The sequence below is a fragment of the Oncorhynchus keta genome, chromosome 34 (genome assembly GCF_023373465.1).
Source record: "Oncorhynchus keta strain PuntledgeMale-10-30-2019 chromosome 34, Oket_V2, whole genome shotgun sequence".
NCBI classification, from domain to species: domain Eukaryota; kingdom Metazoa; phylum Chordata; class Actinopteri; order Salmoniformes; family Salmonidae; genus Oncorhynchus; species Oncorhynchus keta.
This window is the reverse complement of record NC_068454.1, coordinates 38,534,690-38,823,047: the sequence shown is the minus strand read 5'-3', so window position 1 is coordinate 38,823,047 and position 288,358 is coordinate 38,534,690. Positions and strand designations below refer to the sequence as shown.

At 42.0% G+C, this 288,358-nt stretch overlaps 5 protein-coding genes across 10 annotated transcripts; 3 read left to right on the top strand and 2 right to left on the bottom strand.

The window, feature by feature from the left end:
• Positions 1-36,923: 36,923 nt before the first annotated feature.
• On the top strand, positions 36,924-49,590 carry LOC118367102 (polypeptide N-acetylgalactosaminyltransferase 3-like). Its single transcript, XM_035750144.2, has 11 exons — positions 36,924-37,321; positions 37,664-38,240; positions 38,950-39,122; positions 41,032-41,181; positions 41,626-41,860; positions 42,020-42,137; positions 42,338-42,538; positions 46,719-46,850; positions 47,073-47,174; positions 47,287-47,439; positions 47,627-49,590. The coding sequence occupies exons 2-11, from the start codon at positions 37,741-37,743 to the stop codon at positions 47,738-47,740; spliced, it is 1,878 nt and encodes a 625-aa protein (XP_035606037.1). The 5' UTR covers positions 36,924-37,321; positions 37,664-37,740; the 3' UTR covers positions 47,741-49,590.
• On the bottom strand, positions 49,588-82,930 carry LOC118367103 (cysteine/serine-rich nuclear protein 3-like). Of its 2 annotated transcripts, XM_035750145.2 has the most exons (6): positions 82,706-82,930; positions 81,862-81,905; positions 57,609-57,788; positions 53,909-54,168; positions 52,996-53,292; positions 49,588-52,687 (listed from the first exon to the last, which is right to left on the bottom strand). In XM_035750145.2, exons 3-6 carry the CDS (start codon positions 57,757-57,759, stop codon positions 51,587-51,589), a joined length of 1,809 nt encoding a protein of 602 aa, XP_035606038.1. In that variant the 5' UTR covers positions 57,760-57,788; positions 81,862-81,905; positions 82,706-82,930; the 3' UTR covers positions 49,588-51,586. The 2 variants fall into 2 exon arrangements, with proteins under 2 accessions (XP_035606038.1, XP_035606039.1); XM_035750146.2 differs by lacking the exons at positions 81,862-81,905; positions 82,706-82,930 and adding an exon at positions 66,381-66,852.
• Positions 82,931-118,429: 35,499 nt separating this feature from the next.
• On the top strand, positions 118,430-139,988 carry LOC118367100 (xin actin-binding repeat-containing protein 2-like). The gene is made up of 9 exons (XM_035750142.2): positions 118,430-118,563; positions 121,604-122,101; positions 123,142-123,270; positions 124,133-124,225; positions 124,503-124,560; positions 126,168-126,256; positions 126,664-136,582; positions 138,238-138,368; positions 138,780-139,988. The coding sequence occupies exons 2-8, from the start codon at positions 122,042-122,044 to the stop codon at positions 138,327-138,329; spliced, it is 10,440 nt and encodes a 3,479-aa protein (XP_035606035.1). The 5' UTR covers positions 118,430-118,563; positions 121,604-122,041; the 3' UTR covers positions 138,330-138,368; positions 138,780-139,988.
• Positions 139,989-144,911: 4,923 nt separating this feature from the next.
• Positions 144,912-255,571, top strand: LOC118366504 (beta-1,3-galactosyltransferase 1). Its single transcript, XM_035749125.2, has 2 exons — positions 144,912-145,060; positions 251,720-255,571. Exon 2 carries the CDS (start codon positions 251,963-251,965, stop codon positions 252,950-252,952), a length of 990 nt encoding a protein of 329 aa, XP_035605018.2. The 5' UTR covers positions 144,912-145,060; positions 251,720-251,962; the 3' UTR covers positions 252,953-255,571.
• Positions 255,572-257,558: 1,987 nt separating this feature from the next.
• Positions 257,559-288,017, bottom strand: LOC118367099 (STE20/SPS1-related proline-alanine-rich protein kinase-like). 5 transcript variants are annotated; one of them, XM_035750138.2, is made up of 20 exons: positions 287,460-288,017; positions 285,674-285,786; positions 285,205-285,313; positions 283,156-283,297; positions 282,689-282,744; positions 282,103-282,212; positions 281,909-282,010; positions 281,628-281,761; positions 281,285-281,333; positions 281,123-281,188; positions 278,063-278,134; positions 277,514-277,636; positions 276,745-276,786; positions 276,133-276,189; positions 274,528-274,595; positions 262,543-262,595; positions 262,335-262,403; positions 261,905-261,969; positions 259,228-259,328; positions 257,559-258,837 (listed from the first exon to the last, which is right to left on the bottom strand). In XM_035750138.2, the coding sequence occupies exons 1-19, from the start codon at positions 287,563-287,565 to the stop codon at positions 259,254-259,256; spliced, it is 1,611 nt and encodes a 536-aa protein (XP_035606031.1). In that variant the 5' UTR covers positions 287,566-288,017; the 3' UTR covers positions 257,559-258,837; positions 259,228-259,253. The 5 variants fall into 5 exon arrangements, with proteins under 5 accessions (XP_035606031.1, XP_035606030.1, XP_035606032.1 ...); XM_035750137.2 differs by having other exon boundaries at positions 257,559-259,328; XM_035750139.2 differs by lacking the exon at positions 278,063-278,134 and having other exon boundaries at positions 257,559-259,328; positions 287,460-288,015.
• Between the last annotated feature and the right edge of the window lie 341 nt (positions 288,018-288,358).

Here is a 288,358-nt window from a genome sequence, read left to right as displayed (position 1 = left end):
TTTAAAATGTTTCTACATAAGACTGAATCGAGCCAGTTGGTCACATTTAGGCCAATATAATATGGCTCTGCTTAAGCCTATTGTACACAGTATGTAGGGAACAGACCAAAAAAAAAATCCATGAGATTTTACAGGTAGTGTAACGATTTTCTTCCGTCGAAGGAGAGTCGGACCAAAATGCAGCGTGGTTAATTCGATACATCTTTAATGAAGAAGAAAAACGTACAATACAAAAACAATAAACGGAACGCGAAAACCTATACAGCCTATCTGGTGACAACTAACACAGAGACAGGATCAATCACCCACGAAATACTCAAAGAATATGGCTGCCTAAATATGGTTCCCAATCAGAGACAACGAAAATCACCTGACTCTGATTGAGAACTGCCTCAGGCAGCCATAGACTATGCTAGACACCCCACAAAACACCAAGACAAAAACGCAGTGGACCCCACTCTATCAATGTCTTAGTTCCTCCCCCTCGCGTCCTAGGATAGTCCACCTTCGCCGCTGACCATGGCCTAGTAGTCCTCACCCAGAACCCCACTGGACTGAGGGGCAGCTCGGCACTGAGAGGAAGCTCAGCACTGAGAGGAAGCTCAGCACTGAGAGGAAGCCCAGGCAGGTAGTTGGATCCGGCAGATCCTGGCTGGCTGGCGGATCTGGAAGAGTCTGGTTGACTGGCGGATCTGGAAGAGTCTGGCTGACTGGCGGATCTGGAAGAGTCTGGCTGACTGGCGGATCTGGAAGAGTCTGGCTGACTGGCGGATCTGGAAGAGTCTGGCTGACTGGCGGATCTGGAAGAGTCTGGCTGACTGGCGGATCTGGAAGAGTCTGGCTGACTGGCGGATCTGGAAGAGTCTGGCTGACTGGCGGATCTGGAAGAGTCTGGCTGACTGGCGGATCTGGAAGAGTCTGGCTGACTGGCGGATCTGGAAGAGTCTGGCTGACTGGCGGATCCTGGCAGACTGACGGATCTGGCTGCTCCATGCTGACTGGCGGCTCTGGCTGCTCCACGCTGACTGGCGGCTCTGGCTGTTCCATGTAGACTGACAGCTCTGGCGGCTCCGTGCAGACTGACAGCCCCTTGCAGACTGGCAGCCCCTTGCAGACTGGCAGCTCCTTACAGACTGGCATTTCTGGCTGCTCCATGCAGGCTGGCAGCTCTGGCTGCTCCATGCAGGCTGGCCGCTCTGACTGCGCTGAACAGGCAGGAGACTCCAGCAGCGCTTTAGAGGAGGAAGGCTCCGGCAGTGCTGAACAGGCGGGAGACTCCGGCAGCGCAGGAGAGGAGGAAGGCTCCGGCAGCGCTGAACAGGCGGGAGACTCCGGCGCACTGTAGGCCTGATGCGTGGTGCTGGCACTGGTGGTACTGGGCCGAGAACATGCACAGGAAGCCTGGTGCGGGGAGCTGCCACCGGAGGACTGGTGCCTGCCCAACCTTACCTGGCTCGATGCCCACTCTAGCCCGGCCAATACAAAGAGCTGGTATGTACCGCACCGGGCTATGCACCCGCACTGGAGACACCGTGCGCTCCACAGCATAACACGGTGCCTGCCCGGTTTCTTTCGCCCCCCGGTAAGCACAGGAAGTTATCGCAGGTCTCCTACCTGGCGTAGCCATACTCCCTGTGAGCCTCCCCCCAATACATTTTTGGGGCTGACTCTCGGGCTTCCATCCACGTCGCCGTGCTGCCTCTTCATACCAGCGCCTCTCCGCTTTCACCGCCTCCAGTACTTCTTTGGGGAGGCGATATTCTCCAGGCTGTGCCCAAGGTCCTTTTCCGTCCAATATCTCCTCCCAAGCCCAGAAGTCCTGTGATCGCTGCTCCTCACGATAAACAGGGGGAGTTGGCTCAGGTCTGAACCCTGACTCTGCCACACTCTCCCTGAGCCCCCCCCCCCAATAAATGTTTGGGGCTGACTCTCGGGCTTCCTTCTGCGCCGCCGTGCTTTTCTCTTCAACTCCATTCTCCTACAGCCCTCCTCGCACTGCTCCAGCGAATCTCAGGCGGGCTCCGGCACTCTCTCTGGGTCGACCGCCCACCTGTCTATCTCCTCCCAAGTAATAATAATAATAATAATATAATAATCCCCAAGTAGTATAGTCCATACTCTTGCTGTCCATAACGTCCTCCCATGTCCATTCCTCCTTTCGCTGCCTGTCACCACGCCGCTTGGTCCAGTTGTGGTGGGTGATTCTGTAACGATTTTCTTCCGTTGAAGGAGAGTCGGACCAAAATGCAGCATGGTTAATTCGATACATCTTTAATAAAGAAGAAAAACGTACAATACAAAAACAATAACCGGAACGCGAAAACCTATACAGCCTATCTGGTGACAACTAACACAGAGACAGGAACAATCACCCACGAAATACTCAAAGAATATGGCTGCCTAAATATGGTTCCCAATCAGAGACAACGAAAATCACCTGACTCTGATTGGGAACCGCCTCAGGCAGCCATAGACTATGCTAGACACCCCACAAAACCCCAAGACAAAAACGTACCACAATAACCCATGTCACACCCTGGCCTGACCAAATAAATGAAGACAAACATAATATACTTCGACCAGGGCGTGACAGGTAGGGCTAGTAGGCCGTTCCATCTCTATGGGATCGAAAGGGTCCCCGAAGGAGATGGAGGAAGAGGTTGAGCTCGGCCAGCACCTCCATCCTGACCAACCCACTGGCCTAGATCAAAGTCATGGACGGGAACGATTTCCCATCAGGTAAGAAATATTTAATTTCATCCTTGAAAGTCATGAATGTTTTCAGGAAAATGCTGTCTTTTTGGACACTGTCGGACTAACACACTATGACACAAGCAAACTAGTAGTTTCACCCCACAACTGTTAGGCTATAAGCCTAACTTACCAAGGCTGCATTTAGACAGGCAGCCCAATTCTAATATGTGTTTCACTAACAAGTATTTTGACCAATCAAATCAGCTCTGGAAAAAATTGATGTGAAAAGATCTGATGTGATTGGTATTGATATTTAGTTACAAAATGTAAATGTACAGGCTTTACATACTGTATGCATTCACAAACAACCTGAGGAGGTAGGTCACTATGAGGTCAAAAACAAACAATGGCACATTTCAAACAGAGCACACAGCCACTCATGCGTGTAAAAATAAGGTTGTCTCTTTGAGTATACAGTGCCTTGCGAAAGTATTCGGCCCCCTTGAACTTTGCAACCTTTTGCCACATTTCAGGCTTCAAACATAAAGATATAAAACTGTATTTTTTTGTGAAGAATCAACAACAAGTGGGACACAATCATGAAGTGGAACGACATTTATTGGATATTTCTAACTTTTTTAACAAATCAAAAACTGAAAAATTGGGCGTGCAAAATTATTCAGCCCCCTTAAGTTAATACTTTGTAGCGCCACCTTTTGCTGCGATTACAGCTGTAAGTCGTATGTCTCTATCAGTTTTGCACATCGAGAGACTGAATTTTTTCCCCATTCCTCCTTGCAAAACAGCTCGAGCTCAGTGAGGTTGGATGGAGAGCATTTGTGAACAGCAGTTTTCAGTTCTTTCCACAGATTTTTGATTGGATTCAGGTCTGGACTTTGACTTGGCCATTCTAACACCTGGATATGTTTATTTTTGAACCATTCCATTGTAGATTTTGCTTTATGTTTTGGATCATTGTCTTGTTGGAAGACAAATCTCCGTCCCAGTCTCAGGTCTTTTGCAGACTCCATCAGGTTTTCTTCCAGAATGGTCCTGTATTTGGCTCCATCCATCTTCCCATCAATTTTAACCATCTCTCCTGTCCCTGCTGAAAAAAAGCAGGCCCAAACCATGATGCTGCCACCACCATGTTTGACAGTGGGGATGGTGTGTTCAGGGTGATGAGCTGTGTTGCTTTTACGCCAAACATAATGTTTTGCATTGTTGCCAAGAAGTTCAATTTTGGTTTCATCTGACCAGAGCACCTTCTTCCACATGTTTGGTGTGTCTCCCAGGTGGCTTGTGGCAAACTTTAAATGGCACTTTTTATGGATATCTTTAAGAAATTACTTTCTTCTTGCCACTCTTCCATAAAGGCCAGATTTGTACAATATACGACTGATTGTTGTCCTATGGACAGTCTCCCACCTCAGCTGTAGATCTCTGCAGTTAATCCAGAGTGATCATGGGTCTCTTGGCTGCATCTCTGATCAGTCTTCTCCTTGTATGAGCTGAAAGTTTAGAGGGATGGCCAGGTCTTGGTAGATTTGCAGTGGTCTGATACTCCTCCCATATCAATATTATCGCTTGCACAGTGCTCCTTGGGATGTTTAAAGCTTGGGAAATCTTTTTGTATCCAAATCCGGCTTTAAACTTCTTCACAACAGTATCTCGGACCTGCCTGGTGTGTTCCTTGTTCTTCATGATGCTCTCTGCGCTTTTAACGGACCTCTGAGACTATCACAGTGCAGGTGCATTTATACGGAGACTTGATTACACACCGGTGGATTGTATTTATCATCATTAGTCATTTAGGTCAACATTGGATCATTCAGAGATCCTCACTGAACTTCTGGAGTGAGTTTGCTGCACTCAAAGTTTGAAATATCCAATAAATGTCGTTCCACTTCATGATTGTGTCCCACTTGTTGTTGATTCTTCACAAAAAAATACAGTTTTATATCTTTATGTTTGAAGCCTGAAATGTGGCAAAAGGTCGCAAAGTTCAAGGGGGCTGAATACTTTCGCAAGGCACTGTATTTCAATGATTCCATTTCTGATTTGCCAATTGCTCCCATCCACAGAGGTCGAATCTGTGTGGTCACACGATTGTCGTGTGTGTGTATGGGCCATCTGTTTTTCAGATGTGCACACTTCCAGCAGCATAGCGTTGCTCAGGGTTTTCCAGTCAAATATGCAGACACATGGAAATAAAACCAGAACATATGGAAAAGAGCAGCACTATGAGGTTTCTGGCTTGGGAATTGCAGGTCAGACACCAAATATAGGCATAAAGTAGTATAGATTTAAGGTTGAATGGCGGGAACCCGGTTACTGAGATGTACTGCCCAAAACCACTCCCTTTTCTAGTATAAATAACTGTGAGAAACTGGTAAATTATAATAAATGATTTATATGAACAACATGGTGTTAAATGGAACTCTTAAAATATGTGCTTTGTCTAAATCTGACTTCTCTACAGCCTCTGCATGATGAATAATCAATGCTCAGGATGGGGACAGACAGCCCATCTCAGTAGGGAGTGCAGTTCACAATGCATGTAGACCTATCATTTCATCATGGTAACTTTTTTTTCTTGTGACAGGTAGACCTACATTTGCTGCAGCATAGCCCATGCTCCAGTAATATAAAGAGAATGCACATCTAATTTATCCATCTCCATCTGGCTTTCAGTGCACTTAATTAACAAGGCGACCATCAGTCTTTTTTTTATTGCAGCTACAAATCAAATCAAATTAAATGTATTTATATAGCCCTTCGTACATCAGCTGATATCTCAAAGTGCTGTACAGAAACCCAGCCTAAAACCCCAAACAGCAAGCAATGCAGGTGTAGAAGCACGGTGGCTAGGAAAAACTACCTAGAAAGGCCAAAACCTAGGAAGAAACCTAGAGAGGAACCAGGCTATGTGGGGTGGCCAGTCCTCTTCTGGCTGTGCCGGGTAGAGATTATAACAGAACATGGCCAAGATGTTCAAATGTTCATAAATGAACCTTGAAATCAGCCCTTGCCTTGACAGGAAGCTAGCACTGGAGTAATATGATCAATTTTTTTGGTTCTAGTCATGATTCTAGCAGCCGTATTTAGCACTAACTGAAGTTTATTTAGTGCTTTATCCGGGAAGCCGGAAAGTAGAGCATTGCAGTAGTCTAACCTAGAAGTGACAAAAGCATGGATTAATTTTTCTGCATCATTTTTGGACAGGAAGGTTCTGATTTTTGAAATGTTACGTAGATGAAAAAAAGCTTTCCTTGAAAAAGTCTTGATATGTTCTTCAAAAGAGAGATCAGGGTCCAGAGTAACGCCGAGGTCGTTTACAGTTTTATTTGAGACGACTGTACAACCATTAAGATTAATTGTCAGATTCAACAAAAGATCTCTTTGTTTCTTGGGACCTAGAACAAGCATCTCTGTTTTGTCCGAGTTTAAAAGTAGAAAGTTTGCAGAGTACAGAGTTTTAAAACTTCCTTTTACTCAAATATCTTAGCTTTAAATCCATGCGGGTGCGAGCACTCAGTCTTTCTCTCTCTCTCCATCAACGCCATTCAAATTGCATCCAAAATCGCTAATCCTGTTCTATATATAGCCCTATATATAGATGTCTTAGCCTACCTCATTTCAGGTAATACATTCAATGCAGTATTGGCCTTGTGTCTTGATAGAACTTATAGCCTCTGGCTCTTTCACAATACACAAGCACCTGTCCTCCACTAGCCTCTCCTGAAGAATCTTACATGTAGTTTGAAAGAAGAGCGACCGCGCGATGGCAGTAGGCCATAGCAGTTATTTATTCAGACGCATAACATCAAGGATGTTATTTATTCAGAGGTATAACATCAAGGATGTCATTATAATTGTAAAGATAAGGACAAGAAACGTATTTCATTTATTAACGGTTGAAAGCGAGGAAGGAATGAAGTAACAATAGAAAAAAGTGGAGGTAGTCTAATAATAATTAGGGGGAAAATTATGAAAGATACACAACATGACCAAAAGTATGTGGACACCTGCTGGTCGAACATCTTATTCCAAAATCATGAGCATTAATATGAAGTTGGTTCCCCCTTCGCTGTTATAACAGCCTCCACTCTTCTGGGAAGGCTTTCCACTAAATGTTGGAACATTGCTGAACCTCCATTCATTCCTCCTGAACTTCCATTCAGCCATAAGAGTATTAGTGAGGTCTGGTGCTGATGTTGGGCGATTAGGCCTGGCTCACAGTCAGCGTTTCAATTCATCCCAAAGGTGTTCGATGGTGTTGAGGTCAGGGCTCTGTGCAGGCCAGTCAAGTTCTTCCACACCGATCTCAAGAAACCATTTCTGTATGGACCTAGCTTTGTGCATGGGGGCATTGTCATGCTGAAACAGAAAATAATCGTTACGAACGTCATTGTATGCTGTAGTGATACGATTTATCTTCACTGGAACTAAGCGGCCTAGCCCAAACCATGGAAAACAGCCCTAGACCATTACTCCTCCTCCACCAAACTTTACAGTTGGCACTATGCATTTGGGCAGGTAGAGTTTTCTTGGCAGCCACCAAACCCAAATTCGTCCATCAGACTGACAGATGGCAAGCTTTACACCACTCCAGCCGACAATTGGCATTGCGCATGGTGACCTTAGCCTTGTGCACGGCTTCTCAGCCATGGAAACCCATTTTACGAAACTCCCGATGAACAGTTCTTGTGCTGACATTGCTTTCAGAGGCAGTTTAGAACTCGGTAGTGAGTGTTGCAACCGAGGGCAGACAATGTTTTTATGGGCTACACGATTCAGCACTCGACGGTCCCGTGATGTGAGCTTGTGTGGCCTACCACTGCGCGGCTGAGCCGTTGCTGCTCCTAGAAATGTACACTTCATACCAGCACTTACAGATAGATGCCCGGGGCAGCTCTAGCAGGGCAGAAATTTGACAAACTGACTTGTTGGAAAGGTGGCATCCTATGACATTGCCACGTTGAATGTCACTGAACTCTTCAGCAAGGCAATTTTACTGTCAATGTTTGTCTATGGAGATTGCATGGCTGTGTGCACGATTTTACGACTTTTGTATATATAGTGTATGTACAGTGCATTCAGAAAGTATTCAGACCCTTTTTCCCCATATTTTGTTATGTTAAAGCCCCATTTTAAAATGTATTAAATAGTTTTTTCCCCCTCATCAATCTACACAAAATACCCCAGAATGACAAAGCAAAAACAGGTTTTATACATTTATACATTTTCGAAAATAAAAAACGAAATAATTACATAAGTATTCAAACCCTTTCCTCAGTTTTTAAAAACGTTTATTTAACTAGGCAAGTCAGTTAATTAAGTAAAAATACTTTCAAGTACTACTAATTTTTGACCACTTACTTTTACTTCACTACATTCCTAAAAACAATTATGTACTTTTTACTCCATACATTTTATCTGACACCCAAAAGTACTTCTTCCATTTTTAATGCTTGGCAGGACAGAAAATGGTCCAATTCAATCACTTATCAAGAGATCATCCCTGGTCTACCCTACCACCATCTGTCAGACTCACGACACAAATGCTATGTATGTCAATTATGTCTGAGTGTTGGAGTGTGCCCCTGGCTATCCGTCAATAAATAAAAACAAGACAAGTGTGAGCCTGGTTTTCTTCATTTAAGCAATTGCAAGTTATGTATACTTTTACTTTTGATACTTAAGTATATTTTAAACCAAATAGATTTAGACTTTTACTTAAGTAGTATTTTACTGGGTGACTTACGTTATTTTTTTATTAAGGTGTCTTTACTTCTACTCAAATATGACAATTAGGTACTTTTTCCACCACTAGCAATATGTTTGGAACATCAAATCAGAATAAAATCACAGTTTGAATCGCAATACATATAGAATCGTGAGAGTGGCAAAACATCATATTGCCACCTAAGTATCGAGATAATATCAAATATTGAGGTCCATGGCAATTCCCAGACCTAACAGACAGACTGGGTGCCTGGGTTTTGGCCATACATTTCTGGTAGAGAAACATCCCAAATAAATGTTTTTATTATTTCATCGTTAGTATTTACAATAATGTAATTTTAGCTCACGAGACAAAGACTCAGTGACTTTGAGTGACTAAAGAATGTTTTCAAAGAAACTATGATACTTGGAAACATATTAAAGGGAGTTCTGTTCACCACTGATACAAAGTAGCCATAAGTGTCCTCTTCTCACAGCCACCGTGCTAAACCACCACAAGCACAAGCATGCGGGTGGTTCAGTATTTTACATTTAGCTTGCTTGGTGCGCCACCTTGTGAAACATTAGTGTTAAATCTCATTTTCAACTTCCTTTACCATTTGAAAATGGCGGCGGTGGTTGTCAAGTAAACGAAAAGACGCTAACTAGTTTTTGTAAAATGGCGAAAATTTAGCTAGAATTGGTTGTAATCTAGCTTTTTGATTGTTAAGGTGGCTGCGGTATTCAGTGAATACTTTTACCATCTACGTCATTGCTGCTGTTTTAAGTGAAACATGGTTATGGCAGAAACAGAGGATGAAGAGGTAAAATTGACGTGTTGCATCGTAGCTAATTCTCTATTCACTGATTGAGATATGTCACAAAAGTAACCGAGGTAAAAACCAGTTTTAAGTTGGATATTCGACGGATATTCGCGCTTTCAAACCACTTGGAACCACAGACTTCAAATAAGATGTTGAAAATTTGCGCACACATTGCGCAGGTATTACTTTCACGATTTGGAAATGAATTTGCTTTCCAAAACTACTAAACGTGGAAATGTGAGCAGCATTTTGTATTCCGAGTTGAATTATTTAGGGAGTGTAAACAAAGTACAAACTTTTGTTTACATTCCAATGTCAATAGCTCCTTGGTCATGTGACCCACTTGACTCAAACAAGGTTCAGAATGTCCACTGACTACCCTTCTATATTGCACACACTTTGGTTTGTTCATTTTCATCTCACACGTTTTTACATGTATTTTCTAACTTTCTCATTTCAAAAGCTCCTTGGTCATGTGATCTACTGACTTCAAACAAGGTTCAGAATGTACACTCAGTGGGCTTACACATTGCACACCCTTTAGTTTGTCCATTTTCATCTCACTCAATTTTACATACATTTTTAAAACTTGAAAATATCAATAGCTCCTTGGTCATGTCAGTTACACACCTAAGAAGCATGCAGTGGATATACACCCATATTGCATAACCTCTAGTCATGTATCTTCTATATTGTTGTATATTAATATTAGTTTGAAAATTAGGGGGTTCAGTCCAGTGTTGTGTTAACCCTTTTCTTGAATATTTATCTATAATAATTGGTTGTTCTAAGTACTTACTTTCCCTTTTATTTTTATTTTGCCACTGTATTTAACAGCAGTACACAATAGGAGAGAGACAGATAATATCTCCTTTCATCGTTAATATCAATCCTAAAGGAAAAGGGCAAAGTTCGAGAGTCATGCTATTAATTGTCCAAAGCAGGGTTGGAGAGTGAGCTAGTGAGGTAGGCTGCAGTGGGTTAGCTGGTCAATACATATACTGAACATGTAACCACAGTAATGGTGGCCAGAAAATCAATGAATAAAAATTGAAATTTGACAAATTAAACAAATTGTAGACCTGTAATCTTTTCCAACATGTCAACAGACACTTACCTTCAAATAAGTACAAAACATTTCAGTGTTAACTTTCTCTTTATCCCTGGTTGATGTACATTTCAGAGCCTCTTCAGTGTGGATGGGGTATAGCATACACTTTCAACAACAAAGACAGCACTTCCAGTTTGTGTTCTTCACTCTGAACTCTTGTCTTCATTCCTAGGCACAGCACATGGGACCCCCCTCCCCGTTGGTATGCAAAACATTCAATCTAAAACAAAACAAAGCATAACACGTTATAAATATTATCAAATATCAATGCAGTATGACGAATTAGCCATCCATTGTGTTGTATCATAAATTGTCATACATGCCGTCACTGTTGTCAAGAGATTATAAACATGTTAAATAAAGTTACTAACCCAGTCAGTCTTTGGCCCACATCCAGGTTCTTTATCAGTGGTACACATGAAGTAGTTGTTGGCTTTGTTGAACTCTGAAATCATAGGCATGTCCAACACAACTACATAAAAATAAAGAATTTACATTTACTTTGAATTAAATGTCATTACATACCAGCCATTTTTAGTATATCCTTCAGCCATTTCTTTTCGCAGTTGCTCCATGTGTTTTTGTGAAGGTTCTATGTCAATTTGGGAGGGGATGTTGGGGAAGTTCTGTGCAAATTCCTTGGCCAAAAAAATTGACCTAATTGTCACATAACAGCTAACCATTCATTATTGAAAATATAACTATCAACCCTGCATTACAAAGACCCCACAGCTGAAGGTGTCCTATTGCATGGTTATTTCCCCTCCTTTCCACTTCATGTCCACCCAGTCATCTTTTCCATGGCAGGATCTTCTCATTTTGACGTATCCTATTTTTTTATGTAAACATAATGGAATTCTGATTAGTTATAGGCAAATTAATTCACAGGCCAAAACTGTATGCTGATTTCCTTATCACTATAATCTAGTAGAGGTCATTTCCTTTATGCCCCATTCTACACACAGCCTAAATTATAGGCACTGAACCATTTACAGGAGAATAATAAAAGTAGCATATAGGTTCCAACCCTGTCAGAGTGAATAAATGTAGAGCGTTTGTAGACTTTAACAAAAAAATATTAAGTGACAGTTTCATCAGTACGTGCTTAAAGAAAGTCATATCACAGATGACAGTGCCCATCAAGTCTATGACAATAGAGAATGAATTGTAAGCACCAATGTGTGTTTGTCAAAATAATATCTGAAAATGTCAGTTGTTGAACATAATAATTCTATTTGCAATAGCAATTTATGATATATGCAGTTGAGGAATATTCCATGTATCAACACTACATGTAGGACGGACATAAGCAATTCCCACATACAGTATACACACAGAGGCATTTTTCAGCTATGATTTTACCACTCAGAATCCAGAATGGATATGACAATGGGGCCAGCACAGGACTCAATACACCCTTACACCAATTTACTTTTTGATGTTCTTGACTTCTTATCTGGTAAACTGTTACTGTGTGTCAAGAAAAGAGCCCCAATTATGGCTTAGTGTACTCCAGTAAAAAAAGGTCTGGTTTAGATTAAAAACTATTGCCCTGTGTCCCCATTCATAGGGGCATGAGAGACTAGTCACTGGTAGAATTGAGTTGGCACTTTATTAGCCCAAACATCCACAGACCCACAAGGTTGAGGTTACTCATGGACAGTAATTAGTATATATATTTTTTTGCATTAACGCATTGTGTCTTATAACTGTCCAAGAATAGGATCTGAAGTGTCTGATCTGAATATTTGTTTTCCCATAAATACAAAGGAGGATGTCTCTCCTCATACCTCTGGTATTTTAGTCAGACTGCCAGACTGTGTAAAAACTTTACGATGGGGCTGGCAATGGAGTTCCCATTAACTAAGCACCACAGAGACCAATAAGGAGAGAATACATACAGGTCAAGGGTGCCAATTGAATGTCAAGGGGTGTGTCTGTGCCTTTTGGATTACTCTCTCTTTGCAGAGAACCCCTGTGGTTCAAGTCAAGAGCTACCCTTCCCCTTTCAGTTTGCTCTGTGCATGTCTGAAAGTGGGTGTAGGCCTGCAGCCAAGAGATTTTTTCACAATATGTCATAAAACATTTTTACACTTATGAATGTATGTAAAATGCTAATATGTATTAGATCCAGTACAATGGAATAACTATAGTAGTTACCCTTATATAGTCAGTGGACCTTTTGAACCTTGTTTGAAGTCAGTAGGTCACATGACCAAGGAGCTATTGAAATGTTAAAGTTTGAAAAATTGATGTTACATTTTCAGGTTTCAGATAATATTAAATAAATATTGTATCCAACATCCAATTTGAAGCAAACTTCTTCCTGCCAATAGGTAATAACATTTTTTTGTTAAAAGCCACCGGAACCCCCCACACATCATGCGGCTTGGAGTATTGTTTCTCCGTACTATGTAATGTATTCCCTGTGTATCTGGTGATTATTTTTTTCCCTGTTCAGTGAAATTAATCATTGAAGCTGCTTGCATTATTTACCATAAAGTAGTGTGAAAGTACAAGGTTCTGACCACTAGATGCAGTTGTTGTTGCTATAACAACACACTCTTTTATACATTTTTCTGGTCTCTTGTGTTTATTATACAGTTGAAGTCGGAAGTTTACATACACTTGGAGTCATTAAAACTCGTTTTTCAACCACTCTACACATTTCTTGTTAACAAACTATAGATTTGGCAAGTCAGTTAGGACATCTACTTTGTGCATGACACAAGTAATTTTTCCAACAATTGTTTACTGACAGATTATTTCACTTATAATTCACTGTGTCACAATTCCAGTGGATCAGACGTTTACATACACTAAGTTGACTGTGCCTTTAAACAGCTTGGAAAATTCCAGAAAATGATGTCATGGCTTTTGAAGCTTCTGATGTCTGATCTGATGAAACAAAAATAGAACTGTGTAGCCATAATGACCATCGTTGTGTTTGGAGGAAAAAGAGGGAGGCTTGCAAGCCGAAGAACACCCTCCCAACCGTGAAGCATGGGGGTGGCAGCATCATTTTGTGGGGGTGCTTTGCTGCAGGAGGGTCTGGTGCACTTTACAAAATAGATGGCATCATGAGGAGAGGAAAATTATGTGGATATATTGAAGCAACATCTCAAGACATCTGTCAGGAAGTTAAAGCTTGTTTGCAAATGTTTCTTCCAAATGGACAATGACCCCAAGCATACTTCCAAAGTTGTGGTAAAATGCCTTAATGATAACCAAGTCAAGTTATTGGAGTGGCCATCACAAAGCCCTGACCTCAACCCCATAGAAAATTAGTGGGTCGAACTGAAAATGCGTGTGCGAACAAGGAGGCCTACACCAGCTCTTTCAGGAGGAATGGGCCAAAATTCACCCAACTTATTGTGGGAAACTTGTGGAAGGCTTCCGAAATGTTTGACCCAAGTTTTACAATTTTAAGGCAATGCTACCAAATACTAATTGAGTGTGTAAACTTCTGACCCACTGGGAATGTGATGAAATAAATAAAAGCTGAAATAAATTATTCTCTCTGCTATTATTCTGACATTTCACATTCTTAAAATAAAGTGGTGATCCTAACTGACCTAAGACAGGGAATCTTTACTCGGATTAAATGTCAGGAATTGTGAAAACTGAGATTAAATGTATTTGGCTAAGGTGTATGTTAACTTCAACCGTATATATCACAACATTTCCTTTGCAACTTTGGGTAGAAAACCAATATTATGAAATAAAATTGTGTGGTCGTCCTCCATGCAAGAAATTAATTTTGTCCTTCTCATAGCTACCAAATGCTTCAACCCAACTCCCCTTGTATAGTCCAACAAGTAGCTGCTCTCTGAGAGGGCTTTCCCTATGCAATTGTCATTTGAAACTTTCCCCACGCCCTAAACTTTGATGGAGAAACAGTCTAGCTACTAAAATAATGAATTGCATGGCAGTCATATGTTTTTGAAAATATGTATTGTGATTAGTGACATTCAACATTAAACCCAACACAAACCAATACCATTACAATTGCAAAATATGACACAGTGTGTGTTTGGGCCTTTTACCATTTTACCCAAAGTTGCAAAGGAAATGTTGTGATCTGTTTAATAATTAGGGATAGCCCCTTTTTTTAAATGTTTGCCTAAAATGACATACCCAAATCTAACTGCCTGTAGCTCAGGCCCTGAAGCAAGTATCTGTATGTTCTTGGTATCATTTGAAAGGAAACACTTTGAAGTTTGTGGAATGTAGGAGAATATAACACAACAGATCTGGTAGAAGAAAATACAAAGAATAAACTAACCGTTTTGTTTTTTTCGACCACCATCTTTGAGATGCAACAGAAAGGTCCCAAATCTAGCCATCACTCTGGTTGTTTCACACTACTTCACTCAATCCGATGGTGTCCACAAGATGACAGCAGTGTATGTGCAATGTTTCAGACGGATAACTCGAAGTATGAGCAAACTACGTGACTTTTAGTGTGAAGTCCCCAGGTACATTTGGGGAAATCATGAAGGAGACATTCGCATTCATATTCAATTTTTCTGCAAGAATATGATCAAATCTGTATACTTGGACTTTGATTTAGCTTTCCAAGTATTAGTAGCCATATTAAAAGTTCAACATTTGCAAAAAAAATTGTACAAAAGGAAAAGGCTTGCTGTCGCACAAGGTTAGCAGCTACATTTTGTGACAGCCTATGAGCTGGGCTTTACGTATCTAGCTAGCTAGCGTTGTTTGACCCCGATTGGTGCCTATTTGACAAAGTTAGTCAATCAAGTGAAGACCGCCCGCATCATCAGCGTGCCATGAAAGCGTCGCTCTCAAATATGGTGCCCTATAGGATATACTACACCCCTAATGATATGGTGAAGTCTGATTACGTTGTAGGATCTCTGAGGAATAAGTATGAATGTGATTTGACTGGTTGAAACAATGTTTAGGGTTAGATTTTCACAGATTCCTTTCTTTGCAAATTGAACGAGTGGAAATACAAAATCAATCGTGCATGCTATATGGACCTTTTTAGGATATGAAAGGATTTTATCTAACAAAATGGCACTTCCTGTTATCTCTGAGACCCTTTGGATGATAAATCAGAATGAAAGTACACATTTCACCTTTAGAGGTGAATTTATCAAACCTATCGTGGTGAAAAAAGTGTTTTGTTGTTAGGAGCTCTCCTCAAACAATAGCATGGCATTTTGTTTCGCAGTAAAAGCTACTGTAAATTGGACAGTGGAGTTATATTAGCAAGAATTAAAGCTTTCAGCCGATATAAGACACTTATATTTAGCAACATTTGTTATTTCTCTACAATCCCGTTGACGACGCCTATCCCTAAGAGTAAACACAAGAGACCAGCAAAATGGATAGTGTGGCGGTATGGCAGAAACAGTGACATTTAGTGGTCAAACTATGGTACTCTTACACTTCTTTATGGTAAATAATGCAAGCAAATTGAATTACTAATTTCTCTGAACAGGGGAGAAAAAACATCACCAAATTCACAGGGAATTACATGACATAGTATGGAGATGCAATACTCCAAGTCACCGCTTCATACTACTTGTCAAACATATAGAAATTATACTGTACAGTATACTGGTTGTTGGGGTGGGATGGGTGTGGGGGATCTGTAGGTGGCTTCTTACAGTTTTGAGGGATTCCTTATGTGTTACTCATTGGTAGGAAAAAGTTTGGTCCAAATCGGATGTTGGGTACTATATTTATTCAATGTTATCTGAATCCTATAAATTTAAATTGCCAATTTGGGTTTAATCAATGAATTTCTCTGAGATAAAATGACATTTCAACAAAATAATGTTTCAGGAATGCCAATCTTACCTGTTTCTAACTACAGAAACCATTTCAGAACAATCTGAGATGGTGGGTGTCATGGCTTGCTGAAATGATATGGGACAACTCATTGGAGACATTGTTGAGTTCTCTGTCACTTCTCATAATTTCATGTGGCGCTTAGTTACTATACTTCAACGTGCTAGATTTTATGTGTCCCACATCCTTACTAGGATGACTGAGTTTATTATTCACTAACACAATCTGTGTCTCAATTTGTACCATATCTAACCATATATTGAATGGATCATTTTGCCTTACCTGTGGTAATACAGTGAGACCTAATGCTAGCTTGCTTCCTTTTGCTCTTTCTGTAGAGTAATTGTCTGTTGAAACAGATGTACAACAACGCGTATGACTTTCCCTCGACATGTCCATAAATGATGTGATATTTTGTCTGTTTCAGGCACATTACTATGAGTATCAACAGAATTATTCCGGAGCTTTGGAGGCAGTCAACCAAGTGACTGTTAGTTTCCCTGGGTTTCTCCCTGCCTTTATTAAGAATATGAAGCTTCTATTGACCCTGCAGGACTGTGAGAAAACTGTAGGCGCAGCACAGAGGTGAAGTATCCCATCTCATAGGTGTTTTTGCTCTAGAAATGGGTTTTTCTTGTTAACTTAAAATAATGATACGGGAAATATTAGCTGGCTTAATTTGTAGTTTATAAAGATTTGTTTGGATCAAATAAACACTTTCATTGCTGGATTTGGCCAATCAATAGCAGACATGTAAAGAACGAGCCAGTCAGCCTTTGCAAGTGGGTCCGTATTCAAGTGCAAATGAAAATGGAGCGTGATGCCTGGAACCAGTGCATAATGACTGAACCATTGTTCGTGACTGCTCGCCCGCTGGACCCTGGCCAGAGCCAGAGAATATAAAAAGGCCTTTGAGTTGAAGCGCTAGAGCTACACGTTTCCCAGGATGCACTCCTCCAGGTTCTATGAACTGCAGGAAGGAGGATCACTCAGGTGGAGCCTGTTTCTAAGGGAATTAAGCCCAAGACCAGAGCCACTGGTTTAGCCCTGCTGAGCCGTAGCTTTGTGAACAGGGATGGACACATGCAGTGCACAGTCCTGCTCTTTTTTTTCTCATTGTCTAACTCGGTGTTCTTCCTTTAGATTGTATTCTCTACTTTTGCTCCAGCCTTGTCTGTCACATAAGCCATCATGGGAAAAACTCATATAAAACCCTGACAGCACCAAGTTTTCATTAGGATCAAACAAACAGTGTTGGTCATTAATGTGATGTTTCCTACCCCATTCCAGACTCTCGCAGAAGGATAAAAACAACCTGGAAGCCCTGAGAATGCTCACTTTTCCCTCCTTATGCAGAGAGGGAGACATCACAGAGGTAAAGTTCAAACAGTACGAGCTAACATGGGAAACAGATTACACTATAACCCATTGCCACACAACTAATTGTGAAGGGTGACTGTTTTCATGTGTACGTGGTCAAACGGGATACCCTTTTTCCTTTTTGGCAGTCAGTGAACCAGCTCTCAAATCTCATCAGCAGCTTGGACACCCAAGAGCCTCACAGCCCAGAGCTTTTCTACAGGATGCCCTTCGCTTTCACATGGGTGGTAAGACGTGTTTGATGGTTTGCAAATAAACATATTTTACATAAAAGACACTGGTTACACCTCTGAAGAGATGTCGAACCCCTTCCCTTCACACTTGTAACATTGCAACAGTCTCTTAACCAGTACATGCCATGTGTGACATGAGGTATACACAAAGAAATAGTCTAAAATGATAATTTACTAGTGTGGAAGAAATCAAATACAAATCTAATTTTCGCCTCGGAAGTGGAAAAGGAGGGCATAGAGGCACTTCAGGCTGACATCAAAACCCGGTTGGCATCCCTCCGTAGAGCAGAGAACCTACGGAAACGCAGAAGGAAGAAAGAACAAACTAGAACTCGATTCTATAAAGATCCCTTCAAGTTCCTTAAAAGTCTCTTCACAAAGGAAAAAAGTGGAGCTCTAAAAACAACAAAGAAAGACCTAGAGGAGCACCTGAGAACAACAAACTTTGACTCAAAGCGACATGAACATCTGGCCATCCCATCAGATATCCCACCTATTGAACCCCCGGAACATCATATTGAGACCAGCCCTCCGACATGGAAAGAGGTGGAAAACACAGTTCGACGGGCAAGAACAGCATCAGCCCCGGGGCCAAATGGAGTCCCGTACAAAGTGTATAAGAACGCACCAGACGTCCTGAGGTTCCTCTGGGGGCTTATGAGAACAGCTTGGCAGAAGAAGATAATACCCAAAGTGTGGCGTAGGGCAGGCGGGGTCCTGATCCCTAAGGAGAAGGATGCAGTGAACATCAGCCAATTCCGCCCAATCTCCTTACTGAATGTCGAGGGTAAAATCTTCTTTAGGGTCATTGCCCAGAGGATGGCCGAGTACCTGCAAAGGAATGCGTACGTCGATACATCTGTACAGAAGGCAGGAATATCAGGGTTCTCTGGCTGCTTGGAACATTCCAGCATGATCTGGCACCAGATCCAAATGGCCAAGGTGGAGAAAAGGGACCTCCATGTAGTCTTCCTCGACCTCGCCAATGCATTTGGCTCTGTGCCCCATGAACTCCTGTGGTCTGCCTTCAGATTTTTCCACATACCGGACACCATCACAAACCTGGTGAAGTCGTACTTCCAGGATCTGCAGTTCTGCTTCACCACCTCAGAGTTCACCACCTCATGGCAGTGCCTGAATGTAGGTATAATGGCGGGATGTACCATTTCTCCGTTGGCATTCACAATGGCAATGGAGGTTATCATCAGATCCTCAAAATGGGTTGTTGGTGGACAGCGAGTCGACTCTGGTTTCCGCCTCCCTCCACTCAGAGCCTACATGGACGACATTACAACATTGACCACCACTGTCCCATGCACCAGGAGACTGCTCAGAAAACTCGAGGAGAACATCAGCTGGGCCCGTATGAAGATTAAACCATCCAAGTCACGCAGCATCTCGATTGTGAAGGGAGTACTCTCTGACCTGAAATTCTTCATCGGAGATGACCAAATCCCAACAGTGTCTGAGCAGCCGGTAAAAAGCCTTGGAAGGTGGTATGATGCAAGCCTGAAGGATAAAGACCAGGTGCAACAGCTGCACAAAGACATCAGTAGTAGCCTACAGTCCATCGACAACACCCAGCTACCTGGAAAGTTAAAGGCCTGGTGTCTGCAGTTTGGTCTCCTACCCCGGGTGTTGTGGCCCTTAGCACTGTATGAGGTTCCAATCTCAACAGTGGAGAAGATGGAAAGAGGAGTCACAGGCTACTTAAAGAAGTGGCTCGGAGTTCCACGATGCCTTACCACCATAGGCCTCTATGGAGATGGTGTCCTCAAGCTGCCCCTCACCAGTCTAACAGAGGAATTCAAGTGTGCAAAAACCAGGCTCCAGATGACACTGAATGAATCTCAAGACCCAGTGGTGAGCAACAACGCGCCGACCTTGGCAACTGGGCGCAAATGGAGGCCAGGAAAAGCAGTCCAGGAGGCAACAGCAGCCCTCAGACATGCTGACATTGTGGGTCATGTTCAGCAAGGGAGAGGAGGCCTTGGGCTAACTAGCCGTGCTGCTTGGAGTAAGGCCACTGCACCAGAGCGGCGGAAGATGGTAGTGCAGGAAGTACGCCATCAGGAGGAGGCTGCAAGGTGGGCCAAGGCAGTCTCTCTTGCCAAACAGGGACAGTGGACTCGATGGGACAGTGTGGAGAAGAGGAAGATCAGCTGGAAGGATCTGTGGGCCATGGAAGCGAGGCGGTTGAGCTTTTCCATCAGAGCAACATATGACGTCCTTCCAACACCAGTTAATCTTCACCAATGGTATGGTGAAGATCCGGACTGTGCCCTCTGTTCCATGCCAGCCAACCTCAGGCACATTCTCACAGGGTGTAAAACAAGCCTCACCCAAGGACGCTACACTTGGCGTCACAACCAAGTCCTTAAAAACCTTGCGTCCGCCCTGGAGGACAAGCGAGCTGCCACCAACTCCCTACCACCCACAGCAGCATCACACTCCTTACGGACAAACTTTGTCCGCGAAGGGGCTAAACCACCGAAGAGCGGCTCTACACCATTAGAGCGAGACCAGCTGCGCTTGGCCCGCGACTGGAAAATGCTAGCTGACATTGGCCGGCAACTTGTGTTTCCTCCGGAGATCGCAACCACCACCCTAAGACCTGACATGGTGCTCTGGTCCCGTTCACTCAATAAGGTCTTCATCATTGAGCTCACAGTACCCTGGGAAAACTCAGTAGATGAGGCTTATGAGCGAAAACATCTGCGCTATGCTGATCTAGCTGCCGAAGCACGGCATCATGGCTGGAACACAGAAGTCCGACCAGTGGAGGTGGGCTGCAGAGGTTTTGTGGCAACATCTACAACCAGACTGCTTAGAGACCTGGGAATTAAGGGCCAGAGCCAGCGTTCGGCAATCAAAGCTGTATCAGAGGCGGCAGAAGGCAGCAGTCAGTGGCTCTGGATGAAGAGGAAAGACCCCTGCTGGGCCCCGAAGTGAGAGGGCCAGGAGGTATGCGGTCAACAATGCTTGACTCAGGGAGGAGGACGCCCCTGCCATGCATAGTCCCATGGGATGTTGGCTATCAACAACAAGGCAACTCCTATGACTAATTGGGAATGGGACGCAAGCGTAGGATTGATCACCCTGTCGCTGGCCGCCTTTGGGGAGGGTGTATAGTGTGAAAGGCCGAAACACCCTAGGAACCAAAGGTACACTACTGACGATGCGCTCCCAAAATTGCACCACGCTCACTGTTCATTAACTCTTGGAAGTGCTTGCACAAAGGATAGTAACATCTCATCCTGTGTTCTTGGAATCTGAATATCTGGACTTGTCCAGTGACTGCTGAGAAAGATCAGCTGACAACAGGGGAAAGTCCTTGTGGCGGCACGGAGAGACGGCTGACAGGAGGGAATAGACCCCACTGGGACAGTCATGGGGTAGCTTCCCATTTCTGTAGTTTCCCATGCTTCGCAGTATGTTGGAAACACCCGCTTTAGCTACAGAAAGTCAACATACGAGAATACCCCTAGAGTCTGCGAGAGCGGGGCGGAAGATGACTCATCGGCTGACAACATGGTAACGACTGGACTGGAAACGACTACGAGTAATGAGAGCACAGCACAAGAGAACACCACAGCAACTGTCACAAGTTCTGCTGCAACAGTGGGCCACAAACAGATGCAGGTATGTGTCTGTGGTTGGAGGAAAGTTACATCACACCATGGGTTGAGGATCCACCAGGGAAGAAGGGGTGTTTGGGTAAAGAGAGACAGAGAACTCGCATTGATTACTTTCTGCAAAGCGATCAAATCAGTCGAATGAAGCACAGCAACTGGACGCAAACCATAGTTTGCAGTGCATCAGTACCACTGTCATGGAGGACGTAAACTCAAGCACCGAAGTAGCAACTGAGGTGGAACCAACAACAGGAGTGGAACTCACCCAGCCTCCCAGACCTGCAGTCGAGAGGAGACTACCAGGGCACAGACTGTATGTGAAGTGGCCTGGCGCCAGTGACAAGAAGTTGTGGGAAACAGTGAATACTGACCTTACCTTGACCCTCGAGAAACTTCGAGGCACAGTGGAGAAGAAGTTGGAGAGGATGGGGACATCATCTATGAGTACGGGACAGAAAGATTTGGAGTGGAAGAGGCAAAAGGCGGGAGAAAGGTTCCAACCCCACCAGTTTCCAGGAGGCAACAAGAAATCAAGCGCCTCGTCAAGAAAGGCGGCAGCTTAAGAAACAGTGGAAGAAGGCCTCGGAAGTGGAAAAGGAGGGCATAGAGGCACTTCAGGCTGACATCAAAACCCGGTTGGCATCCCTCCGTAGAGCAGAGAACCTACGGAAACGCAGAAGGAAGAAAGAACAAACTAGAACTCGATTCTATAAAGATCCCTTCAAGTTCCTTAAAAGTCTCTTCACAAAGGAAAAAAAGTGGAGCTCTAAAAACAACAAAGAAAGACCTAGAGGAGCACCTGAGAACAACAAACTTTGACTCAAAGCGACATGAACATCTGGCCATCCCATCAGATATCCCACCTATTGAACCCCCGGAACATCATATTGAGACCAGCCCTCCGACATGGAAAGAGGTGGAAAACACAGTTCGACGGGCAAGAACAGCATCAGCCCCGGGGCCAAATGGAGTCCCGTACAAAGTGTATAAGAACGCACCAGACGTCCTGAGGTTCCTCTGGGGGCTTATGAGAACAGCTTGGCAGAAGAAGATAATACCCAAAGTGTGGCGTAGGGCAGGCGGGGTCCTGATCCCTAAGGAGAAGGATGCAGTGAACATCAGCCAATTCCGCCCAATCTCCTTACTGAATGTCGAGGGTAAAATCTTCTTTAGGGTCATTGCCCAGAGGATGGCCGAGTACCTGCAAAGGAATGCGTACGTCGATACATCTGTACAGAAGGCAGGAATATCAGGGTTCTCTGGCTGCTTGGAACATTCCAGCATGATCTGGCACCAGATCCAAATGGCCAAGGTGGAGAAAAGGGACCTCCATGTAGTCTTCCTCGACCTCGCCAATGCATTTGGCTCTGTGCCCCATGAACTCCTGTGGTCTGCCTTCAGATTTTTCCACATACCGGACACCATCACAAACCTGGTGAAGTCGTACTTCCAGGATCTGCAGTTCTGCTTCACCACCTCAGAGTTCACCACCTCATGGCAGTGCCTGAATGTAGGTATAATGGCGGGATGTACCATTTCTCCGTTGGCATTCACAATGGCAATGGAGGTTATCATCAGATCCTCAAAATGGGTTGTTGGTGGACAGCGAGTCGACTCTGGTTTCCGCCTCCCTCCACTCAGAGCCTACATGGACGACATTACAACATTGACCACCACTGTCCCATGCACCAGGAGACTGCTCAGAAAACTCGAGGAGAACATCAGCTGGGCCCGTATGAAGATTAAACCATCCAAGTCACGCAGCATCTCGATTGTGAAGGGAGTACTCTCTGACCTGAAATTCTTCATCGGAGATGACCAAATCCCAACAGTGTCTGAGCAGCCGGTAAAAAGCCTTGGAAGGTGGTATGATGCAAGCCTGAAGGATAAAGACCAGGTGCAACAGCTGCACAAAGACATCAGTAGTAGCCTACAGTCCATCGACAACACCCAGCTACCTGGAAAGTTAAAGGCCTGGTGTCTGCAGTTTGGTCTCCTACCCCGGGTGTTGTGGCCCTTAGCACTGTATGAGGTTCCAATCTCAACAGTGGAGAAGATGGAAAGAGGAGTCACAGGCTACTTAAAGAAGTGGCTCGGAGTTCCACGATGCCTTACCACCATAGGCCTCTATGGAGATGGTGTCCTCAAGCTGCCCCTCACCAGTCTAACAGAGGAATTCAAGTGTGCAAAAACCAGGCTCCAGATGACACTGAATGAATCTCAAGACCCAGTGGTGAGCAACAACGCGCCGACCTTGGCAACTGGGCGCAAATGGAGGCCAGGAAAAGCAGTCCAGGAGGCAACAGCAGCCCTCAGACATGCTGACATTGTGGGTCATGTTCAGCAAGGGAGAGGAGGCCTTGGGCTAACTAGCCGTGCTGCTTGGAGTAAGGCCACTGCACCAGAGCGGCGGAAGATGGTAGTGCAGGAAGTACGCCATCAGGAGGAGGCTGCAAGGTGGGCCAAGGCAGTCTCTCTTGCCAAACAGGGACAGTGGACTCGATGGGACAGTGTGGAGAAGAGGAAGATCAGCTGGAAGGATCTGTGGGCCATGGAAGCGAGGCGGTTGAGCTTTTCCATCAGAGCAACATATGACGTCCTTCCAACACCAGTTAATCTTCACCAATGGTATGGTGAAGATCCGGACTGTGCCCTCTGTTCCATGCCAGCCAACCTCAGGCACATTCTCACAGGGTGTAAAACAAGCCTCACCCAAGGACGCTACACTTGGCGTCACAACCAAGTCCTTAAAAACCTTGCGTCCGCCCTGGAGGACAAGCGAGCTGCCACCAACTCCCTACCACCCACAGCAGCATCACACTCCTTACGGACAAACTTTGTCCGCGAAGGGGCTAAACCACCGAAGAGCGGCTCTACACCATTAGAGCGAGACCAGCTGCGCTTGGCCCGCGACTGGAAAATGCTAGCTGACATTGGCCGGCAACTTGTGTTTCCTCCGGAGATCGCAACCACCACCCTAAGACCTGACATGGTGCTCTGGTCCCGTTCACTCAATAAGGTCTTCATCATTGAGCTCACAGTACCCTGGGAAAACTCAGTAGATGAGGCTTATGAGCGAAAACATCTGCGCTATGCTGATCTAGCTGCCGAAGCACGGCATCATGGCTGGAACACAGAAGTCCGACCAGTGGAGGTGGGCTGCAGAGGTTTTGTGGCAACATCTACAACCAGACTGCTTAGAGACCTGGGAATTAAGGGCCAGAGCCAGCGTTCGGCAATCAAAGCTGTATCAGAGGCGGCAGAAGGCAGCAGTCAGTGAGAGGGCCAGGAGGTATGCGGTCAACAATGCTTGACTCAGGGAGGAGGACGCCCCTGCCATGCATAGTCCCATGGGATGTTGGCTATCAACAACAAGGCAACTCCTATGACTAATTGGGAATGGGACGCAAGCGTAGGATTGATCACCCTGTCGCTGGCCGCCTTTGGGGAGGGTGTATAGTGTGAAAGGCCGAAACACCCTAGGAACCAAAGGTACACTACTGACGATGCGCTCCCAAAATTGCACCACGCTCACTGTTCATTAACTCTTGGAAGTGCTTGCACAAAGGATAGTAACATCTCATCCTGTGTTCTTGGAATCTATTTATATAGCTGATATCTCAAAGTGCTGTACAGAAACCCAGCCTAAAACCCCAAACAGCAAGCAATGCAGGTGTAGAAGTACGGTAGAAATAGAAATTAGACAGCGATTCAGCAGAACCACATCATGGTGGACAAAAGCCTTCTCCCAAGCCCAAGGGGATGCTTATCTGGCCACAGAGCTGCGCTACCAGTTGGTTCTGCAGGGAAGAATCAATTGGGCTATGAAGTGATACAAGACCGCCATGACTCTGGATGTGACATGTGTCTCAGCTTTGACAGGTTACGCTGATTGTTCTAGCATATGCTTTTGAGCTTTAATGCAGCAGTGTATATGATCACACAGGGTAGCCTAGTGTTTAGAGCGTTGGACTAGTAACCGAAAGGTTGCGAGTTCAAATCCCCCAGCTGACAAGGTACAAATCTGTCGTTCTGCCCCTGAACAGGCAGTTAACCCACTGTTCCTAGGCCATCATTGAAAATAAGAATTAGTTCTTAACTGAGTCGCCTAGTAAAATAAATTAATATATACCTATACAAAATTTGATAATATTTACTGCTTAGTTGAGAAATGAAAGAAATCTATTAACTAATATTAAACCGGTTTTAAATGACTTACACATTATCTGTATTTCCAGGTATTATCAGGTGCCAGCTGATCGAGGGACACTTAGAGGATGCAGAGCAACAGCTGGAGTTTCTCATAGAGATCCAGCAGTCTATCGGGAAATCAGGGTTAAGGCTGATAGAGGAAAGATATTACTCTGTTTAATCCAGTTCAAAGGCCAAGCCAAAGTAACCCTATTACACTTTTGACATTCTTATCCACTATGTGGAAATAAAGTAAAGCCCAGTAGCCTTTTGCACAACTTTTTGTTGAGTAATTCTTGGTATTTTCTGTGTTTGTTAAGCCATTTACAGTGACATCAGCCTGAATGAGTAACCTCTGAGTAACAGCTGGTTCTGTAAGTCTTTAGTTTTATGGCCTCTGCTGCTCCAGAGGATACTCTCTGGTTATGTCCCAAATGCATTGCTTTTGTAGTACACTATGAAGGGAATAGGGTGCCATTTCGGATGCACATTCTGCTGTACGATTGTGGTATAAACAATACTGTTTATACCAGTAGAGCTACCCTAGTCCTACTGAGCTGAATACTGTGGAGACCCTGTGACACCCTTGGCTTGCTCTCTCCTCTCTTTCAGGAGCTGCTGTACCTGCGCTGTGCTGGCTGTGAAGAAACACAGGCCACAGGATGATGTCACCAACCCGCTGAACGATGCAGTGGACACACACACTGCAGGGCCTGCCGCTGGTGGTGGAACTATTTTGAGAAGCTCGACCCTGACTTCCTGCTGGAGATTGTCACGGAGTACATAGAACTCTGTCCTGCTAAGGTCAGTCTGGAGGGGGATGTGTGTGGATACATTTGTTCAATACATAATTTCACGCTTTATTCAGACAGTGTAGAAATTGTAAGGGGATATACAGTAGATGAGGGGAGAAAGTTGGCAAAGGGGCTCTGCACATCTATGGATCCATTTATAGAGATTACTGTCCAGCCTCCTGCCACTCAGCTCCAGCATTAAACCTCTGTTTTGGACACTGTGGTCAAGATAGTACCTGGACTCCTTCAGGGTGGCTTGCCATTGGCCAAAGTCAGGTTTCAGTCAGGTGAGTTTCAACTGTATTGCATGTGACAGAATTCTGCTCTGTTTTCATGCCAAGGGGTTCTCAACATGGATGACAACAATAGGTTTGATGGCAATGCTGATGTCCTTTAGGTGACATTGACACTGCACAGAGCAGCCTCCAATATTGCCTGGACCAGTGTCCCTCCAATGCTGAGGCCTACCTGCGCATGGAGCAGATCCACCTCTAACAAGGCAATTACAAGCTCTCCTCCTAGTCTCTAGTCTCTAGTCTCTCCTCAGCCACAACTTTGAGGTAAGAACAGTATTCCAGATGAATGTGATATTAGATCAAACGGAACTGTTATGGGAACACCCCTCCTCGAATAACTCTGTGTGCCTCTCCCTGCCAGGTCCATGATCATCCTGTGTATCACCTAATAAAGGACCAGGCACAGAATGAGAGAAACTGAAATGACTGAAATGTATTATTATGCTCATGCGTCTAGGTCTCCCCCAAGATATGCGCATAATTCACAACATTGCTATTGCTTAGATATACGTGAACCCAGCCTTGTGCTGACCTGTAGGCCTGGGATGTGCAGGCCAAGGTGTTGGAGCAGCCAGACGCCGTCCCCATGCAGAAGCAGCTCGCTGCAGAGATCTGTGCCGAGATCGCTAAACACTACACGAGTCTTAGAGGCTATGAGAGTGCAGTGAAATTCTACAAGGAAGCTCTTGTCTATTGTGAGAGGGATAGCAAGTTCGGTGCAGCTGAATCAAGCCTTCAAGTGTGTGCTCTCTGCAGCTGTAATTGTGAACCCCTAGCATCTCTTTCTGTCTCTGTTATGTGCTGTTTTTTTTATAGTTTGCTCATTTGCTTATTACGATAGTTTATCTTATCCGCTAAATGATAATATAAATAAGTGACATTTTTGGGGGTGAATGTATGTTTCACACCCGGCCAGATATATTACTACATGTGCTCATAGAAAAGGATATTATTATTACGATGTTAGAAGATAATCGGTTTAGAAAGCTTAATTTTGAATGTTTTCAATGCTAGTAGATGATGTTGGAGCTGGCTCGGTTGTACCTTACTCTAGAATGAATGGCTGCCAACAGCAATGCAGTGTCATTCTGAAGAGTGACCAGGTCAATGAAGATGCAACACTGGTTAGTTATATTTATATGCCATCTCTGTCGAGTCCCATTTGAAAATCGTGTTGTAAAACTTGATTAATCAAATCAAATTATATTTGTCACATGCGCCAAATATCACAGATGTAGACCTTACCGTGAAATGCTTACTTACAAGCCCTTAACCAACAGTGCAGTTCAAGAAATCGAGTTGAGAAAATATTTTCTAAAAGAACTAAAGTTAAGGAATCTCATCCCGCTCCACTATAGCCATGTCGATGTTAATGGGGGCCTGTTCGGCCCTCCTTTTCCACGACTAGCTCCTTTGTCTTGCTCACATTGAGGGAGACATTGTTGTCCTATCTCTGACCTCCCCATAGGCTGTCTCATCATTGTCGGTCATCAGGCCTACCACTTTTGTGTCATCAGCAAACTTAATGATGGTGTGGGAGTCATACTTGGCCACGCAGTTGTGGGTGAACAGGGAGTACAGGAGGGGACTAAGCACGCACCCCTGAGGGGCCCCAGTGTTAAGGATCAGTGTGGCATATGTGTTGTTGCCTAACCTTACCACTTGGGGGCGGCCCGTCAGGAAGTCCAGGATCCAGTTGCAGAGGGAGGTGTTTAGTCCCAGGGTCCTTAACTTAGTGATGAGCTTTGTGGGCACTATGGTGTTAAATGCTGAGCTGTAGTCAATGAATAGCATTCTCACATAATGTCGGTGTTCCTTTTGTCCAGGTGGGAAAGGGCAGTGTGGAGTGCGATTGAGATTGCGTTCTCAATGGATCTGTTGGGGTTGTTTGCGAATTGGAGTGTGACTAGTGTTTTGGGCATTATGGTGTTGATGTGAGCCATGACCAGCCTTTCAAAGCACTTCATGGCTACCAACATGAGTGCTACGGGGCAGTAATCATTTAGGCAGGTTACCTTCGCTTTCTTGGTCATGGGTTCTATGGTGATCTGTTTGAAACATGTAGGTATTACAGAGTCAGTCAGGGACAGGTTGAAAATGTCAGTGAAGACACTTGTCAGTTGGTCTGCACATGCCCTGAGTACACGTCCTGGTAATCCATCTGGCCCTGTGGCTTTGTGAATGTTGACCTGTTTAAAGGTCTTGCTCACATCGGCTATGGAGAGCGTGATCATACAGTTGTCCGGAACTTCTGGTGCTCTCATGCTTGCTTCAGTGTTGCTTGCCTCGAAGCGAGCATAAAAGGCATTTAGCTCGTCTGGTAGGCTCGCGTCACTGGGAAGCTCGCGGCTGGTTTTCCCTTTGTAGTCCGTAATCCTTTTCAAGGCCTGCCACATCCGACAAGCATCAGAGCCGGTGTAGTAGGATTCAATCTTAGTCCTGTATTGACACTTTGCCTGTTTGATAGTTTCATCTGAGGGGATAGCAGGATTTCTTATAAGCTTCCGGATTAGTGTTCCGCTTCTTGAAAGCGGCAGTTCTAGCCTTTAGCTCAGTGCCAATGTTGCAGGTTATCCATGGCTTCAGGTTGGGATATGTTTATACTGTCACTGTGGGGACGACATCGTAAATGCCGGTGACTGATGTGGTATACTCCTCAATGCCATTGGATGAATCCCGGAACATATTCCAGTCTGTAGTGTAGCATCCGAGTCATCTGACCACTTCCGTATTTAGCGAGTCACTGGTACTTCCTGCTTTAGTTTTTGCTTGTAAGCAGGGATCAGGAGGATATGGAAGGTGAGGGAGAGCTTTGTATACGTCTCTGTGTGTGGAGTAAAGGTGGTCAAGAGTTTTTTATCCCCTGGTTGCACATGTGACATACTGGTAGAAATGAGGTATAACTGATTTAAGTTGGCCTGCATTAAAGTCCCCGGCCACTAGGAGTGCTGCTTCTGGATGAGCATTTTCTTGTTTGCTTATGGCCTTATACAGCCCTTTGAGTGTGGTCTTAGTCCCTGCATTGGTTTGTGGTGGTAAATAGAATTGCTACGAGTAATATTGATGAGAACTCTGCGTAGATAGTGTGGTTTACAGCTTATCATGAAGTATTCTACCTCAGGGGAGCAATACCTCGAGACTTACCTCAAGAGTTATTGACAAATAGAAACACACCCCCGCCCCTCGTGTTACCAGATGGAGCTGCCCTGTCCTGCCGATGCACAGAGAAGCCAGCAAGCTCTATGTTATCCGTGTCGTCGTTCAGCCACGTCTCGGTAAAACATAAGATATTACTGTTTTTAATGTCCCGTTTGTAGGATAGTCTTAATCGGAGATCGTCCAGTTTGTTTTCCAATGATTGCATGTTGGCCAATAATACGGAGGGAAGTGGTGGTTTACCTACTCGTCGGCAAATTCTTACAAGGCATCCCGCCCTCCTCCCCCTTTTCCTCTGTCTTTTCTATTCGCTGATGATGGGGGATTTGGGCCTTGACTTGACAAAGCAGTATATCCTTCGCATCGGACTCATTAAAGAAAAAGTATTTGTCCAGTTCGAGGTGAGTCATCGCAGTTCTGATGTCTATAAGCTCTTTTCGGTCATAAGAGGCGGTGTACAATGAGTTACAAACAATGCGAAAAAACAAACAAAATAGCAGAGTTGGTTGGGAGCCCGTAAAACGGCAGCCATCCCCTCCGACGCCATAGAATCCCCTCCGGCGCCATAGAACCTCTCATTCCTCGTATATGATGTCTGACCTGACTTTCAGGAAGCAGCACCATGAGCAAGTTTTTTTTCTCCATTTTCAGCAGCTACAGGAGCGCAAACCAGGTGTGACAGGGCTCTGTTACTCCTGGATCTGAATACACAACTTCCCCACTGAAATAGAACTTAAATGGAGATTTGCAAATCTTTAAAAGGAAACTTAAGAACCTCAATGTAAATATACACTGCTGAGTTGACCTCCCCTGGACGCGAAGTAATGTCTTTCCCATATGTTCCTGCTAGACAACTACCCAACACTGGCACATCTAATCGACCTGCTGAGGAGATCTGGGAAGTTAGAGGAAGTTCCCAGGTCTCTGGCTGAAAAACAATCAACCAGGGCCAAGTTTGACCCTGGGTTTAACTATTGCAAAGGACTTTATCTGTGGTAAGTATATGAATAACATTTATTGAATTCATGTACATTTATTTAGAATGGTATGTTTATTGTATTTGGTGCCCGGGTACACAGGGGAACCCAGTGATGGGTTGCGACACTTCAACAAGGCCTGGAAAGACAACGATTGGGGTCTGTCTTAACCCAGACGACGATACTATGGGAAGAGAAGTCTTTGAGAACTGACATGGTGAGTGTCATTTTGGAGTCCCTTTTGTTGTAAATAAGAATATAATATGTTTCTAAACACTTCTACATTCATGTGGATGCTATCATGATTATGGATAATCCTGAATGAATTGGTAATAATGATGAGTGAGAAAGTTACAGAGGAATAAATATCATACACCCCCCCCCCCCCAAAAAAAATGCTAACCTCACCTGTTACTGTAATGGTGAGAGGTTAGCATGTCTTGGGTGTATGATATTTGTGCGTCTAACTTTCTCACGAATAATTATTCATGATTCATTCAGGATTATCCGTAATCATGGTAGCATCCACATTAATGCAGAAGTGCTTCGAAACATATTCTGTTCTTATTTACAGTAAAAGTGACTCCAAAATGACACAATACATTGTTTATCATTCCTTTCTATTGGGCTCAAAATATTCTGAAACACAACCAAAACAAACAGCAAATGCATTCAACAAGTTTGTAGAGTCACAAGTAGGAATATGGGACCAACTACTAAACTTTTGACTGCTTTAAAAGACATATTTGCCCCAATACTTTTGGTCTCTTAAAATGGGGGGGGGGGGTGTCCTTATGTACAAAAAGTGCTGTATTTCTCAACAGTTCACCCGATATGGATGAAAATACCCTCAAATTTAAGATGACAGTCTGCACTTTAGACTCATAGTCATTGTATAATCTCACACCCAAAGTGCTGGAGTACAGAGCCAAAACAACAACAAAATGTGTCACTGTCCCAATACTTTTGGAGCTCAATGTAAAAATGTTTTTTTTTTAAACATGAGCTAAAACACATCTGTAAATTAATGTTATCCTTGCTCATTTATCTGGCTGTCAAGTTGTCATTGATGTAACTGCTCTTCATTTTCCATTTTCATCAATGCTCAGGAACTCCACTGAAAAGCAGGAGTCGGAGCAGCTTGCTGTGAGGATGGCAGAGAATCCCCTGAAGGAGTTAAAGCCCCACACAGCCAGTGGACACGTCCAACTACGGATCCTAGAGAACTACTGCTTTCTGGCCACCAAGCAGAAAACCAATGTTGAGAAAGGCCTGAATGTTTTCACAGAGATTGCGAACAATGAGGTAAGTCAACTCCAGATGGTGTACATGAGTGGGCATACACACCCTTAGAGCAACTCTAACCTCACTGGATGCATTATCTCAGGCTTTCTCTTTGCTTAACACTTTATTGAGGTTGACTTTGGAGGTTTTCTTAACAGCTTATCTATTGAGCGACTTTCCCTTTTTATGGTAAGTCGTTTTTACCATAGTAAGAGAAGTTGTATAAGAATGCACAACTTAATTCTCCTTATTGCTGACAAGGAAACATTCCAATTGACATTTTTGCATACCCTTGTCTACTTAATAGAAATCAAAAGGCATGTTAGATGTGATTGACTGTAAAACAACACTCAACTAACCAGAGCTCCCTGTTTTAACTTAGAAGGATCATGTGCCTGCACTGCTAGCCATGGCGACGGCCTACATGATTCTCAAACAAACCCCTCGAGCCAGGAACCAGCTCAAACGCATAGCTAAGATGAACTGGAGCATTGTTGACACTGACGAGCTTGAGAAGATCTGGCTGCTTCTGGCCAACATTTACATCCAGTCAGGGAAATATGACATGGGCGGGGACCTCTTGAAAAGATGTCTTTGCCATAATAAGGTCAATGTTGGGGGGGTGGGTGGGTGGGGGGGAGTAAAATGGTATTTATTACATTATCTGGCTGCATAGCGACGAGCCATACTGTAAAACCCTTGATCAAAATGAATCAGACTGGATTTTTGTCAATCACAGTAATGGTCATTGTTAATTTTCATGCTGTATAAAGCTTCTAAATACATTATGGAGAAGGAGCAGGCATTCCAGGATGCAGCGCGGAACTATGAACCCCACTATAGGTATGTTTAAGGAAATGTTTTATATGCTCATGTTTTCTTTCCATTTTTGGAGGCTCATCCCAATTATCCAAGGATGAGGAAGGACATCTTTGGACAAAGCTCTGGCAGCTTTGTGGTCTCGGCACACACACAGAGAGAGAGAGAGAGAGAGAGCGAGAGAGAGACCGTGTTTGATTGTTTGATCTCATTTGATGTTTTTTTGTTGACATGCATTATTATTCTTAAGTATTTGGAAGTTATTATGGAGGATATTTTTCTCATCGTGTATCAAGGGAATTTTGGAGAGATGACAAACAGTGCTTTTAATAATCATGTGACTACAATACAAAACACGTATTGTTATAGACTTATTTTTACCATGTGTTTTTCTAGCAATACAATGAAAACAATGACTCTGTTGCAACACTCAATGAAGAAAGATATATTGTTGTGCAATAAATGTCACTGAGGCCAGGCACCACTGGCTGAAATGACATTTTAGCATCTACCAATCAATTTGAGATTTGTTGGTATTTTGTTCCATTAATATTAGTATTTTCAAAAAAGTAAACATAAAAATGTCAGTCTTGATGGAAATGTATATTTTCTTTAGTTTATCATACTGACATCATAAAAATGTCAGGAATTTTAACCACTTTAAAATTGACATACAGTACATCCATAATTTCAAAGCTCACTGCATTGAATTGCATCTCATTTAAAAGTAAATATTATTGAGAATTGAACAAACTGGACTATATGTAGTAACTTACTTTGAAGAGATGGTAATTGGGTCTAAGTAGGTGTTTGGCATTTTGTAGTCTAAATTCAATGTATTTTTCTTTACTGCCATTTCCCGGAAGTAAGACTCTTGCCACACACCAACTCACTTTCCCCAGCTTCAGAAGCATCTACATTCACCAAATATTGTGTGGTTATCCTTAGATATAGGGTACGTTCGTAAATTCACACTGGAGTGCCAGAGTGTGCTCTGGGCATTCTTAAATTCAGAGCGTTTTGCTCTCGGAGCGTTCAGGGCGCACACTGGATACTTCTGGCCGAGAAGTAGGGTGAATCAGACATAATTGCAGTCAAGCACTCAAGCTAGATGGCTAAAGGTCCAGTGTTGTACCCTGAACATAAATGAGAGAACATCTCAATCTATTTCTATCGCCCTAGCAGAGCTGGTTAGGCTGTTATCTTACTGCTGGCAATAATTGAATTACGCATTTTTGCTGACGTTTACTGACACCGGCCATATTCAACGGGTGTTGAGCATTTGTAAAATTCATCAATTATTCTGCACGTGTTGAGCGTTCGTAAAATTCATCAGTTATTCTGTGCTCTGGCACATGCAGACGAGAGTGCTCTGAAATCGGAGTAAATAGCCAGAGTGAATATATGAACGCACCCATATTCTCGAGACTTGCCCAGAGGGAATTGTTGATATGTTGTCAGTTATTTATTCTAGAGAACGTTTTCTTCAGAAACATGTTCCAAAAATGCTTTTTACATACACTGTACATGTCTTTAGTATTTCACAGAAAGAAAAATTGTAAAATTATTTATCCACAATCTGCTCTGATTAAGTCCACTTCTGGAGTGTCATAACAAAATAGAACCAAAATATTAATGCTGACATAGTGTCCTGAAAAATGTATTTGTTGGATATGCAAATACGTGTATATTTACTGAGACTTTGCATATTTTAATACAATATTTCAGATTTTCTCTTAAATATAAATATTATATTGTTATCTACATTCAACTGATAAAAGTGTATTGTGATTTGATTAAGTCATTACATAGCAAATCAGGGCATTTGGGTTACGTCCCAAATGGCCCTGGTCAAAAGTAGTGCACTTCATTGGGAGAGTGCCATTTGGGATGGAGACATGCAGTTATTTCCAAGTTAGGAATGAGTGTGTGCATCCAACTCAGTGCCAGTCAGTTACATTAGGCTTGATTTAGATTTTATGGTGTCATTCACTCTGTTGATAATGTTGTTTTGCTGTTGTTTGTTATACATGTACGGTTGTTATTTTTAAATGAAGGGAAATACCACTCTGGGAGCGGACAGAACCCTCCCATAGGGAGGTTAAGGGTAGTATATTGAATGTTGACTCCCACTGCCAAGACACACACCCAAACTCGTAAGTATTGTACCAGTAGCCTAATGACCATTGAGCTTTGTTAATGACCCATAACATGTCTTTCAAATGGTTTTCTTTCCAACAGTATTTGAAAAGTCATCTACGAAGTTTAAGTTACAAGAACAGCATGTACATTATGCCAATTACCAGTGTATTGAGAAATAATATTGAAAAGTTCACATACACCGTAATGGGGAGTAGTGTACTACGTGTAGTTCAATTAGTAATTTAATTAGCTTGGTGGTAGTTGAACTAAATTCAAATCTTGGTAGTGTTTTCAGTAGTTAATTCCTTTTTGCCATGTAACTAGTGGAGCTACACACTACTATTTTTTGCAAAAATAGTTGAAAAGGCAAGAGTTCTTTTATTTTTCGCAATCAGACCTGCCTAATTTTCACATTTTTTGTGTTTAATCGGCTAAATTACGCATTATGTAAACATCTGACCCCAGAGTGATGTGTTCTTGCAATTTGTAGTCTATGACATTTCACATTTGATAATTTTTCATGAAGTAGTTTGGAAGGAGTGAACTACTTTTTTCAAAGTAACTTTAGTTCAGTAAACTATATATTTGATCATTTTTCATGAAGTAGTTTGGATGGAGTGAACTACTTTTTCAAAGTAACTTTAGTTCAGTAAACTATATATTTCTTAAGGGTAGCTTTAGTGTAGATTAGCTTCTTCCAGAGTGAAGTAATTGGTAGCTTGGTAAACTATGTCTTCAGAGCAGCTTCCCCAACACTGCATGCACACACACTAATGGAAATTGTATGCAGTAACTTCATGTTTTGTAAAGAGTTGACATTAAGAATATAGAATGAATATTCCAACAGTAACTGTTTAGTTTTTACTTTTTCAGTTATGGACATATAAGAGAATGGCTGTTCTACTATTCATATATGCCTATTTCAACTAGAAGATGTACTATAGACCATTCCTGTATTAATGCAAAAGGTCACTTCCACAACTCTGAGCTTGTGCTGTAGGCTAAGTACCAAGAAGGAGAGGAGAACAGACATGGTGAATTGTGTCACTTGTTGATCCTACTTGACAAGACTCCTAACTGGGCACCGGAGTATTCCTCCCCCGAATGGCTACCGCGTCCACGTCTTTTCTTTACCCCCTCAAGCATCGGACACTTTATGAATACCATCTGCCAGGGTGACTTGGCAAACAGGAATATGTTGGGATATGTCGCAGAGGGTCCAAAATGTTCGGCGAGTGGCACATTTTCAGTCATTCCTTTTCTTCAGGCTAAAAACTCAAGCTTGGACTTAGATTCTAGTGTAAACCGCAACGTTAAACGTAGGAACCTGTCGTGTAATGCTCTTTACTGAGCCATCTGATAAGTTATTCTGTAGCTACCGGTTTTGCTTGAATATTTGACCATTCAATATTTGACCAACAGTTCGCTCTCTTATTGTACATAACATTCACACGCTACATAATCTAGCATAGTTTAAATTAATATACAGCTTTGCTCACTTATTTCTGAAGGGTAGACCTATACCGCGTCTTATGTAGGCGACATTCTGTTATTCTTCTAAGTAGCCTGATTGGATGCGGTGCTTATGAGAGAGGTATAGGATACGTTCCTCCGCTATTTGTAACCCAGCAACCGTCTCAATGAATGGCTGGCTGAACAAATCCTATTATTTTAAGAATTGACACCATTATTAGATCAGACCTATCCCGCAGAGTCGACTATTTCCAATATTGCCTGAGACAAAGTGACTGCAAGATAATACTTTTACATTTTTTGGGGGGGGGGGGCACACGGAGAGGTCTAGCTTTGTAGCTGGAGTAAATCAAAGTGAGTTTTGCAACTGATACAAATAGACGCATACTTTATGTGCCAAATGACAAATTCATAATTTGTTCTCAGAATGCCTGCTGCTTTGCAATGTTTCACTCATGTAATAATTGCATGGCTTTGGGGTTTGACAGAAAGATCCGTTCTACGTACACGTGCCAACTAAAAAGGGTTCCACCCTCTACCTGAAAGGAGCGCACCTGGATCCAACGAGACGGAAGTAGTTTGTAGAGATTGAGAAACGCTCCACAACTGTACCGACTCTATTCTTTTGGGGCAACAATTTATCTGGAAATCCGCATATTTTGAAGAGGATTTTCTTTTAGCGATATTCTTGACATAAATTAATTGATTTTTTTTCATCAAGGGTTTGGATTGCAGTTCCCATCCGTATTATGTAATGTCCAGGTAAGTCACATTATTTTTCCGAAAAGAATGTTAAACTGCAGTGCTATGACGAGTACATTGTATAGTAGTAGCCTGATCTATCCTGTCGTTTAGGAGACAGTAACACGTTTCTCCAACTCTTTTAATGGACAAAGTACTAGAGCCAAACAATCACATATCTTGTTACTTTCCTGCTTTCACGTGTGGAAGTTCATGATTCAAATAGCATGTAACAGTTCATTCTGTTCACAGCTTTGAAGAAAAACGTTTTTTTCCATGCATGTGAGACTGAGTTATGATCTTGCTTATTGCCTCTGTTTATTTGGCACATTTGTCACATTTCTTTCTAATTGACTTTTTAAGGTTACCTCCTTGCAACTGACTGTGTGTTTTGGTGAAGTGCTGTGTCAAATAAATCTACCCCACCCATCTCCAGAAGAATGAGTGGTCTCCGCAGAGTTTTCCGAAGGCGATTACACCCCTTGAAACTGGTGATAGTGGCCCTTACCTTTGTCACATTTTTGTTCCTTATACAACGTGAGGTAGTAAGCCAAAGTCCCACACAAGAAGAGCCCTGGCTGAAGGAGATAGCTGTCAAGCGGGATGCCGTGCTGGGCATGGTGATGGGGGCTGTCAATAACTTCAGGGACGCCATGCCAAAGATGCAGATCAGAGCCCCAGTGCGCCAGCAGGAGACTGCAGGGGACTTTTCCTGTTTGTCAGGGACGTACACGGCTGCTGAGCTGAGGCCAGTCCTAGAGCGTCCACCTCAGGACCCCAACGACCCCGGAGCCTCTGGGAAGCCCTTTCACACAGACAAACTGAGCCCTGCTGAACAGAAGGAGAAGGATCGGGGAGAGGAGAAACACTGCTTTAACCTCTACGCCAGCGACCACATCTCTCTCAGCCGTGACCTGGGCCCTGACACCAGACCACCGGAGTATGTTATTTCTCAATAATTAACTAGCCATTTTTGTGCTGTTATGGTAGCTTTCACAGTTGTTTCCATATACATGCTCTAAAATGTATTGCCGCAGTGGCATATGCTTCAGTTCAAACCAACATGGCCATGTAAATCTTGGGGTCAGTGGCCCTGTTTATTATGAAGATTCTATCATTATAGGTTCTGTTGTAAAACAATCTAATGTGAAGCGAACATCTCGAAGGAGGTTTCTCCTCATCACATAGCAGCTCCACCGTGTGGTGTTCAATAGAACCATTCCTTTGTAGAGGTATTCAGTTTCCATATATTTATATGTCTTGTCTCAGTGGCTCAGTATGAAACCAAAGTCACATACTGAATGACCACAGGAGGAAGGAGAAAACAACATTATATAATGTGTCTCCAACGGACAGGATGGTTTTAACCCAAACAAGTCTTTGATATTTTCTTTTAGTTATTGAGGAAAATTTCACTCCAGAGTTTTTCTGTCTGAAACGTTGTTTCAGCATGTGTGCCCAGTAACTGTGACTGGGGGACTGTGTCTGATTTTGTTGGCATTTTCAAGGGAGTCCCATATCCCAATGACACAACTGAAACATGCATCCCTTTAAGGGAGTACTTCAGATGTTTCAGCCACAGTCCTGCACTGAAAGCCCTCCCAGGGACCATAAAAGACACCACCTAATTTTGTTATTTTCTTTCGCAGATGTATCGAGCAAACATTCAAGCGTTGTCCACCCTTGTTGACCACCAGCGTGATCATTGTGTTTCACAACGAAGGCTGGAGTACTCTGCTGAGGACGGTGTACAGTGTCCTCCACACCTCCCCTGCCATCTTCCTCAAGGAGATCATCCTGGTGGACGATGCCAGTGTGGACGGTAAGGAACTAACCAGCCGGCCAGGCAGATGGCAGGACCACCATGTTCTCACTTTTAATTTTAGTCAGGCTGCTTGGCGGCCCGCTGGTGTGCCATGAAATGTGCAGGCTGGCGTCCTGGCTTCTTGTGGAGGGGGTTATAGCAGGAAGCAGCACTGCTAGTGAATGCCTTCCTAAGAGGGGCTAGCTAGTCTGTGGAGAATTGAGTCAGAGTTTGCTCTTGTAAACAGGCGTCAGGCTGAGGGAAACAAGGCAGAGGGAAAATAGGATGGTCATTCCACCTCCAAAAAGCATAAGAAAAATTATTTTAACACCACCATCTTAGATTGTTCTGAAATCGTTTCTGTAATTAGAAACCAATAGGATTAGTGTTTATGCAACATTATTTTGTTGAAGTATAATTTTATCTTTGCGAAATTAAGCTAATTGATAACACCCAAATTTGCCATTTTAATTTATAGGACCCATATATAGTACCTAACATCCGATTTGGACCAAACTTCTTTCTAACAATGAGTTAGAAATGAAGCGGGCCTCCCGAATGAAGGCACCGCCTTGTGGCGGACCTGGCGCCTGCAAGCTGACTTCGGTTTCTGGGTTAAGCGAGCAGTGTGTCAAGAAACAGTGCAGCTTGGCAGGGTTGTGTTTCGGAGGACACGTGGCTCTTGACCTTCGCCTCTACCGAGTCCCCCCCCCACACACACACACACCCCCCATGCCAATCCCATCCCGACAACAAGTATATAGTATCACTTCTCTGCGTCTGACAAGTACTAGCTGAGCTGCAGCTCAGAGCATTGATTTTTCATCCTATGTAATGTATTCTCAGTGAATTTGGTGACAGTTTCTTTCCCCTGTTTAGTGAAATTAGTCATTGAAGTTGTTTGGTTTATGTCCCATTCTACATCCTGATTTTGCCAGGTTCTGACCACTAGATGGTACTGTTCCTGCTATTAGGTGATTATTTTCAAAATTATTTTTGTACCTAACATCCAATTTGGACCAAAACGTTTTGTAAAAACGAGAAAGACATGAAATGACGAATCCAAAGAAATGATCTATAATTATTGAACATTATGTGAATCCTGTACATTTAAAATGGCAAATTTGTGTGCAATCAATAAGCTAAATTCTCGGATATCAAATTCTAGTTTAATAAAATGATGTTTCCAAAATGCTTATCTTGTCTGTTCCTAACTTCAGAAATGTTTTCAGGACAATCTGAGATGGTGGGTCTCATGGCTTGCTGATATGACATGGAACGTCCCAGGATGTTTTGCTGAAGGAAATAGTCAAATGTTAGTGAACCGGGAGAGATGGGTTAGTATGGGGACAGCTGAGGGTTGTAAATAAGATTAGAGAGTACTGTATATGTGAGTGACGATAGCTGTGAATAGCAGTAGAATGTGTATTGTTGGCAGTTAGGGGTGAAGGTTTAAAATAAAATAAAAATGGAGGGATTAGAAGTTCTGCAAACCATTATTTTGATATAACCCCAAAACTATCTGCAATATTATACCTGTGATTCCCCGCAGGCAATGCAACCCCACTGAGTGACACTCAAAACTCTGTCATTTGTTGGGAATAGCCTGCTATTAGATGAAAGCCAGGCATCTCACTCACTCTTTCATTCACTCCGTTGAAGTGTAAGCTTCCACACTGGGGGGGCAAGTTGAGGTAGAGGCCTACTCCCCCGGAAACAGTCACTGCACTGAGGTAGGAATTTTAGCAGAAGATGAAATGACCTGATCATTTCATTGTATTTTGCTTATTGTTTTTTTTTTTACATTTTAAAGCTTTTTTTCGGTAGGTCGCTCTAGTAAGTCCTCTCGTATTGAACCTGATTGGCACTGTCCATTTATAGATCGGCAGTTCCACAGCTAATGCAGTTGGCTAATTTCCTTTCACAGATTCATTGAAGGAGGAGCTGGATGAGTATTTGAAGCGGCTGCACATTGTGCGCGTGGTACGTCAGCGCGAGAGAAAGGGCCTGATCACTGCTCGGCTGCTGGGAGCCTCTGTGGCCACTGGAGACATCCTCACCTTCCTTGATGCTCACTGTTAGTCCATACACACACACACACGCACACACCATAGCAGTGACGTCAAAACAGCTGAGTCATCAGACTGGAACAACCAGAACAGCTCAGCCTTTTAGACATTTGTTAATCCTCCTACACAATAATACTCAGAATACTAGCAAAATTGACATGCTCTTTAGGGCAAGGCATTAATGCCACAACATATTATTGTTATTGGACTAACATATCTTTTGTTTTTGCGGTGGCCACTTCCAGGTGGCCTGGTAAAATATCAAATGAGTGTTACATTTATTTGTTCAGCTCACAGGTGATTTAACTTGTGGTATTTTAGGTATATTCTCAAAGTGATTGCTTTTGTACCACAGGCTTCCATGTTCTTTGTCGATAAAGTGTTTCACATTTAAAATGCAATGCTATTTAGTGGTCGTATTGTTCGGCTGATGGTGAATGCGTATCCAACAGGTGAATGCTTCAATGGCTGGCTGGAGCCTCTACTGGCCAGGATAGCAGAGAATTACACTGCGGTAGTGAGTCCTGACATCACAACAATTGACCTCAACACCTTTGAGTTTATGAAGCCCTCTCCATACGGACAGAACCACAACCGTGGTAACTTTGACTGGGGCCTGTCCTTTGGCTGGGAGAGTCTACCGGACCACGAGAAACAACGGAGAAAGGATGAGACTTATCCTATCAAGTGAGAATAACTATGTGAATGCCTACTTTCAGACATACACCTCTGTGTATTCCTTGATGGGTGGTTGTGAATGGTCTATTCCTCAGCTGAGTGTAAAAAAAAAAAGAGAGAAAAAAAAGATCTGGACCCTCTATTCAGTGGAATTCTTTTACTTCACAGGACACCAACTTTTGCTGGGGGACTCTTCTCTATCTCCAAGGACTACTTCTATCTTATCGGAAGCTATGATGAGCAAATGGAAATCTGGGGAGGGGAGAATATCGAAATGTCTTTCAGAGTAAGAAAGGGATCACTTGCTTTTCTACATAGATAGATAGATAGATGGACAACAGCATGTGTTAGGGTGTCATCAGTGCTATTGTAAGTGATTCATCCTGTTTTCATATTATGCAGCAATACCGGTTACAGTATAGTCATCATGCCTAGTATTTCTAACAGTGCTGGGTGTGTTACCTCCGTCTGCCTGCCTGTCTGTAGGTGTGGCAGTGTGGGGGTCAGCTAGAAATAATCCCTTGCTCCATCGTGGGTCATGTGTTCCGCACCAAGAGTCCGCACACCTTCCCCAAGGGCACCCAGGTGATCGCACGCAACCAGGTGCGGCTGGCCGAGGTCTGGATGGATGACTACAAGGAAATCTTCTACCGACGCAACCAACAAGCTGCACAGCTGGCCAAAGACGTATGTGGTATTTCTGAGTGACATTGTTCTATTTTTTTGTACATTTAAATTCAGATAGGCAGGCTGATAACCCCAGAAATAGGACAGGCGTTCTAAAACCATTAATCCATCCCTTACAGCAGGGATGGGTAACTCGCGTCTGGTCCCCCTTTTGAAGGCCCCCGTGTGTGTATTTTATTTATTTATAGTATACCAAATATTAAGAATTAATATTGAGTTGCACCACCCCTGCTGTAGGGGTTGAGGTCAGGGCTCTGTGCAGGCCAGTCAACTTCTTCCACACTGATCTCGACAAACCATTTCTGTATGGACCTCGCTTGGTGCACAGGGGCATTGTCATGCTGAGACAGGAAAGGGCCTCCCCCAAACTGTTGCCACAAAGTTGAAATCACAGAAATGTCTAGAATGTCATTGTAGGCTGTACTGTTACGGGGCCTAGCCCGAACCATGGAAAACAGGCAGTTTGGAACTCTGTAGTGAGTGTGGTAACTGAGGACAAAAATGTATATGCACTTCAGCACTTGGCGGTCCCATTCTGTGAACTTGTGTGGCTTACCACTTCGCCGCTGAGCCGTTGTTGCTCTTAGACGTTTCCACTTCACAATAACAGCACTTAAAGTTGAACGGGGCAGAACAGAATTTGACATGCTGATATTTTGGAAAGGTGGCATCCTGTGATTGTGCCATGTTGAAAATCACTGAGCTCTTAAGACTATTCTACTACCAGAAACCGGTGTGGCTGAAATAGTCAAATCCACTCATTTGAAGGGGTGTCCACATACTTTTGTACATATAGATATATACACACACATGAGATATATATATATATACACACACACACACACACACACACACACACACACACACGTGTGTGTGTGTATGTATAAATGACTGAACAACTTACTGTTACTATTTAGAATAGTAGAATACACAAGATGCAATTTTGAAATTTGGTTGAGCATCAGCAGTTTTCATCTTGTTATATCAGTCTCTGATAGTCTGTCAATTAGTCCATGTCAACAAACATTTTGTAGATTGGAAGGTTAGTTTAGCGGGCAGCTATCTAAACTTGTTTTCATGGTCGAATTAGCGGCCAGGTGGCCCCCATTGATTTTGTTAGTCAGTCTCACTCAGATATCCTATTATACACGGCTAACCTTTCCCTCCACCCTATGGGAGAATGTATAGAATTGCAGCAAACTTGCTTTAAAACTGCAACAGTTTCTCTACATCATGGCAAAATATGTAGAACTGCACGAAATCATTGACATTTTTATCCCAGTTTATATTTTTGTCGTGGGCCCCACCGCCAGCAAAGTTGCCCACCCCTGCCCAAAAGTAATGTTTTCACAGTAGCAGTTTTCTCTGGACATACTGATGTTCTCATTCTGACTGCAGATGAGTTATTATCCCACGTGTAAGGGAACATTATTATAAGCCTTCCTCCCCTCGGCAGCCTTCCTCCCCTCGGCAGCCTCCTGTGCCACACTCTGGGCCTTGGCCATCTGTTGGTTACGTATAGTCTGGACAATGTCACATATGCAAACACATTCTCCAGAAGGGAACATCAATTTTGATGTCCATTGTACAGTAAGTGCAATGGACATTGTATGAGATGTGAAATAAGAAGAATTGACTAATATCCTTTGAAATCCAATTGAGGAAAACCTTCTGTGCTCAAGGCTATTAGTAACTGAGTAATGTCTGTTCTGCACTCTTTTGAAACGTTGAACGCTGGGTTGACTCCATTAATGAATTTAAATGAAGCAAAGAGAGGGAAAAGGCAGACATTTCTGGACTAGAGGGTTCATAATTTGCAATGGTATTTCAGCTGAGTTGTTTTATGTACAGATTTAGGATATTAATTTCAGCCAGTATGCTACAGCAGGAAAATAATGAAATTCAGAAGCCTTTTAAAATACTCACAATACACTATAAGCATTGCAGGAAAGTTCTCCTGCAACGGGAGGATCAAATTAAGATTCTACATCTGTATGTGTACAAAATATTTTTGGTGCGTGCAAATGACTTGAAACGGGATTGGGTCGACTGAAACTCTGCCATACATGGTGCTGTCTTTCAAGCCGTCACCCATCAATCAATCAATCAATCAATCTATCTAACTTTATTTTTCACATGTGCCGAGTACAACAAGTGTAGACCTTAACGTGAAATGCTTAGATACAAGCCCTTAACCAACGGTGCAGTTCAAGAAGAGTTAAGATAATATTGACCAAATAACCTAAAGTAAAGTTTTTTTTTTAAATGACAATAAATAAATACATAAAATTAAATGTATAAAAAATACATAGTAACACAATTACATAACAATAACGATGATATTTGCGGGGGTACAGGTTATTTGAGGTAATTTTTACATGTTGAAGTCGGAAGTTTACATACACTTAGGTTGGAGTCATTAAATCTAGTTTTTCAACCACTCCACCAATTTCTTGTTAACAAAATATAGTTTTGGCAAGTCAGTTAGGACATCTACTGTGTGCATGACACAAGTAAGTTTTCAAGCAATTGTTTACAGACAGATTATTTCACTTATAATTAACTATCACAATTCCAGTGGGTCAGAAGTTTACATACACTAAGTTAACTGTGCCTTTTAAACAGCTTGGAAAATTTCAGAAAATGTTGTCATGGCTTCAGAAGCTTCTGATAGGCTAAATGACATCATTTGAGTCAATTGGAGGTGTACCTGTGGATGTATTTCAAGGCCTACCTTCAAACTCGGTGCCTCTTTGCTTGACATCATGATGTCAAAAGAAATCAGCCAAGACCTCAGAAAAAAATTGTATACCTCCACAAATCTGGTTCATCCTAGGAAGCGATTTCCAAATGCCTGAAGGTACCACGTTCATCTGTACAAGCAATAGCACGCGAGTATTAACACCATGGGACCACGCAGCCGTCATACCACTCAGGAAGGAGATTCATTCTGTCTCCTAGAAATGAGCTTACTTTGGTGCGAAAAGTGCAAATAAATCCCAGAACAACAGCAAAGGAACTTGTGAAGATGCTGGAGGAAACGGGTACAAAAGTATCTATATCCACAGTTAAACAAGTCCTATATCGACATAACCTGAAAGGCCGCTCAGCGAGGAAGAAGCCACTGCTCCGAAACCGCCATAAAAAAGCCAGACGACGGTTTGCAACTGCACATGGGGACAAAGATCATACCTTTTGGAGAAATGTCCTCAGGTCTGATGAAACAAAAATAGAACTATTTGGCAGAAATTACATTGTTATGTTTGGAGGAAAAAGGGGGAGGCTTGCAAGCAGAAGAACACCATCCCAACCGTGAAGCATGGGGGTGGCAGCATCATGTTGTGGGGGTGCTTTGCTGCATGAGGGACTGGTGCACTTTACAAAATAGATGGCATCATGAGGAGAGGAAAGGTATGTTGATTTATTGAAGCAACATCTCAAGACATCAGTCAGGAAGTTAAAGCTTGGTCGCAAATGGGTCTTCCAAATGGATAATGACCCCAAGCATACTTTCAAAGTTGTGGCAAAATGGCTTAAGGACAACAAATTCAAGGTAGTGGAGTGGCCATCACCAAGCCCTGACTTCAATCCCATTGAAAATCTGTTGGCAGAACTGAAAAAGCATGTACGAGCAAGGAGACCTACAAACCTGACTCAGTTACACCTGCTCTGTCAGGAGGAATAGGCCAAAATTCACGCAACTTATTGTGGGAAGCTTGTGGAAGGCTGCCTGAAACATTTGACCCAAGTTAAACAATTTAAAAAGGCAATGCTATCAAATACTAATTGAGTGTATATAAACTTCTGACCCACTGGGAATGTGATGAAAGAAAAAGCTGAAATAAATCATTCTCTCTACTATTATTCTGACATCTCACATTCAAATAAAGTGGTGATCCTAACTGGTAAAAGTAATAGTCAAGGTGGTCATTTGATAAAATTTTCAGCGGTCTTATGGCCTGGAGGTAGAAGCTGTTAAGGAGACTTTTGGTCCTAGACTTATCGCTCCGGTACCACTTGCCATGCGGTAGCAGATAGACTCCAGTCACCCACGTCATAGACTGTTCTAGACTGCGCCATCTTCAACCACGGAGCTCCAGCGCTAGACGGGCTGTGGGGAAGTGGTAATGGACGCTTCCCTCCCAGTTCAAATGGCTGCTGCCTGGAATTGTTTCCACAGAGGGCCTTCGGCGACGTCGCGCAGCGTGTGGACCTCCGGGAGCGGCTGCAGTGCAAGAGCTTCTCCTGGTATTTGAAGAAAGTGTATCCAGAGGTCTTCATGCCCGATCTCAACCCACTCCACTTTGGCTCGGTAAGCCCCCACGTCATTATCCCCTCTCCTAGGCTCTTTCCTGACCACAGAGAGATACAGTATGTCTGGCCACAGTGGGTTTCCATTTAGCAGTTCCAGAGGGCTCAGAGGAGGGCTCCAGGCCAGGGGAGTGAGCAGCTTCGCACCACTTAAGGTAGACGCAGCTGGGCTTGTTTGAACCGCTTGTGTGGCTCACTGAAATCCCTTTCCTTGTGCCTCCAGGTGAAGAATGTAGGTAAAGACTCGTGTCTGGATGCAGGGGAGAACAACGAGGGAGGGAAGCGGCTGATCTTGTATCCATGCCACGGACTCGGTGGAAACCAGGTCAGAGGGAAGGGAATAAAGTGACTGGGTTCAGTCATGAAGGAATTAAGTACATTGTCTGTCACTTTCGAAATCAAGAGGATGACTCATCGAGCTCTTTGTGATCCCTCAGTATTTTGAGTACTCGACCCATCACGAGATCCGGCACAATATTCAGAAGGAGCTGTGTTTGCATGGGACGGAGGCAGACGTGAAGCTGGAAGACTGCCAGTATAAAGGCCGCATCACATTTGTAGGAGCAGAACAGAAGTGGGAGTTAAGGGAGGTGAGACCAAAGACTCACATCTCTACTCTAATGGGTCCTGGGGTTCATCCTTTTGACTGTGAAATAATACCAAATTGTTGGGGATGTTGATGCCTGCTTCTCTTTCATTATCTTCACCATAGACATGGATGTTAGTTATTTTCTACTGAGGATGTTGGTGACTAATCTGTTTCTTCTCTCTGCGTAGAACCAGTTATTCTTCATCCCGGGATGGAATCTGTGTCTGAGTGCCCGTCATGAGCACCCCTCCTTGGTTGCCTGTAACCCCTCAGACAGATACCAACTGTGGCTCTTTGTCTGAGGACATGACACATGGACCTCGGCACTAGTGATGCCGTGTGCCTGGGCATTCTAGGACCTTTAGAACAAGTAGCAATTGGCGTGCATTTTTAAACATATTATCAAATTGAATGTGTATTTATTTTTAAATGTAGAAGAACTGCTGCTGGAAAGTTTGGGATTTTGAGGAGAATATGCAACCTCGGGAAGGAAGCATTCAAACTGATACTGAAGACTTAAAAAGGAATACACTTTTTTAAATCTTTTTTTTTATCACGGTTTGGGTTAAGGGATTATTTTTCTTCTGCCATTCAAGCCAACCGCTGCTTGTGAATTGACGGCACTACCTGGGACTGAAATTAGTGACTTTGGATGGGTACTTAATGAAGAGATTTCCACTTGTCTTTTGTCTCTTCTGTTTCTGTCTTACTCCAGAGGGAAATCAACATTCCATTTGATTTTATTTAATTACAAAGGCTTGTTCTTTATTGCCTACACTGAATAATTTATTAATGCAGTAGATATGTGAAAACCAACAGCAAAATGGAATCTCAAACAATGCAATAGTGAACGTGCCTTTTGCATGAACAGAATAACTAAGATTGTATGCACCAAAGACTCTTCAAGGGTTACTTTTGTATTAAAATAAATGTTTGTATTATAGGTTATTCAATATCTGCCACTACTGCCTCTTTTTGTTATGCAAAGTAATTATATCAGGAAGGTACTAGACATGCATTCTCCCTTACCACCGCTATAGGGTCTGATTCCCCTCTCACCCAGCTGGTTTTCCTCACAAGCCAATTGAGGATCAGAGGCGCTGCCCATACAGTGCCTCTGGTTATCTTATGTATATACTGTACTTTATGAACAGCTAATTATGATTTAAATGTAAATTCTCCAAAGTTGCATTTTAACCAAGGGGCTTGAGTTGTGTGCTACTGTTATATTTGGCATCCCAAATTCATAATAATCTGGTATTTGCAAGATAAGTAATCTTTTCTTTTGCTTTTCCGTATTGCTTTGATGAGGTGTTTTAATCATAAGTATGTTTACCTTTCTGGGACAGGCTTTAGTAACGTAACATTTTCAAACACAATTCCACAGTCACAGATGTGGTATTTGAAACAATCTGTTGTGTACAGTTTGACTGCATACCCCCCAAAAATGTAACATTATATCTCTACAAGAATAGCTGGATTTTTCTTAGGCCCCAGCCCCCAGGTACTTTAAACAAAATATTTAACAAAGTAAACTAATGTTTTAGATGTCAGGGAATAATGTAAGGTTGACACATCTTAACAAGAGGTACTTTTGGATAGTTTAGTTCTTTGTAATGTCTTTTTCTATGCTTGACAACGCATTTAGGAAAGTATTTTTCTTTAGAATAAAATGCATTTACATGTTTTTGTATAATGTTCATGGGATCTGAAGAAAGGGAAACATTTTAAGCTTTGTTTACAACATGGAATATATGATTGTAGTTTTGATTCAAGTCTGAGTTCCCAGTATCCCACAGACAGTGTTTTGATCCAAGGATGTGGGATAGATTTGTATAAACTGTTTGTGTCAGTGTTAACTGACAATGGAATGTTAGAATTTTGTTGAATTTAGGGATATGCCTGGTCCTAGAACCGAATGCCCTCGTGACTGAGTCTTCTATTTGGATACTTGAGGTTTTTCATTTCTTATGTTCAACAGGAGAGGGCGCTGTGCACAAAATAATTCATCCTTGACGCATCCCTGTCCATAATTTTTACTGGGCCTTCAGTTATTGCAGGTGTACCCTTTCTCTAAACACACATACAGCAGATGCTTTTTTTTTACAGAAAGAGTTCAAGCTAAAATCATTAAACATATGAAGAAAAGTAACACATGGTTTCATTTTATTTCCAAGCGATGTATTGTTAAAAAGCAGAAACACAAAAACAAAACATTTTGGCTTTATCTAACGTTAAGAAACCAAAACACATATTGAAACATTTATACCATTTTGGGCAAAAAAGATTGTTTCACAGAAGCAAACATGATAGTAACCAACATAATGAAATCAGGCATATGGAGCTGTACAAATCACAACCATCATAAAACAAGTGAAATTTAAGACCAAAACATGTTTTTATTCAATACAGACTGTTCAGTATACCACAAATACACATTTAAATATCATTCATAATAAGCACTGAAAATCATACACACAGCAGAATGACTCAACTGGATACAATGTCACTGTATGTTGCCTTCTCTTAAATGCTTTGGCACTGATACTAAGTCATACAGTGACACTGATTCCCTGACAGCTGGATACACTTTACTTTGCCACTGAGGTGGAAACATTCTTACTCACCTCAGTGAGGAGTCAGGAGCAGATACTTAAATCAAGTAGTAATCACATACAGGAGTGTATGAGCATGTTGGATGACTACTCCCACTTTAGGCTTCGAATAGGACAAGGATACATGCAGGGATTCCCACTCTTTTTTTTTTTATGGTGAGGGAATGTTGGTATTTAATTGTAAAGGCTGTTTGGAGTCACTGCTGTCCCTAACATTTCAGAACAGTTAAAGCAATTACATATCTGGAGAATTTAGTTCAATGGCCTTTACTTGTAAGTTATTTGAAGGTGGTCAGTTATTTACAGATTTTTGGCTAATTATACTTTCCTACCAATCACCCGTGCTGATCAGTCATTTCTTAACTTGGTGCTGATATGAATCATTGGTGTGATTTAACCGTTGATTGTCCAACCTCATGTTTTTATATATATATATATTTTTTTTTACAGTAATTGAGATCTGCATTTCATGCGCAACACTGATGTGGCTCTCAAGACTATGACGTGTAGTGATCGTTTGAGCTGTCGCAAACACTTCCACGTGTAAGTTTCATTTTGCATTTCCTGTTCCCATTGCACCGTTCAATAATTGCGTCACACAATGTTTGTGCAGACACAAACATCAATCTCTTCATGTATTTACGGTCAGTTGTCATACGAGAATGGAATGTGGAGCTAAATTATGTCCTTGGAATCATCCCCCTGTCCAACTCAGCAATCTAGTGTCCTCAGTTAAAAGAGTTACATTTTATATTGACATGTATTTGAAATGAGGCCCCCATAAAATAGTATTTATTGATTGGATAGTTGTATATGATCTTTGAGAAATGAAGGTCAAAGTGCCACATTAGTACATCACCTTCACAAAAGTGCAAACAGCTGTGAATCATTTAGACTTCAACGTCACCCATGAAATAATGCTCTTAGCATTACAATTCCAAATAAATAACTCAACGTTGTCGTCCGTTTCAAGCTTTTCCAAACAATGTAAAAGATCACAGGCGACAACACAATAAAGGTTTGCACAGTACATTAATACAGATTTTATAAACCCAAATTGAACATGGTCAATTTCTCATAAATGCCATTTTAAAGACCCAAAATAACATGCATTTATAAATATCAAACCATCTATAAGTATACACGTACTTCAGAACCAATAAATAAACTGGGGACAATTCATTTTTTGCACATTTGACATATAGACATAGAAAAGTTCCCATTCACAATATATCCTTAAAACTTTACCTTTAAAATGACAAGATACATTGCACGGGCGTACAGCTTTCAGTTTTTGTTGACTGATTCCATCTCGCAGTTTAGAATACTAGAAATCGGGGGTTTCATTAGAAATGTTTCTCATCGTGAAACCTGCAGCTAAATAATGTCAATCTAATGTATGGTCTTGTAAATGACTTGGTAAGTTGAGCTCCCATTAAAAAGGCCATATTCTCCATAAATAACACTTGGTTAGCCTTGTTCATGAAGAAAAGACAACATGAAGCCTCTACACAGACAGGTGAGTTAGGCCCACTAAACTGGTGCGACCTGGGGGAGATTCTCTGCTAATGCAGGGATCTTTGTGCTGACTGCTAAAGAAGGCCCTTCAGACAGACCATTAACGCTAGACACTTCCTTTGGCTGCTCTGCCACAAAACACTTCTTATTGTTCAGGTAGTTGTTGTGGAACTCCATCTGGCTGAGGCCCCCAGGCTGCTCAGGGAATGTTCCTTTAGAGGGGACCATGTTGTTCTCCAGGTCAGGTGTGCAGCAGCCCATGGCTGTGGTTGCTGCTGTGCCATTGGTCAGGGCGAAGTGTTGATTGGCGTACTGTTCCTCAGCCTGGCGGGGGTAATCTGTGTACTGCTCTGCAATGTCCACGGCCATGTTAAATGGTTCTTGTGGCACGGCACCGTTAGTAGTGCTTACTGTGTGTGGGAATGATAAGACCTCTCCATAGGGTTCACTGGGTTGGCTGGCTGTCCCGTTGGCTGAGGCAACAGCACTGGGAGTCTCCAACTGATAATAATCTGTTGGGGAGCTGAATAAATAAGAGTTTCCATTTATGTGGTCGTCAATGTGGTTGTCGTGTGGCAGAATGGCATCAGAGTAACACAACACAGAGGACAGGGGGGCAACCTCCGTGTTGGCGACAGGCGGCTTGCAGACTCCATTCTCAAAGTCCTCCGACGTGTCCTCCTCATCGCCATCCTCTTCCTCAGAGTCACTGTTCGCCAAGCTCTGAGTGCTGGAGTCAGACAGTCCACTGCATAAACTGCTGCTGTCCTCTTCATCCTCGTCATCTTCCTCATTCTCCTCATCATCCTCATCTTCGTCATCCAGAGGCTCGTCCATGTCGTCAGCAGTCTGGAGGTGCATGATGGCAGACTGTTGGACTGTTGGGTCTGACAGAGAGTATTGGGTCTGGACCAGCGGGTTGCCATAGCCGTTGCTTTCGCCATGGTAACCGTTGGCAGGGGAGGCCTGCTGCTGCTCGCGGCTCTTCTCCAGCTCTAGCTTCATGATGGTGTGCAGGAAGTGGGTCCGCACGCGGATGGGGTTAAACTCCACCCGGCCAGCCGCGTTGCTACAGCCCTCCTTGGTACAGCCACAGGGAAAAGACATGCGGTCCACCTGTAGATTGAACCACCTTGGGTTATATGACCATATATTCTGCAGTTTGCATGTAATAGATTAATGAATGTAATATTTTGGCAATATCAGATAAGCTACTGTAGATGATACAGTACTTTTTCAATGATACAGTACTTTCATCTACAACGTCTAAAACATTTGATCACTTAATCACCCTTCTATTGAAATGCATTTGCCTGAAGACTAGGGGCCGCATAGAAGGCTTAATTCCAGAGCGGATAGAGTGTGGCACATCTGTGTCAATATGAAAGCCTGTACAAGTATGGTCAGACTACCCAGGGATTTACCTGGCACTTGATTCCTGCTACGCTGCATGCACAGGTCTCTGGGTCACAGAACACTCTGCAGTCGCAGCCACAGTCCTCCCTGGACACCCGGATGGCCCGCAGCTCGTGCTTCTCCTCCACGTCAATCTTCTTCACCCCCGAGGTCCGCAGCAGAGCCCGGCGCTTCTTAGTGGTGAGGGGCTGTAGAAAGAAGTACTCGTCCACCTCTGTGTTTTCCAGATCAATGTCATCGTCAGAGATGTCCTCTGCCATGAGCGTGTTGGCCTCCTCCGACTCCACTGTACCGTTCTTAGTCAGCTGAAAACAAACGAGAAGGGATCACATTTAGACCGGTTTGAACCAGCTGAAACCAATGACATGCTGCTTCTCGGAAGAGTACACAGAGTGAGCAGTTGGAAACATATAACATTCTATATTTATAAAAAGGACACAATATGTCATAACTGTATTTATAAACTGGATGGTTCGAGCCCTGAATGCTGATTGGCTGACAGCCGTGGGTTATCAGACCGTATGCCACGGGTATGACAAAACCATTTTTTACTCTTGTAATTATGTTGGTAACCAGTTTATAATTGAAATAAGGCACCACGGGGGGGTTGTGGTATACGGCCAATATACCACAGCTTAGTGCTGTATCCAGGCACTCCACGTTGCGTCATGCTTAAAAACAGCACTTAGCCATGGTATATTGGCCATATATCGAACCCCCTCGGGCCTTATTGCGTAAGTATTTCTTTATTTTATTTTTATTTAACCTTTATTTAACTAGGCAAGTCAGTTAAGAACAAATTCTTATTTGCAATGACGGCCTACATTGGCCAAACCCGGACGACGCTGGGCCAATTGTGCGCCGCCTCATGAGACTCCCAATCACGGCCGGTTGTGATACAGCCTGGATTCGAACCAATACCTTGAGTTTCATGGAGTTGAGTTTCTCCTCCTTCAGATGGTCTCGGAGCATGTCTCTGTGGATTCTCTCTTGCTCCAGGGCAAACTCTCCCAGGGAGTACTGCCTGACACCGCTGTGTCTGTTGGACATGCCCAGAGTACTGCCCCCCTGACTGGGCACACTGGTGAAGCCCTGGCGCCGGCTGAAGTAGTACACCGTCACATTGTCAAAATGTACCCTCCTTGTTCTCACACGCTTCTCCCTCTTCAGTATAGAATCAGCTACAGAGTCAAAAGACGAGGGGAGAAGATGGTGAAAGGAAGCTGGCGATAGCCCACTTCTTCATACATATAAATAACAGGGAAAGCAGGGTTATTGGTTCATACATGGATGAAAGATTAACCAGTTCGATGTGGTGGAAAGAATAGCCCATTTTAAATCAGGAGAGAGAATGTGAAATCACCAGTATGAGATAAAGCTAGATTAACCACCATGACAGCATACACGCACACTGTTTCAAGAGAAAGCACTTATTTAAAATCGGAATCATGTACACAGGAAAGAGTTGTATGTTGTTGCTCACCATGTGCTCTCAGTGGTGTACAGTATGTGTGTAGCCATACTATAACAAGATAAAACGCTAGTCTGCTTGCTTAAGATTTGCAGGATTTGAATGCCTGCTTTTATTAGACTTTTAATGAACCTCGGGAGTCCTCTTGCTAACACTCAGACAACTCAACCCAGCTTAGTAGAGCAGTGTTTCATCATCCCAACTCTGCCAATTGGCATGTCAGTACTACGTGTGGCTTTTTAAGGACCGTTCTATGAGAGGGAGGGAAGGAGGGAGGGAGGGAGGGAGGGAAGGAGGGAGGAAAAAGAAAGCAAAGACAGAGAGCATAAATAATCCCCCTCCTGGCTCAGATCTGGAGTGGTTGAGCACAGCTTTCCCAGCGCTCACTTGATGTCAGAAAAACAGGACAAATGGGAACCATCTGGTTCCAGCAGCACTCCACCCTGTGCCATAAGGACAATGCATTCATTACAGGCATGGCAGCGCCAGTCTGGCCTTGTTGATGGGAGTTTCGCTTTATTAGCCCCCCCAAAAGGTTTATCAGACTTTGTTTAGGGTATCCATGTGGTTTTACTGAATGAGAAAGCAATTGCATGCAGAGGTCATTTTCAAGCTTGCAATAGGTAAAAGAGTTCGATATCTCTGTATTTCTTCCTATTTCTTGTTCGGCCATATTCTAGTGACTTGTGATATTAGGGTTGCTATGACCATGTCGTTCTAACAATAAATCTGCGAGAATACATAGAAGCCCTTCATCAAAGACCTCCCGATTCAGATTCAGAAATTCCAAGGCTTTGTTTTGCTCCTCTAAAAGCAGTCACACAAGGAGAGGGGCTGGATTATTTCTCCAACACTAACGCAGCCCAAGACGGAGTTGTACTGTATTCTCCAGGCAACAATGCTACTGTACATCTCAGCACCACGCCTGACACAGTGTGACACCTCTTTAGTGAGGAGAAGCTCTGGGAGCCGTGTGCTCTGCTGCATGAACTGCTCTCTGATTCCCTTGGCTTAAAGCAACATCCTCCTGGTTGCCTTTATCTGCAGAAGCTGACCCAGAAGGATCAGGAGTCTGGGGAAACGGCACCCTTGTCCCTGATCTCCTCGCCCCCCGCCCCCCACCCCCAAACACATGCGCACGTATGGACCTACACAAACACAAGCGCATATGTGCACACCAGAGGAGGTTGGTGGGAGGCGCTAAAGGAGGAGGGGCTCATTGTAATGGCTGGAATGGAATAAATGTTCGATATTGTTACATTTATTCCCTTTTCAGCCATTACAATGAGCCTGTCCTCTGGCACACACGCACATGTAAACACAACACAGGGAGGAACCCTGTCACTTACACCCACAATAAACCAGGGTAGGGTTACTGTATCCGTCTTTCAACACACAACATAGATCTGTCACCTGAGGAACCAACCACTGACAATCCACACATTTTCCCCCAGGTTGACTACCAATAACATATCTGCTCATAGAAAAAAACAGGCCATCTAAAACACAGGCCTTTTTTTATTTTTTATCAGTGGCACCATCAGAGGTGCCTGCCAAACTGACTGAAGCCTTTCCGATGACAGGTTTACTCAACTCATAGCTTCTCAGAGCCTGCCAGACACACCACAACGCTAGAGACTAGAGAGCATCAGCTCATTCATCAGGCTATATTGTGCTGTACTGCGCTGCGCTGTGATGTGCCTGCTGACGCAACACCTAATGAGAGACTGTTGTGCTGCTGCGGCGCTGCATTCATTCCCCTTTATTACAGCCCAGATACACCAGCCCAGCACAGTCCATCCAGCCGTCCTCATGGCTACTCAGCTGTCCACACAGACACCAGCCCAGCACAGTCCATCCAGCCGTCCTCATGGCTACTCAGCTGTCCACACAGACACCAGCCCAGCACAGTCCATCCAGCCGTCCTCATGGCTACTCAGCTGTCCACACAGACACCAGCCCAGCACAGTCCATCCAGCCGTCCTCATGGCTACTCAGCTGTCCACACAGACACCAGCCCAGCACAGTCCATCCAGCCGTCCTCATGGCTACTCAGCTGTCCACACAGACACCAGCCCAGCACAGTCCATCCAGCCGTCCTCATGGCTACTCAGCTGTCCACACAGACACCAGCCCAGCACAGTCCATCCAGCCGTCCTCATGGCTACTCAGCTGTCCACACAGACACCAGCCCAGCACAGTCCATCCAGCCGTCCTCATGGCTACTCAGCTGTCCACACAGACACCAGCACAGTCCATCCAGCCGTCCTCATGGCTACTCAGCTGTCCACACAGACACCAGCACAGTCCATCCAGCCGTCCTCATGGCTACTCAGCTGTCCACACAGACACCAGCCCAGCACAGTCCATCCAGCCGTCCTCATGGCTACTCAGCTGTCCACACAGACACCAGCCCAGCACAGTCCATCCAGCCGTCCTCATGGCTACTCAGCTGTCCACACAGACACCAGCTCAGCACAGTCCATCCAGCCGTCCTCATGGCTACTCAGCTGTCCACACAGACACCAGCCCAGCACAGTCCATCCAGCCGTCCTCATGGCTACTCAGCTGTCCACACAGACACCAGCACAGTCCATCCAGCCGTCCTCATGGCTACTCAGCTGTCCACACAGACACCAGCACAGTCCATCCAGCCGTCCTCATGGCTACTCAGCTGTCCACACAGACACCAGCTCAGCACAGTCCATCCAGCCGTCCTCATGGCTACTCAGCTGTCCACACAGACACCAGCTCAGCTTGCACAATGCCATGGATTGCATCTCTTCTCCTCTTTTAAAGCACACCCATTGATGCAGCTTTTTGAATTTCCTCTTCAACCGAGTTATCTGAATGACATTTCTAACCGAGGGTTGTAATGGTACTTCAGCAAGTCATCACAATGACGTGTTATTGTCATGCTGTTTCCTAATACACTCAACGTCCATTTTAAAAGCAACAATTACGATACAGAAGTATAATCTGAATGACACATGCTTCATTCAAAAAGTCTCTCTCACTAAACTACAATATGAATAATGCATGTAGCTTTTTGTCTGTTTGTGTCAGAGTGTATCAGTGTTGAGTATATGTATAGCAGGAGAGAGCAGTGTGTGTGTGTGTGTGTGTGTGTGTGTGTGTGTGTGTGCTCACGGGTGAAGGGGCCCGAGGCTGAAGGGTTGACACTGTCACTACTGTCTCCGCTCTCGCTGCAGGAGACCTCGTCATCAGACTCCTGCAAGGAGGAGCACGGCGAGGAGGACGCCTCCACCTCGTCAAACTTCCTCTTAAGTATACCGCTCATGGCCCTCCTCTCCGTCTCCGCCGCTGCACCTGCAACAGCCAGCACAAGGAAGGGTACACATTATTTAATGCCCAGCTTAGGCCCCGCCGGCCTCCACAGTCCTCAACACAGTCAATTAGCAGTGAGCCACAGAACACAACAACCCCTCCTGCTACCCCCCCCGTCACTACCTACCCGATGGTCCCCAGGCAATTGATCACCTTGACACAAAGGAGCTCGGGATGCGAGGCGAAGGATGCTAATTGCGTGACGTGTCTACCTTGTTCACTCTGCTGTCTTTGATTGAGCGACGACACTGGGGTGAGATTTTGCTTACTTTGCCCTGCATTCATGGTGGTATTTCTAAAAACACTGCCTGAATATTTTTTTTAGCACAAAAGAACATCATGGGGCAAAAATTCAATGAGACGTTTCCGCCCAAAGCAGGATTGTAATATCTGCCCACAGCAGCATATGCAAACTAAAAACATAATGTGACTGTACTTTAATTGCTGTTGCACCTCAAAAACACAATGCATGCATCCAGCCGGCTACTGATTGAAAATATCCCTTGGCTTCAAAATTAATTAATTTCCATCTTATGGGAAATTTAAAAAAGGCTGACTACGGCTTTACTTATTCTGGGATAGGCAGTGAATTTAAATATGCCTGAATGTGTGTGCATGCACACGTGAATGTGTGCGCGTGTGGCCGTGCGTGCGCATATGTGTGCATAAGTAAAATAGTGATTTTGTAAAATGTGTAATGTTGCACATTCAGTGCTCCCTAGAGGGGATCCAATCTGGGGCATGACTGAAGATAGTTTATAGTGGTTAGGAGGATATTATGACTGACATGGTTATAATTATAACCTCTATAGAAGAAAGAATGTGAAAATGTGAAAATGGACCGGGGGGAGCACCCAGAGGGATGTGCTGCTGAAGTCAGTGTTTAATAGCTCCCAGGTTCATAGAAACTGAGGACAGGCCCTGGCTGCATCTCAAATGGCACCCTATTCCCTATATAGCACAGTACTTTTGACCAGGGCTCTGGCCAACAGTAATGCACTGCGGTGCCTTCAGAAAGTATTCACACCCCTTGACTTATTCCACATTTGGCTGTGTTACAGTCTGAATTCAAAATGGGTGAAATAATATAGTTTTCCCCCCTCATCCATCTACACACAATACCCCATAATGACAAAGTGAAAATATTTTTTGAGAAATGTTTGCAAATATATTGAAAATGAAAGACAGAAATATCAAAAAAAAGAAAAAAAAGTATTGAGTATCAATACATGTTAGAATCACCTTTGACAGCGAACTGCATCAGTGAGTCTTTCTGGGTAAGTCTGTAAGAGCTTGGCACAACTGGATTGTACAATATATGCACATGATTATTTTGAAAATTCTGCAATCTCTGTCAAGTTGGTTGTTGATCATTGCTAGACACCCATTTTCAAGTAATTGCCATAGATTTTCAAGCCAATTTAAATAAAAAAACTGTAACTAGGCCACTCAGGAACATTCAATGCCGTCTTGGAAAGGAACTCCAGTATTATATTTGTCCTTGTGTTTGAGGTTATTGTCCTTCTGAAAGGTGCATTTGTCTCCCAGTGTCTGTTGGAAAGCAGACTGAACGAGGTTTTCCTCTAGGATTTTGCATGTGCTTAGCACTATTCCATTTATTTTAATCCTAAAAAAATGTCCAAGTCCTCAGTGATGTGTGATACTCAGTGATGTGTTGTGTTGGATTTGCACCAAACATAACGCTTTGTATTCAGGATATTTCTTTGCAACATCTTTTGCAGTTTTACTTTAGTAAACAGGATGCATGTTTTGGAATATTTTTTCATTTAGATTAGTATAGTCATGTAACTATAATGTTGTTGATACATCCTCAGTTTTCTCCTATCACACCATTAAACTCTAACTGTTTTAAAGTCACCATTCATGGTGAAATCCCTGAGCAGTTTCCTTCCTCTCCGGCAACTGAGTTAGGAAAGACACCTGTATCTTTGCAGTGACTGAGTCTATTGAAACACCATGCAAAGTGTAATTAATAACTTCACCATGCTCAAAGGGATATTCAATGTCAACTTTTAAAATGTTTACCCATCTACCAATAGGTGCCCTACTTTGGCATTGGAAAACCTCCCTGGTCTTTGTGGTTGAATCTGTTTTTGAAATTTACTACTCGACTGACGGACCTTACAGATAATTGTATGTGTAGGGTACAGAGATGGGGTAGTCATTAAAAAAATCATGATACACCCTATATTTGCAGAGTGACTCCATGAAACTTATGTGACATGTTAGGCAAATATTTACTCCTGAACTTATTTAGGCTTGACATAACAAAAGGAGTTGAATACTTATTGACTCAAGACATTTCAGCTTTTCATTTTTTTTAATCAATTTGTTTTAAAAAAAATATCTAAAAACATAATTCCACTTTGACATTATGGGGTATTGTGTGTAGGCCAGTGACACAGCATTTATATTGAATCCATTTTAAGTTCAGCCAGTAACACAACAAAATGTGGAAAAAAAGTGTGAATACTTTCTGAAGGCACTGTATATAGGGAATAGGTTGCCATTAGGAATAGGGTGCCATTTGGGATGCACGCCTTGCCGAGTCACTCATCCTCCCCAATGCCACTACAGAGGCCAGTGGAGAACAGCCACCAGTGACAGCCATTAAACTCTGACTGATGGTGTAATTAAACAAATCAAAACAAGACTTGGTTCATCAGTCAACTGCACAAATACTACTGTAAGTGCCAAATTAGGCTACTGTAATAAGTGTTGAATTGTAACTGTCAAACAATGGGTTGTTGGAACTTGCTGCCTTTCCTCCACAAATCATTCTCCATATATCCATCAACATGTCTTCAGCCAGCCATTGCTCATATCAGTAATCAAGTTGCAATTATTTTTGATGCATTTGGTCTAATATGTCCCTAAACACAGTTGATGTAGTGTATGTGACAACAACAGTCTGGCTTTTGGTTCTCTTACCACATGATGTGGGATGCCATCTTCTAAAACACATCTAATAAGATTTTTTTATGTTTAGGGGGTGGATCAGCTATTCATATTGCAAATAGATTGTGGCTTCTATCAATGTAATTGTCTGCATCATTTCCAATTCCATATACAGTGAGGCAAAAAAGTATTTAGTCAGCCACCAATTGTGCAAGTTCTCCCACTTAAAAAGATGAGAGGGCTGTATCTTTCATCATAGGTACACTTCAACTATGACAGACAAAATGAGAAAAAAATCCAGAAAATCACATTGTAGGATTTTTAATGAATTTATTTGCAAAATAAGTATTTGGTCACCTACAAACAAGCAAGATTTCTGGCTCTCACAGACCTGTAACTTATTCTTTAAGAGGCTCCTCTGTCCTCCACTCGTTACCTGTATTAAGGGCACCTGTTTGAACTTGTTATCAGTATAAAAGACACCTGTCCACAATCTCAAACAGTCACACTCCAAACTCCACTATGGCCAAGACCAAAGAGCTGTCAAAGGACACCAGAAACAAAATTGTAGACCTGCACCAGGCTGGGAAGACTGAATCTGCAATAGGTAAGCAGCTTGGTTTGAAGAAATCAACTGTGGGAGCAATTATTAGGAAATGGAAGACATACAAGACCACTGATAATCTCCCTCGATCTGGGGCTCCACGCAAGATCTCACCCCGTGGGGTCAGAATTATCACAAGAACGGTGAGCAAAAATCCCAGAACCACACAGGGGGACCTAGTGAATGACCTGCAGAGAGCTGGGACCAAAGTAACAAGCCTACCATAAGTAACACACTACGCCACCAGGGACTCAAATCCTGCAGTGCCAGACGTGTCCCCCTGCTGAAGCCAGTACATGTCCAGGCCCGTCTGAAGTTTGCTAGAGAGCATTTGGATGATCCAGAAGAAGATTGGGAGAATGTCATATGGTCAGATGAAACCAAAATATAACTTTTTGGTAAAAACTCAACTCGTCGTGTTTGGAGGACAAAGAATGCCGAGTTGCATCCAAAGAACACCATACCTACTGTGAAGCATGGGGTGGAAACATCATGCTTTGGGGCTGTTTTTCTTCAAAGGGACCAGGACGACTGATCCGTGTAAAGTAAAGAATGAATGGGGCCATGTATCGTGAGATTTTGAGTGAAAACCTCCTTCCATCAGCAAGGGCATTGAAGATGAAACGTGGCTGGGTCTTTCAGCATGATAATGATCCCAAACACACCGCCCGGACAACGAAGGAGTGGCTTCGTAAAAAGCATTTCAAGGTCCTGGAGTGGCCTAGCCAGTCTCCAGATCTCAACCACATAGAAAATCTTTGGAGGGAGTTGAATGTCCGTGTTGCCCAGCAACAGCCCCAAAACATCACTGCTCTAGAGGAGATCTGCATGGAGGAATGGGCCAAAATACCAGCAACAGTGTGTGAAAACCTTGTGAAGACTTACAGAAAACATTTGACCTCTGTCATTGCCAACAAAGGGTATATAACAAAGTATTGAGATAAACTTTTGTTATTGACCAAATACTTATTTTCCACCATAATTTGCAAATAAATTCATTAAAAATCCTACAATGTGATTTTCTGGATTTTTTTCTAATTTTGTCTGTCATAGTTGAAGTGCACCTATGATGAAAATTACAGGCCTCTCTCATTTTTAAGTGGGAGAACTTGCACAATTGGTGGCTGACTAAATACTTTTTTGCACCACTGTGGTATATATATATATATATATATATATTTTTCCTTTATTATTTTCCCCTAACCCTACCACCGCTCCCTTAATTGGAGTAAACTAATTGACAACACCACTTAGGCTTCCACTTCCAGCTTATACATACTATATTTGTTTAATGGACACAGTATATTTTACAATAGTTCTCTTGTGTTTGTTTTTAGTCCCATCCTTCAGCTACCATCAACCCCTCCCATCCATCTCTTAAACATCATCCAGTTTTGATTTATTTTTGTCATATATTTTTCAACTGTGCTGTGATGTTTCACGTCAGTTCTGAACCTTTCTATTCTCATAGTTTCTACAGATTGTAAATTAAAGATAACAATTTTGGCTAAGAGTATTATTATATTATTGATATATTGACTATGACTTTTCAGATCACCCAGCAGTGCTATTTGCAGAGTTAACTCCAGGGTTAACTCCTGAACCTGTGACCAAAAATAAGCTACATATGGACAGTACCCAAACAAATGCTCTAATAATTCTGTCTCTTCACAGAAAAATATTCAGAGCTGGGATAATTGTACCCCCATATATTTAACATTATATTGGTTGCAAGAATTTTGGATGATAAATTAAATTGAAAAACTATGTTTTGAATCCGCCTTCGTTTTGTGTATCAGTTCATAAACCATGTGCCATGAAATACATTTTACATCTGAAATACATCTGAAATCTCTTCCCAACTATTTTGCAATCTGTATGGCACAGCTGTCAATGTTTTGGTCCTTAAATGTAATTGGTGTACTTTTTTATTCATCACTCTCCGACTCATCTTTGACACGGAAATAAAGAAACAGTGTTCAGCTTCAGTCTCAGTCCCAGTATCAGCCTGAGCAGCTTGTGGTGGAGTTCCATTCAGAGAGACGTGCCCATTCATCTGGAGCCGCTCTCTGCTATCAACTCATTACACATGCAAATACTGCTGCTGCCTTAAGGACAGTGTATGCGCCCCTATGTAGTGCATTACCTTCACATACATCCCAAATGGCACTATAGTCCCTATATTGTGCACTACTTTTGCACTATATAGGGAATAAGGTGCCATTTGGGACACATCCAGTGTGGTGGAACCTGGAGAGAAATCACGCCGCTGCCAAAGGACCATTGTTCCCAAGTGTCTGTGGTTGTACTGTGACATGGGTCTGCTTGCACCTGGAGGAGATCCAACGTGAACTACAGTACTTAGCGCTGTGGAATGTTCAATGTTTGGCACCGGGACACCCATTTTAATGATTGTCTGTCCCTCTGCACAGTAGACCAATCATTCAAATACACTAAAGCTAACATATGGAATTGTTTGTTTGGTTTTGAATTTTAGGACCCCTGTAGGTATTGAAAACAAATATTAAACCATTACTACTATAGACCATCAAAACGCATTGAATAACACATTCCTAAATGGCAAAACAGACAGATAAAAAATTAATAATGAAGAATATGGATTTAACATGTATTTCCTATATATAAGAAGGCTAATTATTTGTTTTTTGGGGGGGGAACACACATATTTAACCTTTTTTTATTTTGGGGCACACTAGCTCCGCACTTCCATTTAAAATGTTTCGACCGGTAACGGTGTCCAGTGAGAGCCTCATCTGTCCATAGAGTGGCCATATTAGTTTGTAGCCCAAACGGTTCGGACGCCACAGACGTTTTTGTGAGAAGACACATTTTCTGGGTGTCTTATGTTCTGACAAACACCACTGTAGCTTGGCCAGCTTCCACGGAGGATTAAAACAAACTCGACCTATTTTGAACCAAAACATATTAGCGTTTCCTGTTGGTACCGTTGATGAAATATTGAATCAGTCTAAAATGGTTACTGGCCCTCATCATTTAGCATTAAAGGTTGCACAAATAATACAGCTATCAGAGACTGCCTGAATGCAAATACATTTTTATGTAGCCTATAACCAATGGAATTACATTTTTATATAGCCTATAACCAATGGAATTACATTTTTATGTAGCCTATAACCAATGGAATTACATTTTTATGTAGCCTATAACCAATGGAATTACATTTTTTATGTGGCCTATAACCAATGGAATTACATTTTTATATGGCCTATAACCAATGGAATTACATTTTTATATAGCCTATAACCAATGGAATTACATTTTTATATAACCTATAACCAATGGAATTACATTTTTATATAGCCTATAACCAATGGAATTACATTTTTATATAGCCTATAACCAATGGAATTACATTTTTATATAGCCTATAACCAATGGAATTACATTTTTATATAGCCTATAACCAATGGAATTACATTTATGTGGCCTATAACCAATGGAATTACATTTATGTGGCCTATAACCAATGGAATGACATTTTTATGTAGCCTTATAACCAATGAAATTACATTTTTATGTAGCTTATATCCAATGGAATGACATTTTGATGTAGCTTATAACCAATGGAATGACATTTTTATGTAGCTTATAACCAATGAAATTACATTTTTATGTAGCTTATAACCAATGGAATTACATTTTTATGTAGCTTATAACCAATGGAATGACATTGTTATGTAGCTTATAACCAATGGAATGACATTTTTATGTAGCTTATAACCAATGGAATGACATTTTTATTTAGCTTATAGGCAATGGAATTACATTTTTATGTAGCTTATAAGCAATGGCATGACATTTTTATGCAGCTTATAAGCAATGGAATGACATTTTTATGTAGCTTATAACCAATGGAATTACATTTGTATGTAGCTTATAACCAATGGAATTACATTTTTAAATGCATTAGTTACTTAGTACCTCCTTTTCTACGGTTGTCATAATTGGCAGCTGGACAATCCTCACTGTAATTCAGGAAGAATACAAAATAGTACAGACAATTTAGTTCTATTTTCCACATGGGATGGACCAAGTCTATTTTGTAATCATTTTAATTAGTTCCCCATTGTTGGAAATCCATTCGTATTCTTAGCCCTCAGCAGATGCTGCAATATGCTATGATAGCCAAAGTGGTTTCCATGGCGATGCCAACATATGAGCAGAAATAGTGATTTCATGTCTGAAAGTGATTCTGATCCAGTCCTCATGTCTGTGAAACATAAATATCATAGTATGACTACATCTGACAACACATTATCACAGTATAGTTGAAAGAGGAAGGTTTGAGGCACACAATTAAGAAGAATTGAATAAGATGGATATAGCTACACTCAAAATCCAAATCAATGCATATCGTTTTCTGTGCGAACAAGGATTACGCTTATTTCATATTGTAGCTGTCCTAAAATAGACCGATCCAATCTGGATAGGGTATCATCTCCTTAACAAAGTGAATAGGCATGGCATCAAATGCAACTCATTGGTTCATGCAAGCAGACTTCACTTCTTCGGGGCTTAGCAGCACAAGCCAGAGAGCAGAGCTAGTTCCTCCTCAACATTTCTTTGTCTCCTCCACTGTTGTGTTCCAACTAATCATGGCTAGGCTGGGCATACACCACGGTGCAAGAGAAAATGCTGGGTGGAAATAATGCAGCAAAAGTCTGCTTGCAAAAGCCCCTCCCTGTGCTGGCTTCACTAAGCGCACACACATGCACTGTACAAACCAACTGTATTCCTTTATGAACTGCATCCACAGCCCTACGTGACACATGCATATTCTGAATCAAAACAGATCATGTTCCCCGTAAGTTTCATCTATCACTGTACACAGAGGTGACACACAAGCCTCACGCTGCAGACCTGCCATACAGAGAGAGTCACAACGAAAGCTCTCGTTCCCAAGCAATACTAACAAGCCCCAGCATCTGTAGCAAGTCGTCACACATCAGCCCTGCAAAAAAAAATAGATAACAGGGCACTTTGTGCCAGCCCTGAAAGAAACCACTGACCTGTGTCCACTGGCGTGTTCCGACTCCTCTGGCCCCCTTTCTTAACGTGACACTTGGGAGCAAAATCTAAATGAAGCACTTACAATGAAGTGAAACATAATAAATGATAGGCTTTAGTCCACTGACTTGCTGCGACCCCAGTACTCTGAGGGCATGAGAACCTGGTGAGAGGGAGGGAGAGGGAGACACACAGAGACTTGTAAATTTCCCAGCCCTGACAGCCACTGCCGGTATCATATGCTTTATTGTTAAATGACAATATTTAACTCTCCCTCTCCCTTCCTTTATTGTTAAACGACAATAGGTGCCTCTCTTTAACTCTCCCTCTCCCTTCCCTCCTTCTCTCTCTTATTCACCCTAGCCACACAAAGACTCATTAGTTGCTGCCGGCTGAAAGGCTGGAGCCTGACTGGAGCAGAGGGAGGCAGCCTGTGAGATCACATGGGTGGTATGTCTGAGAGAGAGTCAGGCGTGCCTCTGCTCCTGCTGTCTGCAGATCATTTTACCAGCATGAGCCAGGGAGGGAAGAGAGAGAGAGAGAAAGAGAGAGATAGAAAGAGAGAAAGAGAGAGAGAGAGATGCTGAAGAAGCGAGAATGGTGAAGGGGAGGGGGAGGGGGAAGAGAGTTAGAGCGAGTGAGTGAGTGAGAGAATAAAGAGGAGAGAGAGAGGGGCAGGGAGAGGAAGAGAAAGATTTGATTTCAGGCACAGCAGAATAACCCAGTCCGATGAATGGGGCACAAGGCTTAAAACCGCAGGAGAAAACATTGTGTGGTTCACAACATCGACATTAGAAGCAAAATCTCCAAGTAGTGACAAATCCAGCATGAGAACATTCTTTGTGCTTATTTTAAGTCTTCTTTCCACCAAAAAAAATGATGTATGCCTCAGACAAAAGGGAATTGCCACATACAAGCTAATTAAACTTAAGTTACCATCATAGGGATCACAGTGAATGCTACAGTATATGACCCACAGCCTGTATATCTATGAAATAGTTATCCCCATTGAAGTGATTACAGTACAACCACTTCCTATCCCAGGAAGTCCTGGTGATTGGAAGTGAGGCCATGGCCAGTGAAGTGAAAGAGAAATGATATAATTCTCACACTCAATTAAAGCACTGCACTTCCTCCAATAGCTTTGGCCTAATCTACTGCTTTACAGCCAGCAGGGAAATAGAATCAACGCTGGAGCAGTGCTGTATTAAGGAGCATGGCACAATCACTAACGTGGCTGATTGCAGACAAAAGACAAACATACAGAGCCAAAGTTACAACAAAGGTCATTAAATCTACTTCATTACACGCACAAACACATTCTATTTACTCCTCTGCTGAAGAAATGTGTATTCCAAGATGAAGACATGTAACAAATTGTGCCAGTGCCTTATACACAGTGCATAATGTACATTAAATCCACCAGTGCATCTGTCAAATGCCGATGTTTAGTGAGCAGTTTCAGTGTGACGAGCATGTTTTTTGACAGTGTGACGGGATTACATTGTTTTATTGATGAACCATTAAAACCCAACTGCCATTCCTCCCAGGTAGCGGCAGTCTGCTGCTTCACATGTGTCCTCGCTGAACCTACTGAACTTTCCCTTGACAGAGATTCTGCTGCCCTCCTCCTACCCTCTCCTCTCCTCCTCCCAGAGGACTTATCTTCCACTCTGCTGTGACAAGTAGCCTAAATCAAGTCCTGGCACAGGATGAACTCACCAACCAGAAACAGACCATTACAGCATCTACAGTGAGGCATGTCACCTTTACACTTTGACCTACGGCTCTTCGACATGAACCACGATGTTTGAGTCATATAGCTATTATACAGGGACTGAAGAGGACCTCTGTTGACAGGAGGCTACAGTTGATCCCTATGTTGATTAGTCCTCTATGCCAAAACAGTTCATAATTGAAACCAGACCCTGGTCACTGTGTTGCCTTGGGTCGGGTTTTCGAGCCTATTTGTTGATCCCTTTGTGTTACAGTAGATCCCTTTGTGTTACAGTAGATCCCTTTGTGTTACAGTAGATCCCTTTGTGTTACAGTAGATCCCTTTGTGTTAACTAGCATATGTTTTCTGTAACACATCCTTTATGAGACCATATTAGTCTGAAGGAGGTTTTTATACATTGTAAAAGCAGCGAGAAGACATTGTGGCCTTTAAGAGACGTGGCTGCTTTGGTGCAAGTGATTAACATACCAGCCACAGTGCACATTGTGAACAAGCCCAACGGTTATGCATATTGATAGCGATCTGTGAGCTGCTGAGCTCTCCAACACAAGATTAGAGTAAATCAACTCAAGCTGGACCAGATGTATCAAAAGACATGCAAGTTTAATGTCATTCTTTCAGCATTGCTCTAATGCTTCAATAACAGTGGATACTTCAATGACAGTAGGTTAGGCATAGTGAGTTGGTGACATTTATGAATGATAAATAGCACACAGCATAAACATCTAGTGAGAATATATAGTGTATTCAATATGTATTCAGACCCCTTTACTTTTTCCACATTGTGTTACGTTACAGCCTTATTCTAAAATGGATTCAAACTAAATGTTTTCCTCAATCTACACACAATACCCCATAATGAAAAGAAAAAGTGAAAACAGGTTTGAAAAATGTATAAATAAAAAAATAAAAATGTATTTACATGATTATTCAGACCCTTTGCTTTGAGACTCGAAATTGAGCTCGGGTGCATCGTGTTTCTATTGATCATCCTTGAGATGCTTCTACAACTTGATTGGAGTCCACCTGTGGTAAATTCAATTGATTGGACATGATTTGGTAAGATCCCACAGTTAACGGTACATGTCAGAGCAAAAAATAAGCCACGAGGTCGAAAGGATTGTCTGTAGAGCTCCGAGACAGGATTATGTGGAGGCACAGATCAAGGGAAGGGTAACAAAACATGTCTGCAGCATTGAAGGTCCCCAAGAACAGAGGGGCCTCCATCATTCTTCAATGGAAGAAGTTTAGAACCACCAAGACTCTTCCTAGAGCTGGCGACCCGGCTGAACTGAGCAATCGGGGGAGAAGGGCCTTGGTCAGGTAGGTGACCAAGAACCCAATGGTCACTCTGACAAAACTCCAGAGTTCCTCTGTGCAGATGGGAGAACCTTCCAGGAGGACAACCGTCTCTGCAGCACTCCACCAATCAGGCCTTAATGGTAGAGTGACCAGACATAAACCACTACTCAGTAAAAGGCACATGAAAGCCCGTTTGGAGTTTGCCAAAAGGCACTTAAAGACTTTTAGACCATGAGAAACAAGATGATTTGGTCTGATGAAACCAAGATCGAACTCTTGGCCTGAATGCTAAGCATCATGCCTGGAGGAAACCTGGCACCATCCCTACGGTGAAGCATGGTGGCGGCAGCATCATGCTGTGCGAATGTTTTTCAGCGGCAGGGACTGGGAGACTAGTCAGGATCGAGGGAAAGATGAACGGCGCAAGGTACAGAGAGATCGTTGATGAAGTACTGAGCGCTGTGGACCAGGTTCTCAGACTGGGGCGAAGGTTCACCGTCCAACAGGACAATGACCATAAGCACAAACCCAAGACAATGCTGGAGTGGCTTGGGGACATGTCTCTGAATGTCAGGGTCTTGAGAGGGTCTTGAAACCGATCAAACATCTCTGGAGAGACATGGTAATAGCTGTGCAGTGACACTCCCAATCCAACCTGATAGTGCTTGAGAGCATCTGCAGAGAAGAATGGGAGAAACTCCCCAAATGCAGGTGTGCCAAGCTTGTAGCATCATACCCAAGAAGACTTGAGGCTATAATCGCTGCCAAAGGTGCTTCAACAAAGTACTGAGTAAAGGGTATGAATACTTATGTAAATATGATATTTCAGCTTTCCTTTTTTTTAACCTTTTTTTGCATTGTCATTATGGGGTATTGTGTGTAGATTGATTAAATCATTTTTTCCCCTATCAATTTTGGAATAAGGTTGTAATGTAACAAAATATCAAGGGTTCTGAATACTTTCCGAATGCACCGTACACTGAACAAAAATATAAATGCAACATGTAAAGTGTTGGTCCCATGTTTTATGCACATTTTGTTTTACATCCCTGTTAGTGAGCATTTCTCATTTGCCAAGATAAGATGTCTGTAATAAAGCCCATTTTGTGGGGAAAAACATATTCTTATTGGCTGGGCCTGGCTCCCCACTGGGTGGGCCTATGCCCTCCAAGGCCCAGCTATGGCTACACCCCTGCACAGTCATGTCCAATCCATATATTAAGTCCTAATGACATTTATTTAAATTGACTGATTTCCTAATATGAAATGTAGCTCAGTCAATTCTTAGTAACTGTTGCATGTTGCGTTTATATTTTTATTCAGTATACTTTTACTCTGTACTATTTTCCCCTTACTTCTTCCCTACCTTAAATATCCATCATTTTCTAAATGGAATGCAGTACCTTATCTGTATTCTGTTGTATCATTCTCTTATGGGTATCACATACTTTATGCAGCTACATTACATAAAAATGCAAAATATAAGCTAGAGAGATGGCATTTTGTTACAAACACTACCATTGCACCACGGCTATTGACCTATATTGTCTGATTTACAATGGGAGTTTTGATTTTGATGAAGCAAGTTTGTGACAGCAGGCATGAAAATAAACATACAAAAAAATATATTTTAATAATCTGTGCCCAAGCTGTACTGTTGTATTGAGGTCATATGCTAATGACATGTCTGACCCAGAATGCTCAGTCAAGACATGATATTAGAAAATAGGAAATATAATTGAAGAAACATTTTGAAATAAATATATTTACTATATCTCATGCATTGGTGAATAACTAATAATTACTGTCCCAGAGTCATATTTCCTCCATAAACACATCCCTGTTTTTCATCATAAACACAGGGTCAAATAGGCATTTGTGTAATTATCTTAAATCTTGAAGCCGACATTGTGTGGATTGGCTGAGCTGTGACTGAGATTGTATCTGATTAATATGTGTTATCCTGCACATAGTTTTTAAAGCCTACATGCACATCACCACCTCGAGTTTGTGCTTCTTGCTGATTGTTTTAAACTAATCAAGGGCTGAAGAAGCATTAGCAGGAGCCCATATTTCAGGTTTTACTCTATTGAAAATCATATGCACAGTCTCTCTAGATCCCTTGACAGTGTAGTAGTGGTGATGCTGTTACATAGGTGATTTAAATATTGACTGGCTTTCATCAAGCTGCCCACTCAAGAAAAAGCTTCAAATTGGTTCAGGTTATCAGTCAACCTACCAGGCTAGTTACAAACAGCACAGGAATTAAATCATCAACATGTATGTGTCACGCCCTGACCTTAGAGAGACGTTTTATTTCTCTACTTGGTAAGGTCAGGGTGTGATGTGGGGTGGGCATTCTATGTTTTGTATTTCGCCGAGTGTGGTTCCCAATCCGAGGCAGCTGTCGATCGTTGTCTCTGATTGGGAATCATACTTAGGTAGCCTTTTTTCCTCACTTATGTTGTGGGATCTTGTTTTTGTACAGCTCTTGTAGCCTACGGAACGGTACGTTCGTTTTGGTTTCACTTTGTTATTTTGTTGCTGGTTCTCATTGAAATAAATATGATGACCACAAATTACGCTGCGCCTTGGTCCCCTTCAAACAACGTACGTTACAGTATCGATCAAATCTTTACTAATTCTGCAGAAATGTTCTTTCAAGCAGTATTCCGAAATCCATCGGATGTAGTGATCACAATATAGTAGCCATATCTATGAAAACCAAAGTTCCAAAGGCTGGACCTAATATAGTGTATAAGAGGTCATACAATACATTTTGTAGTGATTCCTATGTTGTTGATGTAAATAATATTTTGGGGTCTGTGGTGTGTAATGAGTAGCAACCAGACGCTGCACTTCTATGAAATTGCTTATTCCAGTTACACTTAAGCATTCACCCATTAAGAAAATGACTGTAAAAATGGTTAAATCCCTGTGGATTGATGAGGAATTTAAAAGATGGTATGTATGAGAGGGATGAGGCAAAAGGAATGGCAAACAAGTCTAGCTGCACAACTGATTTGCAAGTGTACTTAAAATTGAGAATTCATGTGACTAAACTGGATAAAAAGAGAAGAAACTATACTACGAAAAACAAAGATAAATGATAGCAAATGAAAGCTTTGGAGCGCCTTAAATGAATTTTTGGGCAAACTCACTCTATCATTCATTGAATCAGATGGCTCATTCATCACAAAACCCACTAATATTGCAAATCACTTGAATGATTTTTTCATTGGCAAGATTAGCAAACTTAGTCATGACATACCAGCAACAAACTCTGACACTACACATCCAAGTATAAATTAACTAATTATGAAAGACAAGCATTGTAATTTTGAATTCCGTAAAGTGAGTGTGGAAGAGGATGAAAAACGTATTGCTGTCTAACAGCAATGACAAGCCACCAGGGTCTGACAACTGGGAATATTACTGAGGATATTAGTGGACAATATTGCCACTCCAAATTTGTCATATCTTTAATCTAAGCCTACTAGAAAGTGTGTGCCCTCAGGCCTGGAGGGAAGCAAAAGTAATTCCGCTACCCAAGAATAGTAAAGCCCCTTTACCGGCTCAAATAGGCGACCAATCAGCCTGTTACCAACCCTTAGTAAACGTTTGGGAAAAACTGTGTTTGACCAGATACAATGCTATTTTACTGTAAAATAAATTGACAACAAACTTTCAGCACGCTTATAGGGAAGAATATTCAACAAGCACTTACACTAATGACCAATGATTGGCTGAGAGAAATTGTTGATAAAAAAGATTGTTAGACTTCAATACGGCTGTTGACATTATCAATCACAATCTGCTGATGGAAAAACATGTGTTGTGGCTTTACACCCCCTGCTAGATTGTGGATAAAGAGTTACCTGAATAAACAGAACACAGAGGGTGTTCTTTAATGGAAGAATCTCCAACATAATCCAGGTAGAATCAGGAATTCCCCAGGGCAGCTGTCTAGGCCTCTTACTTTTTAAAATATTTACTAATGACATGCCAATGGCCTTGAGTAAAGCCAGTGTCTATGTATGTGGATGACTCAATACTATAATCCCTGCAAAACTTAACAAAGAGCTGTAGTTAGTTTCAGAATGGGTGGCAAGGAATAAGTTAGTCCTACATATTTCAAAAACTAAAAGCATTGTATTTAGGACAAATCATTCACTAAACCCTAAACCTCAACTAAAACAATAACTTGCAATAAATAACGTGGATAATGAGCAAATTGAGGTGACTAAACTGCTTGGAGTAGCCCTGGATTGTAAACTGTCATGGTCCAAACATGTTGATACAACAGTAGCTAACAAGCGGTGCTCTGACTTTTTAACAACACTATCAACAAGGCAAGTCCTACAGGTACTAACTAGTTTTGTCGCAACAATTGGTTCAGAACAGGACAGCACGGCTGGCCCTTAAACGTACACAGGGGGCTAACATTAATAACGTGCATGTCAATCGCTCATGGCTCAAAGTGGAGGAGAAAATGACTTCATCACTACTTGTTTTTGTAAGTGTTGACATGCTGAATGCCACGAGGTGCCTGTTTAAACTACTAGCACACAGCTCAGACACCCATGCATACCCCACAAGACATGCCACCAGAGGTCTCTTCACAATCACCAAGTTAAGAACAGACTGTGAGGCGCACAGTACTACAAAGAGCCATGGCTACATAACTCTATTCCACATCAGGTAACTGATGTAAGTAGTAGAATCAGATTTTAAAACAGATAAAAATACACCTTATGGAACAGCAGGGACTGTGAAGAGAAACACACAGGCACAGACACACAAACATACACGGATAAGACATGCACTCTACACACACCTACACATGGATTTTGTATTGTAGATATTGGATCGTAGAGTAGTGGCCTGAGAGAACGCAATTGATGTGTTGTGAAAATTAATGTCATGTAATATTTGAAATTGTATATAACTGGCTTAATGTTGCTGGACCCCAGGAAGAGTAGCTGCTGACTTGTGAGCAGCTAATGGGGATCCCTAATAAATACAAATACAATACAATACAATAGGAGCAACCTGGTCTCAGAGCATTTTGTATTATTCTGTACATAAATCTGTGACACTCAATTTAGTATATGATATGTTACGTTTGGTATGGTTACATAAGACAAATGGTTATGTAAGGTAAAAACGAAAGGAAGGTGGTTGGTCGGGGTGGATGGGTAGGCATATAACGCAAATGTCTAACAGCTCAAAGGATGCAAGTTTGAATCTCATCACAGACAACGGTTATCATTTTAGCTAATTAGCAAATGTTCAACTACTTGCTACTTTGCAACTACTTAGCATGTCAGCTAACCCTTCCCCTAACCTTAACCATTTACCCTAACTACTAAACTTAACACTAACCCCTAGCCTCGCTAATGTTAGTGAGCTAGCTAACGTTAGCCACCTAGCTAGAATTCGTAACATATACATTTAGCAAATTCAAAACATATTGTACGTTTAGCAAATTCGTAACATATAATACAAATTGTCATGCTAAACATATCATATGAAATGGGTGATGGACATCCACAAATTAATACATACCATACGAAACTCAACATGCCTCGGATTTACGTTCAGAATAATATGAAATGCTCTGAGACCAGGTTGATAATGGACATTGGTGCAGGGAGTGGGCAATGTATTTCTGATATTGTGAAGCTAGAGACAAGGGAACCGACTATAGACACCACAGCCTACATTCCAAATGAAACCCTATTCCCTACATAGTGCACTACTTTCTATGAGGGCCCATAGGAATTAGGGTGTAATTTGGGACATATTCCTGTCGCTCTCTCTCCCTCTCTGAAGCCTGGGGAGAGGACCTCGCCAGTCTCAGCTAACACTCAATATGGCGTCTCATTCCAAAGTGCTAGTGTTTTAATTGTCATCATACAGCACTGTGCAAACATCCACGCAACCCAGATGGCTAGGCTGATTTTTGTCTAGTGGGAGATTCAGCTATATGCCAATAGGCAGACTGTCTGGGCGACTATAGGGCCATTAAAGCCATACAATGAGATTGCACAGTGAAGAAGAAGAACCCTAAACCACTAAAGATCTTCTGCCATGTTAGCAGTCCGAGGTTGGGCTTAACCTCATAAATCACTGGTGTGAGGCACGGCCATAAACAGCAACCTTTAGAGGCAGGCAGGGTCTCAGCTGGGCTCCCTGAGGAGAAGCTGTGGCCTGGATGATTATAGATCTACAGATGATGTCGATGGAGGATTCCTGCAACCGATGGCGGAGGGAACATAAACACAACGTTGATGGATTTCACATTCAATGCCACTGTTTAAAAATAAATTATACATGAAAAGGCCACAGAGGAATATGTTTGGTGAGGGGGTCAGAGGGGACTCGCTCTCTCTCTCATAATCATGGGTTCAGGAATAACAGAATGCTCAAGGCAATTTTGTCAAAATTTAGTTATTGACATAGCCTTGTTCTGTTCAATTTTCTCCTCTATATAGTACTCTAAATACCCAAATTCATGTTGTTAAATTCAAAAGAATACAAGATAGAAAAATTGTTGACACCATTCAAATCAATGAGGGTTCGGAACTTTAAAGCCAATTATCTCAGAATCATCTTTTGCAGATAGAACCTTATAGTCCCAAGCTTCCCAAGCTTTCTGTATATCAATCCGCACACAAAATCGAATGACGTGCACTTGCATACTTAACTATGAAATAATTAAATATGGTGGAGAGGGCATATTTATATTCAAACACTCAACGTTTCTGAGGCACCAATAACACAATAATATAATCTACATCTTACTCATCCATGATCAGATCAGATCATGGTCAAATTAAATTGAGAGGAGAACAAAGAGTCCAAGAGAATTGGAAAGTCACATGCACAAGGAACCATACACCAATTAAACACAAAGGAATCCATTTAAGGAAATGTAGCACATCTACAGACTTATGCAAATCAGACATTTTCGAAATGCGCTCTGTACATTTGTTAACTTGCAGCTGCCTGAGGCTGTAGACTGCTCCACACACATGAAAGGAAAGGAGGGAGTCAGACCAGCCCACTGCTGTACACGGAGGGAGCTTGCCTGCCTGCTGCAGCTAGCACAGGGACCATTGATCTATCTTCCCCTCCTCACAGAACAATAGAGGAAACGCCAGCGCTGTCTTTTATCAATGCAGGTCCAGGGATAAGTGAGATAGAGGCTAATGCCAAGCATTAGGATGTTTAGGGTGATATTATATCAAACTGGGCTGCTCTGTTCCATTTCATAACATCGATAATGCATCGACATACAACTCCAAATAAGATTAGTTCAGAGTTGCTAAGGGGGATGTTGTCATTACAATTCAATGATGGGTAAATAAAATAACATTATGTTGTATGCACCCAATATGGTTGGTTATTGTTTGGTTATTTTCAAAGGCAATTTGTGTATAAAAAAAGCAGGTCATTTTATTATTTACATTTCCTCTTTTAAACATTACATTTATAAAATGTTACAGTATTACTAAAAAGGCAAAAATTGATACTTTTGTGTTGATTTGATGCTTGCAAGAAGCAGCACATGAATTCATCTGACATTAGTCCGACAACATACACTGAGTATAGAAAACATTAAGAACACCTGCTTTTTCCATGACAGGTGAATCCAGGTGAAAGCTATGATCCCTCATTAATGTCACTTGTTAAATCCACTCCAATCAGTGTAGATGAAGGGGAGGAAACAGGTTAAAGAAGGATTTTTAAGCCTTGAGACAATTGAGACAGGAATTGTGTATGTGTGCCATTCAGAGGGTGAATGGGCAAGACAAAATATTGAAGTGCCAGGCGCATCGGTTTGTGTCAAGAACTGCAACGCTGCTGGGTTTTTCACACTCAAACAATTTCCTGCATGAATCAAGAATGGTCCACCACCCAAAGGACAGTTGGGAAGCATTGGAGTCAACATTGGGGGGGGGGGGCACTCAATATTAGGAAGGTGTTCACTGTATATCAATCCCTTTTGTCTGCCATAATTAGTCAACCGAATGATGCAAAAACAGCTAAACTTGTTGGTGTAATTCCAGTCATGCACTGTGGAGGCATAATGGGGTACTTTCACCCTAGTTGTCAATCACAATCCTCAGCCAAATTATTCATAAAAGCATATTTTATTTATGGTTGCATTTTCCCAAGCTACCTAAAAGTTTGCATAAGCCCTAGCTCTGGCAGAGAGAGAACTGCCAAGGCACCTCACAGAGACATAGATGCTTTCATCTCTCATACAAGCAGAGGGAGCCAAGGTGGTGTTTGTCCATGTTAGGCAGACATTCTTATGATTTATATATAGTATTATCTGTTGAGATCTTCAAGCATTTTCACATGCAAAACATTAGCTCTGTTATTTGGGAAAATTCATGAAGCAGGTTATACTGTAGTTGTAGGTGGACAGTGGAAATCTAATTGTATTCATCTGAAATGAGAGAGCAAGAAATAAAGATTTCAACTTGAAGATGTATTTTATTTGTACTATGATTAATCTAAATAGAGCAAATGAAAACATATCGCCTTTGTAGGCTAAAAACGATATGCAGCTCTCACATTTCGGAGGCTAAATTTAGCCTAATTAACTAACTTCATCCTAACGGATACGGACTCCCGCAAGCCGCCTCGGAGATAGAAAGAGAGTCATCACCACCAGACAAACTCAGTTATCCATAAACAAAACATCATCATTTTACTCACATGATTTTCTTTGTCACTAGAATATCTACTGTAAATGAAAATCGAATACAGTCCATGAATGCAAAAATTTGATCATATAGTTATACTGACATAAATATAATGATTGTTTTAATTATGTGGTTACATTAAATCAACCCTTGGTGATTCACACATTTACTGTAAAAAAAATAATTTGACAGTATTACATTATTTCTGACTAATGATCTGACAAAATAAAAACATATACCACAATGGTAGTCAATTTACCAAAGAGTTTTTCGCCACATTAAAACTGGTTGCCATAGTGATGGCAGGCATAATGAGCAGATTAACTGCATGCTGGAAATCATTTGTTGAGAATTTATTCAGAGGAATGTGACATCCCCAAACTCGTAGGACTAGGAAAAGGGGTGCTCTTAATTTTCCATGGAATCAAAACAAATTGAGAAAAATTCACTTCCAAACGAAAACAAGTCTTGATAAGTATGCAGGCCCATTACCAATGAGAGTACATCAAATGAGATAGCATAATTATGGTTATAGGTTAAAGTTGGCATAATTATGGTACTGTATCTATCACATTCAGAGTTACTAACAGTAGTAAAATGCAGGATTTCCAGGGCAATATGTTTATGTGGGCTGGGCTCCAGCAACTAACTGTTAATGTCAGATCCTAGTCATTTATTTCCAGTGACACAAAATAAACTACAAGACGTAGGTAGACTGGGACAGTAACCGAAAGGTTGCTGGATCAAAACCCCGAGCTGACAAGGTAAAAATATGTCATTCTGCCCCTGAGCAAGCCAGTTTACCCACTGTTCCCCGGGCGCCGAAGACGTGGATGTCGATTAAGGCAGCCCCCCGCACCTCTCTGATTCAGAGGGGTTGGCTTAAATGCGGAAGACACATTTCAGTTGAATACATTCAGTTGGACAACTGACTAGGTAGCCCCCTTTCCCTTTCCTTATAAATAGAACCATCACTTTAATAAAATGGAGGGGAAAAAAACCATTTCAAGTCATCCTATAATAAGCAGGAGAGAGAAAGCACTTTCCACATTGGTGTCATGGCAACATCTCATGGGAGCCAGCCAAACCCTGAACAACCTCGCTAGCCTGCACAGAGCCAGACCAAAGACCCTCAAGGACTCGTCACATCATAGACATTAAGATTAGAAACCAACATTCCTTCTGAGAGTGAGACAATTATTCTGTTGATATGAGTTGATATTTGTGCTGTTTGACTTCATTCAATACTGGAATACATATTAAGTCGATAAAATGGATTGACATGGTCTTCCATTTGCAAGAGGGGTGTTACATTTGGTTGAGACATTAAAGCCTTCAGGTGAGAAAGAAAATAAGAATATCATAAAATCATTGTTTCTCCAAGATAGATTTTTTTTAAATAGTGTAATTGTTTTTTTTGTGATTTTGTTCCCTGAACAATAAACAGACACTGTCCTGTTCAGCCTACAGACATGCTTCCTACAGGGCAGAACATTCCAACTGATAAACAAGATGTGAACCGGTGATCTAAAGCACAAGCTACTCCCTACCCAAAACAATCTTCTAGCTTGACCTTTTTGCCCGTTTTACAAGTCACTATGAATGGAGCTGCAGGTCAACTTTAAAGCCAAGCATGAATCCCTGTCATTTCCACATAAAAGGATGCCAAATTGATTTGGCGCTGAATGTGAACCTCCGTATGAAGACTACTCACACGCGCAGGAGTCATGCAGGGAGATTCTACTCTGTACGGTTATCTTTAAAAGCCGTGCCACCTTCCCTGTGAATCTCTAATGGACACCATTCAATGTGACAGAGCCCAAGCCATCTGTGCTACAATATGGTATAGCAACACATGGCAGATTCAATGTACCAGATTAATGATCCAGCCTAGCACCCAGTAAATACATTTAGTGAATGTTTCAATGTCCCCTAACTATGTCACATGTACTAATTCAATTATATTGCTGACCGATTGGATATACAAACAGATGGATCAGGGAGGACAAAATTCACAGCCAAGGTAAGAGAAGGAGCTCCACTCTTGCCTCACATATATCAATCTCTTTGCTGGAATGTGTGTGTGTGTGTGTGTGTGTGTGTGTGTGTGTGTGTGTGTGTGTGTGTGTGTGTGTGTGTGTGTGTGTGTGTGTGTGTGTGTGTGTGTGTGTGTGTGTGTGTGTGTGTGTGTGTGTGTGTGTGTGTGTGTGTGTGTGTGTGTGTGTGTGTGTGTGTGTGTGTGCTGCACATTGCTGTCTCAGTGGCTCCTTCCTGTTTGACAAAAGAGGATGGTTGAGGGACAACAAAGAGGGTAGTGCTGGATAATGAGGCACGTTGCCATATTCAAACCCAGTTCACTGCTTTATTGGCACAGCGTGCCTTCCCAGCTGCTGCCAATGCAGACATCCAATTACATGACCTTTGCCATCTAACCCATTTTGATAAGGCATTGAATAATCAGCCTTGCAATTATACCTCAAATCTAATGCTATTTTTCGTTTTTTAAAACAACTAATTGACCGACGCCGATTAAAATATTGAAATTCTATTTTGCTTTTTTTCTGAGCTCAATGCGCAGTTTCTCTAGAGATTAATCAGATCAAGCCTGAACAAGGCGATGTATGAGTTATAGTTTCCAACAGGCCAATATTCTACATAGTATAGTGCAGAAAACGTGGTAATTGACTACAATGCCCATAATCCATTGCATTCCTACTTGTCCGGTCTGTGTGGCAACGGAGAGAAGAGAGAAGAACGTGAGATTGAGAGGGATAGAGAGCAATTGCTTCGCGAGGTAACTCTACCTGAAAATACATGATCTAAGTGATTGATAGTTGGTATTCAGCAGTCATAAAAGTATACCTCATTTACTTGGAAGAACTACAAACATTTTGATTTTGTCAGCATAGGTAGCAGCTCTATAGAGACGAAATGATGACCTGGAATGAAATAATAGTATAATAGTCATAAAATAAAACGAATGTAATATACACAACAACTGAAATATTTTAGTAAAGTAATGTAAATAAATGATGGTTAATGAGCCAAAAAAAGTATCAAAACTGAACCGACCGCAAAAAGCACAGATTTTTTGGTCTTTTAAAATGGCACTCATCATACTGACGTATACTACTGCTTGGTAAAGCCTGTATTGTGTCTGTTGAAGAAAATAAAGGCACATCCACCATCAAGGACTACCTTTTCAGCCTATTATCAACAAGGCCCTATAATGTAGGCCACTGGGTGTTTCCCCGCATCAAAAGCCATTGGGAAATGATTTCATGTACTGTAGATTCTGACACATTGCAGCATGTATTGAGTACCTAATGTCTTATTATAATCTCATAATGATCATGACTGAATAACAGCCAACATGCACATATCATAGATGTTACAATGTGTTTTGTATTCATTTAACATACCAGAAGCTGTGCCTTGTCTAACAATTCCTGACTACTGTTCCGTTGTTTCTACTTCATAACCAGTCACTGTTGAGTAGACACTGTAACACAGTTCTCTCTCTGAATATCAAGATCAAATCTTAAGATAGCTTGTTGAGATATTTTGTAGCAAAACTGCAACAGCTGTGCAAAGCTTTTAATTGATTCTCAGAGCCAATGAATTCTACCAAAGGCAGGTGGCATCACATTTCTGCATTCCACGGAAACACATGACATGTTAGGCAGTATAAATGAGAGATACAATATACTTAGCTAGTCTTACCTTAAATAAAAGATGTAGGTATGCTGTAGCAAATTGTCTCTATTCTGTGGAAGAAAATAAATGAATTTAGATGTAAATGAGCCTAGAGTCAACTATTATTTCCAGAGGCAGTGCCACATAAAAATCAGGTTGAAAGTGACTATAAAATATAACCACCAATGAACTCAAGGTGATACAGGAAATAGAGAATACGGTGCTTTACATCTTTTTTTCACTGGGAAGGTCTGTAAAGATTGACCCGTTGAAAATTATGTGTTTTTCATTATTCCTTTGAATAATAGTCACAGCAACGTTAAAAATAACTACTGTAAATGAATAAATTGCTCAGTTAAAAATGGAAAATGTATCTTGTCATGCCAGCAAGCTCTGTTATAGGAAAGAATATACTGATATACACTGATGTGTGTTGATTAAAATCATGGTAGTAGCCGATTGGCAGTGCTCTTTCTGCACTCACCCTCTCAGTAAGAGAGAGAAAGGGAGTAGAGTGTGCACTATGCCTGACACAGATACATGTTCTCCAGGAGGACTCTGCAAAGAGCCAGCCTCTCCCAAATCTCACTGCACTGCATGGGAGCATTTTAGCTACTTGGGTTCACATGTGTATGTACAGATATTAATAACACACACAGGCATGCATTTCAACGCGCGCGCACGCACGCCCACGCACGCACGCGCGCACACACACCACACACACACACACACACACACACACACACGATATTCAATTATATGCCCCAATATATACACAGATTATACTGTCAATGAAAACTGCAAACAAACACATGATTTAACTCTATGCCAGATTGATAAGGATAATTGAGGTTCAAGTTGCGGCACTTACCATTCATTTCATGTTTCAGCCGTTGCAACGCCTGCTTGTTCAATGACGTCCCTCTCTCTGAGTAACCTAATTAAGCATCTAAATTATACGTGTTTTTTTTTGTTTTTTTTAGAATGTCATTCACTCCATTCATAAAAAAGCTTTTTTAGGCGCACACTATTTAAGACTTGTCTACCTGGCACAGTCGTGTCACATCCACAGTGCACATTCATAGGCAGTTCTTCCGGTTTCTCTTGGAACAATGGTGCAGCATCGGTCTGACAGACACATCAGCAACGTGACTTCCCTTAACCAATCATTTCACATGGTTTAAGGAATCAGGAATCGTCCTCTCAAACCTTTGTACACGGTTTTGTCTACTTTAGGCAAAGCTGGGAAGACAATGTGCATCAATGCTAGCAACTATAGCCAATGGCAATATGGCGTTTATACACTCAACTTGGATACAATTGTATATTTTATAGTCAACGGTGTCGAACTTGGCGTATGCATAACTTCGTCCCACGGAAGTGTCTGGGAATGGGATTAGTTTATAAATGACAATTAAAAAGAATCACATGGTGTTGTTCTCCTACCACATTTAATTTCAATGTAAAGTATTCATAAATAACCTATGAATATAGTCACTACCATCGTCTCTGTTTTTTGTTATTGACAAAACATTGTAGGGGGGTGGGGTACAATTAGCTATTTTTTACATTCAGCATCATTCTGTCAAGGGAAATGTAGTATTCTTTCTAACAAAGATATGTGTATATTTCAGGATGTTGCATATCCCTGAAATAATGAAAAGGTTTGGAAACATAGCTTGTCCCCAAAAAAGTGGTATGTTGGCACAATTTACCCCGGTATGGGGTAAATTTAGCCACGGGACAGGGTAAGTTAAGCCACCTACAAATTTCTGTACTTAATGAAATATTACCACTACCTTTTTAAAACCATGTCTATCTTTATTTCTCAAACTCAATTCAACACAACCCCAATCGCGTTTTGTCTTTTAATAATTTTAAGCATCTTTTAAATCTGCACTATGTAACCTTTGGGGTGACCCAACCAAATTAAAATAGAAATGTGAGTTATAGATCTGTCATTCCCATTGAAAGCAAGTCTAAGAAGCGGAGGATATGTTCTATGTGCACTATTTCTATGCTTCCTGTTCTTAACTTTCGTTTTTGCTTTTACTTTCGGTTTTGTCCACCATCTTAAAACAGCTGAAAATACAATATTTTTGGTTATTGAAAATATATTTCACAGAGGTTTAGATGGTACAATGATTCTCAACACTATTTATTGCTTGTTTTGTCAAACTGAAATTAGATGGACTATTAGAATTTTAGGAAAATGGGGGAGAGATTTCTGCATATTAACACAGGCTTAACACCTTACAAACGCTTTTTAAAATCACTTTTAGCATTGGCCCTATCGTTACCTCATATCCCAGTGATAATCCCTTGCATTACCCCTGGGATGAAAACACTTCAATTTGCTATACTCGCCATTGCCTCAACAGGCCCCAAGGCAAACATTTTGACTATATTAGCCCACACAGCTACAAGGATGCACTTCCATGCTAGGTTTAGGACCTCATATTGAAGCTTTTAGAGACCCCCAACTGATGTATAGAACAATGATCTACTTTGGTTTAGATACAAGCATCATGAAACCTCTAACACAATACATTAATTTGTGTTGGTAAAACCCGTTTTTTCGGACCTAACTTGCGTACCACTTTTTCTATATGGTTTCTTCCCTCACAGACTCCATAAAATGATGGCATCTTCCTAAATATTTGGTCAAATTAATTTTGTGTATGGTTTCCTAGAAACAAAGGTGGCTCAATTTACCGGACTCTCCCCTATTAGTATACAGTACATAGACCTAGAAAGAAATGTTTCTATAGTCTACACCAACATTGTGTGTGTACACTATGTTAAGTTTTTGGGAAATTATCAAAACCATAATCCTTGTGTTTACCACCATGATTTGCCTTGACTTAAGTTTCTGACTGTTGCAGATTGCTGAAGTACACTCCCATCTAGTGGATACTATATGAAGATACATTACTTTCTCAACAAAGTGTGAGAGATGTTTACCACAGTATTGCAAACCCTCTATTGATCAATTCCACCCAGGCCTATGGAAGAAGGGACTCAGAAGACCGACTTCTTTGAGATCCTAAGTCAAAGACGGTACACGTGTGCAGTAGCCTGTGTATTTCAGTGCATTGCAGTAGCCTGTGCATTAGGTAGACACCCACGTTCTATGTACACAATGCTCTCTCTAACACCATGGCAGCTGGGTGGGGGATGTGCTTCTCTGAAAGAACAGTAGATGATGCTAGTAGTTCACTTGCAGCAGGGATGTGTAGAAATACACAATATGCTACGGTACTCATTCATTATGCAGTGATCATTATTTTTTTAAATGTTTTCCTTATTTTACACATTCTCATTTACAGCAACGACCTGGGGAATAGTTACATTTTCAGTACTGTTTCCTGTACTATTGTAGAAAGAGCAATTCATCTACAAGAGGCCTGAATAGACAATACACGTATCATTCACTGTAAATTACCAATTAACATCCAATTGGTTTGGACTATTTGTGTATTATGAACTACATTATTACATTGTGTAAGTTCATTGTTTCAATTGGATGAATCCTGTAGTCGTAAATGGTTTAAATGAGGGAAAACCATAAGGGAACCAGTGTCATCCCACTACTCAGATGTAATGTGTAATTCTCTGACACAGATGAAACCGTGTCTGGGTAGTAGATTATATTGTAGAAGAGGTTTGGGTTATTACTGTAACTAACATGCTATTGGCCATTTCACTGTCACTGCATTCTCCCAGCACTGTCATTGGGCTAAACAAGCCCCCCCCCATCTAATCATTCCAGCCTCCATAACTCATTTACATTGGCACTCAAGTGAGTCTGCAGGAATTGTTAAAAATACTTTTTTGTGATACATTGCAGTGACTACAGTATGAATTGTGTGAAGATCTACCATTATATAATAGCGTGTTTTATTAGTACTACCAGAGAAAAAAAACTATTTACTCTACTACTTAGATTAATGAAGTGAACTAAATGTTTTATATTCATGTTGTGTTTTGTAATTCCCTCGTCCTTGTTTTATTCAGGGTGACTATTTGTTTTTGGCATCTCCATTAGAATGTATCTGAAGAATTTCCTCTGTAATGCTTATTAGCCCCTGGCACATTACAAAATCGTATAATTATAACCAATGTGTTTATATTCTATGATAAACAAGGTGCTCATTATTGACTTCATTAATTTCAAAGTTTGAGACAATAATGGCAGCTGTGCTATTGTGACTAATGGTGAAAAGTCTGTGTTTGCCTGTTAAAGCCGTGTTTAGTAGTATCTTAATTGTCTTTGGTCGAGCTGCCTCCGGGGTGTGTAACACAAGCATTCTGAATAGATAGAGGATCCAGCTCAATGTGACACCCTGCTCTGGCCTGTCCTGAATTATGCAACCATCTCAAGTGAACTGAGGATATCTGGTGTCCTTCCATCACCGTTGTATTTTGGAGACATGTGTCATGGATGAAACCTCTCTTCAGTCACAGCAAGCAATGTCTACATTTAGGGAACATTTAAAAGTTAGGGTTTTAAAGTCATGCTGCGAGTTACGAAGTGGTCAAGTTGAAACGTTAACACTGAAGTATGAAATGTGGTGTAAAAAAAAGAGTTTTGAACACAGTAGAATTTCAGTGTGTGCGTGTCTGTGTGTGTGTGTGCTCCTCAGAGGTCTTAATGTCCAAAGCCAGTCAGTTACCCCAGTCTGTTGAAAGAGACCTCTCAGGCTTCAAAGAAAGTGGAACCCTGTGGAGTGTATTGAGCTGTGTCCTCCCTCCCCATACATGTAGCCTGTGTACTTGGACCAGGCCGATACAGTTTCCCAACGGTGGAAATTCAATCAACCTGCGTATCAACCTGCATAAGTGAGAGGAGCCCCGACCACAAACGCTCTCGTCTCTCTCCAAACCACAAGTGGCCACTGCCTCTTAGGGCTGGGAATTGCCAGGGACCTCATGATACAATATTATCATGACACTTCGGTGCCGATACGATATATATTGCGATTCTCACGATTCTATATGTATTGTGATTTTATTGCGATCCAATGTTCCAAACATATTGCTCACCATATGTTTGCTGCAGAGGCACAGGTGAGTTTGTTTTGGTGCAGGTACAGCCAACTATTGCAACTATACGATATATTGTCAAAAGTAATATCCCAAAATGTAACTGCATAGTCTCCCCCCCACATCACTACTGCCTATAATACACCGGCTAAAGGGAGAACTCCAAGTCAACAAGAAGAGAAGGGAGGTTAGGTATTTCAGAGGTAAGACTGAAGAGTCCGCCGCAAACTGTGAGTATGTTGTTCTCTCATGTTATCAAAACACGTGTATTTTTATTTATTCCATTTATGTAGATGGAGATATGGCATTTGGATCATTTTGAAGAAAAGCTTTGTGTAACTTGAGATGCATGGATTGTATGTCTCTAGAGCAGGTCTCAATTGAAATGCACTCGTAAAATAAATAGAGACAAAGTGGAGTTCTGAATGAATTTGTCTCAATACAAGTGCACCATTTCTTTCTGTGACACCATAAACATTTACGGGAGTGTGTAATTTACATGCATAAAAGCAGCAGGCCCACTGTTACCGAGTGATAGTCCAGCTCTTTTTTTTCCTATAAACCATCATTATAGCTAACCTAACGTAGTAGGAGTAAAAGCAATGCCTGAAACTAGATCAAATCAAATTCAAATCAAATTTATTTATATAGCCCTTCGTACATCAGCTGATATCTCAAAGTGCTGTACAGAAACCCAGCCTAAAACCCCAAGCAGCAAGCAATGCAGGTGTTGAAGCACATTGGCTAGGAAAAACTCCCTAGAAAGGCCAAAACCTAGGAAGAAACCTAGAGAGGAACCAGGCTATGAGGGGTGGCCAGTCCTCTTCTGGCTGTGCCAGGTGGAGATTATAACAGAACATGGCCAAGATGTTCAAATGTTCATAAATGACTAGCATGGTCAAATAATAGGTCTGGGACAGGTAGCACGTCCGGTGAACAGGTCAGGATTCCATAGCCGCAGGAAGAACAGTTGAAACTGGAACAGCAGCACGGCCAGGTGGACTGGGGACAGCAAGGAGTCATCATGCCAGGTAGTCCTGAGGCATGGTCCTAGGGCTCAGGTCCTCCGAGAGAGAGAAAGAAAGAGAGAGAGAGAGAATTAGAGAGAGCATACTTAAATTCACACAGGACACCAGATAAGACAGGAAAAGTACTCCAGATATAACAAACTGACCCTAGCCTCCCGACACATAAACTACTGCAGCATAAATACTGGAGGCTGAGATAGGAGGGGCCAGGAGACACTGTGGCCCCATCCGATGATACCCTCGGACAGGGCCAAACAAGAAGGATATAACCCCACCTACTTTGCAAAATCACAGCCCCCACACCACTAGAGGGATATCTTCAATCACCAACTTACCATCCTGAGACAAGGCCGAGTATAGCCCACAAAGATCTCCGCCACGGCACAACCCAGGGGGGGGGGCGCCAACCCAGACAGGAAGATCACATCAGTGACTCAACCCACTCAAGTGACGCACCCCTCCTAGGGACGGCATGAAAGAGCACCAGTAAGCCAGTGACTCAGCCCCTGTAATATGGTTAGAGGCAGAGAATCCCAGTGGAGAGAGGGGAACCGGCCAGGCAGAGACAGCAAGGGCGGTTCGCTGCTCCAGAGCCTTTCCGTTCACCTTCACACTCCTGGGCCAGACTACACTCAATCATATGACCCACTGAATAGATGAGTCTTCAGTAAAGACTTAACGGTTGAGACCGAGTTCGCTTCTCTCACATGGGTAGGCAGACCATTCCATATAAATGGAGCTCTATAGGAGAAAGCCCTGCCTCCAGCTGTTTGCTTAGAAATTCTAGGGACAATTAGGAAGCCTGCGTCTTGTGACCATAGCGTACGTGTAGGCATGTACGGCAGGACCAAATCAGAGAGATAGGTAGGAGCAAGCCCATGTAATGCTTTGTAGGTTAGCAGTAAAACCTTGAAATCAGCCCTTGCCTTGACAGGAAGCCATTGTAGGGAGGCTAGCACTGGAGTAATATGATCAAAAAACGGTCAGGGGAGGTTCTCTTCTGCACTGTTCAACCAATCCAGTGGATGTGGAGGAGGAGTTAAGATGGAGTGTATCCTTGTTTATGTCCAAAATCAGAAGTTTTCTTTCCATTTCAGCTGAAAACCGGAACATCCAGATGTTTGGGACTCGGCAGGGGATATACACCAGCAAACATGATATCCTCTTTCATGTTTCATCCATCCCACCTTTTACAATCATAAGTGCTCGACATAAAAGCCTAGGGATAGTGTCAAAACCTGAGCAAGTGATGACGTTACCTCAACAAAACATGGCCTGAGTGCCGTTTTAAGTACACGAGTAATACATTACCGCACACAATCTTCATTCAACATTCAAGGACTGCTGCTTCACCCTCGCATCACAAGTAGGTTTGGATCATGTTAAAAACTGAAAACAGTTTCAGTGAGTGAGGAGATAAACAGTCAAAAGCACTCCACGTCTCTGTGGGGTTTATGATGACAACTATGAGATGATCCAAGGGAATTGAGGACCCACCCGCCTAGATTTTTCGCACTCATTTATATGATTATGATTTCACTGTAGCCTATTTGTGATGATTAGGCAACATTCTCTTGGTGTCTAACCAGTGGCAGGTTGTGTCTCTGGTTCATTGAGTTGGGTGATTTTTCCCCCCCTTCCTCGCATCCTGATATAATACCTTGTTAGAATCATGTGCTTTCTGTCATGTCAGAGGGAATTCAAGCAGTCTGAAATCCTTGGGTGCTACTCCTACGATATACACTGAACAAAAAAATAAATGCAACATGTAAAGTGTTGGTCCCATGTTTCATGAGCTGAAATAAAAGATCCCAGAAATGTTATGCACAAAAAGCTTATTTCTCTAAAATGTTGTGCACACATTTTTTTTTACACCTCTGTTAGTGAGTATTTATCATTTGCCAAGATAATCCATCCACCTGACAGGTGTGGCATATCAAGACTGATTAAACAGAATGATCATTACAAAGGTGCACCTTGTGCTGGGGACAATAAAAGCCCACATTAAAATGTGGAGTTTTGTCACACAACACAATGCCACAGATGTCTCAAGTTTTGAGGGAGCGTGCAATTGGCATGCTGACTGCAGGAGTGTCCACCAGGGCAGTTGCCAAAGCATTTGTTTATTTTTCTACCATACGTTGTTTTAGAGAATTTGACAGCACGTCCAATCGGCCTCATAACTGCAGACCACATGTAACCACACCAGCCAAGGACCTCCACATCCAGCTTCTTCTGAGACCAGCCACCCAGAGAGCTGACAAAACTGTGGGTTTGCACAACTGAATAATTTCTGCACACACTGTCAGAAACCGTCTCAGGCAAGCTCATCTGTGTGCTCACCGTCCTCACCAGGGTCTTGACCTGACTGCAGTTCGGAGTCGTAACCGACTTCAGTGGGTAAATCCTCACCTTCGATGGCCACTGGCACTCTAGAGGGGGAGATGGCATGGGGTAGTGTGGCAGGTGGTTTTCTGATGTCAACGTTGTGAACAGAGTGCCCGACGGTGGGGTTATGATATGGGTAGGCATAAGCTATAGACAATGAACACAATTGCATTTTATTGATGACAATTTGAATGCACAGAGATAATGTGACAAGATCCCGAGGCCCATTGTCGCACCATTCATCTGCTCCCATCACCTTATGTTTCACCATGGTAATGCATGGCCCCATGTCACAATTCCTGGAAGCTGAAAATGTCAAAGTTCTTTCATGGCCTGCATACTCACCAGACATGTCACCGATTGAGCATGTTTGGGATGCTCTGGGTCTACGTGTACAACAACGGGTTCCAGTTCCCGCCAATATCGAGCAACTTCACATAGCCATTGAAGAGGAGTGGGGCCACAATCAACGGCCTGATTAACTCTATGCGAAGGAGATGTTGCACTGCATGGTGGTTACACCAGATACGGACTGGTTTTCTGATCCACGACCCTACCTTTTTTTTTAAAGGTATCTGTGACAAACATATGCTTATCTGTATTCCCAGTCATGTGAAATCCATAGATTAGGACTTAATGAATTTATTTCAATTGACGGATTTTCTTATATGAACTGTTACTCTATTGTTGCACGTTGCACTTATATTTTTGTTCATTGTAGAAATATCTGAATTATTGAATTCAAGTAACACAGCCCTGTAAATGCTGTGTATTTGCAGCCCTCGAGAACAAATACGTTTTAATGGCCTAAAATTCAAACTGAAAATACATTATTCCTGCAAGTCAAAGACATTTGATTCCGTTAAAATGTATATGAATAGGGATCTATGGATGACTCACCGTCTTGATACAGTAATATGACCATTTAAAAACATGAAACATGACATCCACTTTGTTCCAGATTTGGGTGACCCTTAACTCTCATTACTATTATCTGATAGCAGTGTGAAAGTTTCGGTCAGGCTTTGACTAACTTTGTGGATTGTGAGCGTGTGGCTATGAGAGGACTAGACTTGTCTTGATTTGTCTAACTTTGGGATAGAAGAGCAGGATTAGGACAGACCTAACAGCGACCCTAATTGCTAGTCTAATGTTGCCCTGACCAAAATGTGCACCAAGTTTTGCTCCTCTGTAGGAAAAAGCCAATCCTCGTACTGTGTGAGACGGCAAGGCTCACGGTGACCACTGATTAGAATGCCCAGTGCATTCACACACTCTCTCTATCCAGGAGTGACCTAGTTGATATGTCTGGGATGAATGTCTGTCACTTCTGTCTGTGTCTAATTTGCTTGAGTAATATATTTTGACCTTCCCTATATTATAAATAATGAGTTTTAATGACACATGCCCTCTTGTCATTTTCTTTACGGCCACCATCTTGTCCCCCTCTGTCTGTGGGGATTGTTTAATTCACTTTCATCTTGAATCAGATTATTGCTGTGGTCTCGTTTGCAACAAGGTGACCTGATATACTCATTATTTATGTCTCACAATGGTGGTAATTATACTCGATCAAGTTGTGGCATTGTGACTGAACTCATGACATTTAATTCTGTAGATTAGGGGATTCAAAAGCCAATCAAATTGTCAGTATGTTCTTCATCACTGTCATTTGTGTACACCCCCCCCCTGACAAAGTCACGGCTGGACTTCGTAACGTAATATAGGCTACGGCTGTTAACACAATGCAGGGTAATAGGCCTCATTGTTTTTACATTAAATACAACAAAGCCTTAGCCGAGTCAATTGGGTAATGAATTTTTCTCTAATGTTTCAGATTTAACTTTGCTTTATTGGACGGTTATGTTGTGCAAGAGACAACAAGCAGGTAGACTTACACTAATACGAATATATTTTATTTGGAAAGGCAGTCCTATAGCAAGACATGCATGATTACTAGCTTCTTATTCTGCTAATGGAAGCCAATCTTGTTTGCTTGTCAGCCCTGTGTATGGCTGATGGATCAGAGTGACAGGACATTAGTGAGTAAATGACAGCCGTGTGATCCATGACAGGCTCGCCATTGTCTAGCTAGCAGCTGTATGGCGGTGCAGGTAAAAGATTTGTGCTTGAACATGACTTTGAAACGATCCCTACCATAGTTGAACACTGTAAGGTGTTGTGTAATTATGTTATGTTCGATTCATAGTTGAGAATTTTGTATAGGCTCTCTGCAATGCATTGCAGGCGGTCTTCAGTATAGTGTAATGACTTGACTCTACCATAGAGTGGCAGCCAAGAGTCTAGACACCAGCAAATCCAGTGTTCCTCAACCTTTTCTATTATATACCATGGACTGACTCTTTGAGGTTTGGGCCCCCTTCTTGAAAGACTGTCTAAATTGAGCTCTTGGCAAATGAAGTCACAATGTGACAGACAGGTTCTGTGGCAGTTGATGTATTGGTTGTTCGTCAATAAGTTTGCCAATCTTTTGCCAATACCAAATATCTGCAAAAAAAATATATATATCATTTAAAAAAAATGTCGCCCTGTGTCAATATGTTGATCATAGCAGGATTTGACAGGCATTTTTATGTTACATATCAGTCTCATGTTATTTCTTCTGAGATGGCCTCGTGAGTCTCTGGCTGCAGTGCACAGAGCCTTTTGGTTTTGTCAGATACAGTCAGTATCACACCCATGTCATCATGGCCTCCCGAGAAGATGTTGTTTCATGTACTGTACCTATACATAAGCAGTCATTTCAGGCAACACTCCGACGAGACACACAGCTACAGTACCAGTCAAAAGTTTGGTCACACCTACTAATTCCATTTTGTAATTATTTTTTTTAAACTATTTTCTACATTGTAGTGTCATGACTATCCTGACCAGGACAGGTTACAGGAGACCACAGCCCTACAGATTATCTCTCAACCCCAACAGAGGAGGAGATATCTAGGGGTCTGAAGATGTGGGGGGTTTTATGACCCCTCACGCCCCTGGTAAATCTCAGGCCACAGACAAATTCCTTTGTCCTGTTACTATGGAGAACCAACCTAAGAACATTAAATATGAAATAAAGGGACTTTGGAACAATGGTTTCCGTCAGCCACAATGGTGGTCATGACGATAGATGGAATATGAAAATGTATGCCATTTTTGTTTTGTTATTAAAGGTTATTAATAGATGACGTTATTATGAAAACATTGTAATGTGAAGAGATTTCCTAGTATATGTTTGATGTTTATACATTGTACGTTGTATGGAAAATATCCAAATCAAAGAGAATGTTTTGGGGAAGATGAAATGTTAAGTTAGTTGGAATTGGATTTGAATAAAATCTAGACCTTGCCTCATTAACTTGGTACGCCCAGAGAATTGCCCTAAAGGCGGTTACGCCCACTTCTGACCCAAGGGTATAAAACATGTGAGTATAGAATTTACAGGAGGACTACGTGACCCAAGCTGCAGCGAGATCTAAAAAGTAAACGAACCCAGAACGCAACGCAAGTTTGAAGACAAAGAAATCCTTTTCTACCCAAGCTACGGATGAGTAGCTGTGTCTAAGCGGGTGAATTCAAGTCGAACCACCTAGCCTCCATCTCCCATCGAATCGTGGTATCTAAAGGGTTTCATTCCTATGCTGTGAGCTCTGAGTTTACAGATCTGTCTGTCCTCAGAAGACCCCTTCCAGAACAAAGGGTGAGGGAACTCCTAAGCCAAAAGGACACTGACATTGGGAGGACGATCAGGGAAGTGCGTCATCGAACAGTTGAACGGTCCACGCAGAGAATCCTCGGAGGTCATCCCCACGTAATTACATCATTATATTCTGACCCATAAGAGCGTCAGTTTGGGGCAAGGCTAGGGTTAGAATAGCATAGCTGTCAAATTCACCCAAATGTATATTTCTCTTGTGTACTTTCTTTTTTTCTCTCTCTTTTGAAATCCCCATTGTGGGTAACACGCGCCATAGTGTATTGGCCCGTTATACTAAGTTCTAATCAATAGCCTATAATGTGTTTTGTCTATGTGTATCTTTTATCATCATTTTAGCTTTTCAGTAAATAAATATTCAACTAGGATCGGTGTGGTACGAACTCATTGGTGAGACCCGGGTCTGTACAGATTCACTGGCTATACGACATTCAGAACGAGATTGGTAGAGGCAACTGGTTAGTTAGCAGCTCTTGTAGAAATCGATTTTCTGATATTCTTTGAGTTAATTTGGGAAATAGAAACTCAATAAAAACAAGTTTTCCCATGTTGCCCCAGGTTAATGAGTTAATAATTGCTTGATTCAGTTAATCACGCAATTAGAAACTTTAATCATTCGATGAACAACAGTCATCCCGTTAACTAATACAACGGCACGACAGTAGAATAATAGTGAAGACATCAAAACTATGAAATAATACACATGGAATCATGTAGTAACCATAAGAGTGTTAAATATATTTTGATTTGTTTGATATTTTTCAAAGTAGCCACCCTTTGCCTTGATGATCATAACCACCATCGATAAAAGACAGTACTGTGCAGCCGTCTTCATCGACCTGGCCAAAGCTTTCGACTCAGTCAATCACCATATTCTTATCGGCAGACTCAGTAGCCTTGGTTTTTCTAATGACTGCCTTTCCTGGTTCACCAACTACTTTGCAGACAGAGTTCAGTGTGTCAAATCAGAGGGCATGTTGTCCGGTCTCTGGCAGTCTCTATGGGGATACCACAGGGTTCAATTCTCAGGCCGACTCTTTTCTCTGTATATATCAATGATGTTGCTCTTGCTGCGGGCGATTCCCTGATCCACCTCTACGCAGACGACACCATTCTGTATACATCTGGCCCTTCCTTGGACACTGTGCTATCTAACCTCCAAACGAGCTTCAATGCCATTACAACACTCCTTCCGTGGCCTCCAATGCATGCTTTTCAACTGTTCGCTGCCTGCAACCGCACGCCGGACTAGCATCACCACCCTGGATGGTTCCGACCTAGAATATGTGGACATCTATAAGTACCTAGGTGTCTGGCTAGACTGCAAACTCTCCTTCCAGACTCATATCAAACATCTCCAATCCAAAATCAAATCTAGAGTCGGCTTTCTATTTTGTAACAAAGCCTCCTTCACTCACGCCGCCAAACTTACCATAGTAAAACTGACTATTGGCTTTGGGCGATGTCATCTACAAAATAGCTTCCAATACTCTACTCAGCAAACTGGATGCAGTTTATCACAGTGCCATCCGTTTTGTTACTAAAGCACCTTATACCACCCACCACTGCGACCTGTATGCTCTAGTCGGCTGGCCACCGCTACATGTCCGTCACCAGACCCACTGGCTCCAGGTCATCTACAAGTCTATGCTAGGTAAAGCACCGCCTTATCTCAGTTCACTGGTCACGATGGCAACACCCACCCGTAGCACGCGCTCCAGCAGGTGTATCTCACTGATCATCCCTAAAGCCAAAACCTCAATTTGCCGCCTTTCCTTCCAGTTCTCTGCTGCCTGCGACAGGAACGAATTGCAAAAATCGCTGAAGTTGGAGACTTTTATCTCCCTCACCAACTTTAAACATCTGCTATCTGAGCAGCTAACCGATCGCTGCAGCTGTACATAGTCCATCGGTAAATAGCCCACCCAATTTACCTACCTCATCCCCATACTGTTTTTATTTATTTACTTTTCTGCTCTTTTGCCCACCAGTATCTCTACCTGCACATGTTCATCTGATCATTTATCCCTCCAGTGTTAATCTGCTAAATTGTAATTATTCACTCCTATGGCCTATTTATTGCCTACCTCCTCATGCCTTTTGCACACAATGTATACAGATCATTTTTTTCCCTACTATGTTATTGACTTGTTTATTGTTTATTGTTTACTCCATGTGTAACTCTGTGTTGTTGTCTGGTCACACTGCTATGCTTTATCTTGGCCAGGTCGCAGATGCAAATGAGAACTTGTTCTCAACTGGCCTACCTGGTTAAATAAAGCTTTGCACACATTCCCATGGGTAAAATATGTTTTAACGGATGATCGGATGATCTCCACTTGTGTCATGGCTCTTTTATCACTTGAGACAGTTATTTTTAGATCATTTCTTTGAGTTTCCGTCGTGGCTTTGAGGGTCTGGGATTGGGTGTCAGGCTCAGGCTTGACTGTGTGTCATAGGACAAGCACAGGCTAAATATATGTTCTGTTACTATCAATGTGGACCTTGTGCTCATCCTAACATGTGTTGCTGACCACTTGACAGCCACTGTGTTTGCTGTGTATTTCACACCTTAAGATATGTTTGGTCACAGGTCTTTGAAGCCGAGTTGGGTACATGGTTACGTTGTACGATATGCGTCATCTCTTAGCCCACACGTCACTTGTTTTCTCTGTGTGAATGCATCCTTTTTTAGGTGTCCCGTTTAGCTGGATTTGACACATTTGTCTGTTATGGTCTTGTTCCTAGCCTCACCATTATCTTTATACTGCTCCTCAGGGCAGCTGGGCCTCATGTTGTGGTAAAGTTAAGAGATGGACAAACTTCTGGTAGATGAGCATGAAGTCACGGGGGATTATTTTACAGAGACCTGAGGGTGTAAGTCACGGACAGCTGTGCATGTATGTGTGTGGGTGAGTCGGCAGAACAGCCATATGTCTGCCTTGTTTCTGTTCAACATAATGATTTGTGGGGAAGGCCATACCTGACATTACATTTGAATGATGTGCCTGCTCAGGTAGAATATCTACCCAAATAGTTTATCAACCTCTGTGCAGTCTTCTCATTACAAGTCATGTCAGACATTGAGCAAAAGAAGTGATACTAATTCACAAAATATTTTTTTAATGGCTCTATATCTCTTGTGGTGTGACGGAGTAAAGTAAGAGGGTAAACCATTTGAATCACAATATGTGAGTCAGATTGGAATATTAGATGTGTCATTTTAATCATACTCCCAAGTAGTAATCCTCCTCCCACAAATCTGCCAATATAATTTTTGAATTACATTTCAAAACTTGGCCACGGATCTAATTGAGGTGAGGAAAGCTCTCTGACTGGTCTAGAGCTCTCTCACATGTGCTGAATCCCTCCTATTTGTGTTTGTATTTATTATGGATCCCCATTAGCAGCTACTCTTCCTGGGGTCCAGCAAAATTAAGGCAGTTATACATTTTAAAACATTACAATACATTCATAACAGATTTCACAACATATTAACTGTGTGTCTTCAGGCCCCTACTCTACTACCACATATCTATAACACTAAATACATGGGTACGTGTGTGTATAGTGTTATCATGTGTTTTTATTCATGTGTCTATGTTTTGCGTTGCTTCACAGTCCCTGCTGTTCTATAAGGTATATTTTTATCTGTTTTTTTAAATCTAATTTTACTGCTTGCATGAGTTACATACGTGGAATAGAGTATCATGTAGTCATGGCTCTATGTAGTACTGTGCGCCTCCCATCGTCTGTTCTGGACTTGGGGACTGTGAAGAAACCTCTGGTTGCATGTCTTGTGGGGTATGCATGGGTGTACCTCTCACAAATACAAGTAGTGATGAAGTAGATCTCTCCTTCACTTTGAGCCAGTAAAGACTGACATGCTTATTATTAATTTTAGCTCTCTGTTTTACATCCAAGGGCCAGCCGTGCTGCCCTGTTCTAAGACAATTTATATTTTCGTAAATCCCTCTTTGTGGCACCTGACCATAAGACTGAACAGTAGTCTTGGTGCGACAAAACTAGGGCCTGTAGTGTGGTGTGGTGACCATGAAGAACACAGGTAGACCAAGCTAATGCTATACTCCAGGCCTTCAGCACTGACCCTCCAGCACCCAGCCGTATGTCTCTACTCTGAATTCAACATCCAGCCCATACATTCAGCCTTTTCCCATTCTGCCTGCCTGACTGCATGAATCCAAACGGGTCATTCCTCACATTGTCAAACTGCCATTTGGTTCTTTCCAGTGAGGAGTTTTCTGTGCTGCCACTAAGCTTCACACAAATTAGAATTTTTAATCCACCCACATCCTCGTGAGACCCAGACATCCTTGGTGAGAGGAAGCCATATGCTCTCTGCCTCAGCATGAATTATTCCAACAAAAAGTGTTATCTTCAGGCACACCCTGTCGCAGACCACCACAATACAGCTTCTTAGCCAAATACAGTCAGGGGTTTTAATACAGTATATGGTGCATTGTTTTCTTTGTGGAACGTATTGTAATAGAGCTCACTAGAAAACCCGAGAGGTGGGGCAAGTACTGGATTGAGCAGAGTAGCGTGATGCTGCCAGCACATTCGTTTGACCGGTATGGTCAGCGTCAGAGGGTAGAACACCAAAACTCAACACAGATATAGCAAACGATGATCTTTATTAACGACACAATTTCACAAGAGGGCGTGCATGAAGTGCTAGGCGACCTACCTAATTCCTGCAGTCTCTGTAACCCAATCAGAAGTACAGCAATGACCTGAAGAAGGTGTAAGACACACGTGCTGTTAAGTGTGATAACGTGCTAAAAAGTGACACTAGTGAGGTATACAGTTAAAGAGAACTGAACATCCAAGGTTCTGCTACTACCTCACTGCAAACCGGGCCTAGCCCAATGAAACGCAATCGAACAACCACTTCAAATTCACTGCACACAGAGGCATAATGACCTACACACGGTCCAGAGACCCACACGTGATAATAAAGTCTTAGCTACGTAGACTGCACTCCCCGTTCTCTTTGGCCTACATAACCCATGCTGTATTTTTTTTAAAACATCCTGAAAACATTTAAACACTTAGTTCACTTAGTTCCCCCCCCTCCCCCCCCATGGGGTTTGGCGTTTGCACCAACCGTTAGGCCGGTGTGGCTAATGGCAATACGGCAGTGGTGTCCATGGTGCACTGAATAAGTCATACCATGGAACATTTCGCTATTTGATTTGGAATTTTATGTATCAAAAAAATATTTAATTTGGCCTTTACTACTTTAGCCCATAGAAACACACACAATAAGGGGTTAAATATTATTTAACCTCTTGTTTTTGTTGGCACAAAACTACCATACTTCCATTTGTTTGTATTGTTTGTATGGGTTACCTTCAGACGAGTCCTGTGACACTTGTTCATGAGAGTCTCCCCTTTCCATAGGGTGGTCATATTCATTTGTAGGCCAAACCGTTCAGACGTTTTCGTTTTCGTCTCATGGTCTGACAAACACCAATGTAGCTCGGCCACCTTCCAGCTTCCAGATGCGGACGACCGACATAGGAGGATGCTGTGGATTGAGACGCAGCCCATGATGCAGCCCATGATGCAGCCCATAATGCAGCCCATGATGCAGCCCATGATGCAGCCCATGATGCAGCCCATGATGCAGCCCATAATGCAGCCCATGATGCAGCCCATGATGCAGCCCATGCTTAAACTAACGGATCTTGATGGTGATTTTTTTATTGTGTTACGAAAATTGACGCAGGGGTGGTTTTAGCCTGATTAATTACATAGAATAGAGGAGAACACTACACGCACGCTCTGTTTGCAAACACTGATCAAGCTTAGCTAATGAATTTGCATGTCAAAGAACATGCTACACACGTAACAGGTGTCTTGCTTTATCAAAGATCAGCTTGTATACCCCACCACATGCTCCAATCCTCCCTCCTCTTGGGAGAGTACAGCTCCTATACCTTCTTTGCTAGCATCATTAACTAAGATAAACGTATTGTGAGGGTCTGGGTAGGACAAGACTGGTGCTGTAGTGAGGTTAACTTTCAACTGCGTGAATGACCGCTGGCAGTTTCCCCCTTGTTGAAACCGTCTTCCTTTTTCAGTAAACTGGTGCAAAGGGCGGGGCTATTTCAGCTAACCTTTTCACAGACCGCCTATAACAAGACGCCAGCCCCACACACCTCTTTACTTCAGTCTGGTTCTTAGGAATGCAGTTTCTACTTTGGCTGGATCTGCCATCACCCTTTCGGCTGACATCTGGCCCAGATACTGTACTTGAGAGACAAAGAGATTGCTCTTGGAGGGCTTGACCTTGAGATGAACCTGGCACAGCTTGGATAAAACTTCATACAAATGGAGGAGATTTTCTTGAAAGGTACAACCGAACACGATAACATCATCCAAATGTGAATCTGCTAGGACTACGTCCATCAACCTCTGGAAGGTTCTTGGTGCGTTGCATAAACCAAAACTTCAAATGAATTTAAACAATATATAGTTTTTGGTCTGTCTTTAGGGTCCACCTCAACCTGCTTGTGGTCACTGGCCAGGTCGAGGGTGGAGAACCAGCGAGCCTTGCTCAAACTGTCAAAAGCATTGTTAATTCTCAGGAGTGGGTAAGCATCTTCCTCAGTGACATCATTGAGTCTCCGATAATCAGCACAGAAGCGTAACGGGCTGCCCATGAGCTACATGATGGCAGGAGGATGCCAGGAACATCTGCTCAATGTGGTCTATGGCTTCCTATTTCAGTTGAAGGGTGATTCTGAGCGGGGCCATCTGCCTTACTGGTATCTAACTGATCCATCGTAAGGCGAGTTCGCCCTAGATCTGTATCTACTGAACACAGAAGTGTGTCGATGGAGCAGTTCACAAATGGAAGGAAGTTCGCCGGGTTTGAAACCTATCTTCCAAACCAAATTGTACCACAAGGGTGTTTACAGACCAGGGCGGCATGACGCCCTCTTCATTCCACTTTTCGGAGTCTCCTGCTTCATTGTGTACCTCCACCTGAGTGAACGGTGTGCCAATTTTCATGCCCAGTTTTAGAGTTTGGGCCTCATCAGTCACATTAATTACAGTTGAAGTCGGAAGTTTACATACACCGAAGCCAAATACATTTAAACTCAGTTTTCATAATTCCTGACATTTAATCCGAGTTAAAATTCCGTGTCTTACATGCTGACCAGACCGGACACGTCGCATGCGCGAGCGTCGCAAAATACATTTAGAAATCCATGTTATTCAATTATTGCACCCACACTGCTTGCGCGCGCCAACGAGCGTCTACAACGCCAAGGGATAAAATAGAACTCATTCCTGTTTCTGACGCAGATCGCGCTGCAAGTCCTGCCTCTCCCGTCTCCTCATTGGTTTATAGAAGCAGGTACCCACGTGCCATCTCCTCATTGGTTATACCCACGTGGGTGATTGAAAGACAAACTGTTTTGCCGGTAGTCGTGGTAATACAATGAAAGTTGTATTACCACGATCACCATATAAATTAAACGATCACCATATAAATTAAACGATGAAAAAGCCTGAAAGCTTTTATTTATTTCATCACATTCCCATTGGATCAAACGTTTACATACACTCAATTAGTATTTGGTAGCATTGCCTTTAAATTGTTTAACTTGGGTCAAATGTTTCGGGTAGCCTTCCACAAGCTTCCCACGATAAGTTGGGTGAATTTTGGCCCATTCCTCGTGACAGAGCTGGTGGAACTGAGTCAGATTTGTAGGCATCCTTGCTCGCACAAGCTTTTTCAATTCTGCCCCAAAATTGTCTATAGGATTGAGGTCAGGGCTTTGTGATGGCCACTTAAGCCATTTTGCCACAACTTTGGAAGTATGCTTGGGGTCATTGTCCATTTGGAAGACCAATTTGCGACCAAGCTTTAACATCCTGACTGATGTCTTGAGATGTTGCTTCAATATATCTACATCATTTTCCTTCCTTGTGATGCCATCTATTTTGGGAAGTGCACCAGTCACTCCTGCAGCAAAGCACACCCACAACATGATGCTGCCACCCCCGTGCTTCGCGGTTGGGATGGTGTTATTCGGCTTGCAAGCTTCCCCCTTTTCCCCCCAAACATAATGATGGTCATTATGGCCAACAAGTTCTATTTTTGTTTCATCAGACCAGAGGACATTTCTCCAAAAAGTACGATCTTTGATTTGCACTTTTCGCACCAAAGTGCGTTCATCTCTAGGAGACAGAACACGTCTCCTTCCTGAGTGGTATGACGGCTGTGTGGTCCCATGGTGTTTATACTTGCGTGCTATTGCTTGTACAGAAACGTGGTACCTTCAGGCATTTGGAAATTGCTTCCAAGGACGAACCAGACTTGTGGATAATACAATTTTTTTTCTGAGGTCTTGGCGGATTTCTTTAGATTTTCACCATGAGTGTCAACTAGTAGATGAGTGTCCCACCAACTTAGTTTAGCATTGAGGTAGACCCCGGAAGTGTTCTTGTCACATCGAGAAGCCAGTCTAGAAGAAGGAGGAAGGGGGGACGAGCATTTGGCCTGCCGTGCATGCCCCCTCTAGTTTCCCGGCAGGTAGGGGCAGTTTCGCCACATATGACTGTTACATACACATTCGCAGCAGACTTCGCCCCGGCCTCTGTTCCCTTGGTCAAAAGCAAGCCCACTTTATACACCGAGAAAAACCTCCATTTGAGCATACTCGTTGACACGCCCCGAATCCTGGCATCAGGTTTATGTGACTATGTTCCAAACCTCTGATGACTTCCATATCGGAAGCAGTACTTATGGCCTGCTCCAGCGTAGCAGGCCTAGCAGACCGGAGACTGACTCGCGAGTCCCCACTACATACATATGCAATAAAACGATCACGTGTGAACAAATCCAGAGTTGCGGCCTCTGCAATTGGGTACGCTTTCTCCATTGACCAACATAGAGCATTGCCAAATTCACGGGCTGTTTCGTTATGCAGCCTCCCCCTAGCCAGTAAGTAAGTTAGCACGGTTCCCATTGCGACTGTCACAAGGGCCTAAACATTTCCCCATTGCATTTTTCAACTGTATTTAGTCACTTCTATCCTCAACGGAGAGGAGGAGACAAGTTATTGGAGGATTTTGAAGCTTTGAGATAATTGAGACATGGTGAACATCAAATCAAATTTTATTAGTCACATACACATGTTTAGCAGATGTTATTGCGGGTGTAGAGAAATGCTTGTGTTTCTAGCCCCGACAGTGCAGGATTAGCTAACAAGTAATATCTAACAATTTCACAACATATACCCAATACACACCAATCTTAGTAAATACATGGAATTAAGAATATATAAAGATATGGACGAGCAATGTCAGAGCGGCATAGACTAAGATACAGTAGAATAGAATACAGTATATGCATATGAGATGAGTAATGCCAAATATGTAAACATTATTAAAGTGACTAAAGTGACCCCCCTTTAAGATTTAGATGCACTATTGTAAGTGACTATTCTACTGGATGTCATAAGGTGAATGCACCAATTTGTAAGTCGCTCTGGATAAGAGCGTCTGCTAAATGACTTAAATGTAAATGTAATGTAAATGACTAGTGTTCCATTTATTAAAGTGGCCAGTGATTTTAATGTCTATGTATATAAGCAGCAGCCTCTAACATGCTAGTGATTACTATTTAACAGTCTGATGGCCTTGCGATAGAAGCTGTTTTTCAGTCTCTTGTTCCCAGCGTTGATGCACCTGTACTGACCTCACCTTCTGGATGATAGTGGGGTGAACAGGCAGTGGCTCGGTTGGTTGTTGTCCCTGATGATCTTTTTAGCCTTCCTGTGACATCGGGTGCTGTAAGTGTCCTGGAGGGCATGTAGTTTGCCCCTGGTGATGCATTGGGCAGACCGCATCACCCTCTGGAGAGCCCTATGGTTGCGGGCGGTGCAGTTACCATACCAGGTGGCGATACAGCACAACAGGATGCTCTCAACTGTGCACCTGTAAAAGTTGGTGAGGGATTTAGGTGCAAAGCCAAATTTATTCAGCCTCCTGAGATTGAAGATGCACTGTTGTGACTTCTTCACCACACTCTGTGTGGGTGGACCATTTCTGTATGTCAGTGATGTGTACGTCGAGGAACTTGAAGGTTTCCACCTTCTCCACTGCGGTCCCGTCGATGTGGATAGGGAGGTGCTCCCTCTGCTGCTTCCTGAAGTCCACGATCATCTTGTTTGTTTTGGTGACGTTGAGTGAGAGGTTATTTTTCTGGCAGCACACTCCCAGAGCCCTCACCTCCTCCCTGTAGGCTGTCTCGTCATTGTTGGTAATCAAGCCTACTACTGTTGTGCCATCTGCAAACTTGATGATTGAGTTGGCCATGCAGTCATGGGTGAACAAGGAGTACAGGAGGGGGCTGAGCACGTACCCTTGCGGGGCTCCAGTGTTGAGGATCAAGTGGAGGTGTTGTTTCCTACCTTCACCACCTGGGGGCGGCTCATCAGGAAGTCCAGGACCCAGTTGCACAGGGTCAAACTATTTAAGTGCCTTTGAACAGGGTATGATTGTAGATGCCAGGAGCACCTGTTTGTGTCAAGAACTGCAATGCTGCTGGGTTTTTCACGCCACCAAAAGAACATCATGCCAACTTGACACAACTGTGGGAAACATTGGAGTCAACATGTGCCAGCATCCGTGTGGAACACTTTCGACACCTTGTAGAGCCCATGCCTGACATATTGAGGCTGTTCTGAGGACAAAAGGTGGGGTGCAACTCAATATTAGGAAGACGTTTGTTATGTTCTGTTAATTACTGATGTCCCCTTTAAGAATGGAGAACCTTGGTTATGCGCAGTGTTATTCTATGTTATTCTGGTACTAACTCGTTTTAGTAAATGTGAAGCTCCAGTTCAATTTCTTGTATTCAGAGTCTTTCTTATTATCGAAATAAGTAATAAGAGCTAAGACACTACAATGGCGACGAGGATGATTACCGGCAGTGTGCATCACGAATGCAGATGGAGCTCGTAGGAAGAGAGGAAGATTTTGACCCTGTAGCAGAACAGCTAGCAAGCAGTGATGACGAGGGGAGAGCTGACGAGAACGAGGCGGCAGATCAAAGACCCGTGGAGCCGGAGGTAAAGAGAATGGCTAGCATCAGGAAAAGAGATGTGTTTGAAGACATGCAATAAAACTGGGCAACTTACATTGAACGACTGGAAGAGTACTTCATTGCAAACGGCATTGCTGTTAATTGGCCCAAAAACGTACAGCTTGCTAAGAGATCTCACTTCCCTTCTGAAGCCCTCAAATAAAACATTCATAGAGATTGTGGAGATATTGCAAAATCACCTATCACTCCTCATCGCGGAACGTTTTCATTTCCACCAGAGAGATCAGAATGAGGGGGAAGGTGTTAGTACATATGTAGCAGAGTTGAAGAAATTGTCTGAACATTGCCAGTTTGGAGAGAACATAAATGACACATTAAGGGATAGATTTGTTTGTGGACTGAAACATGAACACATTCAAAAACGTTTGCTCACAGAATCAAATCTCACGTTTGCAAAGGCTGTTGAAATTGCTGTGGCTATGGAAATCGCGACTAAAGATGCATTTGAGTTGCAAAGTAAAAGAAATACTGACCTGTCACAAACTTCCCTGCACAAGTTCACGCAGCCAACAGCGCCCCCGTGTGGCCAAGAAAATGCAACAGGTGTGACAGAGATGGTCACAGAGACCGCCGTTTCAAAGACGAACTTTGTCACAAATGCAGTAGAAGGGGGCACATTCAAAGAGCATGCAGAGCAAAATTCAGTCACAACAGGAAAACTGAGAAAATGAAAGGGTCTGTGAATGCACTTAGCAGAGAACAGTGGCAGTGATTCAGATGAACGATTAATTGGTACAATGGAGTTAAACACAGTGACTTCTCCCAGCAGTAGCATTATATGGGTGACACCAGATATCGACGGCAAACCCCTCAAAATGGAGCTGGACAAGTGATCTGCAGTGTCTATAATTTCCACTACTGTCTACAATGAGCTATCTATCAAGCTGAAAATACACAAGTGTGTTGTTGAAGACCTACTCAGGAGAGAGATTGAGCCCAATGGGGGGGCATTGCAGGCCAGAGTGCATTATGGGGGGCAAACACAGCAGTTACAGCTGTATGGGGTGCCTGGAACTGGCCCCCCATTATTTGGCAGGGAAATGCTTTCAAAAATAAAGCTGAACTGGTGTGACTTGAAAATGCTCCACACGTTCCAGTCCAAAGAGAAAGGCACAGACCAAACACTGGAACACTTGCAGAAGAAATACAACACAGTTTTCAGTGATCAGATGGGAACAGTAAAAGGCTTCACAGCAAAACTCGTACTAAAAGATGACGCAACCCAAATTCTGCAAAGCCAGATCTGTTCCATACTCCCTGAGACCAAAGGTGGAAGCGGAAATCGATCGCTTGCAGGATATAGGGATCTGACGAAAGTGGCAGAAGCAAATGGGCCACACCCATAGTTCCTATTGTGAAGAAAGACAGGTCTGTTAGAATGTGTGGGGACTTCAAGGTAACTGTGAATTCAATGTTGCATGTGGACCAATATGCCCTGCCATTTCTGGATGACATCTTTGCTGCACTAGCTGGTGGGAAACATTTCAGTAAAATCGATCTGAAACAGGCTTACCTGCAGCTACCGGTTGAAGAGAGCTCCAAACAGTACTTGACAATAAACACACACAAAGGTCTATACAGGTATAACCGCCTGGTCTTTGGCATTGCATCAGCCCCAGCCATTTGGCAACAAACTATTGACCAGATTTTGCAAGGAATCCCAGGAAACCAAAGTATCCTGGATGACATGATCATAACAGGACGCACCGACAAAGAGCACCTGGCTAACCTGGAAGAGGTCCTGAAAAGACTGAAAGAGTATGGTCTACAGGCAAACTTACAGAAGTGTGAGTTATTCAAAGACAAGATTGTCTTCTGTGGACATGAAATCGACCACAATGGATTGCACAAAACACAGGTCAAAATTGAAGCAGTGGTACAGGCACCACGACCACAAAATATCACAGAAGTGAGATATTTTACGGGACTGATCAATTACTACAGAAGATTCCTCCCAAACCTTTCAGCAGTACTCCAGCCTCTAAATCAGCTCCTTGGAAAGAATAGGACATGGCGGTGGACAGAACAGTGTGAAAATGCATTTCTTGAGTCATAATGGCTCATCACATCTGAACAGGTCCTGATGCATTATGACCCTGAACTGCCAGTGAAGTTGGCTTGTGATGCGTCCCCTTATGGCTTAGGGCCGTCCTTTCACACACACTGAACGATGGGCCAGAAAGGCCAGTTGCATTTGCGTCACGAACATTGAATGATGCAGAGAAAAACTCCTCACAAATCGACAAAGAAGCACTGGCTCTAGTGTGGGGCGTCAAGAAATTCCACGCATACCTATATGGCAAGCGTTTCACACTGGTTACGGATCACCAGCCGTTGCTTTCCATTTTCAGTCCAAAGAAAGGCATTCCGGCAATGACAGCAGCCAGGTTACAGCGATATGCCCTGTTCCTTGCCAGTCATATGTATGACATTGAGTTTAAGCCGTCGTCCCTCCACACAAATGCAGATGGATTATCCTGACTGACGTGTACAAGAGAAAGACAAAGGAGGGTGGATACCGCTCAGCTCGAGGCACTACCGGTCACAAGCACAGTTATCAAACAGGAGACAAGGAAAGATGTGACCTTGTCAAAAGTGTACACCTACACCATGTCAGGATGGCCAGCTACTGGCAGAAAGGAGCTGACTCCGTATTTCCAGCGGAGAAACGAAATTACAACGTACCAAGGATGTTTGATGTGGGGAATGAGAGTCATGATACCCCAGAAATGCCAACATCAGGTTTTGCAGCAACTACATGAAGGTCATGTTGGAATTGTCAAAATGAAGCTGCACGCAAGGAGCCACTTCTGGTGGCCAGGTCTGGATCAACAGATAGAAAATATGGCGAAGAACTGTAGCGGATGTTTGGAAACCCATCACAGGCCTGCTCCTGTCCCAGTCCACCCATGGGAATGGCCCGCAGAGCCATGGCAGAGAATTCATGTGGACTACGCTGGTCCCTTTGAAAAGCACATGTTTCTGGTTATACAGTAGTTGATGCCCATTCCAAATAGCCAGAGGTGTTTTGCACTGACTCATACACCTCAGCTCAGACGATAGAGTGTCTCAGAACAATGTTTGCACGCTTCGGATTGCCGCTGCAGCTGGTAAGTGACAACGCACAAGTTTTTGTAAGTTATGTGTTTACAATATTCATGACAGTAAATGGAATCAAACACTCAAACTCAGCTCCGTACCACCCTGCCACCAATGGGCTGGCAGAACACTTTGTGCAAACCCTAAAGCAAGTACTCCATGCAGCAAAACGAGAGGAAGGGACTTTGCAAACAGAACTGGCCAAGTTCCTGGCCTCCTCCCGAAACACCACACATGCCACGACAAAGGAAAGCCCAGCCACACTGATGTTCGGGAGGCCTCTCCGCACACAGCTGGACATCATGAAGCCAAACAGGCGTAATAAAGTGCTGAACAAACAAGCCATCTCCAAACAGGACAGGAAGTGATGGTGCGAGACTACAGAAGAGGAGGGAAATGGACAAGAGGGACCGTACATACACAAACGGGACCCAGAACTTACCAGGTTCAAGTGAGCCCAGACATAATGTGGCGGTGTCACATTAACCAAATGCATTCCACGGAAAACAGCACAACGATTGAGAGAGAACAGGCACAGAGAGATCCTGAGAGTGACACACAGGGAACTGTAGAGGACGGTGGGGCAGTAAAGAGACCCCAGGCTGAAAGAAGGGAACGTGTTGATGAAGGTGCTGCTATGGCAGAAGCTATAATGGAACAAGCACACACTGAGGATGTTCAGGAGCCCCCAGACAATCCGAGGCGCTACCCAGAACGATGGCACCGTCCACCAGACAGACTGGACTTATAAACAAACAAACAGAAACGAACTGTTCGAGTTCAAATTAAAAGATGCAAAATAACTACAACAAGTCCTGGGAAATATTTCCATTGTGGTTTGGTATAAAATAACTCTGATTGTATAAGAGAAGGAATGTTATGTTCTGGTAATTACTGATGTCCCCTTTAAGAATGGAGCACCCTTGGTCAAGTGCAGTGTTGTTCTATGTTATTCTGGTACGAACTCGTTTTAGTACATGTGAAGCTCCAGTTCAATTTATTGTATTCAGAGTCTTTCTTATTATATAAATAACTAATAAGAGCTAAGACACTACAGTGTTGTTTTATAAAAATGTGCTGTTTTATAAAAATGCAAAACGTTTGGAGTATCTTCATCTATTATCCAACTGTTGCATTTATTATAATTGTTTTTCAAACCTTCTAACAATTTTGATGACCATTGCTAGTTGTATAGCACACATATTCCCTCTTAGGTGTCATCAACTACATAATGTATTGGCCCTGATATAGCAACAAACACATTATCTTTATATACTGTATGTACTGTAGCACTAAAGGCCCCAAACAGTCCTCGGACATCCCCTCAGACAATCCCATAAGCCAGGTTAGTCTACCCTCTCCCATGCTTGAACGGTGGTAAACCCCTAGAAGCCAGTTCAGTGCAACGTTCAGCACTCTGTTGTGTCTGAGACAGTGGCAGAGCTGTGTCTGCAGCTCCATGGCTGGTGCATGTAGGAAAATACCTCTTGATAAAGCCTACAGTGTTGGCTACACATTTATCCAGTCATCAGGGCGGACGGACAGTGCACTTGGTCTCCAATTACCATCTCACAAACACACACACACACACACACACACACACACACACACACACACACACACACACACACACACACACACACACACACACACACACACACACACACACACACACACACACACACACACACACACACACACACACACACACTGTGCCTGGTGAGGAAGCAGGACCGCGGTCCACTGCTCATCCACGGTCCCCTGCCATTGCACTTGTCCTCTCACAACAGAAACAAAGAACTGCTGCCTCGGTGCAGTGGATAATCACATTACAGACATAGAGCATCATAACAATTTGATTTGATTTGATATTGGGGCTGTGTTGTGAACACACAGGCTAATGTATTCTTCCAGTGTTAATGCTTATGTAGATGCAAAAAAAGAGACTTATGTACATTGACAGTTTTAGCTCTGAATCAATATGGACAACACTTGAGGCGAGGTAAATCACATGAAATATATGTACTTGAAGCTTAATGTCCTCAGCTTTGATATTCATAAGACATTATTTTTCTGTCTGTGTTTTACTGTTACCAACTGATCGTGTAATAGGCCTGTTGAATATGTCCACCTTCTTAGGCAGAAAGTTGACGCTAAATCAGCAGCAAAGACTTGACAGAGATTGCAACAGAAAACGTCCCAATCCAGAAAACGATCATGCAAGGCAGTTATGCACAAAATGATGAGCCTGGGAGAAAGAGAGAGCGAGAGAGAGTTCTGGAATTTGAATTGAACACTCTTCCTGAACAGTCACACATGAGCTGCCTCTGTCCGTCAGCTTTTTCAAATTAGGCATCCCCAAAAGGCCGGCTTTGCCAAGCTGGGAGGGAGAGATAGAGCTGCTTTTCACACAAATCCCTGGTCTTCCTATCATCGGTCTACAGTCTACAGCAGCACAGGTTACATCTCAATCTGTCTCGCTGATCTGGGTAATCACAATTGGAAATCAGTTGGCACACCCGAAAAACTGACAGACAGATCCACACTGTTTGATGCGCGGTGGTGGCCGGGAATGCTTTCCCCCATAACTGATTGGCAGGGTTGGGTGAATGAAACCATAGTGGCTGCACCATGAGTGCAGAATGATGAATTGTGCTGCTGATAGCTCAGATGTTTATGTGTATTGTCTGTGTACAGTATATTTGAGGACAAACTGGATTTAGTGCCAAATGGAATGTTGTTGCAATTACTGCAAATGACATTGCTATTTACTTTTGGAAGTATAGATGTTTTCCTTTTTAAGCACAGACAGATTAGGTGTTAGTCAGTTGCTTTCTACAGTAATCCAACACCGTCTGGGACCTAAATGTGTCTGAGACAAACATAGATATGGATATGTTCCCGAAACCCGGACTCTGAACTCCCGTTTAAATCCGTCACGCTTAATCCTGCCCTCAAACGCAGCCCGTCTATATGTATCAGCGTTGATATGTCAGTAAGAAGAATAAAAAACCAACCGTTTTTTTGCTCAACATAAATATTTTATTTACCTCGGCGCAAGACAACAGAATGCATTAGTGGGGAGCAATCTGTGTTATGTGCTATGAGCTGCAGTGTGGGGTACAAAAGATCACAGTGTATCTTTGAGATATGTTGAAGAGGGAAAGCAGACGTTCTGAGGAAACTAAGGAATGCAATCATTTGATCCATGGGGAGGCTTTCAATTATTTTTTTCTTCTCTCCTCTGACTGTTTAGCATTACTGATCTTCCCGGGCTTGGGATTACAGGCAGGCATCACACAAAGCTTTAAAAGTGAGGTTTGAGTTACTTGTGCTTTGCTGGTTGTTAGAGAGGTTTGGCTCTATCTACCTCCCCTTTCCCTCCCTAATCCCCCAGAGAGCCTTTTGGGAAGCATAGTCAGGGGCGTATTTTGATTTGCAAACAATTCTGAAAACAAAAGAGAGGTATTTCTGTGCCCTGTAGGGCTGATTAGCAGCTAGGAATATATACTCACAGCTTTAGCTTCTTGCTCCCCTAAGAGCTTTTATACAAAACACAAGAAGTAAGCATATTTTGTGTGTGATGTCACTTACCTTCTCCTCCGTGGCAATTAGGATATAGCTGCCATGGATCTGTTGCAGTGAAATGTTTCTATCCCGTTTCAGATAGTGAGGACGGCATACCGCACAAAACTCACTGCAAATTATGCATGGAATGTGTGGGGAATTTATATGAATACAAAAAAGACCCATCTTGCAGTGGGATTTGGATTATTTTTAGGGTATGCTGTTAAGACAGGGAGCATGAATAGCACTGTCATCATTACTCCTTGGTTGTCCTCGCCCCAATCTCTCTCTGGGACAGAAATGTCTGCCAGTACATCAGACAGCACATCACAGACATCTCTCTGGGGAGATGTGCCTGGATGGCCTATCTAGGAGAACTGTAGGTCAGAGGAACAGACCACCAGTGTGACAGAGAAGTGTTTCCCAAATGGCACCCTATACCCTTCATAGTGCACTACTTTTGTTCCAAAGTACTGAACTAAATAGGAAATAGGATGCCACTACTTTTTAGCCAGTATTTCTGAAAGTAGTGCTCAGGAGACAAAAGTGGTCCTGGAAAATATGTACAGATACAGTATGTGCACCACGTCATTGCTCTCTCTCTCTCGCTCTGCTGTGTGTGCTTCTTGCCAGTTGTCACTCAAATGGCGAGGGGCTGAAGCTCATTGGCTTAAATCCGAATTGCTAGGGGGCTGGCCCAAAAATTTGGGAAAATGGCATAGCACAACTTCTAGGAAACAGTCACTTTAAAACTAGGGATTTCGTGGATAATTTAGGTAAGACAGTAATTATGCTCATAGATTACGCATGTATGAACTACACATTGACACATTCAGCCCAAAGTGGGAGGTTTAAAAAATACCAACGTTAAAGAGCATGTCTTCAGTTGACCACAATATCAACATTTTGCAACGGTCTCCGGACTTGAAACCCATTGAAAACCTGTGGTTTCAATTGAAAAGGGCAGTCTATAAGCGCAGACAAAGGATATCAAGGATCTGGAAGGATTCTGTCTGGAGGAATGGTCTGTGTTCTAAAACGTTTTAGAAAAAGGTAAAGTGAGGTATTGAAAACAGAGGTGTCAATCATTTTCAAATGTTTATTACAGATAGTGCACTGTCAATCACAGTCGTATTATCGGATGATAAAAGAGTGTGATAAAATCCAAGACGCCTTGTAATTTATTGTTCCATATCTAATAGCATCTCACCTCATTCGGATGCACCCCACCGTGGTATCTATCTGCCTTTCGTCTGCCTGCCCTGCAGTGTTCAATGAGCTCAGGAGTAACGCCAACGACAGTAAGGCTCTCTCACTTCTAGAGCCAGAATCAAAAGCAGTTCTATTGCAGCAGTGCTGTACTTTACTGTACAGATGCTGTGAGGAGTCTAGTAAAATAGCAATATGTGACAACCAGTCTGGGAGAGAGGCCAAGGCTGGACACGGACAGTGACATTTGTCTCTGAAGTGCCTGCTTTAGGCACTTAGTGACGGGCATGCTGATTCCTGACATGAGGGTCAGTTGTAGACCAGCAGATGGTGTTATCGCTGAAACCCTGGAATGACTAATTCCCTGCAGTGTGCAGGATCATCACTCACTTCACATAAACCAGAGAATGGAAAGAGGTGACATTCAGGTAACAGTAATAGCACTTGGTTATTACTCTACAGTTAGAATTGGTGACGGTACAGTCATTGCAGTTGACGTGTCTGACGGCTGGGCTATTTAATTAACACTGGCAACATTCAGCGTGATTCTCCAATGATTAAACTGTTGTATTAAAAGCACAGCAGGGAAAGGTAGATTACATTTCTCATTGTCATTTTAGAATGTTCGGGAGAACATTAGCATTCAATAGGAAAAAATAACTATTTGTAGACAAACATTAAACAAACAAATGGGTTTTTAACTAGCTGGAATATGATGATGTTTCTCAGCCATAACATGACCATTACATAGGAAGAAATGCTGCTCAATGCACATTTTCGTGCATTCATAATTTGGTCTGCATCTAACTGTAAGCCTACTGTACAACAATAAGAATAAAAAGCCAATAATACAATTCCCGGCTGAGTTAAATCGTGTACGGATTGAAACACGCTATTTGATGACTCAAAGGAGGACTTACAATACATTTAAAGAATTCATTACAAAAGGAAAGGTAATGAAGTGCTTCTCTCAGGCAACGGAGATTGTGCCAGAAATACATCAGACAACGATATTTGATGGCTTTTGTGACTTAACTCTGTCTGAACTCTCTTAAACCTGCTCAGTAGAGGAGAACATGTTGTGCTTTCACCGAGTGTCTGTTTATATAAATATAGCTTGAAGACATGTTTCACTAGTCTCTCTTGAAAGGTACAGGATGTGTACTGTAGGCCTATTTGTCATCCCGGTGTACTGTAGATCTTGGTCCTGGACCTTTCTTGTCTCCCTTGCATGTGCCGTTTTTTTTTTGTCACATAGAAACAAATAGTGATGTGCATTCCAGTGAGCCGCGTCATTTGGCTCTGTTGACATATTGGCTCCCAAATGGCTCTTCATTTAAAATGCTTGAAAATCGACCTACTGTAGGACCATGTAAAACGTGCAAATCTCTCAGGGACGGCAGCGTAGCCTAGTGGTTAGAGCGTTGGACTAGTAACCGGAAGGTTGCGAGTTCAAACCCCTGAGCTGACAAGGTACAAATCTGTCGTTCTGCCCCTGAACAGGCAGTTAACCCACTGTTCCCAGGCTGTCATTGAAAATAAGAATATGTTCTTAACTGACTTGCCTGTTTAAATAAAGGTAAAAAAATGTAAAATAAATGTAAAGCCCAAAATGTAGGCTCGCATTATGTCAGATGGTGATATGCACCTTCAAATATTTTTTTTAGCTGGCCTTCAAAATATGTACAGTGCATTCGGAAAATATTCATTGCCCTTGACTTTTTCCACATGTTGTTACGTTACAGCCTTATTCTAAAATGTATTAAATAGTTTTTTCACCTCATCAAAAAATATATTTTCGCTTTGTCATTATGGGGTATTGTGTGTAGATTGCTGAGGAACAAAAATTATTTAATACATTTTAGAAGGCTGTAACATAACAAACTGTGGAAAAAGTCCTCACAGTTCCTCAACTGGCAGCTTCATTAAATAGTATCCGCAAAACACCAATCTCAAAGTAAACTCTGAAGAGATGACCCCGGGATGCTGGCCTTCTAGACAGAGTTCCTCTGTCCAGTGTCTGTGTTCTTTTTATCTGAATCTTTTCTTTGAGATATGGCTTTTTCTTTGCAACTCTGCCTAGAAGGCCAGCATCCCGGAGTCGCCTGTTTTGTGGGTACTATTTAATGAAGCTGCCAGTTGAGGACTTGTGAGGCGTCTGTTTCTCAAACTAGACACTCTAATGTACTTGTCCTCTTGTTCAATTGTGCACCGGGCCTCCCACTCCTCTTTCTATTCTGGTTAGAGCCAGTTTGCCCTGTTCTGTGAAGGGACTAGTACACAGTGTTGTATGAGATCTTCAGTTTCTTGGCATTTTCTCGCATGGAATAGCCTTCATTTCTCAGAACAAGAATAGACTGACGAGTTTCAGAAGCAAGTTCTTTGTTTCTAGATATTTTGAGCCTGTAATCGAACCCACAAATGCTTATGCTCCAGATACTCAACTAGTCTAAAGAAGGCCAGTTTTATTGCTTCTTTAATCAGGACAACAGTTTTCAGCTGTGCTAACATAATTGAAAACGGGTTTTCTAATGATCAATTAGCCTTTCAAAATGATAAACTTGGATTAGCTAACACAACGTACCGTTGGAACACAGGAGTGACGGTTGCTGATAATGGTCCTCTGTACGCCTATGTAGATATTCCATTTAAAAAATCTGCCTTTTCAAGATAGAATAGTCATTTACAATATTAACAATGTCTACACTGTATTTCTTATCAATTTGATGCTATTTTAATGGACAAAATAAATGTGCTTTTCTTTTGAAAACAAGGACATTTCTAAGTGACCATACACTTTTGAACAGTAGTGCAAAAATGAGTGTGGACCAGAATGACGTGCTCTCCCCACTATTTATTGTATCTGCAGTGACGATTCACCGTCTTCAGATAATTCTTTTTTTTAAAAACCTTTTGCAGATAATCTTTGTTTGAAGCTCAAAAAGCAGTAGCAGTATGCAAATCAAGGAGCCAAATGAACGTCCTCTTTCTGCGATGCAATCCCCAACGCTCAGCAAAAAGAGCCGCTCAAGAAGAGAAAATGTCCCTTTATGAAAGATGTAAATGCATTTTGATACTGTACATTGTGTTCTCTGCAGTAGGCAGTGACAAATATATGAATTTCAACATTTCCCTTTATGGGAAACATTGTCTGTTGATTTAAGTAAAGGGCAATGAATGAGCTCACGCTGCAGTTTCTCTTGAGACCAGTTTAGATTGTTTGCTGAGTTTTCATATGTAAGATATTATGCATAGTGTGCTTGTCTGTCCTTACCGGTAGGCTAATATAAACATACTGTACGCTAACATAATCCCAGACTGTATTGTTACCTACAGTATGTATAGGGTTCTGACCTACTGTATTCTAAAGCTGTCTGTAGAGAAACAGTAACTCATAGTAGCATGTATCTGGGCCCAGAATGAAAGACAGCATGGCGCTTCTCCCATGGAGCAGAGGTAGTGAAAGATAATGTCTCTGAAACAGTTAGCGCATTATTCCTTTCCTGGCATGCTTGACATCTGTTCAGTGATATGCAAAGGTTCTAAAGCCTTGTTCACACTGCGTGTCTTAATGCTCAAATCAGTTTTGGTTTTCAAATCCGTTTTGGATTATTGACTGTCCAAACAGCAAGTTACATGTGACCAAATCGGATTTGTGTGTGTTCTGACAGCAGTCATTTGCTGACATGGCTATGCTAGTTGTCATAGTAATGACGGGCATGTGAGCAGTGGTGAAGGCTTATTGGTGGTGGTGCTCGTGCTTCCTATCACTCAAAAGTTGTGCAGCAAGCTAACGTAACAACAATGACTGCCATGGATGTTTCCCAGTTGATTTGAATGTTCAAAATCATAGTGTAAGAACACTTTTAAAGCCTCAAAGGAAAAAATTATCCAACTTTTAAAATGAGTCCTTTTTGGCTATCCACACCAGTCAACTAGCTAGCTAGCCACACCAGTCAACTAGCTAGCCAGGTAACGTTAGCTGTTTAGCTCTCTAGCACGTTCACTAATGTGTTTGTAAACAATTAACACCTAGTTATCTACCACATGTTCTTGTCAAACTGTCAACATAGTAGCTAGTGACCAACAAGATATGCCAAATAACAGTCTAAAAACCACACGAGGGCAAATCAATCAGATTTGACTGTTCAGACATGTCACATGGCCAGGAATCAGATTTGTATCTGTGGCTTGAAATATCCAATTCCATGTGCTTTTTTGGCTGTTCAGGATATGCAAAGAAATAGGATTTGAGTCACTTCAAACCAATGTGAACAAGGCTTTAGTGTCTGATGGAAGTCACTTCTTATCTCCAGTGAGGGGCTGGGTATGGGAATGGGTCCACCTGACAGGCTCTGCTAGTGGAGAGGCTGCTGCTGCCTCCTCTCCACCACTCTGCATGACTTACCCCTCTGTTATGGATCAGAGAACTAACTCCAAGCAGAATAAAAAGAGCCGCTATGAAAATAAGATGAGGCTCAATAAATTCCCTGAAAGTTGGCTGATTGTATTCACATTGACAGTTTCTTTCACTCACTGAGATTGAATGGATAACTAACTTCGGCACCTCCCTACCCTTTAAGAGTAATGTGACTTATTGTTTGGACATTTACTCAAGCCAAAAGAAGCGTCCTGTGTCAAATGAATTGAGGCTGTCTCCATGATCAAGATTCATTGGAGAGTGTTGTGTTCGAAAGATCTAGAGAGGCGGGTGTGGGTTACACATGGGGTAGACGGGCCCTGCGGTGATGCATGGCTGCCACGTCTGGCCTCCACACATCCCCGGCCTTCAGGGCATAGCAGAGTCAGCCTAGCATCACTGCTCTCCAGCTGGGCTAAAGAGGACGAATGAGAGGAGTGAGAGGAGCGAGAGCTCTCCGAACCTCAGGTGACTCTTGCAATGTCTGCCTTTGGCATTACATCACCGCTGACCCCATTCCAAACCCCTGGATGACTCATCACATGGGTCCGATTTCTCTCCAACTGTAACTGTTATCATTCAAATGAGCAGCACTTTCCTGGGATCGAGCAGCTCACGCTGCGAGGGGTAATTTAAGACTGTAGAGCGGTAGAGATACCTAAAGCATTAGATATATGACTGAATGTGTATATTTTTGGCGTGTATAAATAGGTCATGATGACAGCTGTAGTTGCAGAGTGGATAGTGAGCTATGATGGAATCTGTGATGATGAAACTGCAGTGGTCGGATTTATTAGTAGAGTAGGCTGTAAAAGAGGGTGGCCTAGGAAGTATTCACATGTAGATTCCCCGGACTCAACATGCAAGGCACCAAGGCCTCACCCTCTAAAAAAAGCACCTCTGGCCCATCTTACGGGGGGGTCTAAAATAAAATCAGCTGTCACTGTCTGGTGAGGTGATCACGTACTGCTGGAGCTGGACTCCAACGCCAAAAGGGATTTGACTTGTGGCAAGGAAAGACGCCCTGCGGGCCAGGGGTTTCAGTGGCCTTCCTGTGGGATTCTATCGACTGAGTTGCATTTTTCTATTTTTCACAGACCTGGTAGGTGGAGAAGCGTCTTGGAGCAACTTTGTCTGTGTTGGTTGGGTGTTCTTTGACTTCTGCATAGCTAATGTTGTTGTTCATAAGCCATTCAAAAGTGATTCATTGATGCATGCATAAATGGCTCTGTTTGCTACTTTTGCACATTTCAGTCATTAATATGATGTTAGGAAGCAGAACAGTTGAATTAATATTCGCAGTGGAGAAATAAAAATGTGCTTTAGTTCTCCTTTCCCATGTTTTCATTATGTGTCAGTATTCGATTATGTTATTTAATGCATGGACATAACTAGTAGTTAGAAGGAGAGCTGAGGGGCAAGGTTTTGTTCTTGTGCTGTTTGAAAGCCTTATTATTTTCCTCACAGACCAGACATTGTCTTTGAGGTCCTTTCTTGCGAAGTAACAGGCAAATCAGAACTTCCCAAGGGCCAGTAGAACTGTAATTAAATATTTTTGGATTCGGACAGCAAGCTAACCTTGAGTAATGTGAACTGCATTTTTATCTGGAAAATACTGGATTCGCCTCTGTAGCCTCTGTAGACTGTAATTCCTTGTCTCATAATCGCAGATAGTAGAAGTGCTGATGTCATAGACCACAGCTGAGATCAATATAGCTTTTGAGCTCTGCGTACCAAAAGCAAGGATCCTGTCTGTCTGAAAACAGTTCCTCAGAAGGTTCTTACTGCCATAGACTACTGAGAGTTTTGAATGGAAAATACAATTAAACTCACTTGATGTATGGAGGTAAGAACATTGTAGGTGTGACCTCAGACACACAAAAAATGTTATTTACATATTACTGTAAGTCCAAAACGGGACAGTGTCACGATTCTGGAAATGGGTCTTCCAAGCTTTAAAAATCTTGTCCTCCCAGTTTGTCTCCAGCTCTCACTGAGAAATACGACTCTGCAGGACTCCAAAGTTTAAAATAGGGTGGATTTATTTTTTGCAGGTAGTTGGCGCCTAGATTACTTCACTTTCCTGTTATGTGAGCTCTCAACTGAACATAACATGTCACAAGATATCCAAAGATTGTTGACACATTTCTGGGCCTTAAAGTTTCCAAAAATCCTTAATTAACATTATAGCTACATGGCCTCCAGTTGCCAAAGGCAATGGTAGAGATTGAACTTTCTCCTATATCTGATATAAGAAAACATTTCCTATGGCGCCAGGTATGTTGAAGCTACCTGGATTTATGGTTTTGGACCAGGGCAAAACGTATCTTATTTTGGGAGGTGGCTATGCTTGTCCCGCTCCCATCCCTCTTGACAGGCTGATAGGTTTACACTAGCATGCTGATCATGCCTCTAGGCTAAAATAGATGGACAGTTACAGCTTTGCCTCAACACTGTCTTGTCTACACAATCCTATGATACTGTACTTATCAACAGCATCAATCCCCAGCAGGACTATGTATGCCTATCATTAGGTTTTCATTGTCCTCCTGGGTGATCAAACGTTTATAGTCTCAAATACGTTTATAGAATGTTTAGAGCACAAATAGTTAAGTGTAACAGTGACTAGCCTATTTGTGGCTTCAAGGCAGTAGGCATATCCTTCAGATAAAAAAAATATTATTCACAGCATTTAAAGCTATGAAATACAGTTTGATTTGAAGTGATTCAATCTGTAATTTCCTGTCATAATTCATATTATGTAAGTGAAATATCATCTCCAGTCTATTTTTTGCTGATGGTATTCTTCATTTTTCATTCAGTTTGAGAAAGCAACCATTTGTGGCTGTTCAGAGATCCAACTTTGTGTAATGCACGTTAAATCTGTTTTTAATTTGATTAATGCTGATTAGGCTTCATACAGCCTGCCAATGTAAAAAAAAACTGGAATTCTCATGAATTAGGACTTTCCTCTTAATGAGTGTCCCTTACGTGATTCCAAAGTGATGCTTTTACGGTGCTGTATGTTCCACAAACCCCAAATTATCTTTAGTGCCTCTGTAGTGCAACGTGAAACTGTGCATCCATGCTTCCCTAAAACCAGACCACCAGAGCTGAAGTATGCCCCCATCACATGTCATGGGGTGTCCATGCTGGCTCAGCACCAAGGCTAATGTGCACTCTGTGTGGGTTATAAACAGTTTGGGGTGTCAGGGAAACATTACCATAACCATGTTTTACAGCACACCGACAAACATAAATCTTTATTCTCCCACTGTTTAATTGACCATCCACTGGGACGGCTGTAATTGATTTGAATGATGCTCCTGTGTTGGAGAGGGACTGTCTCATTCACTAGAGCACCTGTGCACCCTCATGGGAAACACTTTGAATTCCCTTTCTGCTGGATGTGTATGGTCGCTGTATAAGAAACGGTTACAACAAAGAATGACTTCACCCACTCTCCATGTCACGATGTTGATTACAGAACCAAACATTATAGTCTACTGTCAATGTTAGATTTAAAGATTGAAAGCATTTTCAAAGCTCAGTTGCCAGTCATTCATGTGGATGTTTGTGTATGTACCCTTCCTTTAAAATAATGCCAAATGGCAGAATGGCACATAAAGCGAACATACTGTCCATCCCTGTGCTTTAAGATTGGACTGTGAACTCATTGTAAGGTCTTCAGCTGTATTAAAACAATTGTTGCCAGTTTGCACTCATTTAATGTATGTTAACAGTCGAAAGCATGCCATGTGATTGCACTGTTCCCTTTATAAATGTACTGTGTAGCTACAAAATATATCTCCTTCTCTTAAATCTGTGTCCCCTATTTGAACTGGCGAGGGAGGTGTTGATATTGTAGCTCTGCAAAGCCGCCTGATCTCACGCGCTTTGCGAAGCGAATATCCATGTAAACCCGCGAGATCAGACGGCTTGTGGGGCAATTGATATTCTGCAACTCCATGTAATGCACCTCTTTCAAAAGCAAGCTTATTATCGCCCCCATGGCAACGCAAGGCTGGTCACAGACAACACATTGCCCTAAATGCTCTACTAGTGAAATAGTCCAACCATGTGATTGTGTATAGCATAGACTGTTGGGTAAATGTTATAATTAATGACGGTTGTTCCCTTAGCTGCTGGCAGCGCAGGTGTAACTACCAGGTTAGGACTTCCTGAGGAAGCTGTGAACTCAGAGGAACAGGATTCACTCTGAAGACTCAGATCCCATTGACAGGAAACAACTGACAAGACCTCCTGACACCAGGATCCACTGACACCAGGATATATTGACCACCAGTACCCACTGACACCAGGATCCACTGACACCAGGATCCACTGACACCAGTAGCCACTGACATCAGTAGCCACTGACACCCGGATCCACTGACACCAGGATCCACTGACACCAGTAGCCACTGACACCAGGATCCACTGACACCAGTAGCCACTGACACCAGGATCCACTGACACCAGGATACACTGACACCAGGATCCACTGACACCAGGATCCACTGACACCAGTAGCCACTGACACCAGGATCCACTGACACCAGGATCCACTGACCGTACCCATGGCCATGTACCAGCAGGCAGCTGACTCCAAGCAGCATGACAACATCTTCTCCAGCGGGGTAGGCAGACACACACAATACATTATAAAGAGATGGTCATACATTTATGGATGTATTCTTCAATGACCAGTTTTAGGTCGTACTACCTGACTTATTGACATACCTAACCATAGAAGCCTCTAACAATGTAGGTGATAAGATTTTTTTAAATATATATTTTTAGTGTCCATTGTAATGAGCCAACTACATCATTTTTAGATTAATTGTATGTTTTGTCATGCCCACCCTGGTAACCCTGCCATGTTTAGTGTGACTGTAAGGACCTGGGACGTTAGATTTTGCAGTCTAGAAGTAATTTATTCCACATTTTGAATGAGGTTGCATAATTCTGGTATTCACAGTAGATAATTCCGAGCATGTTCTAAAGCAGTTGCAGTCATGCAAAGAAAGAGTCAACGTGTTGTGATTGTTGTGAAAGCCACTGATGGCTTTGTGGTGCTATGTTAGTGGAAAGTGATGACAGCTGACCAGTGGGAGAGTTCAGTGGCCCTGCAGACCCACGGAAACATGACTCCTCTCATGGGGCTCAGAGTGGAAACAAGGGCAGACAGGCAACACAATGGGCAATCTGTGCCCCCTGCAGGATCCCATTAGTCATGTTTTAGACCTCAAAGGCTGTCAACTCCACTCTGCAGGGTGGGCAAAACAACTATCTGCCTGGACAACATGCTGTGACGCACCACCCCCAAAAAGCAAGCAACTAGAAAGATTGCTCTGCCATTGTGTAAACATAATGCCACATGGTGTCAGGAGGCCTACATTGAAATGGGCATGTGTGTGTGTGTGTGTGTGTGTGTGTGTGTGTGTGTGTGTGTGTGTGTGTGTGTGTGTGTGTGTGTGTGTGTGTGTGTGTGTGTGTGTGTGTGTGTGCATCTGTGTGTGTAAACACTCTGCAGTCTCAGTACTGGCTGCTCCAGTATTTTCTATGAATTTGCAGAAGTCTGCAATGAAACCCAAGTTCAATAGGCCTATCAGGCATAAGTCTGATCCCAGGCCATGTAGACATGCAGGCAGCTAATGATGTTTTACCGCTTCATTAGGTCATGGAGGAGTCGGAGGTCTGCTCCGTGCCTGGGGGGCTCGCCGGCATCAGGGCACAATTCGAGACCCAGGAAACTGCCACATCGCACAACGTCACCCAGTTCCTCTTCCACCACAGAGAGGTGCAGGTACTGTAATTAATGCAGGCTAATCTCAGGCATGCGGTGCATGGGGGGAACGCGCAGATGTGGTATGACCTACGCTGGTTAAATCCCAGCCTACAATCTAGCTATCCATCCATCCGCACCACTGTGTCCCTGCCCGCATTACGTCCCCTGCCGAGTGTAAGTCACTCACTCAGGGAGCGACCACAAATCTGGGCGAAATAGTCAATTATTGAAAATGCTGGGGAGGTGCCTGCTGCTGCATTATTTTTCTCCAAAGGCTTAAAGTACAGATGTTAGATTTAATTTGATGCACTGCTAGACAGTGCTGGCCAACTTGGCAATGGAGAAGAATACAGATCCCTGTGTCTGTCAAAACCCCTGGATTTCACACTCACATTGCTACTGCTTTAATTGCCACTATGTGTATAGCTTGGAATCATCAGCTGAAGTGACACAAAGGATGAAACAAATGAAGTATTCTTTGTCCCTGTATTCAATGTGATAGCTACCGTGTTTGATTAAGGTGAAGCTACTGTGTTTGATTAAGGTGAACCATCCATGGAATCGTCCTTTTCGTCTGTTATCCTCTCTTTGTCTGTGATTAGTGTAATTTAACTGCAGTAAGCCATCTAATTATCAAGCTTTTATCCCATATTGTTCTCAGTGATGCACACTATCTGCTACTGTTTGAGCATTAATTAAACTCATTGCCGCTGCTGCTTGTGCTGGGCTGTCAATGAGTGTGAGCCATTCCCTGCTGTGTGTGTGTGTGTCTGAGCGTGTGCGCGTGCCTGTGTGTGTGTGCCTGTGTGCGTGTGCCTGTGCGCGTGCGTGTGTGCGCGTGTGTGCCTTTATGTGATAGCCAATGTCTTCGATCTCACAGGAAGTGGAATTGAACTCTGAGTTGACAATGATGAGCAGCTCCAGGGAAGTCATCCCAGCCTCTCAGCAGGCTATTTCCCATCAGGATGAACAGGTACATGTAGACCTTCTGGATACCTCTGAGTCATCACACAACAGTGAAGCTGGGCTGAAAACCCAGACGTTAATGTCTTATATGTGTTAACAATTGTAAAAACCTTTTCATTAGAGAAAATATCTTTACTGACCACGGTCAGTACGCTGACAACAAGAGACCTAGTAGAGAGTGGATTAACTCTAAACAGCTTGATCAATTCAGTTAATGGTCATTATATAACACAGATTCGCTTTACATGTGGAAATTGTCCTAATAGGCTGCCATTCTGATACAGGTCACACATGAAGAAAACTTGGCCTCCAGTTATGAAAACAACCATAACAATGAAGCAGGTAGGATGTTACTACAGTTTATGTTTGTCATATTTTACAGTAGGCACATCATTAAGATAAATAACACTGTTAAAATGATTTTTAATTAAATCATATGAGTTTGATGGATGAATCTTGCATTCAGAAAGTATTCAGACCCCTTCCGTTTGTCCACATTTTGTTACGTTACAGCCTTATTCTAAAATGGATTTAAAAAATGTTTTCCTCATCAATCTACACACAATACCCCACAATGACAAAGTCAAAACAGGTTCATAGAAATTATTGCAAATGTATTAAAAACAAAAAATGGAAATATCTTATTTACATAAGTTTTCAGACCCTTTGCTATGAGATTTCGAAATTGAGCTCAGGTGCATCCTGTTTCCATTGACCATCCTTGAGATGTTTCTATAACTTGATTGGAGTCCATCTGTGGTAAATTCAATTGATTGGACATGATTTGGAAAGGCACACACCTGTCTATATGAGGTCCCACAGTTGATAGTGCATGTCAGAGCAAAAACCAAGCTATGAGGTCGAAGGAATTGTCCGTAGAGCCCGAGACAGGATTGTGTCGAGGCACAGATCTGGGGAAGGGTACTAAAAACTGTCTGCAGCATTGAAGGTCCCCAAGAACACAGTGGCCTCCATCATTCTTACATGGAAGAAGTTTGTAACCACCAAGACTCTTCCTAGAGCTGGCAATCGGGGGAGAAGGGCCTTGGTCAGGGAGGTGACCAAGAACCAAATGGTCACTCTGACAGAGCTCCAGAATTCATCTGTGGAGATGAGAGAAACATCCAGAAGGACAACCATCTCTGCAGCACTCCACCAATCAGGTCTTTATGGTAGAGTGGCCAGACGGAAGGCACTCCTCATTAAAAGGCACATGACGGCCCACTTGGAGTTTGCCAAAAGGCACCTAAAGGATTCTCAGACCAAGAGAAACAAGATTCCCTGGTCTGATGAAACCAAAATTGAACTATTTGGCCTAAATGCCAAGAGTCACGTCTGGAGGAAACCTGACACCATCCCAACAGTGAAGCATGGTGGTGCCAGCATCACACTGTGGGGATGTTTTTCAGTGGAAAGGACTGGGGGGCAAGTCAGGATCGAGTGAAAGATGAACGGAGCCCAGTACAGAGGAAAACCTGCTCCAGACTACTCAGGACCTCAGACTGGGGCAAAGGTTCACCTTCCAACAGGACAACGACCCTAAGCAAACAGCCAAGACAACGCACGAGTGGCTTCGGGACAAGTCTCTGAATGTCCTTGAGTGGCCCAACCAGAACCTGGACTTGAACCCGATCTAACATCTCTGGAGAGACCTGAAAATAGTTGTGCAGCGACACTTCCCATCCAACCTGACAGAGATTGAGAGGATCTGCAAAGAAAAATGGGAGAAACTCCCCAAATACAAGTGTGCCAAGCTTGTCGTGTCACACACATTTGCAAAAATGTCTGAAACCTGTTTATGGGGTATTGTGTGTAGATTGATGAGGGGGAAAAACAATGTAATACATTTTAGAATAAGGCTGAGACGTAACAAAACGTGAGAAAAATCAAGGGGTCTGAATACTTTCTGAATGCACTGTATGTTGCTTTGTCCTCTTGACATTGTTAAGAGGAGGAAGGTCCTAGACTTACAACCAAGGAATTGAGAGATCATTTTGAGAGAACCATCGAGGAAGCTGCCCCAAGCAAGCCAATGAAGGTAATTGGACATGCTTGTCTTAAACCTGTTTTACTTAAGTGGACAGAAACTGCATCATTTTGGCTTAGGTTACACACAAACCCTTCTGCTTTTTATCACCATTGTCGAACAAGTTATTAACTTTGAATTGAAATTTGTTGCAGTGTAGCTAATATGTAAATACAGCTTGTTTAATAACACTATAAGACGTTTTTTCTTAGCTTGTTTTAAAAATGATCAAGATTCTTCTATTAAACCATGTCAGGCACCAATCCCTCAGTTAATAACAATGAGACTGGATATTGACAATTAGTGACAAACAAACAGTTGGCATGCTATATATACATGTAATGTTTGCATTCAATTTTGTTTCTGAAAACATGTCAGGGACCTCTAATGACCCCAATCATTATTTTCTTCCCAAAAAGATTGGCCGAGCTGACATCAATAGGTCTCAGTGGGCCTCAAATGTATCACAAAAACAAGTCTCAACAAGTGAGATACACAATTTATCATCAAGTAATATACAGAATTTCTCACCAAGTGAGATACATAATGTTTCATCAAGTGAGATATGGGAAGATTCTGCTACTGAAGCAATAGAGGACACATCTGCTGTTGCTGTTGACTACGAGAATACAGAATATTTCCCTCCGCCACCTCCAGAAGACTTAGAGTACCTCCCACCTCCACCCCCAGACTTACTGCAGGTCCCATCAGAAAGTCCAGATATGCCAGTAGAGTGCTACTACTCACCTGAGCCTCTGGAATCAGCTTACCCCTCTAAACGTCCACTCAGTAGACAGGAATACTCCAGGCAGAGAAACCAGTATGAGTTGAAGCGCCTTTACAAGCATATCCATCCTGAGGTTCGTAAAAACATAGAGATGTGTAGTGATGCGGCTGAGTATGAGAACACCCGACAGGGGAGTCAGGAGGAGTTCACGGGGGAGACCAGGTATATATACGAGGATAACGGTAGCAGTCCCAACGACTGCATTAGCCCAGAAGAAGAGTACCTGGAATGGGATGAGATCCTCAGAGGGGAGGTGCAGTCAATGCGCTGGATGTTTGAGAACAAACCTCTGGATGCCATCAAAGACGACGCCTCAAATGAGGGTGACGACCAAAACATGGAACAGGAGATGATTGTTGGGAGTGATGTAAAAAGCAAAGCATGGATGTTTGAGACCAAGCCCATGGACACGTTGGGATCAGACAACATAGCTTCAACTAAATATAGAAACAGATTCAATAAGTTGGACAAAGGAGATGTCCGTGCTGCAGCCTGGTTGTTTGAAAACCAGCCTATGGAGACCCTGAACAAAATGCATGGCGATGAAGAGCTAACCAAAGAGATAGTATTTACCCAGGAAGATGGCAGCTCTACCATATACATGCTTGAATATCAGTACATGGAAACTTTAGGTCATACTGAGACCATTGATGACAGTCACCTCCTGAGTCTGAGGTCAGCGCTTGAGGATATAAAGGGAGAAGTGAAGACGATCACAAGCACATTTGAGACTCAGTTTATATGCGTCCTCATGGGACAGTCGGGCCAGATGTTGGAGATAACATCTATACGCAAAGTGGAGACTGAGAAGGGGGACACTAGAACATCAACCTGGCTTTTTGATACTCAAGCCCTGGACATGACTAATAGACTCCCTGCCCCAGTGAAACTTGTGTGTAGCCTGTCCATGGAAGACAACTACAAAGGAGATGTTTACAGGGGTAGATGGTTGTTTGAGACAAAGACCTTAGACTCCATTAACAAAGATGAATGGGAAAGCTCGACGCTGCAAAAGGAAGAGATAATCGGAGCCGATGTCCGAAAACATTGCTTAGCGTTTGAAACTCAGCCAATGGATTCTCTGAAAGATGATTCAAATGCGAGACCCCCGACTATCGAAGACGTTATTGGCGGTAATGTTAGATCTGCAAGACACTTCTTTGAGACTAGTCCCAAGGCAGCTTTGAAGGATATCAATGAGGTAGGGAGGCTCAAAAAGGTAGTGGCAGCTGAAGAAGAGAAGGGTGATGTAAGGCACCAAAAATGGATGTTTGAGAATGAACGACTAGAGAACATAAGAGATGAGAAGAAGGAGACTATTCGTACTGTGAACTTTGAAAATCTGACTGAAGAGGAAGGTACAAGCTACAATGCAGATGTCCGTAAGAATTGCATGGTATTTGAGACTCAGCCAATGGACACTTTGAAAGATGATTCAAATGTTAGAGCCTTTTCAAAGACGGAAATTGTCAGAGGCAACGTCAGATCAGCTAAACATTACTTTGAAACTGCTCCAGCTGACAATTTAAAAGACCTTGCTGAGGTTGGGAAACTACAGAAAATGGTGAGACTTGATGAAGAGAAGGGGGATGTGAGACACCAGAAGTGGGTTTTCGAAAGTCAACCCCTGGAGCACATTAAAGAGGAAAAGAAGGAAGTCGTTCGAACCATTAACCTGGAGGAAATCGATAAAGTGGATGTCTCAAACTACAAGCAAATTTTTGAAACCACAGACTTAACCAGATGGGATGAATCTCAAAAGATACTCGTGGAGGGTGTAACATGTGGCTCTGTGAAATCTAACAAACATCTGTTTGAGTCTACACCAATGTATGCCATGCAAGACAGCTCTGGCCATTACCATGAAGTGAAAACAGTGCATCGGGAAGAGGTTGTCAAGGGAGACGTAACAAGCTGCAAATGGATGTTTGAAACACGCCCCATTGACCAGTTTGATGAAAGTATCACTAATTACCAAATTATTAAAGGAATATCCAAAGAAGTTGAGTCTGGTGATGTTAAAACTGCCAAGTGGCTGTTTGAAACACAGCCTCTTGATGCAATTAAATACTTCAGCAATATTGAAGATGAGGAAATTACAACCAAGGAAAGTGTTGAGATTGTAAAAGGTGATGTTAAAACCGGTAAGTGGTTATTTGAGACTAAACTAATGAATGTCCCATACGAGAAGGAGGAGTTGAAGAGTGAAAATGAGAGTGAGGAGGTACACAAAGGAGATGTAAAAACCTGCACGTGGTTGTTTGAGACAAAGGCACTGGACACTATCCGAGATGAAACCGAAACTGTTCTACAAACATGCACAGTAAATCAAGAAGATGTCCAGGGCAAAGATGTACGAATGGCTCGTTTTCTATTTGAGACAGAAAAACTTGAGAATATCACAGGGGAGGATGAAAGTTTTAAGAGGGTTACTGATATAGACATTCAGTCAGGAGATGTGAATAGAATAAAGTATATCTTTGAGAACCAGTCCTCTGATATCATGACCTCAACATCTGAGGAGGTTATGCAAATGCTCAAAACTACACAATCAGAGGACATCCAGAAAGGAAATGTGGGGAACTGCAAATGGCTCTTTGAGAACCAGTCAATAGATGCCATACATGATACCCAAGAAGAGGCTCTGGAGACCCGCACTGTGATGGATGTACAAGGAGGTAATGTGGACAAAGGCCGTTTCATTTTTGAGACCTACTCCTTGGACAAAATCCAGGAGGTGTCCTCGGAGACAGAGACCGATATCACAAAGTTGCAGAAAATCACCCGTGAAGAGGAAGAGAAAGGGGATGTAAGGAACTACACCATGATGTTTGAAACTCAGCCTCTTTATGCCATTCAAGACAAACAGGGTCATTATCATGAGGTCACCACTGTCACAAGCGAGGAGATATTGAAGGGTGATGTGATCGGGTCCCGGTGGTTGTTTGAAACTAAGCCTCTTGATTCTATCAGAGATACAGATGAGGTCTATATAATCAAATCTGTCACACAGGAGGATGTTCAGAAAGGAGATGTTACTTCAGCCAAGTGGAGATTTGAAACACAACCTCTTGATAAGATTGCAGAGGACATAAAAATGTCAGTTAAAACCGTTGAAGATATTCAAGGAGGAGACGTTAGAATGAATAAACAGCGTTTTGAATCTGATGAGCTGTCACAGAAGTCTGTGCGAACGGTTAATGTGAGTGAAATCCAAAAAGGTGATGTCAGGACAGCCAAATGGATGTTTGAAACTCAAACAATGGATAAAATACGTAGCCAGAGCGAAGAGAATTTAATAGAAACCGTCATGAAAGAGGAGGTCCTAAAGGGAGATGTTAGACAATCAGTGTGGCTCTTTGAACAGAATCCCCTTGACCATATAAAGGAGGTAGATGAGGACAGTACAGTAGTTGTTCAAGAGGAGATCCCCAAAGCCGATGTAAAGACAACAACATGGATGTTTGAAACAACTCCATTCCATGTCTTTAATGAGAACAGTGTTGAGAAGTCAGAAATCCTAGGTAAAAGTATCAAAGGAACCCTTGAGGAACTTTATAGCCAGAAAATGGTTAATTCAAAAGGAATACTCATTGAAGCAGATGAAATTGGGGACGTTAGAATGGCAAAATACCAGCTAATGAATACGGATTCTCCAGAGATCCAAAGAGAGGAAATTATCAGCGGTGATCTGAACAGCATTATGATGAATCTTTTGAACCGCCGGGAAACAATTGAGAGGGGAGTAGTGGTAGAGTCAGAGGAGAAGGGTAATATCAGTACAACAGTGCATCAATTGTTCAACCAAGAGAGGGGCATCAATGTGGAAAAGGAGGAAATATTAAGAGGTGACATCCAGGAAGCTGTAAACAATCTTCTCAAGGAGGGAGGATCTGCTAAACGTGGTATACTCCTTCAAGAGGATGAGAAGGGAGATGTGCAAATGACTATTTATTCTCTTCTAAATAAACAAGAGGACATCAGTGTTGACAAAGAGGATATAATCAAAGGCAATATAAGGAATGCCCTCCAAAGACTATCCAACCCAGAAAACCAAGAGCAGATGAGGATAAAGGTGGATGAGACAGAAAAGGGAAACGTAAACTTTTACTCCACATGCATTGAATCTGGGGCGCTTGACTATCTCAAACAACTCCAGGTAGAGCCAGATGAGACTCCACCTGAAAAGATAGAGAAAGAGGAGATCATTAGAGGAGATATAAAGGGAACAAAGCTCATTCTTGGCAGTAGTCGAGCACAAATTGAGCGTACGGTAGTTGAAGAGGACATAGTGTGTGGAGATGTTCGCAAATCCGTCCAGGTTTTCATGAGGGAACCCACACACTCACTGGATGGCCTACAAAAAGAGCTCATTGTGAGGGGTGATTTGAAAGCAGCTATGAACTCACTGTCTCAGTCTGTAAATCAGACAGTGGTTGTAGAGAAAGAGGAGGTGGTGAGAGGTAACATACACGAAACCAGAAGACACCTTGAGTGTGCCCATAGACGGCCCAAAGAGGTGGAAAAGACAGAGATTGTCCACGGCAACATCAAAGGGGCACTGAAGTCCCTAGAGAAATCGGCAACCTCCAAAGTTGAAGTTGTCATTGAAGATTTAGTTCCTGGAGACATCAAAGGTACCTTAAAATCTCTGGAGCAGGCGAAGCAAACAGTCAGGGCGATCGAGAAGGAAGAGATTGTAAAGGGTAACATTCATACAGCAAAGCAGTGTTTACGAGATGCTTCTAATGACAGAAGGACATGTCAACAGGAAATAGATTTTCAGGGAAATGTGAGAGGCACTATTGAGCTCTTATTGGAACCACCAGCTTCTCCAAGAATGACACGGAGGCCCAGCTTCGAGGGTGATGTGAAAATGTCCATTAAGTCACTCTACGAGACACGTGAGGTGCATGAGACGGGGGAGGAACAAACTCAACCAGAGAAAGAGGAGGTGATAAAGGGTGATGTTAAAGGCACAATCAAATCCTTGCTGGAATCAGCTCAGCGTGCAGCTCCTAAAATCAGAGTGGGAGCTAGAAGGGTCAAAGTCACTGTGAAATCTCCATTGCGCTCACAGCATGGAAGCCCTCTATCGCGTTCACAGCAAGGTAGCCCTGAATGTTCTGTTGCAACCAAAGCTGAGAGTGAGACACTTAAAAATAAGTATCAAAGCATTGAAGCACAGAGAAACATACAAAAAATAAAGACAGCTAATTCGGCCAAAACTGAGAGCTCAACACAAGAGAATCAATCCCTCTCAACTCAAACCGCAACCAATGCATCTGAATCACAGACTACTCAACAATCAAAGACAGTAATGCAACACACGACAATCACTCAAAATCATGGCATTAAAACTTTGGAGACTAAGTTCCGTAACCTCAATTCAAGTCGAAAGGGTATGATCAGACTAGATAAAACCAAAGTGATAACAAATGTTCATACCCCAACACGGACATTGTCTGAGTCTGAACTTTCTCTCCCTCCCCCACCTCCACCATGTGACGATCAATCATCCCTAACCCCAGCATCCTCTATCAATAGGCTGGACTTGGACCTTCCTCCTCCCCCAACTCCTCCTCCCCCACCACCTGTTGACTCTGAGCCTGATCATTTCCCTCCGCCACCACAGGATTTCCTTCCACCCCCTCCCTCACAGCATGAACTGGACTCTATGCCATACCAGACACCTCATCCATCACCAGCAAAAGCCACAAAAATGATGGTCAAAAAGGTGAAAAGTCCTGCATTGCATCAAGTCTCAAAACTTGAACCAACCAGTCAGATTCAGAAAATTCAACAGGAAACCTCGGAGAAACATACAACCACAGCCAACAAATCTGTGTTGGAAATCAGCAAAACTCAAAATGAATTAACTGTTTTGTCTGAAATCCCAAAACCCCCAGAATCACCACGACCATTAAAGAAAGTTTACGTCGCCCCTATAAGATTTACTCCTCCACCTTCTCCTCCTCCCTTCATGAGATCCACTAAATTCAAAACTCCATTAATACAGGCAGAGGAAAAGTACAGAAAACAGAAAGTGGATAGTACACCACCTGCTACACCGAGTCCCATTTTCATGCATGAGTCAGTCACTGCTGCCCTGGATATGCTTTCCAATGAGGAGGCAAGTATGAAGCAATCAAAAAAGAGCATGGCGTTTGGTTTCACTCAAGACGTGGCTGAAAAGACTGTGACTAATGTTAAGTCAGACACACTATCATCTGATTTATCCAAGCAGGCGCAAATCTCAGATACTCCTTCAAGCAAGACTTTGATCTCTGCTGTATATGGGAAAAATCTCCCTGAATCTGTGGTTATTTCTGCAACTAAACAGCATATTGTCTCTGATCAGACATCCAAAGTCGTCTCAGTTCAGCACCAGACCACATCTATTTCCTCCACAAAGCAACAGACAGTTACTACAACTAAACAACAGGTAACTTCAGCATCCGCCAAGCACTCACACTCTGCTGTAAGTAGCTCTCAAGTCCAGATCTTATCCAGTGATGCTAAAAAGGTTGAAAATACAAAAGCAGATGTTCAAAATGTCAAAGTTTACTCTCAAGGAACAAAAACAGATGTCCAGAAGGATGTAAAAAATAAAGGTTCTCATAAATCTGAGGAGAAAAAGAACAAGGATAATTCTTCATTCCATGTTCCCGAGAAGGTTTCTGACCAGCCTACCGAAACAGTAAAGGGAACCCAAGAAACAAATGTCAAAGCAGCGAAATCAACCTCAGAAGATTCTGTATCACAAGCACCTGAGAAGGTTGCTAATCAACCTATCAAAGTAGAAAAGTTAACCCCAGAAACTAATGTCAAATCAGGCAAAAAGAAGAAGGCCAAAGGGATAGAAAAGCAAGTAGAAGTAAAAGAAACAAAACAGCCAGATGAAACTAAGACGGAAAACATTTCACAGGTGAAGGATGTGAAGGTGGAAGTAAAGGAAGACACAAAGTTGAAGGTTTCTAGTGAGCAAACACATGCCCAGACTGACGTCAAGGTCAAGGAGGGCAGTCAGAAAGCTCCTGCTATTAAAGACAACCAACCAGCAACTCCAACTTCTGCAAGAAAGAAGAAGAAGAAGAAGTCAAAAGCTAAAGATGCAGCTGCCACCACAGAATCAACTAAATCTCTTTCTGAAAGTTCCACTCAAAGTCAGGAGATGCAAACAGCCCATCAAGAGGAGCAGAACCAGGTACATAAGGAAGTTATTATCACTGAAAGCAAAGTTGAAAGAAAAGTTCATCAAAGTGTCCAGCAACAGGGAACAGTTAAAGTAGAAAAGCAGGTCAAGCCATCGCAAAAGAAGAAAGAGTTGACAGGAAGCCAACAGATTCAAGAGAAACCAAAGGAAGAGTACAGAAATGTTCCAGTCAAAGTGGAAAGTGGAAAAATGACAAACATGTCAGCCCGAAAGGAACCTGCGAGGCCCTCAACAGAGAGCACTGAGGATTCTCAAAGACGAGAACATGCCCAGGAGTTAATCTCGCATATAACAGAGTTAGAGGGAGCTTCAGGAAAAATAGATTCTAAATCTGTGAAGACACTGCTCAATACTATTCCACAGTGGCTCATTGGTCCTGAGGAAAATCTTTATTTGGAGGGAACTGCAGTTGAGCATAATATACAAAAGCTTACAGAAATTGTTTCGTATGTGAAAAAACTAGCAAAGGCAAAGTTGATGTGTTTAGAGGGGATCCACACTAATCTGGAGAGGCATGAGTGTGAACCTACTTCTAAAAAGATCATTGTTGGTGGTGCAACTCAAAGGATACATAAAATAAGTATTGGCTCTTTGAAAGTTGAAAGTCAAAAGAAAGTTGTGGAAAGCAAAGCAACATCACATGAAAGCAAAATGCAAGAGTTGAGTGTAAAATCCATGCGCTCACCCTCACCATTACTAAGGATGCGCTCACCCTCACCAACCTTTATTACCATTGAATCTACCCGGAGAACTGACTCTCCTCAGAGAATAACCCCATCACCTATCCTAACGCACAGACCAGCCACTCCCCCAACACCTCCCCCTCGCAAATCGGAAACTCCTACAACACGCATCAATAGGGCCACACCCTCTCCCACCTTCTCTAGGGCAGAGAACTTGGCGCGGCTAAAAGATACTACAGCCAAGCTTTCCCGTGGGGTGACGCCGCCTCCAGTTTTACTTCCTATGCAAGTCACAGAAAAGAAATCTGAGATTGTGGAATCCCCTGCATCATTCCATCGGCAGATCAAAATTGAGGCACAAGCTGAGGGAACTTCAGAAGTGTCAGACGCAACAATTGTCACTCAAGAGGCTCAAAAGGCTGATATAAAGGTCACAGATAAAGAGTCATTCCATCAAACGGATAAAGAAGTCATGGAAGCTTCTGAGATGTCAGACCCGTCAATGGTGACTATGTCAGTGAGAAACAAGAGGGAGTTTTTTGAAGATGCTCAAAAAGCTGAGGTAAATAAGACCAATGTGCGAAAAGATCCCATCGACATCCCAGAGCACTTGGGCCCAGACAGGGAGGAGCACACAAAAACAAACCAAGAGAGTAAGGATGACACACAAAGCACATATGAGAAGGTCACAGAGAACAATGCTGAAATAGTGGGATCTGCAAAGTCAACTGATAAAGAATTGATGGAAGCTTCAAAAATGTCAAACTCATTAGCAGCAACTACATCAGTGAGAGACAAGAGAGAGTTTTTTGAAGAGGCTCATAAAGCTAAAGTAAATAAGACGTACGTTCGAAGGGATCCCATTGATATCCCCGAGCGCTTGGGTCCAGACATGGAGGAGCTCAAACCAGAAAACCAAGAGAACGAGAAGGAGGACCTTCCAAAGGTGGACTTGTCAGGACTGGTCAACAAATTTGAAACACCGGAAGATAAAGTTTACGTCAGAAAGCCTATCACAATGAGAGAAAGACGTGGAAGTGAGATGGAATATACAGAGACTGAAAATACAGTTATTCAAGAACAAGAGATGCCAACGTTTGACATCAAGGCTATTAAAAATGTTTTTGAAATGGTTGAGCAAAGTCCCTCCTTCAAAGGGGAGAAAAATAAACAGGAGGAGCTGGAGTCAAACCTGAGTGAAAACACTAGAGATAGTTCAAAGCAGGATAACACCCAGGAGACACAGAGGGGCTTCGGGCAGATCTCGCCCCTGCCTTCCCAGAAAGAAGTGCAAATCATGTCAGCAGACCCAACGGGCTTCTCTGAAGAGTCAGTCACAGAGCATTTCTCAAGCTTAGATGAATTCGGCAACAAGACAATTGGATCATTGAGCAGCACAACTGTTTCCCAGCACTCAGAGAGCACAATAACCCACCATGCCCCCTTCTCATATGCTGACGTGGTAAAAAAAAAAAGAGGGTCTGAGGTGACGCCGTCTGAATTGCCGGAAGAGGCTTCCACTGAAGAGTTGCTGAGGAATTTCCACAAAACATGGATGGAGAGTGAGAGTGTTTTCAAGAGTCTCGGCTACAGTGTTTCGGAGGAGAGAACATCACATGTTGTGTCACATCAAACAAAGACCGTTGTTACTGGTAAAGACAGTTGTACTGCCTGCATGATGGGACTTGAAACTAACAGGATATAATGGCATGTAAAAATGCCCTCTAAGATATTCAATGAGACCTAACATTTTTACATGTGCCTGATTTTAAATGGAGAGAGATTATTGTGAATGGACAAAGAACTAATGCTTCAATGAATGAGTCATGGCAAAAGAGCAAGAGCTAAGCATGATATGATGAAAACACGAGAGACATTATGGAATAGAATCACACACATCCTATTTAAATGCAAGCATTCATGTTTGACCATAAAATTCAACACAAAGTACAAGTTTGGGTCAATACTGTTTGCCATCAGTAAAGAATGTTTGAGATTTCTGAAAATAATTTTTTGATTTAATCTTTAATGTGATTGCACTTGTTTGAAGATGTATATACACAACCTAGTCTCAGAGCATTTTGTATAATTCTGTATGTAAATCCGAGGACACAATATGTATTAATTTGTGGATGTCCATCACCGATTTCATATGATATATTACAAATTACATTTTGTGTTATATGTTACGAATGTGCAAAATATATAATATGTTACAATTAAAAAAAAAAGGTACTATATGTTACGAATTTGCAAAACTAGTTAGCTGGCTAACGTTAGCAAGGCTAAGGGTTCGGGGTTATGGTTAGGTTTAGGAGTTAAATTGAAGGGTTAAGATTAGGGTTAGGGGGAGGGTTATCTAAAAGGGTTAAGGTTAGGGATAGGGGAAGGGTTAGCTAACATGCTAAGTAGTTGCAAAGAAGCTAAAAAATAGTAAGTAGTTGAAAAATAGCTAAATAGCTAAAATGCTAAAGTAGTTCATGATGAGATTTGAACTTGATGCGAGACTTACCCATCCACACGACCAACCACCCTACTTTCATTTTTTGCCTTTAGTAACCATTGGTCTTAACATATCGTAACATCTTATACTTATTTAAGTGTTCCGGATTTACGTTGACTATGCTACATCTAGTCTATGAGACCAGGCTGGTATACATATACAGAGTATATACACTGAGTGTACAAAACATTAGGAATAATGAGTTGCATCCCCGCTTTTGACCTCAGAACAGCCTAAATGTGTCAGGGCATGGACTCTACAATGTCACGAATGTGTTCCACAGGGATGCTGGCCCATGTTGACTTCAATGCTTCCCACAGTTGTGTCAAATTGGCTGGATGTCCTTTGGGTGATGGACCATTCTTGATACACATGGGAAACTGTTGAGCATGAAAAACCCAGTAGCGTTGCAGTTCTTGACACACACAAACCGGTGCGCCTGTCACCTACTACCATACCCAGTTCAAAGGCACTTAAATATTTTGTCTTGCCCATCCAACCTCTGAATGGCACACACACAATCCATGTCTCAAATCTTAAAAATCATTATTTAACCTGTCTCCTCCCCTTCATCTACACTGATTGAAGTGGATTTAACAGGTTACATCAATAAGCGATCATAGCTTTCAACTGGATTCACCTGGTCAGACTAGTCACGGAAACAGCAGGTGTTCCTAATGTTTTGTACACTCAGCTTATACTACGCATGATCATGACAATTATGCCTTGATAACATGTCTTAATATTATTGAGTCATTGTGTATGTTGTATAAAAATACTAGAATGATAACTTTTCTCTGGCAGACTCGAATTCCCCAGTCGGAGCATTGCACTGTGTGTCAGAGGAGAGTCTAGCCGATGGAAGCTCTAATAGCGGACAGAAAAAAATTCCATAAATCCTGTTTCTGCTGCGAGCACTGCCAAAATAAATGAAGGTAAAGCACATATCATCCAACCAAGGTGAATTCAAAGTAAGTGGATTTTGGCTGTGAACTGGTAAGCAGTGCTTGAACGGGGACGGCAGGGTAGCCTAGCGGTTAGAGCGTTGGACTAGTAATCAAAAGGTTGCAAGTTCATGTCCCTGAGCTGACAAGGTACAAATCTGTCATTCTGCCCCTGAACAGGCAGTTAACCCACTGTTCCTTAGGCCGTTATTGAAAATAAGAATTTGTTCTTAACTGACTTGCCTAGTTAAAAAATAAAATGGTTTTGCTCCTACAGTTTGTGTCTGCACACAGGACACCAATTATGTTGTACTCTGTTTGCAAATGAAGCAATAAAAAGTTTGACATGATTGTGGAATCAGCTTCACTGTTTTGAATAATAATTTGTTCTGTCTCCTCCAGCCTTGGCAACTATGTCTCTCTCCATGGACATCTGTGCTGTTTACCACACTACAAACAACTCCAAAGGGAACTACGATAATGGATATGGACAGACACTTAACACTGACTCATCACCTCAGAGCAACTCGATTGGAGGAATTCACAGCAGCATAGGCTCAACTGAAAAGGACAGCTTTGAAAAAGTAATTTATGAAATCAAATGACGAGAACAAACAAAATAGAAATAAGATACCTGTTGTGTGGCCTCTACAAGCCCACTCCCCACAAAAACCCTTTAAAGTAGGTGAGGACTAAATAAGCCGCCATGGCCTCTGCAGGACAATTCCCCAAAGTCACCCAAACAACAACATAGGAAAGCTATTTCCAGGAGCCCTCTTTGAAAGAGAGCATTTCCACCACCATGGCAGGTAGAAAAAGGCATCATGTATGCCAGAGAAAACTGAAGAAACTTCAAGCAGTCGATGGTAAAAGCAACCTATGAGGGCAAAGAGACAGTTGGAATTGGAAAAAGTCTGAGACTGAAGGACAAAAGTACAAGTGCAAAAGATACGAAAGGAGATGTGAATGGTAGAAATTGTGTATATATTTATATTGTGTGAGAGTGGAAGAAGATGGTTCAGAAAGTGCTTAGGGTTAGAGGCAAAGACGACTAGAATGACAGAGAGAAACATGAAATGTTATGCTTAGAAATTTGCTCAGGAGGCCAACCTCATTGGTCTTTCAAGTTTGATAATTGAAGACATTAGCTCTGTATTTCACATGGAATTGACCCACATTAGTCACGTTTAATTGATCTATAAAATATAATTTTGATAAGTTCAACAGGGCTCACATCTTCGGGGTAATTGATTTGTTCAATTTAAATTAGTTTAAGTCCATGGAGAGAGTATTGTAGATATCTAAGACACAGTCATAAATTTGTCTTGGCTTTTTCTTTCAACATATCAACATTTTTAAATTTACCTTTTTCTAGCACCTGGTGTGCAGCCTTGGAAATACTTTCTTTATAATATATACAATATATATCCTCTTAATTGGTAATAATCATGTTTGTTTTGGACATTTATATCATATTTTGCAATGAACATTTTTTTTTTAGATTAGACTACCTTGCTTTGTACAAGAGAATTGTACAAGAGACTGGTTACTCAACAATTCGTTCAAATGTATTGCTGATCCAGGGGCAATAAAATCATTGAATTGGTCAGTCTCAATCGCCTTCTTTCACATGAATTTCAACATGGTTCACATTAAAGGTCCAATGCAAACGTTTTTATATCAATATCAAATCATTTCTGGGTAACAATTAAGTCCCTTACTGTGATTGTTTTCAATTAAAATGGTCCAAAAGAAACTAAAAAGCTTCTGAAGCAAAGAGTTATTTCTCAAGACAGAATTTTGCTACAAGTGTCTGGGAGTGGTCTGAGTGGGAGGGGAAAGCTAAAAATGGGTTGTTATTGGCAGAGAGGTCTGGAACTCTTTTTCCTATTGGTCTATTAACTAATTTATCGCATGGTGATGTCAGAATGGAAGGCGAAAAACTCGATCCCACCAAAACATGCTTAAATTTCAGGTGGTCTTTTCAAAAGCTGTGTAAGCTTTTGGGCTCCCGAAAGGCGCATCAGTCTAAGGCAGCGGTCCCCACCCTTTTTTGCACCACATGGCGGTATGAGACAGTATTTCACCAGATAGGCCGTCGGGGGGGTCATGATACGAGCAGAATATTGATTAGTTTAGTATAGCCGCTTTTCATAACATTTTTGTTTAATTAGGTCTAACGTGATGATGTTATAAAAACATAAAGTGCATATTTTTCTCTAATGACCATATATGTAATAAAAACATGACATCTCACCATGTCGCTGAATCAGTGGGAACCCTAAGCTTGTTTCCCGGCAACAAGATGGTCCCATCTAAGGGTGAATGGAGACAGTGACATCCGAAGCATGTTCCTTAGGTCCAGTCTACTCCGTGATTTCGTTTTTGTTGCCGTCATTGTGGAAAACCCCGCTTCGCAGAGATAGAAGTGGAAGCAACGTTTTCAGTGCTTTTGTGGCTATCTCAGGATATTCCGCCTTGATTTTAATCCAGAACGTCAGCAGAGATGAAGTTATCTCAAACATACTTTTAAGGCCATCGTCATTTGCATCCTCAAGGAGTTGATCTTCTTCCTGCGCGGACATGGACGATTCACCTGGGACATTCACAAATGGGTCGCAGATCCATTCCTTCGCACTTCGTGGGTCTTTGGCGGTTGGGAAGTAACGCTCAAACTCCGTTGACAGCGAAGCTAGAGCACCAGCTGGGAGAAAGATGGCCCCGTCTCAGTCTCTCCCAAAAATCCATGCTAATGTTGGGAACATGTCAAATATGCTCCTGTCCACTCGCCGTCCCCACAGTTCCAGTTTAGCTTTGACTGCAGCCACTTTATCTGCCGACTTAAAGATAGTTGTCCTTCTCCCTTGAAGTGACAGACTGAGTTCATTGAGCAGGTTGAATATGTCGCACAGGTAAGCGAGTTTTGCAAGCTATTCCTCGGCCTTTAAATGTGCTGCCAGTGGTGACTTTTTCTTTTTAAAGAAATCTCTGCAGCGGCTCTCGTAACTCAAACACTCTGGCAAGCGACCCCCCTGGATAGCCATCTGACTTCTGTGTATAAGAGAAGGCATTTGTGCTCTGCGTCCATTTCCTCGCAAAGCTTCCCAAACAGACGCGAGTTAAGGGCGTGTGCTTTGATGTGATTGATAACTTTAATATCATCCAATACAAGGTAAGATTCAGGCGACATTTTCTGCTAGCCAGCATTTCTCTGTGAATGACACAATGCGTAGACTCACATTCAGGCGCAACCTCTTTAACCGGGTAGTGAAACCAGACAGCCGTCCAGTCATGGCAGCAACCCCATCTGTGCATACGCCAACACAGAATGACCAATCCAATTTTCCTGACATGTAATCATCCAAAGACTTGAATAGTTCTGAGGCTGTTGTGTTAGTCGGCAGGGATAGCACACACAACATATCCGCGTGCACATCAACCTGAAATGTATATCGCACATAAACAAGCATTATTGCCTCGTTGTCGACATCGGTAGATTTGTCAACCTGGATTGCATACCACTGCGACTCGTTAAGCCTCTCTAACAATTGTGCCTCGACGTCCTCCGCTCTTTCATCAATTTGCCTAGTGACGGTGGTAGCTGAAAGAGGAACCTGTGCTATCTTTTTAGCTGCAGCCTCTCCTAAGAGTTCACGACAAATGTCCTTAGCAGCAGGTAGAATCAACTCCTTGCCAAAAGTGAAAGGCTTCTTGGCCTTAGCAATACGGCTAGCCACTAAGTATGACACTCTAAGTGTAGCCACGTTTGTTGATGCGGTGGCTTTCAAGACTTGCTTCTGTCCTTCTGTTTCACGTTTTCTTCGCTCAAAAAATTCAACAGGTTTGTCTTTAAGTGCAGAGTGCTTGGATTCGATGTGCCGAAGAAGTTTTGAGGGATTCATTGTCTCGTTAGATAGCCTATCTCCACATACTACGCACAGGGGGCTTGGAGCATGTGAGTCACCTGTCGCAATAAAGCCATATTTTAGATAGGACTCATCATATTTTCTACTGAATGAGGCTTTCAGTTTATTTTCTGCTGTCTCTGCATTATCGACATCGTCATTGGGCCTTTTATCTCCCTTACTCCTTCTGAAGAAGCTCTCCGGCGACGTTTGTTTGTTTTTATTCATGTCAGCTAACTTAGCTAGCTAGTACAATGTTGGCGGGCAACACAGCTCAGGCAGACAGTGATGAACTCGCATTACTCAAGTTCAAAATCTGTAAACTGTTGTGGGTGTGACAGAGATGTTAGAGTGGTGAGAAAAGGACCAACAGACTGCACCAAGTTCAATGTAATTACTGCACAAATAGCCTATAATTGTATATCATTATTATTTTATTTTACAGAAAAAAAATGGTTCAAACATTTTTTAAATCCTTTCTGTGTGGCCCGGAAGTGAATTTGCTGCGGCCAAGTGGTTGGGGACCGCTGGTCTAAGGCACTGCATCTCAATGCAAGAGGTTGTTACTGTAGTCCCTGGTTCAAATCCAGGCTGCATCACTTTCAGTCATGATTGGGAGTCCCATAGGGTGGTGTACAATTGGCCCAGTGTCGTCTGGGTTTTGCCGGGGTAGGCCGTCACTGTAATTAAGAATTTGTTCTTTACTGACTTGCCTAGTTAAATAAAGGTTAAATATCAAATATAAACAATTACACTAAAATGCCATTATTATAATTTTCACAATTTCAGTATTATTCCAACCTCGCAGTGTGGAAATACATATAAGACACAGGTAAATCACGTTTTTGACTGCACTGGGCCTTTTTGACTGCACATATGACATACATTTAGCCATTTTGGTGTAATAAAGCTGTAACTGCTGAAGAACCTGCCTACAAACACATTGATACTGTACTGTAACTCCCAAACAACCCAAATACCATGTTCTCTGCTGCAAAGAAACTCTCATGTAGGTCAGCTGTTACGGACAGGTGAAATGTTTGCTGTGGGAAAGTGCTTGTTTTGCATCTATTAAATTCCCTATAATGCTTATAATCACATTGATTGATAAACTGATTGATAACTAGCCTACGATAATAAAATAATTGCATACACTATGTTGAACCTATGGTTCAATCCACTCCAGACAACACAGGCTTTAAATAAAGGCTTGTAATGTAATTTAACTTAATCCTTATCCATGTTGGCAGTTAACCTATGTGATTAAGTGGAACAAGAAATTTAACTCAATCCCCAGGTGTGCCAGAAACAAGTTCAAGTTAAGATCCCATTCACACTGAAATTTATTTTTTAAATTTACTTGACTTTTTAAAAGTATTTTGAGGAATCAAGAGAGGCAAGACATTCGTGAGACAAGCATGTGGATAGCTCATCACATCCCTGTCTTAAAATACATGCAACTACCGATTTAAAATAGGCTTACGACCAAATGTTGCAGGTCATCCTACCTCCTTAGGCATGCGTACAATGCGGACTCCACCCTGTCGAGCTATTCCATCTACTCCTGTCAATGTGCAAATCCTTTTCGATTGTTCAACGAAGGTTAGCGTATTTCGTCATGAATCTTGTTCTGGTAGCTGCTCTGCAGAGTGGCCATTAGCTGTCAAAGCCACAAAGTCATAAAAGCCTTAACCCTAACGTCAACCATACTGCTAAACCTAATGCCGAATCCTAACCTTAAAATAAGAAAAAAAGCAACTTTTTTCATGAATCTTTACAAACTACACAATTTTGACATTGCAGACGGCATATCTCACTCAGTTCTGCCTCCAGGACAAGACTCGGGACAATTCGCTTTTTGAACACCCCCACAACTTTGAGTATTCCCTACTTTTTCTCCCCCCCCAGAATTTTTCCCAAGAAGGCAAGCTGTATTCTTGTCATTTTTCCTGTATAGGTTTGAGAACAGTGTGAGCTGAGACTTCTGTAATGCCGGCCCTTACAAAAAAAAGATTGCATTTTGAAACTGCAGTAAAATTGCAGTAACTGCAGTCGACTGTGGTATTTTGGAGCAGTAATTTCAGAATATACTGCACTCTAACTGCAGTTACAATGCAAAATTACTGCAGCAAAAAAAAAAAAATCGGTGTTATTTTAGACGCAGTATTTGCAGCATACTGCAGTTTATACTGCACTCTGACTGCAATCTTTTTTTGTAAGGGAGCTGACACTGGGGTAGCTACGGGGAATAAATGTATGGGGGTTTTCTCCCCAAATTTGTAGTTAAGTTAAGAAATCAAGGTGGATATTACTTTTCCATTCTTGTTGTGTTTTTTTGTTTTTAGTCTTTAGTCTTTGTAAAGCTATACATATTCTATACATAAAAAATATCCCACAATTTCTGCCATAATCAAGTAGACTAGGCCTCTGGTGTTACATTTATAAAGATCTGGGCTATATAGCCAGTAGCCTAATTCTGCTAAATGTGTAAAAATAATAAATAAATAAATAAATAGGGTTGCCTGGAAATACTCTTATAACGTCAATCCACCTTGCTACAGTATGTGAAGTAGCTTTCTATCTTTCAAGTGGATTGGCTACAACCCCATCGGATTACTCTGATTGGAGCGGTCTCTTGTCAACCAACGCATGAGCTCCAGCTCCATGCTCTACGATCACGTTTCGTCGAGACAAATAGGCATCGCTTTAGGATGCTGAACAAGGTACTGCTGTCGCATCAGGACCAGAAGTCTGAATGGGATGGGGACGATAAAAGAGGTAAGCTCAGCTTGTTTGTTTCTGCCGTCTGTTATATTGTTTTCGAGGCTTTTTAATCAGCTGCTTACTAGCCTATCCCGGGGATTTCACTCTCCCGTTTATTATGACATGTTAATGAGTTTACCATAACCTAATGTTTAGGGTACACGACTGCGTTCACAATCCCAACCACCTCACAGGCTACTGTTCAAATTGTTTTTATTCGGTCTCGAGGTATTTCGTTCATTGACTCATTAAATTCACCGTGTAGCTTTAGGATCCGCGTGTTCCCGTGTCCTACGATGGATGCGAGCCCATTAATAAGATTTATGCTCAGCTGTGCAGCACTGGGCACATCTCTTATTATATTATGGGGGATATTTTGATAATGATAATGGACAAGCCTGCTTCAAAATGAGCTGTCCATGGTAATAAAAAAAACCAGCCGAACAGTTTTTGGATTATTTTTATGGCCGCAAATGTCCCCTCATACTACACTCCGTTTGGCTAGTCTAGACTAGAAAGTTGGTATGAAGAAGCATTTAACTTTATTTAGCAATAGCCGAAATACTGAAATGAGCTTGAGTTGACAAAATCCACCATACTTACATGAACACTTTAAGATGTTGGGACACATTTGAACATGTTATGGTAGTCGTGACCTTGACACACGGGCTTTCATTTTGTATTCCACGTATTTTTTTCCTAGATAGTAGCCTAACAAATGTCTGGTGCCTCGGATGTTAAGGTCAAGATGTAGGAGGGGACTTTAGACTGAACATGATTTTCTCTGGCTGTTGGTACACTCGTGCCTCCAGTGAAAAAGCATTACAAACATCATTATCTCGTTAAAAAAAATTGAATATGCTAGTCTTTCTGGTCCTGTCTGCCACATGACATGTTTAATTGACGTATTGTCTAGGTATTATTATCTATCTATCTATGTGCTGTGTACAGGGCGGGCCCTGGCCTTTTGGGGATCCTAAGCAAGTTAATAACTAATTTCATGCAATTCTACAAGTTTTGCCATGTGGTGGAGATTTTTTTGTTGTTGCAGTTTTGAAGCTAATTTCCTGCAATTCTGGGCACGTGCCCAGCTGGCTAGACTATTTTATCAATCAAAACGTTTTTAGCTGACATGGGCTAATTGAGTGACTGTCATAACGAGAGAAAAACTGCTGATGCACAACCGTGTTTTTATTATTATTTTTGGTTGGGGGCCACCTAGCAGTTGCTTATTTCTCTTTATTCTGACTGCTCAAGAACTACTGGAGCTCTAGAACTCCTGCTTTACTCCGGGTTATACAGAGGCATTTTCATCTCATACCGTCATGTCTCTTATATCTCCCTCCCTATGTACAACATACACAAAGATAAAAAGACTGAAAGAAAGGAATGCCTATGGCCCTCATTTTAGGTATTAAGTTATTGCAATGTTCGCCTATACACAGGTATTGGAGAAACTTCATGTAAAGTGTTACCATAATGTTAGAGACAGTTCGAAATTTACTATGGTGGGGGAGGTGGTCCAAAATAGAGAAGGGTTTGTATACCTTTTTTTTGTTTTGGGGAGGGTTTTGTGTTTTTTTATTGGGCACAGGGGAGGTTTTGTGTCTTTTTCCCCCGGTTAACATTTGCTCTTTTGCAGGTTGTACTATATAATTTATTCCATCCTAGCCAAATGTCCTCATGTGCTTGCACGCACCTCCCCTATATCAAGTTGTTTTGGTACTTCCCATTTGCACTATGCTTTTCTGTGCGCAACATTTTACTATAACACAAGTCAATATACACTGAGTGTACAAAACATTAAGGACACCTGCTCTTTCCATAACATAGACTGACCAAGTGAATCCAAGTGAAAACGATGATACCTAATGAGTGTCACGTGTTAAATCAACTTCAGTCAGTGTAGATGAAGGGGAGAAGACAGGTTAAATAAGGATTTTTATGCCTTGAGACCATTTGAGACACGGATTGTGTATTTGTGCCATTCAGATGGTGAATGGGCAAGACAAAAGATTCAATTGCCTTTGAATAGGGTATGATAGTAGAAGCCAGGCGCAATGATTTATGTCAGGAACTACAATGCTGCTGTGGTTTTCACGTTCAACAATTTCCTGTGTGTATCCAGCATGGTCCACCACCCAAAGGACATCCAGCCAACTTGACACAACTGTGGGAAGCATTGGAGTCAACATAGTCCAGCATCCTTGTGGAACGGTTTCGACACCTTGTAGAGGCCATGCCCAGACGAATTGAGGCTGTACTGAGGGCAAAAAGGGGGGGGTGCGCAACTCATTATTCTTAATGTTTTGAACACTCAGTGTCTATGCTGTGTATATATGTATATCAGCCAAGATGTAATATATGGTTATAGAAGACATATGTTTAATTGGCAATCATACAACACATACAAGCATTCAAACCTGCATACATTTTCAGTATGAAGCCACAAGAACAAATAGGAATAGCTCATAGGCAGCGGAGAGGCCAGATGCAACATTGTAATAACAGTGAAGATATGAGACACACAGCTCAAAAAGCTCCCCTATTGATCTTGTTTCGGGACAATACAATTATCCTAGACTAGCCTACAACACCACAATGCAATGAATAATTGCATTATTGTTTTCAAGTGAGTAAAAAATTATACTCTATGCGCAGTGAAAATGCCATTTGAATACCGGCACATTTGAAGCCCTGTGAATTGAATGTTTAATTGCATTTGGATCAATTGTGGGTGTACTCTTGACAATTTATAAGGTCTAGAAAGGCACAGTACCAGGCCAGTCTGGTTGTATTTTTACTTCTGATACTGAGATGTGCCGTCTGTTGAAGATGCTCATTCTCCAAAGTCGTCCTATAATAATGTGACCACGTATGCTACGGGCAGGCCCAGTAAAGTTGAACGCTCTGCCTCCTTTCCAATCCTCGACCTCCCCTAGAACCTAACGCTTCAATATATATATATATATATATTATAATCTAAATATACTGAACAAAAATATAAATGCAACATGGAACCATTTCAAAGATTTGATTTATTCTGGTTCGTACCAGTACATTGAAATAAATGAATTAGGCCTGAATCTATGGATTTCAAATGACTGGGCAGGTGCTCAGTCAATCAGAATTAGTTTTTCCCCACAAAAGGGCTTTATTAGACAGAAATACTCCTCAGTTTCATCAGCTGTCCAGGTGGCTGTCCAGGTGGCTGTTGCAGACGATCCCACAGGTAAAAAGCCAAATGTGGAGGTCCTAGGCTGGCATGGTTACATGTGGTCTGCTGTTGTGAGGCCGGTTGGACATACTGCCAAATTCTCTAAAGCGATGTTTGGCTTATTGTAGAGAATTGTCTGGCAACAGCTCTGGTCAACGTTCCCGCAGTCAGCATGCCAATTGCATGCTCCCTCAAAACTTGTGACATCTGTGGCATTGTGTTGTGTGATAGAACTGCACATTTAGATTGGCCTGTTATTGTCCCCAGCACAAAGTGCACCTGTGTATTGACCATGCTCTTTAATCAGCTTCTTAATATGCCACACCTTTCAGGTGGATGTATTATCTTGGCAAAGGAGAAATGCTCACTAACAGGGATGTAAACAAATTTGTGCACAAAGTATGACAGAAATAAGCATTTTGTATGTATGGGACAATTTACATTTACATTTACATTTAAGTCATTTAGCAGACGCTCTTATCCAGAGCGACTTACAAATTGGTGCATTCACCTTATGACATCCAGTGGAACAGCCACTTTACAATAGTGCATCTAAATCTTTTAAGGGGGGGGGGGGTGAGAAGGATTACTTTATCCTATCCTAGGTATTCCTTAAAGAGGTGGGGTTTCAGGTGTCTCCGGAAGGTGGTGATTGACTCCGCTGTCCTGGCGTCGTGAGGGAGTTTGTTCCACCATTGGGGGGCCAGAGCAGCGAATAGTTTTGACTGGGCTGATCTTTTATTTCAGCTCATGAAACATGGGACCAACACCTTACATATTGCATTTATATTTTTATCAGTATATTTGTCATTTAACTTTTAAAATGTATTACCTTTTAATTGTAGCATAACCAAACCAGTCACAAAGACTTCTTCAAAAGTCTCGTCCGTCCAAAATCTAATTCCAGCATCCTCAACCTTTTTATGGGAGTAATGTACATGTTGTATAAAAAATGTCACGACATCATGGGAAAGCGTGCAGTTTATTAGGCTAGGTGACATAAGTTATGATGAACTTCACAGGGTGGTGAAAGTGCAAGGTGATGAGCTTGATGCTCCTTTTATAAATATTGAGGGTCTTATTCTGGTGACATGATGATTGATGCTTGGCTGCCATTTGACAAATCAAAATAATCTTGCACTTTTGTCCATAATAATCTCATCATGTAGGCTTTACCCGCATTGTATCTGCGAGCTGCTGGCTGAGAGCACACGTGCCAATACCAGAGTGGGCACATTGGCTATACCTGCACAACATTTTTTTGTGACAAAATCATCAGTAGGTTTAGAGTTGAAAATGAGATGAAAACCCATTTAACTTGTATTTTATATACGGTACATGGGAATTTAACTGCAAAAGTCATTTTTATGTGCACTAGTCAATTTGTTGGAAATCCAACTCTGATGGGAAAATGGGCATATTGTTTTTATGCAGATTTTTTAATAATCTGTCGCCAATTGGATGGAAGCCTAGCTATAGACACCCTAAAGACCCTAGCAAATGCACTAGTCCAGTGTCAGTTTGATTATGCCTGCACATCATGGTTCACCAGCAGGCCCAAACACCTAAAGAATAAGATACAGACCAGCCAAAACAAGCTTGTAAGAATTGTACTTAAACTCCCCCCTCATACTCATCTGGAGGTCGAGCTTTTTAGGCTGCTACGCTGGCTATCTGTGGAAAAAAAAGAGTAGTATTACTTCATCTTGTTCTGGTCCACAGAATGATCATGGACTCAGCCCCCAGGTACCTATTCAGCCATTTTTCATTTGTTAGAGATGTCCACCAGCATAATAACAGAGCCAGAGACTCTCATAGTCTATCTGGTAAGAACACATTTTTTGTACACCTGCGCTGTTGAGTGGAACAAACTACCACAGCAAACCATGATATTGAAGTGCCAAAGTCAGTATGCTTTGTTTATTAGTTGTGTGGTGGAACATTTGTTGATTCTATTTTATATAATTATAAATATGGTACAAAATGGTGAAAATCTTATTTCCCCCTAGCTGATCATTGTCTGCAGCCGGCTCTGATCATAGTGCAGGCCTAATGAAACAGGCAGGGAGAGTGGGCTCGTCAATGGTGGTCGGCGAACCCTCATCCTTATGGCCCCTAGCCCTGCATGGCATCGACTGCTACAAAAGCGTGCTGAAGTGGCAGTCGATATCCACATTTTCGAACTGTCCCTTACATACTCTTTGGCTGTGTTCATCATGGCAATTTGGCAAAATTCTCTTACGTTGCAGTTGACTAATTTTTATAGTGTGTTTATTAAACAAATCGTGCCCAGATGAATCCCATATGGCCATGCATATGATTATGCGTTTAGTAGAGACGTGCGACGTTCAGCCTGCTGCACAGTCACAATGGAAGGTCTAGTCTAGAGCGCTCGGTTAAATTGTGTTTAGGAGCAACTCTCTCCATGGTTAAATTAACAAGATATAGATGTCATTGTTGTAAAAGTAAGGTGAGTGTGCTTCATGTACTATCATGTTAAATCTAAATATTAAATTATTTGGTATCAATTAATTTGAAGGTGTCCTTGTTACAGTGTAAAACATGTGTAATTACACTAACAAGTATTGTAGTTAATTGTAATAACTCATAATAACACTGTAATAACAAAATGTAACTGGTGGTAATTGCAGCATGTAATTACACAGGTGTAACAACAAATGCTTGTTACAAATGGGAAAGTTTCCACTAAATTCCCTAAATTAGTGTTTATTTTCTTCTCAGCTGCATCCGATTCAGTATAACTGTCATAAGGTTGTAATCTCTTGTTGGCAGATGCGCTGGGCGTCTGAGATTACAAAGGTTGGAGGCTCAATGGGCTCTAATTACTTACCCGTGACTGCGCAATCTTCAAAATCTCCACTCAAAAAGAGTACCATCTGGGTTAACTTGGTTGAGTTTACAAAAACAGATCAGATATAGATAGGTCAACCTCACTGACTGGGGTCTACCATACGTGTGTCATCTCAGATTATATATAAAACAGTACTTACAATACCAGCGTTTCTTTATTTTTTTTACTATTTTCTACATTGTAGAATAATAGTGAAGAAATCAAAACTATGAAATGATACATATGGAATCATGTAGTAACCAAAAAAGTGTTAAACAAATCAAAATATATTTTATATTTGAGATTCTTCAAAGTAGGCACCCTTTGCTTGATAATAATAATAATATATGCCATTTAGCAGACGCTTTTATCCAAAGCGACTTACAGTCATGTGTGCATACATTCTACGTATGGGTGGTCCCGGGAATCGAACCCACTACCCTGGCGTTACAAGCGCCATGCTCTACCAACTGAGCTACAGAACCAGCATTGCACATTCTTGGCATTCTCTCAATCAGCTTCACCTGGAATGCTTTTCCAACAGTCTTGAAGGAGTTCCCACATAAGGTGAGCACTTGTTGGCTGTTTTTCATTCACTCTGCGGTCCAACTCATCCCAAACCTTCTCAAATGAGTTGAGGTCTGGTGATTGTGGAGGCCAGGTCATCTGATTCATCACTTTCCATCTTGGTCAAAGAGCCCTTTCACAGCATGGAGGTGTGTTGGGTCATTGTCCTGTTGAAAAACAAATGATAGTCCCACTAAGCACAAACCAGATGGGATGGCGTATCGCTGCAGAATGCTGTGGTGGCCCTAGCAAGTCTCTTCTTCCTATTGGTGTCCTTTAGTAGTGGATTCTTTGCAGCAATTTGACCATGAAGGACTGATTCACACAGTCTCCTCTGAAAAGTTGATGTTGAGATGTGTCTGTTTCTTGAACTCTGTGAAGCATTTATTTGGGCTGCAATTTCTGAGACTGGTAACTCTAATGAACGTATCCTCTGCAGCAGAGGTAACTCTGGTTCTTCCTTTCCTGTGGCAGTCCTCATGAGAGCTAGTTTCATCATAGCGCTTGATGGTTTTTGTGACTGCACTTGCAGAAACGTTCAAAGTTCTTGAGAGGTTCTGGATTGACTGACCTTCATGTCTTAAAGTAATGATGGACTGTTGTATGTCTTTGCTTATTTGAGCTGTTCTTGTCATAATATGGACTTGGTATTTTACCAAATAGGGCTATCTTCTGTATGCCACCCATACCTTGTCACAACACAACTGATTGGCTCAAACGCATTAAGCAGGAAAGAAATTCCACAAATTAACTATTAAGAAGGCACACTTGTTAATTGAAATGCATTCCAGGTGTCTACCTCATGAAGCTGGTTGAGAGAATGCCAAGAGTGTTGAAAGCTGTCATCAAGAGAAAAGGGTGCCTACTTTGAAGTATCTAAAAAAATATGTTTGAATTTGTTTGACACTTTTTTGGTTACTACATGATTCCATATGTATTATTTCATAGTTTTGATGTCTTCACTATTATTCTACAATATAGAAAATAGTAAAAAAATAAAGAGGCCGAGCAGTTGCCATACCAGGCAGTGATGCAACCACTGCAACCAGTGATGCTCTCGATTGTGCAGCTGTATAACCTTTTGAGGATCTGAGGACCCATGCCAAATCTTTTCAGTCTCCTGAGGTGGAATAGGTTTTGTCATGTCCTCTTCACGACTGTATTGGTGTGCTTGGACAATGTTCGTTTTTTGTTGATGTGGACACCAAGGAACTTGAAGCTCCCAGCCTGCTCCACTGCAGCCCCGTCGATGAGAATGGGGGTGTGCTCGGTCCTCTTTTTCCTCTTTTTTCACCTCCTTTGTCTTGATCACGTTGTTGTCCTGGCACCACACGGCCAGGTCTCTGACCTCCCTATAGGCTGTCTCGTCATTGTCGGTGATCAGGCCTACCACTGTTGTGTCATCTGCAAACTTAATGATGGTGTTGGAGTCGTGCCTGGCCGTGCAGTCATGAGTGAACAGGGAGTACAGGAGGGGACTGAACACGCATCCCTGGGGCACTATGGTGGTCTGCTTAAACAATGTTGGTATTACAGACTAGAACAGGGAGAGGTTGAAAATATCAGTGTCACTTGCCAGTTGGTCAACGCATGCTCGCAGTACATGTCCTGGTAATCCGTCTGGCTCCGCTGCCTTGTGAATGTTGACCTGTTTAAAGGTCTTACTCACATCGACTGCGGAGAGTGTGATCATGCAGTCTTCCGGAACAGTTGGTGCTCTCGTGCATGTTTCAGTGTTTTTTGCCACGAAGCGAGCATAGAAGTAGTTTAGCTCGTCTGGAAGGCTCATGTTACTGGGCAGCTATCGGCTGTGCATCCCTTTGTAGTCTGTAATGGTTTGCAAGCCCTGCCACACCTGACAAGCGTCAGAGCCGGTGTAGTACGATTCGATCTTAGTCCTGTATTGATGCTTTGTCTGTTTGATGGTTTGTCGGAGGGCATAGCAGGATTTCTTATACGCTTCCGAGTTAAGAGTCCCGCTCCGGCCTCCCGGGTGGCGCAGTGGTTAAGGGCACTGTACTGCAGCGCCAGCTGTGCCACTAGCGACTCTGGGTTCGCGCCCAGGTTCTGTCGTAACCGGCCGCGACCGGGAGGTCATTGGGGTGACGCACAATTGGCCCTAGCGTCGTCCGGGTTAGGGAGGGTTTGGCTGGTAGGGATATCCTTGTCTCATCGCGCACCAGCGACTCTTGTGGCGGGCCGGGCGCAGTGCGCGCTAACCAAGGTTGCCAGGTGCACGGTGTTTCCTCCGACACATTGGTGTGTCTGGCTTCCCGGTTGTATGCGCGCTGTGTTAAGAAGCAGTGCGGCTTGGTTGGGTCGTGTATCGGAGGACCCATGATTTTTAACCTTTGTCTCTCCCAAGCCCATACGGGAGTCGTAGTGATGAGACAAGGTAGTAACTACTAACAATTGGATACCACGAAATTGGGTATATAAAGGGGTAAAAAAAAAGAGTCCCGCTCCTTGAAAGCGACAGCTCTAGCCTTTAGTTCAGAGCATATGTTGCCTTTAATCCATGGCTTCTGGTTGGGGTATGACATACGGTCACTGTGGGGACGACGTCATCGTTGCACTTATTGATGAAGCCATTGACTGATGTGGTGTACTCCTCAATACCATCGGAGGAATCCCGGAACATATTCCAGTCTGTGCTAGCAAAATCAAATCAAAATCAAATCAAAATCAAATCAAAATCAAATCAAATTTATTTATATATCCCTTCGTACATCAGCTGATATCTCAATGTGCTGTACAGAAACCCAGCCTAAAACCCCAAACAGCAAGCAATGCAGGTGTAGAAGCACGGTGCCTAGGAAAAACTCCCTAGAAAGGCCATAACCTAGGAAGAAACCTAGAGAGGAACCAGGCTATGTGGGGTGGCCATTCCTCTTCTGGCTGTGCCGGGTGGAGATTATGACAGAACATGGCCAAGATGTTCAAATGTTCATAAATGACCAGCATCGTCAAATAATAATAAGGCAGAACAGTTGAAACTGGAGCAGCAGCACGGCCAGGTGGACTGGGGACAGCAAGGAGTCATCATGTCAGGTAGTCCTGAGGCATGGTCCTCGGGCTCAGGTCCTCCGAGAGAGAGAGAGAAAGAAAGAGAGAAAGAGAGAACTAGAGAGAGCACACTTAAATTCACACAAGACACCGAATAGGACAGGATAAGTACTCCAGATATAACAAACTGACCCTAGCCCCCAGACACATAAACTACTGCAGCATAAATACTGGATGCTGAGACAGGAGGGGTCAGAAGACACTGTGGCCCCATCCGAGAACACCCCGAACAGGAAGGATATAACCCCACCCACTTTGCCAAAGCACAGCCCCCACACCACTAGAGGGATATCTTCAACCACCAACTTACTATCCTGAGACAAGGCCGAGTATAGCCCACAAAGATCTCCGCCACGGCACAACCCAAGGGGGGGGCGCCGACCCAGACAGGAAGATCACATCAGTGACTCAACCCACTCAAGTGACGCACCCCTCCTAGGGACGGTATGAAAGAGCCCCAGTAAGCCAGTGACTCAGCCGCTGTAATAGGGTTAGAGGCAGAGAATCCCAGTGGAAAGAGGAGAACCGGCCAGGCAGAGACAGCAAGGGTGGTTCGTTGCTCCAGAGCCTTTCCGTTCACCTTCCCACTCCTGGGCCAGACTACACTCAATCATATGACCCCCTGAAGAGATGAGTCTTCAGTAAAGACTTAAAGGTTGAGACCGAGTTTGCGTCTCTTACATGGGTAGGCAGACCATTCCATAAAAATGGAGCTCTATAGGAGAAAGCCCTGCCTCCAGCTGTTTGCTTAGAAATTCTAGGGATAATTAGGAGGCCTGCGTCTGGTGACCGTAGTGTACGTATAGGTATGAACAGCAGGACCAAATCAGAGAGATAGGTAGGAGCAAGCCCATGTAATGCTTTGTAGGTTAGCAGTAAAACCTTGAAATCAGCCCTTGCCTTGAAAGGAAGCCAGTGTAGGGAGGCTAGCACTGGAGTAATATGATCACATTTTTTAGTTCTAGTCAGGATTCTAGCAGCTGTATTTAGCACTAACTGAAGTTTATTTAGTGCTTTATCCGGGTAGCCGGAAAGTAGAGCATTGCAGTAGTCTAACCTAGAAGTGACAAAAGCATGGATTAATTTTTCAGCATAATTTTTGGACAAAAGTTTAAGATTTTTGCATTGTTACGTAGATGGAAAAAAGCTGTCCTTGAAATTGTCTTGATATGTTCTTCAAAAGAGAGATCGGGGTCCAGAGTAATGCCGAGGTCCTTCACAGTTGTATTTGAGACGACTGTACAACCATTAAGATTAAAACTGTCCTGTAGCTTAGCAACTGCTTCATCTGGCCACTTTTGTATTGATCTAGTCACTGGTGCTTCCAGCTTTAAATGTTGCTTGTAAGCAGGAATCAGGAGGATAGAATTGTGGTCAGATTTGCCAAATGGAGGGCGAGGGAGAGCTTTTTATGCGTCTCTGTGTGTGGAGTAAAGGTGGTCCAGAGTTTGGTTACACTTTTAACATGCTGATAGAAATTTGGTAAATGGAATTAAGTTTCCCTGCATTAAAGTCCCCGGCTCCTAGGAGCGCTGCACTCTGGATGAGCATTTTCTTGTTTGCTTATGGCGGAATACAGCTCGTTCAATGTTGTCTTAGTGCCAGCCTCAGTCTGTGTTGGTATGTAAACAGCTACGAAAAATACAGATGAAAACTCTCTAGGTAGAGATAGTGTGGTCTACAAGCTTATCATAACACACTCTACCTCAGGCGGGCAATAGCTAGGGACTTCCTTCTATATATCGTGCACCAGCTGTTATTTACAAAAATACATAGTCCGCCAATCCTTGTCTTACCAAACACCGCTGTTCTCTCCTGCCGGTATAGCGTATAACCAGCCAGCTGTATGTTGATAGTGTCATCGTTCAGCCACATCTCCGTGAAGCATAAGATATTACAGTTTTGAATGTCCCATTGGTAGTTTAATCTTCTGCGTAGGTCATCTATTTTATTCTCCAAAGTTTGCACGTTTGCTAGCAGAATGGAAAGAAGTGGAGGTTTATTCGATCGCCTACGAATTCTCAGAAGGCAGCCCGCCCTCTGGCCCCTTTTTCTCTGCCTCCGCTTCATGCAAATCACAGGGATCTGGGCCTGTTCCCGAGAAAGTAGTACATCATTCTCGCCGGCCTCGTCAGACTCGTTAAAGGGAAAAAAATGATTATGTCAGTACGTGGTGAGTAATCGTCTGATCGTCCTGATGTTCAGAAGTTATTTTTGGTTATAAGAGATGATAGCAGCAACGTTACAAACAAAAACAAACAAAAGACACAATCCGTTGAGGACGCGTAAAACGTCAGCCTTCTTCTCCGGTGCCATTGTTAATATGTGGTAGACAAAGCATGTATAACAATCTAACATAGACACTTTACATTACCCCTAGCCCAATATTGGAATCAAGGAACCTAAATGTTACTCCTTAGTCCAAGGAACTTACATGTTCTGTTTAAAGGGCAAATTGGCCCTGGATGCCAAAACAGCCAAATACTCCATCTAAACGTGAATTGCTTCTCAATTGCAATACGGTTCTAGAAACATAAATCCCTTTACTTTCACATGACATAAAAATAATTTCCAAAATGCTAAATATACACTTACTGTAAACTGTTTTAATCGGTTTTGACACAGTTGCAGCCGACAGTATTTTTCAGTGTCAACACGTTTGAGGCGTCTGTCTTCCGTTTACACACAGGTGTTCGGAGACGCAATTAGCTAATTAGTCCACTCTGTCTTCTGTCTGTTTTCCGTAAACAAGCACTGTAACATGGAATTATTAGGGCCTTGTGGAACCCCTAACCCTAACCCTATAAAATTATTTCTCGCCGATATGAAGGACACTGTCCTTATTCGACCAAAACCGTACCGCAAGCGATGCTTGTTAATGTTCAGACCAGGGTTCATGGCTGTAAACAAAACTCCTCTCTACAGAAGAGGCCTTTGTCCAATGGAACTGAGAGTCATGATCAAGGGCTACATTACCCCTAGTTATCATAATTGTAATTTCTAGCTACCTAGATAGTTTCTGTCTTATCTAGCTAGCTATAATAGTACTTGTTAGTGTTTAGCTACATGATAAAGGAACTTGTGTTACTCAAAGTGTGTTGACGCAAGTAGCTAGCTAACGTTAACATGCTGGGTGTTTCTCATGTATTACCCTTGAGTAATGGATACCCTAAGAACACGGTTCAGGGAAGATACGACCATTGAGCCCAGCCTATGTTAGCTAGCTAGTTAGTGAATAGCGACCATGGCATATTTGCCAGCTTTAGCTAGCTAGCTAGTCAAGGTTAAAAAACTAGCATGCTGGGGCCTCCCGGGTGGCGCAGTGGTTAAGGGCGCGAGCTGTGCCATCAGAGTCCCTGGGTTCGTGCCCAGGCTCTGTCGTAACCGGCCGCGACCGGGAGGTCTGTGGGACGACGCACAATTGGCCTAGCGTCGCCCGGGTTAAGGAGGGCTTGGTCGGTAGGGGTGTCCTTGTCTCATCGCGCACCAGCGACTCCTGTGGCGGGCTGGGCGCAGTGTGCGCTAGCCAAGGTGGCCAGGTGCACGGTGTTTCCTCCGGCGCATTGGTGCGGCTGGCTTCCGGGTTGGATGCGCACTGTGTTAAGAAGCAGTGCGGCTTGGTTGGGTTGTGTATCGGAGGACGCATGACTTTCAACCTTCGTCTCTTCCGAGCCCGTACGGGAGTTATAGCGATTAGTTATAGTGATGAGACAAGATAGTAGCTACTACAACAATTGAATACCACGAAATTGGGGAGAAAAAGGGGTAAAATTAAAAAAAAAAAACACAAAAAAAAACTAGCATGCTAGCTAGCATGTTAGCTAATCCAAAAAACTAAACAGATTGCATGGAAAGTCTATTTTGTAGACTAGCTAGCTAGGCTAGATAGGCTCAACAAAAGTTAGCTAGCTAACCAACACTAGGTTAGTTAGCTACCAAACAGTAGCGAACTACCTATGCTAAATCCTCCAGCAGAATTCATGAATCAAAAAAAGGTTAACAAATTGCATGGAAAACTCTCTCCTTTGTTGACGTTTTTACCTACAAAACATTGTTTCATTCACGGGAATCTTTCATGTCTGGATTTTGCACACTGACCTTCTCGACCCCATTCGTTGCATACTGTTACCTGTACATGACATCAGTGTCAACCAGTGGAGGTTGGTGGGAGGAGCTATAGGAGGACAGCCTCATTGTATTGGCTGGAATGTAATAATTGTAATGGAGTCAAACATGTGGTTTCCATTTGTTTGATGTGTTTGATACCGTTCCATTAATTACATTGTTACCTCAAATTGGTGGTATAAAAATGTATTTGATTTGATTGCTTGAAACGGATCAATATCTTTGGTTTAGTACCAGTGTTTTAGTCATTTACGCCTGTCTATAGTCGGGGATGTCTCAGGCCTCCCATGAATTTGCAGATTTGAGGATTAAGCTATCACCCAAATGAAAGCCAACCCCTGTCGCTATTTAGAAACTGATGTGAAGTGGTGATTTGTTGTAATTATCCAGTCCAAAAAGTGTTATGTTGCCTTCTTTTTATTTTGGCTGTCTGTCATTTTCTCACAGACGTGTGAGTTGTTAAATGGCCACTACAGGTTCTCATTGACTGGTATACTGCATGTAGTATACCCAAGTTCATTGAGATTTGTCTGTTAGAAGAGCACCAACGGTGCTTGTCGCCCCAGTTAATGTCCCCGTTTCATTGATTTCAATACAAATATCGATGTGAGTGATTCATTAGCGCCCTATTGATTACAGAAGAACAAGCCAATCAATTCCAGTCTAGAGTGACCCCCTGGTAAGTATTGGTGGGTGAGCAGTTTATAAGGTACTAATTTAGCAAAATACAAATGATCTGAACAGAGATGTGATGTGTGCAAGTATTTTTTATGTCTTCAATATATCACTACTTATTTCAGCATATTAATTGGACATTTAAACCAGTGTTTTGACACTCTGCTATAAATAAAATCTATGATTTTATTCTAGATTCCTGTTGATGTCTGCAACAGAGGGGGAATGCGTATTTCAAAAGATACATTTTCTCCCTTTGACTTTTCATCCCTGTCAGTCATGTGCTGTATGGTATGCCTTAACCTTGATGTGGAGTGTGTGGTGTCCAATTCCCTCCAGGGAATGGATTGGTTTGATATCTAACCAATTCTACTGTGCACCTCATCCATCTTCCTTAGAGCTCCACTGTAATAATCGTTGTCATTGCCATTTGTGCTCAATTGAATGGATTACATAATCCCTTTAGCCATGACATCAATACAAGTCAAAACTCTGGCTCATTCTTGCCACACATGCACTGACAAAACCTGCACATCCATGGGACAAATAGACACAGGTGTGTGAACAATTCCTTGTGTGCACACACACACTATTGTATTCCCATTTCTATCTTATGGAGTTTACACCTGTTTGAATTACAGCTTTGAATCCAGTTCCTTGACATTGATGCATTGATTGCAACTTCAGTAATAGTGGTAGTTAATTGATTCCTCTGGTTGCGTTGACATACCGTGGCATTTGCTGCACCAGCAGGCTAAGCAGGGTACCGCACAACCTTTAATATGAATGAATGTGACTTGTGAAATGAATTCCAAGGAATGATTTCCAATGTTGGGTCTGGTTGGGTTCACTACTCCTGCAGAATTTCTAGTGGAAAATAAAATGCCAAGGAAATAATTTTAGTTTGTCAATATGAAAATCTGCAGCCCTATGAATTCAAAAACACATTTAGAACCTTGGTTTATCAGATTCAATATAGAGGAAGTAGGTTTGAGCAGGGTAATACTGTTGGATATTTGTTTAATCCTCCCTTGCCTTTTCATGATGTTCTTTTTTCCCCTAACCAAGGCTAGTATTTGATGAAAGATAGGACGGTGTATTTCTGCAGAGCTTTTGCTGAACTTTAGGAGTCGCCTTCCCGTGTTCCTTTTGGGTGGTACAGTATATATTTAAAGCCCATTCCTGTAGAGGCACTGGAGCTATAATTGGGGTTTCTCTGAGGGGATTTGCTTGCTCTCTACCACACTGGCACGGTCATTGTGGAGTGTGGTGTTCCACAAGTCTTGGTCAAGTGGATCACAGACTCATTGTTATTAAAATTCCAGTCTCCCTTTAGGCATCTCAGCATGTTTCAAACTGGTTTGCTATGCTTGGACGTGACACACATCATTTGTGTCTTTACTGAGTACTGTTTCATAAAACACATCTTCAGTTCTTTCATGTTTTTGGTATCCAGACATAATTACACATTTTGGCAAATGTTTCTTTATATTGTCGTTTTGATTGTATCATTCACTAAATTTGATGGCACTCATTTTCATGATATTGTCATTTTGATTGTATCATTCAATACATTTGATGGCACTCATTTTCCCGATATTGTTGGTTTGAAAGTAATCACTCACTAAATTTGACGCCACTAATTTTCCTGATATTGTCGGTTTGAGTGTATCATTAACTAAATTTGATGGCACTCGTTGTGAACAAACTCTATGAGCTTATGTTCACTATACTGATTATTAGCTCTGGTCTCAAATATTGATTCCATAGTTGGTCCCAAAACTCGATTAGGAAGTATGCATCTTCTGATAACATAATCTGCTTAGTTTTTATCTTGTACGCAAGATAGTATTTTGCATTCTCAGTGGTTCATCCATTTTGCGCAATCTAGAATTTTATAGTGATTTCATTTAAAGTTTTTAATCCCAGTTAAGCCTTGTGTGTTACTCTGAATCACTGCACTGTTAAGTTATTTCTATTTCAAAAATGTTATTTGAATATTTGTTACTTTGCACACACGTTTTTAAAAATGAAAATGGTGAAATGCAATTATTCAGAGAAGATGCCTTATCTAGAATATGGTTAGAATGCATTTTAAAAGTTGTGCTGTAAGCATCCATCACAGTGCTTGGATCATGTTCAAATAATATAAACATTTACTAAGCCATCCAAGGACATTGGACTTTAAGATTAGTCTAGGAATTCTGATTTTCATTATGCAGAGTATGCAGGTTTACAATGTTGAAACGTTCCATGCCTGGCTACTTACAGGCAATTTACAAACAGAAAAAAGCTAAAGAAATGTGCTTGAATTTGTAGGTTTAGTGTCCTGTCTTTACTTTCTTTACTTACTGTATGTATCTCTTTAGCTGCCCCAATATCTCATCACGAGGAGAGTGCGATCAATGCTCAGAGAGCTGCGTAGGGCTTAATAGATAGAAAACAAACCTTGTGCCAACTTCTGTTCCATTTCTGACACCTCCCTGCTACAATATTGGGCAACGCAATTTATTGGGAGGTGTGGTGGCAAGAGTGGTCTTAAAATCAAAGCAATAACTCTCTGTGCACAGCAGAAACGGACTCAGAATACATCCCAGCCTCTAAACAACATCTCAGGCCCTCCCTCAGCTGTTGCATCCTGGGTTTTGTGCTCATCATCCCTGCACAGGTCTCATTACTTCTCTGAAGGAAACACACACCCCCGCAGCAGGTGTTCCTCTCAGTGCATACTGATGAGCTGCTAACTGACTGAAGCGCTGCGCTTGTGTACTGCTACTCAAAAGGCAATAGACAAAGATACGGCGTTGATTGTGGCTCAGTTGGTGCTTGCAGACCCAGGGTTGTGGGTTCGATTCCCAAACGTGTATGCACTTACTACTGTAAATTGCTCTGGATAAGAGCCTCTGCTAAAGTGTAAATTAACTTTATGTTGCTTCCGTGGAAATGTTTGGCTGGTTGTTTACATCAGCACTCGCAGTCGGTAAACATAGTTTGGAGCAGACGCTATTTGTCATCCAAGTTTAGATGTATCGTTAATATGTAATAGGAAGCCACAACATGCAGAATATAATCATTGAAATGTGTGTCCTCTCTGATAAAAATGTTATATTATTTAGAGGCTTAAATCAGTGATCGTTATTTACCTTGTTTTCCTTTGATTTGATTGATTCACTGCACATTAGAATAACCTGCAAACCGTTTATTTAGTAATCACATTTTCCACAGAATTATGTATGTTCTCTGTCTCCGTTCAGCAATAAATATGCAAATGTTCATAAGGAATGGAGGAAATGCTGAATTTGAAGGAAAACGATATGGGAATGGAGCACTTGCAGAATATTGGTCTGCCTCTCTCCCTGTCCCAGCTGCCTGGTAGGAGAAGAGTGGGTCTGAGGGCTTTTGATGATTGACTTGATTTCCTTTGTGACCAGGGCATGTTTTTAGAGATTTCACAAAGCTTTGCCTTTTATGTAGTCATCTGAACCCGTGACCTTGAGATGACGGGAAGTCTAAAAGCAGCCATGAAAAGACAAAGGGACTTCAGGTGTTGTCATTGTAATACACTAATAAACAAAGTAATGCAACAAAACGGCATCATTTTCCGTAAGAAAAGCACAGCAAGTGAACAATTGTTATAGCCCTGTTTTAGGGGGTTGATGAGAGAAACGCAGATGCTGTTGTTGAGGCTCTGTTCTTTCTGTTGTTGTTTTAGACATACTGCTAGAGCCCTGTATGTGGAATAATGGGCTGTGAAAGACGGGATTTGCTTTTTTTGCAGCGCTCTGCACACATACAAGTATTCATGTGAATCGCTGTCCGACACTCACTCTCTGGCTGTTTAGGATTAAGCTGAGGAATCCAACTGGAGAAGTTTGTGACTTTTCAACTCTTCTGCTTTTAAGAGCCAGGCTCCAAAGTTACCACATATGAAGCATTACATTTTTTCCCTTTGAAACCCCCTGCATTTTAATATTAAAGTCCTTTTACTCTATCAAGGATCTCAGTCATATACCAAAATATGCCGATAAAATTTGCTAAAACATTGCTAAAAAGTAATGGTTTCTCGATTCAGTTGGTATTCCTGTGTAGAATATAAAAAAGTGAGCTGGAGCCCAGAATGGAAGTGGCATGTCACTAGAGGATCCCAGTGTGAAAGATAGGGCTGAAATGGAAATGATCAAAGGGAAAACTGAACAGAAATATATAAAAATCTGGATCTAAAAAAATTGTGTCACACTTTATTTGGATATTCCAGATAGTTCATCTGTAGATGCTCTACAGATGGTCATACTATCAACAAGCTATCTGTTGCTAAGGTTCCATTTAGGGCTAGGGTAAGAATAAGGGTAAGGGTTAGGGTTAAGTTTAGTGTTACGATATGGGTTAAGGTTAGGGTTAGAGCTAGGGTTAGGGTTAGTAGATAGTTAGTTGAAATGTTGCTGATAGTCTGTAGATGAGTCTGCAGAGCGTCTACAGGTGGACTATCCAAATAAAGTGTTAGCAAAAATTGCATTTTGCAGTCTGTGTTTGATTGTCTAGGTGTTGATGATAATTTGATGAACTTCAGGGATGTGTGTCATGAAAAGAAGAGGTGTGAAAATGTTATGGTTTATACCACACAGTTCTCACAATAATATATATGCCATTTAGCAGACGCTTTTATCCAAAGCGACTTACAGTCATGTGTGCATACATTCTACGTATGGGTGGTCCCGGGAATCGAACCCACTACCCTGGCGTTACAAGCGCCATGCTCTACCAACTGTGCTACAGAAGGACCACAATAACATATGTGTTGAATTAAGACACTTGACATTAGCTTTTTTAATTACTTTTGAGAATTGTAGATAATTTATTCAGTCATTCGATATAAAATAATTGGTGCCGTTTTAAGGTCTGATATTGGAAAACAATCAGTGAATTACTATTTTTCTTTGAGTAACAGCTGAGTAGGCCTTATCTTATGTGCATCCTTTGTTTCCATTGTAGGAGCTTGGACGAGAGCAACTTCAGCTATCAACTATCTTCACAATTCTTTACCACACTTGAAAAGAATGATAACAGTATTTCATCAATTCATTTCAAGGTCAATGGTTTAATTATGCAATCATGTCGCTTTAATCTATGACTGATTGGCCAGGCGATGATGATAATGATCATTTTAATTTTAAAATACTACTGGCCTTGCTTTTAAGAATTTGCTGTGTATGGATGTTATTGATATAGCAATGCATTGTGCCTTTAGACTTACTAAGAATTGTCTAGAGAGTCTAGAGAGGTTGTAATCCTCTCTAGACTCAACTTTCTCTCGCTGACAATCTGTCTCAGTCAGACGGGCAACTTCCCAGCCCTCGGTGTCTGAAAGCTGAATTTAAATCTCCTCCCAGTGCTCCCATATTCAAATGCATCAAAAGTCAATTCACCCAAAACTTACTAAGTCCAGGCATCTCAAGAGAAGAAATATGCTCACTGAAAAATCTATTTAAAATATTATACTGTCAATTTGTTTAGTTCCCCTGTAAAGTAATGTTTAAAAAAATAAATGTGCATTCTCTACAGCTTAAAGAGATCGAATAACATTAATTTGGTTTTTAAATAATTGTCTACTGTTATGCCAGTACACTTATGGTAATGGTTTACCATCTTCACTTCACAGGAGGTCAATGTCGGATCGAAAGAACACAAGAATCTCTATTGATAGCATTCTTCCGCTTATCCTGGTTTATGTTTTGTTTAATCATTAGTACAAAATGAGGCAGCCGTATGGAAACAACGCCTCTGAATGAACAAAACAACACAGTTCATGTTGATCTTCCATTGCATAACTGTGCACAGGACGAACCTATCACCGCAGGGGACTGGGTTGGCGTTTTTAAAAGTCCAACTGTACCCACATCTAGAAGTATAGAATTTAGGGGGGCAGAGATAGATCTTGTTTAGTTCCATTTATTAATCACATAAGTTATTGCTCATAGTCAGACTGGTATCGAGCCTATTCAACATTTTCTTGAACCCTTTACCCCAGAATAATTGAACTATTCAACCGAAGAACCATGCAGTACCTTCACATTTTTTTCGTCATTGGCCTACACACAATAGCCCATAATGTCAAAGTGGAATTATGTTTTTCGAAATTACCCAATTATGGCAAGCCTAACAACGTTGTCTTGCTCACTACGGCCCTGTCCCGAATGTCAATGGGTCAGACGACCTTTTCCGAGGCCAAAGTCAAGGAGGTGTCACATCTGTCTGGCGCCGTACTCCACCTTACCCAGGCACTGGCTGTGTGTGTGGGATGAGTTATGGTCACCTCTGTAGTTGCACAGAGGCACCTTTGACTTTCTGTGACATAAAAGAGGTTGACAGAACACCCCTTTTGAATGCTCCCCTCTCAAATAATGGACTTTTTGGAGTCGCCATTGTGGAGGCCATGGAGAGCTTCAAGGAAAAGAGAAGAGACAGTTGTGAAAGTGTGGGCCTGACCCGTAAGTGTCAGCCCGTCGCCGGGCCCGCCGGCAAGCAACCACTGACATCACACGTGTGATGATCTCCACTCCCAGTCCGGCGGCACCCGCCACCCCGGCTGTTAGGGAAGTGGTGGCAGAGCCACCGCCCGTTTCCATACCTCACTCTGCTTCTAGGATAAGTGCTGGAGCTGGTCCTCTCATGCACACAGACGCAGGGGTAGAGCGCGTTCGCCCCTCATTCACCACGACCACCTTTGGCGTCTGCGTTACAACACAAGGCCTTCCCACAAGTGCCCTCTTGCCATATGTTCTTTGGCCCCTGTACTACACGTTCCAACCATTCCGAGTATTGGCATAGGGCCCACACACACTGTGTTCCTCGCTATCAGAGCATTATTGGGAGTGGCGTTGAAGCTGTACTCTGCCCACCTAGTTAGACCGGACGCTGAGGCGGGGTTGCACCATTTCATTTTGTTACCCAACTCTTGAAAATTGTGATGGCATCACCAGAGAAGGATAAAAGATCTTAACAAGGAAACAACTAGGCTCTACTCGTTCTATTTTCTCGTGCAAAAGAAGAAGGACAATTCTGGATTTGCGGGCTTTAAACAAGTCCAGAGCGAAACGACCTTTCCGCATGCTCATGACCATTGACCTGCCGGTGCTTTAGCGTCACAGGAGGTTTCTGCGCTTTGCTTTGCAAGGAGTGGCCTACGAGTACACAAAGGTGCCTTTTGGGTATGCTCTAGCTGCTCTCACCTTTTCCTAATGTGCGATCGCCAGGGAGTTGGGATTTTGGCATACTTGGACAACCTGCTGTTTCTCTCCCCACCAGTAGAGCTGGCGATCGCTCACACGACCAGACTGGTGACTCTTGTAATGCGTCTGGGCTTTGCAGTGAACTGGGAAACGAGCGTGCCTTGTAAGAGATTCACGGATTTCGGATCCCTGGAAGTCCGCTATCTTGTCGGCCCTCAACCAGTTTCATCCAATGAGCACAGTGTCAGCACACAACGTCATCATCCTTCTAGGTCTTATGTCAATGGCCCACATTGTGGTCCCTCTGGAACTTTTGCGCATGTGCCAGGTACAGCAGTGGTTTGCGCAGCTACGGCTAGATCTTATGCATCATCGCCGTCCTATGTTGGTGGTTCCCCACTCTCTCAGAGCAAATCTAGATCACTGGAGAAACCCACATGTTCTGATGCACCACATTCCCATGTGCAGAGTGTCCTCGCTCGTCCCAGTCTTCACAGACGTATCCTTGATGGGATAGAGTGGGGACATGTCAAGCTCCGTCAGTGGGAGGTGTGTGGCAATTATAGCAATATAGCAATTAAACACTGGAGTGATAGATGTGCAGAAGATGAATGTGCAAGTAGAGATACTGGGGTGCAACGGAGCAAGATAAATTAATAAATACAGTATGGGGATGAGGTAGTTGGATGGGCTATTTACAGATGGGCTATAGTGAAACACTGTTTGAACCTCTGTCCCAGAACTCTTTGAAGAATGCTGTCTTTTTACTTGGCCTGACCCCACTGTTTCACCATCAATGATGATCTGAGCAGGGCAGTGTTGCGTCCTAATCCGGCGTTCATGCCTAAGATTATTAAGAGCTCTTTGATTGGACAGGTGATCTGTGAGCAGGTGCAGTGATCTGTGAGCTGCTCTGACAGCTGGTGCTTAAAGTTAGTGAGGGAGATATGAGTCTCCAGCTTCAGTGATTTTTGCAGTTCGCTCCAGTCATTTGCAGCAGATAACTGGTAGGAAAGGCAGCCAAAGGAGGAATTGGCTTTGGGGATGACCAGTGAAATATACCCGCTAGAGCGTGTGCTATGGGTGGAGGCTGCTATGGTGACCAGTGAGCTGAGATAAGGCGGGGCTTTAGCTAGCAAAGACTTGTAGATGACCCGGAGCCAGTGGTTTTGGCGACGAGTATGAAGCGAGGGCCAGCCAACGAGAGCTTACAGGTTGCTGTGGTGGGTAGTATATGGGGCTTTGGTGACAAAACGGATGGCACTGTGATAGACTGCATCCAATTTGTTGAGTATAGTGTTGGAGGCTATTTTGTAAACGACATCACTGAAAATCGAGGATGGTCAGTTTTACGAGGGTATGTTTGGCAGCATGAGTGAAGGATGCTTTGTTTGCGAAATAGCAAGCTGATTCTAGATTTAATTTTGGATTGGATATGCTTAATGTGAGTCTGGAAGGAGAGTTTACAGTCTAACCAGACACCTAGGTATTTGTAGTTGTCCACATATTCATAGTCAGAACCGTCCAGAGTAGTGATGCTGGACAGGCGGGCAGGTGCGGGCAGCGATCGGTTGAAGAGCATGCATTTAGTTTTGCTTGAATTGAAGAGCAGTTGGAGGCCACGGAAGGAGAGTTGTAATGGCATTGAAGCTCATACATTAGTATTGTACAACGCATCTAAATTTGACCTCACACAAACATCTTCTAGGATGGCAGATTCTATTTCCTGCCACTTCTCTCTGACCTCATGACATCTGGGCTGAATTGATGTGTATGTTTATAAATGAAACATACATCATTAAGCTACCATTAGTTTAGAAGCAAAATCTCATCTAGTGCAGAAGAGCAATTTGTGAAGTCACCGAGTAAATTAGCTCTCTATCTGAGAGGAGGGGGCTGTCCCAGTGGAATTTTGTCCCTTAATTTAAACTGCATGCCACTATAGTTCCAGCCGAGGGAAAAACTCTGAGGACTTACACAGACAGACCTTAGCAAAATATCTTATGCAGCCTGTTTCAGCACGCTCCACTGAGCTTCACTCATTAAACATCATCACATCAACCTGAGTATTTTGACTCAATACTGAAGCCGATTATATCCTTGAAACGTCCATAATGCAATTTTTACCTATTTTGGACAGTTTCTCTTCTGCCCATCTCATGATGTTTTGTGCTGCTCTTCTCAATCCTTCTTTGTGAGGTTAGGCATCACTTAAATTCATAAGCTGTATTTGTTGTTGTTCTGGAGGCTCTGTGAGCCCTACTTAGGCAGCCTGCTCACTGTTCCCAACAAGGGATAAGTGGTCTTGGTGAAGTTATGCAGTTGATCCCAGTTTGACATTGAACAGTTTGAACACAGTTTCTGATTGTATGTCTTTGTAGAAGTCAAATTGTGGTTGCAGCGGGTTGCAGTTGGGAAGTGTTGGGGTAACACAGCTAGTGATTCACAACAGATCAGTAAGCAGCTGCCAATTCCAGGTCCAGGACTCAGGAGAGATGAGACGAGAGGGACGACACACATCACAATGAGGAACAGGGGATCAGGACTGGTTTTCTCTATGACATTTGGAATCTCTGTCTCCTGTGTCCCTCCTTTTCTTGTCTTATACTAAGCTAAAGTATGTTTTGACGACAAACTTATGTTTGGCTTGCCGCATTTCTCTACCAACTACCAGCATTTGTATGACGCAGGCTTGAGACAGTTGGCTTTGTTTGAAACATTTGAAACAGACACCTAACCTCTACTTGGGTGCAAACAGCAGGCTTGAGGGTGCTACAAACTCCTTCAGTTTATCGGGCACTGTTTACACACCGCTTCAACAGAATACAAAATTAACAATTTTCCGAAAACGAAATTGGTCATCTGAAAATGGAGACACTCTGAGAATGTAATCACGTTGTCAAATAGCATTAAAGAGCACTCTATAATCACAGGTTCACTCATTGTTTGCTCTCTATTCCTATTGGTAAACTTATTTGTTCCCTTTGTAGACTGTCAGACCATCAACACACTACTTCAACCAAGCTATTGCATTGGGCCAGCCATTTTCTTTACTCTGGGATGAGGTCTAAAACACTGCCAATCTCCATCAGTTGATATATGACAGTGATCACACAGAGCACCTTCAGATTACACTGAGCCCACCTTTATCACTACTACAGCAGGCACAGATGAATGGCCTCTGAAGGTGACACTGTCAGCTACAGCGAGTTGCCGATACAGAGACTTGTGACTGACTTTGCAGAAAATCCACTGGGCATGGCTCAGAGGGGATGAAAGGGGTTTTGTTTGACTAACATATGATGTGCTTTAAGGCCAACATCAGTGGTTCAAGTGGTAACCTATACAGAATGTATATCCTACAGCCTAGGAGCTGTCACAGTCAGCGTTGCTTGAAGCTTATATTTTTACATGTATATATATATATATATATATATATATATATATATATATTTATTTTTTAAATGTAACCTTTATTTAACTAGGCAGTCAGTTAAGAACAAATTCTTATTTACAATGACGGCCTACCCAGGCCAAACCCGGACGACGCTGGGCCAATTGTGCGCCACCCTATGGGACTCCCGATCTCTACTGGATGTGATACAACCCGGAATCAAACCATGGACTGTAGTGACGCCTCTTGCACTGAGATGCAATGCGTTAGACCGCTGCGCCACCCGGGAGCCCTAAATACAGGCATGAGGGAGAGACTCATTGCTGCTATGAGAACCAGCGGGGGTGTTACTGAAGAAAAGATGTCCCTGAACCACATAATCACTCCTCTCCAGTGTTCGCCAATCATTTATTTTCCACTTGTCAACCGCGGCTGTGTCTTGACATGTTTTGTAAGGTGTCTAGTAAAAGCCATCCTCCAGTTGTTTATTTAAAGCCCCATAGTGGCATTGCAATTGTGTTGAATTTAAATGGAATGTTTATCATTTGTCCAATTTTACTTGAGCTTTTTACATTATTAGGAAACAGAATATGATTTATGTCCACAGAATATGTGTTGCAATATCTCTGCCTCACGGAGACAATTTCACACAGAAGAGAAGAAAAGCTCAACTCGTCAGCACCGTTTGCTTTGTGTTCATTGATGGGTGGCTGGCTAGGCCACACTCAGACAAAGACCTCTATCAGTCCTGTCAAGGTGCAAGAGTAAACGGCTCTCCGGTTAGACTAGTTTAATGAGAAAATGTGATTGGTATTAGCTGGGACCTGGAGTTGCTATTGATTTGTTTTTGGTAGACTGTGGACTCGTAGTCGGACGAATGTAGTGGAGAGTAATGGTGTGTCGTTTCAGGTCTGGACACAGAATATCTTAAGTCACATGTGAGGCTGGAATTTTCTAATCTAAAACATGTGGAATGCAATCACCGCACAGTGTTAACCACACGAGAGCACAGCTACTCACGCAAAGATCAGAAAGCCATGTGTGCATGTGTAAACAGCGTGTGTACATTGTTTATCTGCCCCTGTGGTGTAATGCTTATCCCTCACCATAACACTTTCCTATTTTAGCTATTCTCTCAAGGTAGGCCAGTAATTGCATCAATTAGTGGTGATAACGAAACAAAGCACAGGCACAGCCCCTTAACAATAGATAATCGAGGCATTTTCAAAGACGGAGACGGAGATAAATGCACTGGATCTTCCAGCTCCATTAGCCCCCATTTCAGGCCAAAATTAAAGAGCGTCTTGTGGAAGGTGTTGATGCCTGGACCAGGGCAATATTGGACAGGGGTGGGTGAAAGAATCAGAGGGAGAGAGAGACAGAGAAAGAGAGATGGAGAGTGAAGGAGAGACTCAGAGAGCAAGGCAGTCCTGCAGTGGTGGAAAGTGATGAAGATTGGGGCGAAGAGGCCGCACCACAGGGCAATCAAATTGTCAGTAGCCGAAAATAAATAACTTATTTTGGGAGATCAAATGAGTTTTCATCAAGGAAAAAATGGTACTTTCTTCTCTTAACTATGACAAGGTATGGCGCTAATGGAAGTGGAAGAAGGCCCCTGTAGAAACAGGCAATGGGAGAACGAGCAGGGTGTGAATCTATTGGAAACAAATGGAATATTTATCCCTCTGGTGTCTGCCTGAGGTGTCATTAGTCAGAGCAATTCAATTCAGCCAATAGGCTTTTATTCGATGTATGCACGCTGGGTTCCAATTGGAAGAAAGACATATAGCAGCAATAATTTGTTTTTGCAGATTCTCTTTTTTGTTCTGTTCAGATGAAAGTCAGATTTCCTCCTCGGGGTTTGGTGTTCTTCATAGAAGCTCCATGTGACTATGTCAATGGGTGATCCCTGTCTGGGTCCAACTGAGGCTGGGTGGGTACTCCAAATGGGTACGGAAGTGGATGGTTTGATAGTTCTGTATGGCGCATAAGACTCACACGTTATGCCAACTGTAGGATAGATGAAATGCTTTTCGCAAAGAATAATATTTTCATCCCCTTTACTCGGTGTTGCATAGCAAATTATACAGTATATGTTGCAGATATTACTCACAGGCAGCAACATTTGATCTTGAAACTTCAGAAATATGTCTTGAATCTAATCATACTCAGAGAGACTCCGCAAATTGTACTTTACATTTCAATAATCCCATTTGATTTGACAGCAGGCGGCTGTGAGCGGAGAGTGTCCCACGTAAATTGATTTGCTTCTTTCTATATACTGTAGCTCAGTGTTTCATGTGATCATTATACCCAATGTACTGATACACAGTCAGACTTGGGTCTCTTTGTGCTGTGGTCTGCCACTTAACATAGACTTTGCCTCGTGCCTGTGCTTTATGTTTCTCTGTGTAATCCAAAGAGGTTAGAAAAATGATCTAGATCCTCTCTTAGGTTGTGCAGGGATCCAGATTGTGGATTTAAGAGGAAATTGATTTCTAGCCCCTCTATTATTGTTGGATCTGATTTTAATAGCTAACATTTCAATGGCCGTAATAAATAGATATGCTGATAGTGAACAACCTTGTTTTGTCCTCTTGACAGTTTAATACTTTCTAAGAAGTAGCCATTATTTACTATTTTCCACCTAGGGTTACTATACATAACTTTAACCCATTGTATAAGAGATTCTCCAAAATTAAAATAGTCCAGGAATGTATCTATAAATTCTACTATGAATACCACACCTGGTTTCCTAATGTTTCTAATGTTCCATAGTTTCAAATACTTGTCTTATATACATCTCCAAAGTATCGTCCATGTAAAACATAAACGGTCTGATCAGGATGTATAATATCTAACAAAACATTTTTTATTAATTCCATGTGCTACGCATTTTGCTAGGATTTTTGCGTCACAACACTGAAGTGTAAGAGGTCTCCAGTTTTTTAGATAGACTGGATATTTGTACTTACCAACTGGGTCATGTTTCAGCAATAGTGAAAAAATGTACGCAGTCTCCTCTGAACAGGTGATGTTGAGATGTATCTGTTACTTGAACTCTGTGAAGCATTTACTTGGGCTGCAATCTGAGGTGCAGTTAACTCTAATGAAATTTTCCCCATTGACTGATCTTCATGTCTTGAAGGTAATGATGGACTGTCATATCCGTTTGCTAATTTGAGCTGTTCTTGCCATAATATGGACTTGGTCTTTTACCAAATAGGGCTATCTTCTGTATACCGCCCCTACCTTGTCACAACACAAATGATTGGCTCAAACGCCTTAAGAAGGAAAGAAATTCCATAAGTTAACTTTTAACAAGGCACACTTGTTAATTGAAATGCATTCCAGGTGACTACCTCATGAAGCTGGTTGAGAGAATGCCAAGCATGTGCAAAGCTGTCATCTAGGCAAAAGGTGGCTATTTGAAGTCTCAAATATGAAATATATTTTGATTAATTTAACACTTTTTTATTTCATAGTTTTGATGTCTTCAATATTATTCTACATTGTAGAAAATAGTACAAATAAAGAAAAACCTTGGAATGAGTTGGTGTGTCCAAACTTTTGACTGGTACTGTATTTAAAATATTAGGCTTTTCCAAGAGATCCCTTTTTGCACCAGGTTGCTGTTCCAAAACGTAGGCTGTTTTACAAAACGTGGAAAAGGTGTGGAGAGAGAAATAAATAGCTTAGACAAAATGAATAAGATCAAAATGTCCCGCCCCATGGGAAAGAATTGGTTTAATATATACTTTCTTAAACCAGTTACTATTGGCTTTACCAATTTAATTTAGCATACCGTTAGTTTGTGTTAATTTACCATCCGAGAGCAGGCTGATTCAACCGAACCCTGGCGACCATAGGCCTAAACGATTGCTGATGTGCATCGGAGCAACTTTAAATCCTTTACATTTTTGTATATTATTATAACCTTGTAAAATTTGTCAAAAATCTCTATCAAAATTATTTGTTTCTGATTCACATCCGCTAGGAGAGTAGCCACAATATAACAAATATACAAATATAACACAATATAACAAATGTTCAGACTTTTAATCTAACCCTAACATTCAGTTTAGATCAAAGACTAAGAAGAAACACCAAACCATTCACAAAACATTTTAGCACCTGTGCAATCCTGTAAATCAGTCTGCCTATCATCACACATTTTAATTTGCCTATTAATTCGAAACTTAAATCTACAGTCTTGGCCAAAAGTTTTGAGAATGACACGAATATTAATTTTCACAAAGTCTGCTGCCTCAGTGTCTTTAGATATTTTTGTCAGATGTTACTATGGAATACTGAAGTATAATTACAAGCATTTCATAAGTGTCAAAGGCTTTTACTGACAATTACATGACGTTGATGCAAAGAGTCAATATTTGCAGTGTTGACCCTTCTTTTTCAAGAAGGGCATGCTGTCAATTAACTTCTGGGCCACATCCTGACTGATGGCAGCCCATTCTTGCATAATCAATGCTTGGAGTTTGTCAGAACTTGTGGGGTTTTGTTTGTTCCTCCGCCTCTTGAGGATTGACCGCAAGTTCTCAATGGGATTAAGGTCTGGGGCTTCCTGGCCATGGACCCAAAATATCGATGTTTCGTTCCCCGAGCCACTTAGTTATAATTTTTGCCTTATGGCAAGGTGCTCCATCATGCTGGAAAAGGCATTGTTCATCACCAAACTGTCCCTGGATGGTTGGGAGAAGTTGCTCTCGGAGGATGTGTTGGTACCATTCTTTTATTCAAGGCTGTGTTCTTAGGCAAAATTGTGAGTGAGCCATTCCCTTGGCTGAGAAGCAACCCCACACATGAATGGTCTCAGGATGCTCTACTGTTGGCATGACACAGGACTGATGGTATCGCTCACCTTGTCTTCTCCGGACAAGCTTTTTTCCAGATGCCCCAAGCAATCGGAAAGGGGATTCATGTAGATTGATGGGGAAAAAAATGATTTAATCCATTTTAGAATAAGACTAATGTAACAAAATGTGGGAAAGTGAAAGGTTGAATACTTTCCGAATGCACTGTACCCTCAAAACAACAGTTGATGACTTTTTTTCAATCCAATGTATTTCCCACGTAGATTCCACGTTACAATACGTGGACAAATGACGTTGAAGCAATCTTGATAAACCAGTTTGTGGCCAGTGGGATGGTGTTAGGGACCCAACACTATTGGTGTGTTAGGTCATCAACACTTTGAAAAGTGTTTGTTTAACACTTTGACATGGTCACATACAGTATAATCGCTAATTTGCTGTGTAGGTTAAAAAGGCACTTTCAATCAAGGAACTTCTCTGGTGAGATATTTTCCTGGTAGGGAAATACATCACATGTATTTCACATACATCACATCACAATTTAGGGTCACATCTCTAGCAAAAAAGGGGACCCTTTTTCATTTCCTGGTTGATGTTGAGGTGTATCATGCCAAAACACGCTCCTGTGTACTGCAGGGAAGATTCAGAGGGGGAGTCACTCCAAATCAGAGGCGAACTGAAACTGCGTCCAGGGCATGGTCCATCCATCCATCTTCACATACAGTACTTGGAATATTCATAATGGTGTATGGAAGCATGTGTGCATACTATCACGTCTGTGACGGGTAGAACTGGTGATGTGCGTTCACATCTAATGTTGAGTGAGGGTTAAGGTGTTTATCTCTGAGGGGATTTGCTATCTCCACTGGGTTGTTTGAACACACTGGAGAAGGAAGACCATGCCAGGTTCCCTGAAGCTCTCTCTCTATCTGTACAGGCTTAATGAGCACTCAGATATGACAGTCTGTGCAGGCCAGTCAGTGGTGGAGTGTGTGGCAACAATGCCCCAGTGCTTATGTACTACTGCAGTTCTCTTATTAGTGCAGGAAACTGGAGAGTCATTCCTGCTCCTGAGACACCAGGTCATCCAGGGTCACTGGAGGTCAGGGGAGTCATTGGGTTAGGGGTGTGGCGTGTTGTGGACAGGTGATCTGATGGTGCTGATCAAACCCTGGCTATCAGCTTAGCCTAAGTGCAATTAAGAGTTTCCTGAATACCAAATCTAATTTAGTGTTCAGCAAATAATTGCTGGAACACTGAAGAGGAGCTGATTTGGACTTGAGTACCTAATTGGCTAAAGAACCTGTGGACTTATTTCCATTCAAGCCTTGTCCAGCAGTGCATATAGGAAGGGAGAGTTCAGTGAATGAAGACTAGCCTCTTAGCAGAGAAATTATAAGGTGTCAGGTTATTAGTAACATTGAACCCCACAAATACAAATGCAATGTTTAGTTAAACTGGGGGAAATGTACTGGTTAGCACTAAGCAGTAAGCACCACTGTAATTGAGTAATATGGATTTAGTTTCACAAATGGTCCGGGGTGTACACTTCTGGAAAGTGAGAGGTGATCACTGCGTGATTGGTCAATTTACCCCTGACCTGGGGCGTATGGTTCATTGAAGATATATACGACTATTAGCCAGCTGTCACATTTGCGCTGAGGGTTTGAGTGTGATAGGCCACCTATGGCCATAGGCCTTAGATTGCTATTGGCCTTTTGGGGATTTGCAAATCAAACACCATCAGCTATTTTAACAAGGCTAAAGGGGACTGTGTTTCGGCGGGGTTCAGACTGATTATGCTCTGCTGCTGCCTTGGAGTGTGAATAGAATAATTCCTCTCAGTTAACACAGACATTGGTCCTCCTACACCTTTTCACCCACTGGTGACAGCCAGGGCTGCAATGACATAGCATCTCTCAGCTCTCTGGGCTCACCCAACAAACTGCTCACCAGGATTTCCAATGCTCTGCTCTGCTCTCTCTTTCTTTTTCTCTTTCTCTTTTCAATCTCTCTCGCTCTCTCTCCCCTTCTGTTTGACAGGATGATTGTAGGGCTCTGTACCTGCTCTACGGCATTCTTGTGCTGCTGCTGTTTGGTCCCCAACAAGTCCTCTCCTCAGCTCTGACAGGTCTTTGAGTAGGCTTTTGTGTAAACATCCACCCTGGTGAATGATCTAGCAGCTTGCTATTTACCCATCCACCCTGGTTGAATATTATTTTGGGGGGGGCTTTATTTATGGACTTCTGCAACATCTTCTCTTGCACGTTCTCCAATCAGCGATTAGAGGAAGCTTACACTCAATTGGACTCATCACTGACACAAGTGTGGACAGTAAATATGAAGAATATCCCACTGTAATTAAACTGCAGTTCCATTTCAGTAGTCATTAACTATAAGCAGAATCTGCATATCTGCAGAATAAGTCATCCTTTTGGCAAAGTTAAATACTGAAGTTGTTGGAGTTGTTGGATAACAACATCATTTACAGCTGATGTCTTACAACTAACAAAAACGATCAGTATTGTCTCATGGTCAAAGCATGTATTTTCCTTTTACTCGTACAAACAGCTCAGTCTCATGGCAATCAGATGACATACAGTGCTTTCGGAAAGTATTCAGACCCCTTTACTTTTTTCACATTTTGTTACGTTACAGCCTTATTCTAAAATCAATTAAATATTTTTTTCCCCCTCATCAATCTACACACAATACTCCAGCAAAAACAGTTTTTTTTAAACATTTTTGGAAATGTATAAAAAAATTATATCTTATTTACTTAAGTATTCAGACCCTTTTCTATGAGACTCGAATTTGAGCTCAGGTGCATCCTGTTTCCATTGATCATCCTTGAGATGTTTCTTCAACTTGATTGGAGTCCACCTGTGGTAAATTCAATTGATTTGACATGATTTAGAAAGGCACACACCTGTCTATATGAAGTCCCACAGTTGACAGTGCATGTCAGAGCAAAAACCAAGCCATGAGGTCGAAGGAATTGCCCGTAGAGCTCATGATTGTGTCGAGTCACAGATCTGGGGAAGGGTACCAAAACATGCCTGCAGCATTGAAGGTCCCTAAGAACACAGTGGCCTTCATCATTCTTAAATGGAAGAAGTTTAGATTCACCAAGACTCTTCCTACAGCTGGCCAAAATGTTTGTTGTTGAACTCTGTCGAACGCCGAAACCTGGACTAAAGACCTCGGTTTAAAAGCTTACAGTGTTTTTATATGACAGTATTTTTTATATACTTTTATTTTATTTTGAATCCTGCGGCTCTGTTGAGCTAAATTACTGTGAGCGCTGCTATCTGTGGAATGTGCTGACTTTCAATGTAGCAACTGCTTGCTTGCAGAGGACTACAGGAGAGAAGTAGCTACTCTCAGCAAGCAAGTAGCAAACCTACATAAGCTACGGGTGAACCCACGTCTACCTACTTTTTCTTCCACCCCAGTAGTCAGAAGCCACTCTGGTCTGGTGGATGTTTCGCCGCCATGTCGGCTCTCCACAGCCGACTGGCCCGGTGCTGGCCAGGGTTCTATCCCCGAAGGGGTCTCACCCTTCCCTGGAGAACGGAGCTGTTTTCGACCCAACCAACCAGCCATGGAGGTACATCACTCGCCGTGGAAGTCGAAGAAGGCATCCTCTGGCAATAGGGGTCTCCATGGAGATGTTGAACCCGGAACTGACACAGACCAGAAACAGCTTTGTCGCTCTGGATCCAGATTTGCCGGCCCCTTCGTACTTGGTGGCTTCCCAATCAATATTGGATCCGGAGGTACCTGCATCTTCGTCCTCAGCTCTGTCTCCCTCTCTTGAGGGTTCTACCTCTGGTTCAGAGGGGCTGCCTGAGAGACCGGCCCATTCAGCATCACCAGCTGTCATCATAGGCAGCTCTATGGTGAGAAACATCTCGGTCCCCAAGGCAATAACCCTGTGTTACCCAGGAGCACGAGTACAGGACATAACAAGACTGTACTACAACAGATGCCGGGAGCTGACACTGTCATAGTCCATGTGGGGTTAAACGACATCAGGAGGGCTAGCTTGAAACATTTGAAAATCGATTTTAAAGAATTGATTTTAGCACTAAAAGACTCCAAAAAACTGCCAATAATTTCAGGTCCAGTAGCATCGTTGGGCCGCGGGTGTGAAAGATCCAGCAGACTGCCGGCATAACACATCTGGCTAAATAACTACTGTAGCTCTGCTTGAGTCACTTTTATTGATAACTTTGACACATTCTGGAAACAGAAGATACTCTACAGGAATGATGAGTCCATCCATGAGTCCATCCAAATCATCATGCTTCCTGAACTCTGTCCACGCATTTCAAGGCTGCGTTGAAACAAAGACTGGTAAATGATCCAAGACCAGCTCAGTTAATAATCCTTACCATTGTGACAATGACTCGTCATAATGCTGCATCAAATGTACATGATCTTAGGGGCAAACACAATGTAAATAATTTAATTGATGTGAAAAACAGGCTACCTAAGTATGGCTCTCAATCAGAGACAGCGATAGACAGCTGTCTCTGATTGAGACCCATACTTAGGTAGCCTGTTTTCCCATTTTGAGGTGTGGGTGATTATTTTCTGTTCAGTGTGTTGTTTCACCTGACAGGACTGTTTCAATACTTTCATTCACTTTGTTATTTTGTTTTGTGTGTTCAGTTCTAATAAATTAACATGGACACTACATGTCACACCCTGACCTTAGAGAGCCTTTTTATTCTCTATTTGGTTACATCAGGGTGTGACTTGGGTGGGCAAATCTATGTGTTCTATTTCTTTGTTGGCCGGGTATGGTTCCCAATCAGAGGCAGCTGTCTATCGTTGTCTCTGATTGGGGATCATACTTGGGCAGCCTGTTTTCCACCTGAGTTTGTGGGATCTTGTTTTTGCACAGTTACTAGGTAGCCTGCAGAACGTTACGCTCGTGTATTCTTTTGTTGGTGTTCATCTTAATAAAGCACGATGTATGCTTACCTCAATGCACCTTGGTCTCCTTCTAACGACGGACGTAACACTACACTTCCAAGTATATCGGACCAAATTATGAAAGACAAGAATTGTACTTTTGAGTTCTGTAAAGTCAGTGTGGAAGAGGTGAAAAACGTATTGTTGTCTATCAGCAGTGACAAGCCACCAGGGTCTGACAATCTGGATGGAAAATTACTGAGGATAATAGCAGACGATATTGCCACTCCTATTTGCCACATCTTCAATTTAAGCCTACTAGAATGTGTGTGCCCTCAGGCCTGGAGGGAAGCTAAAGTCATTCCACTACCCAAGAACAGTAAAGCCCCCTTTTACTGGTTCAAATAGCCAACCAATCAGCCTGTTACCAACCCTTAGTAAACTTCTGGAAAAGATTGTGTTTGACCAGATACAATGCTATTTCACAGTAAACCAATTGACAACCGAATTCCAGCATGCTTATAGGGAACGACACCCAATAAGTACAGCACTTACAAAACTGACTGATGATCGGCTGAGAGAAATTGATGATAAAATCATTGTGGAGGCTGTCTTGTTAGACTTCAGTGCAGCTTTTGACGTTATCGATCATAGTCTGCTGCTGGAAACACTTATGTGTTATGGCGTTACACCCCCTGCTATAATTTGGATAAAGAGTTACTTGTCTAACAGAACACAGAGGGTGTTCTTTAATCGAAGCCTATCCAATATAATACAGTTAGAATCAGGAATTCCCCAGGGTAGCTGTTTAGGCCCCTTACTTTTTTCAATTTTTACTAACGACATGCCACTAACTTTGAGTAAAGCCAGAGTGTCTATGTATGCGGATGACTCAACACTATACATGTCAGCTACTACAGTGACTGAAACAACTGCAACACTCAACAAAGAGCTGCAGTTAGTTTCAGAGTGGTTGGCAGGGAATAAGTTAGCCCTAAATATTTCTACAACTAAAAGCATTGTATTTGGAACAAAACACTCGCTAAACCCTAAACCTCAACTAAATCTTGTAATAAATAATGTGGAAATTGAGAAAGTTGAGATGACTAAACAGCTTGGAGTAACCCTAGATTGTAAACTGTCATGGTCAAAACATATTGATGCAGTAGTAGCTAAGATGGGGAGAAGTCTGTCTATAATAAAGCGATGCTCTGCCTTCTTAACAACACTATCAACAAGACAGGTCCTACAGGCCCTAGTTTTGTCGCACCTTGACTACTGTTCAGTCGTGTGGTCAGGTGCCACAAAAAAAAGGACTTGGCTCAGAACAGGGTCGGCACGGCTGGCCCTTCGATGTACACCGAGAGCTAATATTAATAATATGCATGTCAATCTCTCCTGGCTTAAAGTGGAGGAGAGATTGACTTCATCTCTACTTTTATTTATGAGAGGTATTGACATGTTGAATGCACCAAGCTGTCTGTCTAAACTACTGGCACACAGCTCGGAAACCCATGCATACCCCACAAGACATGCCACAAGAGGATGATTCTCTGGTCTGATGAAACCATGTTTGAACTTTTTTGTTCTGAATGCCAAGCGTCACGTCTGGAGGAAACCTGGCACCATCCCTAAGGTGAAGCATGGTGTTGGCAACATCATACTGTGGGGATGTTTTTCAGCGGCAGAGACTGGGAGATTAGTCAGGATCGAGGGAAAGATAAAGGGAGCAAAGTACAGAGAGATGCTTGATGAAAACTGCTCCAGAGTGCTCAGGACCTCAGACTGGGGCGAAGGTTCACCTTCCAATAGGACAACAAAATAGCTGTGCAAACCGACAGAGCTTGAGAGGATCTGCAGAGAATAATGGGAGAAACTCCCCAAATATAGGTGTGCCAAGCCTTTAGCATCATAGCCAAGAAGACTCAAAGCTGTAATTGCTGCCAAAGGTGCTTCCACCTAACAGAGCTGGTGTAACTGAGTCAGATTTGCAGACCTCCTTGCTCACACATGCTTTTTCAGTTCTGCCCACAAATTTTCTATAGGATTGTGGTCAGGGCGTTGTGATGGCCACTCCAATACCTTGACTTTGATGTCCTTAAGCCATTTTGCCACAACTTTGGAAGTGTGCTTGGGGTCATTGTCCATTTGGAAGACCCGTTTGCAACCAAGCTTTAACTTCCTGACTGATGTCTTGAGATGTTGCTTCAATATATCCACATAATTTCCCTCTCCTCATGATGCCATCTATTTTGTGAAGTGCATCAGTCCCTCCTACAGCAAAGCACCCCCACAACATGATGCTGCCACCCCCGTGCTTCACGGTTGGGATGGTGTTCTTTGGCTTAAAAGCGTCACCCTTTTTCCTCCTAATATAACGAAGGTCATTATGGCCAAACAGTTCTATTTTTGTTTCATCAGACCAGAGGACATTCCTCCACAAAGTACGATCTTTTTCCCCATGTGCATTTGCAAACCGTAGTCTGGCTTTTTTATGGCGGTTTTGGAGCAGTGGCTTCTTCCTTTCTGAGCGCCCTTTCAGGTTATGTCGATATAGGACTTGTTTTACTGTGGATTGATTGATTTGCACTTTTCGCACCAAAGTACAGTCATCTCTAGGAGACCGAATGCGTCTCCTTCCTGAGCGGTATGGCGGCTGCGTGGTCCCATGGTGTTTATACTTGCGTACTATTGTTTGTACAGATGAACGTGGTACCTTTAGGCATTTGGAAATTGCACCCAAGGATGAACCAGACTTGTGGAGGTCTAAAAAAAAATTGAGGTCTTGGCTGATTTCTTTTGATTTTCCAATGATGTCAAGCAAAGAGGCACTGAGTTTGAAGGTAGGCCTTTAAATACATCCACAAGAACACCTCCAATTGACTCAAATGATGTCAATTAGCCTATCAGAAGCTTCTAAAGCCATGCCATAATTTCTGGAATTTTCCAAGCTTTTTAAAGGCACAGTCAACTTAGCGTATGTAAACTTCTGACCCACTGGAATTGTGATACAGTGAATTATTAAGTGTAATAATCTGTCTGTAAACAATTGTTGGGAAAATTACTTGTGTCACACACGAAGTAGATGTCCTAACTGACTTGCCAAAACTGTAGTTTGTTAACAGGAAATTTGTGGAGTGGTTGAAAAACGAGTTTTAATGACTCCAACCTAAGTGAATGTAAACTTCCGACTTCAACTGTATCTGTCAATGCTGTTGTGCATTGCATGTCAATGCTGTCAACCATGAAAACATCTTAATCAGGTCAGAAACACTGTTTCGTTACAGAATATTCCATGTGTTCTTTTCTCCTACATATAAGGGGTTTAGAATACTAATATCCCATAGAGACGCATGCATCAATAAATTGAGATTTTACATTGGGTAAAAGACAAGTGAGATGCTGCCATTGGTTGGAAATGAAACTATGTATAGCAATTACAGAGCATGTCTGTAATCAGTATCAATTAAAGATTTGGACATAAGGACAATATCGGCTGTATCTATTCTTAATTATTCACAAGTCAAACTTAGACTTTGGGTTATCTACCTTCTAATCTGATTTAGTATCGCCTGATGATGAACAGTGTATAGTATGGGACAAGAACAGATGCTTATGCAGAGATGACCTTCAAATCGTGACACTATTGCACCCATGCAACAGAGTGGAAAGGTTTCTCATAATGCTGGCATCAGTGTAAATTCAAGATGCATTATTCCCCTTCACTTGGTAGTGCAATGCAATTACCACTAGGCATTGACCAGACCTGCTCCCATTGCACACAGCTATACCACCTTGAAACATGTAATCCATATTATTGAGTTAAAGGCTATTTGGTGAGCATTTAGTACCAGGGGTCTTTGAAATTCCTTCAAATGTGCATTGGTCTTTAATTAACATGCTGAGTTAATGTAGTTAGTCCTAGTGTCAATAATAATAAATTACATTGCTAATTCATATACCAATGGTCTACCTAAGCCTTAAGGTCTTTGACAATTAATTTGTGACCGTTTAGCTATTAAGTGATAGCACATTCATTATTTGTATTGGGGAAAGAAGAAACACATAATCATGCTCAGTGTGTGTTGAAGAGTCTGACTAATTAGTCTGTGATGAATTAGCCCTGGTCTGATAATTCTCTCAAGAATGAATAAAAATTCTGCCTGAGGATCATGTTGGAGTTTGTTCAAATGACAAACTATTAGCATTAATAACAACATCAAATACTTTTTCGCTTGTGATCTATACTACCTACAATGAGCTCTGATTTTCCTGTTTCTGCAAGTAGCTCTTTAGTCCATTGGAAAAGGAATAATTGATTTACATTCATTTTCAGCGAAATACTGTGAATCTCCTGGAACAAATCATAATCAGATCAAATCATAATCTTTGTTTGACCCCTCACTGACCGCTTGTTTTTTTTCAAGGACTACAGATGAGGTTTTATATTTATGTGTGGTAACTTTTCAAAATGATATACTGTAGTCCTACTAATAGAAATATTTAAAAATTGATACCACTTTATATTTTGTTTCTCCCTGAAGCCTGTTTGTAAGGCTCAGTAGAAATCAACCCCAGTGCGTCACTTAGTGTGTCACTCAAGCCTAGCAATGACACTTTGATGAATAACTTTGACCTTTAAGGAATGAATATTTTAATTCAGTGTAATCAATTCATCCTAGAGAGGATGATAAAAGGTCACCACATTCAATATTTGCAAAAGGGTTTTGAAGAACATTCAAAGCAATATTCAAATTCCACGGGCAATTACGGCGTCTAATTATTGTCATTAATGGAATATTTCCTCCGAAGAAATGTTGATTTATCCACAATGTGTTTAGTTACGAGTTGAATCCTAGTGACTAATGTTGCTTGGAAATCTCCTACCAGTGCATGATTTACATCTGTTGTTCAAGTCAATTTAGGATGAGCCATACAGTATACAAATGGCCATATTCCCTCTGTGTCTATTGTCTGGACAAAGGTGCCAAGACAACTGAAAGGTGGCCCAATGAGCAAGGGGTGGGTTTTGTGTGGCAATGGTTCTCCTCAAGCCCCAGTAAAGATCAGCTAATGGAGCTATTGGAGCTGCTAAATTAATGTTATTTTTACTACAGCCCTCCTCATTTGAATTAATCAATCAATATCACCAGTCAATCGGGTCTGAATTATGGAGGGTAATTAAGAAGATGCACCATTAACACAGGCCTCAGGGACTCCTTGTAGCTAGAGGGTGGATAAAGCTTGGTTTCCTACAAATGTGTCCTTTAGTCTAAGCCTTCAAGAATTACTCTAGTTCGAGGGTGGGATTTGGATTACTGATTTGATTTGTTAGAATCCCCATTAGCCGACACATAACAAAACTACAGACGAAAGACTACAATTTACATACATTTAAAAACATTAACATGCAGTGTAACTATCATTTATACATACATGTCAGTACATACACACAATAAGTAGGTCACATGAGGGAGAGGCATCGTGGCGTGAGCTGTTGCTTTATTTGTTGTTTTAAACCAGGTTTGCTGTTCACTTGTGCTACATAAGATGGGAGTTCCATGCACTCATGGCTCTGTATAATACTGTACATTTCCTTGAATTTGTTCTATGGACTGTGAAAATATCCCTGGTGGCATGTCTGGTGTGTTAAGTGTGTGTGTGTCAGTGCTGTGTGTAAGTTGACTATGCAAACAAGTTGGAATTTGCAACACATTGAATGTTTCTTTTAAAAACAAGAAGTGACGCAGTCAGTCTTTCCTCAAATCTCAGCTAAGAGAGACTGGTGTCATCACGCAGGCCTGGGGGTAGGTTTATGACAGTCATAAATACCTCTCTCCCCCTTTTCCTCTCTCTACCCTACTGATGGGACTATTGAAAATCCCTTGGTTAACATAGAGATTCTGGCAACATCAGAAGGTGGGGGGAAATTAACCATATTTTGGTAACCAAACCAGTTGAACATATGCGTTGGAACTTAGTGAATATGATGTCAGTTCGGTTGTCATCTGAGATATTCTCATCAATGATAGGATGACAAACTCTACAGTAAAAAGTCTACACATTATAGTTATCAGATTCACATGGAATTGTTGTGCAATTTTAAATGTTTGAATATGAAATTATTTGTGATGGGATGAAATGTGATTTTAGCTCCTAAAATGTGAGAATTGAGTTTTCATGAGTGAATTAGGCCCGACTCAGTGGAGCGCCCACGTGGTTATAACCAATGAAACACGCCCTCCTCTCACTTCCTATAAAAATCCTTGACGACAATATAACCTCCTGTTCTGAGGACGTGAGGACGACGGTCCATACGTTAAAAAGGACTAACATGTCAACTACAGAACTAAGCCAACCTCAGCGTGAGCTTTGGTTGTGAATGGTATGAACTTTGAACTCTTATTCACTAAAGAAGTGAGACATCCTAGCCATTGAGTTAGCAACAGCAGCTAAAAACGTGGGCTAGGAAAGGCTAGACAGAGTATCCTGTCCACCACCCAACGACGACACTACAACATTTCCCGTTCACCACCAGAGACACTCTTCAAAGGACAAAGGACTCTGTTGGGCAACACGGCCATCCATCTACCGCCAACCTATTGAAGCGCAGCTCAGAGTAAATATTTATTGCACTTTCCTTTTCTAAATGGGCTGTAATTTAGAATGCATAGGATATTGTATTTATGATAGCACAGCTTCTCCCTTTGTTCCTCTGTCTTCCTGCTCTTTCACTCAAACCCAACCCACTTTCTTTGTGTAACCAGCTGTCATATCTGTTCCGTCCGCCAGGGACGTTTTCCTTTATGACATAATTTGTAATCAAGGTATGATTCATTCTGTGTATATGTAATTCTGTGTGATTAGTTAGGTATTTAGTAAATAAATAATTAAACCCAATTTTGTATTGCTGATTGAACTTGTTAGGGTTCGTGAAGATAACCAAGAATTTACAACTTTCAGATGAGACTGAAGTAATGTGACAATTAATATTGACTGCTATTGATGTAAAATATTACTAGGTCTTTAAGAATTTATTCGGAAGATAACAGCTCTATAAATATTATTTAGTGTTGTCCCGACTTTCTAGTTAATTACATTTACATCACTAGCTCAATCAGGTAATATTAATTACGGAGAAAGGATTTTATAGAATAGCATGTCATATCACTTAATCTGGCATAGCCAAAGACACACCCTTCATACATAGTATTAATATTATCCCTCTGATTACAATTAAAAGCAAGGCATGCAGCTCGGTTCTGGGCCAGCTGCCGCTTAACTAGGTATATATTTTCAGTACTTGACCATATGACTGGATAATAATCAAGAAAAGATCAAACTTTTTTTTTGCTTTGTTGAGTGGGGTGTTTTTCTTTATTTTTTTACTATTTTCTATACAATGTAAAATGATAACGTTATAGGGAAGACCCAGATTGAGACAGTGTTGAAGTAACAAAAGTTTATAACTAGAACAGGGGGAAGGCAAAACGACAGGTCAATGGCAGGCAGACGTCAGTAATCCAGATCCGAGTGCAAAAGGTACAGAACAGCAGGCAGTCTCAGGGTCAGGGCAGGCAGAGGTCAATAATCCAGTGTAGTGGGGCAAGGTACAGGACAGCAGGCAGGCTCAAGGTCAGGGCAGGAAGAATGGTCAAAACATGGGAAAACTAGAAAACAGGAGCTATAGAAAAGACAGGGGCAAAGGGGAAAACGCTGGTAGGCTTGACGAACAAAACGAACTGGCAACAGACAACACTGGCAACAGACAAGGTATAAATACACTGGGAATAATGAGGGGAGATGGGAGACACCTGGTGGGGGTGGAAACAAGCACAAAGACAGGTGAAACAGATCAGGGTGTGACAAGAATAATAGTGAAGATACCGAAACTAGGAAATAATACATATGGAATCATGTGCTGTAGTAACCAAGAACGTGTTAAACAAATCAAAATATATTTGATATTTGAGACTCTTCAAAGAAGCCATCCTTTGCCTTGATGACAGCTTTGCACACTCTTGGCATTCTCTCAATTAACTTCATTAGGTAATGAATGAATTTCAATTAACAGGTGTGCCCTGTTAAAAGGTAATTTGTGTAATTTCTTTCCTTAATGCGTTTGAGCCAATCAGTTGTTTTGTGACAAGGTTGAGGTGGTATATAGAAGATAGTCCTATCTGGTGAAAGACCAAGTCCATATTATGGCAAGAACAGCTCAAATAAGCAAAGAGACACAACAGTCCATCATTACTTTAAGGTCAGTCAAAACGGAAAATATCAAAAACTTTTAAAGTGTCTACAAGTGCAGTCGCAAAAACCATCAAGCGCTATGATGGCACTGGCTCTCATGAGGACCGCCACAGGAAAGTAAGACCCAGAGTTACCTCTGCTGTTCATTAGAGTGACCAGCCTCAGAAATTGCAACCCAAATAAATGCTGCACAGAGTTCAGGTAACAGACAAATCTCAACATCAACTGTTCAGAGGAGACTGTGTGAATCAGGCCTTCATGGTCAAATTGATGCAAAGCAATCAGTACTAAAGGAAACAAATAATAAGAAGAGACTTGCTTTGGCCAAGAAACACAAGCAATGGACACTAGACCGGTGTAAATCTGTCCTTTGGTCTGATGAGTCCAAATTTGAGATTTTAGGTGAACGGATGATCTCTGCATGTGTGGTTCCCACCGTGAAGCATGGAGGAGGAGGTGTGATGGTGTGGGGGTGTTTTGCTGGGGACACTGCGTGTGATTTTGTTTTAGAATTCAAGCACACTTAACCAGTATGGCTACCACAGCATTCTGCAGCGATACGCCATCCCATCTGGTTTGCGCTTAGTGGGACATTCATTTGTTTTTCAACAGGACAATGACCCAACACACCTTCAGGCTGCGTAAGGGCTATTTGACCAAGGAGAGTGATGGAGTGCTGCATCAGATGACCTGGCCTCCACAATCACCCGACCTGAACCCAATTGAGGTGGTTTGGGATGAGTTGGACCACAGGAAAAGCAGCCAAGAAATCAAATCAAATTTATTTATATAGCCCTTCGTACATCAGCTGATATCTCAAAGTGCTGTACAGAAACCCAGCCTTAAACCCCAAACAGCAAGCAATGCAGGTGTAGAAGCACAGTGCTCAGCATATGTGGGAACTCCTTCAAAACTGTTGGAAAAGCATTCCAGGTAAAGCTGGTAGAGAGAATGCTAAGACTGTACAAATCTATCATCAAGGCAAATCGTGGCTTCTTTGAAGACTCTAAAGTCTAAAATACATTTTGATTAATTTAATCATTTTTTGGTTACTACATGATTCCATATGTGTTATTTCATAGTTTTGATGTCTTCACTATTATTCTACAATGTAGAAAATAGTAAAAATAAAGAAAAACCCTTGAATGAGTTGGTGTCCAAACTTTTGACTGATACTGTACAGTATCTATTAGCTATTGACCAAAGCTGATATGAGTCTGGTGCTGCTGTCCTTGTTTTGCAGAGTCACTGTCCTTGAAGTATGATTTCATTAAACAGGTTCTGAAAAACTACAGACGGCAGCATTTTATAAATAATCATCAGTTGAATGCACAATAAATTATTCACCATATGCAAGTTCTCAGAGGCACAGTGTCTCCAGAGTGTCTTAAATTCTCTCAGTCTCTGTACCTCTCGGAAGTGACTGGCTGGGCAAGCTGTGGCTCTGCAGTGAAGATACCCATGTAAAACACATTCTTGTTTCTAACCCTCTACGACAGTGGTCACCAACCTTTTCTGAGTCAAGATCACTTTCACAGTCAAAAAGCAAGCCGAGATCTACCGCTCAGATTAGTTTAAAAACATTACTTAATATATATATTTTTTTACATTAACCTAATACAGCAGTTCTGTAGAAATGAGGTAGGCCTAATACAGTATCACAACATATTGGTTACAGTATGTGCCTGGTCTGACAATATTGTTCTTCTCAGAACATATTATATTTCAAAACTCAAGCTTTGATAAAAAAAAATCAGTTGGTGAGGCACAGCTGAGCATAAATTTTAATCATTTGCAAATAATTTGCTTTTTTAATTTACTGGACTGATGGTACCTGTATCTGATGGTCATGGTGCTTTCAAGACAACTGAGAACTATGGGGAAAAAAACTAAGTCTAATCATAATGTCAGTAATCTTCAGGTTGGAATGTTGGAGCTCAAGAAAGATGCTAGAGTTTCCGACATGGATTTCTGAGTTAAATGGCCGTTCAAATGGATTTTTCCCTGACGATTTTTCCTAGTTGTCTTGAAGTTGGAAATGTCCAAGTTCCCAGTTGTTTTGAACACGGCATTAGTCTCAGTGGCTGGAGGAAGAGAGCAGCAGAGGGTCCCCCTCTCACGGTCCCTGCTCTCTCCTTCCATTCCTCCAGTGAGAATAACCAGAGAGAGGGACATCGTCTTCAAACTGATGGTGAAACTCGAGTAGTATCCCACCTGACACATGCACAAATGAATGTTGTTCCTATGACCAGAGAATGTGAAATATTCCTCAATATTAAAATAGACACGACAAGCTGCTACTAATAATAAAAACGCATGGCTATTGGTACACTTGGCTGCTCATTCATTGCAGCGCGAGTGTAAGTAGGGAAAAATGCATTTTATGTTTTGTAATAGTGTTGAATAAAAACAGTGATGAAAGTGCTGAATAAAAACTTAGACATGAACTCACTCATAAAAACAGCAGCTATTTGCTGTGTTTTAAAAGTTCTGAAATCTCACTTAAGCTAGTTTAAAACTTTGCTGGTCCTGGGGTCATGGAAGCTGTAGGCACAGTGATTTGACCTATCCAATTGACCAGTGCAGTAAGCACACTAGAGCCACAGATCTCAAGGTCAGCTAGATAGGCAGAGTTTCTCCTTTCAGACAAATTAAATGGTTCAAAATGGGAACACTTTGCCTAACCAAAAACAACCAAAAACACACCTACAGCGTCATCTGGATATGTGTGCAACAGAAGTTCAACATTCACCTCTGCTACCATTTCTGTCAAGCCTTCTACGCATTTTGATTAAAATTAATTTGATTCAAATGTTTGATTTGTCCAACGTATGCACCACAGAGAATGCAATAAAACTTGCCTCTGCAACGCAATGCTGCAAGGCAAACACAGCGTTCCAGTTGAAATGAATGTACTTCTGGCGTACCGAAAGCAATGACGCTGTAGGTGTGTTAGGTGATCGACTAGGAATGTATTTAAGATTGACCGGTTGGTGACGACTGCTCTACTACTATGTGAAAAATATCTCTCTACTTCTCTCTACTCTAAGCAAAATCAAACATCTGTCTTCTATTCCTCTGAGAAGTCAATGTTTTTTTTTATGAGGCACTGGCAGCCAGACATTTTGTGATTGACAGACTCATATGTTTATTGGAGCTCATTCATTTTGGCAGTAGCTAAAGGCTCTTCATGTAGATGTGAGAGAGAAATCGTTTTTCACTCGGCTACTGTATGATGCTGCTTTTGCATTTACTGTGCCAAGTACAATGCCAACATGCACAGTCTCTTAAAATCACTGAGGTGTAATTTTGTAGAAAAACCTTAACGAAGCTATTGGCGCTTTAAGCAAATTTGGGGCATTAAATGAATTTGAAATATTATGGGTAGTTGTTTGTTAGCAAGAACATTGTGCTAGTAGCACATGTTGTATGTTAACTTTACAAATCAATACCAAATGGGGCTAAAAATCGATTCATTTATTTGCAAAAGACTACTGTGATAATGAATGGAGATTAATCCTGACATCGCAAGCATAATTCATACCTAGTACACATTTTTATTAAAGGTTTCTATCACCATTATAGGCAGTAGTGTTAAATGGTAATAACTGCAATAAGGTCAACTAAGGGTCAAGCCCATTGCTGAGGTTAATAGTTCAAAAGAAAATCAATAAAAAAGCAATAACAGCTACGATGTCTCACATGATGTAATGCTTATAGTAAAAGGGGATTGCTGCTGGCTCAGAGCAGTGCGGTTGGTATTTTTCAGATTGTTTATAGGAAATGGCTGGGGTTTGATGTGTACCATATCCTTACTGTTGGAGTTGCTTGTGTTACATTAAAGATAATTATCATCGACAGCATCTGCTACTTACTTTGTTTTTTTAGTGTCTCACAGCCGAGGGCAATACTGAAGAGGAGCAGCACAAAGACTATAAACCACGACTAGATGAATAGTCTAAAACTTAAGTGAAAGAATAAACAAACAAAGATATGTAACATCGCCAACATCTATTCAAGTCTGTTGAACACCTCAGGCACTGCATTTTCCATTTTGTTCCTGAAGGAATGCTAGGGTTATACTTTGATAGCTCATCCAAGAGAAGATTGAGTGAAACACATGGATTATGGACGCAGCATTTACCGTGTCCTCCTTCACTTACCTTTCCATTCATCACGTGAGAATGTGAGTCCCATTGAACTGAGAATGAGGGCTGAACAAAGCTTGAGAAGTCATGTGATGCGGTGAACACAAGTCACTTTGTTGTCGTACCACCGAGAATAAAGATAGTATTGATTTTATAGTAAACATTTTTAGCTAGCAGTGTTTCTCTCCATGAATGGAGTGAATAGCTTTCAAATGATCTCTGGAAAAATATTATAAAGTCAGGCTGTTTTCAAGGCCATGCACTCTTTAAAGGGATTATGTATGCCTGTGGCGCTAAAGTAGTTGGACTGTTGGAGGGACAATATTTTTCCCATCCCTGGGGCACATGCCTCATCACATGGCCCAAATGCTCCAGCCCATCTCTATATCTCCATCGTAGGAATTGGAGCTATTGCAGCTCTGCCATGGTTGCTGGGGCCATCTGCTCATAAAGAGTGGCCATACCAATCAAGACCAGTGCAAAAACATGATTAGCATTCTTCATGTATTTTGTACTGTACCTTGCCATTATCGGCTGTGTACAGTGTATTGGGGAAATACCATATTTGCATTTATGTGTTCATTAACCTATACTGTACAACCACTTGCATAATTATGTAACTCTGGTTGTGAACCTTGAAACTCTGGCTAAAAACGTCCAACTTTTCACCTCTAAGCAAACTTTAGGCCCCATTTCCTGTCCCCTAATTCACACATTATGTCACGGTACAGTGATTGGGCTGTAAGTGAAGTTTCACCAAGAGTGCATTGAATTTAAGCAGGGCTACATTTCAGCCTGCATCACCTCATTTTAACCTGTAAGGCTTTTGGACCTGGCTCCTTACATCATCCCACTGCAGCCCAAACTTAGTTGGAGCTCCGGTACCTCTAGAGAGAGACTTGTCCTCTGTCCTGCGATGTGACCTCTGTCCTGCGATGTGACAGTGAGGAACGGCCACTGAGCTGCAGACCCACCATCCTCTTCCCTGCGTCCCCTCTGGCTCCTGAAATGCCTCTGCTGGGGCCTCTGAGCTCTCACTGCTGATCTATCACCTCTCTGCCACCACACACACACACACACACACACACACACACACACACACACACACACACACACACACACACACACACACACACACACACACACACACACACACACACACACACACACACACACACACACACACACACACACACACACACACACACACACACACACACACACACACACACACACACACACACACACACACAGACAAGTTATAAGAGGGCAAATTGAGCATTTGAAAATGTGTTGGCTATAACAGAGACAAGAAAATGTGTCATACTCTCTCATTGTCAGCCTCCAACATTCTATGATAATGCCCTTCAATTATCTCTAATGATAAATCAAATCAAATGTAATTGGTCACACACACGTGGTTAGCGGATGCGTATTGGGAGTGTAGCAAAATGATAGTCAGTCCATGTTTTGAAAAAGTACAATATTGTAAGGAAGTACAACACAATATTATTTCATCCAAAAACATACCATAGTAGAGCGAGGCTGGAATGAGAGGTGTTGATTTGAGAGAGGAGGGGAATGGACAGGGGAGGTAAAGGGAAGTGGCGAAGCCATCTAACAGTAAAAGTGTTCCATCTTTATAGGCTGGTGACTAATGGAGACAAAAGGTCTGAGCAAGTGACCGACTGTAATTGTGTTTGCTTCACAGCGGTGTCTGGAATCATAAATTATAGATGGAATGCTGTTTGCATGAAAATGTTAAAGGAAAATAAAGCAGGTTTTATCACATGCGAGTGGTAGAGGGAAAAGGCCTTCTTCTGCCGTTCTGTTTTTGATCCCTTACAACATATTGAATCCGAATGCATATTTCAACACAGCGTTTGGGAGAGAGTGAGAAATGAAAAGGCCAAGGAGAGAAGCACTTCCAGAAGGCTACAGGCAAACACAAGTGTGTAGAAACAGGACAGTGCAGTCATGTGATTGGCCTTTTGTGTCCTGTAGCATATACAGTACACTCTCAGAAAAAAGGTTTAGAATTGTACTTAAAGGGTTAAAAACACTTTTCACTGAAGTGGTACACAGTAAATCAAGGATAGTTGAAATCACAGTGTTAAAAAGTTAGGGTTAAATTGACTCTACTGGGAGTTATCTTAACCCTCAAGAGAGTTAGTGTTAATAGCTGGAGTTCATTGGGACGGAGTACTTTTAACACCATTAAGAGTAACCAGAGACAGGGTGTTAAATCTATGGCGTTATGATGCCTCATTGTCATATTTTCCGGCATCCTCTGTTGCAGGTTATTTTAAAAATCTGTGTTTTTGCATGTACATTGATTGTTTTTGATCTTATGCTACACAACACCTTTTCAAACAAATCCAATCTGCAAGTGGTTGGATTTATAGCAACCATTGGTGAGATAGTTGTTCCAGTTATTTCAGCTTCCCTACTCTGACAGGCATTCTAAATGCAAGTTGTGAGTGATGTGAAAAATCCTGAATATCTTCCTGCAATTTGGCTTCCTACAGAGATTAGATAACACATGAAGAACTATTCAAATAAGGCCCCTTATAACTCAAAGGAAGTGAACTGAAAGAGAAAAGTACTCTGCTGTAGATGGTTGTTAATTCAAAGCAACACGTAATTGTTTTTTAATGCTAATCGCGATGATCAAAAATGACATTGAAAATAGTCAAATGTCAATTGGATATACATTTAAGTAACTTTCTGAGAGTTAGATATTTACTCCATTTAGTGTTGTTTTAACAAAACAAAAAAAAAGGTCAAGACCATATAAACCCCAAAATAGTGTTTGATTTTACGCCATAGGATATTAATTAACTCTTGCGATTTTACTGTGTACCCATTGTACCTTTAGGTATAGGTACATCATTGTACCCCTGCAGTCTGTACCTTAAAAGAGCCAATAGTGTAACTTAAGGGACGAAAAAGTACCTTTCTTACAGTGTGTCTTCTCTTTGGCTATGCCGGATTAAGTGATATGACATGCTATTCTATAAAATAATTTCTCTGTAATTAATATTACCTGATTAATCTAATCAGGTAAATGTAATTAACTAGAAAGTCAGGGCACCAGGAAAGAATGTTTATAGAGCTGTTATCTTCCGAATAAACTCTTAAAAACCTAGTAATCTTTTACATCAGTAGCAGTCAATATTTAATCGTCACTTTATTCAGTCTCATCTGAAAGTTGTGAATTCGTGGTTATCTTCACGAATCCTGGCTAACAAATTGAATCAGCAATACAAAATTTGGTTTAATTATTTATTTACTAAATACCTAAATAATCACACAGAATTACATCTACGCAGAATGGGTCATACATTGATTACAAATGATGTCATACAGTAAAATATCCCTAGTGGACGGAACAGATATGACGGCTGGGTACACAAAGAAAGGGGGTTAGGTTTTGAAGGAAAGAGCGGGAAGACTGAGGAACAAAGGGAGAAGCTATGCTATCGTAAATACAGAATCTTATGCATTCTAAATAACCGTCCATTTGGAAAAAGGAAAATGCAATAAATATTTACTCTGAGCTGCGCTTCAATAGGTTGGTCGTAGATGGAAGGCCAGGTTGCCCAGCAGGGATCTCTTGTCTCTGGTGGTAAACTGGATACGTTGTTGTATCGTTGGCTGTGTTAGACTGGATACGTTGTCTGTCTTTTCCTAGCCCACGTTTACAGCGGCTGCTGCTAACTCAAAGGCTAGGAGGTATCACTTCTGGAGTGAATAAGAGTTCAAAGTTCATACCAAGTCGCCATACTTTTAAGCTCGTGCTATATTCTGGATGATATAGTCAAAATTCATCCTTTCGGCATGTCGATTGTCACCTTCACATTGAAAACGATGCTAATTTCGTTAACATTTAAATTGCACAACAGTTCCATGTGAATCTGATAACTAGAATGTGTCCACTTTTCAAGATACTGTTTATGTCATCTTGTCATTACTAGTAATGTCTCAGACAACAACTGATCTGAGATCATATTCATTAAGTACCAACGCATATTTTCAACTGGTTGGATTACCGAAATATGGTTCCGTTTCCCACCTTTTGATGTTACCAGACTCTCTATGTTACAAAGTCTTTACAAGAGTCAACTCTATAAAGTAGAGAGAAAAAAAGGGGATCATAAACCTTGTTTTTAGAAATGTTTTAAAATTTACTGAAAATATCTAATTAACATAAGAATTCAGGCCCCTAAGTCAATATATGTTCGAATTATCTTTGGCAGCAAATACAGCTCTGACTCTGTCTGGGTAAGTCTCTAAGAGCTATGCGCACCTAAATTGTACAATATGTGCACATTATTCTTTAAACAATTCTGTCAAGTTGATTTTTGATCATTGCTAGACAGTCATTTTCAAGTATTGCCATAGATTTAAAGACAATTTAAGTCAAAACTGCCACTCAGGAAGATTTAATGGCATCTAGGTAAGCAACTCCAGTGTATATTTGGCCTTGTGTTTTAGGTTATTGTCTGGCTGAAAGGTGAATTTTTCTGTTGGAAAGCAGACTGAACCAGGTTTCCTCTAGGATTTTGCCTGTGCTTAGCTCTATTACATTTATTTTTATCCTAAAACACTCCTTAGTCCTTGCCGATGACAAGCATACCCATAACATGATGCAGTCACCACCATGCTTGAAAATTTGAAGAGTCGTACTCAGTGATATGTTGCATTGTATTCAGGATATAAAGTTAATTTCTTTGCCACATTTTGTGCAGTTTTACTTTAGTGCCTTATTGAAAACTGGATGCATGTTTTGGAATTTTTTTATTCTGTACAGGCTTCCTTCATTTTGCTCTGTCATTTAGGTTAGTATTGTGGAGTAACTACAATGTTGTTGATCCATCCTCCGTTTTCTCCTATCACAGCCATTAATCTCTGTAACTGTTTTAAAGTCACCGTTGGTCTCATGGTGAAATCACTGAGCGCTTTCCTTCCTCTCCGGCAACTGAGTTAGGAAGTATCTTTGTAGTGACTGGGTGTATTGATACACCATCCAAAGTGTAATGAACAACTTCACCTTACTCAAAGGGATATTCAATGTCTGCTTTTTTTACCCATCTACCAATAGGTGCCCTTCTTAGCGAGGCATTGGAAAACCTCCAAGGTCTTTATGGTTGAATCTGAGTTTGAAATTCACTGCTTGACTGAGGGACCTTACAGATAATTGTATGTGTGGGGTGCAGAGATGAGGTAGTCATTCAAAAATCTGTTAAACACTATTACTGTGCATAGAGTGAGTCCATGCAACTTATTTATGCTTGCCATAACAAAGGGGTTGAATACTTTTCTTTTTTTTTTTAAATGTGTAAAAATATCTAACAACATAATTCCACTTTGATATTATGAGTAATTGTGTGTACGCCGGTGACACAAATCTGAATTGAAATCTGGAAAAAGTCAAGGGGTGTGAACACCCTCTGAAGGCAATGTATATGTAGTCCACAGATACAAAGCAAACCTTTAGAAAAGGTAAACATTTGCCTTTTTAAGGTACCACTACAGTGACACAGCTGTTTGTTCCTTTTAAATGCCAAAAATTACCTCTAAAAAGGTTTTGGGGTGTTGTTTTAACACTATAGGGGGTAAAGACTTATTTGCATATTTCCCAGGGTGCCTTTCAAGTTCATTTTAGAGTTACCAGTTCCACCAATGACAGAGACATGGTTGTTGCATTCAATGGCTTCCAGTCCTGTAGCCTTCTCCAAGTGAGTGTCTAATATGGTTCAATACCGGGAAATGGGTTACCGAGATTTCCCAAGATTTCCGGACCAAACCCACTCCCCTTTCCCGAGACAAATAACTGCTAGAAACTGGTATATTATTCTAAATTATTTCTATCAACAGCAATGACTTGAAATGGAACTGTTCAATTATATGTGATGTCTAAATCTGGCTTCTCTATGGCCTCCTCGCTGCTATCTGCATGATCAATCATCAACACTCAGGGTTGGGACTGACAGCGCATCTCAGTATGGAGCGCAGTTCACAATACATGTATCATCTCATCATGGTACCTTTTTTTCTTGTGACAGGTAGGCATACATTATCTGCAGCATAGCCTATGCTTCACTAATATAAGGACTGAATGCGCATCTAATTTACACATCTCCATCTGGCTTTCAGGGGTCACCTTATGTTTTTATTTTAAAGATGATTTTTTTAACTGTTGAAAGTGTAACAGTATAGCTTCCGTCCCTCTCCTCACCCCTACCTGGACTCGAACCAGGGACCCTCTGCACACAGCGACAATGTGTGCAAAACATCATTACCCATCGCTCCACAGAAGCCACGGCCCTTGCAGAGCAAGGGGAAAAACTACTTCAAGGTCTCAGAGCGAGTGACATCACCGATTGAAACGCTATTAGCAGGCACCCCGCTAACCATCTCACATCAGTTACACTCACCCCCCTTTTGACCTCCTCCTTTTCCACAGCAACCAGTAATCCGGGTCACGGCACCAATGTAACAGTATAGCTTCCGTCCCTCTCCTCGCCCCTAGCTGGGCTCAAACCAGGGACCCTCTGCACACCCCGACAATAGCCACCCTCGAAGCATTGTTACTAATCGCTCCACAAAAGCCACGGCCCTTGCAGAGCAAGGGGAACAACTAATTCAAGGTCTCAGAGCGAGTGACGTCACGGATTGAAACACTATTAGCGCGCACCCCGCTAACTATCTAGCCATTTCACATCGGTTACAAAAGTAAGGAAGAAATGAAGCAACCGTAGAGAGCAGTTACTACATGATTGCATATGTGTTTTTTCATAGTTCTGATGTCTTCCCTATTATTCTACAATGTAGAGAATTGTAAAAAATAAAGAATAACCTTTCAATGAGTAGGTTTGTTCAAACTTTTGACTGGTACTGTGTCAGCCTACTAATTATAACAATTTAAAAAGGCCCCAAATCACATTTGCTAGCCTATAATTGTAACTTTGTAGGACACATGTCCTGAACCAGCATTCCATGTTCTCTCCCAGCTTCAGGGTTTCAACGAGGTGCGTAACTCAAATCATAAAATACATTATAATTAAATACAGTACAGTAATACAGTCCACACTCAAAAATATCAGCCTACTGGATCTTGTTTGTTTATTTACCCAAGAGAGCATACTGTAGCTATATATATGGGCTTTAATGTTTTTCTGTTATTTGTAACGTGTAGTAGCATATACAGTATAATATATATCATTTAATGTATGGCTCATCAGGCTCATGTAGTATTAGGCTTGAATTTTCATGTTGATTAATGTTCTAATCAAATCCAGACATATGTACAGTGCATTTGGAAGGTATTCACTGTACATATTCACTTGACTTTTTCCACATTTTGTTATGTTTACAGCCATATTCTAAAATGGATTAAATAGTTTCCCCCCCCCTCATTAATCTACACACAAAACACGAGAATGACAAAGTGCAAACAGGGTTTTAAAATTGTATGCACATTTATAAAAAATGGAAATTTCACATTTACGTAAGATTTCACACCCTTTACACAGCACTTTGTTGAAGCACCTTTGGCAGCGATTACAGATTGAGTCTTCTTGGGTATGACACCACAAGCTTGGCATACCTGTATTTATGGGAGTTTCTCCCATTCTTCTCTGAACAGCTATTCAGGTCTCTCCAGTGATGTTCGATGAGGTTCAAGTCGGGGCTCTTGCTGGGTCACTCAAGGACATTCAGAGACTTGTCCCGAAGCCACTCCTGCATTGTCTTGGTTGTGTGCTTAGGGTTGGAAGGTGAACCTTTGCCACAGTCTGAGGTCCTGAGTGCACTGGAGCAGGATTTCATCAAGGCTCTCTGTGTTCATCTTTCCACCAACCTGACTACTCTCCCAGTCCCTGCCGCTGAAAAACATCCCCACAACATGATGATGCGTCACCGTAGGGATGGTGCCAGGTTTCCTCCAGATTTCCTCTGCCAGGTTTCCTCCTTGGCATTCAGGCGAGTCTTGGTTTCATCAGACCAGAGAATCTTGTTTCTCATGGTCTGAGAGTCTTTCGGTGCCTTTTGGCAAACTTCAATCGGGCTGTCATGTGCTTTTTACTGAGGAGTGGCTTCCGTCTGGCCACTACCATAAAGGCCTATTGGTGAAGTGCTATAGAGATGGTTGTCATTCTGGAAAGTTCTCCAATCTCCACAGAGGAACTCTAAAGCTCTGTCAGAGTGACCGTTGGGTTCTTGGTCACCTCCCTGACCAATGCCTTTCTCCCCTGATTGCTCAGTTTGGCCGGGCGGCCAAAGTCTTGGTGGTTCCAAACTTCTTCCATTTAAAAATGATGAAGGCCACTCTGTTCTTGGGGACCTTCAATGCTGCAGAAATGTTTTGGTGCCCTTCCCCAGATCTGTGCCTCAACACAATCCTGTCTCGGAGCTCTGTGGACAATTCCTTCGTGTTCATGGCTTGGTTTTTGCTCTGACATGTACTGTCAACTGTGGGACCTTAAATAGACACGTATAGTATGTGCCTTTCCAAATAATGTCCAATCAATTGAATTTACCACAGGTGGATCAAATTATAGAAACATCTCGAGGATCATCAATGGAAACAGGATGCACCTGAGCATAATTTTGAGACTCATAGCAAAAGGTATGAATAGTTATGTAAATAAGTCTGAATTCTTTCCATACCTACTGTATATGCTTTATATACCTTAAAATTACACTTATGGTTTTGCCGGGAAAAGTGATTTATTGTCGGGATAGATTATTTGTGAAATACCGGGAAAATATACAACCATAGTGTGTAAGTTATTATTTTATCATTGACATTAAACGCTTTATGACAATACATTACATGTATCATAAGACCATACTTAGACAGCCCATCACAATGGTCTGAAACTCCTGGTTTGCAGGCCAAATCAGGCAAGTCACATTATGCTGGTTTGCAAAGTGATATGTAATTCCTATTAGAATCCAGACAGATTTAGGATATCATTTAAAAAACAACTTTTAATCAGCCGCAACCTGCATTTAGAATGAGAAAATGCACAAGTGAGACTGCCTAAAACATCTAAACAGGAACAACCATCTCAGTAAGGGGTGCAATAAATCCAACTACTAATAGATTGAATTAGTTTAGAAAACATGTGTTTGTGTAGCATAAGATCAGTCAATCAATCAATGTGCATACAAAAACACACATTTTGTACAATTTAAAAAATCTACCTATGATAATGAAAGGCATGGTTTATGAAAGTGTGTGATGATTGTGCCTTTATATTCAAAATATTGGGTATAAAAATATACCATACTAGATTATCCACACGAACAGTAACATGTGACATGATATGTGCACCTCTGAAGGTACATTATGTGTGTTTTTATCTTTTTGAACACCTGGGAACAATACTGTACCCTAACCGTACACTTTCTTTCTGAGAGTGATACTCTATTTGTCTAATAAAAGTCTGTTAATCACACCTGTTGATTTATTATCTCAGTTACCGAAGATTTACCTACTTTAATTACATATCAAGTGTAACAGTTTCGCACCAATAGGAATGATGCCGCGTTCACATGCTAGTTGGAACTCTGAAATGTCCCACTTGCTTACTGGTTGAACACAGCACATAACTACAACCAGTTAGCAAGTTGGAAATGTCTGGGTTTCCTAGTCCTGACAAGCACGTGGAATGTGGCAGTTGTGCTTGCGAGTTGGAGAGTTTAATAGATTAGGCCATGTAGCTTGATGTGAGTCAAACCTTTATTGAATGTGAACAGGGTAATTTAGTGCCTGTATTCTTTTCAACTTTGTTTTGTAATACAACTCTAATTATTGTTGCCCATTAAGTGCTGGCATGTACTTTATATGTCTAGTGCTTGTTGTCGCATGCTAGCTACTGTTCGGTATAATATCTCTCTGCCATAAACAAAACTAAAAGGTTCTGTAATGGAATATTCTTTGTGAACGGCAGCTATTACCCCATTCCCATGGGAACTGGAAACAGGAAAAACATTGATTGAATAATATATATAAATTCAGAAAAAAAGATAATAATTTTCATTCTAAAATCATTCTAATCTAAAGTAAACTTAACTGTAAACTGAATTTGAGCTTCAACATGCAACATGCAAAACAATAATCGGTATCTATGACAAAAACTTTTTAAGAAGTGCAGAATGCTATGTTTTTGAGACATATGGACCCTTCACTTCACACATAATCAATGTGTTTTGTGTATTGAAATTAAGGGGAAATCATATTGTCATGGTAATATGGATTTCACACATGTATTACAGTACACTACAATTTGATCAATACTGAATAAATGTTTCTTAAAGGCATTTCAACCTATTATTAGGTGCTATTTCATGTTTTCAAACATGAGTCAGGTATAATTCGTTTTGATATGGAATGTTCATTTGATAATACAGGGGATAATACAGTTCAAAACTGTCACCTGCACCTTATACAGCTTAATCCTCAAGCATATAGGCCTGTCTCATGCCTGTTCAGTGTTTGCTGTTGAACGATACCAAAGTGGAAAGAAATGTCTTGTGCCGTCAGGCTGAAGAAGAGGGATTAATCTCACGGTGACAGAGGTTCTCCAAGGTTGACAGGGAAACTGCAACCTGTCAGATAATGAGATGAAAACTCTGGAATCTCCTGCAAAATAATATGTCAATTAATGGTGATCCTATCCCGATGGGGACGGATCTGACAGCAGAGCAGAGCCATGCCTGACTGTTTGCATTGACTGAGGTCATGCATTTAGAGGATACAAGGGGAGATGTTGTAAGCCTTTAACAGTGTGCAGAGATAAGGACATTTGGATAATGGAACCTTAATTACCTCCCCTTCTCCCATCTTTTATTGTGTCTATCTATCAATGCATCACTGCCTGGATTCATCACAACTACATTTGCTGACTCCTATTAACCTGTCTATGAGCAGCCCTTTAGGCTGTTGATTAACTAAGATTGCCCAATCACATCAATAGATATGCTTTGATTTCTGCCTTTGTCCGACGTGCTTTTAAATTGATTAATCTGTTCTCTGTTTGTCTGCATGTGATCTGCTTTACCCTGCCCTTGTGAGTTTTTGTGTGTACTGTTCTGTGATCATCAATTGGAGTTGATATTATAATCATGGCTAATATTGCTTTAAGGCAATATGGTCGCTGTATTAACAACACGCTGTGGCTTTGGTGCCATGTTTTAATCACACAGTCTTTTTTTGCAGAGGAAGTTGTGTCATTCTGATATTCACTTTGATGAGACGGTAATGGCTACATCTTGTCATTACCTATCATCTTCTGGTTTTATTGTGTTCTCCCCCTCTCAAATATTCCCTTTGATGATTATAATGGGAGAACCAGAGTCAAGACAAGTGCACAATTCCACAATTTCAACGCTTTGTCTGACATTCTGCCTATCTAGCTAATGACAATGTGGCGGTCTTTACATGTCTCACAGAACCACCGAGAAATGAAGAGCGACACCACAGCTATCTTTCAGGGCTTTTATGTAGATCTGCAATGATATTATGAAAAGACAGGTCAGGAACACGTGTCTTCAATGCACCATCGGACTAACTATTCCCAAAGTTGTCCTTCCTCTCTCATTGTTTTCACGAACGCACACTATCACATTCATACATCAAGCCATTAGGTATGGAATAAAATAATAAACAATCTTCAATACAAAGACCGTAAGGTGGTAATTCTTAGACAATAAAACCACACCTGCAATGAAATTATGAAAAGACAGGACAGGAACACGTCAGTCTTCAATGCACCATCTGACAAGTTGTTCTATAGAGGAGCATGAAAAAAGGCATACATATCCCGCCTCACATCTCTAATACATTGCTAGGTGCTTTCAGTGTTGACAGTATTCAAATAAAACAACTAATGTACAAAAACATTGTAAAGCTAGCAAGCTACAATGTGAAATTGCATTTATTCAGATTTTAGAGTGCAAAATCTCCCATAATGCAGCGCTGGCATACGTTGGCGGCACATTAGCCATCGGCAGCACAGAAAGACATGCTAGCTGTCCGATACCTGATATTTTCCTTGCCAAAAAAACGATACCGATAACCGATATTTACCATTTTAACGGCCTTTTAAGCGTTGTAGTACAGTTAAATAGTTAACACACACATATCGACGCAGCTGTCTAAGGCACCGTGTCACGTCTGCGGCGCTTGAGGGTGCGAGGCTTGCCCTGCATCACACACTCCTAGGATCCATTACGCACACCTGCCTTCCCTCGTCAGTGATATTGGACTCACCTGGACTCACTCATCACCTGTAATTACCTCCCCTATATTTGTCAGTTCCCCTGCTCTGTTCCCTGCTGATGCATTAATTGTTTTTTTGTTTGTGTTACCTGTTTGCTGACGCTGTTACTGTCTCGTTCCATGTCCGTTCTATATTAATGTTTTACTCCCCGTACCTGCTTCGTCTCTCCAGTGTCATCCATGTGACACACTGTGCCTCAGTGCAAGAGGCGTCACTATGGTCACTGGTCCGAATCCAGGCTGTATCACATTCGGGCCGTGATTGGGAGTCCCATAGGGCGGGGCTCAATTGGCCCAGCATCGTCCGTGTTTGGCCGGGGTAGGTTGTCATTGTAAATAAGAATTTGTTCTTAATTAACTGACTTGCCTAGTTAAATAAAGGTCACACACACACACCACACAGACCAAAAAGTTATTTTGTTGGCATTTACATATGTCCCCATGACCAGTAAAACATAATCAAAACCTATTTCTTTCCCTTACTTGCTGTGCTGTTTTGTTGTTCATTTGTTTAGTTGTTTCATTCTCAACCAGGATTTATATGGAATGCCATTTGGGTCTATGCTATGGAATGGCGTTTGGGTCTTTGCGTGTCAAAAAATATACTTTTTATAACACCATTTGACGTGTCAAATAAGCTATGTTGACCAATCAGAACCTGACTATGACTACATGTCACATAATAATTTAACGCGTTCATTAATTTTGATAAATAACAATGATAAAACCCCGAAAGTGACATGCTTTGATAGTCTCCCACTCCCTTATAACAATGTCGTAGATGTTAATATCTTCCAGCTACTGTAGCTGCCTCCTAAACATCATAGGCAGTACTAGTCGCACAACAAATGAAAATATAAACCAAAAGTAAAGTATTATATTATATGTATATTATATTATGCTAATTTGACTGTTTTATGAGGAAATTGTGTTGTAATTGGTCAAATTTGCAAGCCCACACATAATATGCAGGGAATTGTTGATTTTTACAAAGATACAGTATATGCTGTTACGTAGTTTTTAATGGGGCAGAAAATCAAGAAGGATGTTTAAGAAATCTTTGGTTAAGACATGTCTTAAGTAATGTTATTTAAAAGTCACACTATCATAGTCACAGTACAATTAAAGGGCTCTGAGTTTTCCAAAAATAATTGATGGAGCTTAAATTCACTGCCCAGTTAAAATCTCACTTTTAAATATTAATATTCTGTTAACTCATATCCAAATAATGTTGTTGATTCATCCTTTTATGTGTGGCCAGAGTATAAATTGCAGGAAAAACACTTAAATAAACCCACCTCAAACTTGTATGTCAAACAGGCCGTTTCAAAACTGTTTCCTATTTCTTCATAGAACATGATGTCATCTCCCTGAGGAGGATGAATTGGCCAATCAGTGAATGAATTGGCCAATTCACTTGCATGAATATTTTTAATGACCGGTATACGCCCACACCATTCCAACACAGAAAAGCAGATTTTGACATACTTAATCAATTAAAAAAATGACCATATTTCACTCATACTGTCAGTAATTATATGTCATACAGTATTTCAGTATCATACAGTATATACAGTAAGCCAGCAGCATACCACCCTGCATCCCACTGCTGGTTTGTTTATGAAGCTAAGCAGGGTTGGTCCTAGTCAGTCCCTAGATAGGAGACCAGATGCTGCTGGAAGTGGTGTTGGAGGCACTCTTTCCTCAGGTCTAAAAAAAATAACCCAATACCCCAGGGAAGGAATTGGGGACACTGCTCTGTGCAGGGTGCTGTCTTTCGGATGGGACGTTAAATGGGTGTCCTGACTCTCTGTAGTCACTAAAGATCCCATGGCACTTATCGTAAGAGTAGGGGTGTTAACCCCCAAGCTGTCCCTCATACCATCACGGTCACCTAACCATCCCCAGCTTACAATTGGCTCATTCATCCCCCTCCTCTCCCCTATAACTATTCCCCAGGTTGTTGCTGTAAATGAGAATGTGTTCTCAGTCAACTTACCTGATAAAATAACGGTAAAATTAAATTAAAAATACATGAAAAAAATTCATAGAAACTGGGAAATGTCACGTTGGTATGAATGATTCGGGAGACAGACGAAGGAAGGCGTAATATATTTTTTTTATTAAGCCCCAAATTACAGCGTGCCGTGTAAAGTTAAGGGAACGAAGACCAAACAAACACGTAACAAAACACAGGTTAGAATCCCAAAACAAAAGAGCGAGGAGTACCTAGAGTAAATAACCCACACGCACAATGATTAACACACAGGACGAGACCCGTCATCATCTGCGCAATCCACAAGGGCACAAAAGCTCTATACACACAGCACAGATACTCACACGCACCAAAGGACATTGTAACAATAATCAGCACTACAATGGTGAACAAAGGGCACATATACTGTATGAGGAAATACAATCATTGGAAATAGGGGCCAGGGGGGCGCAATGAAAGTTCCAGAGGGATCCGTGACAGGAAACACTGGGCAGTTATTTTAATGTAGAAAGAAGAACAAATGCAATTTCCACGTTTAGCTGAAATTGTCCTTCATCAGGGTTCAAATATGTGCCCCCTGAGGTTAACGTGGAAATTAGCAAAATAATTTGACTCTTCTGTAGATTTTCCATGAAAGTATCATTAATTATTCCAAGATTATGGATTAAAGCCATTGTAATCAGCTCAAAAAGGAGTGATTAAGTAAAACCATTGTTTTCACACAAGCCAGCAGTGTGCAGCGAACCGTTCCTGACTTGCTCTTTTCATTTTTTTTAATTTTTTTTTTACATGATCTTGCCTCAAGGTAACAATGTCCATGAAATGCATTAGAGGTTTTTGACTCATTGATTAAAGCTGTTATGATTGCAAGGAGCTGAGGGAATTGAGTGTGACCTCGCTGTAAGCAAAGTGCCCTCACATAACCTATTATCCCAGTCTCAAATTATAGCCCTATCAGAAATCATCTGTTTTTCCCATGTTATTTGTCACATGCGACGAATACAACAGGTGTAGACTTTACCGTGAAATGCTTCCTTACGAGCCATTTCCCAACAAGGCAGAGTAAACAAGTACAAAATGTGCACAAGATTACAAATAAGGAAATAGTAACATAATAAAATAACAATATACACAGGGGTCCACTACCGAGTCAATGTGCTGGGGCACAACTTAGTTGAGGTGATTGAGGTACTATGTACATGTAGGTAAGGGTAAAAGTGACTAGGCAATCAGGATAGATAATAAACAGTAGGTGTGTAGCAGCAGGTGTGAAGAGTGTGAAAGAGTATGAAAGTGTGTCTGTGTGTGTGTGTGGGAGTGAGTGAGTGAATGTGGCGTCAATATACATGTGTGCGTGTGTGTGTTTTGTATGTGTGAGTGTATGTAGCGAGTGTGTGTGTGTGTGTGCGTGTGCGTGTGCGTGTGCGTGTGTGTGTGTGTGTGTGTGTGTGTGTGTGTGTGTGTGTGCGTGTGCCTGTGCGTGTGTGTGTGTGTTGAAGTGTCAATGTAGTATGTGTGAGTGTGTGGGTAGAGTCCAGTGAGTGTGCATAGAGCTAGTGCTTGAAAGTCTGTCTCCAAAAAAAGGAGGTCAATGCAAATAGTCCAGATCAATTCAAATCAAATGTATTTATATAGCCCTTCTTACTTCAGCTGATATCTATTTAGCACCAACTGAAGTTTATTTAGTGCTTTATCCGGGTAGCCGGAAAGTAGAGCATTGCAGTAGTCTAGAAGTAACAAAAGCATGGATACATTTTTCTGCATAATTTTTGGACAGAAAGTTTCTGATTTTTGCAATGTTACATAGATGGAAAAAAGCTGTCCTTGAAACAGTCTTGAAATATTCGTCAAAAGAGAGATCAGGGTCCAGAGTAACGCCGAGGTCCTTCACAGTTTTATTTGAGACAACCATCAAGATTAATTGTCAGATTTAACAGATGATCTCTTTGTATCTTGGGATCTAGACCAAGCATCTCTGTTTTGTCCGAGTTTAAAAGTAGAAAGTAGCCATCCGCTTCCTTATGTCTGAAACACAGGCTTCTAGCGAGGGCAATTTTGGGACCATGTTTCATTGAAATGTACAGCTGTGGGTCATCCGCATAGCAGTGAAAGTTAACATTATGTTTTCGAATCACAACCCTCATGAGGTAAAATATATAGTGAAAACAATAGTAGTCCTAAAACGGAACCTTGAGGAACACCGACATTTACAGTTGATTTGTCAGAGGACAAACCATTCACAGAGACAAAGTGATATCTTTGCGACAGATAAGATCTTAACCAGGCCAGAACTTGTCCGTGTAGATCAATTTGGGTTTCCAATCTCTCCAAAAGAATGTGGTGATCGATGGTATCAAAAGCAGCACTAAGGTCTAGGAGCACGAGGGCAGATGCAGCGCCTCGGTCTGACGCCATTAAAAGATAATTTACCACCTTCACAAGTGCAGTCTCAGTGCTATGATGGGGTCTAAAACCAGACTGAAGCATTTCGTATACATTGTTTGTCTTCAGGAATGCAGTGAGTTGCTGCGCAACAGCTTTTGCTAACATTTTTGAGAGGAATGGAAGATTCGATATAGGCCGATAGTTTTTTTATATTTTCTGGGTCAAGGTTTGGCTTTTTCAAGAGAGGCTTTATTACTGCCACTTTTAGTGAGTTTGGTACACATCCGGTGGATAGAGAGCCGTTTATTATGTTCAACATAGGAGTGCCAAGCACAGGAAGCAGCTATTTCAGTAGTTTAGTTGGAATAGGGTCCAGTATGCAGCTTGAAGGTTTAGAGGCCATGATTATTTTCATCATTGTGTCAAGAGATATAGTACTAAAACACTTGAGTGTCTCTCTTGATCCTAGGTCCCGGCAGAGTTGTGCAGACTCAGGACAACTGAGCTTTGGAGGAATACGCAGATTTAAAGAGGAGTCCGTAATTTGCTTTCTAATAATCATGATCTTTTCCTCAAATAAGTTCATGAATTTATTACTGCTGAAGTGAAAGCCATCCTCTCTTGGGGAATGCTGCTCTTTAGTTAGCTTTGTGACAGTATCAAAAATACATTTTGGCTTGTTCTTATTTTTCTCAATTTGGAGTTGGAAAAATAGGATGATCGAGCAGCAGTGAGGGCTCTTCGATACTGCACGGTACTGTCTTTCCAAGCTAGTCGGAAGACTTCCAGTTTGGTGTGGCGCCATTTCCGTTCCAATTTTGTGGAAGCTTGCTTCAGAGCTTGGGTATTTTCTGTGTACCAGGGAGCTAGTTTCATATGAGAAATGTTTTTGGGGTATTGCAGAAGGTTAAATTGAGTTCCTCAGCTAGGTGGTTAACTGATTTTTTGGTCTGAGTGGATTATTTGTTGCTATTGCAAACGTAATAAAATGGTGGTCCGATAGTCCAGATCCACAACATTTATTCCATGGGACAAAACTAGGTCCAGAGAATGACTGTGACAGTGAGTAGCTCCAGAGACATGTTGGACAAAACCCACTGAGTCGATGATGGCTCACAAAGTCCTTTTGGAGTGGGTCTGTGGACTTTTCCATGTGAATATTAAAATCATCCAAAATTACAGTATTATCTGTTATGACTACATGGTCCGATAGGAATTCAGGGAATTATGGTCACTAGTGTAACCAGGAGGTGAGGCTTCATTTAACACAGTAAATTCATCAGGCTTAAGCCATGTTTCAGTCAGGCCAATCACATCAAGATTATGATCAGTGATTAGTTAATTGACTATAACTGCCTTTGAAGTGAGGGATCTAACGTTAAGTAGCCCTATTTTGAGATGTGAGGTATCACGATCTCTTTCAATAATGGCCGGAATGGAGGAGGTCTTTATCCTAGTTAGATTGCTCAGGCGAACACCGCCATGTTTAGTTTTGCCCAACCTAGGTAGAGGCACAGACACGGTCTCAATGGGGATAGCTGAGCTGACTACACTGACTGTGCTAGTGTCAGACTCCACTAAGCTGGCAGGCTGGCTAACAGCCTGCTGCCTGGCCTGCACCCTATTCCATTGTGGAGCTAGAGGAGTTAGAGCCCTGTCTATGTTGGTAGATAAGATGAGAACACCCCTCCAGCTAGGATGGAGTCCGTCACTCCTCAGCAGGCCAGGCTTGGTCCTGTTTGTGGGTGAGTCCCAGAAAGAGGGCCAATTATCTACAAATTCTATCTTTTGGGAGGGGCAGAAAACAGTTTTCAACCAGCGATTGAGTTGTGAGACTCTGCTGTAGAGCTCATCACTCCCCCTAACTGGGAGGGGGCCAGAGACAATTACTCGATGCCGACACATCTTTCTAGCTGATTTACACGCTGAAGCTATGTTGCGCTTGGTGACCTCTGACTGTTTCATCCTAACATTGTTGGTGCCAACGTGTATAACAATATCTCTATACTCGCCAGTTTTAGCTTTAGCCAGCACCATCTTCAGATTAGCCTTAACGTCGGTAGCCCTGCCCCCTGATAAACAGTGTATGATCGCCGGATGATTCGTTTTCAGTCTAATACTACGGGTAATGGAGTCGCCAATGACTAGGGTTTTCAATTTGTCAGAGCTAATGGTGGGAAGCTTCAGCGTCTCAGACCCTGTAACGGGAGGAGTAGAGACAAGAGAAGGCTCGGCCTCAGACTCGGACTCGCTGCTTAATGGGGAAAACCGGTTGAAAGTTTCTGTCGGCTGAATGAGCGACACCGGTTGAGCACTCCTACAGCATTTCCCTCCAGAAGCCATGAGAAAGTTGTCCGGGCTGCGGGGACTGTGCGTGGGGATTTATACTAACGTTACTATCTGTACCCCTCATAGCCTGGTTCCTCTCTAGGTTTCTTCCTATGTTTTGGCCTTTCTAGGGAGTTTTTCCTAGCCACCGTGCTCCTACACCTGCATTGCTTGCTGTTTGGGGTTTTAGGCATGGTTTCTGTACAGCACTTTGAGATATCAGCTGATGTACGAAGGGCTATATAAATACATTTGATTTGATTTACTTACTGAAATTACGAATTACGAATTTGGTTGCAGAAATAGATAGCCTATTTGATTAACTGTACAGCAGTCTTATGGCTTGGGGGCAGAAGCTTTTCAGGAGCCTTTAGATACCAGACCTGGTGCTTCGGTACTGCTTGCCATGCGGTAGCAGAGAGAACAGTCTCTGACTCGGGTGGCTGGCGTCTTTGACAATTTTTAGGACCTTCCTCTGACACCGCCTGGTATAGAGGTTCTGAATGGCAGGGAGCTCTGTAACGCCTTGCGATTGGATGCCAGGCAGTTGCCATACCAAGTGGTGATGCAGCCAGTCAAGATGCTCTCAATGTTGCAGCTGTAGAATTTATGGATGTGATGGCCCATGCCAAATCTTTTCAGCCTCTTGAGGGGGAAGAGGCATTGTTCTGCCCTCTTCACGACTGTGTTTGGACCATGGTAGGTCCTTAGTGATGTGGATACTGAGGAACTTGAAGCTCACACTCTCCACTACAGCCCTGTTGATGTGAATGGGGGCGTGCTCGGGCCTCCGTTTCCTGTAGTCCACGATCAGCTCCTTTGTCTTGCTGACGTTGAAGGAGAGGTTGATGTACTGGGACCACCCTGCCAGGTCTCTAACCTCCTCCCTGTAGGCAGTCTTGTCGTCGTCAGTGATCAGGCCTACCACCGTCGTGTCGGTGCAGTAATTCCTCTCAGTGCTCTTTCTCAGATAACTAATCATAAATCAAGCCTAATTGGAGGCAGAATGGAGATATTAATGTCATTTTAATACAGAGTAATGCTTTCTATGTTAGAGTAGGAAAAAATGAAAGTAGCACCACAATTGTTGCACTGCTTAGATGTTAGCAGTAGCGGCTAACATCTTAATGTTCATCTCAATTCAGGACTAGTGCCTTTAAAGGGCCAGTACATGTTTTTTTATTGAAAATAACAATTCATTTCTTTGAATGAAAAGGTTGCTTTGATAAGCTGAACATGGATGGACCGGCGCATTTGAAGAATATTGTATTTATTAATGGCAAGCAGTATAAATACATTTACATAAAAGAGATGTCCTTCCAGGATGTGTTCTTGCTTTCATAATTATGTAACAACGTCATTGAACATTTTCGATAATTCCGATAGTTGTTTTGGCCAACTGCTGAGAAGATCATTGCATGCTCTGGAAGCCCTTAGGCCTCCCTCTGCTCTGCTTTCTGGTGGAAGACATTATGAATGAATGCAGGGCATCATAACCTTACTGTGAAAATGTAATCAATTTGGCACAGAGGGACTCTCTGTCCATACACGTTGAAGTCAAGTTATTGATGAGATAACAGGGAGTAGGGAGAAGCTAACATTTTCTCAAATGTTCACTCATACGATTTCCCCCACTTTTGATCTATTGCTACACATCTTCTCAGTTTGATTGATGGATTTAATGATTGATTGCGTGGTAGTGTTGCGCAAGCACAATGAAGCCTCTTGTGATAACATGCGTCTTGGTGAGAGGTGTAGGAGTCAGGCGCAGGAGAGCAGGGATGTCTGAGAAGCGTGTTTAATAATATAGTCCACCAATACGAAACGGCACCGACAAAAATCCCCAAATTACCCTCTCGAATACTCAGAAACTCGTGCAAACACATGGAGGAACAAACACAGTTCCGACACTTTACATACAGACCCCCAAATGTTCCATGAACGCCTTCCACACTCTGGACGTGAACTGGGGACCCCGATCAGAAACAATATCCTCAGGCACCCCGTAGTGTTGGAAGACGTGAGTAAACAGGGCCTCCGTCATCTGTAGGGCCGTAGGGAGACCGGGCAAAGGGAGGAGACGACAGGACTTAGAAAACCGATCCACAACGACCAGGATCGTGGTGTTGCCCTGTGACGGTGGCAGATCGGTCAAGAAGTCAACCGACAGGTATGACCAAGGCCGCTGTGGAACGGGAAGGGGTTGTAACCTCCCTCTGGGCAGGTGCCTAGGAGCCTTGCACTGAGCGCACACTGAGCAGGAGGACACATAAACCCTCACGTCCTTGGCTAAAGTGGGCCACCAGTACTTCCCACTAAGACATCGCACCGTCCTCCCAATCCCCGGGTGACCAGAGGAGGGGGATGTGTGAGCCCACCAAATTAACCTGTCTCTAATCTCCAACGGAACATACACCCGTCCCGCTGGACACTGTGGTGGAGTGGGCTCAACACGCGATGCTCGCTCAATGTCTGCGTCCACCTCCCACCTTACAGGTGCCACTAGACAAGAAGCCGGTAGGATGGGCGCAGGATCAATGGCCCGCTCCTCCGTATCATATAGTTGGGACAGTGCGTCTGCCTTAGTGTTCTGGGCCCCCTCAAGCCAATGTCTCCACCCCTTCAGCTCTCTGACAACAGCCAGCAGCTCCCGATCCCCCACGTCATAGTTTCGCTCCGCCGGGCTGAGCTTCCGAGAAAAGAAAGCACAGGGCCGGAGCGTCGGTGGCGCACCCGAGCGCTGGGAGAGCACGGCTCCAACCCCAGCCTCGGATGCGTCCACCTCCACTATAAATGCCATAGAGGGGTCCGGATGCGCCAGCACGGGAGCCGAGGTAAAAAGAGCCTTCAGGCGACCAAAAGCCCTGTCCACCTCAGCCGACCATCCCAGACGCGTCGGCCCCACTTCAGCAGTGACGTAATGGGCGCAGCCACCTGCCCAAAACACCGGATAAACCTCCGGTAGTAGTTGGCAAACCCTAAGAACCGCTGCACCTCCTTTACCGTGGTTGGAGTCGGCCAATTACGCACGGCTGCAATGCGGTCATCCTCCATCACCAACCCCGATGTGGAAATGCGATATCCAAGGAAGGAGACGGCCTGTTGGAAGAACGAGCATTTCTCAGCCTTGACGTACAGGTCATGCTCCAACAGTCGCCCAAGTACCCTGCGCACCAGAGACACATGCACGGCCCATGTAGCGGAATGGACCAGAATATCATCAATGTAAACCACCACACCCTGACTGTGCAGGTCCCTGAGAATCTCATCCACAAAAGATTGGAAGACTGCTGGAGCATTCTTCAACCCGTACGGCATGACGAGGTACTCATAATGGCCGGATGTGGTACTAAACGCCGTCTTCCACTCATCTCCCTTCCGGATACGCACCAAGTTATATGCACTCCTGAGATCCAGTTTTGTGAAAAACCGTCCTCCGTGAAATGACTCAATCGCCGTGGCAATGAGAGGTAGCGGGTAACTATACCCCACCGTGATGGAATTTAGACCTCTATAGTCAATGCACGGACGCAAACCACCCTCCTTCTTCTTCACAAAAAAGAAACTTGAGGAGGCAGGTGAGATGGAGGGCTGAATGAACCCCTGCCCCAGAGATTCCGATATGTATGTCTCCATAGCCACCGTCTCCTCCTGTGACAGGGGATACACGTGACTCCTGGGAAGTGCAGTGCCTACCAGGAGATTTATCGCACAATCCCCTCGTCGATGAGGTGGTAATTGGGTCGCCTTCTTTTTACAGAAGGCGATAGCCAAATCGGCATATTCTGAGGGAATGTGCACGGTGGAGACTTGGTCTGGACTCTCCACCGTTGTAGCACCGATGGAAACTCCTACACACCTGCCTGAGCACTCCTCCGACCACCCCTGTAGAGCCCTCTGTTGCCACAAAATCCTGGGGTTGTGACGGGCCAACCAGGGGATCCCCAACACCACCGGAAACGCAGGAGAATCAATGAGGAAGAGACTAATTCTCTCCTCATGACCCTCCTGCGTAACCATACCCACTGGAGCCGTGGCCTCCCTGACTAGCCCTGACCCTAATGGTCGGCTATCTAAGGCGTGCACTGGGAAGGGTTTGTCCAGCTGAACAAGGGGAATCCCTAACCTGTTCGCTAAACCGCGGTCAATAAAATTCCCCGCCGCGCCTGAATCTACTAGCGCCTTATGCCGGGAAAGAGGGGAAAATTCAGGAAAAACAAACCATACATACATGTGACCAACAGGGGGCTCTGGGTGAGCCTGGTGCTGACTCACCTGAGGTGTCCGGGCAGTGCTCGGCCTGGCGTCTCGACTCCCGGGGGGACCCCTCCAGCACCGGTCAGCAGTGTGCCCTCTGCGACCACAGCTGGCACAGGAAAGGCCCCCTCCTCCGGTCGCCCTAGCTGAAGCACCTCCTAGCTCCATGGGTGTTGGAGTGGTGGTGCTGGGAGATGGAACTGACAGAGCCCGATCTGGACGTCTGCGGGTCGCCAGCAACTTGTCCAACCGAATGGACATGTCGATCAATTGGTCCAAGGACAGGGTGGTGTCTCTACAGGCCAGCTCCCTACGGACGTCCTCACGCAAACTACACCTATAGTGATCGATCAAGGCCTTGTCGTTCCATCCCGCGGCAGCGGCCAAGGTCCGGAACTCTAGAGCAAAGTCCTGAGCACTCCTCCTCTCATGCCTCAGATGGAACAGCCGTTCACCCGCCGCTCGACCCTCAGGTGGGTGATCGAACACGGCTCGAAAGCGGCGGGTGAACTCTGGGTAGTGGTCCCTCGCCGAGTCAGGATCGTTCCATACCGCATTGGCCCACTCCAGGGCTTTACCTGCGAGGCAGGAGACGAGGGCGTTCACGCTCTCACCCCCCGAAGGAGCCGGACGAACGGTCGCCAGGTATAGGTCCATCTGGAGTAAGAAGCCCTGGCACCCGGCCGCCGTCCCATCATATTCCCTCGGGGGGCGAGTCGAATCCCACTGTGCTCAGGCAATGAAGGAGAGGGTAGTGGTACTGGTTGGGGTGTGGCTGATAACGGTGTGGGAAGGCCACCTCTCTCCCATCTCTCCATCGTCGCCATCACCTGATCTATGGCGGTCCCCAGTCGGTGTAACACTGACGTGTGGTGTTGAACTCGCTCCTCCACGGAGCCTGGGAGTGCGTCCTCTCCTGTTGACTCCATAATTATATAGGTGCAGGATTCTGTGATAACATGCGTCTTGGTGAGAGGTGTAGGAGTCAGGCGCAGGAGAGCAGGGATGTCTGAGAAGCGTGTTTAATAATATAGTCCACCAATACGAAACGGCACAGACAAAAATCCCAAAATTACGCTCTCGAATACTCAGAAACTCGTGCAAACACATGGAGGAACAAACACAGTTCCGACACTTTACATACACGTGCATAATATCGAAAAAACAACAAACATCAAATACAATCGAGCGCAATACACACAAGTCTAATCCTGCACGAATTACGGCAGGTAACAGGTGCCCTATATACCCACAGAAATCAAAGCAATTGAAAACCAGGTGTGAAAAGGAACACAGACAAAACAACCAGAAAAAGAAAAAGGGATCAGTAGCGACTAGTAGACCGGCACCGGCGAAAGGCTCACGTAGGAATCTCAACCTGCTGCTAGGTGTGAGGAGCAGATGATTAGGGCTGTCTGGTTTAAAACACACACAGAAACACGGCTTCAACAGCACCTGCCTCACTTAACTCATTGACCTCTCACTGAAGAGACAAGGTGGTTTTACTTTGCACCGTGTTTATAGTGTGCAGGAGTATGCAAATCTCTCCATCATTGCTATGTTTTGTGATAATGGCTAATTGTTTTAACTGTCAAAACACTTAAATAGATTTCCAATTGAAGCCAAACATTTGACTATTTTAAGTAAGTATGTTTTTGTGTTTTTTTGCCCTGAAGTCAAGGCTTGCATACTAAAATCTGGAATTTTTTAGATTTTTGCATGATTTCTTCAGAATAGGTTGTAATATCACCCAGAGCAGAGTGTGTTTGCTTGGCATTTCAGGACTGATTCTCGTTGACATTTCCACAAAGATGAATATTTGCATAATATCTTGATAGTGCACATTTGTCAACAACATTCCAGCTGTGATGTGTTATTGCACAGAAAAGAGTATGGCCAAGATGTACATTTCACTGCTCACATATTAGCCATGATGATTTAGACAAACATCCAGCTCATGATATTTTGACTTGGGTCCGTGGGTAGGATAATACAAATTAGGGAAATTGAGCTTGAAAAAGACAATGAACAAAGGGTTCTGCAAAATGCCACTCGTGAATCCCAATGACACACCACAAACCTGGAGAACAAATGGAAAGTACTGTATTTCTATAAACCTCCTGTGAACGTCCTATGTGTCTAGAATAGGTTGTGTTCACTTCCCTGCATTCAGACAGCAGAAGCATGTAGTGTCCAACGCCCTTTAAGACGTCCTGTCCCTGCTTTTACTCATGTCAAACACTCATCTTCTCCCCTAGTGAGCCAGCCATCTTTAATAGAATAGCAATAATGAATTTAGTTTCACTTTGGAAGCACTGTCCCTGTGGCTAACAGAGCAATCAATGTGCTGGAAGAGAGAGAACCAGGGATTTCGTTCTCTCCTCATCCGAAAGCTGTCAGCTTCTGGCAGATGTCTTTTACGCCAATTACATTTCAGAAGATAATTTATTGCGCTCATTTGCAACGGCATCTGTATTTGTTTGTTTACAGTGGGATGCATTTCCCCTCCCCAGAATAGGGTTGTTTTTCATGAACCATCACCGTTCTCAGACGCGGTTCATCAGCATTTACCACAGCAGCTTCCGTCTCCCAGACACCAGGGTCAATAAATTCCTGTCATGGTATGTTCACTCCACAAGTTTGACTGGATTAGCATAGTTTGATGGAGTTCTGAAACCAGCGTTTGTCTCATATGATTTTCCATATTTTAGATAACAAGTAATGCAAGTTTGGCCGGCGTCACCTGGGATGACACATCAGAGCCAATTAACTTGGCGTGGCATAACTGTGCTTAAGGAATCATTTGCGAAGCCGGTGGCTGCGCTTGCAGAAAACTCCCCTATCTTTATTTAAATTTGATCCATTCCCTCTTTTCAGAAATAGCAATTATGGGGACAGCCGGAGAACCTGAGAGCAGATTCACTGAAAGCGGAATGGAAAGTCTCTATTAAGCCGTTTCATAAGGAACTACACAGTCTTCTTTGTAAAACTAACACCTACTAACCATTGATTACCATTTTATCAGCATGGCTCAGATTTGAAAGACTTGGCAAGAGAGATGTGAATAACTTTGCTTCCACCACAAAGAAGATGTCAGTCTTGCCTCATTTAGACATCCATCATGTGTGTATGGGATATACCTTCCATTTCCCAAATTGGATACTTTTTCTATAGAGGTATTGGTTTCACCATGGGGCTAGAGGCAGGGTGTCAGAGGATGGTGAAGTAAATTGTTCCATAACGTGAAATGTAACGTTTCTGTTAAAAGTACAACAGTAGTAGCCCTAGTAGGTGCTGGGCTCAGAAAAGATTGCTCTTTAGAAGTCATATCAATTCATTCATGTTGATATGACTTTAGAATACTTTTTCAAGAGCAGTTGACATATTGCTTATCTTAGCCATCTAATTTAGATTTGAGATGTATTATTTATATTAATATATTCAAGAAAATGCTTTAAATAGCATAATGTCTTCATATACACTACCGGTCAAAAGTATTATTCCAAATCATTCAAGGGGTTTTCTTTATTTTTACTATTTTACTATTTCTTTATTTTTTACTATTTTCTACATTGTAGAATAATAGTGAAGACATCACATCTATGAAATAACACATATGGAATCATGTAGTAGCCCACAAAGTGTTGAACAAATCAAAATATAGTTTATATTTGAGATTCTTCAAAGTAGCCACCCTTTGCCTTGATGACAGCGTTGCACACTCTTGCCATTCTCTCAACCAGCTTCACCTGGAATCCTTTTTCAACAGTCTTGAATGAGTTTCCACATATGCTGAGCACTTGTTAGCTGCTTTTCCTTCACTCTAAGGTCCAACTCATCCCAAACCATCTCAATTTGGTTGAGGTCGGGGGATTGTGATCACTCTAATTCTTGGTAAAATAGCCCTTTAACAGCCTGGAGGTGTGTTGGGTCATTGTCCCAAACCAGATGGGATGTCGTATTGCTGCAGAATGCTGTGGTAGCCATGCTGGTTAAGTGTGGCTTGAATTCTAAATAAATCACAGACAGTGTCACCAGCAAATCACCCCACACCATAACACCTCCTCCTCCCTGCTTTATGGTGGAAAATACACATGCGGAGATCATCCGTTCACCCACACCGCGTCTCACAAAGACACAGAGGTTGGAGCCAAAAATCTCAAATTTGGACTCCAGACCAAAGGACAAATTTCCAACAGTCTAATGTCCACTGCTCATTTTTCTTGGCCCAATGAAGTCTCTTATTATTACTGGTGTCCTTTAGTAGTGGTTTCTTTGCAGCAAGTCTCCTCTGAACAGCTGATGTTGACATGTGTCTGTTACTTGAACTCTGCAGTATTTATTTGGGCTCCAATTTCTGAGGCTGGTAACTCTAATGAACTTATCCTCTGCAGCAGAGGTAACTCTGGGTCTTCCGTTCCTGTGGCGATCCTCATGAGAGCCAGTTTCATCATAGCGCTTGATGGTTTTTGCGACTTCACTTGAAGAAACGTTCAAAGTTCTTGAAATGTTCTTGAAATGTTCATGTCTTAAAGTAATGATGGACTGTTGTTTCTCTTCGCTTATTTGAGCTGTTCTTGCCATAATATGGACTCGATCTTTTACCAAATAGGGCTATCTTCTGTGTACCACCCCTACCTTGTCACAACACAACTGATTGGCTCAAACACATTAAGAAGGAAAGAAATTCCACAAATGAACTTTTAATAAGAAGGCACACCTGTAAATTGAAATTCATTCCAGGTGACTACCACATGAAGCTGGTTGAGAGAATGCCAAGAGTGTGCAAAGCTGTCATCAAGGCAAATGGTGGCTATTTGAATAATCTCAAATATAATTTTGGGGGGTTACTACATGATTCCATAGTGTTATTTCATAGTTTTGATGTCTTCACTATTATTCTACATTGTAAATAATTGTACAAATAAATAAAAACCTTGAACGATTAGGTGTTCTAAAACTTATGACCGGTATTGTACACTACATACACTGCTCATCGAATATCTCATTCAAAATCATGGGCATTAATATGGAGTTGGCCCCCCCATTTGCTGATATAACAGCCTCCACTCTTCTGGAAAGGCTTTCCACTAGATGTTGGAACATTGCTGCAGAGACTTGCTTACATTCAGCCACAAGAGCATTAGTGAGGTCGGGCACTGATGTTGGGCGATTAGGCCTGGCTAGCAGTCGTCGTTCCAATTCATGCCAAAGGTGTTTGATGGGGTAGAGGTCAGGGCTCCGTGCAGGCCAGTCTAGTCCTTCCACACCGATCTCGACAAACCATTTCTGTATGGACCTTGCTTCGTGCATGGGGGCATTGTCATGCTGAAACAGGAAAGGGCCTTCCCCAAACTGTTGCCACAAAGTTGGAAGCACAGAATTGTCTACAATGTAATTGTATGCGGTAGCATTAAGATTTCCCTTCACTGGAACTAAGGGGTCTAGCCCGAACCATGAAAAACAGCCCCAGACCATTATTCCTCCCATGGACTGCCAGATGGTGAAGATGATTCTTCACTCCAAAGAACGCGTTTCCACTGCTCCAGAGTTCAATGAAGGCGAGCTTTACACCACTCCAGCCGACGTTTGGCATTGCGGATGGTGATCATAGGCTTGTGTGCGGCTACTCGGACATGGAAACCCATTTCATGAAGCTCCCGACAAACAGTTCAGGCTGACATTGTTTCCAGAGGCAGTTTGGAACTCGGTAGTGAGTGTTGCAACCGAGGACAGACAATTTTTACACGCTAAGCGCGTCAGCATTCGGGGGTCCCGTTCTGTGAGCTTGTTTGGCCTACCACTGTGCGGCTAAGCTATGTTGCCCCTAGACTTTTCCACTTCACAATAACAGCATTTACAGTTGACCGGGGAAGCTGTAGCAGAACAGAACTGACTTGTTGGAAAGGTGGCATCCTATGATGGTGCCACTTTTAAATTCACTGAGCTCTTCAGTAAGGCCATTCTACTGGCAATGTTTGTCTATAGGGATTGCATGGTTGTGGGCTTGATTTTATAAACCTGTCAGCAACGGGTGTGGCTGAAATAGCCAAATCCACTCATTTGAAGGGTTGTTCACATACTTTTGGCCATGTAGTGCATAACCATCTGATATCGTCCTGTTGTGATGATAAAAATGTAGGTATTACGGTGTCTACGTGTCTCTTCATTAGGTTGAGCAGTGCATGGTGGGTAATTGCACAGGGCACTAGTAATGATGTAAAAGTTAGCACTTTAATTTCCTCTGCAGTAATGTGTCATAGCTCCCTGCAGTGGTCTGGGCTCCCTCTTTTCAGACCAGCGGTGAATAACACAGACACATTACTGTATATTGGCCTACACAGCTACACACAGCCTTCACTTGAAGTCAAAATACAGTCATATTTTTGCCACAAAACTGTTCCCTTGTTGTGACCATTCAGAAGAAAGAGGGATGAGTGAAGAGTGGAGACGTTTTTTTGGAAGAAAACGGCACACTGTACTGTCAGGTGTGCTCTACTTTTGATAAATAGGAAGTCCATGACATGTCCTTCTTTGGTTTGGTGCATTTTTGGACACTGTATGGCAGGCCTTGGGGAAGAGAGCAAAGATCAGTGGGCATCATCATCTGTGCAGAGTGCTGTTGGCCTCAACCCAGTAGGGATCCAGCTCTGTGTTTGAGAGCAGCTCTGCACAGAGCATCTCAATACTGGTGGAGATACAGTACGTCTCAAGCATCTGTTACCAGAGGGTTTAGGGGGTTGATAAGGGGTTGATAGGTTCCCCGCAGGACTGGGAGTTAGGATCTTTGACTCATCTCTCCAGACAGATAGACCTCTCCCCCCTCTCTCCTGTCCTCATCATTACTCCCCCAGCCCACAGCTCGACACCACCTGCCGTCTAACAGTGCAGCCTGAGAGATGAGCCTTATTGTTTCAGACATGCCTAATGATTTATTTACAGCCTCTGCTGTGTCATGCTTAAAATTAGCAACAACAGCTTTCCCACCAAGTGGGTCTATGTAGGATCTCATAGAAAGCTGCATTTTCTGCCTGGCATCTGGGATAAATCAGTGATTCTACTGGGGAGGGAATGTAATTGCCGTCCTCATTCATCTTAAAGAGGATTCTATCTGCTGGTCCTTTGTAGTTGTTTGTAGAGGCTTATTTAAGACGATTAAGATTTATTTCCAGTGTGGCATCAAAGAACGAACTGACTAGCTTTGTGAATTAAGCCAAGCCATGCCCCTGCTCTGTGTGTACTTTGGTATACGTTAATAAATATGGCAAGTATGAATAAGGACAGTTGAATTCAGAAGTTTACATACACTTAAGTTGGATTCATTAAAACTCATTTTTCAACCAATCCACAAATTTCTTGTTAACAAACTATAGTTTTGGCAAGTCGGTTAGGACATCTACTATGTGCATGCAACAAATCATTTTTCCAACAATTGTTTACAGACTTATTATTTAACTTATAATTCACTGTATCACAATTCCAGTGTGTCAGAAGATTACATACACTAAGTTGACTGTGCCTTTAAACAGCTTGGAAAATTCCAGAAAATTAGGTCATGGCTTTAGAAGCTTCTGATAGGCTAATTGACATGATTTGAGTCAATTGGAGGTGTACCTGTGGATGTATTTCAAGGCCTACCTTCAAACTCTGCCTCTTTGCTTGATATCATGGGAAAATCAAAAGAAATCAGCCAAGACCTCGGGAAAAAAATTGCAGACCTCCACAACCACTAGGCTACCCTGGGGTGGCAGAGCGTTGGACTAGTAACCAGAAGGTTGCAAGTTCAAACCCCCGAGCTGACAAGGTGCAAATCTGTCGTTCTGCCCCTGAACAGGCAGTTAACCCACTGTTCCTAGGTATCCTGAAGGTATCACGTTCATCTGTACAAACAATAGTACGCAAGTATAAACACCATGGGACCACGCGGCCGCCATACCGCTCAGGAAGGAGACGCGTTCTGTCTCCAAGAGATTAACGTACTTTGGTACGATAAGTGCAAATCAATCCCAGAACAACAGCAAAGGACCTTGTTAAGATGCTGGAGGACGCAGGTACAAAAGTATCTATATCCACAGTAAAACGAGTCCTATATCGACATAACCTGAAAGGCTGCTAAACAAGGAAGAAGCCATTGCTCCAAAACCGCCATAAAAAAGACAGACTACGGTTTGCAACTGCACATGGGGACAAAGATCGTACTTTTGAAACAAAAATAGAACTGTTTTGCCATAATGACCATCGATATGTTTGTAGGAAAAAGGGGGATGCTTGCAAGCCAAAGAATACCGGTGCACTTCACAAAATAGATGGCATCATGAGGTAGGAAATGTATGTGGATATATTGAAGCAACATCTCAAGACATCAGTCAAGAAGTTAAAACTTGGTCGCAAATGGGTCTTCCAAATGGACAATTACCCGAAGCATACTTCCAAAGTTGTGGCAAAATAGCTTAAGGACAACAAAGTCAAGGTATTGGAGTGACCATCACAAAGCCCTGACGTCAATCCTTTAGAAAATGTGTGGGCAGAACTGAAAAGGTGTGTGCGAGAAAGGAGGCCGACAAACCTGACTCAGCTACACCAGCTCTGTCAGGAGGAATGGGACAAAATTCACCCAACTTATTGTGGGAAGCTTGTGGAAGGCTACCCAAAACGTTTGACCCAAGTTAAACAATTTAAAGGCAATGCTACCAAATACTAATTGAGTGTAAACTTCTGACCCACTTGGAATGTGATGAAAGAAATAAAAGATGAAATAAATCATTCTCTCTACTATTATTCTGACATTTCACATTCTAAAAATAAAGTGGTGATCCTAACTGACCTAAAACAGGGAAATGTGACTCAAATGTAATGTCAGGAATTGTGAAAAACTGAGTTTAAATGTATTTGGCTAAGATGTATGTAAACTTCCGACTTCAACTGTACATATGATATGAGTAATGTAAGATATGTATACATTATTAAAGTGACATTATTTCAAGTGGCGTTGTTTAAACTTCTTATGGCTGAGATCTCGCTAACGGGATCGATATGACAACAGCCAGTGAATGTGAAAGGGCGCCAAATTCAAACAACAGAGATATCATAATGAAAATTCCTCAAGCATACAACTATTTCACACCATTTTAAAGATACACTTCTTGTTAATCCCACCACAGTGTCCAATTTCAAATAGGCTTTACAGCGAAAGCACCACAAACGATTATGTTAGGTCAGAGCCAAGTCACAGAAAAACACAGCCATTTTTCCAGCCAAAGAGTGGAGTCACAAAAATCAGAAAGAGAGATAGAATTAATCACTAACCTTTGATGATCTTCATCAGATGACACTCATAGGACTTCATGTTACACAATACATGTATGTTTTGTTCGATAAAGTTCATATTTATATAAAAAAATCTCAGTATACATTGCAGCGTTATGTTCAGTAGTTCCAAAAACATCCGGTGATTTTGCAGTAAGCCACATCAATTTACAGAAATACTCATAATAAATGTTGATGAAAATACAGTGTTATACATGGAACTTTAGATACACTTCTCCTTAATGCAACCGCTGTGCCAGATCTTTTAAAAACTTTACAGAAAAAGCAAACCATGCAATAATCTGAGTACGGCGCTCAGAGACCAAAACAACCCAAGCAGATATCCGCCATGTTGGAGTCAACAGAAGTCAGAAATAACATTATAAATATTCACTTACCTTTGATTATCTTCATCAGAATGCACTCCCAGGAATCCCAGTTCCACAATAAATGTTTGTTTTGTTCGATAATGTCCATCATTTATGTCCAAATAGCTCCTTTTGTTAGCGCGTTCAGTTCACAAATCAAAATTCATGACGCGCGTTCACTAGGAGCAGACGAAAAGTCAAAAGGTTCCATTACAGTCCGTAGAGACAAACGAAGTATAGAATCAATCTTTAGGATGTTTTTAACATAAATCTTCAATAATGTTCCAACCGGAGAATTCCTTTGTCTGTAGAAATGCAATGGAACAGAGCTCGCTCTCACGTGAACAAGCATCACCAGCTCGTGGCTCTCTGGCAGACTTCTGACTCATTCCCCTCTCATTCGGCCCCCCTTCACAGTAGAAGCATCAAACAAGGTTCTAAAGACTGTTGACATCTAGTGAAAGCCTTAGGAAGTGCAACATGACCAATATCCCACTGTATCTTCAATAGGGAATGAGTTGAAAAACGACCAACCTCAGATTTCCCACTTCCTGGTTAGATTTCTTCTCAGGTTTTTGCCTGCCATATGAGTTCTGTTATACTCACAGACATCATTCAAACAGTTTTAGAAACTTCAGTTTTCTATCCAAATATATATATATATATATATATATATATATATATATATATATATATATATATATATATATATATATATATGCAAATATTAGCTTCTGGGACCAGGTAGCAGGCAGTTTACTCTGGGCACCTCTGGACACCTTATCCATCCAAGCTACTCAATACTGCCCCCAGCCATAAGAAGTTAAAGTGACTAGTGATCCATTTGTTAAAGTGGCCGGTGATTGGATCTCCATGTAGGCAGCAGCCTCTCTGAGTTAGTGATTGTTTAGCAGTTTGATGGCCTTGAGATGGAGGCTGTTCTTCAGTCTCTCGGTCCCAGCTTTGATGCACCTGTACTGACCTCGCCTGCACCTGTACTGACTTCGCAAGGTGCTTCTAAAGAAAATACCCTCTGATAGGTGTGGTTGTGGGCATGGTCAGCTAATTAAATCCTCTCCAGATGTTACGTCCAACTATTGTATTGGTTAGGCTGTGAATTGGCAGCTGTACAGGGCTCTCAAGTGGACATATGGTATTCCTTTGTGTGGGTGGGCTCAGCCTCAGGCTGCTTGGCAGCTTGTGTAGAGGAGGTGGTTCTGTGTAAGTATTCTGAGACCTGAAGATCAGTAACCTTGCCTGTGACATAGGCTTTAGCTCAGTGGGATAACCTGGTCTTGAGTCATTGCATACTGTTAGGTTGGTGTGTATCAGCAGCTGGGGTATCTGCAGGGGGAGAAGGTTCCCTGACAGGAGTGGAAAAGTTATGGAGATATTTGAAACCATGACATTTCCCCACATAGTTTCCTTTTCAATTCAGAGGTTCTAACAAGGTTAACCTTCCACTTGTTGTACTTACGTTATACAGAAACTTACTATAGTGGCTCTAATATTTTCACTTTTTATAGAATGCTGGATCTAAAATAGGAACACTGGCCTGGATGGGTACAATCACAGTGAGTACTGACACCTTTTCCAGTCTGCTTCAATCACTGCTTACTAGTCCTAGTAAGGATATTTTTGGACAGTGTATACCATGTGTATCCCGTACGTACATAGGACTAATAAAACTTTAAATTTGAAAAATGACAGGCATGTTGATATGTTTCCTGTTAGTTCAGACTAATATCCCTTGTTATGACAGGCCTTTTAGCATGAATATTGCACCATAAAGATTCTGGCAAGGGTTCAGGGTAAATAATCTAAAACCGGAAAATAACGAAAACATTTTAGGAACAGAATCAGAACCGGGAACGCAAGTGAATTGTTATTTTCAAAGCATGGGAACCGGTTAATAACATTGTTTTACGTTCCGGGCATGTCCAGTCCCCCCCCCAAAAAACTAAACAAAGCGCCTATGCAAAGCCTTCACACTCACTAAGAAAATCTTAATTTTTTTGTCAGTCAGTGTGTGTAGGCTACCTGCCCCTCTCACGCTAAAGCACCGGCTGCTGACATTACAAGCATGATTCAGAAACAAGGGAAACATTTGAGAAGAATGGATGAACTTTTTCAGTGCTAATTCAGGATACTATAGTTGTCATGTTTCACATCGAATTTATTAACTACAAAAAGGTAACACGTGTTTTTATTTCAAGCGTGTTAGCTAGCTATCTAGCTAGCTTTGGTCCAACGTTAAGGTCAAAGACATTCAAAGTTCCTTCATAAAAGCCGCTCCTTCTTCGTTATAATTGTGTGGGCCTAATTCAGATAATGCATGTCATAACAACATGCCCAGCACTTAAAGCCAAGCTCCAACCTCTCTCGCTCTCTCCCCTCCCACAAAACTTCAGTCGTGATATGCCCTACACTTTTCTGACTTCGGTCCAATGCATGTGTAAACAACTATTGCTTGCCTTCTCCATAGCAAGCTGCTCTATCCACACTGATTGGTGAAGTAATTTAATATCGCTCTGAATGTAAAAAAGTAATTGATTTTAGAGGTTTAAAAAGGAGTAGAAAGGAGTTATATAAATTGTTACTTTATTTTGCTGGTCAGAACAGTGGAACAGAGCAGAAAAAAATATGGAAATAATTTAGGTTCCAACTAGAAACAGAAAGTCTAACAGCCTCAACTGAAACAATGCTGACTAATTTACCTCAGGGCTTTAGGTGTGATAGAGATGCATTCTCACTACTTGACTTTTCCATATTTTGAGTTATAGCCTGAATTTAAAATATTTTACATTTTGATTTACAGTACCCCATTATGACAAAGTGGAATTAGGTTTTTAGAAATGTTTACAAATTAATAAAAAATGAAAAGCTGACATTTTCTTGAGTCAATAAGTATTCAACCCCTTTGTTATGGCAAGCCAAAATAAATTCAGGAGTAAACATTTTCTTAACGTGTCACATAATAAGTTGTGTGGACTCACTCTGTGTGCAATAATAGTGTTTAACATGATTTTTGAATAACTACCTCGTCTATGTACACCACACATACAATTATCTGTAAGGTCCCTCAGTCGAGCAGTGAATTTAAAACACAGATTCAACCACAAAGACCACAGAGGTTTTCCAATGCTTCGCAAAAAGGGGCACCTCAGTTTAATGGCTGTGATGGGAGAAAACTGAGGATTGATCAACAACATTGTGTGAAAGGAAGAAAGCCTATACAGAATAAAACTATTCCAAAACATTAATTCTGTTTGCAACAAGGCACTAAAGTAATATTGCAAAAAAAATGTAGCAAAGCAATTAACTTTTTGTCCTGAATAAAACGTGTTATGTTTGGGGCAAATCCAATACAACACATTACTGAATACCACTCTCCATATTTTCAAGCATAGTAGTGGCTGCATCATGCTATGGGTATGCTTGTAATCATTAAGGACTGGGGAGTTACTCTTGATAAAAAATCAATGGAATGGAGCTAAGCACAGACAAAATTCATAAGGAAAACCTGGTTCAGTCTGCTTTCCACCAGACACTGGGACATCTATTCACCTTTCAGCAGTTGCTTACAAAGAATACAGTGAAGACAGAATGGCCGAGTTACAGTTTTGACTTAAATCTGCTTGAAAATCTATGGCAATACTTGAAAATGGTTGTCCAACAATTATCAACAACCAATTTGACAGAGCTTGAAGAATATTTAAAAGAATAATGGGTATTGTATAATGCAGTTGTGCAAGACTCTTAGAGACTTACCCAGAAAGACTCACAGCTGTAATCACTGCCAATGGTGGTTCTAAAATGTATTGACTCAGGGGTGTGAATACTGATATAAATAAGATATTTCTGTATTTCTTTTTCAATAAATGTGCAAACATTTCTAAAAACATGTTTTTACTATTGTCATTATTGTGTGTACTGTAGATAGGTGAGACAAAACATATATTGAATGCATTTTGAATTCAGGCTGTAACACAACAAAATGTGGAATAAGTCAAGAGGTATGAATACTTTCTGATGGCACTGTGCATATAATATAATATTGCCTCTGAGACTTGAACTCTCCATGTATGGAATAATGTAACAGTGATGCCAATTTTATGAGCTTGTTTGTATTTTTCCGTCTTTCCTTAAGTTTTCATTCAGCTTAATGTGGCTTCGCTCATTTAACTGTCTAATAGATTTTCCATCTCATTTCCTTTGCTTTGGTAGTGAAACAAAATGTAAATCAACTCCTGAGCATGAAACATGTAAATGCCAACATTTCTCTAATGTTTCAGTGATCGAGCAACAAATGAGATAGGAGGGTTCATTTTTGGAAGGCAGTGATATTGATTCCTTGATTCACACAATATCTGCATGTCATTACTCTCTTCCTCTGAGTGCACGCGGGGGTTATAAACAGAGAGATAATGTGACCCAGAGGTGTAGTGGAATATGAATCAGTGGAATATGGAGATAGAAGTAATTTATTATGCATGTTTTCTTTTCCGTGTACACTCAAGAAAACATTAAACACGACATGCTCTATTGATCCCCTTTGTCACGACTTCTGCCGAAGTCGTTGCCTCTCCTTGTTCGGGCGGTGCTCGGCGTTCGACGTCACCGGTCTTCTAGCCATCATTGATCCTTTTTTCATTGTCCATTGGTTTTGTCTTGTCTTCCCACACCCCTGTTTTCAATCCCATTCATTACCTGTTGTGTATTTAACCCTCTGTTTCCCCTCATGTCTTTGTCAGAGATTGTTTATTGTCAGTGTAGTGTTTGTTGTATAGGTGCGCGTCGGGTCTTTGTACCCATATTTTGTTTATGTTCTTTTCCTGTTTAGTGTTATGGAGCATGTTACTAGGACATTATTAAAAGACTTCATTTTACACTCCGTTTGACTCTCCTGCGCCTGACTTCCCTGCCACCTATACACATATGCCTAATACACTTCACATTTCAGAAGTGTTATGATGACAGAATTATAACGTACCAGTCCATTGTCACAATGTACAGTAAACCGGCAGATAGGCAAAGATAAAACTACAATACTGTCGTCGTTTCAAGGCTCTGCTCAAATTCAATTTGCAGCTCAAAGCACCACAAATAGCTTACCAGCACTGTCAGCTATGTCAATTTCCTCCTCACTGACATTGCCAAAACTCCAAAGCCATTTATCTCACCGGGAACAATAGATTACACAAGGTCTGTCTATATTGATGAAATGGGCAGTGGAATTAGTTTTCAATGACAGTTGCATGAAAACTTGGTTATTGCCTGTAAACTGGGGATAGTCTTCAATGGTAGAATCTTAACTAAGATAACAAATGACTGCACCATTAAGGGGGAAAGCACACTGAAAACCAGTTAAATGTTACTCAGTGTGATCGAAAGTCTAATCTACGTAATCCCCCAAAGTAATTATTTATCATGCGAAGGCCAACATAACATGTAATGCTGCATACTTCTATAAAGGTTCAAATCTCACCTTTCTGGCAAAATGTTTTTATAAATTGCTGAGGTGTTGTCACTTTTGAGGACACAAGCTGAGGTACGCAGTACAAATGTGACATATTTGATATGATGTATATCCTATTCAACAAAACTGTATGAATAAGGCTTGAAATGACTGATATGCTTTCTAAATGTACACTGAACAAACATGTAAACGCAACATGCAACATTTTCAAAATATACGGTTCATATAAGGAAATCAGCCAATTTAAATAAATAAATTAGGCCCTGATCTATGGTTTTCACATGCCTGTTGGTCACAGATGCCTTCAGAAAAAAGGGAGGGGCATGGATCAGAAAACCAGTCAGTATCTGGTCTGACTACCATTTTTGCCTCATCCAGCATGACACATGATTGAATTTGAGTGAATTTATTAGACCATTTTTAAATACATACATAAGGTTGCTCCAGCCGGTGATGCCTCCACATACAATTTAGGAAAATCATCAAGGACAACACAATAAAACTTAAAAGCTTATTTCTATTGTGGTCCTTTTTTAGGGGGAAGGGGGGATGCAGCAAGGTTAGGCGACAATTGTAGTGCCAACAAACAATGACAGACAAAATTGTTGTTTGATTCATAAAATTATCTAATTAGTACAGTTCCATTTCCTAATAAACAACTATGGACAGGCACATCTCCCTTGTCTCACAAACCCTTACGATATAACACAATCATTCCCTAATAAATACAAGACAATCACAATATTATACGCAATAGACACCAAAAGGTAGACCGTATGTTATCCCGGGAATTTTCTTCTCAGCCACTTACTACAATCTTACGACTCACTTTTGAGACATGCTACTATTTAGCCATTTTTTTCAATGAGAACTTAAAATTCTTTGGAAGTACAAAAAAGTGTATTTCCCCATACCGCTTTTAAATCTAAAAGGAACAACATCAGTTTCACTCCTTCTAGTGGAATAGTTATGGTTATCCCATACTAAGTTAAAGTAGTTACATAGGTACCTTGGGACCATACTGTGGACAATCTTATGTACAAGAGACAATTTCATCTGAGAGACTCTCTCCTCCACTTTGAACCATCTGAGGCTTTCAAAATGGAATGGTCAAGATGAGTATGTGCTGGAAGTTTAAGAATAATCATTTGTTCTGCGATTTCTGCAATTTAGTTTTTATTATCTTAGGGGCACTATTGTACCAGGAAGAGCATGCATAGTAAAATTGGCACTGAACAAGAGCCCCTGCCAATGACACCATTGCATTCTTATCCAGATATTTGGAGGTTCTTGCCAGAAATCTAATTTTATAGTTCACTTTGGAGATTTTGTGCCATGCCCCTTTAAAAACATCCTCTGTCAGATGGTTATCTAGCACACATCCAAGATAATTAACAGAGTAGTTTTTTGCTGTGACTACTGTCACCTACTACTTAAAATCAGGGGATTTCCTCAGTTCCACTTTGGACCCGAACAAGATGGATTCTGTTTTTCCAAGGTGAAGTGACAGTTTATTGTCAAATAGTAATTTACTGACATTCAGAAGTTCAGCACTGAGGGCTTTCTCAACCACATTTTTGTCTTTGTGGGAAACCAACAGTGCAGAATCATCTGCATAGAGTAAAAGGTCATGCACAGGCAGATTTCAGATAATTTATGTACAACAGAAAGAAAAGTGGACCCAGCACACTCCCTTGGGGTACCACGCAGTTCACAATTTGGAATTTAGACAGGGTCCCATCCATATTCACTATCTGTTTTCTTCCTTGCAGATAAGAGTGAACCCATTTTACGGCTAAGTTGTTAAAGCCCATGGCTCTTAATTTGATTAAGAGAATCTCATGATCCACTGTATCAAATGCCTTTTGACGATCCAACCATACCACAACATTTACCTCCATCTACTTCCTTCCTGATGTGTTCAGTTAGATATAGTAGGCAAGTGCGAGGTGGAATGGGATTTCCTAAAGCCATATTGGAGATCATATAGTAGGTTATGTAAGGAACTATAACTGTCAATCTGCTCTAACATAATTTTTCGATGACCTTCGATAAAATACACAGGATTGAGACAGGCCAATAGTTTCCATGATCTAATTTATTCCCTTTTTTATATAGAGGAATGACCTTTGCAAGTTTTAGTTCACTGGGGGAAAAAAAACTCTCTCAATAGACAGATTTACAATGTGAGTTTCACGGGGAGTGATAATTACCAGTGTCCCTTAGAAATCTGGCAGGAATGTTGCCACAGCCAGTTGCTTGGAAGGCTTAAATTCTTTCAGCTTCTTTAGCACAGTTGACTCAGACACTTTTTCAAATTAAAAAGTATCTACTTGAATCCCCTCCTGTGAGTAAAACTGTTCTTTGCTTAATTCTAACCTTGTCTACAGCATCTCAAAACAGTGTTTTAAAATGGCTGTCTTCAACCAGGATCTCAGCGATCACTGCCTCATTGTCTGCGTCCGTAATGGGTCTAAGGTCAAGCGACCACCCCTTATCACTGTCAAACGCTCCCTAAAACACTTCAGTGAGCAGGCCTTTCTAGTCGACCTGGCCCAGGTATCCTGGAAGGATATTGGCCTCATTCCGTCAGTAGCGGATGCCTGGTTATTCCTTAAAAGTTCTTTCCTCACCATCTTAAATAAACATGACCCATTCAAAACATGTAGAACCAGGAACAGATATAGCCCTTTGTTCACTCCAGACCTGACTGCCCTTGACCAGCACAAAAACATCCTGTGGCGTACTGCATTAGCATCGAATAGCCCCCGCGATATACAGCTTTTCAGGGAAGTTAAGAACCAAAATACACAGGCAGTTAGGAAAGCAAAGGCTAGCTTTTTCAAACAGAAATTTGCATCCTGTAGCACTAACTCCAAAACGTTATGGGACACTGTAAAGTCCATGGAGAATAAGAGCACCCCCTCCCAGTTGCCCACTGCACTGAGGCTAGGTAACACTGTCTTCACCGATAAATCCGTGATAATTGAGAATTTCAACAAGCATTTTTCTACGGCTGGCCATGCTTTCCACCTGGCTACCCCTAACCCGGTCAACAGCCCTGCACACCTCACTGCAATTTGCCCAAGCCTCCCCATTTCTCCTTCACCAAATCCAGATAGCTGATGTTCTGAAAGAGATGCAAAATCTGGACCCCTACAAATCAGCAGGGGTAGACAATCTGGACCCTCTCTTCCTAAAATTATTGTTGCAAATTGTTGCAACCCCTATTACTAGCTTGTTCAACCTCTCTTTCGTATCGTCTGAGATCCCCAAAGATTGGAAAGCTGCCGTGGTCATCCCCCTCTTCAAAGGGGGAGACACTCTAGACTCAAACTGCTACAGACCTATATCTATCCTACCCTGCCTTTCTAACGTCTCCGAAAGCCAAGTTAACAAACAGATCACCGACCATTTAAAATCCCACCGTACCTTCTCCGCTTTGCAATCTGGTTTCCGAGCTGGTCTTGGGTTCACCTCAGCCATGGCCAAGGCTTTCACCTCAGCCACCTGGCCAAGGCTTTCGACTCTGCCAATTACCACATTCTTATCGGCAGACTCAACAGCCTTGGTTTCTCAAGTGACTGCCTCGCCTGGTTCACCAACTACTTCTCAGACAGAGTTCAGTGTGTCAAATCGGAGGGCCTGTTGTCCGTATCTCTGGCCGTCTCTATGGGGGTGCCACAGGGTTCAATCCTTGAGTCGACTCTTTTCTCTGTATACATCAATGATGTCGCTCTTGCTGCTGGTGATTCTCTGATCCACCTCTACGCAGACAACACCATTCTGTATACTTCTGGCCCTTCTTTGGACACTGTGTTAACTAACCTCTAGACAAGCTTCAATGCCATACACCTCTCCTTCCTCTCCTTGCTCTTAAATGCAAGCAAAACTAAATGCATGCTCTTCAACTGATCTCTGCCCACACCTACCCACCCGTCCAGCATCACTACTCTGGACGGTTCTGACTTAGAATATGTGGACAACTGCAAATACCTAGGTGTCTGGTTAGACTGTAAACTCTCCTTCCAGACTCACATTAAACATCTCCAATCCCAAATTAAATCTAGTATTGGCTTCATATTCGCAACAAAGCATCCTTCACTCATGCTGCCAAATATACCCTCGTAAAACTGACTATCCTACCGATCCTTGACTTCGGCGATGTCATTTACAAAATAGCCTCCAACACTCTACTCAGCAAATTGGATGCAGTCTATCACAGTGCCATCCGTTTTGTCACCAAAGCCCCATATACTACCCATCACTGTGCCCTGTATGCTCTCGTTGGCTGGCCCTCGCTTCATATCCGTTGCCAAACCTACTGGCTCCGGGTCATCTATAAGTCGTTGCTCGGTAAAGCCTCGCCTTATCTCAGCTCACTGGTCACCATAGCAGCACCCACCCGTAGCACGCACTCTTGTAGGTATATTTCACAGGTCACCCCCAAAGCCAATTCCTCCTTTGGCCGCCTTTCTTCCAGTTCTCCGCTTTAAGCACCTGCTGTCAGAGCAACTCACAGATCACTGCACCTGTACATACCAATCTGTAAATAGCCCATCCAACTACCTCATCACCATATTGTTATTTATTTTATTTATTTTGCTCCTTTGCACCCCAGTATCGCTACTTGCACACTCATCTTCTGCACACCTATCACCCCATGGTTTAATTTGCCATACTGTAATTATTTCGCCATTATGGCCTATTTATTCCCTCACCCCCCTTATTCTACCTCATTTGTACACACTGTATTTAGACTTTCTCTATGGTATTATTGACTGTATGTTTGTTTATTCCATGTGTATCTCTGTGTTGTTGTCTGTGTCGCACTGCTTTGCTTTATCTTGGCCAGGTCGCAGTTGTAAATGAGAACTTGTTCTCAACTAGCCTACCTGGTTAAATAAAGATTAAATAAATACATTTAAAAATTCCATAGTTTACAACCCCATTGTTTGACATCCTTGATCTATCTGATACCAACACAAGGTCAATGATGGTTTGGGTAGAAGGACAGACCCTGGTGGGCTCAATCAGCAGGTGTAAGGAAAACAGATTGCAGAAATTCTTAAGAGCTTTAAAAGTAGCATTATCCTTTTTGAGAATGATTTACCAAAATCTTTACAGTTGGAGCAAGTCTCCTCCAACAATTCATAACACTTGTACTGGTCTGGTGGTCTGTAACAGTTTCCGACTATAATGGGTTTGCATTTTGGTAATAGAATGTCCAACCACACAGCTTCAATCTTGTCATGGCTTAAATTTGATCTACAGTTGAATCCAATATCTGATCTTACATAAATACAAACTTCCCCGCCTTTGCGATTGTGGTCTCTTCTAAATTACTGCATCATGTTCCACTTTAATCTCGGTAAAGCAAAGCACTGCCACCTTACAGTTACTGGAGAGTAGGCACATTTCTTGGGAAGAAGGCTTCTAACGTTGAGATGAAGGATGTGCAGTCCTCTCGTAGAGAACAGTTCTCATCTGTTGGAAATTGTTCACTTGAGATGAGTGTTGACTCCCTGCAGGAATGTCGTCCCACTCGTCTTCAATGGCTGTGCGAACCTGCTGGATCTTGGCGGGAACTGAAACACTGTCGTACACGTTGATCAAGAGTACCCTAAACTTACTCAATGGATGACATGTCTGGTGAGTGTGCAGGCAATGGACGATCTTGGACATTTTCAGCTTCCAGGAATTGTGTACAGATTCTTGTGACCTGGTGCCATGCTGAAACATGAGAACATGAGGTGATGACGGTGAATGAATGGCCCGACAATGGGCCTCAGGATCTCGTCATGGTATCTCTGTGCATTCAAATTGCCATTGATAAAATGCTATTGTGTTCGTTGCCCGTAGCTTATGCCTGCTCATACCATAACGGGGCACTCTGTTCACAATGTTGACATCAGCAAACTTCTCGACCATACCACGCCATACACTGTGTCAGCCATCTGCCAGGGTACAGCTGAAATTGGTATTCATCCATGAAGAGCGTGCCAGTGGCCATCGAAAGTGAGCATTTGTCCACTGAAGTCAGTTACGACACCAAACTGCAGGCAGGTCAAGACCCTGGTGAGGACGACGAGTATGCAGATGAGCTTCCCTGAGATGGTTTCTGCCACATTCTCTAATACGAATTTGGAGGTGGCTCATGGTAGAAAAATGAACATTCAATTCTCTGGCAGCATCTCTAATGGACATTCCTGCAGTCAGCATGCCAATTGCATGCTCCCATTTCACATTCTATGTCACACAGGCAAGCCATTTCAATCTACGGTGTCCACAGATCGATTTATAAGTAAAAATGTCAGTCTGAACCAGTACCAGAACCACGCAGGTCACCTAAACGGGGGACTCTAAATCTAAGTTAAAACACACCACACCATTCTGCACTGCTTCCTGTCAACTTCCATATTATTTTTCAGACATCTCTTCTCTGCCAGGCTGTCTTGCCATCAGCATTTCATACCAGTAATCGTTCAATTATGTGATATCATGAGAAAACCCAGAGCCATGCCAGTAGTCTTATCAACAAAATGTATATTAGAAATTCTGAAGAAAATAAGAAGGAATCTAACCTTGAGAAAGACCATGCACCATTGCCTCATCCCATGTTCAAGAATGTCCTTTTCCCCTTTATTCAGATTACAACCTCTCACTTGTGGTTCTTTGAAAATGAAATCAAATCCAAAATATAGCTATTTTTAAAACAAGCCATAGAAATTTGGTTGCAATTTCAGTTTAATCCACCAGAAAAGACAGGACAAATATTACAGCAAATATTATGGTTAAACCCTGCACCAAAGTCAAGGGCAGGACAGAAACAAGTTCTCCAAATATAGATTCCCTTGCTCATGTGTGGTTCGGACGGACCAGTTCATCACTGGGGTCGAGTTCCCAGTCATCAGCACTATCTGCAGTTCCTCTATTCAAATGTCTCTCTCCTAACACACGCTGCTGCCACTATTATTATTTTTTATCCTGCTGCTCAGTGTCACGCCTTGGTCATTGTATTTTGTGTTTTCGTTATATGTTTGGTCAGGCCAAGGTGTGACATGGGTTTATATGTTGTGGTTCGTATTGGGGGTTGTAGTATTTGGGATCGCGGCTGATTAGGGATGTTGTATAGGCTTGGCTGCCTGAGGCGGTTCTCAATCAGAGTCAGGTGATTCTCGTTGTCTCTGATTGGGAACCGTATTTAGGTAGCCTGGTTTCGCTTTGTATTTCGTGGGTGATTGTTCCTGTCTCTGTGTAGTTTCACCAGATAGGCTGTAATAGGTTTCACGTTCCGTTTGTTGTTTTTGTATATGTATAAGTTATTTCATGTATCACAATCTTTGTTCATTAAAGACATGAGTAACCACTACGCTGCATTTCGGTCCGACTCTCTTTCTACAAACGAAGAACGCCGTTACACTCAGCCACTTTTACCCCTGATTGTATGCATATAACTACCTCATCCATCGCTGAAATCTTTATTGATATTGTTCTTGTACATACTGTATATTGTTTTCTTTATATTGACACTTATCTATTTTCGATATTGCTACTATGCAAGTAACTATTTCGCTGTACCGTTTACACTTTGTGTAGACACCCATCCACTTAGCAAGATGTGGCTGGGGGTTATCGCATTTCTTTCACATGACACATCAATTTAGACAAGTGTGTCTGGGTAAGCATTATCTAATATTTTAAAAATATTTTTAACTGGACACTTTCTGTTTACCTGGATTTTTTCCTTGTTGTAGGCTACTACTTTTACCACTTTTAGTCTTAATCTTTACTACACTACTCACAGTTTAGCACATAGCCTCACATGTGAATCCTTAAAGAGATGGGTGGGGCTGGCTTAGGAGGATGTGAACCATGCTGAATGTGTGTAGACAAAGAAGAGCGTTCCAGTAGGTGTACCAAAATATTCAAGTGACATTTTCTCAAAAGTGAGTTTACAAGTTTATCAACTTTCAGAGAATTACTTTCCCATTGTTCCTCAAATGCAATGTATGATATACTATTTTGTAGCTCTGTGTCTCTGCCTTTAATCAATGTAAAAAACACCATTTCCAATTTTGCTGCATAACACCAAACCAAAGTGGTCGGTCACATATACTAATTGATTAAAAATAAAAAAATAAATAAATGTAATTTTTTAAAGTATTATCTCTGTAAATTATATCATAAATAGGGCCAGAAGAGTTATTTCACACATGCAGCTAACAAAAATTTATGGAAATGTCTGCTCTACTCAAAATTACAACCAACTAATTGCAGCATTACCGCAAAAATGGAAGAGGCAAGTGGAAGGGGGAGAAAGTAAGGAACTTGTCTGTTGGCCCTGCATTAAAGACCAAAATTGCCAAAAGAAAATTGTGATAAATAACATTCCTGGCACATGGTTTATGAACTGATACACAAAACAGTGCTGGATTCAAAACAGAGTTTTTCCATTTAAATTATTATACAAAATTCTTGCAACCAATATAACTTTATATATATATACAGTTGAAGTCGGAAGTATACATACACTTAGGTTGGAGTCCACTCCACTAATTTCTTAACAAACTATAGTTTTGGCAAGTCGGTTAGGACATATATTTTGCATGACACAAGTCATTTTTCCAACAATTGTTTACAGACAGATTATTTCACTTATAATTCACTGTATCACAATTCCAGTGGGTCAGAAGTTTAAATACACTAAGTTGACTGTGCCTTTAAACAGCTTGGAAAATTCCAGAAAATGATGTCATGGCTTTGGAAGCTTCTGATAGGCTAATTGACATGATTTGAGTCAATTGGAGGTGTGCCTGTGGATGCATTTCAAGGCCTACCTTCAAACTCAGTGCCTCTTGACATCATGGGAAAATCAAAAGAAATCAGCCAAGACCTCAGACAAAAAATTGTAGACCTCCACAAGTCTGGTTCATCAAGACAAAGGGTGGCTACTTTGAAGAATCTCAAATCTAAAATGTATTTTGATTTGTTCAACACTTTTTTGGATCCTACATGATTCCATATGTGTTATTTCATAGTGTTGATGTCTTCACTATTATTCTACAATGTAGAATTATTATTATTTTTTTAAAGAAAACCTTTCAATGAGTAGGTGGCTCCAAACTTTTGACTGGTACTGTATATTTAGAAAAAAATATATGGGGGATTGGAAATTATGTGAACATTTACATTGATTTACATTGATGGAAGCCACAATATATCTGCAATATTAAAGCTGACCCCCAAAATACCATACCACATTGAACATCAGGGGAAATGTATAATGTTTTGAAAATGTAAGGCAACAACACAATATTAGAATGGGGCATAGCTGAATAGCTGAGAAAAACACTCATGAAAACAGGTCCTTTACATAATTGACAGTCTTGTTCAATCGACTAAGTACATGGACTGGTCTTTCAGGTGAAGGAAAAATTGTTTCTGTAGGCCCATTGACAAAAAGTGATTGTGAAAAGAAAGGTAGGATGGGTGCAACCTTTCCCTGTAATGTGTGGATCTGTTAATAGAACCTGGCACCTATTAGACGTGGTTATTGGAAAAACATTTGAAAGGTGTGTCCATAGATCGGCATGGGGCTATAAATCAAGTCATTTCTTGTTGTGTGGAGAGGACTGTATAACAGCCCTTTTTTACAAACCAGTGTTCAAACCGCTCCACTTTCAGCCAGAGAGAAAGGCATGTCACTTTGTGATGAATGTTTGTCTTTGTATTGCGCTCCTAACACGGGTTTGCCCCTTGCCATACAATCCATCATGACAAATTGGGTCTCTTTTTGTTGCTTTGAATAATTATTTGACCATTTCTCGACAGTCCCCACGATTTGTTGGGTTGCTTTCCCTCAGTTTTTATACGATGCTGTGAGATGAAGCCTACCATGTGCATTTCAAAGCAAAGTTCAGTTCAATATGATTAAAGCACCTGCAGCAATGTGTGTGTCTGTGTCTAAACAGGAGAGAGATAAGGTCAGTGGTCTTTTTGTTATAGTGTCCTTTCTTGACAGACAGTCAGCAGCCTGGTCCAGTCATATAGCAGACATTATGATTGGCTCTCTGCATGACATCCAACAATAGCCCTGCAAAGGTCTGGCTGGCTGCCCAGAGGGCTGCAACACGCTACAACAATCTAAACAGAGGCTTATACACCGACACAGACCTTACATACAGCAGCAGAAAACATACACATGCATACAAACAGGAAAATATACAATACCAGAGAATATGCTATACAATATACTATACTCCCTGCACAGTCGTATTGATACCTTTAATGGTGATGGAAGTCAAATTGTCCAGGCTTTATTGGATGACTTGAAATGCTATGATGAAAAAAACCCTGTTAAAAATCTAGAATGAGATGACACAGACTCCGATCCACCAGTAGATCTGTCTGGTCCAGGTTTGGTTGAAAAACGACTATTGCCACAGGAATTGGCGTGAGTCTTGCTATGTTTTCCCAGTACAGTAAGTTCTTCCATGGTCAATTCCAAAAATACTGTTAAATCGAAGTAACATAATAAAAAAAGTCCCCATCACAATCCGTAAATTTAAGCTAGAGATATCTGTTTTGCATTGAACTGCCTCTCAATCCACAGTATCCGCCGTTTTCGCACTTCCACATTTGCGGTGAAATGTGGCAGAGCTAGAGCAGTGTTTGTTAGACCGCAAGACATCCCGATAATCGGTCTTCTCACAAAAACATCTGTAGCGTCTGAATGTTGTGACCTGGAAACTATTATGACCACTCTATGGAAAGGGGACACTCTCACGTTTTGCCCATCGTTAAGTTTGCAGACGACACAACAGTGCCTGTTCACAGACAACGATGAGACAGCCTATAGGGAGGAGGTCAGAGACCTGGCCGTGTGGTGCCAGAATAATAACCTATCCCTCATCGTAACCAAGACTAAGGAGATGATTGTGGACGCCTCCATTGTCATCGACGGGGCTGTGGTGGATCAGGTTGAGTGCTTCAAGTTCCTTGGTGTCAACATCAACAAAAAAACTAGAATGGTCTAAACACACCAAGACAGTCGTGAAGAGGGCACGACAAAGCCTATTCCCCCTCAGGAAACTAAAAAGATTTGGCATGGGTCCTGAGATCCTCAAAAGGTTCTACAGCTGCAACATCGAGAGCATCCTGGCTGGTTGCATCACTGCCTGGTACGTTAATTGCTTGGCCTCCGACCGCAAGGCACTACAGAGGGTAGTGCATACAGCCCAGTACATCACTGGGGCTAAGCTGCCTGGCATCCAGGACCTCTACACCAGGCGGTGTCAGAGGAAGGCCCTAAAATTGTCAAAGACCCCAGCCACCCCAGTCATAGACTGTTCTCTCTACTACCGCATGTCAAGCGGTACTGGAGTGCCAAGTCTAGGACAAAAAGGCTTCTCAACAGTTTTTACGCACATGCCATAAGACTCCTGAACAGGTAATCAAATGGCTACCCGGACTATTTGCATAGTGTGCCCCCCCCTGGAAACCCTCTTTTTATGCTACTGCTACTCTCTGTTTATCATATATGCATAGTCACTTTGTTAACTATACATTCATGTACATACTACCTCAATTGGGCTGACCAACCAGTGCTCCCAGACATTGGCTAACCGGGCTATCTGCATTGTGTCCCGCCACCCACAACCCGCCAACCCCTCTTTTACGCTACTGCTAGTCTCTGTTCATCATATATGCAAAGTCACTTTCACCATATCTACATGTACATACTACATCAATCAGTCTGACTAACCAGTGTCTGTATGTAGCATCGCTACTTTTATAGCCTCGCTACTGTAAATAGCCTGTCTTTTTACTGTTGTTTTATTTCTTTACTTACCTATTGTTCACCTAACACCTTTTTTGCACTATTGGATAGAGCCTGTAAGTAAGCATTTCACTGTAAGTTCTACACCTGTTGTATTCGGGGGGACGTGACAAATAAACTTTGATTTGACCCCACAAGTGTCAGGGGACTCGTCTGAAGTCAATACCATCGATGTGCCAACTTCTGTTTTTAGTGTCCAAACCGTTTGGGCTACAAACTAATGTTACCCAACTGTGGAAAGGGGAGATTCTCACAAACATGGTGGTGTTCTCTGTTTTGCTCTACAACCCCGACAAGTGTCACCGGTTTTAGAAAATGAAGTACAGTATTAAGAAAGTTTTGTGCCTAACCAAAAAAGGGGGTAAATATGTGTAAAAAAAATATATATATATTTCCTGAGCTTTTTGAGCTTTTTAATATCTCATAGATATAGGACAAACACTTCAAAACCTTGTTTCGAAATTATTTATTTTGACTCTATTTTTTTGCCATTATGAATGTGTTATTCAATGTGTTTCTCTTGGCTATAGTAGTACAACTCAAAATCAATATTTTATCCAAAACAAAATGTTATATATTTTTTTTATACCTAAAGGGATCCTAAAATTCTAAATCAAATAGCTAAATGATCCATAGTATTCACCAACTTAGAACAATTCTAATTCCAACAGCTTACACATTTAAGAATTAAGGCACATTCTGTTCTTTGTTCCATTATGGCCCCCAGTCTCCAAACACTTAGACGAGTCAATCACTTAGCTATGAATTTAAAAGAGTAACCTTTTATTGCCATTTTACTTAATCAACTTCAAATTGCAATGTGTCACCTGTAGGCATTGCTTAGTGAAATTCAGTGGCACTGGAACACGTAATTACACTGTAGGACTGTTAAAGTGAGTCTGTAAGAGCTGTTCAGACCATACTTCCTGACTGCTGCTGTGTACTCTCTCTCTCTCTCTCTCTCTGTTTCTCTCGCTCTGTTTCTCTCGCTCTCTCCATCTCTGTTTTTCTCTCTCAGCTTCATGCTCCCTAGCTCACCCCACTTTTTGCTGTTGACTTCAGCCCGCTTCCATGGCAACTAAAAGCCCCTGTCTCTCAATCAAGTTGGATTTGATTTTGGACATTTTTAGATGCCTTCAATTGCAGCAATTATGTTTGTATTCAAAAAACACTATAATGAGAAATATTATTAACACAATGTCATTTGGCTGTTGAGTCACCTGCATGTTGCTTGGAATTTGGCTGTAGTTTTGGTTGTAGTCACTCAGGCTTGCTACATCTGCTGGCAATGAACTCTTTCATGGCTGGACTACTAATGCTACTCTGTACAGTTAAGGCTTAGATGCATTGGATATTATTCTCATTGAATTAGGTCTAGCACTGCACATTGTAGAAAAAAATAGGGCACATTTTCTGTGACTGCCTGCAGAATCAGGGACAAATGTAATGTAAGATTTGAATGCACTGGGGCATAATGTAGCTGAGAATTCATGAGACATGAGCTTAGAAATGGTTCAGTCTAAATAGCCACTAGAGGACTTTATGTTTTACAAATTGCCAACTGAATGCGATGTCACATTGGATGAAAAAAGTGACAAACCGCATGGTATTTTTCACTAATCAGTGTCTGTATCTGTGTGTGTGGTGGCATTGCTGGCAGACCTTGTGCTACTGTGATGTATTTGTCCTCCACCGCTGAAAGAAAGCCCCTCTTTATTGTTCAACTTTTCAAGTTAACGAGAGATGAGGTGTACTTGTCCTATGTTTCATACAAGAAAGAATGGGTTTTCCAGGTTGACTTGTGGGGTTTTGAGTGGAAAGTTACAACAGAGAGCAATAATAACCTTTCGTCTCATATAAGTTCTTAGGTCAGTTTATTCAATAGAGGAGATACTGTATATGGAATGCAAACAGGCTGAATAACTCAGTGACTGGAATATAGTGAGCCTCCACAGAGAAATAAGAAATTTACAGTTGAAGTCGGACGTTTACATACACTTAGGTTGGAGTCATTAAAACTCGTTTTTCAACCACTCCACAAATGTCTTGTTGTTAACAATCTATAGTTTGGGCAAGTCGGTTAGGACATCTACTTTGTGAATGACACAAGTCATTTTTCCAACAATTGTTTACAGACAGATTATTTCACTTATAATTCACTGTATCACAATTCCAGTGGGTCAGAAGTTTACATACATTAAGTTGACTGTGCCTTTAAACAGCTTGGAAAATTCCAGAAAATTATGTCATGGCTTTAGAAGCTTCAGATAGGCTCATTGACATCATTTGAGTCAATTGGAGGTGTACCTGTGGATGTATTTCAAGGCCTACCTTCAAACTCAATGCCTCTTTGCTTGAAATCATGGGAAAAACAAATGAAATCAACCAAGACCTCCACAAGTCTGGTTCATCCTTGGGAGTCATTTCCAAATGCCTGAAGGTACCACGTTCATCTGTACAAACAATAGTACGCAAGTATAAACACCATGTGACCACGCAGCCGTCATACCGCTCAGGTGGGTGACGCGTTCTTTCTCCTAGAGATAAACATACTTTGGGGCAAATCAATCTCAGACCAACAGCAAAGGACCTTGTGAAGATGCTGGAGGAAACATGTACAAAAGTATCTATATCCACAGTAAAACGAGTCCTATATCAACATAACCTGAAAGGCCACTCAGCAAGGAAGAAGCCACTACTCCAAAACCACTATAAGAACTACGGTTTGCAACTGCACATGGGGACAAAGATCGTACTTTTTGGAGAAATGTCCTCTGGTCTGATGAAACAAAATTAGAATTGTTTGGCCATAATGACCATTGTTATGTTTGGATGAAAACTGGGGATGCTTGCAAGACGAAAAACACCATCCCAACTGTGAAGCACGGGTGTGGCAGCATCATGTTGTGGGGGTGTTTTGCTGTAGGAGGGACTGGTGCACTTCAAAAAATAGATGGCATCAGAAGGAAGGAAGATTATGTGAATATATTGAAGCAACATCTCAAGACATCAGTCAGGAAGTTAAAGCTTGGTCGCGAATGGGTCTTCCAAATGGATAATGACCCCAAGCATACTTCCAAAGTTGTGGCAAAATGGCTTAAGGACAACAAAGTCAAGGTATTGGAGTGGCCATCACAAAGCCCTGACCACAATACTATACAACATTTGTGGGCAGAACTGAAAAAGCGTGTGAGAGCAAGGAGGCCTACAAACCCGACTCAGTTACACCAGCTCTGTCAGGAGGAATGGGCCAAAAATTCCCCCAACTTATTGTGGGAAGCTTGTGGAAGTCTATGCAAAACGTTTGATCCAAGTTAAACAATTTAAAGGCAATGCTAATAAATAATAATTGAGTGTATGTAAACTTCTGACCCACTGGGAATGTGATAAAATAAATAAAAGCTGAAATAAATCATTCTCTCTGCTATTATTCTGACATTTCACATTGTTAAAATAAAGTGGTGATCCTAACTGACCTAAAACAGAGAATTTTTACTAGGATTAAATGTCAGGAATTGTGAAATACTGAGTTTAAATGTATTTGGCTAAGGGGTATGTAAACTTCCGACTTCAACTGTACAACACACTGAGAGCGTCTTAGATTGATGCTTTGATACTTCTAGCGTTCTCAATGTCAAGAAGATTGTGACAAAAGACATCTAGAAAATAGGAAAACGGGGCCAGAGGGAGAGCAGACTGCATTATTCACAGCGAAAGTGTCACGCCCTGACCGTAGATTGCTTTGTATGTTTCTATTTTTAGTTTGGTCAGCGTGTGATGTGGGTGGGTATTCTATGTTTTGTTCTATGTTTGTATTTCTATGTGTTTGGCCTGGTATGGTTCCCAATCAGAGGCAGCTGTCAATCGTTGTCTCTGATTGAGAACCATACTTAGGCAGCCTGGTTTCGCCCTTAAGTTGTGGATAGTTGTTTTCTGTTTTGTGTGTATCACATAACAGAACTGTTTCGTTCTCGTTATTCCTCGTTGTTATTTTGTTTAGTGTTCAGTTTTGATTAAATTACAACATGAACACTTACCACACTGTGTTTTGGTCTACTCCCTCTTCCACCAATGACAGCCGTTACAGAAAGGAGAGAATAAGGGAAGGATTTAGGGGGAGAATGGAATTACAGTAATCACTGTCTGATGAAGGGAGAGTGAGGATAAGGCAGGTATAGAATAGAAAGATTAAGAGTGGTTTCTGATGGTAATCACTGCCAAAAAGGAACAATATAAACTGTCTGAGATTCTAGCAGATTAAAAACTATTTGTCTTTTAAACAGACATGGGGGACAGGTACTGTAGGATATTGAAGAGTTCAGCATGAACAGGACTCTATCTACTGATATGAATCTGTTTTATTTTTACAAGGCGCAGAAGTTTAGCATCATTTTGATGCTATTTCTAAAATAAGTGATCATTATGTAAAACAAAAGTTGTTCTAAACTTTTTGTACTTTCTACATGGAATCGGTTCTGTTACAGTTGAAGCCAGTTTCAAACAGTTTTCGAATCCCAGACTAGCTTTAATAGAAAACATGTTTTTCACTGTGTGATAAGCTGTTGATTCCAGTGCCTACGCTAATACACACCACAATCTCACCATCTTCCACTTGTGGTTTTAGCTATATATCATGAGGCCTAGAGACTGATTGTATCCAGGTGATATCTGAGACCTTCATTTAGTCAGGTTAATGTGTCTGGTGGCGGGACTCTGTCAGTGTGTTTAAAGGCAGAGATATATGTTGAGAATTGATCAGAATACAGGTTTTCACCCATCACCCGTACTTGCCAGAATGAAACCAACCTGTGACCAAACCACATTTGTAAAGCATTGATTATGCCTTGATACTGTATGCTATCACGTCCTGTGTGGGTGGGTAAATATATCACAAATGTAAGAGCAATGATAACCTAAGAAAATCCTGTATACAGTGCCTTGCAAAAGTATTCACCCCCCTTGCCGTTTTCCCTATTTTGTTGCATTACAACCTGTAATTTAAATGGATTTTTATTTGGATTTCATGTAAAAAAATATATTTAAAAAACGTTGTGCATGCATATGTTATCATCACCATTGCTATGATGCCCCTAAATATGATCTGGTGCAACTAATTACCTTCAGAAGTCACGTAATTAGTTAAATAACGTCCACCTGTGTGCAATCTAAGTGTCACATGATCTCAGTATATATACAGCTGTTCTGAAAGGCCCTAGATTCTGCAACACCACTATGCAAGGGACACCACCAAGCAAGCGGCACCATGAAGACCAAGGAGCTCTCCAAACAGGTCAGGGACAAAGATGTGGAGTACAGATCAGGGTTGGGTTATAAAAAAATATCTGAAACTTTGAACATCCCACAGAGCACCATTAAATCCATTATTAAAAAATTGAAAGAATATGGCACCATAACAAACCTGCCGAGAGAGGGCCGCCCACCAAAACTCACGGACCAGGCAAGGAGGGCATTCATCAGAGAGGCAAAACAAAGAGACAAACGATAACCCCGAAGGAGCGGCAAAGCTCCACAGCGGAGATTGGAATTAGTAGTCCAAAGGACCACTTTAAGCCGTACATTCCACAGAGCTGGGCTTTACGGAAGAGTGGCCAGAAAAAAGCCATTGCTTAAAGAAACAAATAACCAAACACGTTTGGTGTTCTCCAAAAGGCATGTGGGAGACTCCACAAACATATGGAAGAAGGTACTCTGATCAGATGAGACTAAAATTGAGCTTTTGGCCATCAAGGAAAACACTATGTCTGTCGCAAACCCAACACCTCGCATCACCCCAAGAACAACATCCCCACAGTGAAGCATGGTGGTGGCAGCATCATGCTGTGGGGATGTTTTTAATCGGCAGGGACTGGGAAACAGAGCAGAATTTAAGGATGGCACTACATACGGGGAAATTCTTGAGGGAAACCTGTTTCTGTTTTCCAGAGATGTGAGAATGGGACGGAGGTACACTCGAGTGGTAATTGGAAACATTTAAATGTCTTGGAATGGCCTAGTCAAAGCCCAGACCTCAATCCAATTGAAAATCTGTCATATGACTTTAAAGATTGCTGTACACCAGTGGAACCCATCCAACTTGAAGGAGCTGGAGCAATTTTGCATTGAAGAATGGGCAAAATTCCCAATGGCTAGATGTGCCAAGCTTATAGAGACATACCCCAAGAGACTTGCAGCTGTAATTGCTGCAAAAGGTGGCTCTACAAAAGTATTGACTTTGTGGGGGGTGAATAGTTATGCACGCTCAAGTTTTCTGTTTTTTTGTCTTATTTCTTGTTTGTTTCACAAGAAAAAAGATTTAGCATCTTCAAAGTGGTTTTCATGTTGTGTAAATCAAATTATACAAACCCCCCAAAAACGATTTTAATTCCAGGTTCTAAGGCAACAAAATAGGAAAAATGCCAAGGGGGTGAATACTTTCGCAAGCCACTGTACACTTCAGTACCAACCACCTTTTCTAATGTATAGACGCAAACGGACACCACAGTCTAGTACCACCATACTGTCTGAAATCTTTGAATGGCTGAAAAATATGAGGATGTTATACAGTATATGAGTGTGAGATTTCAGTTGACTCAGTAATAGCACCATGACAGCAGTTCATTATTTTCCCCATAGATGCTACCATTTTCACTCCAGTGAGCTATGTTCCCTTCACCAGCATATCACTCTGTCATAGAGAGCAGGCGGACAGAGCATTACCAAAGCCAGAGCTGCCCTGGGCCAGGGAGACACACACCATCTCACACCATCACTACCTCTATTCTACTATTAACATGATTTTGTCCTGTTTTAGCTTTAAAGGGCCATTTGTCCATGCAAGTTTAATGCTGAAGATAATACATAACTGCAAACACATGAGTCGACTGAGAGAAATCTGTTCTTAAACCTAAAATATAGGCTAGACATCTAAGTGGATTCTTATTTGCATAGAGCGGGAGACCCTATTCCCTGTTTCGTGCACTACTTTTAACCAGAGGCACACTATATAGTGCACTACTTTTGACCAGAGTCCTATGGGCCCTGTTTAAAATCAGTGTGCTATATAGAGAATATGGTGCCCTTTGAGATGCACACATACTATACGGTTGACTTACACTGTAGTAATTTAATCAGTTTGATACCAAGGGGGCTCTTTAACCACATGATTTGTTTCCACGGAGAATAGCCCAAGATGCAAATCACCAGGGGCTCATTCTGGAGCATTTGCTCTCATAAATAGCATGCAGGGATGTGTCCTCAGCTCACTGCAGTGTCATTAAACAGGTGCTTGCCAAGGTCGCTTGTCATGTGCAGGAGCATAACAAAGAGCCTGTAATGTCTCTGTCTGAGGCAAAGATTTAAAGCAAGAATTAAACAGACAAGCATTTTGAAGTGAACACCTTCCTTAAACTGCCTCAGTGCAGCGCTGTATTAATAACAAGTCAGAATATATTTGTCCTGGTTCTTTTCTCTCTCTCTCTCTCTCTCTCTCTCTCTCTCTCTCTCTCTCTCTCTCTCTCTCTCTCTCTCTCTCTCTCTCTCTCTCTCTCTTTCTCTCTTTTCTCTCTTTCTCTCTCTCTCTCGCTCTCTCTTTTTGATAGATTAAAAGTCAATCGTTTCAAATATATGCCTACTGGATTGGAAAAATGTTGCTTGTAAAATGCTTTTTAGTGGCGGATGGACAAAAAGATAAAGTCAGGTCAATCATGTTTATTTTGTGTTCTCTTTTGTTGCCTGCACACTCTCAGTGTAGTGCAGTGTTCTAATAATGATATGGGTTTCATACGGTGGGAATCTGAAAGTCCTTTGATGTGCCACTTTCAATGTCACTACTTTAATATGCTTTTGTACTACAGATTTCATGTCAAAATGAGCATCTCAGTGATATATTGAACATGCGGTATTTTTATGTGGCCTTGTTTAATACATGAGGCCCATTCTGTTAATAAGCCTTACGAAAAACGATTGCAGTCAGAGTGCAGTATAACTGCAGTGCACTGCAGTATAACTACAGTCAGAGTGCAGTATAACTGCAGTGCACTGCAGTATAACTACAGTCAGAGTGCAGCATAACTGCAGTATGCTACAAATACTGCGTCCATAATAACACTGTTATTTTTTACTGCAGTTCAACTGCAGTACGCTGCAGTTATTCTGTAATTACTGCGTCCGGAATACCACAGTCGACTGCAGTTAATGCACTTTTACTGCCGTTTCAAAACGGCTATCTTTTTTTATAAGGGCACGGTTGAAGTTGGAAATGTGTGCAGCAGAGTCTTATAACCATTTACTACCTCTGACCCATCATTAAAGTGTTTTGTAAAGCATAAGGGCATGCCTATAAAGTGGGTAGTTCTATGCCAAGTATCCCGAGTGTAGCCGAAGCACGAGCAACATGCACTTTGTTTTAGTCTGTTGTTGACTAAGACAGTAATTGCTCAATTATGCCAACTGCAGACATTCCTAAACTTGCTCCATCACAACCACTTATTAATAAGAATGTAAGCTATATCACTGCACCAAATCAATGTGTAGTGTCAGTTGATCTGTGTTTAGTGAAGATATTACAGGTTTGGTGTCAGAGTTCTCTAAATACACTGAATGGGGATGCACTCTTTCTAGGACCTCAGGAGGAGTATGACACTTTGCAGTTGGCAACATTTAACCATTTCCTTACTGCATTAGTGTAAGGCCTTGTGTGAGAGGTAGTGATTCAATAAGACTTCATTCTTTTAAGCTCAGAGTAGATTCTCTCTCAGGACTTCTGATACAGGTACTTCATTCTATAAACTGAAATGTATAGACTTCAATTCGATTAGCCATCCAAAAGATCAATAGACTTGTTCAATGTCGCCAAAGTTTTTTTTTGAGCAGCTTAGACCTCATAGAATTCTGTATAAGCATTTTCTTTTAAAGTACACACTCCTGCGTTAAAGCAAAATGTAGTCTAGATGCAGTACAAAGGCATAACTCGAATCAAATGCTGTTGGTTATAACTGCTGAGTACTGATTTTAGAGAAACTCTTAACACTGCCTTTTGATAAAACGTTGAGTTATTTTATTTCTCAGAAGGGTGTACTCTCTGATTCTATTAAGACCTATCTGTTTGTTCTGGCGTTAAGATATTCCTCTGTCTCTGTTTTTCAGATGTAAATGGAGAAGCAGAAGTGTCAAGAAGAAAAACAGGACATCTGCACGGCTGCAAACCGGATTTGCGTTAAAAGGCAAACAACAACATCCCACCACTTTCCTCTAATGCAATCCATAACTGACAATTAATGTCAAGCAGCACATCGGTGCAGCATTATGCTGCCTTGCTGGAAGGAACACTGCTAATGGAAAGAAAACCTTATAAGATTCAATGCATTAAATACATATAAATGCAGCAGAATGCCTTCAAAAGTCTCATGCTTGTACGTGTTGACAGTCGTTTGCTGGGCAAGTGCTCTTTGGTACTTGGGTATATCCCGGCCGACATCCTCCTATGTCAGTGGGCAGATGTCTTTGCCGATCCGGAAGACTGTGAAAACCCTTAAGAACACTACGTTCAGCAACATCCGGACGCGAACGCTGAACCCACACGCCTTCGACTTTGTCATCAACGAGCCTAAGAAATGTGAGAGCAACACGCCCTTCCTGGTCATCCTGATCAGCACCACACACAAAGACTTTGATGCTCGTCAGGCCATCCGGGAGACCTGGGGCGATGAGAGCACCTACAGCGACATCCGCATCATCACCCTCTTCCTGCTGGGCCGCAACACGGACGCCGTCCTCAACCAGATGGTGGAACAGGAGAGCCAGATCTTCCACGACATTGTGGTGGAGGACTTCATAGACTCGTACCACAACCTCACCCTCAAGACCCTGATGGGCATGCGCTGGGTGGCCACCTTCTGCTCCCAGGCCCAGTACGTCATGAAGACGGACAGTGACATCTTCGTCAACATGGACAATCTGGTCTACAAGCTTCTGAAGCCCACCACCAAGCCCAAGAGGAGGTACTTCACGGGCTACGTCATCAACGGCGGTCCCATCAGAGACATGCGCAGTAAGTGGTACATGCCCAGAGACCTGTACCCCGAGGCTAAGTACCCCCCGTTCTGCTCGGGCACGGGGTACGTGTTCTCAGTGGACGTGGCTGAGCTGATCTATAAGACCTCTCTGCACACCAGACTGCTCCACCTGGAGGATGTGTACGTGGGACTGTGTCTGAGGAAGCTGGGCATCCACCCCTATCAGAACAGTGGCTTCAATCACTGGAAAATGGCCTACAGCCTGTGCAGGTACCGTCGTGTTATCACTGTCCATCAGATCTCACCGGAAGAAATGCACCGAATCTGGAACGACATGTCTAGCAAGAAACACCTCAGATGCTAGTGGCACCTGAGGACAACTCAACTTGGACTCTTCTTCATTTTCTGACAGCATTAGCTCTCTGTGGGCTACTAGCATACTACTGGATCCACTCTGTAGCTGTTGGGTGCATGAAGCTTATGAAGCGCATGTTCTCATTCAAACACACACTAAAATAGTCTTGTTGCTAGTCATTTTGTAATCTGTCTAGAATTCCAACTATAGACTTCACAAACTCATTTTGATGAACATTTACTCTCTAATGTACATTTTTTAAAGTAACATTTACAAGTGAAACCAGAGAGTTATTATTGAAAGAAAAAAACGATTTATTTGTCAGTGTAAATCTCTATTACTTTATGTCAAGTTGTCATGCTGTTTTGGGGGATGCCGGTATTTCCTTACAGCGGGACAAAGCCTCACCCACATCTTGTCTCATCCCTCCTACCAATCTTATGGCTGGTCAACTACTGTACACACAATAATTACATACAATTTGAAATGGCAAATAACGCTGCAACAATGACAACAAACATAGACCGAGTGTGAATGTTGTTGGTTGTTTTCATTATTGTTGCCATTTATTAAGAAATGAAGACATCTCTGCTGGATGGTATTCAACACTGTCGGTAGTGATGTTCACTACTGCAGTGTTCAAAACTACATGTGTGGGTAAAACAGATGCTATACATTTTTATTTGCCTGGGTAATTTTGGTTTAAATATCGGTGTAAATGTAGGCTAACTGCCACTTCTTCGGGAAAGAAACATTGATGTAATTTATATCTTTTTTTACTCTATTATTTTTCTTACGGTGTACTTTAAGTAATTAATAGTGTCATGCTACAGGCTTCTGATAAAACTGGCTTCTATTACTTTATACTGTACGTAGAGAGCTGATTCATTAACAATTCATTACCGCTACCAAGTCTCAACAGGCATAAATATCATCTTGTGCAAGTGACAATTTACATAGCAACAACTATCTACATTCACAAATGAATGTATTATCATGTCTATTTGGCATATCTTTACTGAAGCACTGCTTTTGAAGTAATGTGAAATAATTATTTTCTAGAACTTGGATGGCTGTTATGGTCCAAATGTAATTCAAGTATTTTTTTTAAAGTCTACTATTATACTGAACAAAAATATAAATGCAACATGCAACAATTTCCCTGATTTTTCGGAGAAACAGTTCATATAAGGAAATCAGTCAATTGAAATAAATAAATTAGACCCTAATCTACGGATTTCACGACTGGGAAAACAGATATGCATCTGTTAGTCACAGAGACTAAAAAAAAGTAGGGGTGTTGATCAGAAAACCAGTCAGTATCTGATGTGACCACCATTTGCCTCATGCAGCGCGACACATCTCCTTTGCATAGAGTTGATCAGGCTGTTGACTGTGGTCTGTGTAATGTTGTCCCACTCCTCTTCAATGGCTGTGCAAAGTTGCTGGATATTGGTGGGAACTGGAACACACGGTCGTACAAGTCGATTCAGAGCATCCCAAACATGCTCAATGAGTGACATGTCTGGTGAGTACAGTATGCAGGCCATGTGGAAGAACTGGACATTTTCAGCTTCCAGGACTTGTGTACAGATCCTTGCGACATGGGGCGGTGCATTATCATACTAAAACATATGGGGATGGCGGTGGAGGAATGGCACAACAATGGACCTCAGGATCATTTAATTGTATTTCTGTGCATTCAAATTGCCATCGATAAAATGTGATTGTGTTCGTTGTCCGTAGCTTATGCCTGCCCCACGCCACCATGGGGTACTCTGTTCACAAAGCTGACATCTCCACACGCTTGCCCACACAACGCCATACACATGGCCATACACATGGCATCCTGACAAATTCTCTAAAACAATGTTTGAGGCGGCTTATGGTAGAGAAATTAACATTAAATTATATTTTTATTGTCCCCAGCACAAGGTGCACATGTGTAACAGCAGTTTCTTGATATCCCACACCTGTCAGGTGGATGGATTATCTTGGCAAAGGAGAAATTCTCACTAATAGTGATGTAAACCAATTTGTGCGAAATAATTTTGAGAAATACGCTTTTTTGTGCGTATGGAAACATGGGACCAACACCTTTTGCGTTTATGTTTTTGTTCAGTGTATAAGCTATTGTGACATTTGACTGTGAAAGTTTAAAGATCCATCCTGAAGGGGTTGTTGTGACATACAGTGTTTTATTTACATAAAAAAATATATACATACTTGAAAATAATAAATCCTATTCAATGCCTTGTATACTTGTTGACCCTAATTATGCATTCATGTCGATGACATTTGTTTTTGGGGTTTAGATTTGTTGAATTACAGCTACTTGTATGGATTTTCATGTTCATCAAATGTTTTGTATTTGTCAACAAACTCGAGTACCATCCGCAAATTACTCCCAGCAACAAATATTTTTCTTCATATGTCCATGTAAATGTGTGCATTTGTAACATTTTTCATTTTCAGTGGCTCTCGCCAGTTCAACTCCCCTTGAGGATCTGCCAAACATCCACATGCCACATAGTGGCACTTGGCAGACTGTTCCCGACAGCAGTGTATCTGCCAGATGGAGACATTGCCAAATTCTGTAACTTGTTTATAATAAATGGAGGAACTATTTGGGTGAAAGGATTCCTCACCATTTCATTGCCTCTTCCGTATGTACTTGGGATGTGGGAGGAGTGTCCTTCACAAAGTTGTCCAAACTGTTCTAATTCATTTCCATTAGGACAGGTATTCCCATTAGGACAGGTAATCCCAGGGGTACCCACAATGCCGTCGGGGGTACGCCAAATAAAAATGTGATTCACATTTTTTTTAAATAAATACAATTAAAACCATCTAATGTTCAGCGAAATAAACAACACGATGTCAAATACAGGTAGCCTAGTCAAATAATTAACATCCAATCACATTAACCGTTACTCTCTGTAGCCAAACATAGCTGCTGCTCATGTTGGTATCTGTACTGATGGCGCAAAAGCCATGACAGGGAGACATAGTGGAGTGCTAACATGCATGCAAGCAGTTGTTCCTGGCGCCACTTGGGTACAGTGCAGCATCCACCGAGAGACTCTTGCTGCCAAGGGAATGCCTGACAGCTTGAAAGACGTTTTGGACACCACAGTGAAAATGGTTAACTTTGTTAAAGCAAGACCCCTGAACTCTCGTGTATTTTCTGCACTATGCAATGATATGGGCAGCGACCATGTAGAGCTTTTACAACATACAGAAGTGCGTTGGTTATCAAGGGGTAAAGTATTGACACATTTTTAAATTGAGTGACAAGCTTTAAAGTTTTCCTTACTGACCATAATGTTCACTTGTCTGACCGCTTGTCTGATGATTAGTTTCTCACACGACTGGCCTATCTGGGTGATGTTTTTTCTCGCCTGAATGATCTGAATCTACGATTACAGGGACTCTCCACAACTATATTCAATGTGCGGGACAAAATTTAGCCTATGATTAAGAAGTTGGAACTCTTCTCTGTCTGCATCACAAGGAAAACACACAGGTATTTCCATCATTGTATGTTTTTTTTGTGTGCAAATGAACTCAAGCTTACGGACAATGTCAAATGTGATATAGCAAAGCACCTGAGTGAGTTGGGTGCGCAATTACGCAGGTACTTTCCAGAAACAGATGAGACAAACAACCGGATTCGTAATCCTGTTCATGCCCTGCCTCCATTCCACTTACCGATATCTGAACAAGAGAGCCTCGTCAAAATTGCTACAAGTGGTTCTGTGAAAATTATTAAATCAGAAGCAACTGACAGATTTCTGTATTGGCTGCGCTCAGAGTACCCTGCCTTGGTAAATTGTGCTGTTAAGACACTGATGCCCTTTGCAACCACATACCTATGTGAGAGTGGATTCTCGGCCCTCACTAGCATGAAAACTAAATACAGGCACAGACTGTGTGTAGAAAATGATTTTAAGACAGAGACTCTCTCCAATACAACCCAACATTGCAGAGTCATGTGCTTCCTTTCACACCATTCTCATTAACCTGTGGTGAGTTATTCACAATTTTAGATGAACAAATACGGTTTTATATGTAAGATGGTTAAAGAGCAACATTTATTATTATTATATTATTATTTATTTCAAAAACTCACACTCATTCTTATGTTTAATAAATGTATCGTATAGTGTGTGTTGTGGCAGGCTTACAATGATTTGAGAGTGTGCTGACCCTGGTGCTAGAGGGGGTACGCAAATGGAGGTTGAATGTTTGAAGTGGTACGGGACTATAAAAAGTTTGGGAACCACTGCATTAGAACATTGTAATGTGTTACACTCTGGACAGGATTACTTCAGTCAGTTAACTTTTAAGAAAATCAACATCTATTGCAGTAAAATGAAAACCAACTCACCACAACATTAGTTTTAATAATTGCAATTAATTTTTATTTGTTGCTCCTCTGCAGAAATTTTTAAATCGGCCGATTACAGAAAGGGAACAAAGATAATATGCAGAAATGGTACACATACTGTACATAAAAAAAACACATTCATTTAGCTATTCAAATAACGTATTTAGTACAAGTTAATATTTATTTTCCACTTTAGAAAATAATTATAATTTAGAGCTACTGTACTTGTTTGGACAAACAAATGGCTCATCAACCTTTCAATAGTTGCCTTTGGGTTTCGTTTGCAGATGCATTGTTATACAGTACATTTCAGACTAATATATTTAGGAAAAAACATTTTGTAGTGCAGTAAGACAGAGCAAGAAACTACATTTTTCAAGATTTTGGCCTAGATTTAATCAGATCAAGCATTAACCGTCGGTAGCCCACACCCGCATAGCTGATTTTTCTGGCGGTGTCATAAGTGTAACTGCGTTGGAGCTGTCAAATCGGTGAGCAGCTGCTCTTGATCATTGTCACGAAGACACACCCATCCCACTCGCATTAGAAGTTCAGAACGAGAAAGTGTAGGCTATATAGAAATGACGACACTCAAATAGAAAATCATTAAATCGATTAATTTCTACCAGCCTAATCGACATCTCACATTCCAGTGTTTGAAATTGTAAACGTGGCTGCATGGCATTTCTCTTAATGCGCCTTGGTGCCACCAATGGCAATGTCCGCTTTAGGTATATTGCCAGGAGCCACATGTGGATGTGACAGCTCTACCGCAGTTCCACCTCCAACACCAACAAAGCAACCGCCATGCGGATGCTGGCTAAAGCAGATCTGATTGAATAGAGCCCTTTATCAATTAATTTGGCTTCCGAAAACACATCAGCTGAAGCATATTACAGGATTATGGTTTGTGTTATGTTTCAAATGACCATTGTTGTCTGACGACAAAGCATACAGGTTCAATTCTCATTACAATTCATAACGTGAGTCTCCCAGGGCTAAGCATTGTTTTGTCAGGTGCATATACTCTGCCCAAAAGTGCATTGTAGCTTGTCCTTAGAGGATAACTATTGACTTGAGAAAATACTACCATTGAGTTGTATCACTGCTGGAATATACAGATGTATGTTTGTGAAATGGTCTTAAATCAACCAACATAAACACGTTCTGCTTTTCGCGGTCTCACTCATTACCTACGTTCGTAGGTACAGATCAATGAACAAGGCACCTCTAGCATTTTTAAGCATCAACACTGTCATATGAATAAGCAGCACATTACACACGGCAGCATTCAGGTTTCACCTAATCCTTCACTTTCAACGAAAACGGGTCCCTTCAATGTATTGGTTTACATTCATCTATACACAGTACAGTTCATTCCTTTTACAACATTCATAATGTTATCATGAAAATGTGCTTCTTCCATCAAAATGAAATCTTACATTCTGAAGAGGGACTACAACACGGAGCTACGGGAAACATTTCTTGATCTCAAATGAGTAGTCTGTGAAATGGAAGTTGAAGAAGCAAATATTTTCCACCATGAAAACATGACGGTGAGAAACAAATAAAAGTTTATAATTTCAATAAATAATAGTAAGAGCTTCGCTGAAAGCAGAGGTAACATAATCAAATTAAAAAACACAACCCCTAAGCCACTGTTTTATCCCCAGCTATAACCACCTGAGAACATCTTTAGTTTTCTTGGCTGAATCCTGTTCCGTACACATGACCTAGCCTGGGGGGCGGAGGGGGCAGTGAGCCAGTGGCGGAGGCGGGGGAGGAGCTAGCGGAGTGGATCTGTGACAGAGCTGGGCATCAGGGCAGGGGAGAATGTAAGAAAGGAAGGGGCGTCTGTCTGACTGTCTACTCTGACCTGACTCCTCCATCTCACCTGCTATGGCCACGATGAGGCGGGCATCAGCTAACACTCAGCTGGGCGAAGCCAATCAACTTCACGTTGTCTGGGATCTCAGTGTCATCACAGCCAGAGACCTGATGGAGGAACAGATCAACAGGGTTGGTGTGGGCCATGAAATCCTAACACTTGCGTACACCACAACATTACCAGACATTATCCAACACCCAATGAACAGCTGTACCCTAACAATACAGATTGGTTTTGGGACTGATCCTACTTTAAGTAGTAAGCCACTATTTAACGGATTAATATTATTTTTACCTCTTTTGCTCTTAAAATCCTATAAACCAAGAAAACTTGAAGTACAGGAGATTTGTCCCCTTTTTAAAGGGCCATGAAGACATGAGAGCAGAGTGGAGGAATTACAGTCCTTCAAAAGATAATTTGCCAATGAAACATTTACGGCGAGAGCTTTGAAAAGTATCTACACTATTTCACCTACAGCCAAGGTGGTAGAACAATGTAATTCCTCCATTTGATAGTAGAAAATGCTTCATATCATCCGTGACTACGTCTTTAACAGCTCTATTAATTACTACATCAAGGTATCTTTCATTACTGTTGTTACTAGAAATCATGTGAAACAAGCAATGCAAAATGCACAAAGACAACTGTAATTTCCCTTCAGGTATTCATTTAATCTAATAACTAACAATATTCTGATGCAACATATTCTACTGTGAAGGGTTGCAGTGCAAACTACTGTGCTGTGCTTTGAACTGAGAAAGATTGGATATGTTCCTTGTTCAAAGCTCTATGACTATGTTGCACAGGTCTGTGTTGCATTTAATCATGATGATATTGGCATCCTGAGACCTGGGGGGTTTCACAGGCAGGAAAAGCTAAAAGTGATCCAGAAATATCACACAGCTCCCTATCATGTCCAATGCTTTTTGTAAATAAGACGTGCCGTTTGAAAAAATAACATACAACAAACAGAGAATTATTTTGTCTGTATTTGAGTTATTGGCATGGCTAACTCCACAAAAGCCCCTTTAATGTTATTTATTTATTTAACCTTTATTTAACCAGATAGGCTAGTTGAGAACAAGTTCTCATTTACAACTGCCGAGGTTGGAGTAGCCAGGAGGAAGGCATGGCCAGCCGTTGAGAAATGCTTGTTGAAGTTTTCGATTATCATGGATTTGTCAGTGGTGACCGTGTTACCTAGCCTCAGTGCAGTGGGCAGCTGGGAGGAGGTGCTCTTGTTCTCCATGGACGTTAGTGTCCCAGAACTTTTTGGAGTTAGAGCTACAGGATGCAAATTTCTGCTTGAAAAAGCTGGCCTTTGCTTTCCTGACTGACTGTGTGTATTGGTTCCTGACTTCCCTGAACAGTTGCATATCGCGGGGACTATTCGATGCTATTGCAGTCCGCCACAGGATGTTTTTGTGCTGGTCGAGGGCAGTCAGGTCTGGAGTGAACCAAGGGCTATTAGAAAGGCCTGCTCGCAGAAGTGTTTCAGAACTAGAGGAGCTTTTGCTGAAATATAAGTGGTATTTTATTGAAAGTTCATTAGAGAGTGAGTGTGGCTAAATATGGCTAAATTCTAAACTCGTTATGCTAACTATGCTGACCCACAAGAATGCCTTATTACTGGTCAGACACATTCAGAATGGTTTGAGTGCAGTCTTGTTATATATTTTTCACATCGCTATCCCCCTGGAAGTGGTACAGCATGAGTCAGTGGTCTGATGTCTGCCCGCCACCAGCAATTTAGAGCGGAGAATGGAGAGAGGTTCTGTCACTCCCCGGATAGACTGGTGGGTCTATCCTGTGGTATAAACCCTCTTGGTAAAACGTTCGGAATTGTTCTCTGAGCGAAGATAATTATTCTCACTGTCGGAATGTGTAGTGAAACCACAAACATAGTTCAGTGTTTTTAGTCGATATTTGGAGTTGAGTGGCTGTGTGTGATTTCGTGCCGTCTAGAACTGGAACACTGTGTTAACAAATTGAAATGGGAAAGTGCTCTGGCCAATATATTTAACCAGCCATGCCCCAGCCAGCAGCACAGTCTGGATGCTGCTGCACTAACCCCTCTGATGCAGTTCTGCACACCAGGGAGTATCTCCAGCGACATTCACCAGCTGCTGATAAGACGTACATGGCAGAAAGGTCAAATAGTGATGTACTGTGACCAACCGCACAGATGTTGTTTACCTCATCCACACCTTCCAAAAGGGTGCTAATAAATAGCCCTAATATTACAGCAAACCCACCGGGAGCGCCATTAATTGCTCCCTTAATTCTTCTCTGTTGAGAATTTGCATTGTTCCGCTCGTTGTCGATCAATCACATAGTGGTGTGCACAGAGGGAAGCATATGTGCAGATTAGGAGTGTCAACCATCAGTTATTTCACTTAGAGGACAAAGTCAGTGCCGCGACACTGTCATCACAGGTTTCTCCCATTCTCCAGCACCAGTGCTCATTTGGGATTTGAGTGTGTCAGTATTTCCAGACACCACCACCCTAAAGCATTGTGATTTAATTGGTGTGAGACATATTTTCTATGTAGCTTGAGAGTTGTGGAAGTCAATCAATCTGTGTGATGTAACGTTCTGGTTTTTGGAAGCGTCCCTCTTACTTCCTGTATTGTAGCTAGCTTGAGACATGAGGTGGTGTGACATTTATCATCTGGGCACTCACCAGTTTAAAGGTCAACACTTTGTAGGTAGTCGGGTCATCTACAATTTTCTGAAGGTTAGCAGCAACTGAAAGGAAATGTCATATATAGAGTATGTGTTACTAGTGTTATTGCACAGTCACATCAGATTATCTACCATAGATCAAAACCGTACATCGCTGCTCTTATACCTCTCATTGACTTTGAGAGGGATATGATTCTTTGAAAATACCAGTCCTAGGTCAAATACGTTTACATACTTGAACCGCACTTGATTTAGTTTGCCCGGTAAAATAGTCCCAAATGCACCAACTCCCGAGTTAAATCAAACGCATCTCAAATACTTTCAAGTATTTTACACATGTATTTGACCTAGGTATGGAGAATACATGCTAAGCATGTGAGTTTAAATAAGCCCTGCAATACATCAGAAAACAAGGATGAGACTTTTACCGACAACAACATCGTGTCCATTGACAAGGCCAGCTGAGAATAGCTCCTGGGAAACCCCATCGGCAGTGTCTATGGAGAGAATAACATACAACATTAGAAGCAGGTGAGAAGTTAACATGTGACATACGGTACTACACTTCAATACAATATCAAATGGTGCGAACAACCACATTCTAACATTAGCTTCTTCATTGTGTGCACCTCTTACCTCGGCCAGGGGTGAACTCAAACCGGATGTCATTCAGCTCCTTCTTGGAGTTCCTGGCGAGAGAGTTGGGAAGGTGATAAGTATTTAAGATGAGTCACATGTGAACAGACAGTGGGTCCAGGACCTGGTTAGCCTGTTTGTGCTTTACAACTCCATGGCATGACAACAATAGTCAGAGGAGTTGGCTACAAACAGATCTGGGGCCAGGCCAAGAGTCCCCGTGTGTTCTATTTGATTCAGACGGTCTGAAAAGGATCCTGACAAGCAGACCCTCAGGAACGGAAAGAGTGGAAAGAGACAGCCCGTCTGCCACATCGACACTTTAACTCTCTAGGCTTCACACACTGGGCCATGTTAAGCCCATCGTTTTCCTAACTAACTGCTTAGGTCAGTGTTACTTCTAGCTACTGTAATATCCCACCTGTATTTATTTAAGGACGACACAGTTGGTGTAGCATTAGTGGTAAAATGTTTATTCTTGCACGTGACTCATGTATATTAAATAGGCTGCAATGTAAAGCCCAATAAATGTGATTATTTTGAGTTGCCATGATGGGGGTAAGTCTCATGAAGAGTTCCAAAGAACAGCTGACTGATGTTTATAGTAAACAGCAGCCTCTCTGTGCATTGGCTAAACCCTCCTTCTGGTCAATGTACCAGTGGTGAACATGCATACTGTACAGGTTGGGCAAAACTCATCGACGTACTGTATATAGCCTATTGTGGTGACTACAACGTCATCAAATCAAACTTTACTGGTTGCTTACACACATATTTTGCAGATGTTATCGCAGGTGCAGACAAATTATGTTTCTAGCTCCAACAGTGCAGCAATACCTAACAAAACAAAACAATACACACAAAACGAGCAATGTCCGAGTCAGGAATATAAATATAAAGTCCCAGTCAAAAGTTTGGACACCAACTCATTCAAGGGTTTTTCTTTAATTGTACTATTTTCTACATTGTAGAATAACACTGAAGACATCAAAACTATGAAATAACACACGTTGAAACATGTAGTAACACTAAAAAGTGTTAAATGTAAAATATATTTGGATTTGTTTAAGATTCTTAAGTAGCCACCCTTTGCCTTGATGACAGCTTTGCACACTCCTGGCATTCTCTCAACCAGCTTCACCTGGTATGCTTTTAAGGAGTTCCCACATATGCTGAGCACTTGTTGGCTGCTTTTCCTTCATGTTGTAGTCCAATTCATCCCAAACCATCTCAATTGGGTTGAGGTCGGGTGATTGTGGAGGCCAGGTCATCTGATGCAGCACTCCATCACTTTCCTTCTAGGTCAAATCGCCCTTACACAGCCTGGAGGTGTGTTGGGTCGTTATCCTGTTGAAAAACAAATGATAATCCCAGTAAACGCAAACCAGATGGGATGGTGTATCGCTACAGAATGCTGTGATAGCCATGCTGGTTAAGTGTGCCTTGAATTCTAAATAAAATCACAGACAGTGTCACCAGCAAAGCACCCCCACACCATCACACCTCCTCCTCCATGCTTCACGGTGGGAACCACACATGCGGAGATCATCCATTCACCTACTCTGCGTCTCACAAAGAGACAACGGTTGGAACCAAAAATCTCAAATTTAGACTCATTTCATGTTGATATGTGTCTGCTACTTGAACTCTGTGAATAATTTATGTGGGCTGCAATTTGAGGCTGTTAACTCTAACGAATGTATCTTCTGCAGCATAGGTGACTCGGGGTCTTCCTTTCCTGTGGTGCTACTCATGACAGCCAGTTTCAACCATGTAGAAAATAATAAAAATAAACAAAAACCCTGGAATGAGTAGGTGTGTCCAAACTTTTGACTGGCACTGTATATGTAAAGCAGTGGAGGCTCATCAGAGGAGGAAGGGGAGGACCATCCTCAGTGAATTTAAAAAAATGTTTAAATATTGAAACATTAAATAAATAAAACTATACTAATGTCACCAAATAATTGATTAAAACACAGTGATTTGCAATAATGGTTTACAGTAGCCTCAACAACACTCTGTAAGGTAGCACCATGGCTAGTTTCCATCCTCCTCTGGGTACATTGTCTTCAATACAAAACTTCCAGAGGATGTCCTCCAACCTATCAGAGCTCTTGCAGTATGGACTGACATGTTGTCCACCCAATCAAATGAATTAACCTAATACTAAAAGCATAAGCTACAGCTAGCTAGCACTGCAGTGCATAAAATGTAGTGAGTTGTTGACTAGACAGTATTTAAACAGTTTTGAACAAACTGTTTTCTTTTAAAAAATTGAGACACGAGAGAAAGAGAGAGAGTGCTAGCTATATTTCATTGTATTTTTTCCACTTTCACGTAGCTAGCGACTGCAGCTAGCAAGTTTAGTCTACTCAAACACATGGCTCAAACAGAGAGGGATCCTATGCTAGCTAGCTGGCTAATGGCATCCAAAACTGGAACTCTTCCAAGTCAAGGTAAGATTTTGGTTTTATGAATTTATTGCCACTGGGGCCCACTGGTATAACTGCTAAACTGCTTGCTGACCACTGTACTGCATGATTGAAGCGGGTTTACTAACAAGTTAGTTCTAGTAGCTATGTTGACTAGCTATGACAGTAGCTAATATGGTGACAACGAAGTAGGCTGTGTGTAGCGGTTATGATATTAAGGTTTGGCTTGGAAAGGTTTTTTCACCTAGTCACATATAGCTGATGTGTTGTGCACTGAAGTCCACAAGCTAAGGAAAAAGATGAAGAGGAGAGCGCGGAGATTCAAGAAGAAATTCTACAATGGGCAGAATTATTATGCTGTTTGTATGTGCCTGCTCTAAAAGTGAACTGTGTTCGTGTGTGATCAGGGGTGTATTCGTTCCGCCGATTCTGTTGAAAAACATTCCTTAAATGTAAGCAAACATAACCAAACGAGGATAAACATACCTGAATTTATTATGACGTGATCAAGACAGCAGGTAAAATTACTGAACCAAATCAACAACAGAGAACAGATCAGCATTGGATTGTCCTACTCCTTAGAATATCATGAATGGCAGAAATGTAAATGGGAAAATAACACTTTCAGGAAATGATACTAGAAGTAGGCTAACCTGATTATGTTAAGAAACTTGATACCGTGTGTCAGCAGGAATAGAGTCCATTAAAGACACATCTCAAGAAGTAGATATGGTAACTGTGCTAATGCAATTTTGTACTTGCGGCTGTGTAAGACTGACATATTTGGAGATTTGATTTGGATTTGAAGTGTCCTTGCAGTGGAATGACCAGAACAATGTACAACGTTTAAAATCACTCAAACAGTGTAATTGTCGTTGTTCGTTAGTGCTGAGCGATTAATGCTTTTTGAGTTTGGTTAGGTTTTCAGTTCAATTCGTTTTTAAAGATTACGGTTTTCAATGTAGATGGGTTTTTTTTCAACATTTAATGCATTATGAGGTAATGACATCACAATGATTTTACAGCTTTATACACGGAAATTCCAAATCCTAAAATAGTGAACATTCAATTTCCAAAACATTGAAAATATTCCATTGTCTGTGTCATGGTCCACATTGGATAGACATCAATGGAAAAATAGGACATGACTAAGAAATAATAAAATATTTTAGTTGTGTATATTATTCCTTAAAGTCATCAACTTGATCTCATTAGCAGCTACCATGCTCAAATCAAATCAAATCACATTTTATTTGTCACATACACATGGTTAGCAGATGTTAATGCGAGTGTAGCGAAATGCTTGTGCTTCTAGTTCCGACAATGCAGTGATAACCAACAAGTAATCTAACTAACAATTCCAAAACTACTGTCTTATACACAGTGTAAGGGGATAATGAATATGTACATAAGGATATATGAATGAGTGATGGTACAGAGCAGCATACAGTAGATGGTATCGAGTACAGTATATACATATGAGATGAGTATGTAGACAAAGTAAACAAAGTGGCATAGTTAAAGTGGCTAGTGATACATGTATTACATAAGGATGCAGTCGATGATATAGAGTGCAGTAAATACGTATGCATATGAGATGAATAATGTAGGGTAAGTAACATTATATAAGGTAGCATTGTTTAAAGTGGCTAGTGATATATTTACATCATTTCCCATCATTTCCCATTATTAAAGTGGCTGGAGTAGGGTCAGTGTCAATGACAGTGTGTTGGCAGCAGCCACTCAATGTTAGTGGTGGCTGTTTAACAGTCTGATGGCCTTGAGATAGAAGCTGTTTTTCAGTCTCTCGGTCCCAGCTTTGATGCACCTGTACTGACCTCGCCTTCTGGATGATAGCGGGGTGAACAGGCAGTGGCTCGGGTGGTTGTTGTCCTTGATGATCTTTATGGCCTTCCTGTAACATCGGGTGGTGTAGGTGTCCTGGAGGGCAGGTAGTTTGCCCCCGGTGATGCGTTGTGCAGACCTCACTACCCTCTGGAGAGCCTTACGGTTGAGGGCGGAGCAGTTGCCGTACCAGGCGGTGATACAGCCCGCCAGGATGCTCTCGATTGTGCATCTGTAGAAGTTTGTGAGTGCTTTTGGTGACAAGCCGAATTTCTTCAGCCTCCTGAGGTTGAAGAGGTGCTGCTGCGCCTTCTTCACGACGCTGTCAGTGTGAGTGGACCAATTCAGTTTGTCTGTGATGTGTATGCCGAGGAACTTAAAACTTGCTACCCTCTCCACTACTGTTCCATCGATGTGGATAGGGGGGTGTTCCCTCTGCTGTTTCCTGAAGTCCACAATCATCTCCTTAGTTTTGTTGACGTTGAGTGTGAGGTTATTTTCTTGACACCACACTCCGAGGGCCCTCACCTCCTCTCTGTAGGCCGTCTCGTCGTTGTTGGTAATCAAGCCTACCACTGTTGTGTCGTCTGCAAACTTGATGATTGAGTTGGAGGCGTGCGTGGCCACGCAGTCGTGGGTGAACAGGGAGTACAGGAGAGGGCTCAGAACGCACCCTTGTGGGGCCCCCGTGTTGAGGATCAGCGGGGAGGAGATGTTGTTGCCTACCCTCACCACCTGGGGCGGCCCGTCAGGAAGTCCAGTACCCAGTTGCACAGGGCGGGGTCGAGACCCAGGGTCTCGAGCTTGATGACGAGCTTGGAGGGTACTATGGTGTTGAATGCCGAGCTGTAGTCGATGAACAGCATTCTCACATAGGTATTCCTCTTGTCCAGGTGGGTTAGGGCAGTGTGCAGTGTGGTTAAGATTGCGTCGTCTGTGGACCTATTTGGGCGGTAAGCAAATTGGAGTGGGTCTAGGGTGTCAGGTAGGGTGGAGGTGATATGGTCCTTGACTAGTCTCTCAAAGGACTTCATGATGACGGAAGTGAGTGCTACGGGGCGGTAGTCGTTTAGCTCAGTTACCTTAGCTTTCTTGGGAACAGGAACAATGGTGGCCGTCTTGAAGCATGTGGGAACAGCAGACTGGTATAGGGATTGATTGAATATGTCCGTAAACACACCGGCCAGCTGGTCTGCGCATGCTCTGAGGGCGCGGCTGGGGATGCCGTCTGGGCCTGCAGCCTTGCGAGGGTTAACACGTTTAAATGTCTTTACTCACCTCGGCTACAGTGAAGGAGAGACCGCATGTTTTCGTTGCAGGCCGTGTCAGTGGCACTGTATTGTCCTCAAAGCGGGCAAAAAAGTTATTTAGTCTGCCTGGGAGCAAGACATCCTGGTCCGTGACTGGGCTGGGTTTCTTCTTGTAGTCCGTGATTGACTGTAGACCCTGCCACATAGCTCTTGTGTCTGAGCCGTTGACTTGTCATATGTTGCTGCCTTGCTATGTTGTCGTCTCAGGTCTCTCTTTACGTAGTGTTGTCTCTCTTGTTGTGATGTGTGTTTTGTCCTATATTTATATTGTATTTATTAATTTATTTTAATCCCAAGCCCCCGTCCCCGCAGGAGGCCTTTTACCGTTTGGTAGGCTGTCATTGTAAATAAGAATTTGTTCTTAACTGACTTGCCTAGTTAAATAAAGGTTAAATACATGAAGGCCATCCAGTGAATTTCCATATTTGTCACATGCCCGATTGATCCTTTCCTAAGGTCAAACGAAGTGTTGAAATGCAGCTGAAACGTAGAATATAGCAGCTCAAATGCGTTGCATATTTGATTTAATGTAAAACAGGTAGAACCTGTGAACCAGAGGGTGATAGAAGTATTACAGTAGCAGGATGTTGGCTGAGGATAATAATGTAAAGGGGGACTTGTAGTTTTACTAGTTCCATATTGTGTGAAGGTAACATCTGTCTGTGAGCTCTCCTGCCTCAGAGCTCCCATCTGGCTACGAACTAAAGCAGCCTACTAATTCATACAGCTTTCTTATACAACAACTTCAAACCAGCAATGATGCATAAAGTTCCATCTGCATGTTTATCCTATGTCAATTTTACACTGTACTACCCCATCTTAAATTCTCTCTAACATTGGCATTAATACAGTACATGGAGTCAGTATAACAGCACAATGACTGGAAGCTTCAAAAGGAGGGGAGTGGCTGGGCAGGCTACTGTACACAGCGTTGTGGGAGTGGGATTAAATTGGGCTGTACTTAAGATGCATAAATCACATCCATCTCCGCCTGCCTGGTAGCTCTTGACCTACATTTTACAGGAGATTTTGTAAGGAACATGCTCTGACACATCTGTGAGGGCTAACTTAGTTCTGCGAGATAGAGCGAGATAGAGATAGAGAGAGAGAGAGAGAGAGGCAGTAGGAAGAGAAGTAGGAGTGGATTTCCATCAGCTGTCTGTGAGTCAACTTTACTTGTCCAATTCTGCAGATTCACAACTAGAGAGAAGTCAGGGGTGAAACTTGAGTTTAGCAGATGGATGTAGGATGAATAAGATCTCTCCAGTTTATCCACGGACAGTGGGAGAGCGTGATGAAAGTGTTTCCGAGGCCACATCTGTGGCAGAGGACCTGAGCCCTGCGTCTCCAACTACCAACTAAGTCCTCCTCCAGAGAGATCGGCAACAGATTCCTGGAAAGTCCCTGTCAGATTACATTGTAGGAGGTAAATAGATTGCAGAGGACAGTCGGAGCTAAGCCGCACACACAGATTGAGAAACCGTTTAGAAGTTTTAGGGATTTTATGTGCTACTTTTAAAAACGTCAATCTTCCAGAGTCTTACTAGGAGTGTTAAGATTTTCTTAAACAACTGTGTTACTATCAACCCATCAGCACAGGGACAGAATAAGCCATGAATAAACAGACAGAATAAACCATGATTTTGCTCAGTCAGCTTCAAATCCCAGCATCCCACACCTTCCAAATGAATCACCAGAGACGTCAGTGGGCACTAACAAGCATTGGGGCGATTGGAGTGTTTACCAGGTAAAGCATGAGCTGAAATAATTCATATAGAGAGGTCTTCTATCTACTAAAATAGATTTCCCCTGGTAGGCAAAGGGGACTCAGGCAAACACTTGACTGGCAAACACAGAGAGAGTCCCATTCAAGGAGGGGAGAATCTCCACTGTAAAACATGACAGAATGTCATCACTCCCAGGTCCCCTGAGTAATTCAAGTAATGTTTGTCTATAGAACAATTTAATACTTCTGAACTGCACTCTGACACTGAAGCTGTTTGCAATGTGTCCTGTCCAGACTTATGATTGGTATGTTGGGGAAAGTTAGCTGTAAAGCTCTCTAACACAGAGAGCGTTCACTGCAGTTCAAGGCCAAGGCCAGGTAAACAGATGGTCTGTTGTGTATAGACTACACACAGGGACTGACAGTGACCAGAAATCGGCGTTGACATTTCTAACACACAGGCTCATTTTCTTCCTTGAGGCCCCCACAACTGACCTTTTTTTCCCCCTCGATGACCCCACACCTGCCCATTTTATTCGTTGAGGCCCCCATTATTAGCCAGTTAATTATAACCCCCCCCCCCCCCCCAAAAAAAAAAAAAAAAAAGAAAGTTAGACAGGCCCACCAGGATACAAATGGACCAGCCTATCTGGTATTTGTCCGAAATGTCAGATGGTCACTCCGCCCCTGAATACACAGGAGAACTCTAAATCCTGTGTGGCATTGACAGGGAGGTTATTTCATAAAACACCAACAAACAATCAATACACACATCTGGGGAGTGTTTGGAGTCAGAGGGAAAGTACTTCAGAGCTCCGGCCTTGGAAAAGCCTACATGAACGGGCCCACTGTGTGAGAGGAGATAGTATTAATGTGCTAGTAATTAATTTTCAAAATAAAGGAGAGTAATTTGACTTCCTCGTGGGTTTTAATGAATGAGTTTACACACGGCAACACACAATAATCAAAACTTTTTGTCTGAGTCTACACAAGGCAGGGTGGGCTGCGAGGGCATGATAACACCAGCCCATGGACAGACGGAATAAATATGCCACATCTGCCGGGAGCTTTATTGGTTAATTGTCTGACTTCTATCCTCCCATGATTACATACCCTATTAAATCAGCAATCAATTGCCAGTGAGGATGAAACGTCAATATCTGTGCCAAAGTCTTTCTTTCATGGAGCAGATCAAATGTTCCATTTCTTCTGTACAAAATAAAAAATGTCAACTCCCAGGTCATTCAAACTTTTCCTGTTATTCTTACTGTCTTTTAATTGAAGTTTCCTGCCGGTTCCAAGTCCCCCAACTAAACTATTGACTTCACAACTTCCACCAGTTTGCCGCCAAAATATTGACAACAAATACATAGACTTAGTAAAATAAATAGTAAAATAAATACAAGTGTAAACATTTTTTAAAGGATATTATGCTGAAACCCTCATATTAAGCACCAATGTTATTCACTAAATTGATGGTTTACATTTAGGATGTTTTACAGCTTTGTCATTCTGCTTTATTTTTTAAATCATCTTATTTAATTATGTCATATATTTTACATGTGATAAGGCCACACAGAGAGCCAGACATAATTACAGACACCTTAGATAATCTGAAGTACCCATAAAGGCCACTAGATATCTTATGATAGATTACATGAAATCCTTGAAAGATATCAACATTCTGATAGTTTCCATGTAAAATTAGGAAGTTTCCAGTAACATACCCTGCCTTTGCAACCCTAGCCATGGTCAACTCACCATAGCATCCCATCTGAATACAATTCTCGAAAGAACCTTCATTTATGGGTTCACGCTAGCATAAATCCCTTTCTAATCAGCCTTAACATCCTTATCAGTTTTGGGAGGAGAATTTATATAGTCTTGTGTTTGTTCTTTCAGATGCAATTAAGTTTCTCAAATTAGTTTTGTATTTTTACCCAAGAGAACCCCACTACCACCACACGACGCAGTGCTTATACCACCAGAGCTCTGTTCATGGTTTACTCTCAGTGAAGCAATTGTTGGATTAAAACTATAATTACATTTGAATCTGCATTGATTATTATGATTACAAAACTGAAGCCTAAGAAACTTGTCAATGCAAGTCTTTTGTAGAAACAACGAGATACATCTGGCTACTATTGTATGGAAGAGTATAACATAATATTACGATCGGTGGAACGTGGTGTGTCCCATCTGACTGCCGATCAATCACTGATTCAAATAGAAAGACGTATCTAGAAGAGAGTGATTACTGTAATTCCATTGTGACTGGAAAGAGACAACGCCGGCACTATTCCATATGGGCTTAAATAATGCTATCGGTTTCAGGTTGAATCAGGTTAGATAGCTCCAACAATTTCCCCGTCTGTTTCCCACAACATAAATTCACTTTGAATGGAAATAAACTACACTTATCTCACTTGTCCTACTATTATGTTAACTAGATAGTCAGCACAGAAACAATGGAAGAATTGTACGAAAACATTTCCTATGCTCCCTGGGGATGCCCTATGAATTATTCAAAATAACATTCCTTTCTGTGATTCCTTTCACCAAACATGCACCCTCAGTACCCTCAGTACATTTTCTACAGGGACCTCCTAACTCTGACTTTTATGAAGCTTAGCCTTAATCCTGTTGTCAAGCTCTCACTAAAGACACGTGGTTAAAGACGTGTCAACCCCTCGGTTGCTGGATTTCTAGCATCTGTTCCACACGTCCTCTCAGACAAAGAGGTCGGTCGTTCTCCGCATCTGTCCTTGCGAGTACGGCTGCATCCAAAGAGGCACGCTTCAAAAGTATTCCCCCCCTTTTACTGTATCTGCTTAAGGACCTGTTTGTCACTCATAGTCTGACCAGTGCCCGTGTCATCTCCTGAACCTCTGGGGACTGGGTACGGCAGACGTCTTTAGGCTGATGCATTACAAACTGTAGTGGCAAACATATTTTCTGTCAGGCGAAAAGAGATGGTGAGTGTAGATGATGGTGTTATAACGGAACACTTGTTTTACTGCACTGACTCAGGACTGTGGAGAATATATAGTATTGCGTTATACCAGTTTACGACATATTCAAAAGCTGTGCAATGTCACCAATGTAATTCAGCCCAGCGAATCAAATGTAATGTAATGCTCTTTCAAGTGCTCCCAGAACTGCTTTTACAGTTCATGGACTAAATGGGGTTATATAGAAATCTCTCTGCAAATATATCCACATCATAATTCTACATAAAGTGTCAAAACCGATTGCAACAAAGCCCCATTATTGCTCTATGGGAGAATGGGAGTTGACAGGGCTAAGCTAAAGCCATTTGAGTTTATCTGAACAAGTCCTTCAGCCAAAGGAGGGCTTGAAATTGAGAGTCCTGATAAATGTGCTGCTCTCCTTGGGCTGCTGCATGACAGGGACTGACTGTTTCAGCACAGATCAGAGGTGTGGATCTTGTCAGTTTACTTTGGACTTAATCTACCAAGACACACGTCACTGCAATCCTTTTGCTGTGGCGAGACTGCCCTCAGCGCAGAGCAGGATTAGTTTAATACATAGCACATACAGCAAACCACTTATTAGCAAAAGATACATCGCTCCCCATACACTGCCAAGGAAAACAGCCTGAAACGGCTGCAATGAATAGAACCACGGCCACTGACAAATAACGACAGCCTCACTGCTCACATAACTGTCCATTTATTTACATGTAAAGGTTAGAATAATTACACTTCTCCAGTAGCCAGCCCTCCAGTTTTTCCTGCTGTTGGCATGCAGTGGAGAGGATGGCTTTGTGTGTTGCACAGTGGGCCTGGGGAGGGCCCTTCAGATGCTGCCTGCTATCTCATCGACCCAGAGCCTACTATGCTACACTGCACCCAGTGCTGTATTTTGCTCTTCAAGGGGCAGCAGGCAGACTTCAAACTGTCCAGAAATACTCCATTGTCCATGTCTGTGGCAGACATCTGTGTGTGTGCGTGCGTCATAGTTTTGCACATTTGCCTTGCATATCCTGCTTTCAGACGGTGTTTAAACGTGCTTCCATTTTGCTGTGGGGGAAGTAAAACGGATTTAAATTCAATGTAATAAATATAAACTGCCATCCTCTTGGGAAAGGATTTGACTGCTTGGAGGAGTCTGAAGCCTAAACAACACTAGTTATCATACATGTATTATAAAAGGATAAAATATATAAAGAGTGATAAGTCTGAGCCTAAATCTAATCCTAAACCTATTCCATATTGGTCACAAGTCTTGCTACAGCCTTGAATTGTCTTTTAGCAATAGGTCTTTAACCTGGCAGATACGGCCCAGTGGCTGAAAGTGTCTGGACTAGCTGAAATTAAGGTGAAGTCAGATCAGGTCAGTGCTGGTAAGTCTGGTTGCAGCGCAGGTCATTAACAGCCCTCTAATTCAGTTCCTGAGAACACAGTAATGTGGAGCGGGGCCAATGGAAAGTCAATTCGGTTTTAACACTCGCCCTCTTCTAACCCAACCTCTCGGCCAGATTAGAGAGACCAGATCCTCGGTTAAGTCAGATCATCTCTTTAGAGAGCCAAGACATCATTATGTCATCATTAGGTCTATGAGCAGCAGGGTACATGTTGAGTGATCCTCAGACCTCTGTTTGGGTGAAGTGGACGTAAGGAGGATGAGGCCAAATTGAGACTCTGCTTACCTTAGCCTTAGGACCATATTTAGAGCACCTTGAATATAGGGCCCTGTGTTCTTCTCAAATGGTTGAACCTGTAAGTAAAGAGTGAGTCAATAAAGCCAGAAAGTACTCAATATCTCCTGGAGCATTAAAAATATATAACTGACTATACACCGGTTAAACTACAAAAGCAACAGAAGAATACATCAGTTATATCACACAAAATACATTCAATATATACAGTGTATTGTATTGATGTATTCTGACAAGATCATTGAGTTCTGTTTTTGAGGAGGCACAATCCTTTGACTAGGCCCTGACTCAGCAAAGTAAGAACCACAGTAGCACTTATGGCCTCGAGCCATATCACACTTTCTGTAGCCATGGGGACAGTGTTGTGTAGGTAATGAAGCTTGCTTGGTTCCTTGTCTGATCTACAGGCTATGCATCAAAGTAGTCTATTTTGTATTGATAAGTGAATAAAATCTCAGTGACTGTTCAAACAACAATGTAGGCATATCAATCCCCCCCAAAATGTATTTTGTTTAGAAGTACTAACTATTGCTTCCAGGCTAGTGGACCAAAACTTGTGTGAATACATTAAAGTAACATATCAAACTAGGATAACGTTGTAGGTTACACCGGCAAGTATAAGAATATTTGTTTAGAAGTACTAACTATTGATTCCAGGCTAGTGGACCAAAACTTATGTCAATACATTCAAGCAGAATATCAAACTAGGACAACGTTGTAGGTTACACCGGCAAGTATAAGAATATTTGCCAGGGCATATTATTTCATTATAAATCTGATTATTTTACATGAAGATGTGGGAAGCTAAAAAGTTATCTAGCTTGCAGTGTTTAGCCAACTTGCTAGAAAGGGAAGACAGCAAGACAAGACTCTTTTTTGCTTTCACAACAAATAAGACAACAAGAATTCACCCAAAAAGGTATTTTGTTAAGAATTAATAACTCATTTTTACAGGCTATTGTGAAACTATAGAACTTGCTGTAGCCAACTAGCTAGCCATGTGCTTTTTTCTCAATGACCAAAACATTACGTTTTATTTTTAGTTGATATGGGAAAGATCACAAAAGCAGCACATCAAACTGAGATAATGTTTTAGGTTATGTTTGAGGTTATTATTTTAAATTATAAATCTGATTATTTCACATGGAGATGTGGGAAGCTAAAAGGCTAACTAGCTTGCTATGTTTTTAGCCAGGCTAAACCCGCCAGGCTGCCAGCTAGCTCCTAGAAGCAATGGAAGGCGACTCTTCCCTTGTTTTCACAAAACGAAAAGACAAAAATAAAATGTTTTGCTATCACCCCCTTGTGAACGGGAGTGGGACCGGCGAGGATATCATGTTACCAAAAGGTGTCTGCTACTCCAGAAATCCCACGCGCACGAAGTGGAGCTTGTAGTAACCTTAACAGCTAAGCCCTGAGCTGGCAGTGTCAGCAGGATGGCCATTTACTCTGACTTATTACTGCTGAAAGGGCCCCTCCATGAGCCTCAGGGATACTGGCACATACTCACTCAAACACACACACTCAGTGGTGCATCAAGGTCACTGAATCATGACAAATAACATCTGCCTCTGTTGCTGCTCCTGAAAGCCTCACCTGTGGATGCTGAATGGATAGCCCTTCAATGGGAATAGTGTTGGCGTTCTCCTCATCCTGTGGCACAAAACGAAAGGCATACAGTAAATATATAACATACACTAGTCCTTTTTTCTGTGCTATAGAGGAGCATCGTTAGCAATAACAAATCTTTGCACAAGATTAGACATCGCTCATCTCAGTCAGCAAATAGAGAAGTCAATACAAAACAATCCATATGTAAAACATTTAGTTGTTTTTGAACAATCAATCAAATAGAGAAAGCATGCATACACGTTCACCCTGGGCTTAAAATCAATGAGTCCGAGAGATTGTGGCGGGTGAGACGTACTAGGTTTTTTCCCCAGATTTAATCATTTATACACAACCTGCTCCCTGTTAAGGCAGGCAATTGGATTTTCCAATGATGCCCTTTGTAAAGTAATCAAATTATACAGGAAGAAACAGGGACAAAGTAAGTCTATTAACCTTGTCAATGTGCAGGTTTACATACTTATAAAAATCAATCTTCCCCCACATTTCACCTGAGGATCTGTCTCAATGATGTCAAAAAGACACCAACGATGATAAACCATGCATATGTGTTTATAGAACAGAAAAGAGCTAACTTACGTCTTCGTTTTCATCTTCGTTCTCCTCTCTGACCCTTCGCGACTGAAAGGCAATATCAAACACAAACAAAATGATCTTCTCAGTCTTGACAAATCTAAATATGACTGCCAGGTGTAGAACTCAATCCCTGCAGAATAATTAGCATAATGTCGCGGAGGCAACTGAACATTCAAAGCTGAAGCAGACAGAACATCATTATCAGCATTTGTCACATAATTGCTTTGTGTAATTATTCCCTGTAAGAGCCATTCAGGTTATGCATCTATATCAAATAACCTTTTGATCTTTGATCATGGCTGTCTTCCCCTCTCCCTCCCCAGCCCGCTACAGCCATCTTCAAACCCTTACCAACTACCTATAGTGACTTGTGACTCTCGTGACAGCTAGCTCACTGCTCTCACAGAGATCCATGCAGGATCTAGGACTGTACAAAGGCTAAAGAAAAGGAGAGTTTCATGTCTTCAACATGACCCTCTGAAAAAACGGTTCCCAAAGGGTTCTTCGGCTGTCCCCATGTAGAGCCCTTTATACAGAGGGTGCTACGCATAACCGAAAAGGGTTCTACACGGAACCCAAAAGGGTTCTATCTGGAACCAAAAGGGTTCTACCTGCAAACAAAAAGGGTTCTTCAAAGGATTATCCTATGGGGACAGCTGAAGAACCCTTTTAGGTTCTAGATAGCACCTTTTTTCCTAAGATTGTAGTTGTTCCATTTTTCTCCAGCCTGTGGCTTTAGTTTGGATGCACATCTCATCATGGTCTCACCTACCCTGCCTTGATTGACAGCAGCCTTGCCCTCCTCGCTCCCCTCGTCCAGCTCATCATCGCTCCACTCCCAGTCTCCGTCTTCTGTCTTGTGCAGATGGCCGCTGGACCCTGGAACTCTCCTCACCTGAGCCAAACACAGCACAACTGTTAACCCACAACATCAAACTGTAGGGCGGAGAGACAAAACACATTTAGTAGCATACCCCTTCTGAGGTTCTCTCACTAAGTCAGCACAACATCAAATGTTATTCATCTGTCTTATATGAGTTTAGAAAGTTTAGGAATTTAGAAATATACACTCGTACTATATGAGAGTGCAGTTGAATTGATCAAACATTGCACAAACACTAGCTTGGGCTTGGATTCCTCTCTGAGAGTGTTTAAGGTCTACATAACGGCTGCTATGAGCTAGCAGAAAACAAAAGAACAGAGAACACCAAAACGAAACACAGAGAAAACAAAACACAAAAACTCCTTAATAAGAAGCTAACTCTGGATGAATCTCAGCGGAAGCACCCAGCATTCTAGGGCTAAGTCAAAGAACATGTACCCTTCTGACGGCATCAAGTTCTTTCTCCGAACCTGACACAGAGCCCATGCTCCTGGAATTCTGCTCTGGCTCCTTGAGCAAAACAAAAAAGCATCAGTCCACTGTGTGTGGATGCATGTGACAGTTCAGTGGCCTGTATGTCTCTCTACACACACACACACACACACACACACATATGGAACCACCAAGCTGTCTATGCCAAAACATGTGTACAACTACATTTAGTACTATAGGAACAGGAATTTCAATATTTATGAGCATGCACATTTAGAGAAACACACAAACAGAAGATATGGGATTAAGATGTACATACAGGCAAATTACAAGAGCCATATATAGATGCAATGACTCTAAACTGTATTATCTGTGTACTAGTGTGGGAAATCACTCAGCATTATATCAGTATTATTTTCCAACTTTCAATTACGTAACACATCAGTGACTGCTGCAGCCGACCACCCTCTGTCTCAGTACCTCCTGCAGGTCTCTCTATTAGGATATCAACTAAGGAGCAAGGGTGCCCTCTGCTGGCCAATGAACAACTGCTGAAATCCTGTTCTTTGCCTGGAGATGCATATCTTGAATATTACTATTTTGTATTCAACTCTGGTTGAATTAATACGCCTGCACAGCCCATGGTCCAATATGTACTTCTCTATAGATTGCTAAATCACAGTCAACCCATGTTTAGATCTTCCCTTAGGTACCCTGCACATTAAACTCCTTGCATTTCTATTGCAAAATCTACCTTTCCTTGCTCATCTGGGGAGCGACTCCAATGTTTAACAAGCCTATAGCTCGTGGGAGCAGATTCTTAGAGCAGAAAAGGGAAGACAGGAGAGAGGGGAGGCTCAGTGAAGGGGCAGGAGGAGAGAGAGAGGGCAGGAGAGGAGAGAGAATGAGGGACGGGCAAGGGGAAGGGATACTCAAGGAGGCGCAGTGGATAAATACTGAGGGAGAGGCAGGGGGAGAGGCTGAGGCAGGAGGGAAAGAATGGAGGGAGACTCAGGGACGGGCAGGGGAGAAGGGAGAGGGGGCTACCTAGTCAGTTGCACAACTGAATGCTTTCAACCTAAATGTGTCTTCCGTATTTAACCAATCCCTCTGAATCAGAGAGGTACGGTAAGAGAGGGGGCAGGGGAAAAGGGAGGCTAAGGGAGGGGGTAAGGGAGTCTGCAGAAGGGGGGAGGTGATAGACTGGAACACAGTTTTGACTACTCCTACAGGTTTGCTTCGGTACTGCAGCATAACTGTCGCCCGGCTCAGAAAGACAATTTCCATGCACGGCCACATAGAGAAGTCAAATTTGAAAATAAGACACTTTAGTCATCACCTTTGTGCACAAAACATCCATTGAATTACTCAAATAACTGTCGCTGAGGCCAATTTTCTTCCATCACTCACAGCCGAAGATATTAACATTTTATATTCATCCAATGTCTGCCATGTTTTTGGATGACGTGACCGCTGCTCGCTCTGCACCCTGTGCGCACTAAGTGCTAGTGCGTATGTGATGGTGGTCCGTATAAACTGGATGCAACTCGGATATAGGCGGTCCATGAATCGGCGTATGCAAACGTGAGTAGATTATCCTGTAAACAATGGTCGGACATCTTGGACGCAGTCTCCAGTTCTTATTAAACCTCAGTGAGAGACAGAAAGGGGGGGGCAGGGAAAGAGACTGATCTGGTCCATGATGTGGACAGGTCACAGTGTCCTGAGATGACAATGTTTCTGCTAGGTTTCTTCTCTGTGCAGGCTGGCCTGTGTCTGCTGAGTGGATAATGTGGGTGACTCTCCATAGGTCAGAACAGCACACAAGCAAACCATTCTATTATCCCAGAGGCAACACAGAGGACACTACTCTATGACTCGCACTCCTCATCTACAATCAAGTGAGACAAACTCAACACAGCTCCATTACTGTACGTGCGAGCTGTGCATTTACGCCAGAAGACAAAACTGTGATGTGTTCGCAGGATCAGGATTGGCTGAAAAGGGCATCACGATTACATTACAGCCTCAGAATATAATACTAATCATTGTACTGTCATGCTCCAATCAACCATAATCTCACATTAAACTATGTTCCCAAATTGAATCAACCCACACGATCTGAATGATTGGGACTGTTGTTCTGACCAGAAACTGTCCACCCCTCCATCTGACAACTCTGTCACGAGTCACTTCCCTCTCTATTAACATTATGCGCTGCTAAATTATTGTTTCGCGCGACACCCATGTACCCCCCAGTCACCCATGTACCCCAGTCACCCATGCCCCCCAGTCACCCATGCCCCCCCCCAGTCACCCATGTCCCCCCCAGTCACCCATGTCCCCCCCAGTCACCCATGTCCCCCCAGTCACCCATGTCCCCCAGTCACCCATGTCCCCCCCCAGTCACCCATGTCCCCCAGTCACCCATGTCCCCCAGTCACCCATGCCCCCCAGTCACCCATGTCCCCCCCAGTCACCCATGTCCCCCAGTCACCCATGTCCCCCCAGTCACCCATGTCCCCCCAGTCACCCATGCCCTGTCAGTGAATTTCCATCCAATCCGTTCAACCTGATCTTTTTGCCTCCTGAGAATAGGAGGATGATGGCATACCAAACATCAGCCTGGCCTGCCACACTGCTGCATCCCAGTTGGCTGTGACCGCAAGGCAACTGAGCATGCAAATGGTGTGTTTAAGTGCACCTCTCCATTACCTAACCACTCACGTTAAATCCCATTTGTCTTTGTCTCTGCCACTTGCAGTGAGGGTCTGAGCGACATTACAGACCACTAATGCGTGAGTTGTCAGCACATCCATTCTGCATGACTGATATTGTTCCAGCAGTGGCCCATATTTGCAGCCACCCCCACATAACATTTGGAGCACAAAGTGAATGAAGTGTTGAACAGAGAGAGACAGAGAGAGAGAGAGAGAGAGAGAGAGAGGACACTCGATGTGTGTTGACTGGGGGAGAGTGTCCTGACAAACCTTAGCATACTTTGTTCATAATGTTTAGTCAATATTGGGATTGCTTTAATGGGAATTATGTTTGTTTAGACATTACCCTTTTGGCTCTCTGGGTAATGTTCGGTGCTCTGCATAGCAGCTTTTCAATCAGATACTCTCTGTTCTGAAAATGAAAATCACAACCCGTGTTAAAAACATCAACCTACCAATTCTTTACCCCACCAATAGAACAGGTACAATTCTGGCAGTAAAAGCATACCTTGGCCTTCTGGAAAAATTTACATTTCAAAAGTTCTGTTGCTGTAGGCCTAAAGAGAAGCAAAATATATGGACATATAAGAACACTTAAAAATCATTGGCCTGGAACTGAATGTACCATTCCTACAATCTGTGTGAGAATATCTATCGTATTGTGTGGGTATGGGTGAGACCACTAAACATGATTGTATTTCAGGACTCTCTTGTAAAAGTGGATGATGCTCTACAGAGACTCGATCACCACCCAAGGCCATCAGAGTTACTGTATCATCAACCGGTGACAGACTCCACAGATATACAGTGTAGGTCTAATGCAGTTCACAGAATGGCAGACATGTACAAACCTCTTGGCGGGCTCCTTCTGAAGGCACAGGGTTATTAGCTTCCTAAATGATTTCCCATATTTTTTCAGCATCTCTTTATCCTCCACACCCGTGTCTAGGGTGGGGGGATCATTCTGTAAGGTCAGCATTAAGACCTGGGAAGAGAAGAGGAAGGGTTAAAAGCATGCACGCGGTCTCTCAGTAGTTACATAGACACAGGGTAGAAATCTGCCTTTCGTGGTTCATTAGTTAAGATGTAGGCATATTCCACTGGCAGCTGGATATACAGCGATCAGGCTCACCTTCATGGGTGGGTATCGGTGGTAAGGTGCAGACCCTGTGGCCAACTCTATGGCAGTGATTCCAAAACTCCAAATGTCTGCTTTGAAATCATAGCCTCGTACCTGTGGGCATAGCAGCACTACTGTTAGTGCTGTACAGTCTATGTCAAAACAGCTGGTAGATGTTACTAAAACTGGCCACAAGACAGTCTCACCTGTTCCATTACTTCAGGGGCCATCCAACATGGTGTGCCCACAAAGGTCTTCCGTACTTTGTTTCTGGTCATATCCCCTCCAGTGGCCAAAAAGGCACTAACTCCAAAATCTATTGGGAAATATGTATAATTCAGATGAAATGCATTGATGTAATTAATGTTATACCTAATTAGCATCTTATAAAATCAGAATATATTGATGCTATGCAGTATTTTCACAACTATTTCATGTTCTCCACCTTATACAAACTGTGCACACTCAATATCTTCCGTTGCATTCATGTTAGAAAGATTCTCTTTTGAGTGTTTGTTGAATAAAGGTCATCCAACTATATGACAAGAGACAGTAGGCCTCTTGTGATTTATGATGGGGGACCTGTTTGACTACTTTTGTTAATGTTATTCAGTAAATATTGTGAACTACTTTTGATTGGTGAAGTCTGGCATTTTGTCTATTATTCTGTTGAATTAACTGGATGTATGGAAACATCATAAAAAGTCATATATAACTGTGGCAAGTGAGCGAGCTGTGAGAACAGAATGTGACAGGTGAAGGTGGGGTGAAATAGGGACATTACTCACACACCTGCAATCTGAACAGAGCCGTCCTCTCCCAACAGGATGTTCCCAGCCTTCACATCCCTGAAGTCACACACAAAAACACCCCAGTCATGCCCAAACAGTATCTCTCTATGTAAGTGGGGCAGCATCGATTGCATCAATGTGTGTACATTTGTTTTGCAGCCTGCTGTCATTTGGAACACAGGCCAAGGGGGTAATAGTGGTTTAGTTTTTTATGACCTTGACATCCAGGAAAGTAAAAAAACAACACAAAAAAAAACCTGTGTGATCAAAGGGAAGTTCAAACAAATGATGTCAATAAATTACATTGAAACAGAATAGTCAACACAATTTATCTAACACTATGTAACTCCTAGATTACATTTTATAGATTCATATTTTGGAACTTTTATATATTCAATCTTCCTTTAAAAAATTTCAAAAAAATAAATCATATATATATATAAATGTTTAAACTCCAGGGTATCTTACCTGTGAATCTGTCCATTTCTGTGCAGATAGTCAAGTCCCTCAAGGACCTCTTTTAGTATGGTTGCAATGATGAGCTCATCAAGGACTCCATTTTTGTGCTCTCCTTTGCTAAAGGTATGCTTTATTATATCCAACATGGATCCTAAAAAGAAGAAGCAGACAGAAAAACAGAGTGCCCGCAATGCCCAAGGCTGACATGTCATTACATGTCAACTATTCCATTTAATCATTCTGCCTTAAGCAAGTTTGTTACAGTTGAAGTCGGAAGTTTACATACACCTTAGCCAAATAAATTTAAACTCAGTTTTTCACAATTCCTGACATTTAATCCTAGTAAAAATTCCCTGTCGTAGGTCAGTTAGGATCACCACTTTATTTTGTGAATGTGAAATGTCAGAATAATAGTAGAGAGAATTATTTATTTCAGCTTTTATTTCTTTCATCACATTCCTAGTGGGTCAGAAGTTTACATACACTCAATTAGTATCTGGTAGCATTGCCTTTAAATTGTTTAACTTGGGTCAAGCGTCTAACGTAGCTTTCCACAAGCTTCCCACAATAAGTTGGGTGAATTTTGGCCCATTCCTCCGAACAGAGCTGGTGTAACTGAGTCAGGTTTGAAGGCCTCCATACTCTCACACGCTTTTTCAGTTTTGCACACACATTTTCTATATGATTGACGTCAGGGCTTTGTGATGGTCGCTCCAATACCTTGACTTTGTTGTCCTTAAGCCATTTTGCCACAACTTTGGAAGTATGCTTGGGGTCAATGTCCATTTGGAAGACCCATTTGCAACCAAGCTTTAACTTCCTGACTGATGTCTTGAGATGTTGCTTCAATATATCCACATAATTTTCCTTCCTCATGTATCCATCTATTTTGTGAAGTACACTAGTCCCTCCTGGTGTTCTTTGGCTTGCAAGCCTCCCCCTTTTTCCTCCAAACATAACAATGGTCACTATGGCCAAACAGTTCTATTTTTGTATCATCAGACCAGAGGGCATTTCTCCAAAAAGTACAATATTTGTCCCCATGTGCAGTTGCAAACCGTAGTCTGGCTAGTTTATGGCGGTTCTGGAGCAGTGGCTTCTTCCTTGCTGAGCTGCCTTTCAGGTTATGTCGATACAGGACTCGTTTTTCTGTGGATATAGATACTTTTGTACCTGCTTCCTCCAGCATCTTCTCAAGGTCCTTTGCTGTTGTTCTGGGATTGATTTGCATTTCTCGCACCAAAGTATGTTCATCTCTAGGAGACAGAACGTGTCTCCTTCCTGAGTGGCATAACGGCTGCGTGGTCCCATGCTACTTATACTTGCGTACTATTGTTTGTACAGATGAACGTGGTACCTTCAGGCGTTTGGAAATTGTTTCCAAGGATGAACCAGACTTGTGAGGTCTACAATTATTTTTCTGAGGTCTTGGCTGATTTTTTTTTATTTTCCCATGATGTCAAGCAAAGAGGCACTGAGTTTGAAGGTAAGGCCTTGAAATACATCCACAGGTACACCTACAATTGACTGAAATGATGTCAATTAGCCTATCAGAAGCTTCTAAAGCCATGGCACAGTCAACTTAGTGTACAGTAAACTTCTGACCCACTGGAATTGTGATACAGTGAATTATAAGTGAAATAATCTGTCTGTAAACAATTGTTGGAAAAATTACATGTCATGCACAAAGTAGATGTCCTAACCAACTTGCCAAAACTATAGTTTGTTAACAAGAAATGTGTGTAGTGGTTGAAAACAACTTTTAATGACTCCAACCTAAGTGTATGTAAACTTCCGACTTCAACTGTGCCATCTTTAATATTCATTTACATGGTGGGATGCCACTGCACATAGGTCTACAGTGAACTGGTCCAAGGGATGGACAATCGCTTGTTGACATTTGATGAGATCAATGTCCCGACATATGAAAGAACTCACAATGTAGTCCATAACAGTGTTTATGTGTTATGTTATTATGGCCACTTTCATTGCTTAGTGTGGAAGTAAAAAGGAGATGGCAGCTATATTTTGCTAAGATGTTGAAGGTAAAAAGCTTACCTCCACTCAGAAGTTTCATGACTAACCAAAGTTCATCTTTTACCACAAATGAGGTGTAGTAGGTGACAACATTTGGATGGTTGCATTGGCTCATGGCTTGAATTTCTTTCTATTGTTTAAGAGGAAAGAGGCACACATGAGACAAAATAAAGTCAACCACTTTTGACAACCTTTCTTATAACGAGGATTGTTAATTTGTCATTTACTTCACTAAATATATTACTTCCAAATATATAAAGTAATAGTTTACCAAATACTTAATAATGTCAACAAATACTAATCTCTTATTCAAATGGACACTTTAGTGTAGCACAGCCCTCACAGATCCTACTCAGCCTCTAGTACACACACAAAGAGAGAATAGCAAAGTAAAATTACTGCTCAATCAGGAAAGTGTGGGCCCGAGAAGGCCAGAGGCACTGTGGACACACACAATGAAAATATAGCCTTTATTTATTGTTATGCTCACCAATAGCTCATCCATGCTGGTCTGGCATTTCTCCAGGTTTATTCTCTTTATGGCCACGCGTTCTTGTCTGGGGGTGCAGAGGGCAGCCTGCACTACGGCTGTGGCCCCACTGCCTGGAATCACAGACAAATAGAGGTGCAATTAACAACCAGGACAGGAGACAGTACATGACAATACAGTGACATCAAAAGTGACCAAGGTGAAAAGCATAAGGGATCACTGACACATGCAGGATCATTGTTGGGCTATTTGGGATATTAAGCCCTTTTTGTGACATTTAAATGATAAATAATGTGACTGCAACAACAATTCAGAGCACCATTGCACCAATACAGTATGTGCAAACATATTTTCCAATCATATGCTAAATTCCTATGCATAACAGTCAGTGTATCCAAGACAACTTTGAGAAGAGGGGTTGAGCGAAGAACCAGGCGACGCCAAGCTATAGTTATGTTGTACAAAGAATGTGACACAGTACATACCATGCCAACTGCTGGTGACAGGTAAGGATGAGAGGAGATTGGACTGCTCGACAGTTGATTATATGCACATGACAGATGACTAACTAGCCACAGCAGCTCTTGGCTGTAGTAATGCTATCCCTTATCAGCACTGAATCGGTTTTCTTTAGCTGCCGGTGTCAGCTCATCTATATGCAAAATTCATATTCATCCCTCTGGACAAAAGCTAATTAGACAGATCCAAAAGTCTCCCACAGTTTGCACGTGACAGAATTCTTAAATGAGCAAAAAAAAATTTGTAAGCATTTGGGAAATGACCATGAATAAGTGCATTATAGGCCTACCAAATGAAGTCTGATGTTAATACCAGTAGAGAGAGGGTGTGGAGAGTAATGCTGACCAGCAGCAAGTGCAAATACACCTCGATGACCTAGGAAACTTGACTGACGTGCTGAAACAATAAACTAAACATTCCTTTCCACTGTAATGATTTAGCTATGGATTATAGAATAAAAAATGATCATATTGCTTCCTCCTATAGGCTCACTAATATTTATAACGGTGCTTGGTGAGGCAGGGCAATATATTAAAATGTATTGAATTGTTTTTACAACTATCATAATTAAATTGACATGAGAGGCTATAGGTCGAATGGGCTGTTTGTGATTTATTGTCCAGAGCAGTCGCTAATCTGTGAGAACTAGGTAGGCAACAATGTGGCATAACCAAATAACAATACTCAACATAAATCATCACAAAAGGCCTAAAATAATAATAATAATATTCATAATAAAATGGGACTTTGATGTAAGAGTAGACCCTCTGTCTAACTTCAGAGTTGGCATGCAATTGAATATCCCTGCTCTACTCAACGACACCATGCCATTCCGGTGAGAACGGCAGGTGCATGATCAAAACAATGACATGCGATTTTCATTCAGATGATCCCATACATAGATAGACACATCTATTTCAATATAGCCTAGTGGACACGTGCCTTAATTGAGCATCGTTCAGCATAGAAGAAATCGACTGCATTAAAAACGCATTTACATGAAATGGCATTCCTGCCCTTATAGATATAACTTTACCGTGACTATAAATATCTCTCTATGTGATGAAAAAAAGTGGTTTCCTCTTACAAGAAGAAGCGAATTGCGGTTGTTAAGATCCGCATTGCAAAGCATTACAGAGACGCTGTTGAGTATGAAAAAGCCGGTAGGCCCTCGTCGTCATTCACCACTGATAACCGGCCGAGCCATATCCATGACAAAACATTACAATATAAACAATATAATCATATCAAGAGGTAGCCTACTAACCTATGACTTCCTGTAACTCGTAAGACTCCCTGGTAATTGGCCAGCTCATTGTCAGCACTGGTTGCGGATTCTGGACAGGAGCAGGAGATCCGCCTTGCTCCGCCATGATGCTGCTGCTGCTGCTGCTACTGAGCTACTTAGCGACCCCAGACCTTCTCCTGACTACAGAAGTGTCAGCTGCTGCGGAGAATTACTATGGCCTGGTGATGAAAACATCCGGAAATAGCCGCGCAACTTTCACCACAAAAAGACGGAAATAAATTATAACGCAAAATCATGTCCAAAACCGTGCACTTGAATTTGTGATAGGCCTATAACATTTGGTCGTTTTAGAACAATTTTCAATTCCAAAAGTGAACGTTTTGTTTTTGTAGTCGCCAAATTAAATAATGAATCAATCAAATACATTGCCTATTATTTGTTAATAACTTGATAATAACTTAATTTGAACCAATTCAGTTGTTTTAAGCCTACGGTATTTCAGCTTTGGTTACAGTTTAGCCTGGATGTTAGATTTGTTACAGATCTATTTTGGATCACGCAGTGATGAAGATGTGACATTCTATCCTGGATCATGAAAGTTGCTACAAAAGGATCACAGTGACCACTAATCAAATATGTCCACTAGATGGCAATATTATACCTTCAATCACATGCCATGGCCATATAGACTTATGTACTCTTGCGAAAACGGCTTACACTAATAAAATAATGTTTGCCTTTTAATTAATATTAATTAAATGAAAATAATTATTAAATGTACATACGCCTATGTATTTACACTTATCCATTAATTTATCCTATAATAACATCGACATTGACAATTGCCGCAGCGTTGTCCTGGTTAGAGTTTGGCCGGGGTAGCCCGTCTAGCATCACTACTCTGGACGGTTCTGACT

Coding starts and splice junctions, on each gene's coding strand:
- LOC118367102 (XM_035750144.2), top strand. CDS start 37,741: ATGAGTGGTCTCCGCAGAGTTTTCCGAAGGCGATTACACCCCTTGAAA. Junction 41,182..41,625: donor CACCTTCCTTGATGCTCACT/GTTAGTCCATAC, acceptor CGTATCCAACAG/GTGAATGCTTCAATGGCTGG. Junction 46,851..47,072: donor ACCCACTCCACTTTGGCTCG/GTAAGCCCCCAC, acceptor TTGTGCCTCCAG/GTGAAGAATGTAGGTAAAGA.
- LOC118367103 (XM_035750145.2), bottom strand. CDS start 57,759: ATGAGCGGTATACTTAAGAGGAAGTTTGACGAGGTGGAGGCGTCCTCC. Junction 53,293..53,908: donor TCAACTCCATGAAACTCAAG/GTATTGGTTCGA, acceptor GTTTGTTTTCAG/CTGACTAAGAACGGTACAGT. Junction 52,688..52,995: donor TAGCAGGAATCAAGTGCCAG/GTAAATCCCTGG, acceptor TTCAATCTACAG/GTGGACCGCATGTCTTTTCC.
- LOC118367100 (XM_035750142.2), top strand. CDS start 122,042: ATGGCCATGTACCAGCAGGCAGCTGACTCCAAGCAGCATGACAACATC. Junction 123,271..124,132: donor TCCACCACAGAGAGGTGCAG/GTACTGTAATTA, acceptor TCGATCTCACAG/GAAGTGGAATTGAACTCTGA. Junction 126,257..126,663: donor CCCCAAGCAAGCCAATGAAG/GTAATTGGACAT, acceptor CTTCCCAAAAAG/ATTGGCCGAGCTGACATCAA.
- LOC118366504 (XM_035749125.2), top strand. CDS start 251,963: ATGCCTTCAAAAGTCTCATGCTTGTACGTGTTGACAGTCGTTTGCTGG.
- LOC118367099 (XM_035750137.2), bottom strand. CDS start 287,565: ATGGCGGAGCAAGGCGGATCTCCTGCTCCTGTCCAGAATCCGCAACCA. Junction 274,596..276,132: donor TATCCATTCAGCATCCACAG/GTGAGGCTTTCA, acceptor CTTTACTTACAG/GTTCAACCATTTGAGAAGAA. Junction 259,329..261,904: donor AAGTGTTGACCTTTAAACTG/GTGAGTGCCCAG, acceptor TTCCTCCATCAG/GTCTCTGGCTGTGATGACAC.